General features: G+C 40.9%; 7 protein-coding genes and 3 non-coding genes across 12 annotated transcripts; 9 read left to right on the top strand and 1 right to left on the bottom strand.

Annotated features, from left to right (window-relative positions):
• The first annotated feature begins 39,103 nt into the window (after positions 1-39,103).
• On the top strand, positions 39,104-39,217 carry LOC140274123 (U5 spliceosomal RNA). The gene has a single exon (XR_011908104.1). It is a non-coding gene; the product is annotated as a U5 spliceosomal RNA (small nuclear RNA).
• Positions 39,218-44,830: 5,613 nt separating this feature from the next.
• Positions 44,831-44,945, bottom strand: LOC140274174 (U5 spliceosomal RNA). The gene has a single exon (XR_011908151.1). It is a non-coding gene; the product is annotated as a U5 spliceosomal RNA (small nuclear RNA).
• A 16,613-nt stretch (positions 44,946-61,558) lies between these two features.
• Positions 61,559-283,501, top strand: LOC140272867 (SWI/SNF-related matrix-associated actin-dependent regulator of chromatin subfamily E member 1-like). Of its 3 annotated transcripts, none has more exons than XM_072368363.1 (11): positions 61,559-61,565; positions 274,195-274,213; positions 275,449-275,492; positions 276,129-276,227; positions 277,750-277,842; positions 278,463-278,594; positions 280,854-281,025; positions 281,130-281,302; positions 281,430-281,531; positions 281,738-281,987; positions 282,104-283,501. In XM_072368363.1, exons 2-11 carry the CDS (start codon positions 274,207-274,209, stop codon positions 282,445-282,447), a joined length of 1,416 nt encoding a protein of 471 aa, XP_072224464.1. In that variant the 5' UTR covers positions 61,559-61,565; positions 274,195-274,206; the 3' UTR covers positions 282,448-283,501. The 3 variants fall into 3 exon arrangements, with proteins under 3 accessions (XP_072224464.1, XP_072224465.1, XP_072224466.1); XM_072368364.1 differs by lacking the exon at positions 61,559-61,565 and adding an exon at positions 273,514-273,587 and having other exon boundaries at positions 274,156-274,213; positions 277,750-277,830; XM_072368365.1 differs by lacking the exon at positions 61,559-61,565 and adding an exon at positions 273,528-273,587 and having other exon boundaries at positions 274,156-274,213.
• Positions 78,508-78,621, top strand: LOC140274114 (U5 spliceosomal RNA). Its single transcript, XR_011908096.1, has one exon. It is a non-coding gene; the product is annotated as a U5 spliceosomal RNA (small nuclear RNA).
• On the top strand, positions 98,981-102,911 carry LOC140273948 (uncharacterized). The gene is made up of 6 exons (XM_072369605.1): positions 98,981-100,332; positions 100,418-100,631; positions 100,775-101,343; positions 101,496-101,617; positions 101,774-102,031; positions 102,185-102,911. Exons 1-6 carry the CDS (start codon positions 99,787-99,789, stop codon positions 102,909-102,911), a joined length of 2,436 nt encoding a protein of 811 aa, XP_072225706.1. The 5' UTR covers positions 98,981-99,786.
• LOC140273947 (uncharacterized) lies at positions 105,537-109,467 on the top strand. The gene is made up of 6 exons (XM_072369604.1): positions 105,537-106,888; positions 106,974-107,187; positions 107,331-107,899; positions 108,052-108,173; positions 108,330-108,587; positions 108,741-109,467. Exons 1-6 carry the CDS (start codon positions 106,343-106,345, stop codon positions 109,465-109,467), a joined length of 2,436 nt encoding a protein of 811 aa, XP_072225705.1. The 5' UTR covers positions 105,537-106,342.
• Positions 163,441-164,495, top strand: hspb9 (heat shock protein, alpha-crystallin-related, 9). The gene is made up of 2 exons (XM_072368737.1): positions 163,441-163,719; positions 163,867-164,495. The coding sequence occupies exons 1-2, from the start codon at positions 163,496-163,498 to the stop codon at positions 164,327-164,329; spliced, it is 687 nt and encodes a 228-aa protein (XP_072224838.1). The 5' UTR covers positions 163,441-163,495; the 3' UTR covers positions 164,330-164,495.
• pyya (peptide YYa) lies at positions 201,987-208,016 on the top strand. The gene is made up of 4 exons (XM_072369144.1): positions 201,987-202,127; positions 204,508-204,695; positions 207,489-207,569; positions 207,664-208,016. Exons 2-4 carry the CDS (start codon positions 204,508-204,510, stop codon positions 207,686-207,688), a joined length of 294 nt encoding a protein of 97 aa, XP_072225245.1. The 5' UTR covers positions 201,987-202,127; the 3' UTR covers positions 207,689-208,016.
• mpp2a (MAGUK p55 scaffold protein 2a) lies at positions 209,297-237,616 on the top strand. Its single transcript, XM_072369143.1, has 14 exons — positions 209,297-209,380; positions 229,217-229,265; positions 229,492-229,592; positions 229,705-229,860; positions 231,015-231,185; positions 231,337-231,444; positions 233,172-233,291; positions 233,456-233,587; positions 233,768-233,870; positions 234,611-234,679; positions 235,466-235,627; positions 235,836-236,038; positions 237,141-237,269; positions 237,379-237,616. Exons 2-14 carry the CDS (start codon positions 229,235-229,237, stop codon positions 237,553-237,555), a joined length of 1,662 nt encoding a protein of 553 aa, XP_072225244.1. The 5' UTR covers positions 209,297-209,380; positions 229,217-229,234; the 3' UTR covers positions 237,556-237,616.
• LOC140273247 (all-trans-retinol 13,14-reductase-like) lies at positions 250,564-265,803 on the top strand. The gene is made up of 13 exons (XM_072368765.1): positions 250,564-250,760; positions 255,077-255,259; positions 255,736-255,874; positions 256,150-256,252; positions 256,900-257,095; positions 257,188-257,385; positions 258,822-258,941; positions 259,048-259,186; positions 259,478-259,587; positions 259,768-259,934; positions 260,543-260,702; positions 265,007-265,183; positions 265,651-265,803. The coding sequence occupies exons 1-12, from the start codon at positions 250,595-250,597 to the stop codon at positions 265,156-265,158; spliced, it is 1,833 nt and encodes a 610-aa protein (XP_072224866.1). The 5' UTR covers positions 250,564-250,594; the 3' UTR covers positions 265,159-265,183; positions 265,651-265,803.
• Positions 283,502-288,358: the final 4,857 nt, after the last annotated feature.

Here is a 288,358-nt window from a genome sequence, read left to right as displayed (position 1 = left end):
AAAAAATATCTCCACATTAAAATGCATTTTTTTGTCACAGTCATCTACCACTTAAACTGCTCTCAACCTACATTTTTAGTTTAATGTGCTCCTCTTCCAGTGACTGAAGTCCGACATGTGTGTGGTAGTTACCATATAGACCATATGATGTTGATGACGCGCAGCACATATGCCCAAACTGGGCCACTGTTCTATTAAACAGTCGTGCTACTCTTGGCTATTCAAATATAAAATCACCACAATTTAAGCAAAACATTTTTTTTTTTAAATACCGAGGACACGACCTTGGTGTCCTCTATGGTAGTTATGGCCTTGCTTTGATCATCTTCTGTGTTTGCTTAGATAGTGCAGATTATTGCTATCACATGTGAAAGAGTGTCTGCTCCTCTCTTTCCCTCTCTGTCTCCTCAGCAGCAACATTTGAAGTGAATGTGCCACAGAGCTCCTATCAGGCAGAGGAGAAGCACAACATCACTCTGGAGTGGATGTTCACAACCAAACCTGACAGCTCCTGGAGCTCCCTGTATATCATCTGGAACCTGATAACTGATCACAGAGTCTTATTCCTGTATCATGTTCATGAAGGTGTTGAGGTGTCAGAGTCTCAGGATGAACAGTTTGCAGGACGAGTCCAGAGTGACAAAGACGCCCTCAGAGAAGGACGAATCAGACTTCATGTGTCCAGGCTCAGGACTGAGGACTCTGGTCTGTATGTGTGTGAAGTGAAGACTGATTGTGGCCTCTGCTTTGGAAGATGTCGACTCAGCGTCACTGGTGAGTTCACATCGTGGATTTAATCTCCTTAATATTTTTACTGCTGGTTCTTGTTCATTTGGAGTTTTTTCCTGCTGAGAGTTAACATGAGATTTAAAGCTCAGATGTTCCAGTAGTTAGCCATGAAGAACCACTACAGAACTAACACAGTTTATCCAGCTCAGAGTTTAAAGTAGCTGAGAACCAACTGTCTCTGTTTGTGTTGCTTTGTTGTTCATATAGACTCATACATATGAACAGTATCCACAACATTTTATTCTGTCAGCTGTTAACACAAAATCCAAAACTCAAAGCAAATGAAGAGAAAACAGACAAAATGCAGCAGAACAACAGTTTCTCTGACAGCAGATGAAGAATTACTAACAGCTACTAATGATGAGGGAAATGTTTTCTATTCTATTTCCATAAATCACCTTCATGTTTTGTCCTTTACAGCAGCTGCCGATCACTCCCAACCTCAGAGACCGACTGAGAGTCCACAGCCAGACATTTCAGGGGGGATCGGACTCTACGCTGCAATGGAAGTGATAGGAGTAGTAGTACATGCAGTAGCTCTGCTGGTTATACTCACTTGTCTTTATTTAACACAATCCAATAACAGGAGGGCAAACTTCAGTAGTTATTTAACAGAACCCTGAAGTTCCATGAGGCTGCTTTTCCTGCACATCCAGACTGACCTCTGACCTTTTCACCTCTCAGACTGTCTTCATGTACTGAGACAAACAAACTGGATGAAAGATAGAGAGGACCAACATCTGAATAGAGACTAAGAGGACTCTGTAAAGTATTCTGCAAATATAATCACAGAAGAAGAGAAAAAGGCACCATTATCAGTGCCTGAGAGGCTGCGGCAGGAAAAACTCCAGCAGCTTAATAGTCAGTCCAGTAGATGGCAGTAATGCTCCTCACACAACTGGAAGGCATGAACTGATATGGTCTCTGTGGTGATAACAATTCGGTGATATGTTTTCATATTATGCATTGTTAATTAAGTTGCTGACAGAGTCTCTGTGGCGCAATCGCCCAGCGCGTTCGGCTGTTAACAGAAAGGTTGGTGGTTTGAGCCCACCCAGGGACGAGTGTGTTTACCAACAGATAGTTGGTAACTCAGACATACTGCTGCCATGTCTTCAGAACATTGTCTGCGTATAAATCTCTTTCTACGGGCTGCGGCCTCGTCCTTCACAACCAAACTGAACATTTTTGCTATCAGCAACCAGTTGTATGTGTGGTAGCAAACCGCCGGGGTAACGTGTCCCACTGTACCCACAACCTATCAGGCTCTGTGGTTAGAGTGGGTCCTTCAATAACTTCCATTCCTACTCTCGACGCTCAGTACCCCCCATGCTCCCCGGGCGCTGGAAGTGGCTGCCCCACCGCTCCAGTGTATGGCATCTGTCTCCATGAGTGTGTCACCCCGTGCATGTGTGTGTTCAACAGGTGCCAACCTGGATGAGTCAGATGCGGAGAGTCATTTCGTGTGACTACATGACAATAAAGTAATCTTAATAAAGTCATCTTAGTTACTTACATTGATTCTTTATCATTCAAATGGTTATTAGTATGCCATGAGAGACCAAGAGGAAACAAGTTTTGCTTTTTTGATATTTTTATGATAATTTAAGTATTGTGGTTGAAAGAAACATACTGCAACAATTTTTTTTCAAAAACATTGTTTATTTATTTTTTCTGGAGTGTCCCTTGTGGTGGACATCGGGTCTTGTTTGATATAAAATGTAATGATGTAATGTTATAATACCGAATTCATTTTCATGTGGATTTCTTTTAAAAAATCTTATTATTTCATAAACATTAAAATAGATGAAGACATCTGAATGATCTGGCTATTTTACATGAGGGAGGAAATCAGCACATTTCTGTCTGACCTATACTATCGCAATTTCTCACTGTCAACTCTTCAAACTACCAAACAGGGTTAGTTAAACATGGCACCAAAATAAACACATATTTACTGGAATATCCTTACTGGCCTTTGAAACACACAGAAACATGTTATGCACTTGACAGATGTTTTCCCGTTGCATCCCTCTCTTCTGCACCGTGATGAATGAGCAGCCTCCTCCATCTTTGGCAAATGGACTGCCCCGTATTTTTGGACATTGGCATTGGGCTGAGGTTCAACAGGCCTCCTCTTCTTTGTTGGAATGTACTCTTCATCAGTACTCATCTCTTCATCGTCACTGGCCACATTATCAGCCTTGTGATCTCCCTGTGCCTGAGCAATCATCTCCTCAGCCAGCAGCAGCTTGAAGTCGAAATACTGCAGCCTCTTTTTCTCTGGTTTTCCAGAGACTTGGTGGTCTGACCTGTACTCGATCCAGCTGCCAGGTCAACAAAATGCAGGACTGTACGGATCCATTTTCTTGTGCGGCTTGACATAGGATAGAAGCTGATCATGCGGTCGCACAAATCGAAGCCGCCCATGTTTTTGTTGTATTCAGCTACAACAGCTGGTCGAGGCACAGTAACATGGAGCTTCTCTTTTGTTGACCATCTCATGCAACTTTCCTGGGGCTCTATCCCACGGACAGTGGAGGCCATCAAGACAGCCTTATTATCCTGCCACTTTGTCACGGCAACCTCAGATGGTTTTTTAACAACCATTTCAGATTTACCTCTTCCTTGTTTTTTGTTTTTTCGTTTGGGGTCATCTGACATCTTGGATTTGCATGGTGCAGAGATTCAATTCTTCATAATGGTCCCTGTACCCAGGAGACCATTTGTTTTCAAGCTATCCAGTAGCTTGATGGAGGTGAAATACCTGTCAAAATACAGGTGTGTTCCTGTTGAAAGAGACTGTGCCAACCTGGAGACTGCATTCCCTCTGATTCCAAGTTGTTGGTCAACAGTGAACGTATTCTTGCCTTTGTACACTTCAAACTCCAGTACCAGACCATTGGCACTGGCAAGGAGAAATACTTTCAGTCCTGTGGGGTTTGGTTTTCCGGGCACAAACTGTCGTACAGGACACCGGCCTGTGAATGGAATTATCTGCTCCTCTACAAATGCCTTCCCTGACCTAGGCAGATTAAACAGACACTCTGTTTAAGAGAGGTCTCACCTTCCAGAGGGGATCACGCTTCTTCTCCTCATCAGAGACATCAAGATCATTTGTGACTTTGATGGACTGCCTGATCTTGAAGAATCTGTCTCGACTCATTGCATCAGCTATAACTGGGACCCTTGTCTTCGCCGCCCAGTACATCCGGATCCTAGGGTATCCGAGGCATGCCATGTACATAGACATGCCAAAGAAGGTTTTCAGCTCCTCTGGTGTGGTTTTTAGACTTCCTCCAGTGATCAACACCTCCCGATTGTTTGTTCGTTCTGACATTTCTTTAAAAACTTGGTCATCGATGTACTGTTGGAAGTAGTCAGAGGGCTTCCAGTTCTGATGGATGTGTCCAGTGTTGTCATTAGAATTGCTGTCTTCCACAATAGGGTTGAAACTTAAGTGATAAAGAAAGGAGAGGTATAAGTTCAATGCTCTTTCAGCAGATGTATTATTGCATATTTAAATCAATAGGGTCAGTAGTTTGCCATATCAAGTTTTTAACTGATTGTGCCCTGTGCCTGTGTGTGTGTCAGAACAAGAGTGTGAACTAAAACTGCTCTCATTTCCATTGCTACACACTGTAATAAACATCAAAACCCGAGCTTACACATTGCTACTGATCCATAACACACGATGGGTGTTTTCGGGCTCAGGCTCAGGCTCCTCAACAGCTGCAGTATCCTCCTCTGAACTTTCATCTTCCTCCTCTCTCTGGGCCTCATCCATCTCATCAAATCTGAATCTCCATCCACAACTCTTAGCAAAATCTTCTCTGCCTCACTTAGCCCTCTGCTCCCTGATGTATTAAAAATGGGGGTTAGTAAGTCCTGATGTCCACTACAAAGGACATTACATAGAAGTTATGTTTTGAAAGGGTTAAAAATACTGTGTCTTCATAAAAATGTTCCTAAATTAAAGTAAAGACTTTGATATTAAAGAAAAAATAGATTTTTAACAATAGAAACATGATATCTGCAAAACATTGTCGACTAACCTCTCTTGTTGCTGTAAAACATGGACGTTGAAATTCCCGCCATTTTCAAAAGACAGTGCATGTGATGTGTTGGCAACATCCCCACAACTGAGGCATCAAAACAGAGCCCAGGATGTCCTCTGAGAGGGACAGTAGGACTCAGATAGATTTTATAAGTTATGCCTGACTTAGAAGTCTCAGACTCATGTTCTGCACAGAGGACAAAAATCAATCGCCGAGTCTCTGTTGCGCAATCGGCCAGCGCGTTCGGCTGTTAACTGAAAGGTAGGTGGTTCGAGCCCACCCAGGGATGAGTGTGTTTATCAATGGATTGTTGGCAACTCAGACATACTGTTCCCATGTCTTCAGAACACGGTCTGCATATGTATCTCTTTCTACGGGCTTTACAACCAAGTTGGAAACTTTTTCTATCGACTGCTAAGCAAACAGTTGTATGTTTGGTAGCAAATCGAAAGCCGCCGGGGTAACGTGTCCCACTGTACCCACAACCTATCAGGCTCTGTGGTTAGAGTTGGTCCTCCAATAACCTTCCATTCCTACTCTCGCCGCTCCGTACCCCCCATGCTCCCTGGGCGCTGAGTGTGTCACCCCGTGCATGTGTGTGTTCAACAGGTGCCAACCTGCATGAGTCAGATGCGGAGAGTCATTTCGTGTGACTACATGACAATAAAGTAATCTTAATAAAGTCATCTTAGTTACTTATTATGTGTATTTTACAGTGGTCTCTTAAAGTGAAAGAAAGTTGTCCTGTTTTGACAATAATTAAAACCACATTTATTCTGCGGGAAGCTCCCTGGGGTTGTAATTGCAAGACAGTTTCTCCTGAAATGCCTCAAGTCAAGATGAAGCACAGGTCTGCTACTCAGGCTTTGTGGACTCTTCTTTTATAACAAACCTTTACACAGAAAAATGTGAAAATGTGGTTAAAACATTTTTGAGATGCTTCATTATATTTTCACCAACAACTCCTTATCATCTGAGACTTTTAACTGTGATGTCTCTGGTGCTCGGGCAGGAATCTCTACACTGGCACAAGGTCTCCATCTTCTGGAGAGAGTGCTGCAGGAGTGGTGACAGTGCAGCTCAGATGAGGTTTCTCTGGAGAATCATGCTGCTCTGCAGCAATCTTAGGAATTTTCTGAAGTAATGCATGAATTATTAATTAACTCTATTAAGAGGTTAATTATGTGCATGTAACTTGAATCTTTATGGAAGTAAAAATTCTGCTCAGCAGCACCTCTCCCCTGGTGAAAAGTAAATGTGCCAAGAAAACATCAACTTTAGCACATTTGACTGTACTTGACAGTGACAACTGGGGAAGCCGGGAATGTTCAATCTGACTTTAAATGTTTGCTGAACAATGAGGGATTCCGTGCAGGAGCTTAGTGGTCCTGATCTGCATTATTGATACAAAGAGCAGTGAGACAATGGCAGGTTCATACAGAATAAAGACGCATTTAGATCCAAACACAGTCTGTAAACATACCTTCATGCTGTCTGCCTTGATAGAGACTTTGGACCCAATATACTACAAACTATCAAGTGTGACCTGCCAAATGATGCATTATCTTAGAAATCTAATGATGCTGAAAAGTACAGTACCCATGCAAGACGGGTGATAATGACAAAATGACTCAAACATTAGTTGGATATATTCGCTCATAATCAAAGGCGCAAAGGAAAAAGTTTGTCCTTAGCGTTCAGTGTTCAGATGGGCCTGAGCCGTCTCTTCTTCCTGAGACGGCTCATGTCTGTAGAGATATGATATGCATGTTTGATCACTCCAATGCACTGTTCAATGCTGTTGTCTGCTGGGGGAGTTGCACTTAAGACAAAACTGTAGGTGCCTGGACAAACTGGTGAAAAAGGCTTGTTCTGTGGTAGGTAGAAGGCTCGACCCTCTCGGTGCTGTGGTGGAGCAACGGATGAGGAGGAAATCATATTCTGTTTTGGAGAACAATAAACATCCTCTCCACAGCATCCTGGCAGGACAGAGGAGCAGCTGTAGAAAGAGACTCATCTCACTGTGCTGCAGGACTGAGAGGTTCAGGAGGTCCTTTGTCCCCACAGCCATGAGGCTTTTTAACAGCGACTGCTGACATGTTCTTCTCAAATTTATTTAATTAGTCATTGATTATTATTATTGTTGCTGTCTAATGTACAATCATTGTAAATATTTATATTTTAATGAGCTACTTGACTAATTTGAATTTCCCTCATTGGGGATGAATAAAGTATTTTTCTATTCTATTGTAGCCACCTAAAAATCACTTTTATTTTGAGGCTTTTCTAAATGGGGAAAAAGAGAGCAAAGTGAGGAAAGGTGGGACAGATGAACCCCAGAAGTCTAATCCTATAGCAGCTTAACTATGGGATGTTTCAGGATCACCTGAACCATCCCTAACTATTAGCTTTATTAAAAAGGAAAGTTTTAAGCCTAATCTTAAAAGTTGAAAGGGTGTCTGATTCAGTTTGAATGTGGAAAAAGGTTTATTTTGGAAACATTTTAAAAACTGACATTATTCTGTCTTGGAAAACACTGCTAGTGGGAAACATTACACTGGTTGCTGAAAACTGGCAGAAGTGGACCTTCCAACGTGACAGTGACATGAAGTATTCAGCTGAAGTCGTCAAGTGATTAACAGAGAACAAAAATCAACATTCTGGAATCCGGACTTCAATTCCATTCAGAATCTGTGGTTGGAATCACAGACCAGAAGAGAGACAGAACAGAGGCCTTCAAACCTGCAGATCATCACAGAATGAGGTCCAATTTTCCAGTGGAGGCAGGAAGAAAGCAGTCGTGAGTACCATAACATACAATGAATGCATTAAAACTGACCTGGACAATATTTGAGATTTCACAGAAAAAAGTTTAAAAATGTATAATCATAAAACTGAACAAGAGAGCAAAACAACACACAAGATGGTGGCTGAGAACGGAACGCCATTGCTCTTTTTTAGTCTTATCACTAAATTGTGATGTCATCACTGATGACATCACAATCTCTCTTCTGGTCTTCTGGTCATCACTGATGATGACATCACAATTGATGTCACCACTGATGTTGTTTGACATCACAAATGTTATATAAGCCAGACATTTTCACTCCTTTTTCACAGTTCGTCAGGAGTTTATCTGAAGAAACACGTCCAGTTTTTGAAGCAATTTGAAAGTCACAGCAAACGGTTTTCACATCGTCTAAAAAAACAACACTTAATTACTATCTTAAATAGTCATTTTGACAAACTCTTAAAAACAACGCTTAGTTACTATCTTAAATAGTAATTTTGACAAACTCTTAAAAACAACAAGCAAAATGAGTCAAACCAAGATATCATCTGCTCCACTTCAGTGGTGTGACATGGTAGACGACGATTTACCTGAGGATTTCTACACATATACCATTACTTTTGGCGATAATGAAAGTTATGAGGAACCCACCAACAGGTCAGAAAATGACCTGTTGGAAAAAGAACAATGCCAGGCCTCTGAGGATTCCACCTCTCCTCAAACAGTAAATGACGAAGAGAAAAAAGAACCATCCCAGGTCTCTGCTGCGGCTGTGACTCCTCATTCCGAGGTCATCCAGCTGGTGCAGGATCATCCCCAGGCCTCCAAAGTTTGTCGCGTCACGTGGAAGGTTCCAAATTCACAAACTGACAAACAAGCCCAGGCCTCCAACAAATATAACATTACTTTTGGCAGTAATGAAAGTTATAAGGAACCCAGCAACAGGCGAGAAATTTTAACATCAAGCCTAGAAAAAGACCTGTTTGAAAAAGAACAATCTCAGGCGTCCTACAAATATAACATTACTTTTGGCAGTAATGAAAGTTTGGAGGAACCCACCAACAGATCAGAAATGTTGGACGTGTTGGAAAAGGAACAATCCCAGGTCTCTGCTGCGGCTGTGACTCCTCATTCCGAGGACGTCCAGCTTGTGCAGGATCATCGCCAGGCCTCCAAAGTTCGTCGTGTCACGTGGAAGTTTCCAATTTCACAAAGTGAGGAGATTCCCTCTAATGCCTCTGCTGACAACGAAGATTATGGATCAGAAAAATTACAGGAATCTTACCAACATAATAAGGACAAGATCAACTATTTATACCATCGGATGGATATAGTCAGGACTAAGCTGCTGAAAAAGAATTTCTTTCTAACACGAGAAAAAGACAGAAGAGTCGCAGCAGAGAATAGCTGCTCCATTTCTGAGGAAAAACTGAAGGACCTGGAAAACTGTTTGACGTCTGAGCGTCATCTCCGTGAAAAGTGTGAGCAGGAGCTCAAGGAATGCAATGACGTAATTGCAGAATTGATTGAAACACTGAAACCACCAGTATCTGAAACTGAATATCAGTCAGTTGTAAAAGAGGTAGAGAGCTTGAAAGAACAACTCAAAGAAAAGACTGCCTCCAATATTGATCTTGCCTCCAAACTAAAGGCACAGGAGGAGGAAACAAAGACACAGGAAAAGAAGGTGGCAGAACTTATGAAGGCTGTATTTCTATCTGTCATCACCAAGCCAGAAGAAAAAACAGAGCTGTACATCCTCCCAGAACTCCATTTAGATCAGATACGTCTTCCACCAAAGAACATAACTGTAGAAGAGCTGGCTTCACAAGTGGAAGTATCGAATCTAGAAGTGGATGGAGTCAACAAAACAGGACCACAAGGGATCCCTGAGCCACCAAAAGAGAACGTTACATCAAAGAAGCGTCGGCGCAAGAACAAAAAGATGCCAGAAACCATTGTAAAGAACCAGCCTGAAGTCATCCAGGAACCTCAAGACACGGAGGACATTTCATCACCTTTCGTTGTCCAGGAACCAGAGAAGATTTTCGAACCCATGGAAGAAAAGGAAATAGAAAGGGCTTCTGAAGACTCTAAGGAAGTTATTCCATCAGATTTGGCTCATCAGGCTGGAGTGCCACAACCAGACGTGGTCCCAGAGCTGGTGAGTGACGTCGAAATCGAATTAGTCCCACAACCAAAAGATGTCTTAGAGCCACCAAAGGAGAAAGTTTCCTCTAAAAAGCGTCGGCGCAAAAACAAAAAGACGGTAGAAACTATTTTAAAGAACGACCAGCCTGAAGTCATCCAGGAACCTCAAGACACGGAGGACATTTCATCACCTTTCGTTGTCCAGGAACCACTTCCAAAGCAAAATCAGGAAAGAACTTTCATTGTCATCGAAATGGAACCAGCCTCTAGACATTCAGAGGACTCTCCAACATCAAACCCCTCACATGCCACAGAAGACTTGTCTCTTCAACTTGCAGTACCAGAACAAGCAGTGGACAAGTTTAACCTCTCAGAAGAAAGACCAGAGCTGCCTTCAATGTGGAGGCGCTTCAAAAAATATATGACGCCTAAACATCGCCGACAATACAAAGACAACAACATCAAGAGAGAAAGTAGCAGCAGCGTTTAGTTTCGCTCACAAGACTAGTCACCCAATGAAATCTCTATACATCCTGTTACAGTAACATCAATAAAAATACTTCAAATGTATCTATCTTTTGTACGGCTCTATCTTTTCATCCTGAACAACTGCACTGACTGAAAGTATCAGTGCATTGTTCTCACAACTGTTCAGAGCATTATTGTGTCATTCAAATAAGAATATGAATAAGATCCTACACAAATTATTATTACATTGATTTATGTGTTTAAATAAAATAAAACGTGAAAAAAAAAATTACGCACTTGTTTGGATTCTTTTATAAGAAACAATTAAAAGGTCATTTTCTTCAAAAGTTATTCTTCCAAAGACAAATAAGGTATTTTTTATATTGTTGAGGGTTTGATATCCCCTTTTATTGTATATATTTATGCACTGTGCTTACATAGAGTTGATACACTCCTTTTTGAAAGGAACAAGCATTGACCGCACAGTGTGAAGGGTTAGAACACTACATGCTTACAGGGGGAGTCAAAACAGGTCAAAATATTTGAATAATGAATAGATTTTACTGGTGTTAAAAGATGAGTTTCCCTGTTTAGTGTCACGGCAGCTGGAATGTACATCAGCATATGAATTAGTGTCTAACAGGAGGACTCCACTCTGGACGCAGCAGAGGACATCTTGAGAAAGTGGAGCAAAAGAGAGTAAAACCACCAAGCTGCTTAAAGCTGCTTGATCTGACTGCCCAGGTGTTTTTTGTGTGTTTGACCCATCAAACACACCTCCATCCTCTTACACATGAGGAAACTCTGGTGCTCTGCTGCATTTCTCAATAGAAATTAAATATATGTATACATGTGATTTTGTTTAAAAAGTTGAATAACGTATGTGTGGAACACTTTAACTGCAGGAGTATTTGTTGGAATGAAACTATACAAAAAGTTCAATAAACTTTTAGTAAATTGTTGCTCGTGTTCTTTAGCCTCATCAGAGCCATGTTTCCTCTTGCCTGCGGAAGGATTAAAGATCTTGGACTTTCTATATAAAGACAGTGGAACAAAGAGTAGATTTTATTCACCAATCTGACAACATCATTTACAACAAAAAGTACTCTTCAACAGAACAGAAAGATTCAGGAAACACTGATCAGCATCAACGCCTGAACTCATTCAGCAGTGTGGTGAAAACAGAAAAATACTGAAACTTCTCTGTTTAAAGGAGAAACTTTCAGCTGTGGGGCAAGATTTCCCTGCAGGCTCCTGATTTTCTCTTTGTTCACTCAGTCTGTTGTTTTCTGTCCTCACTTTAGTCAACACAGTCCGACAGTAAAAGCTCATTCTCTCTCTTTATCTGGTGTTTACATCACTGTGTCGACAGCACAGTTACACATGTATGCTGTTAAGTCAACGTTCACTTTTTATGCTGTTTCACATGTTCTGCTTTGAACATAAAATCTGACATCATGGAGCTTTTATCATTTGCATCAAATATTTAAAAGAACGTTGTTGGACATAAAAACACATTTTTCATTTTTAACAGACTTCAATAAATTCAAATTGTAAGAATATGTGTGTCAGACAGGAATAACGGGATCACACTCCTCAGCCTCCCTGGTAAGGTCTATTCGGGGGTACTGGAGAGGAGGAACCACATTTTCACAGTTTTCTGTGTAAAGGTTCGTTATAAAAGAAGAGTCCACAAAGCCTGAGTAGCAGACCTGTGCTTTATCTTGACTTGAGGCATTTCAGGAGAAACTGTCTTGCAATTATAACCCCAGGGAGCCTCCCGCAGAATGAATCTGGTTTTAATTATTGTCAAAACTGGTAAATTTTCTTTCACTTTAGTCTCATGGCATACTAATAACCATTTGAATGATAGAGGATGAATGTAAATAACTAAAATTATTTAATTTAATATTACTCCTCCGCATTTGACCTATCCAGGTTGGCACCTGTTGAACACACACATGCACAGGGTCACACACTCATGGAGACAGATGCCATACACTGGAGCAGTGGGGCAGCCAATTACAGCGCCCGGGGAGCATGGGGGGTATGGAGCCTTCTTCAAGGGCCGTGGAGGTGGAGGTGGACTACCAGTGAGTACTGATATTTCCTCACTCTTGTGTTTTGGAGTGACTGAGGGCTTGTTCCACCACCAGAGTTGAAGGTCTGTCACTTGCCCCAGTTGGAGAGTGAGATGATCCAGAGGCTATGGGATCCTTGGCGGAGACTTTGGGCTGGGTTACCTATTTTATGACAATAAATCTTGTAAAATACCGGTTAGACTCCTGTTTTTTTAAGTCTGCTCAAACCTGGTTTTGATTAAGAACCTGTACGTATCTTTAGAGTCTTGGGCTCTCAAACCTAGGTGGCGTTGTCAACCTCTTTTAATCACTATATCTTTAGAGTTTATAAACATATGAATATAATTTATTTATAAGGCCCACAACCTCCACCAAAGCAGTACGACAGACAAACTGTGGAGCTCCTTTAGTAAGAGGTTGTTCTATATAAAACGGATTACGAAGACGTATCACAAGGCATTTACAATGAATACTGGGCCCGATGCTCCCTCTGACAGGCCACATAAACTTAATTATGGCTGGACATTCACACCTTCTTGCAGCCGAACACCACCTCTCCCACTTTTGATGATGTATGGTCCGGCATTCTTACCTTTTCTAACACATTTTTCAGCAATTATGGTCGGACATTCACACCTACTCACAGACGAACACCTCCGCTCCCGCATTTGATGGTGTATAGTCGGGCATTCTCAGGCTTTCTCATCAGCTTTTTGCAAATTATGATCTGACATTCACACCTACTTGCAGTCGAACAGCTCTGCTCCCGCTTTTGATTATGTTTGGTTTTTATATTCGAACCTTTTCTTAACTGCTTTTTACAAACTTTGGTCGGACGTTCACACCTACTTGCAGTCGAACAGCTCTGCTCCCGCTTTAGATTATGTTTGGTTGGATATTCGAACCTTTTCTTACCCACTTTTTGCCAACTATGGTCGGACATTCACACCGTCTTTCACCGGAACACCTCCGCTCCCTCTTTTGATGGTTTATGTTCGGGCATTCGAACCTTTTCTTACCAGCTTTTTACAAACTATGGTCGGGCATTCAAACCTTCTTGATCTTGATCCACTCCTGCTTTTGATGATGTATGGTTGGGCATTCGCATTTTTTTTTTACCCAGTTTTCAGGAATTATGGGTGGACATTCAGATCTTCTTACAGCCGAACACCTCCGCTGCCGCTTTTGATGGTGTATAGTCTGGCTTTCGAGCCTTTTCTTCCCCGGTTTTTACAAATTATGGTTGGACATTCAGACCTTCTTGCAGCCGAAAACCTCCGCTCCCTCTTTTGATCATACATTGTCGGGCATTCGCACCTTGTCTTACCCACTTTTTACAAACTTTAGTCGGACATTCAGACCTTCTTGCAGCTGAACCACCTCCGCTCCCTGTTTTGATCATGTATGGTCTGGCAATACTACCTTTTCTTACCCGTTTGTGAGTAATTATGGCTGGACATTCACACCTTCTTGCAGCCGAACACCACCTCTCCCACTTTTGATGATGTATGGTCCGGCATTCTTACCTTTTCTAACACATTTTTAAGCAATTATGGTCGGACATTCACACCTACTGACAGACGAACAACTCCGCTCCCGCATTTGATGGTGTATAGTCGGGCATTCTCACCCTTTCTCATCAGCTTTTTGCAAATTATGATCTGACATTCACACCTACTTGCAGCCGAACACCTCCGCTTCCGCTTTTGATGGTATATATTCGGGCATTCGAACCTTTTCTTACCCGCTTTTTACAAACCATGGTCGGACTTTCACACCTTCTTGTAGCCGAACAATTCCGCTCCCGCTATTGATTGTGTACAGTCGGGTATTTTAACCTTTTCTTACCCGCTTTTTAACAACTATGGTCGGACATTCACACCGTCTTACAGCGGAACACCTCCTCTCCCTCTTTTGATGATGGTGCGGTTTGATATTCGAAAATTTTCTTTCATGTTTTCTAGCAATTATTGATGGACATTCAGACCTTCTTGCAGCTGAACACCTCCGCTCCCGCTTTTGATGGTGTATAGTCGGGCTTTCGCACCTTTTCTTCCCCGGTTTTTACAAACTACGGTCGGACTTTGACACCTTTTAGTAGCCGAACAACTCCGCTCCCGCTATTGATTGTGTACAGTCAGGTATTTTAACCTTTTCTTACCCGCTTTTTACCAACTATGGTCGGACATTCACACCTTCTAACAGCGGAACACCTCCGCTCCCTCTTTTGATGGTGTATGTTCGGGCATTCGAACCTTTTCTTACCCGCTTTTTACAAACAATGGTCGGACATTAAAACCTTCTTGTAGCCGAACACATCCACTCCTGCTTTTGATGATGCATGGTTGGGCATTCGCACCTTTTCTTACCCATTTTTCAGTAATTATGGGTGGACATTCACACCTTCTTGCAGCTGAACACCTCCTCTCCCGCTTATGATCATGTGTGGTTTGATATTCGAAAATTTTCTTTCATGTTTTCTAGCAATTATTGATGGACATTCAGACCTTCTTGCAGCTGAACACCTCCGCTCCCGCTTTTGATGTTGTATAGTCGGGCTTTCGAGCCTTTTCTTCCCCGGTTTTTACAAATTATGGTTGGACATTCAGACCCTCTTGCAGCTGAAAACCTCCGCTCCCTCTTTTGATCATACATTGTCGGGCATTCGCACCTTTTCTTACACGCTTTTTACAAACCAGGGTCGGACTTTCACACCTTTTAGTAGCCGAAAAACTCCGCTCCCGCTATTGATTGTGTACAGTCGGGTATTTTAAATTTTGCTTACTCGATTTTTACCAACTATGGTCGGACATTCACACCGTCTTACAGCGGAACACCTCCGCTCCCTCTTTTGATGGTGTATGTTCGGGCATTCGAACCTTTTCTTACCCGCTTTTTACAAACTATGGTCGGACATTCAAACCTTCTTGTAGCCGAACACATCCACTCCTGCTTTTGATGATGCATGGTTGGGCATTCGCACCTTTTCTTACCCATTTTTCAGTAATTATGGGTGGACATTCACACCTTCTTGCAGCTGAACACCTCCTCTCCCGCTTATGATGGTGTGTGGTTTGATATTCGAAAATTTTCTTTCATGTTTTCTAGCAATTATTGATGGACATTCAGACCTTCTTGCAGCTGAACATCTCCTCTCCCTCTTTTGATCATACATTGTCGGGCATTAGCACCTTGTCTTACCCGCTTTTTACAAACTTTAGTTGAACATTCACACCTTCTTGCAGCCGAACACCTCCGCTCCCGCATTTGATAGTGTATAGTCGGGAATTCTCACCCTTTCTCATCAGCTTTTTGCAAATTATGATCTGACATTCACACCTGCTTTTGATGATGTATGGTTGGCTATTCGCACCTTTTTTTAACCATTTTTCAGGAATTATGGGTGGACATTATGACCTTCTTGCAGCTGAACCCCTCTGAATCCCTCTTTTGATGGTGTATAGTCGGGCATTCGAGCCTTTTCTTACCCGCTTTTTACAAACCTTCGTCGGACTTTCACACCTTCTTGTAGCCGAACACATCCACTCCTGCTTTTGATGATGTATGGTTGGGCATTCGAACCTACTTGTTGCCCCCTTTTCATTAATTATGGATGGACATTCACACCTTGTCGCAGCCAAATACCTCCGCTCCCTGTTTTTATCATGTATGGTTTGACATTCGCACCTTTTCTTATCCTCTTTTTATACTGATTGCCGAAGATTAAGTTGTTCTTTCTCAAACTACAACATTCTTTTTATTGTTGAAACTTGATTTGAAGTGGATAAATAAGGAGGACAAACAGTTTTAAGTCAGGCTGATAGAAGGAATTAATTTTATAGCAAAATCTGTATTTCGTCATATGTCGAGAGATGCTCATTGCTGAAGAAGTTCTTTCTCATTCTACAAAGTACAACGTTGTTTATCATTTAAACTTGATTAGACATGAATAAATATGAAGGACAATGCAGTCTTAACTTGGTTTGAGTTAAGGAATTCGTTTTATAGGAGAATCCGAATTCATGCATAACTCGTAAAATAGAGCTTATTTTCGGATTCCTGAAGAATGAGTCTGGTTCTTTCTCATAATACAAAGTTTGTTGTTTATTGTTGAAACTTCATCAGAAGTGAAGAAGTAAGGACAAACCGTTTTCATTTTAAGGAGGATTTCATTTTATAGCAAAATCTGTATTCCTTCATATCTCCTCGAGAGAAGCTTATTGCTGAAAATTAGGTCTGGTTCTTTTTCATACTACAAAATACAGTGTTGTTTATTGTTGAAACTAGATTAGAAGTAGATAAATATGAAGGACAAAGCAGTTTGAACTTGGTTTTAGAGAAGGAATTAATTTTATTGCAAATTCCGAATTCATGCATAACTCGTCAAATAGATAGTGATGTGTCGTTCGTGAGCGATTCGTTCGATATGAACTAATTTTTTATATGACTCGGGAGTAACGAGTTGTCTCAGTGAGTGATTCATTATTTTTCATGCAGGACCCTTCCACATGGCAGACGGCAGCTTCATAAGCTCAGTCAGCAGGACAGGAAACAGTATTGATTCGTTCATGACTCAACACCTCGGGTGACGGGTCCTCGCACAGGAAACAGTATTGATTCGTTCATGACTCAACTCCTCGGCTGATATTATATAGCTCCCCAAATGCAAGTGTCAGGACAAATGTTCAAACTTCTCCAAGCTTCAGTCTGCAGAGAGGTACAAGACAGGGTTGGCCACTTTCTCCCTCACTTTTTGCTATTTTCATCAAACCTTTAGCAGCTTCTATCAGACAAGATAGAAATATTAAAGGCATCCAATCCCAAAATAAGCATAAAATAAGTCTTTATGCTGATGATGTATTACTTTTCCTTCAGAACTCACAGACGTCTCTCACTCACACGATCACACTCATAAATAAATTCTCAGCACTTTCTGACTACTCTATCAACTGGTCTAAGACCACAGTTCTGCCCATTAATTGTATGGTCCAGAATATACCTACGATCACTTTACAGTCAGGAAATATTAGATATTTGGGCATAAACATTTCCTCCAGGCTCTCAGAGCTAACAAAGCAAAATTATGTGCAATTATTAAAGAGAGTAGAGGACGATCTCTCTCGTTGGAAGTCCTTACCTATATCACTTATGGGGAGAGTTACAACCATTAAAATGATGATACTACCAAAAGTTAACTATTTGTTCTCAATGATCCCAATAAAACCATCTGCTACTTGGTTTAAGTCACTAGATTCATGCATCTCCAAATTTCTGTGGAAAAACAAACCACCACGTATTAGTTTAAAAACCCTACAGAAGACCAAGGACAGTGGTGGATTAGATTTACCTCATTTTCAGCACTATTCCTTAGCCAATAGGTTACAATATATATCAAAATGGTTTAAACCTTGTTGTTGTCACAGTTCCCAGAGACGTTGTAATCGTTGAGGATTCTATATTCTCCCCCTCATTAGAGGCACGTGTTGCAGATTGATGACACTGAATCTTCTTCTCTGTTCATTGCTGGCATCATTCCCAGCATCGTAAGTGTTCGTGATATTGCTAGCCTCTTCTTCTGGATCTTGATATCGAGCATCCTTTTGTATTTCTGGTTTGTCAGTCCTCTCTCTTCGTTCACCAGAGTCTTCGTCTCTTTGTCTTTGAGTTTGATGATTTTTTCTTCTTTTGATGCCTTGACACAGTGTGACAGGTGATACCACGTGGGAGATCCTTTAACTTGGACTGCTGTCCCTGTGCTGCGAAATGGCTGTGCTGCTCAAATGGTCTCTCCTTCATCATATACACAGTTATTTATACATCACCTTCCACCGTGAAGCGTTGTCCCATTTTGTTTCTCTCTTTGTTCTTAAAATCCTGTTATGCATGTCTAAACCAATCCATTAAATTAGATCATTTTGGCAGTAAAGCGATCTAAAATGTGCTTGGTCACAAAACTGCTCATCTGTGGTAAACATCTCTTCAGAAAGGCATTCTTCAATTGATTTCACTAATATTATGTAATAATTTTGTGATTTCCTACAAAACTACACTTCTTCTCCCATCTGTCTGAGTATTTAATATTGTCTGGGTCCCGTTAAAACATGTATTTTTCCCATCTAATTCCTTGTTTGCTTTAAAACAAGTATTCCCCATTTTCTATCCCTTCAGTAGCCAACCAGTTTGTATGGAGTACACTGGAGCAACATGACTGATCAGTAAAACACTGCTTTTGTTGTCACCGCAAGGCTTCCCCCGTCGGTTGTTTCACTGAGACACTACTGAGTAACTACAACTCAACACAGTTCATACACATAACATTCATATACATACTAACAAACAAACAAACAATTATTTGTCAAACTCTGTTTGAACATACACCCAGGTAAATATTCCTGAAGTCTTCTCATACCGACTATGGACCCATTCATTGTTTAACTTCACTGTTTTGCAAATCCTAATTGAATATTACACATTGACATTGAACTTTACTGGATAAGCAGGTCTTCATTGCATTCAGCAGCCTATATGTGAGCATCTATGTGTAAGCTGTTCTTCTTTGCATTTATCAGCAGCAAGCAATTCTTCATTGCACATGCATATGAAAATAGTAAAACAATTCCAATGCGTTAGCGAAACCTTCTATATCAGGAGTGTCCATCATGATGCTGGGAATAGAACCTCTTTCGCAGAATAGTTCAACCTTCATTATTCAACTGATCATAACTCCGCAATGAGCACATTTCAAAGTATCATTCCTCTACATGTATTCAAAAATCTATGTATAAATGTTTAATATTTCTTATATTTGTTGATGTCATTCTGTGTGCATGTGGCCTAAACCCAATCTCTGTGTGGCAATTTTAATTTAAACAAGTTGAACTCTGCCTCTGATCATTTAAAAAAGGTGTGTACCAATATCAACCTTTCTCAGGTAATTACTGATCCTACAAAACCAAACTTAAGAGATCCTTCAAAGTTGTCCCTGAATGGCTCAATCTTAACAAATCAAAGGTAGAAAATCTGCAGTATCTGAACTTGGTGTTAGTTATCACTGCTCAATAGCCTGTATCAGAATTGCAAAAATGAAAACATTAGGTCCACGCTTGGTATCCAGATACTGAAACATCTCCATGAGCAGGCTTTTTTTTAACTGATCTGTTGAATAGTTATACTCATGACACTGTTAAAATCCCAGATGAAAATCTAGCACTTGACCATTTTTGTAAATCTTCTAATTCCATAGTTGATAAACACCCCCCTTTTAAAAAGTATAGAACTTAGAACAGGTCTATTCCCTGGCTTTCGGCAGAACTGTCTTCTTTACTTTTTTTTTATTTTCCCCCTTGTCCTGTTCAGCATTATGGCAGCATAATTGTAGTCTGAATACCTTTGATGCCAAACAGATTTGCTTTGCCAAGGGAAGTTTTATAAATGTAAAGCTCCCCTTGATGCCCATTTATTTATTTCTGTTTACAATATATGACATATAATAGAACTGAACCGGACCGGGGGACAAGGAAAGAGGAAGAGGAAAGAAGAGGAAACAGAACAAAAATAGAAACAAAAACCAGACAACCAGCTGCTACACCTGTAAAAAACAAAACAGACAACAATCCATGGCCTCTGAGGGGAATCCAGCCTTAGCGCCACCAGGAGCACCTGAAAGCAGACAAGCAGAGAAAAAACAAACACACAAACAAACAAAAACAAGCACAAGTAGCAGCAATCACATACAACACAGCTGTGGATATAGATGACCTGAGACGACATGATAATACATCAACTGCTTAGCGACCATGCTACTGGACTAATGAATTTGTGTGTGAGTGTGTGAGAACATGCCACTCCCATGGCACAGGACCTACATGATAATCGTGCTTAGTTATGAGTGTATAAGTGTACAGGGCCACAATCCACAGCCTCCCTAAGCAATCAGAAGCAGGCAGAGAGGGCCACAAGACCCAGGCCACCAGCAGCCCCCACAGAGCACAGAACCCAGGAAGCCCACCGCACGGGCAACCACGCATCCACCCAGAAGACTGCAGAGGAAGCCCCCGGACAGAGCCCCCATAAGCATAGGGCAGAGGCCTTCCGGGAGCCAGGGGCAACAGCCCACCGACCCCGCCAGGCCCCAGCCGCCCAGACATGGACCGTGCACTGGACCCGGGCCCCAGGAGCCCGAGCGCCCCCAAACCCCCCGGCAGAGGCCCCACCCAATACCCAGGAAGGCCAAGCGCCCCAGACAGCCACACAGTGGGTCAGCGCCTGCCCCAGCACCCCTGGCCAAGTGCCCTGGGAGTCAAGACGTGCCCACAGGTAGGTGAAGTTGCGAGCAGCGGGGAGAGGCAACGCCGCCCCCCCATCGGGAGAAGCACAGGCAGGCCAGGCGACAGCAAGTCCCAGAAGCAGGCCCAATCATTACCACACACACTTTCACGTCTCATACATCCACACATCCACACGTCCTCCCTCCCTCGACTCCGCTGGGGTGTAGTGCAGCGGGCACACCAGGGGGCCAGCAGCCCCCCAGCCACCACAGACCCCGAACCAGCAGAACAATTAATTAATCCTCCTGGCCCCTCCCGCCCCGAGCAGCAACCAGGAAGCAGGGGTGTGGGAAGAAGACCCCTCCCCTCACCCTTCTGGCTCTTCAATATTTTCTAATAGTGAGCAATTAAAATTGAGGGGCAGCCAAACTTGTAGAACTGGGAGCGCGGCCCTCTGGGCAGCCTACATACCCAAAGAGCCCCGCCCACCAGATGCCACTCAGTGTAACCACCCCCCAAGACATAGTGTGTGTGTATGAGTGTGTTTGATAAGTAGTAATATCTAAGGTGTAATTAAAACAGGGGCGGGGAACTGCAGAGGGCAACCAAAGGGGACCACCTACGTGGCCCCATCCACTACACCCCACCGAACACACACGCCCCCAAAACCCTTCATGTGTGAGTGTGTGCTGTGTACAGGAACCAGAAGGGAGAGGGGTATGGGGATATACACCGGAGGAGCTACTCTCCCCCAGAGAGGGCAGCCAGGGGCTGGTTGCAATAGGCACCCCCGCTACCTGGGAGCCAACACAGGGCAGGAGGGCCTGATGTCCACCAGGCTCGGGGCCTGCAGCGACCATATTCCGGGAGCTACTGTACCCCCAGAAGGTACCCATCCCGCCCCACCCCACTCAACCCAACCCCACCCCGGAGGACATCTACAAAAAACAAACAAACAACAACAAAAAACAAACAAACAAACCACCCGGTCACACCAGTCTTAGCAGCCCGGGCCTGAGACCCACAATCACCCAGGCCCCCCCAGGCCCAGAAGCAGGCCCAATCATTACCACACACACTTTCACGTCTCATACATCCACACATCCACACGTCCTCCCTCCCTCGACTCCGCTGGGGTGTAGTGCAGCGGGCACACCAGGGGGCCAGCAGCCCCCCAGCCACCACAGACCCCGAACCAGCAGAACAATTAATTAATCCTCCTGGCCCCTCCCGCCCCGAGCAGCAACCAGGAAGCAGGGGTGTGGGAAGAAGACCCCTCCCCTCACCCTTCTGGCTCTTCAATATTTTCTAATCGTGAGCAATTAAAATTGAGGGGCAGCCAAACTTGTAGAACTGGGAGCGCGGCCCTCTGGGCAGCCTACATACCCAAAGAGCCCCGCCCACCAGATGCCACTCAGTGTAACCACCCCCCAAGACATAGTGTGTGTGTATGAGTGTGTTTGATAAGTAGTAATATCTAAGGTGTAATTAAAACAGGGGCGGGGAACTGCAGAGTGCAACCAAAGGGGACCACCTACGTGGCCCCATCCACTACACCCCACCGAACACACACGCCCCCAAAACCCTTCATGTGTGAGTGTGTGCTGTGTACAGGAACCAGAAGGGAGAGGGGTATGGGGATATACACCGGAGGAGCTACTCTCCCCCAGAGAGGGCAGCCAGGGGCTGGTTGCAATAGGCACCCCCGCTACCTGGGAGCCAACACAGGGCAGGAGGGCCTGATGTCCACCAGGCTCGGGGCCTGCAGCGACCATATTCCGGGAGCTACTGTACCCCCAGAAGGTACCCATCCCGCCCCACCCCACTCAACCCAACCCCACCCCGGAGGACATCTACAAAAAACAAACAAACAACAACAAAAAACAAACAAACAAACCACCCGGTCACACCAGTCTTAGCAGCCCGGGCCTGAGACCCACAATCACCCAGGCCCCCCCAGGCCCCCCCCAACAGGGGAAAAGCACCCCCCCCCCAACACCCTGAAAAAAAAACAACCATCTGCAGACACCTTGGAGGTCCCAGAGCAACAAGCCCGGCACCAGGACCTGCACCAACCCACCCATAATGTGGCGCGTCCAGGGCAACCCAGCCCCCCCAGGCACAGGCAGGGCCCCCCCCCCCCGGGCGCAAGGCAGCGCCCAGCCACCAGGGCCCAGGCCCAGCACCACCACCCACGCCAGAGCGGCCCTGCCACCCGGCATAGAGCCAGCAGCCACCACCCCAAGGCCCCTAAGGGACCCCGCCCCACAACGCAAGACAGCCCCACCCGCAAGCCCACAAAACTGCCCTCCAAGCCTGACACACAGTCCCCCAGCAATGACCAACCCGGTCCCCACGACCCGAGAGACCACCAGACGCCCGAAGCCACACAGCCCCCCCCAGCACACACCCAACCGCCCAGAGCGACGGGACAGCAACCCACCACCACCACTAAGTGATAAAGCTAATCAGAGGGGACCAGAGAGAATGAAATTCAGCCAATTGATGTTTTGAGGAGTCAGGCATTGTTTCCATGCTAATATAATCTAAAAGAACATTTCTAAACTGGTTAATACACAGATTGTTCTTCGCTTTCCAGTTCATGAGAATAGTTTTCTTTGCGATACATAACACTGTGAGAACCATGTGTGCTGAGTTAATTTCCATGTTGATATTGTCTAAGTCACCCAGTATGCACAGTGTGGGGCATGCAGGGATGCTACACTTTAGCCATGTTGATAGGTCCTCACAGACTTCAAGCCAGAACTTCTGGACAGGTGCACAAAACCACAAAGCGTGTGCATAATCATCAGGTGTGTTATCTGTGCAATGTGAGCAGATGTTTGAGTGTGTTAGACCCATCCTGAACATCCTTTGTCTTGTATAGTGTCTTCTATGAATGATTTTGTATTGTATGAGCTGTAAATTAGGATTTCGAGTCATTCTGAAGGTGTTCAAACATATTTGTGGCCAGAAGCTATGACTAGAACTGATGGATAAATCTGCCTCCCATTTTGAGGATGGAAGTAATGGAAGGATGGATAATTTATATATTTTTGATAGTAGTTTTGGGGTGCAGATGCTTAGAAATTCTGCTACCCTAGTCAGGAGTTGTAAGTCTGGTTGGTGGAGGATATATTTCTTTGTTATTATAGACTTAAGTTGTTAATATTCTAGGAATTTATTGCTGCCTATCTCATGTTGTGATATGAGCTCATCAAATGAAATAAAATTTCCATTTTGGATTATATGTTCCAGATGTTTGATTCCTTTGATCTTCCACAGAGTAAAGTTTAGCATTTTTTTGTTTTGCACTATGTCAGGATTGTTCCAGATGGGTGTAAGCTTACACGGGACAAGTGAGGACTTTGATATTTTAAGAAATTCCCACCAGGCTGTCAGAGAGGTGCTGATGTTAATGCTTTTGAAACATTTGTGATTTTTTACGTTTTGACTAATAAGTGGCAGGTCAGAGATTTCCAGATTATCACACAATGCTTGTTCTATATTTATCTATGGTTCATCTATTGGGCTAGGTTTAAACCATTTTGATATATACTGTAACCTATTGGCTAAGGAGTAGTGCTGAAAATTAGGTAAATCTAATCCACCACAGTCCTTGGTCTTCTGTCGGGTTTTTAAACTAATACGTGGTGGTTTGTTTTTCCACAGAAATTTGGAGATGCATGAATCTAGTGACTTAAACCAAGTAGCAGATGGTTTTATGGGGATCATTGAGAACAAATAGTTAACTTTTGGTAGTATCATCATTTTAATGGTTGTAACTCACCCCATAAGTGATATAGGTAAGGACTTCCAACGAGAGAGATCGTCCTCTACTCTCTTTAATAATTGCACATAATTTAGCTTTGTTAGCTCTGAGAGCCTGGAGGAAATGTTTATGCCTAAATATCTAATATTTCCTGACTGTAAAGTGATCGCAGGTATATTCTGGACTCTGCAGTTAATGGGCAGAACTGTGGTCTTAGACCAATTGATAGAGTAGTCAGAAAGTGCTGAGAATTTATTTATGAGTGTGATCGTGTGAGTGAGAGACGTCTGTGAGTTCTGAGGGAAAAGTAATACATCATCAGCATAAAGACTTATTTTATGCTCAATATTTTGGGATTGGATGCCTTTAATATTTCTATCTTGTCTGATAGCAGCTGCTAAAGGTTTGATGAAAATAGCAAAAAGTGAGGGAGAAAGTGGGCAACCCTGTCTTGTAACTCTCTGCAGACTGAAGCTTGGAGAAGTTTGATCATTTGTCCTGACACTTGCATTTGGGGAGCTATATAATATCCTTATCCAGTTGATGAAGTGTGACCCAAACCCGAATTTGTTTAATGCTGCGAATAAAAATTTCCAGTTCACTCCATCAAATGCTTTTTCTGCATCTAGAGAGTCGATTGTGGTTTCCAGGTTGTTGAAGGTAGAATAGTCTATGAGATTAATGATCCGGTTTGTGAACGAACTGTTGTGCCTACTGCTCTTCAGCCTGTCAAATGAAACGTAGAATTTGAAACGTGACAAATGAACGAAGACCCAAGGAGTTGAGTCGTAAACGAATCAATACTGTTTCCTGTGCGAGGACCCGTCAGCCGAGGAGTTGAGTCATGAACGAATCAATACTGTTTCCTGTGCGAGGACCCGTCACCCGAGGTGTTGAGTCGTGAACGAATCAATACTGTTTCCTGTCCTGCTGACTGAGCTTATGAAGCTGCCGCCTGCCATGTGGTGAGGAAGGGTACTGCATGAAAATGAACGAATCACTCACTGAGACAACTCGTTACTCCCGAGTCATATAAAAAATTAGTTCATATCGAACGAATCGCTCACGAACGACACATCACTATCTATTTGACGAGTTATGCATGAATTCGGATTTTGCAATAAAATTAATTCCTTCTCTCAAACCAAGTTCAAACTGCTTTGTCCTTCATATTTATCTACTTCTAATCTAGTTTCAACAATAAACAACACTGTATTTTGTAGTATGAAAAAGAACCAGACCTAATTTTCAGCAATAAGCTTCTCTCGAGGAGATATGAAGGAATACAGATTTTGCTATAAAATGAAATCCTTCTATCAAACTGACTTAAAACGGTTTGTCCTTATTTCTTCACTTCTGATGAAGTTTCAACAATAAACAAGAAACTTTGTATTATGAGAAAGAACCAGACTCATTCTTCCGGAATCCGAAAATAAGCTCTATTTTACGAGTTATGCACGAATTCGGATTCTCCTATTTAACGAATTCCTTAACTCAAACCAAGTTAAGACTGCATTGTCCTTCATATTTATTCATGTCTAATCAAGTTTAAACGATAAACAACGTTGTACTTTGTAGAATGAGAAAGAACTTCTTCAGCAATAAGCATCTCTCGACATATGACGAAATACAGATTTTGCTATAAAATTAATTCTTTCTATCAAAACTGTTTGTCCTCCTTATTTATCCACTTCAAATCAAGTTTCAACAATTAAAAAAATTTTGTAGTTTGAGAAAGAACAATTTAATCTTCAGCAATCAGTATAAAAAGAGGGTAAGAAAAGGGGCAAATGCCAACCATACATCACTAAAAGGTGGAGCGGAAGTATTCGGCTGCAAGTAGGTGTGAATGTTCGACCATAATTTGTAAAAAGCGGGTAAGAAAAGGTTTGAATGCCCAACTATATATTAACAAAAGCAGGAGGAGAGGTCTTCGGATGAGAGTGGGTGAGAATTTCCAACCATAACCTATAAAATGCGGTGAAAAAAAAGGTGTGAATACCCCATAGAACACTAAAAGGTGGAGTGGAAGTGTTCGGCTGCAATAAGGTGTGAATGTCCGACTATATTTGGTGAAAAGCAGGTGAAGCAAGGTCTGAATGCCCAACCTTACATCATCAAAAGCGAGATCAGAGGTGTTTGGCTGCAAGAAGGCCATAGTTTGCCAAAAGCGGGTAAGGTGCGAATGACCGACTAAATATCAACAAAAGTGGGGGCGGAGCTCTTCGGATGCAAGTGGGTGTGAATATCCCACCATACAAGTATGGTGGAGAGGAAGCTGTGAATGGCCGACCATAGTAAAAAGCGGGTGAGAAAAGGTGCGAATGTCAAACCATACATGATCAAAACAGGGAGCGGAGGTGTTTGGCTGCAACAAGGTGTGAATGTCCACCCATAATTAATGAAAAGCGGGCAACAAGTAGGTTCGAATGCCCAACCATACATAATCAAAAGCAGGAATGGATGTGTTAGGCTACAAGAAGGTTTGAATGTCTGACCATAGTTTATAAAAAGCGGGTAAGAAAAGGTTCGAATGCCCGAACATACACCATCAAAAGAGGGAGCGGAGGTGTTCCGCTGTAAGAAGGTGTGAAAGTCCGACCATGGTTTGTAAAAAGCGGGTAAGAAAAGGTTCATATGCCCGAATATACACCATCAGAAGCGGAGGTGTTGGGCTACAAGAAGGTGTGAACGTCCGACCAAAGTTTGTAAAAAGCAGTTACGAAAAGGTTAGAATATCTAACCAAACATAATCAAAAGCGGGAGCAGAGCTGTTCGACTGCAAGTAGGTGTGAATGTCAGATCATAATTTGCAAAAAGCTGATGAGAAAGGGTGAAAATGCCCGACTATACACCATCAAATGCGGTAGCGGAGTTGTTAGGCTGTGAGTAAGTGTGACTATAATTGTTGAAAAAAGTGTTAGAAAAGGTAAGAATGCCCATCCATACATCATCAAAAGCGGGAGAGGTGGTGTTCGGCTGCAAGTAGGTTTGAATGTCCAGCCATAATTACTAACAAACGGGTAAGAAAAGGTGGTATTGCCAGACCATACATGATCAAAAGAGGGAGCGGAGGTGTTCGGCTGCAAGAAGGTCTGAATGTCCATCAATAATTGCTAGAAAACATGAAAGAAAATTTTCGAATATCAAACCACACATGATCATAAGTGGTAGAGGAGGTGTTCAGCTGCAAGAAGGTGTGAATGTCCACCCATAATTACTGAAAAATGGGTAAGAAAAGGTGCGAATGCCCAACCATACATCATCAAAAGCAGGAGTGGATGTGTTCTGCTGTAAGACGGTGTGAATGTCCGACCATAGTTGGTAAAAATTGGGTAAGAAAAGGTTAAAATACCCGACTGTACACAATCAATAGCGGGAGCGGAGTTGTTCGGCTTCAAGAAGGTGTGAAAGTCCAACCATGGTTTGTAAAAAGCGGGTAAGAAAAGGTTCGAATGCCCGAATATATACCATCAAAAGCGGAAGCGGAGGTGTTCGGCTGCAAGAAGGTGTTAACGTCCGACCAAAGTCTGTAAAAAGCAGTTAAGAAAAGGTTCGAATATCTAACCAAACATAATCAAAAGCGGGAGCAGAGCTGTTCAACTGCAAGTAGGTGTGAATGTCAGATCATAATTTGCAAAAAGCTGATGAGAAAGGGTGAGAATGCCCGATTATACACCATCAAATGCGGGAGCGGAAGTGTTCGGTTGTGAGTAGGTGTGAATCTCCAACCATAATTGCTGAAAAATGTGTTAGAAAAGACTAGAATGCCAGACCATACGTCATCAAAAGCGGGAGAAGTGGTGTTCGGCTGCAAGTAGGTGTGAATGTCCAGCCATAATTACTCACAAACAGGTAAGAAAAGGTAGTATTGCCAGACCATACATGATCAAAACAGGGAGCGGAGGTGGTTCAGCTGCAAGGTATGAATTTCTGACTAAAGTTTGTAAAAAGCAGGTAAGACAAGGTGCGATTGCCCGACAATGTATGATCAAAAGAGGGAGCGGAGGTTTTCGGCTGCAAGGTCTGAATGTCCAACCATAATTTGTAAAAACCGGGGAAGAAAAGGCTCGAAAGCCCGACTATACACCATCAAATGCTGGAGCGGCGGTGTTCAGCTGCAAGAAGGTCTGAATGTCCACCAATAATTACTGAAAAATGTTTAAGAAAAGGTGCGAATGCCCAACCATACATCATCAAAAGCAGGAGTGGATGTGTTCGGCTACAAGGTGTGAATGTCCGACCATAGTTGGTAAAAAGCGGGTAAGAAAAGGTTAAAATACCCAACTGTACACAATCAAAGGAGGGAGCAGAATTGTTCAGCTACAAGAAGGTGTGAAAGTCCGACCATGGTTTGTAAAAAGCGGGTAAGAAAAGGTTCGTATGCCCGAATATATACCATCAAAAGCGGAAGCGGAGGTGTTCGGCTGCAAGAAGGTGTGAACGTCCGACCAAAGTTTGTAAAAAGCAGTTAAGAAAAGGTTCGAATATCTAACCAAACATAATCAAAAGCGGGAGCAGAGCTGTTCGACTGCAAGTAGGTGTGAATGTCAGATCATAATTTGCAAAAAGCTGATGAGAAAGGGTGAGAATGCCCGACTATACACCATCAAATGCGGTAGCGGAGTTGTTCGGCTGTGAGTAGGTGTGAATGTCCGACCATAATTGTTGAAAAATGTGTTAGAAAAGGTAAGAATGCCGGTCCATACATCATCAAATGTGGGAGAGGTGGTGTTCGGCTACAAGTAGGTGTGAATGTCCGGCCATAATTACTCACAAACGGGTAAGAAAAGGTAGTATTGCCAGACCATACATGATCAAAACAGGGAGCGGAGGTGGTTCAGCTGCAAGAAGGTGTGAATGTCCGACTAAAGTTTGTAAAAAGCGGGTAAGACAAGGTGCGATTGCCCGACAATGTATGATCAAAAGAGGGAGCGGAGGTGTTCGGCTGCAAGTAGGTCTGAATGTCCAACCATAATTTGTAAAAACCGGGAAGAAAAGGCTCGAAAGCCCGACTATACACCATCAAAACCGGGAGCAGAGGGGTTCAGCTGCAAGAAGGTCTGAATGTCCATCAATAATTGCTTTAAAACTTGAAAGAAAATTTTCGAATATCAAACCGCACATTCAATTCAATTCAATTCAATTTTATTTATATAGCGCCAGATTACAACAATTGTCATCTCAAGGCACTTAAGTAATATAGTCCAATTCAAGCCAATTGGAATTCAATTCTTTGTAATCATAATCCAATTAATTCATATAGAGCCAATTCAAAAAATTAATATCCTAGCTAAGGAAACCAACAGATTGCACCGAAAGTTGTCTTCAGTCCAATCTCCCGTCCTGAGCGTGCCTGAGGCAACTGTGGAAAGGAACGACTCCCTTTTAACAGGAAGAAACCTCTGGCAGAACCAGACTCAGGAAGGGTGGCCATCCGCCTCGACCAGCTGGGGTTTGAGAAGACAGAGAAGAGGGAAAAGAGGGGGGGGAAACACCATAACGCCATTCAAAGGATACCTGTTGGAACAGGGAAACACAAGTTAACCACAATAATGTCACATGTACATAAAGTCAATTGTGAAATTAAACGGGGAAAAAAGAGAGCAAAGTGAGGAAAGGTGTGACAGATGAGGTCCCCCAGCAGTCTAAGCCTATAGCAGCTTAACTATGGGATGTTTCAGGATTACCTGAGCCATCCCTAACTATAAGCTTTATCGAAAAGGAAAGTTTTAAGCCTAATCTTAAAAGTGGAAAGGGGGTCTGCTTCCCGGACATTTACTGGCAGCTTATTCCACAAGAGAGGGGCCTGATAACTGAAGGCTCTGCCTCCCATTCTACTTTTAGAAACTCTGGGAACAACAAGTAAACCTGCAGTTTGGGAGCGAAGTGCTCTGTTAGGAAAATACCTTACAATTAAATCTTTAAGATATGATGGAGCTCGGTCATTAAGAACTTTATATGTGAGAAGAAGAATCTTAAATTCTATTCTGAATTTAACAGGGAGCCAATGAAGAGAAGCTAAAACTGGAGAAACACGATCTCTCCTGTTAGTTCTCATCAGAACTCTGGCTGCAGCATTTTGGATCAGCTGGAGGCTTTTCAGAGAATATGTGGGACAGCCCAATAATAAGGAATTACAGTAGTCCAATCTTGAAGTAACAAATGCATGAACTAGTTTCTCTGCATCACCCTGAGACAGGATGTTCCTGATTTTAGCAATATTACGAAGGTGAAAGAAGGCAGTCCTAGAAACCAGTTTTATATGTGCGTCAAATGATAAATTCTGGTCAAAAATAACTCCAAGGTTCCTCACTGTAGAACTAGAAGCCAAGGAAATACCATCTAGAGTAACTATATAACTAGACAATTTCTCCCTGAAGCGCTCAGGTCCAAAGAGAACAACTTAAGTTTTGTCTGAATTTAAAAGCAGACAGTTCTGAGTCATCCAGGTCTTTATGTCTTTAAGACAGGCTTGTAGTCTGACCAACCTGTTGGTTTCATCTGGTTTCATAGATAAGTACAGCTGAGTATCATCAGCATAACAATGGAAATTTATGCCATGCTGTCTAATAATGTTACCTAATGGAAGCATGTATAAAGTAAAAAGAATCGGTCCAAGCACAGAACCCTGAGGAACTCCATGACTTACTCCAACGTGTGAGGAAGATTCTTCATTTACAAGAACAAACTGGAATCTATCAGATAAATATGACTTAAACCAGCCTAATGCAGTTCCTTTAATCCCAATAACATGTTCAAGTCTCTGTAACAGAATGCTGTGATCGATCGTATCAAATGCAGCACTGAGATCCAACAGGACAAGCACAGACACAAGTCCACTATCAGAGGCTAAGAGGAGATCATTGGTAACTTTCACCAGTGCTGTTTCTGTGCTATGATGCACTCTGAATCCTGACTGAAACTCTTCAAACAGATTATTTCTATGTAAATGATCACAAAGTTTAGACAACTTTAGACAAAAAAGGGAGATTGGATATAGGTCGATAGTTAGCCAACACTTCTGAATCAAGAGTAGGTTTTTTAAGTAAAGGTTTAATTACAGCAACCTTAAAAGTCTGAGGTACATATCCTATCAACAAAGACCGATTGATCAAATCCAATATGGAAGTGTCAATTAAGGGGAAAACCTCCTTGAACAGTCTGGTTGGGATTGGGTCTAACATACAAGTTGATGGTTTAGAAGAGACTATTGCTGTTGTTAGCTCAGAAAGATCAACGGGACAGAAGCTGTCTAAATACAATTCAGGTTCGAAAGATACTTCTAAAGCTGCTCTACTTGATGATACATCAGTGATAATAATGGGAAGGATTCCATTAATCTTCTCTCTGATAGAAACAATTTTATTGATGAAGAATCTCATGAAATCATCACTGCTGAGAGTTAAAGGAATACATGGCTCAACAGAGCTCGGACTCTTTGTCAGCCTGGCAACAGTGCTGAAAAGAAACCTGGGATTATTCTTATTCTCTTCTATCAATAATGAATAATAAGCAGTTCTAGCTTTACGAAGTGCTTTCTTATACGTTATTAAACTATCTTTCCAGACTAAGAGACTCTTCTAAATTAGAGGAATGCCACTCTCTCTCCAGCTTTCTTGCAGTCTGCTTTAAAGCACGCAGCTGTGAATTATACCAAGGAGCCAACCTCTTCTGACTGATTACCTTCCTTTTCAGAGGGGCAACATTGTCCAGTGTTGTACGCATTGAAGCTATAGTGCTGTCAACAAGAGAATCAAGTTCTACTGGAGTAAAGTTTAGGTAGCCGTCCTCTGTCATATCAGCACATGGCAGTGAAGAAAAGGATGATGAAATCAACTCTTTAAATCTGGTTACAGCATTCTCTGACAGACACCTTCTATATGTAGAATTCTTCTCAGAAACCGTGTAGTCCAGTAATGTAAATTCAAAAGTTATTAAAAAATGGTCAGACAAGACAGGGTTATGAGGGAACACTGTTAACTGTTCACTCTCAATGCCATAAGTCAGCACAAGGTCAAGGGTATGATTAAGGCAGTGAGTAGGTCTGTGAACACTTTGAGAAAATCCAATAGAGTCTAATATAGAATTAAAGTTAATATTTAGGCTGTCATTTTCAACATCTACATGAATATTAAAGTCACCCACTACAATGACTTTATCTGTACTCAGCACTAACTGGGATAAAAACTCTGAGAATTCAGACAGAAACTCAGAATAAGGGCCAGGTGGATGATACACAACAACAAACACAAGAGGTTTTTGTGATTTCCACTTTGGGTGGGAAAAGCTGAGAATCAGAGATTCAAAAGAGCTAAAACTAATCTTGGGTCTAGGACTGATTAGTAACCCTGATCTGAAGACAGCTGCCACTCCTCCTCCTCTGATGATCCACATGATCATAAGCGGGAGAGGAGGTGTTCAGCTGCAAGAAGGTGTGAATGTCCACCCATAATTCCTGAAAAATGGGTAAAAAAAGGTGCGAATGCCCAACCATACATTATCAAAAGCAGGTGTGAATGTCAGATCTTTGCAAAAAGCTGATGAGAAAGGGTGAGATTGACCGACTATACACCATCAAATGCGGGAGCGGAAGTGTTCGGCTGTGAGTAGGTGTGAATGTCCGACCATAATTGCTAAAAAAATGTGTTAGAAAAGGTAAGACTGCTGGACCATACATCATCAAAAGTGGGAGAGGTGGTGTTCGGCTGCAAGAAGGTGTGAAAGTCCGACCATGGTTTGTAAAAAGCGGGTAAGAAAAGGTTCGAATGCCCGAATATACACCATCAAAAGCGGAAGCGGAGGTGTTCGGCTGCAAGAAGGTGTGAACGTCCGACCAAAGTTTGTAAAAAGCAGTGAAAAGCGAGAAAAAGCTTTTCGTGAGTTCTGCATGATTTGGGATTTTGCTTATAAAATGCATTCCTTCACTCAAACTATGTTAAAACTGATTTGTCCTTTATATTTACCATGTCTAGAAAGATTTAAACAAAAAAAACAACTAAAGTTTCAGGAATCCGAGTTTAAGCTTGCTTTCATGAGTTCTGCACGATTTCGGATTTTGCTATAAAATGAATTGCTTTGCTCAAACCAAGTTAAAACTGCTTTGTCCTTGATATTTATCTATTTCTAATCTAGTTTCAACAATAAACAACACTGTATTTTGTAGTATGAAAAAGAACCAGACCTAATTTTCAGCAATAAGCTTCTCTCGAGGAGATATGAAGGAATACAGATTTTGCTATAAAATGAAATCCTTCTATCAAACTGCTTTGTCCTTCATATTTATTCATGTCTAATCAAGTTTCAACGATAAACAACGTTTTACTTTGTAGAATGAGAAAGAACTTCTTCAGCAATAAGCATCTCTCGACATATGACGAAGTACAGATTTTGCTATAAAATTAATTCCTTCTATCAGCCTGACTTAAAACTGTTTGTCCTCCTTATTTATCCACTTCAAATCAAGTTTCAACAATTAAAAAAATTTTGTAGTTTGAGAAAGAACAACTTAATCTTCAGCAATCAGTATAAAAAGAGGGTAAGAAAAGGTGCAAATGCCAACCATACATCACTAAAAGGTGGAGCGGAAGTATTCGGCTGCAAGTAGGTGTGAATGTCCGACCATAATTTGTAAAAAGCGGGTAAGAAAAGGTTCGAATGCCCGACTATATATTAACAAAAGTGGGAGGAGAGGTCTTCGGATGAGAGTGGGTGAGAATTTCCAACCATAATCTATAAAATGCGGTGAAAAAAAAGGTGTGAATGCCCCATAGAACACTAAAAGGTGGAGCGGAAGTGTTCGGCTGCAAGAAGGTGTGAATGTCCGACTATATTTGGTGAAAGCAGGTTAAGGTCTGAATGCCCAACAATACATCATCAAAAGCGAGATCAGAGGTGTTTGGCTGCAAGAAGGCCATAGTTCGCCAAAAGTGGGTAAGGTTCGAATGACCGACTAAATATCAACAAAAGTGGGGGCGGAGCTCTTCGGATGCAAGTGGGTGTGAATATCCCACCATACAAGTATGGTGGAGAGGAAGCTGTGAATGGCCGACATTAGTAAAAAGCGGGTGACAAAAGGTTCGAATGTCAAACCATACATGATCAAAACAGGGAGCAGAGGTGTTTGGCTGCGACAAGGTCTGAATGTCCACCCATAATTAATGAAAAGCGGGACACAAGTAGGTTCGAATGCCCAACCATACATCATCAAAAGCAGGAGTGGATGTGTTCGGCTACAAGAAGGCTTGAATATCCGACCATAGTTTGTAAAAAGCGGGTAAGAAAAGGTTCGAATGCCCGAACATACACCATCAAAAGAGGGAGCGGAGGTGTTCCGCTGTAAGAAGGTGTGAATGTCCGACCATAGTTGGTAAAAAGCGGGTAAGAAAAGGTTAAAATACCTGACTGTACACAATCAATAGCGGGAGAGGAGTTGTTCGGCTACTAAAAGGTGTCAAAGTCCGACCGTAGTTTGTAAAAACCAGGGAAGAAAAGGTGCGAAAGCCCGACTATACACCATCAAAAGCGGGAGCGGAGGTGTTCAGCTGCAAGAAGGTCTGAATGTCCATCAATAATTGCTAGAAAACATGAAAGAAAATTTTCGAATATCAAACCGCACCATCATCAAAAGAGGGAGCGGAGGTGTTCCGCTGTAAGACGGTGTGAATGTCCGACCATAGTTGGTAAAAAGCGGGTAAGAAAAGGTTAAAATACCCGACTGTACACAATCAATAGCGGGAGCGGAATTGTTCGGCTACAAGAAGGTGTGAAAGTCCGACCATGGTTTGTAAAAAGCGGGTAAGAAAAGGTTCGAATGCCCGACTATATACCATCAAAAGCGGAAGCGGAGGTGTTCGGCTGCAAGAAGGTGTGAACGTCTAACCAAAGTCTGTAAAAAGCAGTTAAGAAAAAGTTTGAATATCCAACCAAACATAATAAAAAGCGGGAGCAGAGCTGTTCGACTGCAAGTATGTGTGAATGTCAGATCATAATTTGCAAAAAGCTGATGAGAAAGGGTGAGAATGCCCGACTATACACCATCAAATGCGGGAGCGGAAGTGTTCGGCTGTGAGTAGGTGTGAATGTCCCACCATAATTGCTGAAAAATGTGTTAGAAAAGACTAGAATGCCGGACCATACATCATCAAAAGCGGGAGTAGTGGTGTTCGGCTGCAAATAGGTGTGAGTGTCCAGCCATAATTACTCACAAACGGGTAAGAAAAGGTAGTATTGCCAGACCATACATGATCAAAACAAGGAGCGGAGGTGGTTCAGCTGCAAGGTGTGAATGTCTGACTATAATTTGTAAAAAGCGGGTAAGACAAGGTGCGAATGCCCGACAATGTATGATCAAAAGAGGGAACGGAGGTTTTCGGCTGCAAGAAGGTCTGAATGTCCATCAATAATTGCTAGAAAACATGAAAGAAAATTTTCGAAAATCAAACCGCACATGCTCATAAGTGGGAGAGGAGGTGTTCAGCTGTAAGACGGTGTGAATGTCCGACCATAGTTGGTAAAAAGCGGGTAAGAAAAGGTTAAAATACCCGACTGTACACAATCAATAGCGGGAGTGGAGTTGTTCAGCTACAAGAAGGTTTGAAAGTCTGACCATGGTTTGTAAAAAGCGGGTAAGAAAAGGTTCGAATGCCCGAATATATACCATCAAAAGCGGAGGTGTTCGGCTGCAAGAAGGTGTGAACGTCTGACCAAAGTTTGTAAAAAGCAGTTAAGAAAAAGTTCGAATATCCAACCAAACATAATAAAAAGCGGGAGCAGAGCTGTTCGACTGCAAGTATGTGTGAATATCAGATCATAATTTGCAAAAAGCTGATGAGAAAGGGTGAGAATGCCCGACTATACACCATCAAATGCGGGAGCGGAAGTGTTCGGCTGTCAGTAGGTGTGAATGTCCAACCATAATTGCTGAAAAATGTGTTAGAAAAGACTAGAATGCCGGACCATACATCATCAAAAGTGGGAGAGGTGGTGTTCGGCTACAAGTAGGTGTGAATGTCCAGCCATAATTACTCACAAACGGGTAAGAAAAGGTAGTATTGCCAGACCATACATGATCAAAACAGGGAGCGGAGTTGGTTCAGCTGCAAGGTGTGAATTTCTGACTAGAGTTTGTAAAAAGCGGGTAAGACAAGGTGCGAATGCCCGACAATGTATGATCAAAAGAGGGAGCGGAGGTTTTCGGCTGCAAGGCCTGAATGTCCAACCATAATTTGTTAAAACCGGGTAAGAAAAGGCTCGAAAGCCCGACTATACACCATCAAAAGAGGGAGCGGAGGTGTTCCGCTGTAAGAAGGTGTGAATGTCCGACCATAGTTGGTAAAAAGCGGGTAAGAAAAGGTTAAAATACCCGACTGTACAAAATCAAAAGAGGGAGCGGAGTTGTTCAGCTACAAGGTGTGAAAGTCCGACCATGGTTTGTAAAAAGCGGGTAAGAAAAGGTTCGTATGCCTGAATATACACCATCAAAAGCGGAAGCAGAGGTGTTCGGCATCAAGAAGACGTGAACGTCCGACAAAAGTTTGTAAAAAGCAGTTAAGAAAAGGTTCGAATGCCCGAACATACACCATCAAAAGAGGGAGCGGAGGTGTTCCGCTGTAAGAAGGTGTGAATGTCCGACCATAGTTGGTAAAAAGCGGGTAAGAAAAGGTTAAAATACCTGACTGTACACAATCAATAGCGGGAGCGGAGTTGTTCGGCTACTATAAGGTGTCAAAGTCCGACCGTAGTTTGTAAAAACCGGGGAAGAAAAGGTGCGAAAGCCCGACTATACACCATCAAAAGCGGGAGCGGATGTGTTCAGCTGCAAGAAGGTCTGAATGTCCATCAATAATTGCTAGAAAACATGAAAGAAAATTTTCGAATATCAAACCGCACCATCATCAAAAGAGGGAGAGGAGGTGTTCAGCTGTAAGACGGTTTGTAAAAAGCGGCTAAGAAAAGGTTCGAATGCCCGATTCACACATAGGAGATTCACACCTAATCACAGCCGAACAACTCCGCTCCCGCATTTGATGGTGTATAGTCGGGCATTCTCACCATTTCTCATCAGCTTTTTGCCAATTACGATCTGACATTCACACCTACTTGCAGTCGAACAGCTCTGCTCCCGCTTTTGATTATGTTTGGTTGGATATTTGAACCTTTACTTAGCTGCTTTTTACAAACTTTGGTTGGACGTTCACACCTTGTAGCCGAACACATCCTCTCCTGCTTTTGATGATGTATGGTTGGGCATTCGCTTCTTTTTTTTACCCATTTTTCAGGAATTATGGGTGGACATTCACACCTTCTTGCAGCTGAACACCTCCGCTCCCACTTATGAGCATGTGCGGTTTGATTTTCGAAAATTTTCCTTCATGTTTTCTAGCAATTACTGATGGGCATTCAGACCTTCTTGCAGCTGAACCCTTCTGCTCCCGCTTTTGATGGTGTATAGTCGGGCTTTCGAGCCTTTTCTTCCCCGGTTTTTACAAATTATGGTTGGACATTCAGACCTTCTTGCATCCGAACACTTTCGATAGAACACTTCCGCTTTTAGTGTTCTATCACACCTATGTTAAAACAAAGCAGTTTTAACATAGTTTGAGTGAAGGAATTCATTTTATAGCAAAATCCCAAATCATGCAGAACGTATGAAAATAAACTTATTCTCGGATTCCTGATCCTTCAGTGTTGCTCTTTCTTCTACTGCAAAATACAATGTGGTTCTTTGTTGAAGTCGATCTAGACATTGATAAATATGAAGGACAAAGCAGTTTTAACTTGGTTTGAGTGAACGAATTCATTTTATACATAAAATCCCAAATCATGCAGAACGTATGAAAAGAAGCTTATTCTCGGATTCCTGATCCTTGAGTGTTGCTCTTTCTTCTACTGCAAAATCCAATGTTGTTCTTTGTTGAAGTCGATCTAGACATTGATAAATATGAAGTTAAAAGCAGTTTTAACATAGTTTGAGTGAAGGAATTCATTTTATAGTAAAATCCGAAATCATGCAGAACTCATGAAAATAAGCTTATTCTCGGATACCTGAAACTTTTGATTTGTTCTTTCTTTTACTGCAAAGTACAACATTGTTTTTTTTTTGTTTAAATCTATCTAGACATTGATAGATATGAAGGTAAAAGCCGTTTTAACATAGTTTGAGTGAAGGAATTCATTTTATAGATAAAATCCGAAATTGTGAAGAACTCATGAAAGTAAACTTATTCTCGGATTCCTGAAACTTTAGATTTGCTCTTTCTTTTACTGCAAAGTACAACGTTGTTTTTTTTTGTTTAAATCTTTCTAGACATGGTAAATATGAAGGACAAAGCAGTTTTAACATAGTTTAAGTGAAGGAATTCATTTTATAGTCAAAATCCCAAGAGTCTGCTGAGAAAAGAGAGTGAATGCGAAGTAGACTTTAACACGGCTCTGGGAGCGAGCCGAGTGCGTGCTAACCGGGAGAATTGCTTGAAAGAAATGCGACACCGAATGAGCAGTCAGAACAAAGCCTCAATACGGTGTTCCGGTGGTGTTTTTGTGGCTGCCTTGTCTTTTGCACAGAGTAAAAGACAAGGCAGCCATCGAATAGGGCCCGATTGTTCCTACTTGGTCAGCCGAGGAGCAAGGGAGGGGAGCAAGCGTCTCAACCAAGCAAAGCTCACCATGGGGAAGGTGGCTATGCCAACTAGCCTGATGCCCTGCTCCCGCAGTGACGGATAATCGTACTCTGGTTTCTCTTCATAACGTACAAGTCTTTCGCCTTTTACTAAAGACTTCTGTGGAGAGCAGCACTAATGAGTTGTTTCTATTTTTGGCAGGCTTTACCTTCGCGGGTGAAGCCCTTTCTGTCTGTGCAAAAGAAATCTTGTTACTGTGCAGAGTGACTTCTCTGAGTAGAGTCGCCTTACTTGTTGCGACTGTGCCGATGTTCGAAGCTGGAGTGCAAAGTTGTTGCTTGAATGGTGCTTGCTGGAGCGTGCGAGAGTGCAAAGTCATACCATTTAAAAGGGCTGAAGAGTGCTCAGTGCAGATTTTTCTTCTTTTTCCTGTTTTATTGACAATTTTCACACCTTGCACATATATCTTTTCATCTTTTTAAAACATTACTCCATAGAAACAGGAAAATTTTAAATTAAAAAACAGTTTAAAAGATATATGTATCATTTTAGTAAATATTCAAAATTCATCGTATATTTAGAAAACAGTTATCTTGGTCATGTTATAGCCCTGCTGGCGCAGTGTGAATCCCATTTTGCTCCTCCGATCAGCAGACCTCTCAGATCCATCACAGTGCTCAGGGGAGATCCCCGCCCATTTGCTCCTTCTCACCTGCCTCACCCGGAGAGCCAGTCTGCTGCTGCTTGGACCTTTTTTTCGTGTGACTCCGGCTCCTTCGTCCGAGTGAGCACAGAGGCGATGCTTCTTTGTGGCTGCAGCCTTGGCCTACCGCCTCCAGCTGCAGCCTCTTCGGCTGTTGCTACTGCCATCTGGATCACAGCCACGGGGGGAATCTGCTTGTGCCTTCTTACCAGCAAGTTTCTTGAGGTCCATATGGTGTCTTTGATGGCGGCATGGGGTGAACCACTGTTTAACAAATTCCTCTTTCCTGAGGTTCTGATTTTGACTCACCCCATAAAGCACCAGTTGTGCTGACAGGACCTCTCTTGCTGGTAAGTACGGGAAATTTAAGGAGTCGGCTGTTGCCCACAAGTCCACAGCGGCACTGCACTCCCAGAAGAGATGCCTCCCCGTCTCAGGCGCGCCACAACCTGGACGGGGGCAGGTGGCCGTCGCCGATATACCCCTGGAGTGCATGACAGATCTGACTGGGAGACTCATGAGCCACCATCCATGGCAAATCCCAAAGTCTGTTCGGAAGAGCTGAAAGGTTCACACTGCGCCAAACTGTTGAGGGCTCGCCAATAGTGAGCCCACGCACTGGACTCACTGGGGCCCGCTCCTGCACAATAGAGACCAAAGATCGATGGCACGTTAAAACTTGTACATCTTCTTGTTCTAAATTAAAATGGTTTAAAAATGTCTTTATAAAAGCATAACTTTCTGTTAGATTAAAAGACACAGGTACTTTCAGGTCTGATGGTAAAAGTCGTAGTCTTCTCAAGTAGGCCCCCATCCAGAATATTGCCATTGCAGCTGCCGCTGGGTTTTTGGATGGGTTAATTGCACACTTTAATTGGACAGAGGTAAAGAGACTTCCTAAAAACAAATACAGATCTGGTACTGCTTTCCCTCCTTTCACTTTTGGCTTCTTCAGTACTTCCCTCCTCAACCTTTCCCATTTGGAGTTCCATAAAAAATAAAAGATGGATCGTTCCAGGTCTAAAAGAACTCTTTGAGGTGGCGTAAAGACAGAACTGGCAAGCAACAGCAGAGGTAAAATAACTGTTTTGATAATTAAAATCCTGCCTTCCATAGTCAGTCCTCTGAGTCCCCAAAACCCTAGTCGTTTCCTTATTTTCCCCACAATATCTGGCCAATTTGTTTTTCCTTTTCCTTCTGTATTAAATTTGATCCCTAGTATTTTTTGGTCTCTGTGGGCAATTGTCAAGGGGAGTCCAGTCACCTCTGATTCTGTCCATGGTCCGTAAAATTCGGTTTGTGTCTTTTCTCCACTACAGTCCTTGGTCTTCTGTAGGGTTTTTAAACTAATACGTGGTGGTTTGTTTTTCCACAGAAATTTGGAGATGCATGAATCTAGTGACTTAAACCAAGTAGCAGATGGTTTTATGGGGATCATTGAGAACAAATAATGAACTTTTGGTAGTATCATCATTTTAATGGTTGTAACTCTCCCCATAAGTGATATAGGTAAGGACTTCCAACGAGAGAGATCGTCCTCTACTCTCTTTAATAATTGCACATAATTTAGCTTTGTTAGATCTGAGAGCCTGGAGGAAATGTTTATGCCCAAATATCTAATATTTCCTGACTGTAAAGTGATCGCAGGTATATTCTGGACTCTACAGTTAATGGGCAGAACTGTGGTCTTAGACCAATTGATAGAGTAGTCAGAAAGTGCTGAGAATGTATTTATGAGTGTGATCGTGTGAGTGAGAGACGTTTGAGAGTTCTGAAGGAAAAGTAAAACATCATCAGCATAAAGACTTACTTTATGCTCAATATTTTGGGGTTGGATGCCTTTAATATTTCTATCTTGTCTGATAGCAGCTGCTAAAGGTTCGATGAAAATAGCAAAAAGTGAGGGAGAAAGTTGGCAACCCTGTCTTGTACCTCTCTGCAGACTGAAGCTTGGAGAGGTTTGATCATTTGTCCTGACACACGCATTTGGGGAGCTATATAATATCCTTATCCAGTTGATGAAGTGTGACCCAAACCCAAATTTGTTTAATGCTGCGAATAAAAATTTCCAGTTCACTCGATCAAATGCTTTTTCTGCATCTCGAGAGACTATTGTGGTTTCCAGGTTGTTGATGGTAGAATAGTCTATGAGATTAATTAGCCTGCGAGTGTTAGTGGATGAGTGTCTACCCTTTATAAAACCTGTCTGGTCAGGATGTATTATAAGTGGAGTTATTTTTTCCATTCTTTTGGCAAGGGCTTTACAAATTATTTTGAGGTCTGCATTTATTAGAGATATTGGGTGGTAGCTGGATGGAAGTATGGGGTCTTTTCCTCGTTTCTGTAGCAAGATAATGTTAGCAGAGTTCATGTGTGGGGATAATCTGCCATTCTGCTTAACTTGTATTACCATTTTGTGAAATGCAGGTGCCAAAAAAGTCCAAAATTCTTTGTAGAACTCTGCTGGAAAACCATGTGGTCCCGGGGCTTTGTTACTAGGCATATGTTGAAGGGCTTCATGGAGTTCTCCTATTGAGAGAGGTGAATCCAGAGCCATTGCCTGTTCGGTTTGTAATTTTGGAAGGTTGATATTACTAAGAAACTGATCTATGTTACTGTCTGATGGATCATTTTGTGATGAATATAAGGTTTTATAGAAGTCCCTAAAATCATTGTTGATTACATCGGGGTCATGGGTGACATTTCCTTTTGAGTCTTTAACAGAAGTGATTGTTGTTTTCTCTGTTTCTCTTTAGTTGGTTAGCTAGGAACCTTCCAGATTTATTGCCGTACTCAAAGTTCTCCAAACGAAGTCTTTGTATCAGAAACTGTGTTTGTTTATCAATAATTTAGTTTAATTCAAGTTTAGCTTTTCTTAGTTCATTCAGTATGTGTTCCTCTTTGGAGGTACTGTAGACAATTTCTAATGATTTAATCCTGAGTTCTAAATCTGATATCCTTGAACTTTCCCTCTTTTTCTTATTTGATGAAAAAGAGATTATTTTGCCTCTCATAACTGCTTTTCCGGCTTCCCAGAGAGTACAAGCTGACATTCCTGGCAGGTCATTATTTTCTAAATATACAGACCATTCCCTTTTGAAATAATTAATAAAATAAGGGTGTTTTAGTAATGATGTATTAAATCTCCAATTCCTAGCTGGTGGTGTAACTCTGTTATTCTTCAGTGTGATAGAAACTGGAGCATGATCACTGATAGTGATGGGGTGGATTTTGGTGTCTGAAATATCCCTCATCAAGGAACTGCTAACTAAGAAATAATCTATTCTTGAATATGAGTGGTGTACCGGTGAGTTAATGGGCAAAACAGCCACACAGACAGGTATCAACACAGATGTATTCTCTAAGAGTGGGGTGGTGGGAGCGCCAAGCATCACAAAGACCAAAATCTTTCATATACTGTTTAACAATATTCGTGGACTGCCAGTTCCACTGACTTCCTGAAGTACTGAGTCTGTCTACTCCTGAGTCTAATACCATGTTAAAGTCCCCTCCTATGATGAGTGTGTTATCTGAGTGATCAGAGAGTGAAGTGAAAAAGGAGTGAAAAAATGAGGGGTCATCCACATTTGGACCATATATATTTGCAATGCATAAATTCATATTTTGAATAGATAAATTAACTATTAGAAATCTACCTTCTGGATCTATAACTGTGTTGTTTACGGTGAAATTTACTCTTCTGTTTATCAGAATGGCTACACCTCTTTGTCTGGAGTTGTAACAGGCTGAGTACACATGAGGAAACTGTGCTGTGGTGAGAACATCAGCTACAGTCTTTGATAAATGAATCTCCTGTAATAAAACAATGTCCGCCTGTAAATCCTTCAATTTATTGGAGATTTTTAATCTCTTCTCCCTTGACCCAGCTCCATGCACATTCCATGAGATAAACCTCAGCGTGGACATGCTCAGACTAACGCAGTGAGTGCTGGATGCTTGCTAAAAGCATCCCGTGCGTGTGTGTGCATATATGCTTCCATGAACATGCCATTGTTGGTGTTTCAGTTGTCAGTATGAGCTTGCTACAATATGTACTTGCGCTGTCGATGCTGTGTGGAACTTCATTATGTGCTCTGCTCAAAACTCTATGTGCGCCGTGCTTGTTAACATTACTTATTAAGGTGGAAACGCAGCGGGTTGGGGAAGAAAGACAGAATAGAAAAACAGTGCAAAAGAGTGGAAGTGTGAGATAGAAAAAACAAAAACAAAAAAACATACCCAAATAAACAAATATGAACTGCAAATATCCTGTGCTGGTGAGACTGGCAGTGAGCTATATATTTTGCCTTGATAGATAACTGTGAATTGGATAGATTATTTCATCTTACTTATATGTCATCTACAGTGAAATGATTCATACAAGTTAACGAATACAGATCACCTGGAGTTTAGAAGAGCCAAGGAGTGGTTTCCTGGTCGCGGTAAAGCTGTCCGTTGATGAATAATTTATCCACCGCGATGACAGCTCGGGAGCCTCCTTCCATGAACTTTCTCCGGATGAGGAACAGAACCCTGTGTCTTTCCAGGATTTCTTTGGGAAACTGGTCGTTGACGCTGAAGTCCGTTCCTCTCAGCTCCCTGCCGCGGCCCCTCACCTGGACCTTCTGTTGGAAATGCTCGAACTTGGCCACAATCGGTCTCGGTCGGAAGGCATCAGGTCTCTTCCCTCCCAGGCGGTGGACTCGGTGAAAAGTAATGTTTTTCACTACATCTCCTGGAAGTTTCAGCTGATTTTGGATTAAGTTTTTCACTGCGAGTTCAGGGTCCTCGTCTGCCTGCTCCGGGATTCCAGAAAACACCAGATTTTCCCTCATACTACGAGCCTGGAGATCAATAATTGATTCTTTCATCCTCTTGTTCTCATCAGAGATTCCTTCGGTGAGTGATTTCACCGATCCTCTGAGGGCTGTGTTTTCTGCAGCCAGCGTCTGCACCTGTTGCTGGCTGAACTCCAACGACTCCCGTAATGCCTGGAACTCTCTGTGTAGAATTTCTAACAGAGACATACGGGTGTCGAAGCTGGATAGTTTCTTATCTATTGATGTCAAAATGTCCGTAGAATCATTACCAGCTGGAGACGTCGCTCCGGGTGACTCTTCATTACGACATCACTCGCAAAGGTAAAGCCTGCCAAAAATAGAAACAACTCATTAGTGCTGCTCTCCACGGAAGTCTTTAGTCAAAGGCGAAAGACTTGTACGTTATGAAGAGAAACCAGAGTACGATTATCCGTCACTGTGGGAGCAGGGCAGCAGGCTAGTTGGCATAGCCACCTTCCCCATGGTGAGCTTTGCTTGGTTGAGAGGCTTGCTCCCCCCCCTTGCTCCTCGGCTGACCAAGTAGGAACAATCGGCCACTATTCGATGGCTGCCTTGTCTTTTACTCTGTGAAAAAGACAAGGCAGCCACAAACACCACGGGAACACCGTATTGAGGCTTTGTTCTGACCGCTCATTCGGTGTCGCGTTTCTTTCAAGCAATTCTCCCGGTTAGCCCGCACTCGGCTCGCTCCCATAGCCGTGTTAAAGTCTACTTCGCATTCACTCTCTTTTCTCAACAGACTCTTGGGATTTTATCTATAAAATGAATTACTTCACTCAAACTATGTTAAAACTGCTTTGTCCTTCATATTTACCATGTCTAGAAAGATTTAAACAAAAAAAAAAACGTTGTACTTTGCAGTAAAAGAAAGAGCAAATCTAAAGTTTCAGGAATCCGAGAATAAGCTTACTTTCATGAGTTCTTCACGATTTCGGATTTTGCTATAAAATGAATTCCTTCACTCAAACTAAATTAAAACTGCCAAACCGCTAATCTGTTACATGTAAAGCAGATGTCAAATTCACCGAAATAGGATCTAAGGATATTCGGCCAATCGAGCTGTAGCAGCTTCGGTAAAAGAGTATAAGTTGAAGAGTTTGTGAATAAAGGTGTGCGCACACATAGTGAGCTGTCGGAAAATAGGCAGGGAGCAATGCCGGCTGGGGTATATGTTCTTGTATGTTGTCTGACTGTTTGATTTGAATGTGTTGTGTAAGTGTCCTGTTGAATGTTACATGTTTGGGCTTTGACACTTCACTGTGGTTGTTAACTGTGTGGTGTGTCCTGAAATGTTAAATGTTTGGGCTGTGTGACATGCTTAATGCTTGTCAGTAGCTACCCACATATTCATATATAGCAACTGACAACATAAGAAGTCCGGACATACTTTGATAGTAGTTGTAGAAGTATCCTTATTGATAATAGATAAACTAATTCATAGTGATAGAACAGTAGATGAACAGGTGCCTGCACATATCTCACGAAAATAAAATGGGTGTATGATTGCTGACGGCAGAGCAATACTGCCAAACTTATGAGTTCTTGTGGCAAACTTGATTCAGTGTCTTGACGTGTATACGCTGTTTGGCTGACTTGTCACAAGAAACAAAGTGTGTTTGATAAGATCCGACCATTTTATTACGGGAGGATCAGTATGTATGGATTCTGATGTGACTGATAAACCCATTCGTAACTTAAGCATAATCTAATACGTGAGACAACGCCCTGGCACACAATCAAAAAAAAAAAAAGAGAGAGCGGTTTTGTGTCCCCACAGTCCATAATGTAGAAAAGAGAGAAAAAAGCCTTTCTGATTTGGTGTGTGTGCTCACAGTGCAAAGTGTAGAGAAAAGAGAGAAAAGAAAGCCGTTTTGGTGTCACGGGTGTTGTGACTTACACACACAAATTTCTGAATTGAGAAAGGAAATTATTTTAGAGGAAGCACTAGAGTTTAGATCCCACATTTGTTGATAGGCATTCATTTATTTTTTCTTTTAATCAGTTTTAAAGAGAATACTAACTGAGAAATGAAAAAGGTGAAGAGTTTAGAAGCTTGGTTCAAGAGCAAAACTTGGTTTATGATCAGCTGAGTCTCTAAACAGAACAGCAAAGGGCTTCATCGAACATTTAAAAAAGATTGAGATTGTTAGAATATCCAGAATTTATAGGAATGGTGGTGATTACTCTTATTTTCTAGAATGGAAATAACTGCACCATGTCTGTCTTATGAATTTAAGGGGCTAAAAAGTTTTGTTCTCGTTTTTCTATGATTAACCGAATGTATGTGAGAGTCCAAACAGACAGAAGGGTTACGGCAGAGCGCTGGACCTTCCAAAAAAGATGAGACAGGCTGGACCCGTGCCATACTAGTTAAGACCTGCCTGTGGATAACAGGTTCTTTAAACTCTCACACACACAAACTCACACACACGTTCGCACACATACACCCATACACACACACATTCTTGAGCTTGCTGCAAGATTAAACCTTTGCATTAACTGACTCCAGCAACTCTGAGTCTCATTGAGAGAATTTTCTCAACAATTGGGTCCTCAAACCAGATCTCGACGTTTTTTCCGCCGTCCAGGTTCGGAGCTGAAACCGTGCACGGGGGAGTCCAGTCCAGTCCTCCTAATGAAATGTCCACTGAAAGGGGGAAAAAGTGACGAGATCGTACTTTTGAATCAATGGCCAGAAGTCATTGGCAGTGCAGGCATCAACAATTATGGTGTTATTTCACCCATTAACACTTAAGGTACCTCATGCAGTGGCTGTGATATGGTTACTTAACAAAATATCTTTACCAGACATCTCTCCTACATAACTGTTCTTCTTTCACAGCCACACCTTGTTGTCGAGAGATGTGCTACACTTAATCCATCCACACTGCTACCTACCCCACAGATGGAAAGCCTCATGATTACATGTCAGAAATAACCATCAGTGTTTTACCCAGGCCAGACTTAACTGATATACGTTATGAAAATGCAGAAATAACTATATTTATTCGACAGGTCAAGCAAAAAACCCTGAAGGCACAAATTCAATTCCATTCAATTCAATTTTATTTATATAGCGCCAGATTACAACAATTGTCATCTCAAGGCACTTAAGTAATATAGTCCAATTCAAGCCAATTGGAATTCAATTCATTGTAATCATAATCCATTATTTCATATAGAGCCAATTCAAAAAATTAATATCCTAGCTAAGGAAACCAACAGATTGCACCGAAGCCTGTCTTCAGTCCAATCTCCCGTCCTGAGCGTGCCTGTGGCGACTGTGGAAAGGAACGACTCCCTTTTAACAGGAAGAAACCTCTGGCAGAACCAGACTCAGGAAGGGTGGCCATCCGCCTCGACCAGCTGGGGTTCGAGAAGACAGAAAAGAGGGAAAAGAGGGGGGAAAAACACAATAACGCCATTCAAAGGATATCTGTTGGAACAGTGAAACATACGTTAATAATCACAATAATGTCACATGTACATAAAATCAATTTTGAAATTAAACAGGGGGAAAAAGAGAGCAAAGTGAGGAAAGGTGTGACAGATGAGGTCCCCCAGCAGTCTAAGCCTATAGCAGCTTAACTATGGGATGTTTCAGGATTACCTGAGCCATCCCTAACTATAAGCTTTATCGAAAAGGAAAGTTTTAAGCCTAATCTTAAAAGTGGAAAGGGTGTCTGCTTCCCGGACATTTACAGGCAGCTTATTCCACAAGAGAGGGGCCTGATAACTGAAGGCTCTGCCTCCCATTCTACTTTTAGAAACTCTGGGAACCACAAGTAAACCTGCAGTTTGGGAGAGAAGTGCTCTGTTAGGAAAATATCTTACAATTAAATCTTTAAGATATGATGGAGCTCGGTCATTAAGAACTTTATATGTGAGAAGAAGAATCTTAAATTCTATTCTGAATTTAACAGGGAGCCAATGAAGAGAAGCTAAAACTGGAGAAACATGATCTCTCCTGTTAGATCTCATCAGAACTCTGGCTGCAGCATTTTGGATAAGTTGGAGGCTTTTCAGAGAATATGTGGGACAGCCCAATAATAAGGAATTACAGTAGTCCAATCTTGAAGTAACAAATGCATGAACTAGTTTCTCTGCATCACCCTGAGACAGGATGTTCCTGATTTTAGCAATATTACGAAGGTGAAAGAAGGCAGTCCTAGAAACCAGTTTTATATGTGCGTCAAATGATAAATTCTGGTCAAAAATAACTCCAAGGTTCCTCACTGTAGAACTAGAAGCCAAGGAAATACCATCTAGAGTAACTATATAACTAGACAATTTCTCCTTATTTATTCTAAAAAATGTTTTTCAATAATTAGTAAAACCATGCTACAGGATTTGCAGTAGTAACAGAAACTGAAGTTTTCTTAAAACAACCACTACCAAAAAATTACTCTGTTCAAGCAGTCGAATTGGTAGCTTTAACTGAAGCTTGTAAATTAAATAACAAAAAGGTTGTTAACGTTTACACTGACAGTCAGTATGCCTTCTCAACTGTACATGTGTTAACACAGCATTGGAAAAACAGGTATGTTGACATCCACAGCTAAATGTATAAACTACAAATATTTTAGCATTATTAGATGTTATTCAATTGTCATCTACAATAGACTCGTATGAATGACCGGAAGGAAAACCATACTGCCAAAGAATTTGTTTAAATATGCTGCAGTATTGAGCCATGGACCATAACATGTCTCAACAGGAGGGATGGAAGCAATAATGAACAAGGTTTTTATAGCATATGGTTTTACTAATTATTGAAAAAATTATTTTAGAATAAATAAATGAATAAAGTTTTGTCTAGCAGGTCAAATATGTGCAAAATACAATCCACAGGGCAATCTAAGACCAAAACGAAGATAATTCCCTAAGCCAGTGTATCTTTTTCAACATATTTGTTTGGATTTCATTATTTCATTATTGTGTAGATTTCATTGAACTAAATTAATGTTAAGGGAAACGATTCTGCTCAGTGACAACAGAGGTTTTTACCAAATGGACTGAAATATTTCCATGTGCACAAGCAGATGCACTCTCAGTAGCAAAAGCACGGGTAAAATAAATCATTTCTAGATTTGAAATTCCTGAAAAGATCTTCAGTGATAATTTGACACACTTTGTAAACAATGTCATCTAGACCTTAGAAATAGACCTTAGAAACCACTGTGCATATCATCCACAATCAGCAGGTTTTGTGGAGAGACACAATGGAATAATTAAGTCAAGACTGAAAAAAATCATGGAAGAAATGGGAAATATTGGGTTTACTGTTTACCATCCTAAAAATGCATCCTCCAACTAGCACAAGATGAACTCCATTTGAGAAAAGGTATGGAAGACCATTTGTACTCAAACACAAAACAAAACACAGTCATCAACTGACATGATGAAGAAAAAAAAAGAAAAAGAGAAGAAACCTTAGCAGAATACAAATATTAAAAAGTAGAGATATCTCTTCTGTTTAGTCTGTTCCAGGTGAACCGGTGAAGGAATCTCTGAAGACAGTAAAACCTGGGGACTGGATCATCATCAAAGTGATAAAGAAAAATAACTGGTCCAGCCCAAGGGGGGAAGGTCCATTTCAGGTACTACTTACATCACCCACAGCAGCTGAAGGACTTCTTGGATTCACTTATCACATTGTACCACAACCTTCAGAAGTAGGGAAAGATTAGTTATCCACCACTGTTTTCTGAGGCAAAAGTCTGACTAATGTTGGAAAAATTATATAGTTATACTATGACTGAAGAGTCCCTCCATCTTTTCCTCTTCTATGATTCAAGAAAAAGTGTTTTGACTCTGGTACTAGTCTTTCCCATAATATTAACTGGTGAGAAGCACCTTTTCCCATAACATTGAATGTTCCTTCCCATAACAAGGAACGGGGAGAGAAGCACCTTTTCCCATAACATTGAATGTTCCTTCCCATAATAATGAATGGTGAGAAAAGCACCTTTTCTCATAACATTGTGTGATCAGCAAGCATAAACAACATAAATAGCTGGAGCACCATTTGGTCAGGAAGACAACTCTGAGCGATCTTCCCGACAGGTTGTGCGGATTTGTGCGGACTTGTCTCTTTCTTGCAAGAAATAAATGTTTTGTGTTAATCGTATCCAGCCACTCTGGGCCTAATTTTGAGAGAATTATTCTAACACTACAAAGGGGAATTCTCTCAACCTCAGTGAACAAAACAACGGCTAACATGAGAACATAGGGTGTGACTAAAGTAAGACAGGGAAAATGGATGGACAAAGGCCGTGGCATCCATTCAGATTACCAGGATTTTGTGGGTTAAGAGGAACCAGCTGTGTATTATTAATCATTACTCTTATTATAGTATTCCAAATTTTATGGTATGAAGCATGGATTAGCAGAAATAAAGATGATGCAGGACAGAGTACCACCACTGTCCCCTTGACATAGAAAGTGCCACACTAGTAATAACATTTATTTAAACTTGGAGATAAATGGAGAAAATAATCTCATATACAATAGCTGAGACAGAAAAAAACAAAAAACTTTTGAAGACACGATTAAAACAACATTTAGAACATACAATAAGCTTAAAAGGAGTGACAAAGCTGCGACTGCGAAGGCATAGAAGTCTAATTAAAAACAGGAGCAGTAGGACAGACTTTTGTGAAATCTGAGTAAGCTCTGGGAATCAAATTTAGATAATGATCAGACTTGGCCTTTCTTATTTCTGCTGTACATTTATTTCTAAGCTTCCTAAAAACAAGGCAATGACCCGGGTCCCTCATATGCCCAGCTAGCATCCAAGGTTTATTTATTTTATAAGTAAAGAAGACAGTTCTGCCGAAAGCCAGGGACTAGACCTGTTCTAAGTTCTATACTTTTTAAAAGGGGCGTGTTTATCAACTATGGAATTAGAAGATTTACAAAAATGGTCAAGTGCTAGATCTTCATCTGGGATTTTAACAGTGTCATGAGTATAACTATTCAACAGATCAGTTAAAAAAAAAGCCTGCTCATGGAGATGTTTCAGGATCTGGATACCAAGCGTGGACCTAATGTTTTCATTTTTGCAATTCTGATACAGGCTATTGAGCAGTGATAACTAACACCAAGTTCAGATACTGCGGATTTTCTACCTTTGATTTGTTAAGATTGAGCCAATCAGGGACAACCTTGAAGGATCTCTTAAGTTTGGTTTTGTAGGATCAGTAATTACCTGAGAAAGGTTGATATTGGTACACACCTTTTTTAAATGATCAGAGGCAGAGTTCAACTTGTTTAAATTAAAATTGCCACACAGAGATTGGGTTCAGGCCACATGCACACAGAATGACATCAACAAATATAAGAAATATTAAACATTTATACATAGATTTTTGAATACATGTAGAGGAATGATACTTTGAAATGTGCTCATTGCGGAGTTATGATCAGTTGAGAAATGAAGGTTGAACTATTCTGGGAAAGAGGTTCTATTCCCAGCATCATGATGGACACTCCTGATATAGAAGGTTTCGCTAACGCATTGGAATTGTTTTACTATTTTCATATGCATGTGCAATGAAGAATTGCTTGCTGCTGATAAATGCAAAGAAGAACAGCTTACACATAGATGCTCACATATAGGCTGCTGAATGCAATGAAGACCTGCTTATCCAGTAATGTTCAATGTCAATGTGTAATATTCAATTAGGATTTGCAAAACAGTGAAGTTAAACAATGAATGGGTCCATAGTCGGTATGAGAAGACTACAGGAATATTTACCTGGGTGTACGTTCAAACAGAGATGAGAAAATTGTGATAAATAATTGTTTGTTTGTTTGTTAGTATGTATGTAACTGTGTTGAGTTGTAGTTACTCAGTAGTGTCTCAGTGAAACAACCGACGGGGGAAGCCTTGCGGTGACAACAAAAGCAGTGTTTTATTCATCAGTCAAGTTGCTCCAGTGTACTCCATACAAACTGGTTGGCTACTGAAGGGATAGAAAATGGGGAATACTTGTTTTAAAGCAAACAAGGAATTAGATGGAAAAAATACATGTTTTAACGGGACCAAGACAATATTAAATACTCAGACAGATGGGAGAAGAAGTGTAGTTTTGTAGGAAATCACAAAATTATTACATAAAATTAGTGAAATCAATTGAAGAATGCCTTTCTGAAGAGCTGTTTACCACAGATGAGCAGCTTTGCGACCAAGCACATTGTAGATCGCTTTACTGCCAAAATGATCTAATTTAATGGATTGGTTTAGACATGCATAACAGGATTTTAAGAACAAAGAGAGAAACAAAAAGGGACAACGCTTCATGGTGGAAGGTGATGTATAAATAACTGTGTATATGATGAAGGAGAGACCATTTGAGCAGCACAGCCATTTTGCAGCACAGCCATTTCGCAGCACAGGGACAGTAGTCCAAGTTAAAAGATCTCCCACATGGTATCACCTGTCACACTGTGTCAAGGCATCAAAAGAAGAAAAAATCACCATACTCAAGGACAAAGAGACTAAGACTCCGGTGAACGAAGAGAGAGGACTGAATATAGAATATATACTGAATATAGACTGAATATAGAATCCTCAACGATTACAACGTCTCTGGGAACTGTGACAACAACGAGGTTTAAACCATTTTGATATATATTGTAACCTATTGGCTAAGGAATAGTGTTTAAAATGAGGGAAATCTAATCCACCACTGTCCTTGGTCTTCTGTAGGGTTTTTAAACTAATACGTGGTGGTTTGTTATTCCACAGAAATTTGGAGATGCATGAATCTAGTGACTTAAACCAAGTAGCAGATGGTTTTATGGGGATCATTGAGAACAAATAGTTAACTTTTGGTAGTATCATCATTTTAATGGTTGTAACTCTCCCCATAAGTGATATAGGTAAGGACTTCCAACGAGAGAGATCGTCCTCTACTGTCTTTAATAATTGCACATAATTTAGCTTTGTTAGCTCTGAGAGCCTGGAGGAAATGTTTATGCCTAAATATCTAATATTTCCTGACTGTAAAGTGATCACAGGTATATTCTGGACCCTACAGTTAATGGGCAGAACTGTGGTCTTAGACCAGTTGATAGAGTAGTCAGAAAGTGCTGAGAATTTATTTATGAGTGTGATTGTGTGAGTGAGAGACGTTTGAGAGTTCTGAAGGAAAAGTAATACATCATCAGCATAAAGACTTATTTTATGCTCAATATTTTGGGGTTGGATGCCTTTAATATTTCTATCTTGTCTGATAGCAGCTGCTAAAGGTTTGATGAAAATAGCAAAAAGTAAGGGAGAAAGTGGGCAACCCTGTCTTGTACCTCTCTGCAGACTGAAGCTTGGAGAAGTTTGATAATTTGTCCTGACACTTGCATTTGGGGAGGTATATAATATCCTTATCCAGTTGATGAAGTGTGACCCAAACCCGAATTTGTTTAATGCTGCGAATAAAAATTTCCGGTTCACTCCATCAAATGCTTTTTCTGCATCTAGAGAGTCGATTGTGGTTTCCAAGTTGTTGATGGTAGAATAGTCTATGAGATTAATTATCCGGTTTGTGAACGAACTGTTGTGCCTACTGCTCTTCAGCCTGTCAAATGAAACATAGAATTTGAAAAGTGACAAATGAACAAAGACCCAAGGAGTTGAGTCGTAAACGAATCAATACTGTTTCCTGTGCGAGGACCCGTCAGCCGAGGAGTTGAGTCATGAACGAATCAATACTGTTTCCTGTGCGAGGACCCGTCACCCGAGGAGTTGAGTCGTGAACGAATCAATACTGTTTCCTGTCCTGCTGACTGAGCTTATGAAGCTGCCGCCTGCCATGTGGTGAGGAAGGGTACTGCATGAAAATGAACGAATCACTCACTGAGACAACTTGTTACTCCCAATAAAATTAATTCCTTCTCTCAAACCAAGTTCAAACTGCTTTGTCCTTCATATTTATTCATGTCTAATCAAGTTTCAACGATAAACAACGTTGTACTTTGTAGAGAAAGAACTTCTTCAGCAATAAGCATCTCTCGACATATGACGAAATACAGATTTTGCTATAAAATTAATTCCTTCTATCAGCCTGACTTAAAACTGTTTGTCCTCCTTATTTATCCACTTCAAATCAAGTTTCAACAATTAAAAAGATTTTGTAGTTTGAGAAAGAACAACTTAATCTTCAGCAATCAGTATAAAAAGAGGGTAAGAAAAGGTGCAAATGCCAACCATACATCACTAAAAGGTGGAGCGGAAGTATTCGGCTGCAAGTAGGTGTGAATGTCCGACCATAATTTGTAAAAAGCGGGTAAGAAAAGGTTCGAATGCCCGACTATATATTAACAAAAGCGGGAGGAGAGGTCTTCAGATGAGAGTGGGTCAGAATTTCCAACCATAATCTATAAAATGCGGTGAAAAAAAAGGTGTGAATGCCCCATAGAACACTAAAAGGTGTTCGGCTGCAAGACGGTGTGAATGTCCGACTATATTTGGTGAAAAGCAGGTGAAGCAAGGTCTGAATGCCCAACCTTACATCATCAAAAGCGAGATCAGAGGTGTTTGGCTGCAAGGAAGGCCATAGTTTGCCAAAAGCAGGTAAGGTGTGTGAGTGGGGATAGCCTTATAAGGAAATATCATGTATAACCGGCTTGCTCATTTCCGTGGTTGCAAAACAGCTTGATAAGGAGATATCTCTGAGAAAGACATGTTGTGAAACTAGGACCGCACCCACAACGGTCTTCTGAAAGTAACGCCTTATACCAGTACACACACGCACACACATAGAGGAAGAGACAAGATATTGACGCACACACATCTCATAAGGCGGAGACTGAACTCAAGTCTATATAACATCACACCCCTAGACAAAGACAGAGCTTTTCCGTACTTTGTGCTGTTCGCATGTATTGTACTGAACTGTTCTCCGCACTTTGCAAACTGCGCAAATAAAACTGTGTTGATTCTTATATCGTCGCATCTGTCTTCCTCCTTCACTGCATCAACGGACTCGGAAAGAGGTACAGGTTGACCTCAACAATTTTGGGGGCTCGTTCGGGATGTGGTGAGGAGAGGACGGAGTTCATTCGGATAAAAGATTCCTTCACGGTGACAGAGACGGGACACGAGCCGGCACGTTAACACAGAGGTAAGCAGAACCTGTTTTATCAAACTCTGCACATTGAATATCTTAAAACAACGTGTCCTGTCCTGAAACTGGTGATTGAATCAGCAAAAGACGATAAGAATTAATGTCGATAACTGCGTGAAACTATAAGAGAAAAGTGAATATAAAAGAGGATAAAACAGACTGTCTTTGGTCGTGACGGACCCCACCGGTTGCCTGACGAGGAACCGGAAGCCTGAGAGGCTGCTGGGTTAGAGTCCCGGGGAGGTGAAGACACCCCGAATTCTACTGGGTTTGAGTCCCTGGGGTTAGAGTCCCCTAAAGTAGTATACTCTACGGAGTTGGGTTAGAGTCCCTTGAGGTTATACTCCTCATAAATTCTTGAAGTCTGTTTGGGGCTAGAGTCCCCTATACTAGAGTACAGGAACAGGGTTCCTGAGGTATTTTTCTATAAGTGCATTTTGAAAAAGTTTGTGAAGATTTTAACGTGCTTTGTGTGTTTTGTATTTGTTTGAGAGAGAGAAGGAGAAGCGGGCTGTGGGAAAAATAAAATTCTGAGGTGTCTAAAGGTGAATGGGTACATAAAACGGTGTCTTGACAAACTCGACAATCAGACAGAGGAAACCTAACGGTGATAACGTAATCTGTCTGAGCCATCGAAACCTAGCAGTGCTAACATAAGTGGCTTGGTTTGTCAAAAGGGTCAGTTGCTCGGGTGTTATGCCATACAAACTGATTGGCCGTTAATAAATCATCACCTTACAAGGCCTGTTGCTCGGACGTACGTCATACAAACCGGCTGGCCTCAGAATTTAGAAAAAGAGAAGTAAAATGGAGGGAGAGTTTGACAGGGAAATAGATGATGGGGGATGGGGCCCAGGTATGGGTGCCTGGAGGCCCCTCGAGCTGCAGTTAGAGAATACGTTAAAAGCAGCAGGGGCAGTGTTACCTAAAAAGGGTAGGGACAGGAAATTAGCCGACATGAAGGGACAAGTGGAACAATTGGTGAGATATAAGGGCAAGAAAATGTCAGACCCCGGTCCGTTAGGGGCCTGGTTGTGGGAAAAGGAGAAAGAATGTAAGGTGAGGAAAGAAGAGCTGGCAGAGCAGGGACAAAAGGCAGGTGTGCTGCAACGTTCAAAATTAAAAAAAGGAGGCGAAAGAGCAGGAGGAGCGACGACGGGGCTGGTCTGAGCTGGCGGTCTTCTGGCAAAGTGTGAGACATCTCCATGAGAACGCAGGAAAACCAGGAGGCAAACAAATGGTAACTGCACCTGACACTCCTACATGCCCACCTCCATATGCACCGCCTGCTGCACCGACACCAGGGTTATATCCCACACTATATGTGACTAGTGGTACACTTCAGGTTGGAGCCTCAGAAGAGACACTTGTAAGTGACAGTGTGACTGAAGCAGGTGCAGCCACTCCTACAGCATCAATCTCTGAGACTTCAGTAAGGACAGGGACGACGTCCAAATCTTCTTATAACCCCTTCACAGGTGATAACCTCTCGGCGCCCCCAGACCCATTCTCGCAGAGACGGGCAAGGGAACAGGCTCCACAGCCCACGGTAAAACGAGAAGTCACACCACAGCCACGGAGGCAGGTCAGGAGGGGAAGTGAGATTTCAGATTGTGAGGAGGAAGCAGAAGCAGCAGGGACAGCTTCTTTTCAAGGAAAGGGACAGTGGGAAGGTGAAAGACAAGAAGTACCAGTAAGTTTTAGCTTGGCAGGATCATGGAGGGAAGAGGAGGAAGATTCAGCCGTCAGGAAAGAGAGAGAGCTAGATGAGTTATGTCGGAGAGAGATAGAAGAGCTCTGTCAAAAAAGGGACGGACTGGTGAGAAGTGTAGAGAAAGGAATGAAGGTGGCAGAGGAACTGACAGATACGATAGGCAGAAGAGTTAGCCAGCGCCGACGTGGTGGGACAATCCTTCCGGTCACAATGTACCCACTAACAGCAGTACCAGGACAAAGGGACCGGTACCGGCCATTTACTATAGGGGACATACAGGCCATAGTGGAGAAATTACCACCTGTAGCCGAGGGTGGAAATTTGTGGCTCAGCAAATTGGATTCTCTGACGGCAGGACAGAAATTGGCATTAGGGGACTTTAGAGCTATTGCAGGACGATGCATGACGGGTGGGGACATGAGAGAAATTGAGACTATCGCTCATACAGACAGGGTGACAGATGACACCCCCTTCACGCATCATAGCACTGAAATAGGGAAAGCAATGAGAGAAAAATATCCACTACCTAACGCCACCGTAATGCCAAAGATGAGATGGGACCCCAAACAAAATCCCAGGGAGTATGTGGATCAGAGCAAGGATTTATGGTTGAAACACACAGGATGCCACCCAGGGAAAGCTGGAGCTCAGAGAGAGTGGTTTAGACAGGCTATACTGGAAGGAGTGCCGGAGAATGTCAAAACAGCCATGGTTAATAACCCGGACATGCTCGGTGCTGAATCACATGTCTGGGAGAAACACTTAATTCACCATCTCACCCGTGCACAAGATAATACACAGAAAGAACAGGATGACTTAAAAGAATTGCAGGTTCAGCTGTTAAAATTACAGTTAACGGAAGCCAGACAGAAATGTAATGATAAAAATAAAAAACAAAAAGGGGAAGCTGCGAAGGTCATGTTAGCTGCCGAGCCACCACAGGTTCCTGATTTATTTCCGGTCCCACCATGGGTACCGCAGCCCCCATCAGGCGGGAGAAGACATGGGGGAGGACCAATGCGGGGTGGAGGCTTTGGGGGAAGAGGTCGGGGACTAAGGGGCGGTACAGGAAGAGGACAGTCGGGGGAGACTCGTTGTTGTTATCTCTGCGGAGATCCTAATCACTGGATAAGAAACTGCCCACATAATCCAAGAGCAGAGAAAGGTATGGATAGTGGTCCTCCTGGGAGAGGTAGGGGTCGCGGCTCTGGACCTCCTGTTACTGCTCCTATGTATCCTCAGCATCCTTGGGGAGCAGCTGCTGCTGGTCAGTACCCATCGTGGGACAATGGGGAGAACCCTGACCAGTCCGGTCAGTATTGACACACCCCACAGAGACTCTCAGACAGCATCACTACGGCAGAACCGATGCTGTCAGTTCAGATTGAGAAAAAAGATCTGCCTTTCTTGGTTGACACTGGAGCCACATGTTCCACATTGAAAGTTGTACCATCTGGTTCCCTGTCATCGCATACCATCACGCTTATGGGCTTCTCTGGGGAGAAAAAGACACTGCCGTTCACTAAGCCGCTACTCACCCAGGTGGGAAAACAGACTGTGACACATCCATTTGTACATTCACCTTCTGTACCGATGAACTTGCTGGGAAGAGATCTCCTGATAAAACTGGGGGCCACGATACTCTGCAGCGCCGATGGCCTGGTTGTTGTCATGCCTGATGGATCTCATTTGCCGTGCTCTGGACCGATGGAGAACATCACTGGTCAATATCTTGTGCAGCCAGTGAATGAACAATACGCGGACATATACTGGGGTCTATTACAGCCGGAAACATCTGAGCGGCGTGGTATCCTCTCGGCTTACCTCCAGTGGAAACCCTGGATTTCCCAACTCGAACCCTATGTCTCACCTCCCGATTCCCCCCATGTTACTCTATTTTATGATGGGTTACAGACAGATTGGTATCAGGAAAATTTAGTGGTTTACCTGCATTGACTTGGCTAATGCATTCTTTTGTCTTCCCTTGGCGGAAGACTGCAGGCACATTTTCTCGTTTTCGTATCAGCACAAGCAGCTACAGTACACCAGGCTGCCGCAAGGGTTCGCTTTGTCCCCAGGGATTTTTTAACCAGGTTCTAAAAGATATCCTGAGTGATTGCCCACTACCAGAGCAGGTGACTCTCGTTCAGTATGTAGATGATTTGTTGTTGGCAGCGCCCACTGCGGCTCTGTGTTTGGAAGCAACTAAAAATGTCCTTTTACATCTTGCAAGAACAGGGTTCAATGTCAGCAAAGCCAAACTTCAGGTTGCACGGCGGCAGGTAGCGTTTTTGGGCAGGCAAATTTCCCAAAAAGGAGCAGGGCTCTCCCCTCAGCACAGGTCTACTATTCTCCATCACTCTAAGCCAGTGAAGGTAAAGGACATGTTGTCTTTCTTAGGGTTGACGGGCTATAGTAGGACTTACATAGCCAATTACACCGGCTTAACTAGACCTCTGCGGGCCCTAGTGAAAGAACAAGGCATGCGCAACCTGTCAGCGACCCTGAATTGGACTCAGGAGGCGGAGGAAGCCTTTATTGCACTAAAACAGGCCCTCTCCACAGCAGCAGACCTAGCTATACCCGATTATAGCTTACCATTCTACTTGGATGTCTCTGGAACAGAACTTTGCACTAATGGCGTCCTGTTCCAGAGAAAAGGGGGTGAGAGAGTAGTACTAATGTATATCAGTGTGATGCTAGACAATATGGAAAAGCGCCATCCTATGTGTACACAACAGGCAGCAGGGATAGCAAAGCTCATTCAAAAAACTGCACACATTGTCATGGGACATCAACTGCACATTCTGACCACACATAGCGTTGTGGCCTATGTGAACTCACAGACTTTTACGCTGACTGCTCTGAGACAAAGACGACTGAGCAAAATTCTCGAGGCACCAAACCTGACTTTCACTCATGAAGGCATAAACATGGCAGATCAGCTAGGAACAGGTGAGCCACATGAGTGTACGGACAGAGTGCAGAAAGAGGAGAAAGTACGACTGGACCTACAAACAGAACCGATACCAGGGGCCAGAGAACTGTACACAGACGGCTGTTGCTTCAGGGATGAACGAGAAGGACTGAAAGCAGCATATGCAGTTGTAGAGGACGTCCAAGGGGAACTGATCACACGACAAGCAGAGAGACTGGAAGGACAGCAGTCAGCACAAAGAGCAGAAGTACTGGCAGTAATAGCAGCACTGAGGCTAGGGGAAGGGCAGGAAGTAAACATTTACACAGATTCAGCCTAAGTTGCCAGGAACAGGACATATTGAACAACACCTAACCCACAAAATGTATTTCCATGAACTCCAAAGTCTCGTTGCAGAATTTTCAAAGCAGGTGGCGAGTAGCAGAGGAGAGGGCCAACCAGCGCCGGCTCCAGAGGCTGAGTGGGTATTGCTGAGGGTCATCAAAAGAAAGTGGTCGGAGCCAAGGTGGACAGGGCCCTATCAGGTGACCGAGAGGACCTCCCACGCAGTCCGAGTCAAAGGGAAAGGTGATACGTGGTTCCATTGGAGCCAGTGTGCGGCAGCCGAGGAACCTCAACGCTCCCTAGCAGCGACTCACCAGGCGCTGAAAGATTTGCACACTGTACCGGCTGGTACAGAGGAAAAGACCACCAACCAACAAGGGGCAGAATAATCCCCTGGTGGCATTTTGCAGGCAGAAGTAGTACACTTCTGCCTCCTTGCAACGATATCATTTACGAGCAGGAAGGGTGTTAGACCCGGGCTCCAACTCAACCCTCATCGGGAGAAAGTGAAATCTCCTCCGAAGAACGACTCCAGATGACGGCATCTCAGTTGAATTGTGTTATTTTTGGATTTGTTATAATCATAATCGTGTTTGCTTGGGCTTTGCTTAAACTTGCTCTTACAGGTCATACCAAATTATAATCATTGCAGTATCACCCTTATGTTATCTTTTAATAATGTGTGCTATTTGCTAAGGAGTTGGGTAATGTTGACAAACTATAAGGTTTAAAGCTCCTCTAGGGGTAACCCCGCCTAGAGCACCCTGATAGATAAGGTCTGAATTACCAAGAAAGTTTTGCTTGCTATTTTTATCATACTTGAGACACAGTGAAACATATTAGAATGTTATTGTTTGGGAGTTGGTAAATTCTCACATGTTGTGCAGCCATCACGTGCGTGATTGTACCCCTGATCTTCTGGTTATGTGAACCCAGTCTCTAAAACAATGCATGAACACTCTGGGATTGACAATCCGCTGGATGAATGGCTGACCAAGGTGTTTGGGAAATGGAAGACTCTGATAATGTCACTTTTTGTATCTCTTGCTATATTCGTCGCTATTTTGGTGACTTGTAGTTGCTGCTGTATCCCATGTATTCGTTCACTTGCCATTAGACTTATAACTACCACTATAGAGGGGAAGGCTCCCTCCCCTTTGGTAATGCCACTGCTGAACCCTCCCGATCCTGATATAGATGAAGACGATATCATCAGAATGTCAGAGATTGTGTGATCACCTTGTAGTGATCAAAAGGGGGCGTGAGGTTTTTCAATTTCTTTTTAGTCATGTATTGTTACTCAACTATTTGTGTGATCTCTTAAAAGAGATCAAAAGGGGGTATTGTGAGTGGGGATAGCCTTATAAGGAAATATCATGTATAACCGGCTTGCTCATTTCCGTGGTTGCAAAACAGCTTGATAAGGAGATATCTCTGAGAAAGACATGTTGTGAAACTAGGACCGCACCCACAACGGTCTTCTGAAAGTAACGCCTTATACCAGTACACACACGCACACACATAGAGGAAGAGACAAGATATTGACGCACACACATCTCATAAGGCGGAGACTGAACTCAAGTCTATATAACATCACACCCCTAGACAAAGACAGAGCTTTTCCGTACTTTGTGCTGTTCGCATGTATTGTACTGAACTGTTCTCCGCACTTTGCAAACTGCGCAAATAAAACTGTGTTGATTCTTATATCGTCGCATCTGTCTTCCTCCTTCACTGCATCAACGGACTCGGAAAGAGGTACAGGTTGACCTCAACAGGTGCGAATGACCGACTAAATATCAACAAAAGTGGGGGAGGAGGTCTTCGGATGCAAGTGGGTGTGAATATCCAACCATACAAGTATGGTGGAGAGGAAGCTGTGAATGGCCGACCATAGTAAAAAGCGGGTAAGAAAAGGTGCGAATGTCAAACCATACATGATCAAAACAGGGAGCGGAGATTTTTGGGTGTGAGAAGGTGTGAATGTCCACCCATAATTAATGAAAAGTGGGCAACAAGTAGGTTTGAATGCCAAACCATACATCATCAAAAGCAGGAGTGGATGTGTTCGGCTACAAGAAGGTTTGATGTCCGACCATAGTTTGTAAAAAGCGGGTAAGAAAAGGTTTGAATGCCCGAACATACACCATCAAAAGAGGGAGCGGAGGTGTTCCGCTGTAAGAAGGTGTGAATATCCGACCATAGTTGGTAAAAAGCGGGTAAGAAAAGGTTAAAATACCTGACTGTACACAATCAATAGCGGGAGCGGAGTTGATCGGCTACTAAAATGTGTGAAAGTCCGACCATGGTTTGTAAAAAGCGGGTAAGAAAAGGTGCGAATGCCCGACAATGTATGATCAAAAGAGGGAGCGGAGGTTTTCGGCTACAAGAAGGTTTGAATGTCCGACCATAGTTTGTAAAAAGCGGGTAAGACAAGGTTCGAATGCCCGAACATACACCATCAAAAGAGGGAGCGGAGGTGTTCCGCTGTAAGACGGTGTGAATGTCCGACCATAGTTGGTAAAAAGCGGGTAAGAAAAGGTTAAAATACCCGACTGTACACAATCAATAGCGGGAGCGGAGTTGTTCGGCTACAAGAAGGTGTGAAATTCCAACCAAGGTTTGTAAAAAGCGGGTAAGAAAAGGTTCGAATGCCCGAATATATACCATCAAAAGCGGAAGCGGAGGTGTTCGGCTACAAGAAGGTTTGAACGTCCGACCATAGTTTGTAAAAAGCGGGTAAGACAAGGTTCGAATGCCCGAACATACACCATCAAAAGAGGGAGCGGAGGTGTTCCGCTGTAAGACGGTGTGAATGTCCGACCATAGTTGGTAAAAAGCGGGTAAGAAAAGGTTAAAATACCCGACTGTACACAATCAATAGCGGGAGCGGAATTGTTCGGCTACAAGAAGGTGTGAAAATCCGACCATGGTTTGTAAAAAGCGGGTAAGAAAAGGTTCGAATGCCCGAATATATACCATCAAAAGCGGAAGCGGAGGTGTTCGGCTACAAGAAGGTTTGAACGTCTGACCAAAGTTTGTAAAAAGCAGTTAAAAAAAGGTTAGAATATCCAACCAAACATAATCAGAAGCAGGAGCAGAGCTGTTCAACTGCAAGTAGGTGTGAATGTCGGATCATAATTTGCAAAAAGCTGATGAGAAAGGGTGAGAATGCCCGACTATACACCATTAAATGCGGGAGCGGAAGTGTTCGGCTGTGAGTAGGTGTGAATGTCCGACCATAATTACTCACAAACGGGTAAGAAAAGGTAGTATTGCCAGACCATACATGATCAAAACAGGGAGCGGAGGTGGTTCAGCTGCAAGGTGTGAATGTCGGACTAAAGCTTGTAAAAAGCGGGTAAGACAAGGTGCGAATGACCGACAATGTATGATCAAAAGAGGGAGCAGAGGTTTTCAGGTGCAAGAAGTTATAAATGTCTAACCATAATTTGTAAAAAGCGGGTAAGAAAAGGTTCGAATGCCCGAACATACACCATCAAAAGAGGGAGCGGAGGTGTTCCGCTGCAAGAAGGTCTGAATGTCCATCAATAATTGCTTTAAAACATCAAAGAAAATTTTTGAATATCAAACCCCACGTGATTATAAGTGGGAGAGGAGGTGTTCAGCTGCAAGAAGGTGTGAATGTCCACCCATAATTACTGAAAAATGGGTAAGAAAAGGTGTGAATGCCCAACCATACATCATCAAAAGCAGGAGTGGATGTGTTCGGCTACAAGAAGGTTTGAATGTCCGACCATAGTTTGTAAAAAGCAGTGAAAAGCGAGAAAAAGCTTTTCATGAGTTCTTCATGATTTGGGATTTTGCTTATAAAATGCATTCCTTCACTCAAACTATGTTAAAACTGTTTTGTCCTTCAATATTTACCATGTCTAGAAAGATTTAAACAAAAAAACAACGTTGTACTTTGCAGTAAAAGAAAGAGCAAATCTAAAGTTTCAGGAATCCGAGTATAAGCTTGCTTTCATGAGTTCTGCACGATTTCGGATTTTGCTATAAAATGAATTGCTTTGCTCAAACCAAGTTAAAACTGCTTTGTCCTTCCATATTCATCAATGTCGAGATAGATTTAAACAAAACAAAACCATGTTGTACTTTGCAATATAAGAAAGAGCAACACTGAAGGATCAGGAATCCGAGAATAAGCTTTTCATGAGTTCTGCATGTTTTGGGATTTTGTTTTAAAATGAATTCCTTCACTCAAACTATGTTAGAACTGCTTTGTCCTTCATAGTTATCCATGTCTAAAAATGTTTGAAGCATAAACTTCCTCATATTACCCTGAATGAGAAAGAACCACACTTGTGATTAAGCCATACGTTCCTTTTGAGGAGTTCTGCATGATTTGGGATTTTGCTATTAAATAAAGAAATAATAAATAATAAATAAATTAAATGAATTATTTCACTCAAACTGAGTGAAAACTGCTTTTACCTTCATATTTATCAATGTCTAGATCGACTTCAACAAAGAACAACATTGGATTTTGCAGTAGAAGAAAGAGCAACACTGAAGGATCAGGAATCCGAGAATAAGCTTCTTTTTATACGTTCTGCATGATTCGGATTTTATGTATAAAATTAATTCCTTCACTCAAACCAAGTGAAAACTTCTGTGTCCTTTCATATTTCTCAATGTCGAGATAGGTTTAAACAAAAAAAAAACGTACTTTGCAGTAAAAGAAAGAGCAAATCAAAAGTTTTAGGAATCCGAGAATAAACTTATTTTCATAAGTTCATAAGTTTAAACAAAAAAAACAACGTTGTATTTTGCAGTAAATGAAAGAGCAAATCAAAAGTTTCAGGAATCCGAGAATAAGCTTCCTTTCATGAGTTCTGCACGATTTCGGATTTTGCTGTAAAATGAATTCCTTCACTTAAACTATGTTAAAACTGCTTTTACCTTCATATTTATCAATGTCTAGATCGACTTCAACAAAGAACAACATTGGACTTTGCAGTAGAAGAAGTCAAAAGGAACGTATTGCTCAACCAAAGGGATGCTTCTTTCTCATTCAGGGTAATATGAGGAAGTTTATGCTTGATACATTTTTAGACATGGATAACCGAAGGACAAAGCAGTTTCCACTTGGTTTGAGTGAAGTAATTAATTTTACTGCAAAATCCGAAATCATCCATAACTCCTCAAAAATTTTATAGCAAAATCCCAAATCAAGCAGAACGTTTATTCTCAGATTCCTGATCCTCCAGTGTTGCTCTTTCTTCTACTGCAAAATACAATGTTGTTCTTTGTTGAAGTCGATCTAGACATTGATAAATATGAAGGACAAAGCAGTTTTAACTTGGTTTGAGTGAAGGAATTAATTTTATACATAAAATCCCAAATCATGCAGAACGTATGAAAATAGGCTTATTCTCGGATTCCTGATCCTTCAGTGTTGCTCTTTCTTCTACGGCAAAATACAATGTTGTTCTTTGTTGAAGTCGATCTAGACATTGATAAATATGAAGTTAAAAGCAGTTTTAACATAGTTTGAGTGAAAGAATTCATTTTATAATAAAATCCGAAATCGTGCAGAACTCATGAAAATAAGCTTATTCTCGGATTCCTAAAACTTTTGATTTACCTTACCCGCTTTTGGCAAACACCTCTGATCTCGCTTTTGATGATGTAAGGTTGGGCATTCAGACCTTGCTTCACCTGCTTTTCACCAAATATAGTCGGACATTCACACCTTCTTGCAGCCGAACACTTACGCTCCACCTTTTAGTGTTCTATGGGGCATTCACACCTTTTTTTTCACCGCATTTTATAGATTATGGTTGGAAATTCTCACCCACTCTCATCCGAAGACCTCTCCTCCCGCTTTTGTTAATATATAGTCGGGCATTCGAACCTTTTCTTACCCGCTTTTTACAAATTATGGTCGGACATTCACACCTACATGCAGCCGAATACTTCCGCTCCACCTTTTAGTGATGTATGGTTGGCATTTGCACCTTTTCTTACCCTCTTTTTATACTGATTGCTGAAGATTAAGTTGTTCTTTCTCAAATTACAAAATTTTTTTAATTGTTGAAACGTGATTTGAAATGGATAAATAAGGAGGACAAACAGTTTTAAGTCAGGAGGATAGAAGGAATTAATTTTATAGCAAAATCTGTATTTCGTCATATGTCGAGAGATGCTTATTGCTGAAGAAGTTCTTTCTCATTCTACAAAGTACAACGTTGTTTCGTTTTATAGGAGAATCCGAATTCGTGCATAACTCGTAAAATAGAGCTTATTTTCGGATTCCTGAAGAATGAGTCTGGTTCTTTCTCATAATACAAAGTTTGTTGTTTATTGTTGAAACTTCATCAGAAGTGAAGAAATAAGGACAAACCGTTTTAAGTCAGTTTGATAGAAGGATTTCATTTTATAGCAAAATCTGTATTCCTTCATATCTCCTCGAGAGAAGCTTATTGCTGAAAATTAGGTCTGGTTTTTTTTCATACTACAAAATACAGTGTTGTTTATTGTTGAAACTAGATTAGAAGTAAATAAATATGAAGGACAAAGCAGTTTGAACTTGGTTTGAGAGAAGGAATTAATTTTATTGCAAAATCCGAATTCATGCATAACTCGTCAAATAGATAGGGATGTGTCGTTCGTGAGCGATTTGTTCGATATGAACTAATTTTTTATATGACTCGGGAGTAACGAGTTGTCTCAGTGAGTGATTCGTTCATTTTCATGCAGTACCCTTCCTCACCACATGGCAGGTGGCAGCTTCATAAGCTCAGTCATCAGGACTGGTTGAACAGTATTGATTCGTTCACGACTCAACACCTCGGGTGACGGGTCCTCGCACAGGAAACAGTATTGATTCGTTTACGACTCAACTCCTTGGGTCTTCGTTCATTTGTCACGTTTCAAATTCTACGTTTCATTTGACAGGCTGAAGAGCAGTAGGCACAACAGTTCGTTCACAAACCGAATCATTAATCTCATAGACTATTCTACCATCAACAACTTGGAAACCACAATCGACTCTCTAGATGCAGAAAAAGCATTTGATGGAGTGAACTGGAAATTTTTATTCGCAGCATTAAACAAATTCGGGTTTGGGTCACACTTCATCAACTGGATAAGGATATTATATACCTCCCCAAATGCAAGTGTCAGGACAAATGATCAAACTTCTCCAAGCTTCAGTCTGCAGAGAGGTACAAGACAGGGTACCCACTTTCTCCCTCACTTTTTGTTATTTTCATCAAACCTTTAGCAGCTTCTATCAGACAAGATAGAAATATTAAAGGCATCCAATCCCAAAATATTGAGCATAAAATAAGTCTTTATGCTGATGATGTATTACTTTTCCCTCAGAACTCACAGACGTCTCTCACTCTCACGATCACACTCATAAATAAATTCTCAGCACTTTCTGACTACTCTATCAACTGGTCTAAGACCACAGTTCTGCCCATTAACTGTAGGGTCCAGAATATACCTGCGATCACTTTACAGTCAGGAAATATTAGATATTTAGGCATAAAAATTTCCTCCAGGCTCTCAGAGCTAACAAAGCTAAATTATGTGCAATTATTAAAGACAGTAGAGGACGATCTCTCTCGTTGGAAGTATTACCTATATCACTTATGGGGAGAGTTACAACCATTAAAATGATGATACTACCAAAAGTTAACTATTTGTTCTCAATGATCCCCATAAAACCATCTGCTACTTGGTTTAAGTTACTAGATTCATGTGAATTTCTGTGGAAAAACAAACCACCACGTATTAGTTTAAAAAGCCTACAGAAGACCAAGGACAGTGGTGGATTAGATTTACCTCATTTTCAGCACTATTCCTTAGCCAATAGGTTACAATATATATCAAAATGGTTTAAACCTTGTTGTTGTCACAGTTCCCAGAGACGTTGTAATCGTTGAGGATTCTATATTCACCCCCTCATTAGAGGCACGTGTTGCAGATTGATGACACTGAATCTTCTTCTCTGTTCATTGCTGGCATCATTCCCAGCATCGTAAGTGTTCGTGGCATTGTTAGCCTCTTCTACTGGATCTTGATATCGAGCATCCTTTTGTATTTCTGGTTTGTCAGTCCTCTCTCTTCAATCACCGGAGTCTTCGTCTCTTTGTCCTTGAGTTTGGTGATTTTTTCTTCTTTTGATGCCTTGACACAGTGTGACAAGTGATACCAAGTGGGAGATCCTTTAACTTGGACTGCGGTCCCTGTGCTGCGAAATGGCTGTGCTTCTCAAATGGTCTCTCCTTCATCATATACATTCATTATTTATACATCACCTTCCACCATGAAGCGTTGTCCCTTTTTGTTTCTCTCTTTCTTCTTAAAATGCTGTTATGCATGTCTAAACCATCCATCCATCCATCCATCATCTGCCGCTTATCCGGGGGTCGGGTCGCGGGGGCAGCAGCTTGAGCAGAGAATCCCAGACGTCCCTGTCCCCGGCCACTTCCTCCAGCTCTTCCGGGGGGACCCCGAGAGGTTCCAGGCCAGCCGAGAGACATAGTCTCTCCAACGTGTCCTGGGTCTCCCCCGGGGTCTCCTCCCAGTGGGACGTGCCCGGAACACCTCCCCAGGGAGGCGTCCAGGGGGCATCCTAACCAGATGCCCGAGCCACCTCATCTGACTCCTCTCAATGCGGAGGAGCAGCGGTTCTACTCCGAGCCCCTCCCGGATGACTGAGCTTCTCACCCTATCTCTAAGGGAGAGCCCAGACACCCTGCGGAGGAAACCCATTTCGGCCGCATGTATTCGCGATCTTGTTCTTTCGGTCACTACCCACAACTCGTGACCATAGGTGAGGATGGGAACGTAGATTGACCAGTAAATAGAGAGCTTTGCCTTCTGGCTCAGCTCCTTCTTCACAACGACGGGTCGGTGCAGAGCCCGCAACACTGCAGACGCCACACCGATCCGCCCGTCAATCTCACGTTCCATTCGTCCCTCACTCGTGAACAAGACCCCGAGATACTTGAACTCCTCCACTTGGGGAAGGATCTCATTCCCGACCCGGAGAGAGCATTCCACCCTTTTCCGGCTGAGAACCATAGTCCATAGTCTCTAGATTTGGAGGTGCTGATTCTCATCCAAGCCGCTTCACACTCGGCTGCGAATCGCTCCAGTGAGAGCTGAAGGTCACGGCCTGACGACGCTAACAGAACCACATCATCCGCAAAAAGCAGAGACCCGATTCTGAGGTCGCCAAATCGGACACCCTCAACGCCCTGGCTCCGCCTAGAAATTCTGTCCATAAAAGTTAGGAACAGAATCGGTGACAAAGGGCAGCCCTGACGGAGTCCAACTCTCACCGGAAACGTATCCGACTTGCTGCCGGCAATGCGGACCCAACTCTGGCACCGGTCATACAGAGACCGAATGGCCCCTATCAAGGGGTCCGGCACTCCATGTTCCCGGAGCACCCCCCACAGGGCTCCACGAGGGACACGGTCAAACGCTTTCTCCAAGTCCACAAAACACATGTAGACTGGTTGGGCGAATTCCCATGCACCCTCCAGGATCCTGCCGAGGGTATAGAGCTGGTCCACTGTTCCACGGCCAGGACGAAAGCCACACTGCACCTCCTGAATCCGAGGCTCGATTATCCGACGGATCCTCCTCTCCAATACCCCCGAATAGACCTTACCAGGGAGACTGAGGAGTGTGATACCCCTATAGTTGGAACACACCCTCCGGTCCCCCTTTTTAAAGAGGGGGACCACCACCCCAATCTTCCAGTCCAGAGGCACTGTCCCCGATGTCCAAGCGATGCTGCAGAGGCGTGTCAGCCAAGACAGCCCTACAACATCCAGAGCCTTGAGAAACTCAGGACAGACCTCATCCACCCCCGGGGCCTTACCACCGAGGAGCTTTTTGACCACCTCGGCAACCTCAGCCCCAGAAATGGGAGGCCCCGTCTCCGAGCTCTCCGACTCTGCCTCTTCCGAGCACGTGTTGGTAGGATTGAGGAGTTCCTCGAAGTACTTCCCCCACCGACTTACAACATCCCTAGTTCAGGTCAGCAAAGCCCCGTCCCCACTGTACACAGTGTTGACTGTGAGCCGCTTCCCCGCCCTGAGACGCCGGATGGTGGACCAGAATCTCTTCGAGAACGTCCGGAAATCATTCTCCATGGTCTCACCGAACCCCTCCCAGGCTCAATTTTTTGCCTCAGCAATCGCCGAAGCCGCAGCCCGTCTGGCCTGCCGGTACCTATCAGCTGCTTCCAGGGTCCCACTGGCCAAAAAGGCCCGATAGGACTCCTTCTTCAGCTTGACGGCTTCCCTCACCACTGGTGTCCACCAGCAGGTTCGAGGGTTGCCGCCACGACAGGCACCGACCACCTTACGGCCACAACTCCGATCAGCTGCCTCGGCAATGGAGTTACGGATCATGGCCCATTCGGACTCAATGTCCCCCACCTCCCCCGGGATATGGTTGAAGCTCTGCCGGAGGTGGGAGTTAAAGCTCCTTCTGACGGGGGATTCTGACAAACGCTCCCAGCAGACCCTCACAATACGTTTGGGCCTGCCAGGTCTGATCGGCATCCTCCCCCACCAGCGGAGCCAACTCACCACCAGGTGGTGATCAGTTGACAGCTCCAGCCCTCTCTTCACCCGAGTGTCCAGGACATACGGCCGCAAGTCCGATGATACAACCACAAAGTCGATCATCGAACTGCTGCCAAGGGTGTCCTGGTGCCAAGTGCACATATGGAAACCCTTATGCCTGAACATGGTGTCCGTTATGGACAGTCCATGACTGGCACAGAAGTTCAACAACAGAACACCACTCTGATTCAGATCGGGGGGGGGGGCGTTACTCCCAATCACACCCCTCCAGGTCTCACTGTCTCACTGTCATTGCCCACGTGAGCATTGAAGTCCCCCAGCAGAACGAGGGAGTCTCCGGTAGGAGCATTCTCCAGTGCCTCCCCCAGAGACTCCAAAAAGGGTGGGTACTCTGAACCGCTGTTTGGCGCATAGGCACAAACAACAGTCAGGACCCGTCCCCCCACCCGAAGGCGGAGGGAGGCTACCCTCTCGTTCACTGGGGTAAGCCCCAATGTACTGGCACACAACCGGGGGGCAATAAGTATGCCCACACCTGCTCTGCGCCTCTCACCACGGGCAACTCCAGAGTGGAAGAGGACTGGTTCCAGAACCCAAGCTGTGCGTCGAGATGAGTCTGACTATATCTAGCCGGAACCGCTCAGCCTCGCGCACCAGCTCCGGCTCCTTCCCCATCAGAGAGGTGACATTCCACGTCCCAAGAGCTAGCTTCAGTAGCCGAGGATCAGACCGCCAAGGCCTCCGCCTTCGGCTGCTGCCCAGCTCACATAGCACCCGACCCCCTTGGACCCTTCCCACGGGTGGTGAGCCCGTCGGAAGGGGGACCCACGTCATGATTTCGGGCTATGCCCGACCGAGCCCCATGGGCACAGGCCCGGCCACCAGGCGCCCGCTTCCGGGCCCCACCCCCGGGCCTGGCTCCGGGGGGAGGCCCCCGTGTCCCATATCCGGGCAAGGGATCACGAGGTCCAAATTTCTTGCTCATCATAAGGCGTCTTTTGAGCTGTTCTTTGTCTGGTCCCTCATCTAGGATCTGTTTGCCTTGGGTGACCCTACCAGGGGCTTGAAGCCCCGGGCAACATAGCTCCCAGACTCATTGGGTCACGCAAACTCCCCCACCACGATAAGGTGACAGCCCAATCCATTAAATTAGATCATTTTGGCAGTAAAGCGATCTACAATGTGCTTGGTCACAAAGCTGCTCATCTGTGGTAAACAGCTCTTCAGAAAGGCATTCTTCAATTGATTTCATTAATTTTATGTAATAATTTTGTGATTTCCCACAAAACTCCCATCTGTCTGAGTATTTAATATTGTCTGGGTCCCGTTAAAACATGTATTTTTTCCATCTAATTCCTTGTTTGCTTTAAAACAAGTATTCCCCATTTTCTATCCCTTCAGTAGCCAACCAGTTTGTATGGAGTACACTGGAGCAACTTGACTGATCAGTAAAACATTGCTTTTGTTGTCACCGCAAGGCTTCCCCCGTCGGTTGTTTCACTGAGACACTACTGAGTAACTACAACTCAACACAGTTCATACACATAACATTCATATACATACTAACAAACAAACAAACAATTATTTATCACAATTTTCTCATCTCTGTTTGAACGTACACCCAGGTAAATATTCCTGTAGTCTTCTCATACCGACTATGGACCCATTCATTGTTTAACTTCACTGTTTTGCAAATCCTAATTGAATATTACACATTGACATTGAACATTACTGGATAAGCAGGTCTTCATTGCATTCAGCAGCCTATATGTGAGCATCTATGTGTAAGCTGTTCTTCTTTGCATTTATCAGCAGCAAGCAATTCTTCATTGCACATGCATATGAAAATAGTAAAACAATTCCAATGCGTTAGCGAAACCTTCTATATCAGGAGTGTCCATCATGATGCTGGGAATAGAACCTCTTTCCCAGAATAGTTCAACCTTCATTTCTCAACTGATCATAACTCCGCAATGAGCACATTTCAAAGTATCATTCCTCTACATGTATTCAAAAATCTATGTATAAATGTTTAATATTTCTTATATTTGTTGATGTCATTCTGTGTGCGTGTGGCCTAAACCCAATCTCTGTGTGGCAATTTTAATTTAAACAAGTTGAACTCTGCCTCTGATCATTTAAAAAAGGTGTGTACCAATATCAACCTTTCTCAGGTAATTACTGATCCTACAAAACCAAACTTAAGAGATCCTTCAAGGTTGTCCCTGATTGGCTCAATCTTAACAAATCAAAGGTAGAAAATCCGCAGTATCTGAACTTGGTGTTAGTTATCACTGCTCAATAGCCTGTATCAGAATTGCAAAAATGAAAACATTAGGTCCACGCTTGGTATCCAGATCCTGAAACATCTCCATGAGCAGGCTTTTTTTTTAACTGATCTGTTGAATAGTTATACTCATGACACTGTTAAAATCCCAGATGAAGATCTAGCACTTGACCACTTTTGTAAATCTTCTAATTCGATAGTTGATAAACACGCCCCTTTTAAAAAGTATAGAACTTAGAACAGGTCTAGTCCCTGGCTTTCGGCAGAACTGTCTTCTTTACTTATAAAATAAATAAACCTTGGATGCTAGCTGGGCATATGAGGGACCCGGGTCATTGCCTTGTTTTTAGGAAGCTTAGAAATAAATGTACAGCAGAAATAAGAAAGGCCATGTCTGATCATTATCTAAATTTGATTCCCAGAGCTTACTCAGATTTCACAAAAGTCTGTCCTACTGCTCCTGTTTTTAATTAGACTTCTATGCCTTCGCAGTCGCAGATTTGTCACTCCTTTTAAGCTTATTGCATGTTCTAAATGTTGTTTTAATCATGTCTTCAAAAGTTTTTTGTTTTTTCTGTCTCAGCTATTGTATATGAGATTATTTTCTCCATTTATCTCCAAGTTTAAATAAATGTTATTACTAGTGTGGCACTTTCTATGTCAAGGGGACAGTGGTGGTACTCTGTCCGGCATCATCTTTATTTCTGCTAATCCATGCTTCATACCATAAAATTGGGAATACTATAATAAGAGTAATGATTAATAATACACAGCTGGTTCCTCTTAACCCACAAAATCCTGGTAATCTGAATGGATGCCACAGCCTTTGTCCATCCATTTTCCCTGTCTTATTTTAGTCACACCCTATGTTCTCATGTTAGCCATTGTTTTGTTCACTGAGGTTGAGATGAACCCCCTCCTGTTGAGAGAATTCCCCTTTGTAGTCAGACTTTTGCCTCAGAAAACAGTGGTGGATAACTAATCTTTCCCTACTTCTGAAGGTTGTGATACAATGTGATAAGTGAATCCAAGAAGTCCTTCAGCTGCTGTGGGTGATGTAAGTAGTACCTGAAATGGACCTTCCCCCCTTGGGCTGGACCAGTTATTTTTCTTTATCACTTTGATGATGATCCAGTCCCCAGGTTTTACTGTCTTCAGAGATTCCTTCACCGGTTCACCTGGAACAGACTAAACAGAAGAGATATCTCTACTTGTTAATATTTGTATTCTGCTAAGGTTTCTTCTCTTTTTCTTTTTTTCTTCATCATGTCAGTTGATGACTGTGTTTTGTTTTGTGTTTGAGTACAAATGGTCTTCCATACCTTTTCTCAAATGGAGTTCATCTTGTGCTAGTTGGAGGATGCATTTTTAGGATGGTAAACAGTAAACCCAATATTTCCCATTTCTTCCATGATTTTTTTCAGTCTTGACTTAATTATTCCATTGTGTCTCTCCACGAAACCTGCTGATTGTGGATGATATGCACAGTGGTTTCTAAGGTCTATTTCTAAGGTCTAGATGACATTGTTTACAAAGTGTGTCAAATTATCACTGAAGATCTTTTCAGGAATTTCAAATCTAGAAATGATTTATTTTACCCGTGCTTTTGCTACTGAGAGTGCATCTGCTTGTGCACATGGAAATATTTCAGTCCATTTGGTAAAAACCTCTGTTGTCACTGAGCAGAATCGTTTCCCTTAACATTAATTTAGTTCAATGAAATCTACACAATAATGAAATAATGAAATCCAAACAAATATGTTGAAAAAGATACACTGGCTTAGGGAATTATCTTCGTTTTGGTCTTAGATTGCCCTGTGGATTGTATTTTGCACATATTTGACCTGCTAGACAAAACTTTATTCATTTATTTATTCTAAAATAATTTTTTCAATAATTAGTAAAACCATATGCTATAAAAACCTTGTTCATTATTGCTTCCATCCCTCCTGTTGAGACATGTTATGGTCCATGGCTCAATACTGCAGCATATTTAAACAAATTCTTTGGCAGTATGGTTTTCCTTCCGGTCATTCATACGAGTCTATTGTAGATGGCAATTGAATAACATCTAATAATGCTAAAATATTTGTAGTTTATACATTTAGCTGTGGATGTCAACATACCTGTTTTTCCAATGCTGTGTTAACACATGTACAGTTGAGAAGGCATACTGACTGTCAGTGTAAACGTTAACAACCTTTTTGTTATTTAATTTACAAGCTTCAGTTAAAGCTACCAATTCGACTGCTTGAACAGAGTAATTTTCTGGTAGTGGTTGTTTTAAGAAAACTTCAGTTTCTGTTACTACTGCAAATCCTGTAGCATTTGTGCCATCAGGGTTTTTTGCTTGACCTGTCGAATAAATATAGTTATTTCTGCATTTTCATAACGTATATCAGTTAAGTCTGGCCTGGGTAACACACTGATGGTTATTTCTGACATGTAATCATGAGGCTTTCCATCTGTGGGGTAGGTAGCAGTGTGGATGGATTAAGTGTAGCACATCTCTCAACAACAAGGTGTGGCTGTGAAAGAAGAACAGTTATGTAGGAGAGATGTCTGGTAAAGATATTTTGTTAAGTAACCATATCACAGCCACTGCATGAGGTACCTTAAGTGTTAATGGGTGAAATAACACCATAATTGTTGATGCCTGCACTGCCAATGGCCTCTTGCCATTGATTCAAAAGTACGATCTCGTCACTTTTTCCCCCTTTCAGTGGACACTGGCCCTTAATTACCGCAATTCAGCAGGGGGTCTTTCATTAGGAGTACTGGACTCCCCCGTGCACGGTTTCTGCTCCGACCCTGGACGGTGGAAAAAACGTTGCGATCTGGTTTGAGGACCCAATTGTTGAGAAAATTCTCTCAATGAGACTCAGAGTTGCTGGAGTCAGTTAATCCAAAGGTTTAATCTTGCAGCAAGCTCAAGAATGTGTGTGTGTATGGGTGTATGTGTGCGAACGTGTGTGTGAGTTTGTGTGTGTGAGAGTTTAAAGAACCTGTTATCCACAGGCAGGTCTTAACTAGTATGGCACGGGTCCAGCCTGTCTCATCTTTTTTGGAAGGTCCAGCGCTCGGCCGTAACCCTTCTGTCTGTTTGGACTCTCACATACATTTGGTTAATCATAGAAAAACGAGAACAAAACTTTTTAACCCCTTAAATTCATAAAACAGACATGGTGCAGTTATTTCCATTCTAGAAAATAAGAGTAATCACCACCATTCCTATAAATTCTGGATATTCTAACAATCTCAATCTTTTTTAAATGTTCGATGAAGCCCTTTGCTGTTCTGTTTAGAGACTCAGCTGATCATAAACCAAGTTTTGCTCTTGAACCAAGCTTCTAAACTCTTCACCCTTTTCATTTCTCGGTTAGTATTCACTTTAAAACTGATTAAAAGAAAAAATAAATGAATGCCTATCAACAAATTTGGGATCTAAACTCTAGTGATTCCTCTAAAATAATTTCCTTTCTCAATTCAGAAATGTGTGTGTGTAAGTCACAACACCCGTGACACCAAAACGGCTTTCTTTTCTCTCTTTTCTCTACAGTCTGCACTGTGAGCACTCACACCAAATCAGAAAGGCTTTTTTCTCTCTTTTCTACATTATGGACTGTGGGGACACAAAACCGCTCTCTCTTTTTTTTTTTTGATTGTGTGCCAGGGCGTTGTCTCACGTATTAGATTATGCTTAAGATACGAATGGGTTTATCAGTCACATCAGAATCCATACATACTGATCCTCCCGTAATAAAATGGTCGAATCTTTTCAAACACACTTTGTTTCTTGTGACAATCAAGTCAGCGAAACAGCGTATACACGTCAAGACACTGAATCAAGTTTGCCACAAGAACTCATAAGTTTGGCAGTATTGCTCTGCCGTCAGCAATCATACACCCATTTTATTTTCGTGAGACATGTGCAGGCACCTGTTCATCTACTGTTCTATCACTATGAATTAGTTTATCTATTATCAATAAGGATACTTCTACAACTACTATCAAAGTATGTCCGGACTTCTTATGTTGTCAGTTGCTATATATGAATAAGTGGGTAGCTACTGACAAGCATTAAGCATGTCACACAGCCCAAACATATAACATTTCAGGACACACCACACAGTTAACAACCACAGTGAAGCGTGTCAAAGCCCAAACATGTAACATTCAACAGGACACTTACACAACACATTCAAATCAAACAGTCAGACAACATACAAGAACATATACCCCAGCCGGCATTGCTCCCTGCCTATTTTCCGACAGCTCACTATGTGTGCGCACACCTTTATTCACAAACTCTTCAACTTATACTCTTTTACCGAAGCTGCTACAGCTCGATTGGCCGAATACCCTTAGATCCTATTTCGGTGAATTTGACATCTGCCTTACATGTAACAGATTAGCGGTTTAGCAGTTTTAATTTAGTTTGAGTGAAGGAATTCATTTAATAGCAAAATCCGAAATCGTGAAGAACTCATGAAAGTAAGCTTATTCTCGGATTTCTGAAACTTTAGATTTGTTCTTTCTTTTACTGCAAAGTACAACGTTGTTTTTTTTGTTTAAATCTATCTAGACATGGTAAATATGAAGGACAAAGCAGTTTTAACATAGTTTGAGTGAAGGGATTCATTTTATAGATAAAATCCCAAGAGTCTGCTGAGAAAAGAGAGTGAATGCGAAGTGGACTTTAACACGGCTCTGGGAGCGAGCCAAGTGCGGGCTAACCGGGAGAATTGCTTGAAAGAAACGCGACACCGAATGAGCGGTCAGAACAAAGCCTCAATATGGTGTTCCCGTGGTGTTTGTGGCTGCCTTGTCTTTTGAGTAAAAGACAAGGCAGCCATCGAATAGGGCCTGATTGTTCCTACTTGGTCAGCCGAGGAGCAAGGGGGGGGAGCAAGCGTCTCAACCAAGCAAAGCTCACCATGGGGAAGGTGGCTATGCCAACTAGCCTGATGCCCTGCTCCCACAGTGACGGATAATCGTACTCTGGTTTCTCTTCATAACGTACAAGTCTTTTGCCTTTTACTAAAGACTTCCGTGGAGAGCAGCACTAATGAGTTGTTTCTATTTTTGGCAGGCTTTACCTTTGCGGGTGAAGCCCTTTCTGTCTGTGCAAAAGAAATCTTGTTACTGTGCAGACTGACTTCTCTGAGTAGAGTCGCCTTACTTGTTGCGACTTTGCCGATGTTCGAAGCTGGAGTGCAAAGTTGTTGCTTGAATGGTGCTCGCTGGAGCGTGCGGGAGTGCAAAGTTATACCATTTAAAAGGGCTGAAGAGTGCTCAGTGCAGCGGGTGGGCGGAGGTGCAAAGTGACACTCTGGCCACCTATGGCCATAAAAAGAACACCGCTACAAGTGTGCATTGTGCCAGGAAGGGCCCTCGGACGTGAACCAGTGGACAGTTATCGCTTCTCGGCCTTTTGGCTAAGACTGCGATCTCCTCCTCTGGGTGGTTGTTTTTGTGCCCATTTGACATCAAATATCTGCACTGGGGAGGTTTTTGCTTTGCATTCTCTGCTTGTGTCTTCTTTTGCAGGTTCGAGCATACCAAAGTTTTTTAAAGCTGAGACAGGGTCCCTCTCTCGTTTTAACAATTGGTAAAAGGTAAGTCTCTTTTAGGTCTTCGTTTTAGTAGTATTTTATCTATTTTACTTTTAACTTGTTTTATAAGGTTTTATTTGTTATCTGTTTGTGGTGCCTCCACCATGTCGGCAAACTATGCCGGCATGCGGAGGCACCACAGTGTCCGCTTTTTATTTCTCAAAAACAAAGGTAAACTGATAGAGATGTCAAGGCTAGACTTCTCAAGAAAATTGATACAACAAATCCTGAAGTCCAAAGCAAACGGCCTATACTGTATTTTGACTGACCCTTATTGTGACTCAATTAACATACAACTAACAATTTTCCATAATGCACAGAGATATCGCCTGAATATAGCTACAGGGAATAATGTCAATGATATTTCTTTATTCTTTATTTTTTGGGGTCTTTTTGCTGGCGAGACGGGCGGAAAGATCGGCTCCCTTCCTATGCAAAGCGAGCGCTCTACCACTTGAGCTAATTCCCCTTTTTCTCCTTTTGTGAAGGAAGGGTGAATTGATTTCCTCCTTTCACAGCCCTGCGTTACTAATGCGGCTGCAATGTGAGACTGAAATTTTAGTGGTTTGTTTTTCAGACTGGTTGAATGTATCAAGAAGAGTCTTGCATCCAATTAGTGAGACACAGGAATTCCGTAGTGTTTCATGCTTTCAGTTTTTAAACAAATTTGAATTTGCATATTAGTTGGTCTGCCTTTATAAGACCACCATTAAAACCTCTCACCAGAAGAGCACATAAAAGATTTCTGAGGAATGAGGACATGAATCCCGCCACATTTTGCATGGAAAGCAAGCCCTTTATAGTTTGACCTAATTTGCCTTCCATATTTGAGTATATACTTAAGAGACTGAAACCCTAAATTTGAATTGTCCTAAATCCAACTGCATTTGTTTTGCCCTATTTGTAAATCAAAGAACCTCAAAGATCCCTACATGAAAACATATTTAGATCATAATGATTCTCCTTTTGTGAAAGAAGGAATTCATATGCTTTGCCCACAAGGCCTTTGTACCTTGTGACGCGCTCATGTGAGATTGAAATTTTACAAAGGCAACACAAGACCAAACGATGACAATAACCTCCACTGATCACGTCAAAGCTTCCTGGAGAAGGCATGAATGGATCACAACATGCTCTTCTATTCGAACACCATCCCCTATGGTTATAGGGCTCACGATGCAGATATCGCAAAACCCTAAGCCAACTTCAACTGTACAACCACAGCTGTTGACGATTTCCTCCACTGAAATGTAAAGCTAAGGAAGGATTCCTGGAGAATGCAGGCATCGATCCCGATACCTCTCACATGCAAAGCGAGCGCTCTACCACTTGAGCTAATTCCCCTTTTTTTCCTTTTGTGAAGGAAGGGTGAATTGATTTCCTCCTTTTACAGCCCTGCGTTACTAATGAGGCTGCAATGTGAGACTGAAATTTTAGCAGCTGTTGTTGAGGACGGGAATTTTTAGCATCAAAACAACAGATGAGGGCAGGAGGTGGCCGTACCCACCGGTTTTTGGACTGCCTCAGAGGTCCTAACACTTCCTAACACCTTCTGTCAGGTCCGAACACCTTCCTCACAAGGTCCTAACATATCTGTTATAATTGGCTTTGATCGTAGACATTATAAATTCATATTCTGTATTTTCCTAAATAACCTATGTTCCTAGCTGGTACTTTTCCACTCTGCTCATACTGCACAACAGATGACCTTAAATGGTCCAAGACCTTAGAAGGACATAAACAACTGGGTCAGACAAAACATCTCTATTAGGGCAGATAGGTCTGGTACATTAGATCCACGCCTAAAACAGCACTCACACATACACACACATTGTTTATCACATCCAAAGAACACAACAAGGACAGCAGCTGGCCTGAGCATGTCACCCAAAACTGGCCAATTATACTCTGACAAGTGTGAAAACAACTTCTGTGAGATAAAGCTGAATATAAATATGACATGTTTCCGGATAACGGGGCTCGGCCTGACGGATTTCCTGCGGGAGCTCTGGCACTCCGAGTCCAGCGCTGCAATATACTTTACTTGTGACCACTAATAAATACTTTTTTAATAAACGATTTCTCCAGCTTGTTCTTGAGCTTCCAATGAAAAAACCGGGCTAACAATTGGTGCCGTGACCCGGATTGGCTGACTCTGAGACCGTGTCCGATCGAGGACTTCCGGAGCTGGTTGGAGGGGACTCTTCTTCAGACAATTCGAGGCGCCTAAAACACAAGGTGAGCAGAAAACCTCTTGTATCAGGATATGTGAAATTTCTGCACATTGGTCATTCTAAACTAAATTGTCTGAATTAGGATGTCCTCCGATCACACTAAATCAAAAGCACAAAATTTGTGTCTACAGGTTTACTAGGTGGTCACATGTAAAGTATAAACACATAGTCTCACATAGGGAGAGTCACATGTGTCCTAGTTTAGTACAATTTGGCCAAATAAAAGACATAAATTAAGATAACATAAATTCATCTCTGTCTTCTAAACTGAATAGGAATTAGATGCCAATGGTCGGGGGTCTATTAGTCCGCTATCGCGGTGTGAGTAATCTCGGTATTACTGCACGACCGGATGTGAGTAATTTCTGTGCATGAGACACTTGGACCTTTATCTGCAATCGGCGGAGGGTCTGTATTACTGTACTATAGGCGGCGTGAGTAATTTCTGTGCAAGAGGCACTTGGATCTTTATCTGCCATCGGCGGTGGGTCTGTATTACGTCACAATAGACTGTGTGAGTAATTTCTGCGCACAAGGGCGCTTGGACCTTTATCTGCAATCGGCGGTGGGTCTGTATTACTTCACGTTTGGTGGTTGGACTGTAAAATCCGCGATCGGCGGTGTGTCTGTTTTTGTTTTTTTTCTCTTTCCGCAATCAGCGGTGGTTCTGCAGTTGTTGTGCATAGATGATACACTAAGGGTTTATCTCTGCATAAGGACACATGGCTAAGTTTTATTATTTTTCATGAAAATGTGGGGTGGTTTGCTACTATTTTACTGATATTTTACTGTCGAGACTGATCGAGAATTCCTACACTGACACAGATCTCAAGTGGTTCTGTAAAAGGGGGGCATTGGAATACAACTTAAAGGGGAATTTAGTTAGGGTGTTACAGAGATTGGTGAATTAAAACCAGTGAAGAGACTGGGAGAACCCCCAGCGATCAAGCGCACAGAGTAAAAGATTCTGTGTAGAAGCTTCTTGATCGGGTCCAACACTCGGGCATTGCGCCATTCACCCATTCTGATTAACACGTGTAAACATTTAAACATGTCACAAATCATAGTTGAGAAGTGGAAAACAGGTAAACCCGGCTCATTGGGGTCGGTATTGTTTAACACCTTGACTAGATGGATAAAAAAAGTTCCAAGAGAAGACGAAAAAAGAGGGACAGATAGATTTGTAAACTGGACGAGAGAAATGCAAGGGAAATGAATGTTTGGAGGGCATGAAAGTGCTCCTCCGCAACTGAGTGATTTCTCCATGTTTTCAAAACAAGCAACAGGCAGTAGGAATCAAGCTACAGCAAAGCTAAAGGAGGCAGGTTTATTCCAGAAAGCAAGGGCAGATAAAGACGGGAAAAAAAGAACATTTCTTGCAGACTGTCAGCATTTTTTTAGGAGAAGTTAAATTCTATATTCAGACGCAGTCCTCTGCACCACTAACACAGCATGTGCCAGACACAACGTCATCTTTTCCAGGGACACATCCTACTACACTAGAAGATAAGACACCTCTTCCCAACATCACGCATGCTCAATAACAGAAGCATGCCATTTAGCAAAAGAAAAAAATGACCAGTTATACAGATTCAGCATAAACAGCTTAGGCTGTTTATGTGGACATGTGTAATTGGAAAAGACAAGGTTAGATATCCTTAGCTTTATCATAAATGCTCTCACCCTAAGATTATCTCATCCCAACCCTGCTTCCTTCTTCCCCCATTCAGCCCTGAGAGTGAGGACAGATTCTGATTGATCATTGGCCTGTACTTAAAGAGTACCAGAGTTACATATAGTTATTTAGTCGAAAAAATTTACAATGATAATGGAAGTTTTTACTAGAGCATTTATCATCAATTCAATAATTTATGTTTAAATAAATTTGAATGGGAGAAATACCACATTGAATGGACAATCTGAAAACCGCTTTTCAATGCAAGTATCACAGTGAAGAGATAAGAAGCAATACAAGTTCCAAAATAAATCCAGGAAGAACAGAAGTTTAAAACTAAACATTAGAACCAGTTTGTTGTTGAATTAAGATTTAACAGCTCTCTTAAAAAGTTAAAGTCAGACAAACAAACACAGCATTTAAATCTTTGATCCTTTAATTGAAAAACTGCCTGAACAAAAGATGTTCTACAAATTGAGACTTTATGATTTCCACCTGAAGCAGGTCTGAGACCGGACAGTCAGACCATATGACATATTAGAAAATATCAGGATTTAACAGCAAGGTCAGGCAGATAGGTGTCAGACAGTTTCTTACCATCTTAAAGCATTAAAAGGTTAACCTTTATTGTGTTAGAGATCACAGTAACAGGACTTTTAATTTAGCTGATCTAAATACTTCTCCTCTGCTTATTTTCACCAATTCTGAGTTAATATTCATCATCAGTATTTATATTTGATCTCATTAAACCATTTAACTATTTAACTGCAGCAGATCTATGAATCAATGGATCTGTTATCTTAACAGAGCAACAAAGTGCTTTACAGAAAAGTTTAAAGTGAGTTAGATTATTAGGAAATTAACAAAAACAGCAATAAAAGGCACAACGAGAGTCAGATATCACCAATGAGTTTCTTAAAGAAGAAAACTCTTAAAAGAAATTTAAAGACAGCTGCGCTGCAGTAAGTCTGACTCATAACAAGTCAAGTCAAGGTTTGTTTTCATGGCACATTTAAAAACAGCCACAGCAACTAGAGAGCTATACAGCTGAACAATATATTAATACTATGAGCAAATTCTAACTCTGCAGATAAATATTAATTAATCTAACAATAAACATTGAATAAATTAGTGAAATAAAAACAAAAACAGTGTTTACAGTTAAAGACATGCCTCTATACCAGACATGTGTCACTGGAAAAGGAAAGGCTTTGTGACCTCAGCAGGCACCCCGGTTAAACACTTAAATCAATTACTCAAACTATATTATGCCATACTTGAACCAAAACAAGTTGCTATAATTGAGTGCAGAGGACATCAAAAGGGAGATGGGAGAGTAGCGAGAGTAAGAGAGATAAGTGCCTGATTTTTTCATTGGAAGCCCAAGAACAAGCTGGAGAAATCCATCCATTTTCTATACTGACAGTCTGTTAATTGGGTAGCAGGTGGGCTGGAGCCTATCCCAGCAGTTATTGGGCGAAAGGCAGGGTACACCCTGGACAGGTTGCCAGTCCATCACAGGGCCACATAGAGACAAATGAGACAAACAACCATGCATGCTCACACTCACTCCTATGGACAATTTGGAGTCACCAATTAACCTGACATGCATGTTTTTTGGATGGTGGGAGGAAGCCAGAGTACCTGGAGAGAACCCACGCATACATGGGGAGAACATGCAAACTCCACACCAGGCAGGGATTGAACCTGGAACCCTCTTGCTGTGAGGTGACGGTGTTAACCACAACACCACCGTGCAGCCCAAGCTGGAGAAATCGTTTATTAAAAAAGTATTTATTAGTGGTCACAAGTAAAGTATATTGCAGCGCTGGACTCGGAGTGCCAGAGCTCCCACAGGAAATCCGTCAGGCCGAGCCCCGTTATCCGGAAACATGTCATATTTATATTCAGCTTTATCTCACAGAAGTTGTATTCACACTTGTCAGAGTATAATTGGCCAGTTTTGAGTGGCATGACCAGGCCAGCTGCTGTCCTTGTTGTGTTCTTTGGATGTGATAAACAATGTGTGTGTGTGAGTGCTGTTTTAGGCGTGGATCTAATGTACCAGACCTATCTGCCCTAATAGAGATGTTTTGTCTGACCCAGTTGTTTATGTCCTTCTAAGTTCTTGGACCAATTAAGGTCATCTGTTGTGCAGTATGAGCAGAGTGGAAAAGTACCAGCTAGGAACATAGGTTATTTAGTAAAATACAGAATATGAATTTATAATGTCTAAGAACAAAGCCAATTATAACAATTTTACGGAAGAATATGCCTATGTGCTTTTTAGTGACATGTGAATGAAAGAAAATGGATATTCAATTTAACATTTTCTTGATTTGAGTAGATCCTTGTAGCCTACAACAGCTGTTGCCAAATAATTGCATTTTTTTTTCTATTTCTATTTCTCTATTTCCTGTGTGGGAACAGTTTCTTTTATGCAGAGAATTGTTAGATGTAGAGGACATATAATGTAAATGTAAATGCAATCCCCCCCCTGCTGGAAGCAGTTCAGGACAGACACAGGCACAGGCAGTAGAGAAAAATCCACATCCAGTGGAAACTTCTACGTCCAGTGCAGCAGCTAAAGTTCAGGTAAGTTCAGGGGCAGGAGCCACATCTGAAAACTCAATTTCTTGCTCCCTGTGTGGTCAGGAGGTGATGTGTGACAACTACACACAGCATCTGTCGGACTTCCATGTTAAAGAGCAGTGTGAGCACTGTGGTGCAAAGGCCTGGGGTATTGTGGGGTTGTCACAGCACCTAGAGAACTGCCATCCTCTGAATACCATTCCTCCTTCTCCTTCTCGTCCTCCTCGTCCTCCTCCTCGTCCTCCTCCTCCTCCTCGTCCTCGTCCTCCTCCTCCTCCTCCTCCTCCTCCTCCTCCTCCTCCTCCTCCTCCTCCTCCTCCTCCTCCTCCTCCTACCCCTTCAGCTCCTCCTCACCCTCCCACAGCTCAAGAGGTGACACCAGCACTACAAAACATCTGCTCCCAAGATGCTCCTACTGCCGCTGCTCACAAAGCCATATCATCAGCACCACCTGGACCCCCATGTCCTCTGCATCCTCCAGAGGTAAGCATGGTGAGGTATCTGCCAAAGCAGTTTTTAAAGGTGGGTGATCAGGAGTGGATAGCCCGAATCTTGTATGAAAACTCTGGACAGCTCAGACAGAACCAGTCTCAAAACTGGTTCAACTCTCCAAACCCCACCCGATCTACCTCACCTCCGGAGCCACAGCATTATTTCAGACAGCGGCTGTTTCTGTGGGCTCCAATTCGGATGTGGGGCATTCCTTTGAAATGCACTCAGTGCAACACAAAGATGCACCACTCCGGAATGTACACAAAGGTGAGGGAGGTGATAGATATAAATTCAAAATATTACCTTGTTGGAGGAGACAATCCAAAATGTAATCAGTGCAAGGTACCTGTCTGCCCTTGGAGTACAGAAATTCTGAAACAATCAGATCCCTCCAAGAGGAATAAATTTCCAGCTGTCCTCACAACCCATCTGGCCCTGGACAGGAAGTGTGTGGCAATGCTGCGCCCAAGAACACTGGGGAATAGCTCCAGCTACAGCAAGCTATTCAGGAGGCACACAGTGAGGAGAAGGCAAGGAGAACAACCGATTATTTTACTGACTGTGTGATACACAAGAGGTCGTGTGTTCTCACCACGACTGAAGCTGTGTATAAGCCGCCACCACCCTACTGTCCCCTGCCCCTGGCCCTGGCCCAGTGGTTTGAGACAGTTCACTCGAATGACATTCTCAGCCACATAGATGAGCTGAAAGTCATTACCTCAACATTTGGCAGAATACTAAAGCTTGATTCTACCAAAAAGGTAAACGTAAAACTTTATAAAGTTAATTCTATTTGTGCTTGTCAGTATTGTCAGTGTGCCTGATAATGCCTACATTAACACTCTGCAGATCACAAAAAAGCTTGCAGGTGGCATTGAGGACACGGCCACCTGGATGACAAATAATGGCAACGAGTATGGCCAAGTCCTCAATTCTGTGCTGACCACTGGTGAGGGGGCTGGGCTTGATGAGCTGTGTCAAGGGGTTGTGAGGAAGTGCATGGATGCTGGTGAGCCAGAGCCAGATGCCATATATGTGGACAGAGACTGCTGCAGTGAAACAGGTGTGTTTCCTCCATTTGTGCTGTGATATAAATTTTTAATTTCACACATTTTACAAATGTAGATCCGTGACATTGTAAATCGACTGATTTATTGTCTGTTGCTGATGTTTACAGGGATGAGCCCAGTTCTTAATGGGTTTCGCCCCTGGAAATCAGTAGTGAGGCTGGATGTGTTTCACTTCATGAGCAGGCATGTACCTACTGACACCCAGGTATTGTCCAGCATTACATCCAGTGAGCTGGCCAGGCACTGCCGCAAGAAGACCCGAGGGGTGCTGATCCGTCAACTGCTGGACTCTACGTGGGACCTCACAGACACAACTGGTTTGCATCTCATAAACCACGACAGCATGTCTCGTGTCTGGGAGGTCCAGCAGAAGCACCTGCCTTCCATCCAAGATCCACCTGGTGTGCAGTTGTACACAAACATCGGATCCCCGGTGGAGAAGGGAGGCAAAATCCTGGATGTCCTGAGGTGTGGCAGAGGCTCATCCTCTCTTGAGAGCTTCCATCGCCACCAGTGTGGCTTCATCCCAGGCAAGTTGAAATGTTATTTGAAAAATGTTGTTTATGAATGCTGTGTATGAAGTTGTCCTAGGACTCTTTTTTTGTTGTTGTTGTCTGCAATGTTTTTGTCTTGCCAGGGTGGAGGTGTAATGCATTGCACACTAAGATGTACATGCTTGAGGGGCTATTGAGATGGAACATCAGCAAGCATGAACATGCGTGATATATCACGCACAAAAATATATGATGTGCACTTGATGTCCAGCTTGAATGCCCTTAGTAACAGGGTCCTGGGATACCCACTTCTGCCAGAGTTTAAACCCCTGGGGAAGCCGACCAGTAAGTTTCTCAGAACAATAACAGAACAGAATATTGTCTTAATAACGTGGATATTACATGATGGTTACACCTCTTTTTCACCCACTCATTCTACTCATTCTTTTTTTTCTGGTGACTACTTATGGCAGGTGAATGTATTGCAGTGGAATATTTGCTGGCACAGTCAAACAGAGGAGATCTACTGCGTCCGCAGACTGAGATTGATACTGCCCTTCCTGAGGTTCTGGATGAGGGCCCGGAGGATGAATGTCCTGATGTGACAATTCCTCAGGCCACTGACATCTCATTCCAGTCCTCATCTCAGGTATTGTGGTGGCACTTTAACCCCTGAATCTTCTTACAGGAAATCTAATTTGCAGAGTAATTTTCAATACCAATAGCATATGTTTGACTTTTCAAATCGACCATTCCTTTGTGTAATACGAGCACAACAGAGTTTTTCAGTTTCATTGTACTCCTCTCACTGCTTTATGATTTCTTAGGATTGTACACTTGAAAGTGGTGATAGTGCTGGTCCTGTCAGCTCCCCATCTGAGGACCAGGGACCTGTTACTGCAACTCCGGTAAAGTTGTTAACCTCTGGTGATAAGAAATGCTTGGTCCTTTGTGTTTTATTTTAAATTAACTTCATGATAACTGGTTTTGTTTTCCTTTCATATTACAGGACAGTAGGTGTGATCCCAGAGGAGTTCCCGGGTGGGAGGCCGTCGATGCCTTAGCTGAGTTTCTAGTAAATCTTAATTGCTCAATAACGGCTCTGTCAAATTCTGAAATAGCAGAGATATTGCGGTTGTACTCCTGTCTGGATCCAGCTGACAAGTCTACAACCAAATACTCCCTGAAAAGTAAGAAAAAGACACTTCAAGGGCCATGGAGAGCATCGAGAAAGCGTAGTGGCTCTGCTCCAGGCCAACAAGCTGCTGAGAGGTAATATGCTATCTTTAATATGCCTGGAATATTTGAGCATATGTATTTGTCTATTCACAGATATATGTATGCAGCACACGGGTTCACAATACTCATACATGATGTGGACTATGTCATCTGGTTGTGTATTTGCAGATTGTTCATGGTGCATGGCCAGGCTGCCCAAAGACCTGACCATAACAGGACATCTGAGTGTGTTCCCCTCAGACTCTACAAAGAGTTCAAGGAAGCCAGAAACAGGCCAAAGGACAACAAAGGGAAAACCTTTGGAATACCTCAGTCCATTGTCATGGCTTACAGTCACATCAAGCAGCTGATTGAGGACTGCAAAGAAATACTGGACAAGACCAATCTGGTACTGGTAACCATAAACACTACTACAGTATCCTCTTGGTGAGTTTATTTTTATAATTTTATTTTTCACGATTCTTACAATATTCTTACAAAGTAAATAAAAAAGACTGACTGAACAACAATGTGTTCTTCTGACTTTTATTTTCTGTAGGCTGCACGATCGGCAGAAGAGAACTGACCGTGATGGATTACTACAAGGTGTACAGCTTCCTCAGCAGATCCATTCGGCAGAGGAATCCCTCCTTGAGGCCTGGAATCTACCATCTGAGCCTGTTCAACATGGGTACACCGTTATGGAGTTCCAGGAACCTGAAAACCGTGAGGACGAGGCAGTGATTCGTCGACGTCGCTCTGCCAGAAAACCTGCACCCACACACACTGGAGATGATGCCTGGCTGGCAGAAAGTGACCTTGCTTGTGAGCAATCACAATCTTACTCAGCACTCACTCACCTCCAGGGCTGGTCCTCCTCTCAGCCACCCACTTTTGCTCCAGCGTCCCACACACAGGGCTGGTCCTCCTCTCAGCCACCCACTTCTGCTCCAGTGTCCCACACACAGGGCTGGACCTCCTCCCAGCCACCCACTTCTGCTCCAGCGTCCCACACACAGGGCTGGACCTCCTCCCAGCCACCCACTTCTGCTCCAGCGTCCCACACACAGGGCTGGTCCTCCTTCCAGCCACCCACTTCTGCTCCAGCGTCCCACACACAGGGCTGGTCCTCCTCCCAGCCATCCACTTCTGCTCCAGCGTCCCACACACAGGGCTGGTCCTCCTCCCAGCCACCCACTTCTGCTCCAGCGTCCCACACACAGGGCTGGACCTCCTCCCAGCCACCCACTTCTGCTCCAGCGTCCCACACACAGGGCTGGACCTCCTTCCAGCCACCCACTTCTGCTCCAGTGTCCCACACACAGGGCTGGTCCTCCTCCCAGCCACCCACTTCTGCTCCAGCGTCCCACACACAGGGCTGGTCCTCCTCTCAGCCACCCACTTTTGCTCCAGCGTCCCACACACAGGGCTGGTCCTCCTCTCAGCCACCCACTTCTGCTCCAGCGTCCCACACACAGGGCTGGTCCTCCTCCCAGCCACCCACTTCTGCTCCAGCGTCCCACACACAGGGCTGGTCCTCCTTCCAGCCACCCACTTCTGCTCCAGCGTCCCACACACCGGGCTGGTCCTCCTCCCAGCCACCCACTTCTGCTCCAGCGTCCCACACACAGGGCTGGTCCTCCTTCCAGCCACCCACTTCTGCTCCAGCGTCCCACACACAGGGCTGGACCTCCTTCCAGCCACCCACATCTGCTCCAGCGTACCACACACAGGGCTGGTCCTCCTTCCAGCCACCCACTTCTGCTCCAGTGTCCCACACACAGGGCTGGTCCTCCTTCCAGCCACCCACTTCTGCTCCAGCGTCCCACACACAGGGCTGGTCCTCCTCCCAGCCACCCACTTCTGCTCCAGTGTCCCACACACAGGGCTGGTCCTCCTCCCAGCCACCCACTTCTGCTCCAGTGTCCCACACACAGGGCTGGTCCTCCTTCCAGCCACCCACTTCTGCTCCAGTGTCCCACACACAGGGCTGGTCCTCCTTCCAGCCACCCACTTCTGCTCCAGTGTCCCACACACAGGGCTGGTCCTCCTTCCAGCCACCCACTTCTGCTCCAGTGTCCCACACACAGGGCTGGTCCTCCTTCCAGCCACCCACTTCTGCTCCAGCGTCCCACACACAGGGCTGGACCTCCTCCCAGCCACCCACTTCTGCTCCAGTGTCCCACACACAGGGCTGGTCCTCCTTCCAGCCACCCACTTCTGCTCCAGCGTCCCACACACAGGGCTGGTCCTCCTCCCAGCCACCCACTTCTGCTCCAGCGTCCCACACACAGGGCTGGACCTCCTCCCAGCCACCCACTTCTGCTCCAGCGTCCCACACACAGGGCTGGTCCTCCTCCCAGCCACCCACTTCTGCTCCAGCGTCCCACACACAGGGCTGGTCCTCCTCCCAGCCACCCACTTCTGCTCCAGCGTCCCACACACAGGGCTGGACCTCCTTCCAGCCACCCACTTCTGCTCCAGCGTCCCACACACAGGGCTGGACCTCCTTCCAGCCACCCACATCTGCTCCAGTGTCCCACACACAGGGCTGGACCTCCTCCCAGCCACCCACTTCTGCTGCAGCGTCCCACACACAGGGCTGGTCCTCCTTCCAGCCACCCACTTCTGCTCCAGTGTCCCACACACAGGGCTGGTCCTCCTCTCAGCCACCCACTTCTGCTCCAGCGTCCCACACACAGGGCTGGACCTCCTTCCAGCCACCCACTTCTGCTCCAGCGTCCCACACACAGGGCTGGTCCTCCTCCCAGCCACCCACTTCTGCTCCAGCGTCCCACACACAGGGCTGGACCTCCTTCCAGCCACCCACTTCTGCTCCAGCGTCCCACACACAGGGCTGGTCCTCCTCCCAGCCACCCACTTCTGCTCCAGCGTCCCACACACAGGGCTGGTCCTCCTCCCAGCCACCCACTTCTGCTCCAGCGTCCCACACACAGGGCTGGTCCTCCTTCCAGCCACCCACTTCTGCTCCAGCGTCCCACACACAGGGCTGGTCCTCCTCCCAGCCACCCACTTCTGCTCCAGCGTCCCACACACAGGGCTGGTCCTCCTTCCAGCCACCCACTTCTGCTCCAGTGTCCCACACACAGGGCTGTACCTCCTCCCAGCCACCCACTTCTGCTCCAGCGTCCCACACACAGGGCTGGACCTCCTCCCAGCCACCCACTTCTGCTCCAGCGTCCCACACACAGGGCTGGTCCTCCTTCCAGCCACCCACTTCTGCTCCAGTGTCCCACACACAGGGCTGGTCCTCCTCTCAGCCACCCACTTCTGCTCCAGCGTCCCACACACAGGGCTGGTCCTCCTTCCAGCCACCCACTTCTGCTCCAGCGTCCCACACACAGGGCTGGTCCTCCTTCCAGCCACCCACTTCTGCTCCAGTGTCCCACACACAGGGCTGGTCCTCCTTCCAGCCACCCACTTCTGCTCCAGCGTCCCACACACAGGGCTGGACCTCCTCCCAGCCACCCACTTCTGCTCCAGTGTCCCACACACAGGGCTGGTCCTCCTTCCAGCCACCCACTTCTGCTCCAGCGTCCCACACACAGGGCTGGTCCTCCTCCCAGCCACCCACTTCTGCTCCAGTGTCCCACACACAGGGCTGGACCTCCTCCCAGCCACCCACTTCTGCTCCAGCGTCCCACACACAGGGCTGGTCCTCCTCCCAGTCACCCACTTCTGCTCCAGCGTCCCACACACAGGGCTGGACCTCCTCCCAGCCACCCACTTCTGCTCCAGCGTCCCACACACAGGGCTGGTCCTCCTCCCAGTCACCCACTTCTGCTCCAGCGTCCCACACACAGGGCTGGACCTCCTTCCAGCCACCCACTTCTGCTCCAGCGTCCCACACACAGGGCTGGACCTCCTTCCAGCCACCCACTTCTGCTCCAGCGTCCCACACACAGGGCTGGTCCTCCTCCCAGCCACCCACTTTTGCTCCAGCGTCCCACACACAGGGCTGGCCCTCCTCCCAGCCACCCACTTCTGCTCCAGCGTCCCACACACAGGGCTGGACCTCCTTCCAGCCACCCACTTCTGCTCCAGCGTCCCACACACAGGGCTGGTCCTCCTCCCAGCCACCCACTTCTGCTCCAGTGTCCCACACACAGGGCTGGTCCTCCTTCCAGCCACCTACTTCTGCTGCAGCGTCCCACACACAGGGCTGGACCTCCTTCCAGCCACCCACTTCTGCTCCAGCGTCCCACACACAGGGCTGGTCCTCCTCCCAGCCACCCACTTCTGCTCCAGCGTCCCACACACAGGGCTGGACCTCCTTCCAGCCACCCACTTCTGCTCCAGCGTCCCACACACAGGGCTGGACCTCCTCCCAGCCACCCACTTCTGCTCCAGCGTCCCACACACAGGGCTGGTCCTCCTCCCAGCCACCCACTTCTGCTCCAGCGTCCCACACACAGGGCTGGTCCTCCTCCCAGCCACCCACTTCTGCTCCAGTGTCCCACACACAGGGCTGGTCCTCCTCCCAGCCACCCACTTCTGCTCCAGCGTCCCACACACAGGGCTGGACCTCCTCCCAGCCACCCACTTCTGCTCCAGCGTCCCACACACAGGGCTGGTCCTCCTCCCAGCCACCCACTTCTGCTCCAGCGTCCCACACACAGGGCTGGACCTCCTCCCAGCCACCCACTTCTGCTCCAGTGTCCCACACACAGGGCTGGTCCTCCTCCCAGTCACCCACTTCTGCTCCAGCGTCCCACACACAGGGCTGGACCTCCTTCCAGCCACCCACTTCTGCTCCAGCGTCCCACACACAGGGCTGGTCCTCCTCCCAGCCACCCACTTCTGCTCCAGCGTCCCACACACAGGGCTGGACCTCCTCCCAGCCACCCACTTCTGCTCCAGCGTCCCACACACAGGGCTGGTCCTCCTCCCAGTCACCCACTTCTGCTCCAGCGTCCCACACACAGGGCTGGACCTCCTTCCAGCCACCCACTTCTGCTCCAACGTCCCACACACAGGGCTGGTCCTCCTCCCAGTCACCCACTTCTGCTCCAGCGTCCCACACACAGGGCTGGACCTCCTCCCAGCCACCCACTTCTGCTCCAGCGTCCCACACACAGGGCTGGACCTCCTCCCAGCCACCCACTTCTGCTCCAGCGTCCCACACACAGGGCTGGTCCTCCTCCCAGTCACCCACTTCTGCTCCAGCGTCCCACACACAGGGCTGGACCTCCTTCCAACCACCCACTTCTGCTCCAGCGTCCCACACACAGGGCTGGACCTCCTCCCAGCCACCCACTTCTGCTCCAGCGTCCCACACACAGGGCTGGTCCTCCTCCCAGTCACCCACTTCTGCTCCAGCGTCCCACACACAGGGCTGGCCCTCCTTCCAGCCACCCACTTCTGCTCCAGCGTCCCACACACAGGGCTGGCCCTCCTTCCAGCCACCCACTTCTGCTCCAGCGTCCCACACACAGGGCTGGTCCTCCTCCCAGTCACCCACTTCTGCTCCAGCGTCCCACACACAGGGCTGGACCTCCTCCCAGCCACCCACTTCTGCTCCAGCGTCCCACACACAGGGCTGGTCCTCCTCCCAGTCACCCACTTCTGCTCCAGTGTCCCACACACAGGGCTGGTCCTCCTCCCAGCCACCCACTTCTGCTCCAGCGTCCCACACACAGGGCTGGACCTCCTTCCAGCCACCCACTTCTGCTCCAGCGTCCCACACACAGGGCTGGTCCTCCTCCCAGCCACCCACTTCTGCTCCAGCGTCCCACACACAGGGCTGGTCCTCCTCCCAGCCACCCACTTTTGCTCCAGCGTCCCACACACAGGGCTGGCCCTCCTCCCAGCCACCCACTTCTGCTCCAGCGTCCCACACACAGGGCTGGACCTCCTTCCAGCCACCCACTTCTGCTCCAGCGTCCCACACACAGGGCTGGTCCTCCTCCCAGCCACCCACTTCTGCTCCAGCGTCCCACACACAGGGCTGGACCTCCTTCCAGCCACCCACTTCTACTCCAGCATCTCATTCTCAGGGTGGCCCTTCAGACTCACCAGCCCCAGGTTCAGCTCCAATACCTCAAAAGACTCACAATCGGTTCAGAGAATGGAGACAGCGTAAGGCAGTCCTTGAGAATCAGGAGCGAGAGAGCAGAGGTGAGCTCCCAAAGAAACGGCAACACACTACAGACAGCTACCGCTATCAGTGTAAAACATGTGGTCAGCAAAAGAGCAAAGTAACTGGCCACCACAGATGCGTGGGAAGTGGTACTGTCCTGCATCTGGACAGACCATTGAAGAGTGGAAGAGCTCATTGTAAATAGTTATTAGTTATTTGGTGTGTTAAAGTGTCCTTCGTCTGGACAGATCATCAGAGAGTGGAGGGGCACATTGTTAATATGTTCACATATTTTACTATTATATATTGTTGTTTGAATATTTTATACATATATGTGTGTGTGTATAGATATGTATTTTTGTCACATTTGATACTGGTAGATAAAAATGTTCTCACTTCATGCATCTGTATCTACAACTTTTGAGAAAAAAAATTAAAGCCGTTTCTGAGCTTGCAATACTTTGTACTTTGTGGTTTTAGGAATGATAAAATGCTACTAAACTATAAAATGAATACTTTATTTTTTGATAAATAATCTGATTAATTAATCAACATCATGCTCCCATATGTTATATTATCAGACCACAATCTCGTTCTATTCACACTTTAGTATGTTACTGTAGTCTCAAGACAGTTTGTCACCACAAGGATTAGAGGTATAGACAGTCTCACAGACTGCATCACAGGCTTCCAAAACAGGCTACGCTGTTTCCCCAACAACAAGCCTTGGATGACCAGTGACTTGAAAGCTCTTCTGAATCAAAAGAAGGGAGCCATTTGATCTGGTGACAAGGATGAGTTGAAAAAGCTGTCGTTAACTGAGGTGTGAAGGTGTAATGGCTTCCTACAGGCAGAGGCTGGAGAGCAAACTCCAGCTGGAAACCATCCAGGATGTGTGAAAGGGTATGAACTAGACAACAAGTTTCAACATCAAAGACCACCGGGGGGGCTCTCAGGACCCACTGCTGGGCCATCCCACACAGGCACAGTCCTCACACCTTCTCTGCAATTCCTTTCCCACAGCCACCCCTGCTGAGTGCCCTGGACCTGATTGCATCAGTAAATCCTGTGCATCCTGCAACACAGTGTGGGTGATGCTGTCATGCTACCTGCTGCAGCGTGCCTCAAAGAAGCTGGACGGGATGCTTGTCAGCTCATCTACTGTCTCATGTGTTGATGATTATGTCAGGTTGTTCATCTTTGGAGCTGTCTGTCTGATGTGATGGTCAGTAAAACAGGATCCCCACTGCAGACTGTTCTGTCTCCATTCCTGTTCTCCATATTCAAGATCAAGATTCAAGATTGCCTTTATTGTCACTGAACTGTATACAATGTACAATAAATAAATGAAAATAAAATAAATACACAATATGGTTTGTGTCAATGCAGTGTATGGCTGCAGGGTTGGGGGTGAGTGTATGAGAGGGGCTGCAGGGGGTGAAGAATCGTGGCGATGGATCTGGCTCTCTTCCTGACCCAGCCTGCATAAATAGAGTACAGGTCTGGTTATTATTATTATTAACCTCTGATTTCTAGTACCACTCTGAATCATTCCACCTGCAAGTTCTCTGATGGACAACTGCCTATACTCTGATCTCTTTTCTCTTTCTATAATGTTATATGGATAATGGTATATATGTAAGGTCTTGACTTTACTGCAAGGTGCCTTGAGATAATGATTGAGATTATGATTTGGCCACTACAAATAAAAATTTAATTCAAGTGAATTGAAACAAAATAAACTGCTCCTGAATGTGAATAAGACCAAGGAGATGGTGGTCGACTTTAAAAGGGAGAGGCAGTTGGAATAGTATTTGGTTTTATATCATCTGCTGCTGTGGCAAAATAATTTCCTCTTGTAGGATTAATAAAGTATTCTGATTCTGATTAATTCTGAGTTAAGGGCACCTGACTTCAGCCAATAATGCAACATATCTCCAAAAGCGCCCTCTGCATACCAGTATGGAGAGCGACATCAGAATGAAGCCAAAATTCTCCTTTTTTTTCTCCCTCTCTTTCCTTCTTCTTTCTCCTTTCCCCCACCGTGACAGTCCGTTTTGCCCCATTTTCATCAAAATAAGAAATGAGGGGACGAGGTAACACATCCTAACACATTCTGTCAGGTCCGAACACTTTCCTAACCAGGTCCGAACACTTTCCTGACGACATCAAAGAGTTCCAAACGTGGTCCGAACTCAGGTCCGAACGAGCATATACGTCACTAAAAATGGGGCAAAAGGGACACGTGACGTGACGTCGGAGGTGGCGCGGTTAACTCTTTAGATAGAGTGTCGGCTATATTTTCCTTCGCATACACTTGTGACAAGCACGGGAACAAGGTTTGTAAACTTGATTAATACTCATAAAAGTAAGGCCATGTACAAGCCGAATGTTAAACCGTGGGACAAACAATATGCGATGTAATTTTCTGTCCTCTAGGCACTTTATCTAAGTCGTATTTCAACTTCCTTGTAACGTAGCCATTTTGTCAATGGAAGTTCTGCCTGTAATAGCGTCGCTGTTCATACCGGCATTGTGTGGCGACGTTGGGGATGTTAGTGATATGACAGAATCAGAAGACAAATAGTAACTTATTTTTTTGTTTATTTGCCGTATAAACTCTGCCGATTCCTCGGGGAAAGCCTTAAGATGTGAACAAATGTTTTTGCATTTATTGTCCGTCAGCACAATATTAATTCGTCGGGTATCTGTGGCGTTTTCTCCACTCTGGTAACGGAGCCTGGTTATGTGTTTGAGCAGAGCAGACAGATGTGTCCAGATGTATTAACCCTTGTGTTCTGGTCATATTTTTGTTACTCAGGCAATGTTTGTTGGTCTGGTGGACCCGCTGCATTTTTGGGGTTTTTAATTAAACACAAACAATTTTATGTTAAAATACAGATGCTTACTTCATCCCAATTACAAGCAATATAAACAACATACATGATTAACATGTAATATAATCACATTTATGTATTAAAGTGCAATTCGTTTTTTTCAATAAAATGTGATTAAAAAATAAGAAGGGTGGAAAACACTCAAGAAATGTGCAAATTAAGCAAGGTTTCTTGGTATAACTATCATGTATTATTCATTTGAACTTTTTTAGAACTTTGAACATTTACAAAACATAAGTAAGATCTCAATCTCAGCTCGGCTGCTGACCACTTGGTCCTGGGGCCTGCTGCTGTCTAGCTGTCTTGTTCATTCTCGTTTAGGAGATAGCTGATGATTGTCATCCTCTTCTAAAAGTCACTGTCAGACTCTGAATGAAATTTGATCTTCATATTCTGAAACCTCTGTCTTGACCAAAATCAATTTCAAGGGCTTGTGTGCGAAGAATCTTTTGGTTGTTGCGGAGAATCGGTTGTATTAGTAGTTATCACTGGGAAAGCTATATTTATTGTGTGCCCCCCCCCCCAAAAAAAAAAGAGGAGGGGAAAAAAAGAGGGAAAATGAAAAATGTGTGGGAATATGATAACAGGTGCAGGTGCAAGTGTGTGAATATCGGTTTGACCCACACACGCGTGCGCTCTCACACACACACACACGTGCGCTCTCACACACACACACACACACACGTGCGCTCTCACACACACACACACGTGCGCTCTCACACACACACACGTGCGCGCTCACACACACACACACTATCAGCTGGCCAAGAGAGGAGGAGGACAGAGTTTAGGGACACAGGGCCGACAAGTTCCACACATTTATTAGACCTGGGTCCAATATAATATAAATAAATAATTGTCATCATTGTGATCAAAATTGTCATCACACGTTTTGATTTTTTTATCCAAACCACACACAATTAAACATGCTTAATTGTGCCAAGTTTAATTTTTACATCTGTCTGTGTAATAATAGTTATGATGATAATAATAATAACTTTATTCATATATAATATTTTAAAAAATAAATTTACAAAGTATTTCAATAATAACAGTAAAGGACATCTGCATTAAATATGCCCAGGGCCAGTACCATTTCTCCACTGGCAAACGGCCAGGGGCCAAGAAATGGAAAAAGGCCTTGGAGAAAATAGATGCTTGCCCCCTGCAGAGCCACACAAAGGATCTGTTTGGGAGAAGCCTTCGGTGATCCTGTGGGTTTCATAAGGTAGATGAAATTATTTATTAAGTCATGATGATTCACTGTAGCATGTGCATTAATTTATTGAACAATATATATCTGCACAATTAGACAATTAGACAAAACTATGAGTGTTCTTAGTGTGACCATCAGAGGCAGGACTTTAGAGGCAGGACAGGGAGTGCAGTGTTATAAATGCAACGAGTTTGTGGAAGGAGAAAAATTCTCTGAACACCTTTCTGACCACCATACAGAGGAGATGTGTGACACCTGTGGGGCCAAGGTGCAGGGTACTGTTGGTCTTTTGAACCATATACAAGCGGCTCACTATTCAGCATTAATCTCACCGCAAAAGCCAACATTATTACCACCGAAGCAAGTGCCATCTCTGCTCCCCCCTTCAAGTAGCTCTGCAACACCACACCACACTGCAGCTCCACTTAGACCAACTTTAGTTAATTGGAAAGGTTTTCTTCCTGAACAATTTCATAAGGTTATCCAGGAAGCAGATCAGGTGTGGATTGCAAAGTGCCTATATGAGCCCATAGGCCAGCTGAAAAGAAACATAAAAGCATGTTGGTTTCACCCACCACTGGAGCCCAAACCATCTCCTCCTGAGCCTGGGTGGTACTACCGGCAGAGGATGTTCATCTGGGCACCAATGAGGATGTGGGGGATTCCACTTAAATGCCCACAATGTTCCCAAAAAATGAACAGCTCTGGGATTTACAGAAAGGTCAGAGAGGTGTGATTGATGTGGATAGCCGCTACTACCTAGTGGGAGGGGACTATCCACGTTGCAGCAAGTGCTCTCAGCCTGTCTGCCCATGGAGCCAGGATATGCTCTCCCAGCTGGATGTGGCACACAGGAGCGTGTTCCCTGCTGTCCTCACAACACAGCTGGCTCTGGACCGGAGATGCATGACTTTCCTGAAGCCGAGGACCAGTGGTAACAGTTCCTCCTACCGCCAGTCTGCGATAGAGGAAGCGCACAGCGAGGAGTGGGCACGTCAGACCATCCGCTACCTCTCGGACTGTGAGTGCCATACAAAGATGGCTACCTTCGTCCCCTCCGCAGCTGTCCATAGTCCTCCACCACCCTTCAGGCCCCTTTCACTTGCCCCATGGTTTGTGACGGTCCACTCCTACGACATCCTCAGCCATCTGGATGAGATGAAGGGAGTGATCACCTCTACCTATGGTAGAATTCTTAAGATGGATTCAACAAAGAAGGTTAGGGTTTCAACAGTAAAAAAATATGGAAAATGGAACGTGTATAATTGCAACAAACAGTTTGAAAGTAGTGTTTGTTTTACAGATCACCAAGAAGCTGGCTGACGCTATTGGGGACAGTGCTGCATGGATGACAAACATCGGCAACGAGTTTGGCCAGGTTCTGAACTCTGTTCTGACGACGGGTGAAGGTGCAGGGTTGGAAGAGTTGTGCCATGGCATCGTCACTCGATACAAGAATGCGGGCCAAGCTGAACCTGAGGTCATCTATGTTGACCGGGACTGCTGCAGCCAGTCAGGTGGGTAAAAATGATAAAATTCTTTATCAAATATACGTTTGAAAAACTGTGTGCCACACACACTGTTACCACTCCACTTGCGGGAGGAGTGGTACTGGCAATTGGGCAGCGGCTGACTTTGTTTTTCACAGGTGTGTCTTCAGTGGTCAAACTCTTCCACCCATGGAGGTCTGCAGTGCGCTTGGACAGCTTCCATTTCATGCGACGTTTTAACTGCGGCCTCACTACAGAACACCACCCTCTGTATGGCATCTTTTGCACCAAGCTTTCCTCCTGTCTCTTCGAATGGGACCAGGAGGATGTGCATCGCCTGAAGGAGGCCAAGAGAGTGGAGTGGAAGAGCAGCCACAGTGGACATGCTCCCACTGAGGAACAGCTCATGGCCACCATCAGCCCAGGGGAACTGAAGAGGCACTGCAGGAGAAGGACTCGTGGAGTGGAAGAAATACGGAGCATGATTTCAGGGCTGCTGGAATCAGTGTGGGAGCTGACAGACACCACAGGGCTGCATCTGGTGAACCACGAAAGCATGTGCCACGTTTGGGAGGTGCAGCAGAAGCACCTGGAGTGCCTCCAAGACCCTGCAGGTGTTGCTCTGTACACAAAGGTGGGGACTCTCCAGAAGGGTGGCAAAGAGCTGGACATCCTTAGGTGTGGTAGGGGATCCTCCTCCCTGGAGAGTTTTCACAGACACCTTGTGCTTTCATTCCAGGTACATTCACATCTGCATTGTGTCTTTTTTTAATGTTCTTTTCTATGTTATGACAGAGAATGTGTTGTAATTATTCGAAATAACACAATTACCACTGTCGGGTATTCATGTGTCTTCACTTTACAATAATGGTTGAGTATTTTGTTTCTTAGGCTGGCAGTGCAATGCAGTGCACATGCAGATGTACATGCTGGAGGGAGCATCAAGATGGGGCCATGGAGAGCATCCAGGAAGCCGAGTGGCTCTGCTCCTGGACAGCAGGCAGCAGAGAGGTGTTTGTGCACAATTTGCTATCATTTTGGTTCAATACAAATCATTGAATTAGACAGCACTCATTATTGTGACAAGTATTTATTAAATGCAAACTTAATGAATAAATCCTTTACATCCTTGTTCACAGTCCAGATCATATCATCTTTCTCTCCCACAGACTATACATGGCTCATGGCCAAGCAGCCCAGGACCCTGAAGCACACAGGGTTAGTGAGTGTGTTTGCCTCAGACTCTATAAAGAATTTGAGCAAGCACGCAACCGGCCACGGGACACAAAAGGGAAAACAATGCCCATCCCTCAGTCCATTGTTAGTGCCTACAGCCATGTCAAACAGCTGCTGGAGGACAGCACGGTTGTCTTGGGTCAGAGCAACTTGGTTCTGGTGCCGGTTAACAACACCACTGTCTCTCTATGGTGTGTGTTATTTCGTTTACCTTTCCCATACAATCAAGACAGTATATAAAGATTTAGCCTCAAGAAAAACCTCAAACTGCATGCTTGTATATAATATAACCTTAGGGGTATATGCTCACATTTTAATTTTAATAATGAATGTTTGTCCTGTAGGCTGCTTAGGAGGGCTAAGAGGAAGGACAGGGACATGCTGCTGCAAGGCACTGTACTTCCTAAACAGCTGCACCTGACCAAGGAGTCTCTCCCTGTAGTAAACATGCTTCCGGCTGCCCCTGTGCAGCACGCATATGAAGTGATGACATTTGCAGAGCCTGAAAACCACAAGGGGGAAGCTTTCCCCTACCAGCGCACTCTGACAGCAAACAGGCCTGTGTTTTATTCACCATTTCCTCTTCCCTCATTCCCTCCACAATTCGGGCCAACTCCTCCATTCCCGCAAGCTCTTTACCAGCAAGCTGCTTCATTCCAGCAAGCTCCTCCGTTCCACCAAGCTCCTCCGTTCCACCAAGCTCCTCCGTTCCACCAAGCTCCTCCGTTCCACCAAGCTCCTCCGTTCCACCAAGCTCCTCCGTTCCACCAAGCTCCTCCGTTCCACCAAGCTCCTCTGTTCCAGCAAGCTCCTGCTCACCAGCAAACGTGCCTTCCATCTCAGCCAAGGCAACGTGCCTGGAGACTGCATAAAGCTGTCCAGGAAAATGAGGAGCCAGCGGTTAGGGGGGAACCACCACGGAAAAGGCTGGAAAAGGAAAAATACACTACACCTGCAAAGGAGTGTGGCCAGGAAAAAAATAAAAGGACTGGACACATGCAGCTGAAGGGGCGGCGGTACTGTCCAGCCTCAGGACTGACCCTGGATCAGTGGAAGGACAGTTTACGTTAAGTGTCTGTCTGTTCGCAGATGGTTTCTTGTCTGTTACTGTGTGATTATTGTTACAATGTTACAATAAAGTTTAATAATTTTACTTGAACCAAGAACAGCCTTCACATTTTTATTTAATTTCCTTTTGCAAAACAGGACCACAGTGAGTGTGAGTGACACCCATTTAATGCAATTGTCAAAAGTAAAGCCAGAATTACTTGGAGAATTATTTTACATTTATTAATAAAACCCAACACTCTTTGTCTCAACCAAAGATTTTTGAAAAATACTTTCTTTGCTCAAGTTGGAATTTGTTTTATTCATTTGTGTTGCATAAATAGGTATACAGATAGATAGCTAGTATCTCAAATAATTGAGTTTACCAAAAAAAGGAGGGTAAAAATGATGGGAGAGTTACATTTACAGTTATACACAGTTAATACATTGTTTTTGCATGCTACCCCCTACAGCAGGCTTTAGGAATGTCCAAAGCACTGTGGTATATTGGAGTGTTGCCACAGTACAGGTTCGAATTCCACAAGAGACATGAAAATTAAACGGATGATAAACCTTGCAATAAGTGCAGAAGTGTGTGTAAACAATGTTGAGAAGATAAGAGAATAGAGAAAAGTGGACATAGCGTTTGTTTTTCTCCTTTTCTTTTTCTCTCTTCCCCCACCTCCTTCCTCTTTTTTTCTTTTCCCCCCCTTTCGTGCAGTCCCTTTTGCCCCATTTTCATCAAAATAAGAAATGAGGGGACGAGGTAACACATCCTAACACATTCTGTCAGGTCCGAACACTTTCCTAACCAGGTCCGAACACTTTCCTGACGACATCAAAGAGTTCCAAACGTGGTCCGAACTCAGGTCCGAACGAGCATATACGTCACTAAAAATGGGGCAAAAGGGACACGTGACGTGACGTCGGAGGTGGCGCGGTTAACTCTTTAGATAGAGTGTCGGCTATATTTTCCTTCGCATACACTTGTGACAAGCACGGGAACAAGGTTTGTAAACTTGATTAATACTCATAAAAGTAAGGCCATGTACAAGCCGAATGTTAAACCGTGGGACAAACAATATGCGATGTAATTTTCTGTCCTCTAGGCACTTTATCTAAGTCGTATTTCAACTTCCTTGTAACGTAGCCATTTTGTCAATGGAAGTTCTGCCTGTAATAGCGTCGCTGTTCATACCGGCATTGTGTGGCGACGTTGGGGATGTTAGTGATATGACAGAATCAGAAGACAAATAGTAACTTATTTTTTTGTTTATTTGCCGTATAAACTCTGCCGATTCCTCGGGGAAAGCCTTAAGATGTGAACAAATGTTTTTGCATTTATTGTCCGTCAGCACAATATTAATTCGTCGGGTATCTGTGGCGTTTTCTCCACTCTGGTAACGGAGCCTGGTTATGTGTTTGAGCAGAGCAGACAGATGTGTCCAGATGTATTAACCCTTGTGTTCTGGTCATATTTTTGTTACTCAGGCAATGTTTGTTGGTCTGGTGGACCCGCTGCATTTTTGGGGTTTTTAATTAAACACAAACAATTTTATGTTAAAATACAGATGCTTACTTCATCCCAATTACAAGCAATATAAACAACATACATGATTAACATGTAATATAATCACATTTATGTATTAAAGTGCAATTCGTTTTTTTCAATAAAATGTGATTAAAAAATAAGAAGGGTGGAAAACACTCAAGAAATGTGCAAATTAAGCAAGGTTTCTTGGTATAACTATCATGTATTATTCATTTGAACTTTTTTAGAACTTTGAACATTTACAAAACATAAGTAAGATCTCAATCTCAGCTCGGCTGCTGACCACTTGGTCCTGGGGCCTGCTGCTGTCTAGCTGTCTTGTTCATTCTCGTTTAGGAGATAGCTGATGATTGTCATCCTCTTCTAAAAGTCACTGTCAGACTCTGAATGAAATTTGATCTTCATATTCTGAAACCTCTGTCTTGACCAAAATCAATTTCAAGGGCTTGTGTGCGAAGAATCTTTTGGTTGTTGCGGAGAATCGGTTGTATTAGTAGTTATCACTGGGAAAGCTATATTTATTGTGTGCCCCCCCCCCCAAAAAAAAAAGAGGAGGGGAAAAAAAGAGGGAAAATGAAAAATGTGTGGGAATATGATAACAGGTGCAGGTGCAAGTGTGTGAATATCGGTTTGACCCACACACGCGTGCGCTCTCACACACACACACACGTGCGCTCTCACACACACACACACACACACGTGCGCTCTCACACACACACACACGTGCGCTCTCACACACACACACGTGCGCGCTCACACACACACACACTATCAGCTGGCCAAGAGAGGAGGAGGACAGAGTTTAGGGACACAGGGCCGACAAGTTCCACACATTTATTAGACCTGGGTCCAATATAATATAAATAAATAATTGTCATCATTGTGATCAAAATTGTCATCACACGTTTTGATTTTTTTATCCAAACCACACACAATTAAACATGCTTAATTGTGCCAAGTTTAATTTTTACATCTGTCTGTGTAATAATAGTTATGATGATAATAATAATAACTTTATTCATATATAATATTTTAAAAAATAAATTTACAAAGTATTTCAATAATAACAGTAAAGGACATCTGCATTAAATATGCCCAGGGCCAGTACCATTTCTCCACTGGCAAACGGCCAGGGGCCAAGAAATGGAAAAAGGCCTTGGAGAAAATAGATGCTTGCCCCCTGCAGAGCCACACAAAGGATCTGTTTGGGAGAAGCCTTCGGTGATCCTGTGGGTTTCATAAGGTAGATGAAATTATTTATTAAGTCATGATGATTCACTGTAGCATGTGCATTAATTTATTGAACAATATATATCTGCACAATTAGACAATTAGACAAAACTATGAGTGTTCTTAGTGTGACCATCAGAGGCAGGACTTTAGAGGCAGGACAGGGAGTGCAGTGTTATAAATGCAACGAGTTTGTGGAAGGAGAAAAATTCTCTGAACACCTTTCTGACCACCATACAGAGGAGATGTGTGACACCTGTGGGGCCAAGGTGCAGGGTACTGTTGGTCTTTTGAACCATATACAAGCGGCTCACTATTCAGCATTAATCTCACCGCAAAAGCCAACATTATTACCACCGAAGCAAGTGCCATCTCTGCTCCCCCCTTCAAGTAGCTCTGCAACACCACACCACACTGCAGCTCCACTTAGACCAACTTTAGTTAATTGGAAAGGTTTTCTTCCTGAACAATTTCATAAGGTTATCCAGGAAGCAGATCAGGTGTGGATTGCAAAGTGCCTATATGAGCCCATAGGCCAGCTGAAAAGAAACATAAAAGCATGTTGGTTTCACCCACCACTGGAGCCCAAACCATCTCCTCCTGAGCCTGGGTGGTACTACCGGCAGAGGATGTTCATCTGGGCACCAATGAGGATGTGGGGGATTCCACTTAAATGCCCACAATGTTCCCAAAAAATGAACAGCTCTGGGATTTACAGAAAGGTCAGAGAGGTGTGATTGATGTGGATAGCCGCTACTACCTAGTGGGAGGGGACTATCCACGTTGCAGCAAGTGCTCTCAGCCTGTCTGCCCATGGAGCCAGGATATGCTCTCCCAGCTGGATGTGGCACACAGGAGCGTGTTCCCTGCTGTCCTCACAACACAGCTGGCTCTGGACCGGAGATGCATGACTTTCCTGAAGCCGAGGACCAGTGGTAACAGTTCCTCCTACCGCCAGTCTGCGATAGAGGAAGCGCACAGCGAGGAGTGGGCACGTCAGACCATCCGCTACCTCTCGGACTGTGAGTGCCATACAAAGATGGCTACCTTCGTCCCCTCCGCAGCTGTCCATAGTCCTCCACCACCCTTCAGGCCCCTTTCACTTGCCCCATGGTTTGTGACGGTCCACTCCTACGACATCCTCAGCCATCTGGATGAGATGAAGGGAGTGATCACCTCTACCTATGGTAGAATTCTTAAGATGGATTCAACAAAGAAGGTTAGGGTTTCAACAGTAAAAAAATATGGAAAATGGAACGTGTATAATTGCAACAAACAGTTTGAAAGTAGTGTTTGTTTTACAGATCACCAAGAAGCTGGCTGACGCTATTGGGGACAGTGCTGCATGGATGACAAACATCGGCAACGAGTTTGGCCAGGTTCTGAACTCTGTTCTGACGACGGGTGAAGGTGCAGGGTTGGAAGAGTTGTGCCATGGCATCGTCACTCGATACAAGAATGCGGGCCAAGCTGAACCTGAGGTCATCTATGTTGACCGGGACTGCTGCAGCCAGTCAGGTGGGTAAAAATGATAAAATTCTTTATCAAATATACGTTTGAAAAACTGTGTGCCACACACACTGTTACCACTCCACTTGCGGGAGGAGTGGTACTGGCAATTGGGCAGCGGCTGACTTTGTTTTTCACAGGTGTGTCTTCAGTGGTCAAACTCTTCCACCCATGGAGGTCTGCAGTGCGCTTGGACAGCTTCCATTTCATGCGACGTTTTAACTGCGGCCTCACTACAGAACACCACCCTCTGTATGGCATCTTTTGCACCAAGCTTTCCTCCTGTCTCTTCGAATGGGACCAGGAGGATGTGCATCGCCTGAAGGAGGCCAAGAGAGTGGAGTGGAAGAGCAGCCACAGTGGACATGCTCCCACTGAGGAACAGCTCATGGCCACCATCAGCCCAGGGGAACTGAAGAGGCACTGCAGGAGAAGGACTCGTGGAGTGGAAGAAATACGGAGCATGATTTCAGGGCTGCTGGAATCAGTGTGGGAGCTGACAGACACCACAGGGCTGCATCTGGTGAACCACGAAAGCATGTGCCACGTTTGGGAGGTGCAGCAGAAGCACCTGGAGTGCCTCCAAGACCCTGCAGGTGTTGCTCTGTACACAAAGGTGGGGACTCTCCAGAAGGGTGGCAAAGAGCTGGACATCCTTAGGTGTGGTAGGGGATCCTCCTCCCTGGAGAGTTTTCACAGACACCTTGTGCTTTCATTCCAGGTACATTCACATCTGCATTGTGTCTTTTTTTAATGTTCTTTTCTATGTTATGACAGAGAATGTGTTGTAATTATTCGAAATAACACAATTACCACTGTCGGGTATTCATGTGTCTTCACTTTACAATAATGGTTGAGTATTTTGTTTCTTAGGCTGGCAGTGCAATGCAGTGCACATGCAGATGTACATGCTGGAGGGAGCATCAAGATGGGGCCATGGAGAGCATCCAGGAAGCCGAGTGGCTCTGCTCCTGGACAGCAGGCAGCAGAGAGGTGTTTGTGCACAATTTGCTATCATTTTGGTTCAATACAAATCATTGAATTAGACAGCACTCATTATTGTGACAAGTATTTATTAAATGCAAACTTAATGAATAAATCCTTTACATCCTTGTTCACAGTCCAGATCATATCATCTTTCTCTCCCACAGACTATACATGGCTCATGGCCAAGCAGCCCAGGACCCTGAAGCACACAGGGTTAGTGAGTGTGTTTGCCTCAGACTCTATAAAGAATTTGAGCAAGCACGCAACCGGCCACGGGACACAAAAGGGAAAACAATGCCCATCCCTCAGTCCATTGTTAGTGCCTACAGCCATGTCAAACAGCTGCTGGAGGACAGCACGGTTGTCTTGGGTCAGAGCAACTTGGTTCTGGTGCCGGTTAACAACACCACTGTCTCTCTATGGTGTGTGTTATTTCGTTTACCTTTCCCATACAATCAAGACAGTATATAAAGATTTAGCCTCAAGAAAAACCTCAAACTGCATGCTTGTATATAATATAACCTTAGGGGTATATGCTCACATTTTAATTTTAATAATGAATGTTTGTCCTGTAGGCTGCTTAGGAGGGCTAAGAGGAAGGACAGGGACATGCTGCTGCAAGGCACTGTACTTCCTAAACAGCTGCACCTGACCAAGGAGTCTCTCCCTGTAGTAAACATGCTTCCGGCTGCCCCTGTGCAGCACGCATATGAAGTGATGACATTTGCAGAGCCTGAAAACCACAAGGGGGAAGCTTTCCCCTACCAGCGCACTCTGACAGCAAACAGGCCTGTGTTTTATTCACCATTTCCTCTTCCCTCATTCCCTCCACAATTCGGGCCAACTCCTCCATTCCCGCAAGCTCTTTACCAGCAAGCTGCTTCATTCCAGCAAGCTCCTCCGTTCCACCAAGCTCCTCCGTTCCACCAAGCTCCTCCGTTCCACCAAGCTCCTCCGTTCCACCAAGCTCCTCCGTTCCACCAAGCTCCTCCGTTCCACCAAGCTCCTCCGTTCCACCAAGCTCCTCTGTTCCAGCAAGCTCCTGCTCACCAGCAAACGTGCCTTCCATCTCAGCCAAGGCAACGTGCCTGGAGACTGCATAAAGCTGTCCAGGAAAATGAGGAGCCAGCGGTTAGGGGGGAACCACCACGGAAAAGGCTGGAAAAGGAAAAATACACTACACCTGCAAAGGAGTGTGGCCAGGAAAAAAATAAAAGGACTGGACACATGCAGCTGAAGGGGCGGCGGTACTGTCCAGCCTCAGGACTGACCCTGGATCAGTGGAAGGACAGTTTACGTTAAGTGTCTGTCTGTTCGCAGATGGTTTCTTGTCTGTTACTGTGTGATTATTGTTACAATGTTACAATAAAGTTTAATAATTTTACTTGAACCAAGAACAGCCTTCACATTTTTATTTAATTTCCTTTTGCAAAACAGGACCACAGTGAGTGTGAGTGACACCCATTTAATGCAATTGTCAAAAGTAAAGCCAGAATTACTTGGAGAATTATTTTACATTTATTAATAAAACCCAACACTCTTTGTCTCAACCAAAGATTTTTGAAAAATACTTTCTTTGCTCAAGTTGGAATTTGTTTTATTCATTTGTGTTGCATAAATAGGTATACAGATAGATAGCTAGTATCTCAAATAATTGAGTTTACCAAAAAAAGGAGGGTAAAAATGATGGGAGAGTTACATTTACAGTTATACACAGTTAATACATTGTTTTTGCATGCTACCCCCTACAGCAGGCTTTAGGAATGTCCAAAGCACTGTGGTATATTGGAGTGTTGCCACAGTACAGGTTCGAATTCCACAAGAGACATGAAAATTAAACGGATGATAAACCTTGCAATAAGTGCAGAAGTGTGTGTAAACAATGTTGAGAAGATAAGAGAATAGAGAAAAGTGGACATAGCGTTTGTTTTTCTCCTTTTCTTTTTCTCTCTTCCCCCACCTCCTTCCTCTTTTTTTCTTTTCCCCCCCTTTCGTGCAGTCCCTTTTGCCCCATTTTCCGTTTTCCTCCTCCAGTTTTTGGACTGCCTCAGAGGTCCTAACACATCCTGTCAGGTCCGAACACTTTCCTAACGAGATCAAAGAGTTTCAAGCGAGGTCCGAACACAGGTCCGAACGAGCATATTCAGTTTCAATTAAATTTTGTTTATTTATATAGCGCCAAATTACAACAAATGTCATCTCAAGGCAATTAGATAATATAGTCCAATTCAAGCCAATTGGAATTCAATTAATTATTTTCTAAATAATCTAAAAAATAGTCCAATCTCCCACCCTGAGCGTGCCTGTTGCGACTGTGGAAAGGAACGACTCCCTTTTAACAGGAAGAAACCTCTGGCAGAACCAGAACCAGGAAGGGTGGCCATCCGCCTCGACCAGCTGGGGTTTGAGAAGACAGAAAAGAATCTTAAATTCTATTCTGGATTTAACAGGGAGCCAATGAAGAGAAGCTAAAACTGGAGAAACATGATCTCTCCTGTTAGTTCTCATCAGAACTCTGGCTGCAGCATTTTGGATCAGCTGGAGGCTTTTCAGAGAATATGTGGGACAGCCCAATAATAAGGAATTACAGTAGTCCAATCTTGAAGTAACAAATGCATGAACTAGTTTCTCTGCATCACCCTGAGACAGGATGTTCCTGATTTTAGCAATATTACGAAGGTGAAAGAAGGCAGTCCTAGAAACCAGTTTTATATGTGCATCAAATTATAAATTCTGGTCAAAAATAACTCCAAGGTTCCTCACTGTAGAACTAGAAGCCAAGGAAATACCATCTAGAGTGACTATATAACTAGACAATTTCTCCCTGAAGCGCTCAGGTCCAAAGATAATGACTTCAGTTTTGTCTGAATTTAGAAGCAGACAGTTCTGAGTCATCCAGGTCTTTATGTCTTTAAGACAGGCTTGTAGTCTGACCAACCTATTGGTTTCATCTGGTTTCATAGATAAGTACAGCTGAGTATCATCAGCATAACAATGGAAATTTATGCCATGCTGTCTGATAATGTTACCTAATGGAAGCATGTATAAAGTAAAAATAATTGGTCCAAGCACAGAACCCTGAGGAACTCCATGACTTACTCTAGTGTGTGAGGAAGATTCTTCATTTACAAGAACAAACTGGAATTTGTCAGATAAATATGACTTAAACCAGCCTAATGCAGTTCCTTTAATCCCAATAACATGTTCAAGTCTCTGTAACAGAATGCTGTGATCGATCGTATCAAATGCAGCACTGAGATCCAACAGGACAAGCACAGAAACAAGTCCGCTATCAGAAGCTAACAGGAGATCATTGGTAACTTTCACCAGTGCTGTTTCTGTGCTATGATGCACTCTGAATCCTGACTGAAACTCTTCAAACAGATTATTTCTATGTAAATGATCACAAAGTTGAACTGCAACTATTTTTTCAAGAACTTTAGACAAAAAAGGGAGATTGGATATAGGTCGATAATTAGCCAACACTTCTGAATCAAGAGTAGGTTTTTTTAAGTAAAGGTTTAATTACAGCAACCTTAAAAGTCTGAGGTACATATCCTATCAACAAAGACAGATTGATCAAATCCAATATGGAAGTGTCAATTAAGTGGAAAACCTCTTTAAAGTCTAGTTGGGATCGAGTCTAAAATACAAGTTGATGGTTTAGAAGAGACTATTGCTGTTGTTAGCTCAGAGAGATCAACTGGGCAGAAGCCGTCTAAATACAATTCAGGTTCTAAAGATACTTCTAAAGCTGCTCTACTTGATGATACATCAGTGATAATAATGGGAAGGATTCCATTAATCTTCTCTCTGATAGAAACAATTTTATTGATGAAGAATCTCATGAAATCATCACTGCTGAGAGTTAAAGGAATACATGGCTCAACAGAGCTCGGACTCTTTGTCAGCCTGGCAACAGTGCTGAAAAGAAACCTGGGATTATTCTTATTCTCTTCTATCAATAATGAATAATAAGCAGTTCTAGCTTTACGAAGTGCTTTCTTATACGTTATTAAACTATCTTTCCAGACTAATTGAGACTCTTCTAAATTAGAGGAACGCCACTGTCTCTCCAGCTTTCTTGCAGTCTGCTTTAAAGCAGCTGTGAATTATACCAAGGAGCCAACCTCTTCTGACTGATTACCTTCCTTTTCAGAGGGGCAACATTGTCCAGTGTTGTACGCATTGAAGCTATAGTGCTGTCAACAAGAGAGTCAAGTTCTACTGGAGTAAAATTTAGGTAGCCGTCCTCTGTCATATCTGCACATGGCAGTGAAGAAAAGGATGATGAAATCAACTCTTTAAATCTGGTTACAGCATTCACTGATAGACACCTTCTATATGTAAAATTCTTCTCAGAAGCCTTAAGATGTGAACGACTTGTTTTTGCATTTATTGTCCGTCAGTGCAATAGTAATTCATCGGCTATCTGTGGCGTTTTCTCCCCTCTGGTAATGGAGCCTGGTTATGTGTCCAGATGTATTAACCCTGCTGACCATTTGGTCCTGGGGTTTGTTACTGTCTTGCTGTGTTCATTCTCATTTAGCAGATAGCTGATGCTTAATATCCTCTTCTAAAAGTCATTGTCAGACTCTGAACTTTCTGAAATTTGATCTTCAGATTCTGAATTCTCTTCCCCCACATTGTCATCAAAAGTGTCTTTCTAGACCAAAATCAATTTCAAGGCCTTGTGTGCGAAGAATGTTTTGGTTGTCGCGGAGAATCGGTTGTAATAGTAGTTGCTAAAGCTATATTTATTGCCCCCCCCATAAAAAGAGGGGAAATGTGCAGGGCGATGGACTGCTAATCCATTTTGCTTTACAATATATGCTTCACTTAATCTTGCCAGTGGACAATGAAGCTGTCGACGGTGATGGAAACTTTGATAAAGGACATTTACAAAGATAGTAAATTTATTCGAATTTCAATTATTCAGATGAAGATTAATTGGAAGCAAATAGTCCTCTTTCCAGCGATAAAGACAGGGATGTGTGGGAGATCTGTTTCTTGTCTTGTTAGACGAGGTGGATGATAGGTGTTAAGAAGTTCTGGGATGTTCATGTCCGGGAAGGGGAAGAAGCATTTGGTCTGTCTTAAAGCCCCCACTCTTATTTCACAAGAAAGGATTCCTTGGGATTTCACTGATGAGACATTTTTATGATCTGGATTGTGAACAAGGATGTAAAGTCATAAAGAACAGGGACTGCAATAAAGGTGCTCCCTTCACCAGATGGTGAAGGCTGTTTTAAAAAGAGGTGGTGTCTGTCTCTCTATGGGATATGGAAATCCTACATCTGTGGACTTGTGGTGTTCTATTCAATTCGATTCAGTATTATTATTATTATTTTTTAGGGCACTTCAAACATACAATCCAATTCAAATCCAAATCATTGTAATACAATCATAATCTAATCAAATCCAATTCATTAGATTCCAAATTAAGACCACACTTTTCAGCTCTTATAGCACTTTAAAAGCTTTTCACAGGTTTTTTTAATTAATCAATTTAGTCAGTGGGTATCACAATAAACATATGAACACCATGCAACTGTGTGACTATTACAGAGGGAGATTATAGCACAGCTGAAAAATCTTGGACTAAACACAGTATAAATGTAAGATTTTTATTCTAGAAGTTGTATTATGTTACCTGAACATCTCACTTTACATTTACTATGTTGAAATAATGACATGAACCGATATTCAGCTAGATGTACAGTAGATGTCTAAACATTTACATTGAATTTTAGCATGACTGTAAAAGGCCTAAATCAAAAGTTACAGTTACAATGACAGTAAGTCTGACATGTTTGATCTATACCTTCAACTGCTGCTTTACACAATAACTGAATACAAATATCTAAATATATATTCAATGTACAATATCCAGTCTGATTCCTTAATTATACCATCCAGTGAGGAAATTTAAGTGAGAGTTGATTACTTGCTTAAAAAAAATGCATTTCTTCAGTTTCAAGTTCACTGTCATACTAGAACCCAAACGAAGGATCTACTCTTTATTCATTCCAGATCAAAGTTGAATTGAAAATTTAACTGACTCTGATCAGCTGTCCTGTAGCTGTAAACTCAGTTTACCAACTCTGTGTGTGTGTCTGTGTAGATTCTCCATAATTTAATTCATAATGATCCTATGTGCTTGAATGGGAGCCATCTGGACTCTTATTTTTTCTTTTTGGTTCTTGACCATGTAAAAATCAATATAAATTATTGTGGTTTGAAAGTTAATGTGCAGTCAGTTTATTTCTTCACCTAACTACCTTGTTCACCTTTTGATTAAGTGGCAAGTTATTGCTGTTTGTGTGTCTCATCTTGACTAAAAAGACACGTTGAATTTAACAGAAAAATTGTAAAAGAGGCATATTAAAAATTTGAAACTCAGATGCTGTGTTGGCTGCTTGTACAGCCACACAAATGTGGTAACCTGCAATACATAAAGCTATACACAATGTTTATATTTTGTTTCTTCATGAATAGGATTTAATTTATAACTGGTTTTATTTGGCATTAGTTTATTTACACTTACAAACTGTATTCTGAACTTAGTGCACACATTTTAGTTTACATTGTCTTGTCATGTTTTGGAATTTCAATTTGTCTTTGTTTGAGTTGCTGCAGCTGTTCCAGTCCTTTGGCTGAGGAACCCGCAGGTGGCTGATAATTGGACACTACCACACTCTAGCATCAGGGGGGAATTGGGTTTTGTGTTATTGGTTTCAGTTAGTTTTTTTTATTATTTACCCCTTTTGTCTTGTTTGTGGGCTGATCAGCCACCATTTAAGTTTCCCTTTTTGTCACATTTAGTTAGGTCAGTTTTGTTTGAGTAAATTTTGTTACCAGTTGAGTTACTTTGACCTCTTTTATGGGCCCAATCCTTTGTTGTTTTTTGTATTGATTGGATTTGTATTATTTTTGGGTTAAATAAAAAACCCTTCAAAAACGTTTGAAATATTTTGCTGGATTAAATTAAAAGTTACCTCAAACAAACAGATAAACTTCTCAATTTCAGTATTTGATTAGTTGACATTATAATATTTTTAATGTATGTTTAATTTATTGTTACAATTAGTTTTTAATGACATGTCGTGTATGTGTCATGTAATTACAGTCACGTGTCATTGAACCCCTTAACGACTAATGTGCGTGTCGTTTAAGTTATTCTTTGAACTGTCTACCACTTTGAAAATTTGAGTTTTGGTGACAGGGTCCAAGATGTGAATGGTTGTAAAACTGCTTGGGAAGGAGAGACAATGCTGCATTGTAGGTGCTGGGAAGGTGATACCCGAGACCAGATCCTCTGTTCAAAGATAATTTTCTTCCTTGACTCCTCCCTCAAACCATCTGTCTTCACTGTCCAGAAAGTGTACATTACTTTTCCTTGAGATGTAGGTGAACTGCTGAGTCTTGACCTGAAGAGCTCTCCTATGTTAAGTCATGCACTTATGGAGCTGTTGTTTGGTCTGTCTTATATAGCGGTCCATACGCTCCTCTCGGCACTGCACTGCATATACAACACCACTCAGTTTATGTTTGGGTGTTTTATTCTTTGGGTGAACCAGTCTTTGTCTGAGGGTGTTCTTGGGTTTGAAGTGTACTGGAATGTCATGTTTGGAGAAGATCTTGCCAACTTTCTCAGACACTCCTGTCACATATGGAATTGCAATATTTTTGCGCCTGTTCACCTTAGCTTCGTGTGCATTGCTTGGTCCAGATTTTTTAACTGATCCGCCAAGTGTGATAGACCCCCGTCTGCTTATAAGCTGAGACTCCCCACCATCTAGTTTAGAACTAAAGAAGCCTTTTGGTCCAGTTGTCTTTATTCAAGCTCTTAGGATTACAATGACCTGGATGAGAATCTTCACTGACACACTGAAGTGAATGTACTTAGTTACACGCCTCCTCTGCTTTCAGGCTTCCCGTCCACACCTACCAACATTTTAGAAGAGAGACATATAAACCATATAGGATGAGTTGCTCAACAGCACCAACACAGAGTAGAAAGCTGTCCCACCTCATCAGTGGTAGCCTGTTGTGCTCTCTCTCGGTTGTAGTCGTGGTCATCTGGAGTGATCAGGGTGGCCAGGTCGTAGCTGTCCTCTCCCCCCAGAAACCTGCAGTGTTCTAACGCCTCCTCCCACGTCTTATTCTCCTTCACTAGAATCAGTATCTCACCAGAACACAGGAATTTATGTTTACCATCACACCTATGATTGCTCCATTTGCCCTCTTCTAACTGTTTCCAGCCTAATTTTTTTGTGGGTCTGTAAGAAAAAGAAGTAGTGTAAAAATACAGATGCTCAGATTATCAGATTAAAATCATGTTGAACCAAGAACAAATAATTTTACCACTAGCACAAGTGCAAGATTCCTCACATTATTTAATCTGAATTTGCAAATGAGAAGATTCTGGATTATCTTGATAATAAAAGTATCAGTTAAATGCAAATCACAGTTTGTTTTAACCTGTTATACATCCCATTCATGTTATTTTTGCTCTTTCACATAGACAGTGATTTCCACTGCACTTCACAAATAAGATAACAGAACAAATAGGTTTTTATTGAGCTTTCCCCCATAATCTTCAATATCTGTCATCAAAATCTTTATATTAGTTTTAAATTACAAATATATGCATTTTCTGTGAAAATCAAATAAAACAATGCAGTAAATAAATAAAAGCACATAGCTGGGTATGTAAAGCTGTTAGGGGAGATAAGAGGCCTAATACATAACTTCAGTATACTGCCTGACTGTCGAAACACATTTGTTGATCTCCAGAATTTGTACAATACCATATAAATTTTTACTTACGATCTTCATCCCAGATGGTGTAGTTTGCTCTCTTCTCCTCTGGACCATTTCCATGGAGTTGTCTGATCCTCTCTGTACAATCTGATCCATGAATAAGGCGATTCTCTTTATCACCTCTGATAATGACCAGATCTGTGTGTTTCTCCCTGCAGAAAGTGCATCCTTCCAGTTCATCAATTTATTATATTGTATAAAGTGTACCAGTGTGGACGAGCAGCAGGCAAGGCAAGGCAAGTTTATTTGTATAGCACAATTCAACAACCAGGTGATTCAAAGTACTTTACAGAGACATTAAAACAGTAGAGATAGTAAGCATGATTTAAAATTTAAACAACAACAAAAAATAAATAAGAACAATAGAGAATAATCAGAGCAATAAAGACAAGATTGAATAAAAATTTAAAATATGATTCCGTTTTGAAACTCAAGCTTATTTGGAGCTTTATTCAAATGCAGCTGAAAATAGATGTATCTTCAACCTGGACTTAAATACACTGAGTGTTTCAGCTGATCTGAGGCTTTCTGGGAGTTTGTTCCAGACATGTGGAGCATAGAAGCTGAATGCAGCTTTTCCATGTCTGGTTCTGACTCTGGGAACTGATAAAAAAAGCGGATCCAGATGACCTGAGGGGTCTGGAAGGCTCATACTGGCTCAGGAGGTCACTGATGTATTTTGGTCCTAGACCATTCAGAGCTTTATCGACCAGCATCAGAACTTTAAAGTCTATCCTCTGATGGACAGGCAGCCAGTGTAAAGACCTCAGAGCTGGACTGATGTGTTCCACTTTTTTGGTCTTAGTGAGTACTCGAGTGAGCTCGAGTTCTGAGGGTTGTCCATATGGATATTAAAATCACCAACAACAATTACACAGTCAAAATCAACACAGATCATAGACAGCAGTTCACTGAGGTCATCAAAAAAGACTGCACAGTATTTGGGGGGCCTGTAAACATTCAGAAACAGGACTCTGGGTGAGGCCTTCAGCTGTATAGCCATATATTCAAAGGACTGAAAACTTCCAGGAGATAACTGCTTACAGTGAAATGATTAATTGAATAAGACTTTGGCCCCTCCTCCTCTCCTGCTCACTCAGTGATAAAACACTAACCAGGAGGGGTCAACTCAATGAGAACAGCAGCACTATTATTTTGGTCTAACCAAGTTTCAGTTAAAAACATAAAATCCAGGGTGTTCTCAGTGATAAAATCATCAATTAAGATTGTTTCCCCAGCTAAAGACCTAACATTTAATAAAGCCAACTTAAGTGTTTTAGAGGTATTATTTCCCCCCTCGTGTTTTGGAGTCTGTGGCACACAAGGTATGCACATAAGGCAAAGTAATAAGGACTTTATTTAAAGATCTTTTAGAGTGCAACTCTCTGTGTTTTGACTGGGCCACATTTCACATGTCACCTAAAAGTACAGAAATTTTTAAATCTTCTAATAAACAGGGTTCCAGCTTGTCCTGGGAAAAGTCACGACTGTCATAATCCTCACAGCCTGGACCCTCCACACATCACACATCAGACTGCGGAGACAGAACATGATGGTGGCGTGGAGGGACGGAAGGAGGGGCTGGGTGCCGTCGCTTCGGCTGCTCTGGTGGGGGCGGGTCTTGGTGGCGAACCTTTGGCTGCTCTGGTGGGGGGGGGGTTTATCGGGGACAAAAAGGGATTGGGCTGGGGAGGTCGATCTGAGCCCAGTGTTGACCCGCTCCATCATCTGCTCCGTCAATTTCAAGTGAGGGGAGGAGGGAGAAAGGGAGGGTGAGGAGCACAATGACCTGTCAGGGGTTTGGGGGGCTGGTGAAGGTCTTGATCATTGCTGCTGTTGAGAGGGTTGGAGGCAAATAAGGACCCCTCTTCTTGCCTCTGATGTCTCTCCTTTCCGAAGCTCTTCTCGGGTGGGGGCAGATGGAGTTCCTACTCAAGGTTTCTGCTGGGATTTGTTTGTTCCTCTCTATGAGATAACTCCACGTTTATCTCAGCCTTGGCCCCGAGCACAGATGGATGACGTAGGAAATAAAATATGTTGGAGGTGAACAGTTTCACCCCTGACTTGTTCAAATGAAATCCATTTGTCTTAAAAAGATGCCTGCATTCCCCAAACATTCTAATATTATTAATAAAATGTGTGATCAGCACATGCCAATAAAAGCCATTTATTCAGTGCCAACAACCTTCTGAATCTTTTCTCTCCTCCTCTGACGGGTGGTACAGGTCCACTGAGGAATACAGCTGCATTCAGCGAGCTCACTGTGTTTAATAATCCAATGAAGTCCCGTTTCAGAACCTCGGATTGTTGCTTGGACACATCGTTTGACCCTGTATGTAGAACGATGTTTGTCACAGTTGGATATTCATGTGCAATTCCAAGAATTTTCTCCTTCAGATCGTTAACCATATCCCGAGGAAAGCAGAGGACTTTAGTGTTCTTACCGCACATCCTTTGAACATCATTTAGCTTTCCCTGTGGCCTTTTACTTTCCAACTGGTTTTCAGTCCTTGCCTTGCTGCTTTGGGATGGATGGTCATCCAATAGAGATCCAGAGTCCTTCAATAGTGGAGCAAATCTGTTCTGCAGTTTCACACTCGGTTGTTTTGGAGGTTTGTTGTTAACCTTCCCATTCACAGATGTCCAGTCCTGTTTCCTCCCATGTACAGGGGTAGAAGAGCTCCTCCGCCTCGTAGGAAGTGAAGGCCAGTCGGTTTCACGTCCTCCCACTTTCAGGAGACATGATTTACTCTTTGGTTTTGCACCGAGACAGTTCAGGATTATCATTTGATGATTTCTTATAATGCACAGAGTCTACTTTCTTGGTCATATTACCTGTGCTCCTTTGCTATGTGTTAGCTTGCTCATCTCAATTGTTTTGAATCAATGGCAAGGTTGTTTAATTTCCACACAGTCCATTTACCTCCACATTTACTTCTAGGCAATTAATTTTCGTCTCCAGTACTGCAATCTTCTGCAGGAGGCTGAAGAAGTCATATGTGAAGAAGGTAATCATCTTGCTGCTAGTTAGCCTAATGGTTAGCACCTTTCCAGGCTATTTAACTTTAACTGAGTGCTAGGTACCCAGACACTAGGCCATGCACAGTCGCTGAGTCGCTGGCTCATCAGATAAGTTGTAAAAAATTATAAAAATGATTTAAAATTTTTTTAAAAAAAGTCTCAGTTCACTTAAAAGAAAAATAATAAAATTATATCCAAGACTTGTGGAAAAAAGTAAAAAGATTTAAAAGCAAATAAAGCAATAAGCAGCAGGAGGAAGCAGAGACACATCCGCACTCTTCAGAAGCAGGAAGCAAGTGTGAGAACAAATATGAATTATTTCCAAAACAGCCTCTCATAGAGCCATGCGCTGCCTGTGACCATACAAGTGATGACCCCTCTGGGGTTCCTAGCAATCGGGGAATTCCAGAGGGAGCTGGCCGACTGATCGGGACTGTGCCAGTTGACCCTGAACCGAGCCATGTCAGCCAAGTGGGACGGAATTACCTGCATCTCTGCCAGGTATATCAAATTCCCACAATGCAGTTGAACATTAAAGAACAATTTGCAGCGAGAACCGGTTTTCCTAATGTAATCGGAGCTTTCAACTGCACACACGTTGCTATAAATGCTCCATCACATGATGAATTTGTATATGTCAAGAGGAAACATTTTCATTCGATCAATGTACAGATCATGTGATGCACAAATGCAGTTAACCAACAATTTGGCGAGGTGGCCATGTTCAAGGCGTGATTCATTTATTCTGAGTAACAGCATTGTTGGGAACAGACTACAAGCTGGCACTGTGCGCGATGGGTGACTTCTTGTTGAGTACCTGTATTTGTGTAATTGTCCTAATATTATTCCCCGTGACGTGCATTGAGCATGTGCGCCCCCAATTTCTATCTTGTCTTCACAGCATCATTGTATAACAGAGTTGAAGCTGTTATAGCTGCAAAGGGTCATCATATTAAACCCTATGGTTTAAGATGGGATGTCACTTAAATTCATATGCATGTGAAAGCAGATGAGAGAATACTTTTGGCATATTAGTGTGTTTGTAAGTATCTATAATAGGACGGACTAAACAGAAAGCAGCATACAGATAAGCTGAAAGGACAAACTTTCGTCAGCACACATACGTTTACTTGCACAGCGGCCTTAAATGCTCCCGAACATGTTTTCTACTTTGTTCAGAAAACAGTTTACAAGAGTCCATAAGTGATGGTCAACTTATTTGTTGGACACCTGTTGTATTTATATTGCATGTGTTATTGCCGCTGTCCCAGTTGATATCCACATAGGACAGTCCATTGGTTTCAAGTCAAAGTTCCTGCTTATTTGATTACTCAGATGTGAGAAGTGGCTCATTGGAAATGATGCCTGATGCAAGGTTTCGTGTGAGACTGAGATCTCGCTCATCTCAACTTCATTTGCTTTGCTTGAATTCTGATTTAGTTTCGGTTTACTGTGACATCACGTGTCCATTTTGTTACAGACAGGTTGTTGATTAACTAGATGTAAGCCAAAGTTGGTGTTAGAAAAATTCTCAAAATTAGGCTCAGAGTTGCTGGATACGATCAACACAAAACATTAATTTTTTAAAGAAAGAGACAAGCCCGCACAATTAGGAACCTGGCTCAGAGTTGTCTGACTCTGAAAATGATACGATTGCTATTTATATTATTTATGTTTACTGGCCACACAGTGTTATGGGAAACTAACATTACTAGCCATTTAATGTTATGGGAAAACATGTTCAGACAGTCAAAAACAATTTCACTAGCTACACAATGTTATGAGAACCCAAAGGCAGGAGGAAGCCTCCCCCCTTCACATAAAGCTTTATTCTTTCAGCTTTTCTCATAGTATAATTCCATGATTTTTCTAACAGTTGGACACACATGATATCCAATCCTTCAGACATCACTGCATAAAGATCAGTCATAACCACATGGGTAAAGGATTAATGTCAATACAACAGAGTTACACTCAGAGATGACATTTGGAACTTTACTGTGCAAAAAGAAGCCATATTAACCATGTCCAGAGGCAGTGCTGACTTATCTGGGCTTGAAGTCCTGGAGATGGACCATCATCATAACCACCAATGTAGGCTGCATTCTCTGCGGTAAGTCAGCACTGCTGTGAGTGACCACTATGCGGATATATCTGGTGAAACGCGATCTCCCTAATAACAACAAGGACAATAGAAATACAATTCTCTATCAGGGGTGCAGTTATAGTGAATGAAAAAAGTGAAAATGCCATAAAAACACTCATTCTATAGTTCTTTTAATAACTTGAAACTTCAAATAAAACAAAAAAAACTGACTATGACTGTGGAAGAAACTAGCACAATCCTGACTTGACATGAGTAACTGTGACTTCATTAGTGACAGTGAGGATCTTGCAATGGATATGAGAAAACATGGAAACTAAATACTGAGGAGAGTGATTGGTGATGGAGTGCAGCTGAGGGGAAAAGCACAGGTGACGTGAGTGAAGCTGATGGCAGGGCAAGAGAAACTAAGGAAAACGTGGCAAATACTAAATACTGGACAGGAACCTAAAACATGATCAAAACTAACAGACATGACAGAAACATAAAACATGACCAGAAATGTAAAACATGGCAATAATAAACTTGGTTCCATGTTATCTGAGGCAAAGGTGCTAAATATGAAGACATCAAGCTAACTTAACACAAAAGTTTTAGAGCAATCATTTTTCTTTTTGAACTAGTTTGAACTAGTCTTTTTTCTTTTTGATCCATGACATGTCTGCTTTTCACACACACTCCGGTGACTGCGTTGTGCTGTTGCCTGGCAACATGCACTGAATGTGTTAATGTAGAACACTATGAAGTCACAATAGATCAAAGGCCCAGAATGTCACATCTATAGTAAGTATGTAGGCTATGGTGCAAACTTGGCTAAAAATAGATTTATTGATATGCTCTCAACACATTTGCTGAGACGAGTAGTTTTCAAGGATTTTTGGAGACGACAACACTTTAGGAGACTATTAAAGTAGAATAATAATTTAGTAGAATTAACTTTTTTCTTTTGCTGTGTCATAAAAAACAGCTATGTCTGAGGATCATTTTAACACGTCTCAAAGGCTGTGTGTAACACAAGAACAAATGCTCGAGTCAGTTAAACTTGAACAGAGAATTCGTGATCTGGAGACAGAATTACTTCACGAAAAAAGCGAAAAGATCCACTACAAAAATCTGTTCCAAATTGCACAGGATGAGCTCCTTAAAATATATTCCGAGCGCACCAATTTAGACCCCGTGTTGGAAAGAAGGATTGTGGATTTGGAAGAAGAGAGATCGTTAAAACAATTCAGTCATGAAAAGGCCGAAAAGACATATTACAAAGAACTATTTCAACTTTCGCAAATTGAGCTCCATAAAATACAATCGGAGCAGAGGAACCTAAATTTCAGTTTAGAAAAAAAGATAGAGGAACTGCAAAATGAGTCTTCACTGACAACCACGGACTTGATCAGTGGAAATGCAGAAAAAGACCATTACAAAAAGCTCCAAAATTGTCAGTCAGAGTGGAAGAAGTCGAAATCTGAATTGGAAAAAAAGATCTTGGAGCTGGAAAACGACAGCTCAGCGAAAAATAAGGAATTAATGAATGAAAAGACCCATCATGAAACCCTATTTGAAATTTCACAGAATAATCTCCTGAACTGTCATACAGAGTGGAATAAGTTAAAGTCTGAGATGGAAAGAAAGATAATGGAATTGAAGAATGAAATTTTTGTAAAAAATGCAGAATTGAGTAACGAAAAAGCAAAAATGGACCATTACCAAAAACTATTCTCAGATAAAGATGATGTGGTCCACAAATTACAGTCAGCATGGAGGAACTTCAATTCTGAATTGACAGTAAGGTTAACGGACCTGGAAAATGAGAAGATGTTAAAAAATAGGGAAACTATCAAAGACAAAGCTGAAAAGGCACATTACAAAAAACTGTTTTCAAACAAACAGGACGAGCTACAGAGCTGTGAATCAGAATGGAAGAACACAAAGTCTGATCTGGAGAAAAAGATATCGGACCTAGAAAATGAGTGTTTGCAAAAAAATACGGAATTAATCAAAGAAAAAACTGAAAAGGTCCATTACAAAAACCTATTCCAAATTTCACACGACAAGCTTCTGATGAGCAACAGCATTGTGAAACTGACTGAAAGAACTTAAATTCTAAATAAGTGGAAAAAATGGAATATGACCATTTTAATGATTAATGTAAACTATGCAGATATCAAAAGAGAGATAAAATATTTGAAGTTAGCTCTGAATGACCTTCTAGTTCAAGTGAAAGTAGAATTGTTTTTCAGTCAATGTAACAATTGCTTATTCCTTTTGCTGATGTATGTAAATAACAAATTCCTCAAGGGTTCTAAAGAGTGTTTTTGTACCTCAATAAACACACATTGACCCAAAATGCATAAAAGAAAATGGTCTCACTGATGTTTTAAAATTCTATGAAATCACCCAAACCACATTTCTGCTTCAGGATACCTACAATGAGCCCATTTTTTATGCTGAGCCTTATTCAAAAGGCCTGCTTTGACACACTGACTACTTTTTTTGTACTTTGACATCGTACTTTGTTTTCCTGAATATCAAGTATCAGTATTTTATCATGTAGTTTTCAACTTAAAATGAAGTGAAGACACCTTAGAAAAAATTGTTTAAGTCATTACTAGTAAGAAAACATGCTCTGCTATTTCCCAACAATAAAAATAAATCTGTAAAGACAATAACAAATTTAATGAATAAATAAATATTTCTGTTCTTTATCCACCTTCACAAAACATCATCTTACTGTCCAGTTCAAACTCAGCGTGTCTGTTGATGCAGTGTATTGAGTTTTAGAGCAATCCAAAAAGAGTTGGACTGAGCTGACCTCACTGATGCTGACACAGCCAATGATCTAATGATACATTTGTGAAGACCTATGTGAGGGCAGATGATGCTATTTGTCTAAACAGTCATGCACATGTGTAAGTGAAAGGCACACGTCGTTAATTAAATTGCTGGTTCACGTACTGGAAAAGTGGCCTGACAGGTGATCCATCTGGATACAACTCAATGAAACAGTAGTCCAGTATTCACAAGTCAGTCACTTGCTTCGGTGTTGCTGTATTCCCCAATTCCATGTCACTGTTTACCTGATGAGCACAGATGGAAAGACATCATCCAGTTGTGGCAGATATGGAACTGTCAGCTAACGTTGACTTTCATTTGTATTGGATTTGTTACATAAAACTGATCAGGGGGCCCTTGTTTAAGCACAGAATCCCAGGTTAAGTTCATCTCCACAAAATGAGAATACTGAAATTCTGGTCACATTTTAAGATGGTATGACTATAAGTTAAAAACAAACAAAAAACAACATTTAAAACTGATAACATTCGAGCTGTAAATGTCCCTGAACTCGTTATTTAAGGTAATTATAGAACAAATCTACAAAAACTAATAAATAAGGAACTATTTTAAACTGTTTCAATTTACCACCTTTCTGTAGACCCATAACGAGTCACACAACAAACCTTTGAAGAAGAATGGTGTTGATTAACTGTATTCTTATTAATAAGATACAAATTTCTCATTTCAAACACTAGATGGAAGACACGAATTGTACAAAAGTAAAGAGAGTAGAGTTACATCTGAAAGTGTGGAAATGTTCTTCAATTGCTGATGAGATTTGCTGTTGTGATGACCCAATTAAGCATCCAGATCATTTAAAATAAACCAAAAATTAAATTAAATAATGTTAAAAGTAAAATCAGTCCATATCACAGAAGAGCATACGTAAAAACAAGTCTGTTTATGTCTTGTGTAATGGAGCTGTAGCATTTCTGATGAAAAGAACATTTGTTTTTGAGTGTTGTTTGAGAACGAGCCCTCAGCAGAGTGCAAGCATTAACCTCTGCAACAGCTCATTTTATACCATGGTCTGGGTGAATACTTGATTCTGATTGGCTGGAGGGTCTAGGTTAAAAAGTGATAATGGACACCTAGGAAAGACATTCCGGTCAAATTGCTTGATGACAGTTCTAAATTATTGCACTGGCTCAAATGCTAGTTGGTAACCATGGCAACGGAGACCCACACAACAGTGTTGGGAAGTTTGACTCTTTTTACTGACTCGGATCACTTACTCTCAAACAGTAAATTGAACGAATGTTTGAACGAGTCATTTTGTTAATTTTTCCAGCAGGTGGCGCTGTAGCCCTACTGTGGGTGTTGCACAAAAACGCCACAGTTCTAAATACTTAACACTGAAGGCAACATAGTTTGCTCCAGCTGAGCTGACAAAGTACAATATATAAAATGTCACAAACAATTCAAACCAAGTGAAAACCTGGGAAAGCAAATACACAATAAGGTAACTCTGTCTGTATCCTCCCTGCCATTGTTGTTTAAAGCCCGACACTGACTCAGTAGCTGTCACGTGACGAATGAATGAGAATGATCTGTTTTCCCTGTCACGTGACAGCTGGTAGAGGACAAGTGAGTGTAAAACTCACATTAATTTTGACAATTAGTGACACAATTAAGTCAGAAAAAAAGTAACAATAAGTTCCTATTTAGTTCCTAAGTATTTATTCCCATTATTACATTATCATTTATTTATTTACACACTTCATGCATTATATACACAAGAACACTATACACATCTACAAGAACCGAAAACCACTAATCAATTATGATTTCATGACAAATGAATGAACATCACAAATCAGACATCATTCATTTCCTCCTTCGTTTCTCAGTCCACAGCCCCGTAGCTGAGCTGCAGTCACATCACAAATGAACGAATGAACGATCCGTATGAACGATCCGGTTTGTGAACGAACTGTTGTGCCTACTGAACCATGAGCTGATTGTCACGTGACAAATGAACGAGGACCAGAGGAGTTGAGTCGTGAACGAATAATTTCTGTTTCCTGTCCTGCTGACTGATCTTATGCAGCTGCCGCCTGCCATGTGGCGAGGAAGGGTACTGCATGAAAATGAACGAATCACTCACTGAGACGACTCGTTACTCCCGAGTCATATAAAAGATTAGTTCATAATGAACGAATCGTTCGAGAACGACACATCACTACCACACAAGGAAAACTTAAGAGGATTCATTTTCGCCAGGCCCGAGGATCCTCTGTGTCCAGTAAAAAGTTTTAAAAAGTACATCTCCAAGCGTCCACCAGATGCAAAATCTTTTTAAAAAAAATTATTTTTTTTATCTCCACCCGAAGCGCTCCATCACCGTGACATCTGATGTGTGGTACTCCAGGGAGCCGATGGGTAACCATTACCTGGGGAACATGCGAAAAAAATAAAAAAGATCAGTAAAATAGCTACATTCTAATAATAATGTAGAACCCCTCTTCTGTCCTCATTAATATAGCCTAAGTGCGTTTATCATTGTTTCTTTCTGATGGGTCTGTCGCGGGTATTACACCAACCACAGCCTCCGGAGCACAGCTGTCGGTCGTCTCTCTGACAATGGGCTGGAAACTCATGTTGGTGATGGGGCATTGTTGTGAGAGCAGCACACCGCACATTGTCCAAGAAGCTGACAATAATTGTGTTTAGACGAAATAAAAATAACCTTTTCAGTGTAAATTGATAAGGTTGTAATAAAAATGATGTTCTTACAGAAAGCTAAAAAGACTTGTAAGATATTGACGTGAAGGTTGACATTTATTAATGATAAACAGGAGGAAAACGGCATCAGCTCAAACGTTGTCATTTAAAACGGCTTCAGTTCAAAAGTTCTCATATAAAACAGCATCAGCTAAAAAGTAAAAAACGCTGAACGGCATCAGGAAAAAAAACGTCAGACTGAAAGGCATCAGCTAAAAGGTTGTAAAACGGCACCGGGAAAAAATGTCACGGGTGCAAAGTCTAGGCAATGATAGTCTTTGGTCTGGGTTTGACCCATGGATGTAATATAATCGATGGTTTGATCGTGGAAATAAATTATGTCGGCCAGAGACAACTTCGCCATCAAGTTGCGACCGAATCTGCAATGGCAACCGCTCCAAACAGAAAGATCCTAGACATATTTGGAACAGGACACGAACGTAAGTTTTATTTTATTTCATTTTTCTTTCTTTCACAACGCAAAACTGTCTCTAAAATTTGCTATTTGATGTGAACCAAAGGGGAACTATGAAAGTCCAGTCACTTTTGCGCAGTTTTGCTAAACCACCTCCTGTCCATGTGCATTTGTTTACAACATAGCCGGCGAGTAATCAATTAAAAGAGAGGCAGATGACATTGTAGGCTATGTTGTTTTATATGTGACTTGTGGTACTATCTGTGAGCTACAACAGTAGACCTTGCATGAAAGTGCACCGTTTTAGCTGTGAGGAGTAATAGATAGTAACAAAGTAATAAATACCTCTGGGGTAAGTTGAGACACCTGCCCCATACACTAAATATTTTAATTATGTGTGTATGTCGTAATCATTACATCACAATTAAATATGTTTATGATTAAAACAAATACTTTCCCCGAAAACAGACGCAATTTAATTAAAAGATACTATAACTGTGTTGATTTAATGATCTTGACAATGAAAAGTGAATCTTACCCACTCTCTCCGAATTGGCATGCACCCAATTTTATTTAAAAATGTGGCACTGTGGTTGAGCAATAACATTTTGCTTGTTGTACATCTTTTTCAGACACTCTTTGAAGATGTCAGCCCCAACAGAAAGAAGTATCCACAATGCTGAAATGTGTAAACTTATTGTTTCTGACTTATGTACAAATATTTGTTTTATTGATTTCCAGTGTGTTGTCAGTCTATTATCATTGGTTTGCTTTATTTCTCATTTTGCAGTTAGGACTTGTCAATTATTATTATTTTTTTCCCCTTTTTTTTCTTTCACCTTGCCTTGCATGCAATTAGTGGCATTGCACACAGTGCACCTCCCCTAATTGGCTATATGTCAGAAAAGTTTGCTTATTATCATTATATAAAAGTCACAGCCAGAGAAGCCATTTCATATCAAAACTTCACAAGGAGAAGTTGGGAGACAAAGAGAACTGTGTTTTAAGAAGGAATGTTGTCTCCCCACTTATCGTTATCTTTATAGCTCCCCAAATAAGGAGATGCCTCCAAACTCAGGAGATATACCAGACCTGGGCACATAGAGGATTGTATCTGTGTGTGTGTGTCACCTAATAAAAGAGCAAGGGAGGCAACCACTCGTTGGAGAACTCTTGTGAATCTCCAGAGAGAAGGTTCGTGTGTTGTTCTCCCCTTGCAAGTAAAATACTGAGGCCTCTGAGGGATTTCTTGGTTTCATGCCGTTGTCTGTGAGTTAATTTTTCTAACACTATATGAGCATGCATGACTTGACAATAGCCTTGTTGCAGTCCGAAACGTCAAATAAAACTCTTTGCATTTGGAGTTGAGTGTGCGGCGTCCTCCCTTTATCCATGTTTGCTCCTTCACCAGCACCTCCATAAACTGTGGTGTGCGTTACTTTCACTAAAAAAAAACAGACAGACTAACACAAGTTATTGATACCTCAATGAATGAACAGTTACAATTTCAGTACACTAAATTACTTGTCAAAACACTTAAAGGTTTTTGACAACTTTTGAGCTGAAGCCGTTTTATATGAGAACTTTTGAGCTGATGCCGTTTTATATGAGAACTTTTGAGCTGAAGCCGTTTTAAATGACACCGTTTGAGCTGATGCCGTTTTAAATGACAATGTTTGAGCTGAAGCCGTTGAGTCTGACATTTGTTTTTCTGAGGCCGTTCATTGTGAAAAGTTTTTTTATGAAGCCTTTTGGTGCGAGTGTGACACCTTTTCATCTGAGGTATGACGCTGAATTGCCTGAGCCTGAGGATGTCCTAAAATGTACACCGTACAAGTGGCTTAAATTTATTCGATACATTAATCTTCCAGCCCTCCCTCCCCTCCCGCTCACAACTGTACACAGACCGCAGTCAGAGTGCATGATTTTTTTTACGTTTTTTTTTTTATTTCTCTCTCGAGCCTTGCGTTGGGCCCCTTACGTGCTTGAGCCCCGGTAAGCTCGTGCATTAATACGGGCTTGGCTGCAGTATTAATTATCATTATTGAATAATATGCTACTGTTATAGACAGACAACACAATTATGTCGGCTTGTTCACAAATACGAGACTTGAGAGTTATTCTAACTGATTTTTACTGCGGTCTTGTATCTTCACACCGTACACCGTAGAACTGATAAAACACACAAATGATGTACAAACATTACGTTACTTGCCTCAACTTAAAAGAAAATATATAATTTACAAACATAGAATAACATACCACTTTGGCCTGCAAGTGGACAAACCGGTAGACTTGAAACCGCTTATGGTCTTCGTTAATTATTTCTTAATTGGATCAATATCAGGTCCGTACTACCAGTTTACCGGACCGCTTTTTTAACCGTAAGTGATGTCACCTTAAACTAAACTTATCAAGTTTGCTCTTTTAACTTTCACCTAATACCAAATGTTATTAACTATAGCCTCTAAACATTGCTATAAAAATATTAAATATATAAATCAAAGCACTTAAAACAAACGTGTTATTATGGACATTCTCTATGGCCATAAAACCACAGCTACATCTAGTGGCGAAACATAAACATAACTGCCGTTACACTCCCACCATCACACTGCTACTACCATACAGCATGTGATCCTACCTATAAATTGACAAACAAAGAACTTAACAAAACATGTACTTTTGAGTCCTTAGTCTACTTCAAGTAAAAGTATAGTCTTATGTATAGGCCGTTCTAAAACTGTCCTCGCTGAACGTGTTCCTTTTTTGGCTCGAGTAGAGTCACTGATGAGAAGCTTGACCTTTCTGACCCTGCCGTCAGCTCCTAGATTTACTTCTACTACTTTGGCGAGTTTCCATTGGTTCCTTGGAACCCATTCCTCTTGTAGTAGAACAACGTAATTTATTTTTGTATTCCTTCGGTTCTTATTCCATTTGTTTCTCTGCTGCAGGTTTAACAGGTACTCCTTTCTTCATCTTGTCCAGAATACATTCGCCAAATACTGCACTCTCTTCCATCTTTTCTGCAGGTCGAGATCTTCTTTGACAAATTCTCCAGATGGTGATGAGATTACTGCTGATTTCATGGTCAAAATATGGTTTGGCGTTAGCGGCTCTGGCCCCACAGGGACGTTGATGCACTCCATAGTTAATGGTCGACTATTAACTCTTGCCATGACTTCATACATGAATGTTCTCAATGATGAAGTGTCTAATCTTGAGGCTGACTGATCGAGAATGGATCTCAGAACATTTCTTATTGTCCGGATTTGTCTCTCCCAGACACCTCCCATATGACTAGAAGCAGGTGAGTTAAAAATGAAACTTACACCCAGCTCTTTGACTTTCTCTTGTGTTGCTAGTGTGAAAAGCTAATTTCTTGCACCAATGAAATTAGTGCCTTGATCACAATGCAACTGACTCACGTTGCCACGTATTGCGATGAAACAACGGAGTGAATTGAGAAAACAGTCTGTACTGAGGTCATCCAGGACTTCTACGTGGATAGCTCTTGAACACATGCATGTGAATAAGAGTCCATATCTCTTTACTTCCTTCCTCCCTTCTTTTACACAGAATGGTCCAAAGCAGTCCATACTGCTATATGTGAATGCAGTGGTAGCTTCAAGCCTTTCTAATGGCAAATCACCCATCCTTTGATCTTGATTGTGTTTCCTGTATTTTCTGCATTTGACACATTTGAATATGAATGACGACACTTCTGTACTGCAGCTAATAATCCATATGCCATTAGCACGTATTTCATTGACTGCCATCCCTCGACCTTGGTGATGTATGTTCTCATGGAAATGCTTGATGAGTAAACGCGACATATTATGCTTCTTTGGGAGGATGGCTGAATGTTTGATGTTGGGATGGAGTGACGCCTTTGTTAGTCTTCCTCCCACCCTCAGAATATTGTGGTTGTCAAGGAATGGGCTTAACTGGTGCAACTGAGAGTGAGATGCCTTGATTTCTTCCTTTTCTTTGAGGGATTTGATTTCTTTACTGAATGATTCACTTTGAATTGTGCGTAGAATGAACCCTTCTGCCTCTTTTCTTTCTTCTAGAGTAGTACTTTCCTTGGACATGCTCTTTGAGTTTTTTACACACTTTACACATCACCTTAATCTTGCTATTGCTTTTACAACTCTTGTCCAATCTGAGAACTTCTCCAGTCGTTCTGAGATAGATTTCTCTTCCTTTGCTGTGACTGTAAAAACTTGTGTGACCTTTAGTTCTGGATCTTCAGTACTGATCTCTTTCACTTTGATGTCTTCATTTGGTAGTTCCTTTTGCAAAAGGAAGCTGGGTCCTGTGAACCAATTGGACTCTAATAGTTCCTTTGTCATGACTCCACGTGATGCATGATCAGCAGGATTTTGTTGGGAGGCAATGTATCGCCATTGACTTGGTTCTGTACTTGATCTGATTGTTTGCATTCTGTTTGCGACGAATACATGGAATCGTTTTGCATCGTTGTTAATATAACACAGGACAACTTTGAAATCAGTCCAGTAGTACTCCAGAATATCTTGAAATTCTAGCTCTTTTTCAAGAAAGCTAGCAGTTCTGGCAGCTACTACTGTGGCCAAAAGCTCCAATCTTGGGATGGTCATCACTTTAGTAGGAGCGACTCTGGCTTTCCCCATCACAAGGGTGCATTGTACTTCTCCGGACTTGGTCACCATATGAGCACATGCCATAACCATTTACACTGGCATCAGAAAAGCTGTGTAACTCATACTGTCTATCCTTGTTGAATGTTAATGGAACATAACAACGTGGCATTTTTATAGCAGACAGGTTCTGCAGGTCTTTGAGCCAAGCTTCCCATTGAGGTTTGAGATCTTCAGGAAGCGGCTCATCCCAACTCAGCTTTTCCTGGCACATTCTTTGGAGGATTATTTTGCCTACTAGAATGAATGGAGAGACAAATCCAAGTGGGTCAAATATCGAGGCCACTGTGGAGCGCTCTCCTCTTCTAGTAAAGGGTTTTTTTTTTAACAACAACTCTGAAGCAAAACGTGTCTGAGGTTTGTTAGAAAAATTCTCTTAAAATTAGGCTCAGAGTCGCTGGATACGATTAACACAAAACATTTATTTCTTGCAAGAAAGAGACAAGTCTGCACAACCTGTCAGGAAGCTGGCTCAGTGTTGTCTCTTCTACAATATGGTGCTCCAGCTATTTATGTTGTTTATGCTTGCTGATCACACAATGTTATGAGAAAAGGCGCTTTTCTCACCATTCATTATTATGGGAAGGAACATTCAATGTTATGGGCAAAAGGCATTTCTCACCAGTTAATATTATGGGAAAGACTAGTACAAGAGTCAAAACACTTTAGCTTGAATCATAGAAGAGGAAAAGATGGAGGGACTCTTCTGTCATAGTATAACTATATAATTTTTCCAACATTCCCTCCTGTTTATGCTATGAAGTATTAAAACTCCAAAAACCCTGCAACCCGTACAATTAACATTGAATGTATTTCTACCGTTCGCAGTGCATAGGAGCGAAAAACCCATTTGCTTTATTTACGGGAAAATTCTCCTATGGCCCCATTCTCTCCTTGGCCACCGACCGCTTAGTCACTCACTCAGTATCAAAGGTCGCACTCCGAACCGTTAATTTCAATGAATGGTTATAGACCTAAGTGTGACCAGCAAACACAAAACGGATACACAACCAAAAATATGTGGCAATAAGGATAATACAAAAATCAATAAAACTATGACTAAATGATTAATGAATAAAAATGGAAATATGAAATATGGGAAAATGGAAATATGAAATATGGAAAACTACAAAAATTAATACAATGGAATAATAAAAATGGAAATATGAAAAACATAGCAAAAATTAATACAATGGAATAATAAAAATGGAAATATGAAAAACATAGCAAAAATTAATACAATGCTGTTTATTCAGTTCAGTTCCATCACCAACACTGCAATCGTCTGCATCTGGCGGAATATCAGTCCGGCTTGGTCTTGAACGGTTAAGCTATCTTGGAAGGAGAGGTTACTAGCACTTCACTTCCAGAAAGAGGTCTTTACCACCTCTTATTCCCTAACTAATCCTTTTTTAGGACACTTCAGGATATAATTCAGCCATACAGTGTTTGGAGGCTGTAGACTGTTAAACGTTACTTGGTGGAATGAACTCTTCAAATCAGCTTTTCATTCAGTTGGGGTGGAGCGCTTAGCTTCGCCGTCCACCCTTTTGTACACATGTGGATGAAAATTTGTGATTGTTCCACCATCATCTTGGCATGATGGGAATTCCAGAATTCCATAAACCTGGTCAGTTACCTGACTTTGAGTCCTGTAGTGGTTCTGCTGCTGATGCAGTTAATTTAACCTGTGGACAAATGTTAGCAGGAAAAAGCAACATATCATCTTTACAATGCTCTACATTCAGGAATAGTCTTTTAATAGGTCCAATTCCCATGTTCATTGGTAAAGAAATCATTGAGAATTCACTCGGGGTCATTCAAAGTACTTTGAACTTTAAATGTTATCTGTATCATCGTCTCCATCATCCACGTGTAGCTCGTTGTCATCATCACCCTCTACCTGTTGATACATTATTATAAGGATGGTTTCAATCAGTCTTTGGGACAGTCCTCTCAAGCATGTGATACAACATCAAGCACAGGTGGCTACTATGGCTCTTACAACAGACAGAGACCAAACCACTTCTCCATCATGTCAGTGAAGGGGTCGTTGATTTTCTATCAGCTCTGCAGAGAGTGATGCGAGTCCCTCTTTGTGATTCTGCCATCTGTGGAAGTATTGTTAGGAATAAAGGAACAGGAAAAAGTTCCAAACATTTTAATTGTTCAGCAATGCCTTGTAGATATAATTTATCCAATAAACATTTTTATTTATTGTTGCCCACCAGAAAATAAAAGATTCAAAGTCTGTAGTTACTTGATTTCTAGCTTTAAATTCATCTGGGACTCAGAATTCCAATGCTATCCAGGTTGTTGTCAAATGAACCTCCAGACGCAGTTAAATGCTTGAGACATTGCAGCTTTTCACCCAAGGCCTTAAAGTCCCCCACAGGGAACAGATGGAAAGGCATCAGCAGTTGGGCTATTGTGCAGCTGCCAGTTAGGCGGAAGGACGGACCTCAGTTTCATCTCCCCACACAGCCACCAGAGGTCTGCTCTCATGGAAGTCTGGTTCCGAAACCAAGATGCTGAGTAGTTACCTGCGTCCTGAGTGACATTGATGGATTCTTGACAATTATCTGACATGAGTGTACCCACATTCTTACCTGTACCCCTGTGGATGAAACATATATAATTACCCTTATAAGCCACCGCTGAGGGCGGTACATCTCTTTTCTTAACTGCTGGGAACAACAAAGAGAGAGTTTTACATTGCTCTGTGTTAGGTACAAAAGATTCATTATGCAATTGTAATGCCATTGTAATGCTTCATTTCTAGATTTATATTCTGGCTTTAGCACATTCAATACAATTAGATTGGTTATTTTGTCATGCTGTATACATTCTAACAAAATTCCAACTGATACACCGGCGATTCTTCAGAAATTTTGTATTAACATACATTTCACATTTGTACTTTTCAGAATACACATGGGCTTTTTGGTTGTCTTTACATAAAATAATTGAGCATAAGTCAATGTCAGCCACCCCATCTATTCCTGCAACAAAAAATAGGTTGACAAGTTGTCTGTTGGACCTGCAAACCTACAAAATCCTGGTAATCTAAATGGATGCCACGGCTGCTGTCTGTCTGTCCCTGTCTTATTTCAGCCACACCCTATGTTCTCATTTTAGCTTTTGTTTTCTTCACTGAGGTTGAGACGAACCCCCTCCTGTTGAGAGAATTCCCCTTTGTAGTCAGACTCATGCCTCAGAGAACGGTGGTGGGTAACTAATCTTTCCCTACTTCTGCAGGTCGTGGCCTTACTAGTTTACAGTGTGATAAGTGCATCCAGGATATATTATTTTAGCAGCTGTGGGTGCTGTACAGTACCTGCTATGGTCCCTCCCACCTTGGGCTGGACCAGTTCTCTTTCTTTATCACTTTGATGAGGATCCAGTCTCCAGGTCTTAGAGATTCCTCCATAGGTTCACCTGGAACATACTAGACAGAAGATATCTCTCTACTTGTTAACATTTTAACCATGTATCCTGCTAAGGTTTCTTCTCTTTCTTCATCATGTCCGGTGAATAGTTCTAACTGTGGAAGTAAAAATGGTCATACATTATACATTATCTCAAATGGAGTTAATCCTGTGCTAGTTAGAGTAATATGTATGTTTAGGACTACTAGTGGTAAACAGTAAACCCAATTCTTCCCAGTTTCTTCAGTCTTGACCTAATTATTCCATTGTGTCTCTCCAGCAAACCTGTCGATTGTGGATGATATGCACAGTGGTTTCTGAGATCTTTTTTTTTTTTTAAGTTCTTTGCCATCAGGAAGATAATATTGTTTAGTGTGTTGTTAAGTGCGTTTTCAGGAATTCCAAATCTAGGTAACATTTAATTCACCAGTGTTGAGAGTGCATCTGCCTGTGCATATGGAAATACTTCCAACTAATTTGGTAAAACATCACTAATCACCAGGGAGACCCCTTTATTTAATTCAATGAAATCCATACAAATGTGTTGAAAAGGGTCCTCCGGCCTCGGGAACTGTCCTCGCCCCGGTCCTAGGCCATATGTATGGATCATATTTGCACATATTTGACATGTTAGACAAAAATTCTTTATTATCATATTATGATATTATTATTTATTATAAATAAAACCATACGCTGTAAACACCTTGTTCATTGTTGCTACCATCCCTCCTGTAGAGACATGACGTGCTCCATGGCTCGATACTGAAGCATATTTAAACAAACTCTTTGGCAGTATAAGTTCGACAGTAAATGGACCTTTATTCTTCCAGATCTGTCCTTGTAAGTGTACATTTGGTTTTGCATCCATGGTCCAATTTAATGGACTAGTATATGCATCCAGTTTCTCAGAATACTCTATTCCTGGCTCCACCTTCTCCCAATCTGAGGCTTCTTCACATGCAGTCACAAACACCCCTAAACGCCTCCAGTGGTCGTCTGTGGGTTTGGAGAGTGACACATGAGGCGCATTCCATGATCTTAAAAACTTTCTCATGCTGTGGGAGAGTAAGCAGCTGACTGCACAACAACCCTCTTTATTCCAGTATAAGTGTTTTAACTTTAGCATGTCTCATTTGTTTAAAGAATAAAATATGTCCTCCCCTTGAGTATATTCGTAAGACACAGTGCAGTGTACTTCATGTGGTGACCTGAGGGTGAGCTCTCCTGAGGCGTGTTCTTTTGCCTTCTGAAGGAGAGGAAGCGTGATAGAGCTGGGGCCTGTGGACACAAGATCCAAACTATACCAGTATGAGGGTGGTCTCATGCTGAATCATTGTTTGAGCGGACTTCATTCAAACTACAGTTAACCCTTTTTCTTCTGGAACTATTCTTAGCTTCAATAAATGGAGTAAATCCCTTCCCAGTAAGTTACAGGGACACAGAGTGGACAAGACAACCTGACAATCAGCACTCACCCCACTCCGTGTATCTGTTACTGTCAAGAGTTTTGATAAACGCTCAGGATGGCTCTTACCATTTGCTGATTTGACCCAAATAATTTCTTTGTATTCCTCAACTCCCGGAATGTCATCAGGATGGATTACAGTTCGTGTTGCACCTGTGTCGCATAGAAAAGTTACCTCCGTCCCGGAAACATTCAATGTAATCTCAGGTTTGATGTCATACTATAAGATAAGTTCAATTCCCACTAAGTTTAACACTTTTTCTGGGTTTCCTGCTTCTATCCTGGTTACAGCTCCTGTTTTTTTCTTATCTAGTCATAACTGACTCCCAAACTCTTCCTCTATCTTACTGTTGCTCCTGCAGTCCCTCGCCCAATGCCCCCTCCTTCCACACAGCCGACATGTATCTCCTCCTGCTCTGTCTCTCCTCCTCTGTCTCTGCTCCTGTTCTGATCTGTGTTTTCTTTCCCTCATCACCTAAATAGTTGCTTCTCTCCCTTCCAACAAAAAGTTTAGTCCTTTCTTGCTTTTCTATTTTGTTGTTAGAGCGCTCCTCTGCTTTCCCTCTTTATTCCATTATTCCATTGCTGTGCAAACATATTAAGATTACTGTTTATTGTCATGTTACAAGTGTTACAAGTCACACAAAATTACTCTCTGCATTTGACCCATCTAGTTTGGCACCTGTTGAACACACAGGAACAACCTTTCTGTTTAATTTAATTAATATTTATCTGCAGGCTTAGAAACTGCTAATAGTGTTGATATATTAATCCATATATTACGCTGATTTATTGCAGCTGTCTTTAAATTTCTGTTTAAGAAAGCTATTGTTTGATATCTGACTCACATAGCATATTTCATTGCTGTGTTTTTTTTTAAATATATTTTATATATAATATATATATATATATATATACTGATACTCACTTTAACCCATTCTGTGAAATGCTTTAATCTCTGATGGATATGATGTCAGTTCATAAGTTCATAAGTTTTAGGGAAGTTAGTCAATCAGAAGTAATGAAGCATTACTTAACTTAACATTAATATGTTAAATTCTCTATTTCCGGCTTATGTTTCTGACACACTTATGATTTTGTTGCAGAAGAGCTAATCTCAAATATAGAAAATTTTTCAGTTTGGCTTGAAAACCATCTGCACCTGAAAGGTTTGACTGTCTGGTCTCAGACCTGCTTCAGGTGGAAATTATTTAATTTTTAATGCCTTGAACTTTGTCATTAAAGAATATTCCAACTTCATTACCCTTATCTGTAGAAATGAGTTCTAAATGCAACCTGGAGGGTTTGTTAATCTGTTTACTGTAGCAAGCAATACATAAGAGTTGTTACTGCGTTTTTTTTTTTTTTATGACTTCAGAAAAATAACTCTCCCTTGTTCTATGCAAAGTCTGGTTGAACACTCATAGCTTTCTCTGTAAATCTCATCATGAACCTGGAGCTTTGACTTGCACCATTTTCGTTCAGCTCTCTGGCACTTCCTTTTCTGTGCCCTGACCGACTCTTCTTTTCTCGCATGGCGCCCTTTGACTACTTTTTTAACCATTCTAACCTTGACAGGAGCAATGGTATCCAAAGCATTCAAAAGACTTGATGTGTAAGAGCTCCACAGATCATCATCATTAGAACACAGAGTAGTTTCAAAACTGATCATTTGCGGGAGGGGGTTTAGTCACACGCTAAGTTAGACCAAACATTTCAAGGAAAGCAGTGAGTTCTTTAGCTTGCTTATTATGGGCTACATCCATGTGCACCTTCAAGTCCCCTGTTATGACTAAACAGTCAACAGCAGTGCACACAATTTAAAGAAATTCAGTAAAATCATCAATAAAATCATTCTGCGGTGAGACAAAGTATTTAAGATTGTTTTATCTTCATTTTTAAATGACACATGCTCGAATTAAGGACAAAAATATATGTTTTATCTTGTGAGTGGATCTATTGGCCCTGAATATGGCACAAAGACCCTCCCCACTCTCGGTCTTGTCGTTTCATCTCTCAGTTAAACACATAAAATCAAGACTGTGAGAGGAAAGTATCAAAGCACTGTTGAACAGGAAAAAGTCAGAAAGCTGTTGGTATACAACTTTTTCTAGGACTTTGCCTAAGAATGGCAGGTTTGATAAGGAAATGATAAAAATCTCAGGTTGTAAAACATCTTTTGCTCAGACAGTTTTTCCTGTGAAAGGAGTAAAGATTTGAAATGCTCTGTTTGTTTGTCTAAGATCTTCTGAACTTCAACTCTTTAAAAGAGCTGCTAAATCTTAATACACAAACTTGTACAAATGTCTAGCTTTAACCCTTGTTGTTCTTTTTTTATTTATTTTTATTTTTTTAACTAGATTTACTTTGTACATTACTTTTTTTTTCCCTTCTCTAGGATTGGGAAATGTTACCATGTTCAATTCTCCCTCAAACCCAAATTTATTTTCTCATCTGTCTAAATATTTAATATTTTCGGGGTTTTTCTGAAACATGATTTTAGCACTCCCACTTAACTCCCGGTTAGCTTTAAAACAGGTATTTCCCATACTGTCCTCTTGCAGCTAATCAATTTTCAGTGGAGTTATTGTGAGTACTACTGAATGAAACACTACTTCTGTCGTTATGTCACGAGCAACAACCAGATTTCAATGTTCACTTCAACTCAATTAGTCAGTAATACATTTTTCTGTCGTCACCATCAGCAACATCACACACCAGCAGCTGTTTCACTCTGATACATACATAGCAAATAAAACAACACTGCAGCAAAGAAGCAAAAAAAAACAAAAAAACACAACAATTTAACAAACAAATAATTCAGCAACCAGCCCTCTTAGCAAACAAATGTTTTAACAACCAGACGTTCAACAAACAAACAATCAGACGTATGAAACAAACAAAACTAAAATGGATTTAATTCTTGCGATATTCCATCGCAAACTCTCTTAAGAAAGATTCAGTTTCTAACGCGTGGCGCGGAGTTATTTATTCCTGTAGTCTTCTCACACAGACTATGGACTGACCTTTGCTGACTGCTTCTGCTATCCTGGTTTAATAAAACACACATAGACCTTTCACCTTTCCTGACTGCTTTTACAGTACCAGCTAAAAGGCTACTTACAGTACCAGCTAAAGGCTTTTCCTTTGATCCACCTTTGCTGACTGCTTCTGCTATCCTGGTTCAATTAAACACACATAGACCTACACACAGTTACCAGTTAAAAGGCTGACCTTTTCTGACTGCTATTAGGTTTTTATGGGTTAATCCTATACACAGTTACCAGTTAAAAAGCTGACCTTTTCTGACTGCTTCTTTTATGGGTTAATCCAGCACAATTTACACACAGTTACCAGTTAAAAGGTTAACCTTTTCTAACTGCTATTAGGTTTTTATGGGTTAATCCTATACACAGTTACCAGTTAAAAAGATTACCTTTTCTGACTGCTTCTTTTATGGGCTAATCCAACACAACCTACACACAGTTACCAGTTAAAAGGCTAACCTTTTCTAACTGCTATTAGGTTTTTATGGGTTAATCCTATACACAGTTACCAGTTAAAAAGCTGACCTTTTCTGACTGCTTCTTTTATGGGTTAATCCAGCACAATTTACACACAGTTACCAGTTAAAAAGATGACCTTTTCTGACCGCTATTAGGTTTTTATGGGTTAATCCTATACACAGTTACCAGTTAAAAGGCTGACCTTTTCTGACTGCTTCTTTTATGGGTTAATCCAGCACAATTTACACACAGTTACCAGTTAAAAAGATGACCTTTTCTGACCGCTAATTAGGTTTTTATGGGTTAATCCTATACACAGTTACCAGTTAAAAGGCTAACCTTTTCTGACCGCTATTAGGTTTTTATGGGTTAATCCTATACACAGTTACCAGTTAAAAGGCTGACCTTTTCTAACTGCTATTAGGTTTTTATGGGTTAATCCTATACACAGTTACCAGTTAAAAAGCTGACCTTTTCTGACTGCTTCTTTTATGGGTTAATCCAACACAACCTACACACAGTTACCAGTTAAAAGGCTAACCTTTTCTAACTGCTATTAGGTTTTTATGGGTTAATCCTATACACAGTTACCAGTTAAAAGGCTGACCTTTTCTGACTGCTTCTTTTATGGGTTAATCCAGCACAATTTACACACAGTTACCAGTTAAAAAGCTGACCTTTTCTGACTGCTATTAGGTTTTTATGGGTTAATCCTATACACAGTTACCAGTTAAAAAGCTGACCTTTTCTGACTGCTTCTTTTATGGGTTAATCCAGCACAATTTACACACAGTTACCAGTTAAAAAGCTGACCTTTTCTGACTGCTTCTTTTATGGGTTAATCCAGCACAATTTACACACAGTTACCAGTTAAAAAGATGACCTTTTCTGACCGCTATTAGGTTTTTATGGGTTAATCCTATACACAGTTACCAGTTAAAAGGCTGACCTTTTCTAACTGCTATTAGGTTTTTATGGGTTAATCCTATACACAGTTACCAGTTAAAAAGATTACCTTTTCTGACTGCTTCTTTTATGGGTTAATCCAACACAACCTACACACAGTTACCAGTTAAAAGGCTAACCTTTTCTAACTGCTATTAGGTTTTTATGGGTTAACCCTATACACAGTTACCAGTTAAAAGGCTGACCTTTTCTGACTGCTTCTTTTATGGGTTAATCCAACACAACCCACACACGGTTACCAGTTAAAAGGCTAATTTTTTCTGACTGCTTCAATTGTGAGTGTTCCAACATAACTTATACACAGTTACCAGTTAAAAGGCTGACCTTTTCTGACTGCTTCTTTTATGGGTTAATCCAGCACAATTTACACACAGTTACCAGTTAAAAAGCTGACCTTTTCTGACTGCTATTAGGTTTTTATGGGTTAATCCTATACACAGTTACCAGTTAAAAAGCTGACCTTTTCTGACTGCTTCTTTTATGGGTTAATCCAGCACAATTTACACACAGTTACCAGTTAAAAAGCTGACCTTTTCTGACTGCTTCTTTTATGGGTTAATCCAACACAACCTACACACAGTTACCAGTTAAAAGGTTAACCTTTTCTAACTGCTATTAGGTTTTTATGGGTTAATCCTATACACAGTTACCAGTTAAAAAGATTACCTTTTCTGACTGCTTCTTTTATGGGCTAATCCAACACAACCTACACACAGTTACCAGTTAAAAGGCTAACCTTTTCTAACTGCTATTAGGTTTTTATGGGTTAATCCTATACACAGTTACCAGTTAAAAGGCTGACCTTTTCTGACTGCTTCTTTTATGGGTTAATCCAGCACAATTTACACACAGTTACCAGTTAAAAAGATGACCTTTTCTGACCGCTATTAGGTTTTTATGGGTTAATCCTATACACAGTTACCAGTTAAAAGGCTGACCTTTTCTGACTGCTTCTTTTATGGGTTAATCCAGCACAATTTACACACAGTTACCAGTTAAAAAGATGACCTTTTCTGACCGCTATTAGGTTTTTATGGGTTAATCCTATACACAGTTACCAGTTAAAAGGCTGACCTTTTCTAACTGCTATTAGGTTTTTATGGGTTAATCCTATACACAGTTACCAGTTAAAAAGATTACCTTTTCTGACTGCTTCTTTTATGGGTTAATCCAACACAACCTACACACAGTTACCAGTTAAAAGGCTAACCTTTTCTAACTGCTATTAGGTTTTTATGGGTTAATCCTATACACAGTTACCAGTTAAAAGGCTGACCTTTTCTGACTGCTTCTTTTATGGGTTAATCCAACACAACCCACACACGGTTACCAGTTAAAAGGCTCATTTTTTCTGACTGCTTCAATTGTGAGTGTTCCAACATAACTTATACACAGTTAACAGTTAAAAGGCTTCTTTACAAGGTTGCATTCGAAATAGTAATATTCTTAGGAAAATAGCAACGCCCCAATTTATTTAAAAGCCTCCAGTTTCCAACAATTGTTAGTTAAATAATCAAAATTTTCTCTAATAATCACACTATTTCTCGCCAACAATAGTAACACAAAGGGTTCCTTACCATAAATCCACTGGTAAGTTAAACAACGAAGAATCCAGCGAGTCTGTCCACTGATTCAAAAATAGATCCTGTCACCTTTCCTCCAGCCAGTGGCAGCCGGCCTCTATCAGAAACTCTGCTGAGAGGACTTCAGTTAGGAGTCCTGGACTCCCCCGTGCACGGTTTCAGCTCCGATTCTGGAAGGTGGAAAGGACTTAGAATCCGGCTCGAAGGACCATTATGTTAGAAAAATTCTCTTAAAATTAGGCTCAGAGTCGCTGGATACGATTAACACAAAACATTTATTTCTTGCAAGAAAGAGACAAGTCCGCACAAATCCACACAACCTGTTGGGAAGATCGCTCAGAGTTGTCTCCTCGACCAAATGGTGCTCCAGCTATTTATATTGTTTATTCTTGCTGATCACACAATGTTATGAGAAAAGGTGCTTTTCTCACCATTCATTATTATGGGAAGGAACATTCAATGTTATGGGAAAAGGTGCTTCTCTCCCCATTCCTTGTTATGGGAAGGAACATTCAATGTTATGGGAAAAAGGCATTTCTCACCAGTTAATATTATGGGAAAGACTAGTACAAGAGTCAAAACACTTTTGCTTGAATCATAGAAGAGGAAAAGATGGAGGGACTCTTCTGTCATAGTATAACTATATAATTTTTCCAACAGGTTACACACCATTGAACCCCTAAGGCCCCTTTAGCTCTCCTAGTGTTAAATCCAGGTCAGTTGCTCCAGCTGCACATTCGTCCTTTGGGATCGTAGCAATTACTACTTTACTGTTGCTGATAAACTTGTGTAAGTGTAGATTTCCAGTGTTGCAAAGTTCTCTGGCTTCCTTTACAAGCTGAATAGCTTCTTGGTCTGAGTCCACACTTGCCAACCCATCATCCACATAAACGTTGCGTTGCATGAACTTCATAGTGGCTTGACTGAACTTACTTCTTCCTTGAGTTGCTAAATGCTTGAATCCAAAGTTTGCGCATCCAGGTGAGGATGCTGTGCTGAATAAGTGTACTCTCATGCGGAACACTGATGGTAGCTGATCCAGGTTACCATTCTCCCACCATAGGAATCTGAGATAATTCTGGTCTTCTGGAGCAATGTAAAATTGATGAAACATGCGCTCCATGTCGCACATGAAGGCCACTTGTCCTTTCCTGAAACGGCACAGGACTCCAACAAGTGTATTCGTGAGATCGGGGTCTGACAGGAGGTGCTCATTTAGAGAGGTGTTCTGAAACTTGGGTGAGCAATCGAAGACGACATGAATCTTATTAGGCTTCTGTGGATGGTAGATGCCATGGTGAGGAATATACCATGCTGGTTGGTTGTTAAGTTCAGCCTCCGGCACTTTCTCAGCATCTCCTCTTTTTATGATGTCTTGCATGAATGTCACATAATATTTGAAATAGCATTCATCCTTTCTGAGACGTCTTTCCAGACACCTAAGTCTGTGTTCTGCACAAAGTTTGTTATTTGGCAGTTCAGGTTTTACTTGCTTGAAGGGGAGAGGCATTTCAAGGTGACCGTTTTGCTTTTGCTTTATGCCTTCTTTCGCTTTAGCCAGAAACAGTAGATCTTCTTGTGACACTTGCTCTTCTTCAACATTTCTTTCAACAAAATCCATTTCCAGCATTTTAATGATCCATCTGGAGTGATCACTTCTTTAACCTGATTTCTGCTTATGAAGTGGACTTCAGTTTTTTGAATTTTTTAATAAACATGTATTTATTGAGTTTTAACAGTTTACAGAAAAGAGAACATTTAAATACATTCAACAATACTTATATTTATATAACTATAAAATATTCCACTCCCCCCACTCCAAAGGCAACTAAAGACAATACAAAACAAAGCAAAAACAGAATAATGACAACACATGGTCACACACAGCTTAGCTTCTATAGTTTAGATATGAGCTGTTTGGCAAATATCACCTTCCACTTCACAGTTCTCCAAAAATGCAAGAAAGGGGTTCCAGATCTCTTTAAATTTGGCTGATTTCTTTTTTTATTGTATATGTTAAATTTGACAGGATAAGGCATGAGGACAGTTATTTCAGCCAGCATCCAACAAAAGGTCTCTTAACATCTTCCCAGCATAGAGAAATCAAATGTCTAGCCTGTACTAAACATAAGTCGGTCCTTTTCTGGTAACGCTTCCTTTTACAGTCCCCTAATTACCATATCATTACCTAGTAAGTACTCTGTAAGTTTCAGTGTATTACTATATAATAAAAACACATTTTAATGTGTAATTACAATCAAATTACTGTTTAACAGCCCCTAAATTACTCTCTATTTAACAACAGGTAATGCAATAAATTGCCACATATTATCAGTTACTCTGTATTACTCTGCAATAAGCCACTATTTGATTGCAATTAGTGAATAATTGCAATCAAATTGCTGTTGAAGTCCCAGAATTACCAACCATTTACCAATGGACTACGTAAAATGTAAATTGCCACATATTACCAGGTAATTGCTGCTGTTAATAACCTTAAGCAGACGAGGTAAAGCTTTGACTTCTTACATTTATTATGTTATTACCATGTAACTCAGATTGAACTGTATGTTTTTATTTAACCTGCTCACAAAGTAGCAGAAGTAAAGTACTGCATTATTACCAAGAAAAAAGTGACAAATGACCCAGTAAGGAAGGTGAAACTGTACTGTAAAAGAAAGCCAGCCATGTTTCGTAGATTTTAAACAGTTACTACCATGTAACTCAGATTGAACTGTATGTTTTTATTTAACCTGCTCACAAAGTAGCAGAAGTAAAGTACTGCATTATTACCAAGAAAAAAGTGACAAATGACCCAGTAAGGAAGGTGAAACTGTACTGTAAAAGAAAGCCAGCCATGTTTCGTAGATTTTAAACAGTTATTACCATGTAACTCACATTGAACTGTATGTTTTTATTTAACCTGCTCACAAAGTAGCAGAAGTAAAGTACTGCATTATTACCAAGAAAAAAGTGACAAATTACCCAGTAAGGAAGGTGAAACTGTACTGTAAAAGAAAGCCAGCCATGTTTCGTAGATTTTAAACAGTTATTACCTGTAACTCATATTGGATTAGTCTGTTTTATACAGTGGTAAAATAGAAACTTCCACCATTTAGGCTACAAAATGCAAACCATACTTGATTTTTTCCCAAAACTTTTACATTCCCTAAAAACAGTTTTTCACATTAAAAGCACAAAGAATGAAAGAATATGGCACAACTGGAAACCTACCAAGGCATTGGTGTCCACGTAAACTAATAGCAAGGGGGGCAATGAGAGCATTAATGCACATATCGGGGGAATCAGGTATCATGTTCTGTCAACAGGATGCCTATTAGTTGTGCACTCCACAAACCTGATCTTTATGGAAAAGTGTCAAGAAGAGCGCCATTGTTGAAAGAAAGCCATAAGAAGTTCAATTTAGGTTTGCCATAAGCCATTTAAGGAACAAAGCAAACATGTGGAAGAGACTGCTCTGCTCAGACCAAATTTAACTTTTTGATCCTACTGTGTGGTGGGAAACACTGCACACCACAAACCTTGAACATACCATCGCCACAATGAAACATTGTGGTGGCAGCATCATGCCGTGGGAATTCTTTTTTGAGACTATTGGTCAAAAATTTCAGTCTCAAGTTCAAAGCTGGTTGATCCAAACTCTAAAAGACACCAGTGTAATTACAGTTGAAGGTGCTTCAACAAAGTAAGGGCAGCTCAATACATATGCATGTAACACTTGTAAAAAGTTTAAGGGGTAAGAATACTTTTGTAATTTACTGTATGAATGCACTGTAACATCTAAAAGAACATAAAAACAATGGAAATAAAGATTCTGACAGACATGCAGACAGTATCTTATCGTTTAAACTAGAGATTTAATTTTACACTTTATAACATGCTCTTATGTCTTTAAATAAGCGTCCTAGAATGCCAGCCCTATGCTCTTTTGCAAGCCAGTGGTTCCACTCTATGAACCTTAGGTTCATCCTTAAGGCCTTCTCTGTCAGATTTCCTCTGTATCGGTAGATGTCTTCTTTATAATTTCGCCATGCTCGTTCAATGTGCTGTGTATGAGCAACACTGCCAGGATGAACAAAATGTCTTTGGTGATTAACCTGATAGTGAATATACCCATCACGTGACAAACCATTGTATGCACCCCAGCAGTCACTGATCACTGAACTTCCAGGTTTGACATACTTTCTTATTATTGGAAGCAATCTCCTCCTGGATCGATTTTTAACAAGTTTTAATACAGGTCGCCTTTGGGAGTTTTTCACTTCCAGAAGTCCAAATACCCAGGAACGTCTTCTCCAGGTAGGTCCACGTCGCCCACGTCCATACTGAATAATAAGCAAAATGTCAGCAAGTATATTTTCTTAAAAAGAGACGATGACCACAAAACTGACGGTTCAATACATGTCAAGACCTTTGAAGTTCAATGTTTCTTATTGGCCCTAAAGGGTTTACATGATGCATGGCATACCTGCAACACCACAATTTCTATGGCTTTAAAGTTTTAACTCAGCCATTTTATGAAATGTTTGCAGACAAAACTCAATAAACAACTGTAAATAATGCAATAATACTAACATATTGAAGTAAAACTTTACCTTTCTTTTGTGTCTGAATTTGCTTTCATCTATTGCCACAAAAGCCCCTCTTCCACCAATTTGCATTTTTCTTTGTCTCTCCAGTCGCTTTACTGCCACAGAACAGATTTTCCGCAGAAGTGTAGTCACTCTCGTCAGAGACTTGCTGCTCCCAGTCACCCCATCCTCTATCATATCCACCTGTCTCCTTCTCAACCCCTGTGACAGACTGATACAAAACATGAAAATAACTGAGGCTACTATTTCACAAAGTGAAAAATACATGCGCAGAAAGTGAGTCCGATAGTGCATAAAGTTTATTATACCTGTGCATAATGCTCATCCAAGAGGGCAATGGAATGCGAGATTTTGAGAAAATTGATCCCTCTCTGACAGATCGAGTGATGCCCCTGCCTCTGTGGTTCGCCTTTCTGCAGCTCCTGAAACACATAACATACTGTAGTTAAGTAACATTTGAACCTTGACCAGAAAGCAGGAAAATCCTTCTTCTCTGTCACAGGAGATTTAGACTTGTGGATTTCAGTTTGTCCTATGATTCACTCATTTATTATATTTGCACAGAAACATAAAATAAAATGGTTTTATTTTCTACAGCAAAGCTCAATGTGATAGTCTGGTTGATAATGATGCTATTTACTTACCATCTATATCCATCCTTTGTTGTGTTCGTTTTTTTCAATTTCATTCTGGAATTGCACACCGGGCATAGTTTTTTCCTGGCCAACAGTTTTTCTGCCTGCAGCCATCTTACTAAATGTTTACCCCCTTGAGCAGTCTTCTGAAGAAGAATTCTTGTCAGAGTCATTATTCTAAAGAGGGTGAGATAGAACAGAAATATATTCAGCGGGTGGCAACACCCATTCCGAAATCCCGCCATTCCGACATCCCGCTATTCCGACATCCCACCATTCCGACATCCCACCATTCCGACATCCCGCTATTCCGACATGAAAACGTCCCACCATTCCGACATCCCACCATTCCGACATCCCACCATTCCGACATCCCGCTATTTCGACATTCAAACTTCCCACCATTCCGACAAGGCTTTCCGTATAGGGAAATGTGCGTTACTCAACAGGTGAGTCCCTTCTTTCTGTTCATGCAATTTAAATGTTTAACACATGTTTACAGGTAAGCGTTATTAAAAACACAAAGTCTGGGCAACTGGAGGAGGAGAAGCAGACAGTGGTGGTTTTTAATCACACACTCCAATGCCACTTGTTTCAACTTCCGAAAATTTAATCCAGGAAAAAAGGCTTACAAATATGGACCGAAACGGCTCCATAATACGCACAAGAATCCAAAAGAAACGACAGTTAACTAAAAGAAAGCAAATAAACAGCATGAAGTGGTCAAAATTGGTTTTACGCATGGAATGTGGATAAAAGCTATATGTTCAGCTGTAATGCCATGTAAAAACAATCTCTACATGACATTTACTCACAGGTGTGACCTGTTAGGACCTTAAGATATCAACAGGCTGTATAAAGCCTTGCGCAACGGCTGTGTGTTTGTGCCAAATGCGCAAAGCCCATCCGCGCTTCCCATAATTGGAGCGAGTACTCATAAATCACGTGAATAACATGAATAAACGTTTTTACTGCATTTTGTTGTGTTTTATACGTTCTGTGCTGTCATTTCTCTCCTCTCCTATTGGCAAGGCAGGCAACTGTGTCCTGTGCAGTAGCCGTGATATCTGTAATTGCAATTATTACTTTTGCATATGATGCCAGCGTGCAAAAGACGCATGGGCTCTGTGGAGAGCTCCGCTCCAGCTGGCTGCTGAGACAGGTCACTGACACTGTATTTCTGCTTAATCAGTTTCAGTCTCGCCAGAGTTACATTAATATCTGTATTTTTATATTTGACATTTCAGGGGATTTTGATAATAGATTATTAAAGTTTGTTTGCGAGGCTGATATGGGCGCTGATATGCCGGCGCGTATTTGTGCCGGCATATCATTAGTGCAAAATGTTTTGGGTAAAACATAGGCTATTAAAAGGAACTGTCGGAATGGCGGTATGTTAAAAAAAAAAAAAACATACCGCCATTCCGACCATAGGAGGAAAAAAGTGTCGGAATGGCGGGACGTTTGATAAAAAATTAAGTGTCGCCATTCCGACAATTGGAGACCAATGTCGGAATGGCGAGATGTCGGAATGGCAGCATGTAACCCATACAGTCTCATTGCTTTTTTGACTGAAAACCGCCTTTACAGGTTGGGAGAGCGGGTTTTACAAAATCTCGCGAGACATATGAAATCTCGTATATCCTCGTGACAAAAATGGCTATCTTTGTAACTGACAGATGGCGCTGGTACCACGCAGATTCTGAGATCCTTCGAAGCTGATAAAGTTGTTTTACGGCATTACATCAAGAAGTCATATTGTCAGCTAAGCTACTCCTAATATTTGGTATATTTCCAGAGGGGTATGTGTAACTTAATGATTGTGTTTTGTTATTTACGTTGATAAGTTTTGAACAGGTACTGACTAATGTAAGCTAACGGTTTTAACTTCCATGGATGCGAAGGGTTAATTTTTTAGACAATTGCATTTTTAAACACAAAGTTTGATCGACTTTATAATCAACTAGAAAATTTCTGAAGAAATTTTGATGGGTGCCAAGCTGCTGCCCGTCTTCTGCCCGTCCACACACAGACACAGAGAGACTGAGAGAGCTGCTAGTTGCCAGATACTTCAAATCCAGTCTTAAATATGAGATTGTGGCTTGTTCTGGTGAAATCTGCCTGCTTTCGACACATAAGGCCCAGTTGATCTGTTCAGAATAATGGAAAACATATGAGTCAGCGGCTGGCATGAAGCTATTATCACAACTGATGTGTTGAAAGTAATGGAAACATGAGTTAGTGCGCGCTATCGCGCGCATATGTCTCGTCAGCAGCTGGCATGAACCTGTTAATCTGTTCAGATTAATGGAAATATATGAGTTAGTGCGCGCTATCGTGCGCATTTGTCTCGTCAGCAGCTGCCATGAACCTGTTTAACCATGTCGGCTGCCCTCCTGCTCCTGCCCTCCTGCTGCCCTCCTGCTCCTATGTTTACTCTGCCTTCATCAGCCATCTTGGCTCTGCCCTCATCAGCTGTGATAGAACAGGGCAGCAATCTTGGGTGTGGTCAGCATTAGTTGCTATGGGCAACAGCTGTGACTGCCAACTGCCAACTGCCAAATCTGCACCTCACTTTGTCCCCTTAAAATCATGGGGTTTTCATATTGAGGCAGAAATCTGGAACAAAACGCTCGCTGTTTGAAAAGTAGAAGTCGTATCCGAATAATTCTTTCACCGTGAGCGCCAGAAGGGACGGGGGAAGCCAGCAGTGTCATTTTTATTCTTCTACCCCCCGTGGCTCCTTTATTATGGCAGTTTTTTAATGATTTTTCCGACTGATTTCAGGGCTCGGCCGTTTTATAATGGGATGGAATGTTCCCTCTCTTCGCTCAGAGGGGATTTGTGAGAAATCTGTGAGGCCAAGCTCAATGACAGTCACATTGGGTGAAAGACAACTAAAATACCTACGTTTTGATGTATAATTTATTCAGATCAGGCAGATATTTTGGAGAAATTGCTTTTTAAAGATTTTTAGAGTGACAGTTACAGTGTAAACTGACATGAGACGACCTCCTCTGGACACCTAAAACGTAAACTGCCGTTGTGTCAAAGCTGTATAAGCTATTAACAAGCCCTTTACCACAGTTAAAGCTGAGTCTTTCCTGTCACACACAAACTTTGAATGATGTGTGTGTGACGCTGTATAGCTGAGTTCAGAAGCCTCCAATGTGAGGCCTCACACTTTGGCATGGGGCACCCATAATTAGATAGGGAGCTCTGTCTTAGGGTAGAGAGAACTTGATTTTTAAGCGGGAAGAGGTTCCTCTTTGATCTGTGCGGTTCCAATCAACATAGTTGAGACATTGCACAGAGACAAAAAATTTGAGCGACAATTATCACTTTATCACTGCTTTGCACATAAATACTACCTATTTTCTCTACGTTTCTGAGTCATGATAAACAGTAAGAAAGTTGTGCATATTACTATCTCTGTTCTTTTAAAATTTACTCTGTAGTTCCCACTATGGCTACAATGCCTACAGCTCATTTTACTAATAAAATGCATCCCTGCCTTTAACTAATAAGAAATGTTGTACTGAAATGTTACTTTTTTCTTTATCCATGGACATTTTTTATTTGCAGTTTATGTGTTTTAATTGTTAAATTTTAACTTAATCGTTCAGGTGGGCTTCAACAAATCCCTCTCTTGTGTAAACCAATGCATGAGCGTTAAATGCTCCTCTGGTGCAGTCATTTAAAAACAATGGAAAATCTTTTAGCATATCAGACGACCTTATTGAGTTATATTATCACTATGCATTGTTACAGAGGCATGCCACTTACACGGAGAGGCAGAGGCAGAGGTTTGAACTAGGGGCTGAGGGTCCCAGATCAAGATGGTAACCCAGGGTTGTGCGAAAGTGAAGGTGCATTCTATGACTACTGAGTGTGTCTATAACTAAATTCAGTTCATTTAGTCATACTACTTTTTATTATATTTATGTTTTGTGATAATTTGGTTGTAAAAAGCAGAGTTGGACAAATTATAATTGAATTTGAAATATGTTTTTATGGTTATTAAATATAAATTATTTTGTAGTTGTTGACCTTCAGCAAAATGCATTTGCTCCTACCATGAAAAAATTCCAAGACGACTTTAAGTTACTGAAAGAGGAGAATCGTCTTCTGAAGGAGGAGACTCGTCTGCTGAAAGAGGAGCGTGACTTCCTGAGGGAGAAAATTGACAGTCTGGAGAAGGCTGGCCCCACAAAGTTATCAAAAGGTATTCTGCTTGTTCAGATATGTTTTGGTCTAAAACAATTTTAAAAAAAATCCCACAATATCGATGACCAAGATGTTTATCTCAAGAAGATTTTTTTTGGAATAATAGACTGAATCCCTGCGATTTTAAAGGGTAGGGTGCCCCAGTTGTTTTTGTGTGGGAAGGTGGGGTGGGAGTGGGAGTAATATATTGTTTATGGAACAAACAAAAATACACCTTAATTTATAGTTTTATGTACTCTGATATATATAAAACATATTGGACAAAGTATGAAACGTTTAGATATAATGAAGCATCTTTGCAGTCATCAGTATACTTCAGGGATATGTGAAGAGGAGTATACTTTAAGTTTACTGTTTGGGATTGCTTATATACCAAGTAGTTTTGTTTGTTAGTAAATTGGGAATTAAATGGCCAATTCAAACACATTTGAATTTATTAATTTCTCAATAGGGTATAGTTCAAGTCACGTGAGAGGGGGGACTACAGGTTGGTAGGATAACCCTAGAAAATGAGATTCAGAAAAACTAAATACAGTAAGGAAAACTGCTAACAGCTTCGTATTTTCTTTAAGGGATAAAGAAAAGGCAGCTGACCGATACATCTGAATCCTCAAAGAGTTCTGACACTATGTCTGACTCTAAGTAAGACTCCTCCCCTGAATATGTGAGGAGTACAAAAAAGAGGAAGAAGCGAAAGGCAAAAGCTGCTGCATTTGGAAAAAGGGGTAATTTTTTGGAATGAATCATAAAACTTTATTTAACTCGGGGTATTTCTGAAAGTAGATGAGCAACTGAAGGACAATGTATCCATCAACTTTTGTGTCAGGTCCTTGCTGTCTTTGCTTTTCCTTTACTCTTAATGACAAGACTTTCAGATATGGTTTATCTAGTGTCAATAATTTATGTTTGGCACTTCTTTTGTCCTGAAGTTGTTTAATTTCTAATTTTTATAAACACCTTAAGACTTTTTAATATGCTACATTTGTGGAGGGAAAAAAAAATACATTTGACCTCAAAGTAAATCCAGAAGTTAACATAATTTTCGAGAGAAAAAAGGAAAGGGAATTCATCAATTACTTCATTTGTTGTACAAAATCAATTATGTGTTTTTAGAATTGTTTAATGATTTTCTGTGTTTTTTTTATATTCCATAGTCCAAAATCCACAGGATGTTGTGCACAGATACCGTGCTGTTCTTAAAAAGTTCAGGCATACTAGGAGCATGAGCCTGAGCTGTCACACAATGAATGTGGACCGAAACACAATTGCCTTGACCGCTGTCATTGCTGAAGTCATGATTGCTGCAGAGGGCGAAAACTTTGGACCACTTCCAACGTTTACGGATGATGATACTATCAGCAGTTTTGCAAAAACTTGCAAGGCCTTCCTGGAGGAAAAAAGACCTCTTGAGGAAAAAATAAAAACGATGAAAACAAATTCAGAGCTTAATGGTAATGTACTTGCAACTTCGTGCTAATTCTCTCGTTTAAAATTCCACTACAGAATGTTAGAGATAACCTGAAACTATGTTTTTTTTTAAAGAGCTCTATTAATCTTTTTTTTTTATTATTGATTTGGTATTTACTTTTTGATTTACTTATGTGACAGGCACATATACCATATATTTGAACTTTAACATCGGTAGTTCTGTTAGCCAATAGAAAACTGTACTTCCCCAGTTTACTAAGTACAAAGTTTCATAATTTCTGTCATTGCCTCAGTTTTTGGGCATATGTTAGATCAAAAATAAAAGAACTCACTTTTGATCACAACCACCAAGCATGGCTGGCTTTCTTTTACAGTACAGTTTCACCTTCCTTACTGGGTAATTTCTCATGTTTTTCTTGGTAATAATGCAGTACTTTACTTCTGCTACTTTGTGAGCAGGTTAAATAAAAACATACAGTTCAATGTGAGTTACATGGTAATAACTGTTTAAAATCTATGAAACATGGCTGGCTTTCTTTTACAGTACAGTTTCACCTTCCTTACTGGATAATTTGTCATGTTTTTCTTGGTAATAATGCTGTACTTTACTTCTGCTACTTTATGAGCAGATTAAATAAAAACATACAGTTCAATCTGAGTTACATGGTATTAACTGTTTAAAATCTACGAAACATGGCTGGCTTTCTTTTACAGTACAGTTTCACCTTCCTTACTGGGTCATTTGTCACTTTTTTCTTGGTAATAATGCAGTACTTTACTTCTGCTACTTTGTGAGCAGGTTAAATAAAAACATACAGTTCAATCTGAGTTACATGGTAATAACTGTTTAAAATCTATGAAACATGGCTGGCTTTCTTTTACAGTACAGTTTCACCTTCCTTACTGGGTAATTTGTCATGTTTTTCTTGGTAATAATGCTGTACTTTACTTCTGCTACTTTATGAGCAGATTAAATAAAAACATACAGTTCAATCTGAGTTACATGGTATTAACTGTTTAAAATCTACGAAACATGGCTGGCTTTCTTTTACAGTACAGTTTCACCTTCCTTACTGGGTCATTTGTCACTTTTTTCTTGGTAATAATGCAGTACTTTACTTCTGCTACTTTGTGAGCAGGTTAAATAAAAACATACAGTTCAATCTGAGTTACATGGTAATAACATAATAAATGTAAGAAGTCAAAGCTTTACCTCGTCTGCTTAAGGTTATTAACAGCAGCAATTACCTGGTAATATGTGGCAATTTACATTTTACGTAGTCCATTGGTAAATGGTAGGTAATTCTGGGACTGTTCAACAGCAGTTTGATTGCAATTATTCACTAATTGCAATCAAATAGTGGCTTATTGCAGAGTAATACAGAGTAACTGATAATATGTGGCAATTTATTGCATTACCTGTTGTTAAATAGAGGGTAATTTAGGGGCTGTTAAACAGTAATTTGATTGTAATTACACATTAAAATGTGTTTTTATTACATAGTAATACACTGAAACTTACAGAGTACTTACTAGGTAATGATGTGGTAATTAGGGGACTGTAAAAGGAAGCGTTACCCATTTTCTTCTCTTTGCTGTTAAGCATACAGTCTTTTGGGTATAAATTAAGAATACAGAGGGCAGGGCAGTCCGGTATTGGATTCCGGGTCATCTGAGAAATACATTTTATAACTTCTTTCCAGAACTTTTGTATCTCACAACAGTCCCACAGACAGTGAAATAATGTTCCCCTTTCAACCTTGCATTTAACACAGATATCAGGAATATATGGATTCATCTTATTCAGTCTATCTGGTGTTATATAAATTCTCATAATCCATTTATATTGAATCAGTCTGAGATGGGTATTTATCGTTAGAAGTGGAGCTTTTGAGCATACCTCTCTCCAGTCCTCTTTCGAAATATCTTTTTGCAAATCAGTTATCCACTGAATTTTCCTATGCTCAGTAGAGTCTTTATGATTTCTAACCAGTATTTTGTAGTTTAGGGATATCTGACCCACAATTTTTCAATGCAAGGTTTTCTAATAGGGACAAAGGGGGTTGTGAGGAGGAGCGCATCTGTGCATAAACAAAACATCTTAGTTGTAAATATTTAAATAAGTGTGTTCGAGGGATATCATATTCATATCTGAGCTTCTCAAACAAAGCTAATTTGCCTTCCTTATAGAGATCCATAACTTTACAAATACCCTTTGTTGCCCACATTTTAAAACCTGAGTCTTTTCTGCCGGGGGAGAAGTTATCGTTCCTCCATATCGGTGAAAAGCCTGAAAACAAAGTAGATTCGCCAAGAAATGACCGAACATTATGCAAGGCATTAACTGTGTTTCTCACAAAGGGGATATCAGTGTTATTAAATTTTTTGACAGATGTAGAGTATAAATAAAGTGTCAAGTCGCAAATATTTTCAATTTGAACCCATGGTAAGTAAGGTTCAGGCGAAAACCAGTGCATTGCAGCCCTAATTTGAGCAGCCCAGAAATACCATTTTAAATTGGATAACTGTAACCTCCCTCTCTCAAATGGGAGGTATAGAAGTGACAGTCTTATCCTTGGCCTCCTGTTATTCCAAATAAAGTTTGTAAGTAGTTGATTCATTTTGAAAAAAAAAACAGTGGTGGTGGAAATAAAGGGACAGATTGAAACAAGTATAAAAATTTTGGTAGAATATTCATCTTGATCATATTTATACGTCCTAATAGAGAGACTGGTATTGATGACCAACTATTCATGGATTCAGTTACAGAGGAAATTGCGGGATCATAATTACAGGATACTAAATCCTTATTAGTGTGAGTAATGGTGATACCAAGGTATTTAAATCCATTTAATGCATTATTGAAAGGGTGGTTTATCATTGGATTTGTTCGCTCCTGCTTATTCAAAAACATAATAGAGGACTTTGCTTAGTTTACTTTAAAGCCTGAAAATTTACCAAATGTGTCAATTAAATTAGTCAGATTAAAAATTTAGTTATTTAGCTCTGTGAGAAGTAAAAGGCTATCATCAGCATACATTATGATGCGATGTTCAGTGTCCGACACCTTAATGCCCGAAATTGAGGGGTGTGACCTCACCGCAATTGCAAACGGTTCCATTGCCAAAACGAACAGCATTGGCGAGAGAGGGCACCCCTGACGGGTACCTCTTGAGAGTTTGAAAGGTGATGATATTAGATAGTTTGTGGAGACCTCTGCCAGTGGGTCACTATAAAGTGTATAAATATAAAGTGTCCTCTGAAATTGTCTGGTATGGAGGGAATGTGAAGATTGTTAAGGAATTCAGATTGTTTTCCCAAATTTTCTAAGGATTCTGATGTATATAATACTTTATAATAGTTGGAAAAGGTATCATTAATTTCCTGTGGGTCTGTTGTTATTGCGCCACTCTGAGTTCAAATAGCAGTGATTGCCCTGTCCGCATTTAGTTTTTATATTCGCCAAGCCAACAATCTCCCTGGCTTTTCACCTTGATCATAGTAACTTTGTTTGAGCTGGATCTGCTTTTAATGTAGACAACTCCTCATATTGGGCCTTCAGTACTGTTCATTCTTGTTTTATTTTTGTAGAACTATCCAAAATAGTCTCTCTTTCCATTTGTCTGATTTTGTGATCAAGTTTGTTCATTTTAAATTTGAGTTTGTTTGTTTTTGAATTGGTATAAGATATGGTCATACCTCAGATGTATGCCTTGAAGGCCTCCCATCTGATGGTAGCAGAGGTCTTATCTGTATTTGTGGTAAAGAACAAGTCAATTTGTGCCCCTAAAAATTGCATTAAATTGGAATTGGAAAGCCATCTGGGATTAAGTCTCCATCTAGAAGTGCCTCTGACTACCCCTTGAGCTCTATATACAAGTGAAATGGGAGAGTGGTCTGACAGTAGTATGCTCTTATAATTACAATCTATTACAGAGGAAAACATAGAGCTGGAAATCAGAAAATAATCTATACGTGAGTATGATTTAAATTGAGAGGAATAGTAGGAGAATTGTAGCTTATCTGAGTTAAACCTACTCCAGGGATCATACAAGTTTAAATCCTTCATATACTGTAACAATGTCTTCCTACTATGTATGTGAGAAGAGTCCACCCCAGTTGACCGGTCCAGTTTAGGGTCTAAAGTGCAATTGAAATCACCTGCTATAAGAGCATTTCCTGAGAGAGAGGAAATCAATAAAAATTCATTTTCAAAGAATTTGGGGTCGTCATTATTTGGAGCATATACATTAATCATGTTTATCTTTTCATTTACCAATGTACCTTGGACAATCAGGTATCTTCCCCCTACATCTTGGATGACATTATCCACTTTAAAGGGTACCGATTTATGAATCAGTATCATCACTCCTCGAGTGTGTGATAAGTAGGAGGCTGAAATGACCTGTCCTGACCATCTCTTTTATCTTTATCACCTCAAATGACAGTAAATGGGTTTCTTGAAAATATACAACTGACATGTTTTAGATTACAGATACCTTAGCTTTAGTTTGGTAAGGAATGCGTTCGCTTTTTAACTCAGGATAATGAAATTTGGCCAATTGCTACAGAGAGCTAAAAAATGCGACCACTCAGCTCCGTGTCATAGCCACTCCCCCCGTGGACTTCAGTTTTGAGCTTGTGAGTGGGTTCCATAGATGGCAGGACTTGTTTAACAATAACACAATGACTTACTCCAATTTCATCCTCATAATCACTTTCAGTGTCACTGTAGCTAATAATGTTCCAACCAAGCAGGGATTTTTGTGCAAATGGCTGGTCTCTTTCACCACTAACCACCTGCAGAGGGAGTAAAACTTGAGGACAATTATATCCAATTAGTAATCCGACTTCGCAGTCGAGCATGGGAGCCATTTCCTCTGCTAGATGTTTCAGATGGGGCCAATTCTCTGTCGTTCTGCTTGTAGGAATGTGTGATCTATTGGCAGGAATATAGTTTCTAGTATATGTTGTTGGCAGCTTGATTCTGACTTCTGAGTTCAGGCCTCTTACTTGTAGGTCCTTTAACTTGTGACTTGACACAATCTTTCTTTTGGAGGTCATAGTGGAAATCTTCAGTTGGACTGGCTCAGACTTGGAGTTTAGTGACTCAACTGTGTCTCTTAGGATAAAAGTAGTGTCACTTTGAGTGTCAAGCAAGGCATACACAAGCTTTTCATTCTCTGGTTCATTCATAGTTGATACGTACACTGGGATGACTGAGGAAGTACAACCTTTTCACCTTTGCTGTACGACTCTGTTGGATGTAGCTTGCTTAGATTCTTACTCTTGTGTGTCAGACATCCTTTTTGCTTCCTGATTAGTGTTTGTTGGTTGTTGATTATTCTTTGATCCTTTTTCTTTATCCCTTTTCTCTCTGTCTTGATGTAGAAAACCGGGATGAGGCTTCTGACATTTGACACACACACTTCTGGAAGTACAGTTCTTAGATTGATGGCCGTGCTTAAGACAGCCAAAGCACAGGTTTTCGGACTTCACAAACTTAACTCTTTCTTCCACTGACTTTTCCATTATCCTTCGACACTTATGTAATGTGTGACCAGGTTTCTTACAAAAGACACATGCAGCTTTTGTCTTTTCATTAGAGCTTGTGTTAAGAGTTTTAGCACTTGGCGCACTGTTTCTTCTTGATTTGTCTTTGTATATATGCTTGTTGTCTAGTTCGGGTGGCTTTATTGCTTGCAGTGAAGTGATCGGGTTGCATGCAATTCTTGCTTCTTTTTTCAGAAATTTAAAAAAAATTTAAAAAAACAAAACATTTTGTGTTCATCTTGGAACTCTGTAACTCTTCTGTTCCAGTGTGAACTTAGCCAATCAGGCAGCCTTGCTACTATCCTCTGATTTTCCACGCAGTCATTTAAAACCTGTAAACCTTGAACATAAGGAATGGCTGATTCAACACTACTTAGGAAATCCGCAAACTTACCTAACTTTCAGATCTGGAAAAGACCAGAGGATTTTTTTTCTAATTATGTTGTAATATGTAAAACCTTATAAGTGAAAGAGGGTGTGCTTTCTTTTTCAAAGGAGCCTAAGTCTACATGAATTTTTATATATATGGTCAATTTTTATTGGAATATTATTTTAAATATTACATTTAAGGGCTGCACGGTGGTGTGGTGGTTAGCAGCATTGCTTCACTACAAGAGGGTTCCAGGTCTGATCCCCACCTGGGACCCTTCTGTGTGGAGTTTGCATGTTCTCCCTGTGTATGCATGGGTTCTCTCCAGGTACTCTGGCTTCCTCCCACCATCCAAAAACATGCATGTTAGGTTAATTGGTGTCTCTAAAAAATGTGTGTGGCCCTGTGATGGACTGGTGACCATGCAACCCAACCAACAGATTAAGTGGGTATAGAAAATGGATGGAAATATTACATTTAAATGTTCTGTATTGAATCTTACTTTACAATTATGAAACGTTTCCCTACAGAAATCTGTTTATGCAATGATTTCTGCATCCTTCAATATTTTTTTTGCACTCATAAAACAGATATTTGTTTGGCCTGTCATAATTTCAAATAATAACCAGACTGAATTGGTTGGTGAAATAACATTCAAGTTATTTAGAGACGTAGAAAAGGCAGCCACCATGATTCCCTTTTCTATTTCTGTCCTTGGCATCCCCTGGTTCGCTGACACGCTTGATTATTTTTGCAGTAGCCCCAATGTCTTATGTCTTATCTTCAGTCTATCCTAAGCCAGATTTGTTTGATTTACCACAATGCCTTTACAGGGAAGGCATTTCAATACAGCTAATGCATGAGGCCTACAAATTACCCAACCGTCTACTCAAATATCAAATAAACTGGCTACATATCACAAAAGTCATACTATAATCTATTTACAAAATGCAGCATTTCTAAAAGCAGTGACAAACTGGATTTAGGTTTAACTGATATGATTTTCTGTCAGCACACTATTACAAGCAGAGATGGGAAACACCACAACAATGCAGTTATTCTTAACCAATCACATTTCAGCTAATTCCTTGTATAAGCCAATGATGTAAAGGGAGTTTTACGGCATGACACCAGGAGGGCCACAAATAGATATGACATAGACTCCTTGTAATGTCAGCCGCTTCACACACACATGCAGACACTTGGAGGGGTGGGGAATGTCAACGTCCTGAGCTCATCCTTTAAAGAAGCAGTGATGAAACTCTGTAACGTGAGACAACCTGAGGCTTTGTTTGTCCTGACGCTTTACACGCTTACCTCTGAACAGCTGCTGAAGAGAATGCATGGTTGTGTCAGTTTATATCTGGTCAAGGAGATGTGAAGGCCCACACATATCAGAAACCATCTAAACAATGGGAAAAGAATCTGTGTGTCTTTTGGTCATTCCATTTTGAAACAACACAAAGGACCATAGATGATCACAGATGTATGGATGTCTGGTTTCATTATCCTGAAAACTGTGCATGTTTTAAAAGAATATCTCAACATTTTGAATTTTAGCCTCTCCTGAGGAATTTTATGTATTTGAATAGAAAGCATGGACAGCAGCTGGCTACCTTTAGTTAGCAAAAAAGGTTGGTAACAAGAGAGAAAGCTTGGCTCAGTAAACAAACTCTGCCTACTAGTGAGTTTATTTAAAACACACAAGTCGTATATATTCATGCATTCACATATTTAACCAAAAAAAAGCAACCTGCACCACAAGGTACAAACTTTAACATCCTGCAGATGACTTGAATAAACATCTGAACCAATAAAGTCCTCATTTATCAAATGTCTCATCTGGTATTAGTGTCCTGATCGCATGACTTGGTTCAAGTTTGCTGTCATCACTTAGTGAACAAGATTAGAAATAGTCATAGTAGAAAGTGATGCAGGACATGCTGAGTAGTTCTACGTCACATATCAGTCATGATCATTTTCAATAAATGGTAAAGTATGTGAATAAAACTTACATATTCACTTGTAAGTTACCATAATACCTATTTACAAATTTTTGATCTTACAGTGTTTTGGATATAGTTTTATAAACCATTCCATTATAAACCATAAATCCATTCTTTATATACGTCTTTTGAAACATTGCAATTAGATTTTGACTCAAGACATCCCTCAACGTTAATATTGAGTAGTACTGTTATTTTTTAAGGGTCTGTGGGCTCTTGTGGACATTATTTACAGTGAGAGGACAGGAAAGTGGGCAGAAAGAGAAGGAGGGAACGTGAAGCAAAGGGCTAAAGGCTGACTCAGACCCAGGCCTATAGCAAAGAGGATTTTCAGCTTCTGTATGTTTGTTCAATTTTTTTTAGCTACATGGCACCCCAGTGGGATGTCAAGATTGAAAATAGAATTGAACTAAACTGGAGAAAATGTTTGACATTGCTGTTTGATGTCAACAAAATAAAGTATGTAATAGTTCTCTATTATGTTTGTCAGAAAACTGGGGAGAGATTTTTTCACTTAATGACATCAGTTCCTTTAGCTATCATACCAGATATTATTATACTGCAGCACACTTTAAAACTCTGTATCTGCATCAGATTCTAAGAATGCAAACTCAGAAATAGGATGTCTTCTGTGTTGTGTGCACATGGCCACATGTTCATTAACAGGATCTGTTCATCCGCTGTCTTTAGCTTTTTGATGAGTGGCAGGGTAGTCCTGACCTTGCTGGCACAAAACAAATGGCAGTGAGCTCATGGATTTTAATAGCATGGTGGGAGGGACGTGGCAGAGCAGCTGGGATATAAAAAGGACCACTGCTTACGATTCCAGTCCAACAGAGGATTCACACTGAAGAAGCTGAAGAGCTTATATATATATATATGTATATATCAAGGCAGAGGAAACGAAAACAAACTTTTTGTCAGAAACTGTTTTTCCGACACTGTCATGATGTCCCAGTATGCAGCTTTGACCAGCCTGTTCGGCAATGATCCTTTCCTCAGCCAAGAGCGGCTGCTTTGGCCTCTTCGTCCTGAAACTCTGTCCTCTCTGCAGCAAGACTTCTTCAACCGAAGAGCCAAACTGGCTGACAGCCTCCTGAGGGAGCTCCACGAGGGGTCCCAACTCCTCAAACTTTGCAAGTTTCCCATCATTTCCTCCAGCTTGGCGAGGTATGTACAGCGACTGAGAGTCTCAGTGGTGGATACACCTCATCTGGTGTGAGCTCAGATCTATAGCTAGTTTTGCTTTGCTACTACTGAACAGACATGTCAGTTGCATGATTCTGGTTCTGATCCACATATTTGATTTTTTTTCAGACTGTGTGATGACAAAGAGCAGAAGAGGGAGGCACCCATCACAGAACTGCACAAAAACACCCAACAGGCCAGTGAAAACAACTGCGATCTCCTGGTGACATTGGATGCTCGTGGTTATGCCCCAAGTGACATCACTGTCAAACTGGAAGGGCGGAGCCTAGCTGTAGTGGCAATGAAGCAGGCTGGAGCAGAGGAAAGCCAGTGCTGCTCCTCCTCTTCCTCTTGCGCCTCCTTCTCGGCTTCAGCATCCTCTCAGATGGGGTTCGTGCAGAGGATCGACCTGCCTGCTCACCTGGATCTGTCCGGCCTTTCCTGTTCCCTGATGGATGATGGGCAGCTTCGAATCCACGCCCCCGTGACCAAGCAACCAATTAGCAAAGAACTCCAGGTGCCAGTTCGGTTCAGGACGTCGCTGGAATTTCCCATCAAAAAGGACAACACAGAGGAGGAGCATAAAGGCTAATGCACATGACACACATACTGTCTTAGTGAAAACACATGTTCAAGGAATTTCTGTTTCTATTAATACACACACACTTCCGCTGAAAGTTTACAAATATTATGTGAAAAACTTAACTTAAATCTATTTTTTAATATTTGATGATTGTATAAAGTGTTTAAATAAAGTACTAAATAGGAAAAGATTTATTAAATTAATCAACTTTTGTTAATAGCTTTTTTGACCACAAGATGGTGCCAACAACCAACTAACATGGTAAATGGAGAAAAGACATTGGGGTGTGGTAGATGGCGGGTGAAATGAGCTCTAATGACAAACATTACCTCTAGCTCCCTCAGGTGACTGAAGTAGGACCTTTAAATGGTCACAATGACATTTGGTTTCCTGGGGAAAAAGTAATTTGCTGGAACATCAGAGCAGGCGTCAAACAAAGGCAGCAGATTCATATTTTATGAGCGCTGCCCAAAGGGGGTCAAGACAGGTAGAGAACATATAATGGCATGAGGAAAAAGGAGAGCAAATGGATGGACTTTCAAGGGTTAGTTCACTCAAATCCCCAAAATATACACATACTCTTAATTTTCCCCGAAAATCCTTTTTATTTCATTATTGAGACAGCTGCTGGCATCCCAGTGGAGGTTAATGGAAGTTAGGCTGGAATCATAAAAATGCAGAGAAACCAAATTAAAGGCATTCAGCAGCTGTAGTATCCCTGTCTCCCCATTGCTCCGGTGAGTCAACAGACCGTCTCAAGTCTTCAGTAAGAAGTCATTCATGTGAAAACTGAAGCAGCAACACAATTGTTTCCTCCAATTATGACACAGTTTCTTTGTTTTGAGTTCATTTTAGTGTTGTGAGAACCATAATGAGAGTTCCATCTATTCCCAATAGCAAAAAAACAAAAACTAAATCTAGTTTGGTCTAGAATCTAAAAAAACAAAAACAAACAACAAACAAAAAACAAACAAAAAACTGATAACATAAAAAAAACTGCAGAGAGGGATCGACAAATGTAAAAAGATCCAAAAAGATTGTTAATATCAATGTTACACTGTGTAGTAAGAGCACCAATGGATAACAGAAATTGATTACATGATTAAAAACCATGTTTCTGCTAGTACCGAATCATTACATTGATTTTTATTTTACAGTGGCCATTACCACCATAAAAGGCACATAGATGGCTACAAAGAAGAAAAAAGTGGGGAAATAAGTGCTTGCAGAAGTTTGAGGGTACACATTTTAAGAATGGAAATTCATGAAAATGAGTAATGCAAGAACAGGCAACATGAATCAACCATCTCAAGTAAATGAAACATGAAAAGGAGAGAATTCAGGATACAATATGAACATAAACACACAAATAGAGCAAATGAAAGCCATCCATCCATTATCTGCGCTTCTCTGGGGGTTGGGTTGCGGGGCAGTAGCTTGATCAGAAAAACCCAGTGGTCCCTGTCCAAATGAAAGCCATTTACAATTTTTCCAATGGGTGCTATTTGCTGTTATGCTCACTTGCTATGTGAGGCTGTAATTAATATTGTTTATAAAGTCTAGCAACATATTGTTTTATACACTGGTGAAAAATGTATGTTGGGTGCTTCACTCTTAGATGATAATAATAACACACTAGCTTTACCAGGCAGTTTAGAAATAGAATAGAAATAGAAAAATACTTTATTCATCCCCCATACGGGAAATTCAAATAATTCAATAATTGTAATAATAATGATAATTAGTTTGGACAGGACATCATTTGGTTTATGTCACGATCATGCTTGCCTGTGTTGTTGCTTTGGTTTCTGAGTCTTAGGTGGGGCTGGGCAGGTTTCCTGAGAGCCATGGGTGGAGTCTGGATTGCTTCTGCTGTCACACCTTCTTCCTCATGTGTCCTCATCAGGACACCCTTATAGGAGCTGCAGAAGCAACCAGTCTTGTTTTTAATTCAATTCAATTAAATTTTATTTATAAAGCGCCAGATTACAACAATTGTCATCTCAAGGCACTTAAGTAATATAGTCCAATTCAAGCCAATTGGAATTCAATTAATTGTAATTATAATCCAATTAATTCATATAGAGCCAATTAAAAAAATATTATCCTAGCTAAGGAAACCAACAGATTGCATCATCTTCTATCAATGATGAATAATAAGCAGTTCTAACTTTACGAAGGGCTTTCTTATACATTATTAAACTATCTTTCCAGACTAAGAGACTCTTCTAAATTAGAGGAACGCCACTGTCTCTCCAGCTTTCTTGCAGTCTGCTTTAAAGCAGCTGTGAATTATACCAAGGAGCCAACCTCTTCTGACTGATTACCTTCCTTTTCAGAGGGGCAACATTGTCCAGTGTTGTACGCATTGAAGCTATAGTGCTGTCAACAAGAGAGTCTCGTTCTACTGGAGTAAAATTTAGGTAGCCGTCCTCTGTCATATCTGCACATGGCAGTGAAGAAAAGGATGATGAAATCAACTCTTTAAATCTGGTTACAGCATTCTCTGACAGACACCTTCTATATGTAGAATTCTTCTCAGAAGCTGTATAGTCAAGTAATGTAAATTCAAAAGTTATTAAAAAATGGTCAGACAAGACAGGGTTATGAGGGAACACTGTTAACTGTTCACTCTCAATGCCATAAGTCAGCACAAGGTCAAGGGTATGATTAAGGCAGTGAGTAGGTCTGTGAACACTTTGAGAAAATCCAATAGAGTCTAATATAGAATTAAAGTTAATATTTAGGCTGTCATTTTCAACATCTACATGAATATTAAAGTCACCCACTACAATGACTTTATCTGTACTCAGCACTAACTGGGATAAAAACTCTGAGAATTCAGACAGAAACTCAGAATAAGGGCCAGGCGGACGATACACAACAACAAACACAAGAGGTTTTTGTGATTTCCACTTTGGGTGGGAAAAACTGAGAATCAGAGATTCAAAAGAGCTAAAACTAATCTTGGGTCTAGGACTGATTAGTAACCCTGATCTGAAGATAGCTGCCACTCCTCCTCCTCTACCTGTGGTTGGAGGAACGTGAACATTTAAATAGTCAGAGGGAGTTGATTCATTGCAATTTTTTCCAAGTTCTTACCTTGCCTTTGCTACTCTAGTGTTCATCTCCCCTGTCCATTCTCCCTGTTCTGGTTTCCTCACGTCTGAATTGCAGTCCATAGTTGAATTCCTCTCATCAGCCCGTTCCACTTACCTGCCTACTTACTTGGACACGACACCAACTTGGAAAATCCCTCCAACTTTCTCCCTCCTCCCAAAGAGTTCCACGTCCTCCCGGATTCAGCTTTTGACCCTCCGCTTACTACACATATTAAAAAATTCTAATTACTCAAATTCTCCTCGAGTTCTGTGTCTGCTCTTGAGTCCGTATTTTCTTCTTTTTTTTTTCCCCTTGTCCTGTTCAGCATTATGGCAGCAGAATTGTAATCTCAATACCTTTTATGCCAAACAGATTTGCTTTGCCAAGGGAAGTTTTATAAATGTAAAGCTCCCCTTGATGCCCATCAACCGCCCATTTATTTATTTATTTTTACAATATATAACATGTAATAGTGCCGAACCGGACCGGGGGACAAGGAAATAAGAAGAGGAAACAGAACAAAAATAGAAACAAAAACCAGACAACCAGCTGCTACACCTGTAAAAAACAAAACAGACAACAATCCATGGCCTCTGAGGGGAATCCAGCCTTAGAGCCACCAGGAGCACCTGAAAGCAGACAAGCAGAGAAAAAACAAACAAAAACAAGCACAAGAAGCAGCAATCGCATACAACACAGCTGTGGATATAGATGACCTGAAACCACAGGATAACTGCTTAGAGAGCATGCTACTGGACTAATGAATGTGTGTGTGTGTGTGTGTGTGTGTGAGAACATGCAACACCCATGGCACAGGACCTACATGATAACCGTGCTTTAGTTATGAGTGTATAAGTGTACAGAGACACAATCCCCCCCCCCCCCCCCCCCCGAACTCGGGGCAACAGCCCACCGACCCCGCCAGGCCCCAGCCGCCCAGACATGGGCCGTGCACTGGACCCGGGCCCCAGGAGCCCAAGCGCCCCCAAACCCCCCGGCAGAGGCCCCACCCAAGCGCCAAGCGCCCCAGACAGCCACGCAGTGGGTCAGCGCCTGCCCCAACGCCCCTGGCCAAGTGCCCCGTGAGTCAAGACGTGCCCACAGGTGGGTGAAGTCGCGAGCAGCGGGGAGAGGCCCTCCCCCTCCCCTCACCCTTCCGGCTCTTCAATTTTTCTAATAGTGAGCAATTAAAATTGAGGGGCAGCCAAACTTGTAGAACTGGGAGCACGGCCCTCTGGGCAGCCTACATACCCAAAGAGCCCCGCCCACCAGTGCAACCACCCCCCAAGACCTAATGTGTGTGTGTGAGTGTGTTTGATAAGTAGTAATATCTAAGGTGTAATTAAAACAGGGGCGGGGAACTGCAGAGGGCAACCAAAGGGGACCACCTACGTGGCCCCATCCACTACACCCCACCGAACACACACGCCCTAAAAACCCTACATGTGTGAGTGTGTGCTGTGTACAGGAGCCAGAAGGGAGAGGGGTATGGGGATATAGACTGTTAAGGGTATGGGGTATGGGGAGCTTCTTTCCCCCGGAGAGGGCAGCCAGACACTGGCTGCAAAAGGCACCCCCGTTACCTGGGACCCGCCACAGGGCAGGAGGGCCTGCAGTGACCATATTAGGGGAGCTACTGTATCCTCAGAAGGCAACCCCCCCCCCGATTGTCAGTTAAAATGATTAAGAACCGATTATGCCATATGAAGGTAAATATTTTATGTTTTATTATTTAATGACTATTTGAAATTCATTGCCTATCCCTACTCCTTGACTAATGATTTAGCTTTTCAGTATGGATGTTGCTAGACATTGGGTGGACTGTTGAGGGTTCTCTCAAACTTGACCACTAGATGTTAATGATTGTTGCACACTTGTAGTAAAGAGATGCTGAAACCAAATGAACAGGACCGAACTTCCAAAATCCTTTGAAAATTGTTTTAATTGAGTGTTTCTGTAACTGCTTCAAAGAGTATTTAGAACCCCTATTTTTTCTCCACTTTATGATGTCATTGATTTAATCTTAAAAGTATCAATCCACACCCTATAATTCTTAATGACAATGTAAAAACAGGTTTTTTTTTTGTCAAAAAAGCAGACTCTTAAATTTCTTATTCACAAAAGCATTTGAATCATTACTGTGGAGTCCAACATTGATGTTACTTTGTCAATATTGTTTGCTTTAATTATCCTTGTTGTGTCTAGAACTTGGCAGCTGTTCACCTTTGGCAATTTGAATCGATTAGGCAGGTATTAGAAAGGCACATATCTGACACGGCATCAAGCCATGTAGTCCAAGGAGCTCTCTGTAGACCAATAAAACTGTAATGAGTCATAGTTCAGGACACAGGTATGAAACCACTAGCTATGAATTATGTCAGGAGCACACTGGCCTCAGTTGTTGTGAAGTAGGAGAGCTTTGAAACCACCAGAACTATAGAGCTAATTAAATAGATATGGAGCAAAAAAGTTATAATTTGTAGACAATTAAAAAAAAATCATAATTACCATTCAAAATGTATAATCATATCTTATTAAGACAGTTTTTCTGTAAAATTAAAAAAGATCATTACTTTATGTTAATAATGAAACCTCCGTGTTGGGATAATAGTTTAATCTCTTCTACTCACTGTGCTAGAACTGTCAATAAATCTCTCCCCTGACTGTCAGTTTTCTATCATTCATGTCACAAAACTCTGACTTTCCTTTTGGGCACCTTGAGCAAACAGAAAACACCATAGAGAAACACCAATACGATCAAAAACCTGAAAAGAAAATGCAGGAAAGCTGAATGTAAGTCTAGGAAAACAAAGCTTCAGATTCATTATGAGCTATACAAACAAAGCCTGCGTAGTTATTACAATGAGCTGTGCAAGGCCAGAGAGCTGCATTTATCTGAACTGATTAATAAGAATGCCAACAATTCTCCAACTCTGTTTGCTATGATTGAAAAACTCACAAATGCTCCTAAACAGTCAAACCCAGACCTCCTCTCTACTGAGAAATGTAACGAATTTGCCAACTTTTTTAGTGAAAAAAATCTAAATAATTAGACAAAACATTCACGCCACACAGACAAACAAGAAAACTAATCTGTGTTTGAAACCTCGAACTAACTCTGACGTTATGTCACAATTTAATATTGTTGATTTAAAAATCCTGGAGGAAACAGTTCAGCATCTGAAATCAACAACTTGCACTCTGGACATAATACCATCCGACTTTTTAAAAACAGTTTTTACCTCAGTTGAAAGTGACCTCCTACAAATAGTTAACAGCTCAATGGCAACAGGCGTTTTTCCCAAGTCACTAAAAACAGCTGCCATTAAGCCACTCACAGACACCTCTGTGATGAACAACTACAGACCTGTCTCTAACCTGTCTTTTATATCCAAGATTATTGAGAATGTTGTATTTAATCAGCTCATCGACTTTCTGAATGAAAGTTGAAGTCTCGATAACTTTCAATCAGGCTTCCGACATCATCACAGCACTGAAACAGCTTTGGTCAAAGTGTTAAACGACATCAGGTTGAATACTGATTCTGGCTATGTTTTTTAGTCCTGGTTCTTTTGGATCTCAGTGCTTCGTTTAATACTGTAGATCACAAAATCCTGTTGCACAGGCTGGAAAACTGAATTGGACTTTGTGGAGCGGTCCTGTCAAGTTCAGGTCCTATTTAGAAGGTCGGAGTTATTTTGTTACAATTGGCAGCTATGAATCTGAGCGAGTGGCCATGACTTGTGGAGTCCCCCAGGGTTCATTGTTGTTGTAAAGAATCTCATTGTTGGACCTCTTCTGTTTAACTTGTATCTACTCCCTTTGGGTCAGATATTGCAGAACTTTAACATCAATTTTCACAGTTATGCAGAAGATACACAACTTTATGTGTCTCTGTCACCAGACGGCTGCAGCCCAGCAGATGTACTGTGTCAGTGTCTGGAGGAAATAAACACCTGGATGAGAGAGAATTTTCTACAATTAAAAGAAGACAAAACTGAGATCATTCTGTTTGGTAGCAAAGAGAAGAGGGTCAGCGTTGGTAAATACCTTGAGACTCGGGCCCTTACAATCACTGAAAAAGTTCGTAACCTTGGAGTGTTGATAGACTCAGATCTGACTTTCAGCAGCCACATCAAAGCTGTCACCAAGGCAACTTTTTACCAAGTCAAAACTCAAAAAGACTAGGAGAAACTCATCCATTCATTCATCTCCAATAGACTCGATTACTGTAATGGTCTTTTAACTGGACTTCCCAAAAAGAGCATTAAACATCTGCAGCTCATCCAGAACACTGCCCCTAGAGTTTTAACCAGGACTAAGAGATCTGAACACATCACACCAATTCTAAAATCTTTACAATGGCTTCCAGTCAGTCACAGAATATATTTTAAAAGCCTACTGATGGTTTACAAATCCCAGAACAGTTAAGGCCCAAAATAAATCTGTGATATGTTCAGAGAATATAAACAAAGCAGAGCTCTTTGGTCCAAGGACTCAGGTCAGCTAAACCAGTCCAGACTAAACATGTAGAAACAACATTTAGCTGTTAAGCTGCGAACAAGTGGAAACAAACTGCCAGAGGAGATTAAACTGTCACCAAATGTAGACATTTTTAAATCCAGTTTAAAAACATTTATTTTCTCATGTGTCTATGCATGAAATCTGCACGTATCTTTTAATATATCGAGACTGTTGCTTGTTTTAATAATTCATTTGAATTAATTTAGATTATATTATTTATTTATATTTATATTCTTTTCACATATTTTTAATGCTTTTTCTGCTCCCCGCTGCAATACTTTCATTTCATGTAAAGCATTTTGAATTGTTTTGAACATGAAATGTGCTGTACAAATAAATTTGACTTTGATTTTGGTTTTTGCTTTAGTTTTAGTTTTAGATCTATCAGTACTTGATCTCACAAGATCAGGAAGGTCAGGAAATGTTCACATTCATCTGCTCTACCACACCTGATACAAATGAGTGGGTAAATAGCAGGCTTCTGCAGAGCTTAATGAAGGGCTGACAAGTTAACCAAGTACTTTCTGTTGTGTATTTTGAAACAGAAAATCATTTAAAGAAAAAAGACACATGCAGGTAACCTATGGACCAGGACTTGGAAATGCTCATATGGCTCACAATATACTTGATATGCGTTTCAATTTAATTCAGTTTTATTTATATAACGCCAAGTTACAACAATTGTAATCTCAGGCACTTAAATAATATAGTCCAATTCGAGCCAATTGGAATTCAATTAATTGTAATCATAATCCAATGAAATCCAATTAATTGATTTCAAAATAATCCAATTCATTCATATAGAGCCAATTCAAAAATAATATCCTAGCTATGGAAACCAACAGATTGCACCGAAACTTGTCTTCAGTCCAATCTCCCGTCCTGAGCGTGCCTGTGGCGACTGTGGAAAGGAACGACTCCCTTTTAACAGGAAGAAACCTCTGGCAGAACCAGACTCAGGAAGGGTGGCCATCCGCCTCCACCAGCTGGGGTTTGAGAAGACAGAAAAGAGGGAAAAGAGGGGGGAAAAACACCATAACGCCATTCAAAGGATATCTGTTGGAACAGAGAAACACAAGTTAATAACCACAATAATGTCACATGTACATAATATAATTTGAGAAATTAAACAGGGGGAAAAAGAGAGAAAAGTAAGGAAAGGTGTGACAGATGAGGTCCCCCAGCAGTCTAAGCCTATAGCAGCTTAACTATGGGATGTTTCAGGATCACCTGAGCCATCCCTAACTATAAGTTTAGCTGCTTTGACTACATATTATCAGTCTTTTGGCTACTCTGCCTCAATATTTAGTTTTAGAACTTATAACTAATAACTAAATAATCTTTCCCCCTTAGTGAGCTCAAAGTTTCTTAATTTCTGTAGGACTCTGCTGTTCTTGGATACTATGGAAATTATTCATCTTTGTAAGAGTTGGGCTAAAAGACTGCTGTATATAATTTTCTACACTGTACTCAATAAATTCAGGGAAATTATTGAAAAATCACTGTTTTGCGCAGTCCATGAGACTGTTTGAGAACACACTGATTTCAATGTTATTATACAAAGTCTCATTCTTGTTTCTGTCTCCAATGTCTCCAATTTTTAATAATTGTCCTCCTAGAATTAAATGTCATCACAGGCTCCGCAGGGTTTGTTGAGTGGAGGTGTATGTGATGTGATTGTGACTGTGCATGTATTAGTGTATGAGTATATGAATGTGCGCAAGTTCTTTTATTCCAAAGCCTTGGTTGACCAAATGTGCTCATGTATGTAGCCAAATTATATATCACCGGCACACAAGGCACCAACAATATATATTTATAGCGGACACACGTAGCGTGATGTGATAAGATATAAGGATTTATCCGAAAGTTCTCACTATCTGAATAAGCCTTATTTAACCTCGTTTTAGGGCACCACCTTCAATCGAAGGAAAAAGACAGAATCTTACGATTCTGGTATATTAAATTAATAATCAATTATCAATTAATAACTAATAAATTCCAGTCTCATATAGTCGCTACTCGTGAATTCTCGTTTTGTTGGACTCACACATATGTAAAGAACACATACACAAAAACCGGTTGATTTTATATAGGTATATATATATGAACCATTTATTAAAATGATATGACCAAAGACATGAACCTTAAGACAACAGGAGAAATGCTTTGAATATGGATGATTATATAAGAAACACTTAGTGAATTGAAAAGAACTAAGGGAAGGGGATGGATGGATACCGGAATCATTCAAATAGTCGAGCTTTGTTACTATTTGAATTTAAAAGCTAACAACTTGGGTTAGTTTATCATTTTAACAGTGAATTCTCTCGACACCCACCGCATACCGTCTGAAATGTAAGAACAGGGCAGATCTTACGGTTAGGTCAGCTCCGAACCACAGGTCATCGCCAGCGGGTCCCACTGGGTCTTCGTTGTGGTTGACTTGCAGGGACTGGACCGGTCGTTTTCCTGCGCCGGAGAATAAGCCTTCCTTCTGGTAGCTTGAAGACGAGCGGGTGGGGTGTCTGAATTCACCACAAATAATGATAAAACTGTCCCAGGGTCGAGTTGGTTTTGGTTGCTGACCAACTCTGATGAGGTGAACTTAAATTCACAAAAGATTGACAAAAAGGTTTACAAGCTGAACGCTGGCTCCTTTTTCTGATCAAAAATAGGTGAGGATGCTGCAGCAGCAGAGTTTAAAACATGCTACAGAGAGGAGACAGGATGACGGACGAACAAAAACGCAAAATGTATCTTTCTACTACATTCTTCTCTTTCTGTCTTTGTTCGGACCTTCTTCTTCCATCTCACCTTCCTCTCCTGCCATTTTCAAAGACTCTCCACCAAGACTCTCATTCCATCAATTAGAGCTCTCTGCTCTTCATCTTCTCTACTGATCTGGACCTTCAATATTCTCTTTCAATATTCCGTCCATATTCTATTCAAGAACTTATGCGATAACTGGGCAATAACTGACTTTTCCTCGCGGTTTCCGGAGTTTGATTCGCGGAGGTGGGGCATGACGTAGGCCTACGCTACACTTTCAGCCCATGGTATGCCTGAAACTGTTGTGACGTCTGCCTGGGTGTATTTTGTAAGGTGACCTGCAAGGAGGTTTGCCTCAAAGCAATTCGACTCCTGCATTCCTCCGTCTCATAAACATTTGTTCAGAGGATTCTAAAACGCCATAACTTGTTAAGGTATAAAGGGAAAGATATAGCATAAACTTAGGATATAAAGACAGCAAAAACAACAAAACATAACATAACATAACATGATGGTTATGAGTCTCAAAATTCAGATGGATATCTGTAATTTATGAGGTATGAATAACGAACCAACCAATGTTATTTTCCTGTGTTAAACACAGAATACAATAAGAAACAGCTGAAGAATTGGTTAATAGTTGCATTATTTCATATAAATGTCACATGTCATATGCAAGTTGTTGACTTAATTTTGGGTTTAACTATTCAGTACTACGAACCACTCGGGGGCAACGTGGCTCCATAGGATGATTAGTAATTTTCCAAAATGATAATATCTTCCGTATCCTTCCAGGTACGATCATGAAAAAGGTATTAAAATGCAGCTTGTGATATCACTGAGAACATGAAAGAACTTGTACAAAGATACAAAGCACATTTAATACAGTTTCAAGATTCAGCTAAAAAGTGATTCAGGGTGAGATCCTTTGAGAGGTCCATGCAGCGGCTGTCTCTGGCTTGAGTCAGAGTCAGGGCGAACTGTCACCATTATTTACTTTGAACCATATAGGGTTGGAAGGGTCCTGTTCTGGTTTTCCCCAATACTCTCCTGAGAGGGTCCGTTGTTTGTTCAGCTTAGTTAGCACTAAGCTATTAATGCATTTACCTAAATTTATGGCACAGGTCTGTGGAAAGAGGGGCTGAGAAAACTCCCCCAAAATGCTTTCGAGGGCAAAGGTTGTTGTAAATTTCTCTTCTTTGATGTAGAATCCCCCATCTGGTATTTCCACACTGACCATCCCCACAAAAGAATGTTGCAGTCATTTAAAATCTTAAGTTTGTATTAAATTCCACACTTGAGTTCGCTACATGTATGTAGCATGACGTTCTCCAGAGTGAGGGCACGCTACTGTCAATAGAGTTATACAGATATAAGTACATATGTGTGTGTAAAAGCATGCAAGACTGACAAATGATGATGAATTCCTATATAGAGCCCCACGCACAGAGGGTTGTGCACATTTTCCTGGCTGGCAGTTATGAAATCATTTTAATGATGGATTCTTCAGTCCGGAAAGGTGGGAAACTTTGTTTCTGCGGGAAACAGACCTCCTCAGAGGAGGATGCTGTTTACTCTATCAGTCACTTCACCCTAAACACACAGCAGTCTCATCTCAATAATCTGATTTGTGCTCATGTTTGTGCTTGCAGTCTTTTGGTTGAAATTCTACCAAATATGAAAATATGACTTTGATACATACAAATATACATGGAATATATATGCAGCTTTGCGGGAACAGAGTGGATTGTTCATTGTTGGTTCTATCCACAGATGGTGATTGTTTTCATGAGATACTCACTTTACTGTTAATTTGAAATGTATTTTATCCCATTTTCAGAATATTTTCGTAAAATTTTCACTAAAGGGCTTACAATAAAAGCTTTTTTTGCTTTTGTTGTGGTAATTGACTCATTTATTTCAAGTTTTATCTGAAAGGTTCAGACTTGTGTAATTAGCATATATTCTTTCATTCCGATCAATTTTCAGTACTTTTGTTTTTTTTAAATATTCAATTAATATGAATCTTTGGGCTGCAAAGGATATCCAAAGCCAAAAGCCAAAACAGTCTACCCATTTCAAAAGGATATTGAATTTTTTTTTTTAGGAATTAAAGAGTGAACAGAAGAGTGGACTTCTACAAGTAACTGTAAAGTCAAAATATTTTTCTCTAATAGCGATCGTCCTCTCCAAAACATGCAGTGCCGTGTGTGCACACAGGCAGATATGGTCTATAATTATGTTCAAAGAATATACAACCTCAAGTAGTAACTGTGTGAAGAGTAAAAATGGTGTCCATGTTGCATTATAAATAGAATGTATTTCTAGCCCTAAACAAGTGATGTTACAGCCTGACGCCAGCAAAAGAAAGGCCAAAGTTTTGCAGTAATGTTTTATCTCCATGTGTTACCACGGCAACCTGTAAAATGGCATTAATGTATGTGCTGGCTGCGCTTTAAAAGAAATGTATTTTAACCATGATCCTATTCCGACTACAGTGATGTAATATTTTTGTTCACCCATCCAGGGAGTAAGTGTTTAAGTTAAGTGTCACAGTGCCACTAACAAGTATGTTGGTCTCAAGCTCCCATCTCACGGAGGCACATGGTTGGAAGAGTGGCATTTAGCTGCCCTTTACAATCACCTTTCTTCTCCCCTTAATAGGACTTTGTGGCTTCTTAAATTTAAGACTTCAGAATGATGTCATACCTGGCATGGAGAGTTTAGGTGACTCCTGTATCCCTGTCACTTGTAGGGGTGGCCATCACAGGGTGGAAATGATGCGTTGTTTTTAAGGGTCTGAACAAACGACACATATGACAGTTTCAGTTAGGCGAACTATTGCTCCGTTACATTTACTTTCTTCAGCCTGACAAATGACTTTTCTTCACGTGTTTTGACGGAAACCTTTCGTTCAGTTGCTGGTGTTTAAGTTGTCATGCAATCCATAGTTTGGATTTTTAAATCATGGCTACTTTTGACTTTTAATCACAACAGTCTTTTTGGTTGGTGCTGAGGCTGTATGATTGTCATCTGATTGAGATTTCAACAACTCTGATGTGGCAGGATGCACCTATAAGAGCTCAATTTTGTATGTGCACACGCACACATTTTGCATAGTCTGCCTCCTTAGTTACATTAGCCACCAACAGCAACACCAAAACCTTCCTTTTGTCGACCTCTTTGTGAAACTGAAGACTTACTCTGTTCAGCTATTATACCTTAATTATTGCAAACAGCATTTGTTCCATGCTTATAATTAAATTATCTGTTCTAAAAATGTAAGCTATGCAGTTTACAGGGATTTTGTAGGAAAAAAATAAAAATACTGTTTGTGCAAACATCGACACACACAAAAACAAAATTACTTGTATCAATAATTTGTTGCTATGTACTGCTTACAGCTGAAGGTCACCCGACTAATGTAGTGGTGTTAACAGCGGTGGTGTTAACAATATGGCAGATTCATCCTGAAGGCTTAATTTATTGACTTTGTCCCCATCTCTCTATCTGTAGGTATCACAGTAAGTTGAGCAGGTCATCGGTCCAACCCTCACATCAGTGTGTTTGCTACTCCAAAATGGCCAACATCTGACTGATGACTTAAATGAAAATACAATCTGTGTTACTAACCTGGAGGAGAGTTTTGCGACGGGCTCACTGAGGAACAATACCTTAATACCAAATGCTTGTCTGGTAGACAAGTATTTTCAGGGCATTGTGAGAAGAGTAACTACCATTTGAGTCCTCCTTGACCTACTGTGGAAAATGGGGATTGGCTTTTGCCAAATATTCTGAGTCATTTTGGATCAAGGCTGACATCCAATGGCATTAGAGCTATGACATTAATATGGCAAATTATTCATCAAAGATGATAAATGCTGCATTACCATGACAGTTGTTTGACATTAGTAGAGGAAAAGTAAACAAACACTTGTTCTGGAAAGGACATGGATTACCTTTTACAGCAAGAAGATATTATTTTGTTCTGTACACTAAACCAATAGTGTTGTCATTGTTTGGAGCCAATCCCAGAATCCCACAAGAGGCAGAAGGCAAACAAAAGTGTGAACACAGTTATTCAACTCTGTTGTGTTTGTTGCAAATGCCAGCAGATATTAATATTTATTAGCAGAAAAAGATCCCTGTTATCATTTGTCAGCACCACCTGGACAACTTCATTCTTACTAATGTTTATACCAGGCACTGATTTCTTTGTAAAATATTACAGTTATGTGACTATTTTCTTGTAATGATACAGCTATTTCTAGCTGTATCATTTGAACACTATCTATGTTGTTCACCATGGTTTGAAGAGTCTTGAAGTTTGAATTTATAAAGATAAACAAAAAAGCAAAAATACTGGCTGCTTCTTTTAAAACATTTCAAGTGAATTAATTTTTTATTTTTTTTTAAATCGAGTCAATTTCCTACTCACCTGATATCTTAAGAAAATATGTTAAGAAATTAGATTATTTACTGTTTGATAAAATATGTAATGTCATTAGTTCCTGAATATATGCCTCCTTGTCAGGGATAGATAATTATCAGTCAGTTCCTTCTTATTTCATAAAATGTACACAACACCCTCTTCAACACATGCTTTTTTTCATGATACTTTAAAAACTATTGGTAGTACAAAGAAAAGAGCCTGAAACTGTCAAAAACGTGTGGTGTGGTTGTGAGGAGATAGGACCCACATACAGAAGAAAACTTGATTTATTCCAAATAAGACTAACAAAAAGTACGGTAATTCCTTATTATTGGGCTGTCCCACATATTCTCTGAAAAACCTCCAGCTGATCCAAAATGCTGCAGCCAGAGTTCTGATGAGAACTAACAGGAGAGATCATGTTTCTCCAGTTTTAGCTTCTCTTCATTGGCTCCCTGTTAAATTCAGAATAGAATTTAAGATTCTTCTTCTCACATATAAAGCTCTTCATGACCGAGCTCCATCATATCTTAAAGATCTCATTGTAAGATATTTTCCTAACAGAGCACTTCGCTCCCAAACTGCAGGTTTACTTGTTGTTCCCAGAGTTTCTAAAAGTAGAATGGGAGGCAGAGCCTTCAGTTATCAGGCCCCTCTCTTGTGGAATAAGCTGCCTGTAAATGTCCGGGAAGCAGACACCCTTTCCACTTTTAAGATTAGGCTTAAAACTTTCCTTTTTGATAAAGCTTATAGTTAGGGATGGCTCAGGTGATCCTGAAACATCCCATAGTTAAGCTGCTATAGGCTTAGACTGCTGGGGGACCTCATCTGTCACACCTTTCCTCACTTTGCTCTCTTTTTCTCCCTGTTTAATTTCTCAAATGATATTATGTACATGTGACATTATTGTGGTTATTAACGTATGTTTCCCTGTTCCAACAGATAACCTTTGAATGGCGTTATGGTGTTTTTCCCCCCTCTTTTCCCTCTTTTCTGTCTTCTCAAACCCCAGCTGGTCGAGGCGGATGGCCACCCTTCCTGAGTCTGGTTCTGCCAGAGGTTTCTTCCTGTTAAAAGGGAGTCGTTCCTTTCCACAGTCGCCACAGGCACGCTCAGGACGGGAGATTGGACTGAAGACAAGTTTCGGTGCAATCTGTTGGTTTCCATAGCTAGGATATTATTTTTTTAATTGGCTCTATATGAATTAATTGGATTATGATTACAATTAATTGAATTCCAATTGGCTTGAATTGGACTACATTATTTAAGTGCCTTGAGAAATGGCTGTAATTTGGCGCTATATAAATAAAGTTTAATTGAATTGAATTGAACTGTACCTCAGATGAAATGGATCTCTTCAAAAGATTTTAAGTTCTGCACAAGCCTGCTAATGATGCATTGATCTGAATCAGGTGTGCTGAAGCAGAGAAACATCTAAAACCTGCAGGACAGCGGCCCTCGGGGACCGAATGTGGACGTTCCTGGATTAGGTGAAAGTGAATGTAACGTATCACACAAAGTAAAGTTAAACCATTAAATCTAAAGAATGTTATAAAAGCAGGTATAAGCTATCAAATCTTCCTTTGCTGTTACATTAAAATCTAATTGCAAACTCAAATTAAACTTCATTACTCTATGTATTTAATCATCTATGTAATATATATCATGTCTGTGCAGCTGCTTCCTTCCAATGCTATCAGAGGAGTTCCTCATCTCTTATAATCCTCCTTATAATCCTTATTGTTTTTTAATTTCCCCCACTGGGGGATGAATAAAGTGTTTTTCTATTTCTCTTTCTATTATTAGCTTATCAGCTGTTCGAGGTAAACAATTGATAGTGAGCTGATTAACTGAGGACAGTTTCACTCAGATTAGTGCAAAAGTCATGGTACTATAAGTTCAGTTTGGAATAAATCCAATTTGTTTATTTTTGACACAATTGTGGTTCAGTTTTTTAGCATTTGAACTTTAATTGACAAACAATGAATAACTATGACTGAGGATTCTGTGGAGAACACTGACAATCAGCCAGTATTTGCATTGGATGGATAGCTCCCCAGTTTGCTGCTTACCACAAAGTGGAATCAGAACATTTAAATCTGTATCACTGCTGTACATAAACCTTCTATCTGTGATACACTTATATGAAACAATATTACTTAAAAACCAAGTAAGACATAATACTATCAGAATGCGTAGTTATAGTCCCTGAGACTGTGGAGCACATAAAGAAATCTTCAACAGGATTTTAGAATAATTAACATATTTGACGTGTTTTTAACAACACAATTTTGAAGGAGAGGATTATGTGAAGATTAAGTTTGATAAGTCTTGTCAGCCAGGATTTCTTTTGGAATTTTGCTGCTACTGTTTCAGCTGTGACCCTAATTTTTGTATTGTTGCTTTCAATTTCTGTCTCCATACTTCCCAGACTTGTTGTGTATGTTTTTAGGGGGTTTGGATGAGTTGTAGACAGAAATGACCTTGTCAGAATACATCACGATCTCGAGTTCTCTAAATGTCCCTTTCTGAGAAATGGATGACAAAACTGTTGCTATAATGTTAGATCTTAATCTTAGCTCAAATGTTTGTGAAGCTGTAACTGAAAATGCCACATCTGAAAATGTTCCATGACAGGCAAACCTGACAGTTCCTGACACATCAAAAACTATACTTCCTATCATGAGGGACATATGAGAACAAAAACTTCAATAAACTTAGACTTCTGGTTCAACAACAATTTTGTTTTTGGTTACTGTTCACTTCACTCTCACTTGCTATTTAGTCAGAATTAGGTTTAGTTTCAGAGTTCATATACTTATTAGTTGTAGCTGAGAAACATCATGACTTGCTATAAAACATCTCTTCACAGTTCCCATATAATAGAACTCCATCCCCCTCTTTCCAAAAAATGAAAGAAAAGCACAAGTTCTATGAATATAATGCTTTTCACCTCAAGCCTATTGGCCAATTTGTCATGAAATCATGCTGCACAGGAGGTGTTAAAGTGAATGTTTGGGTTTCTGTAGTTTGAGAACAAAGTATAGATCATTTTTACATTTGTTTGCAAGTCTTGCCTGTTGTTTCTTCTACCACTTTTTCTTGCTGCCTCTCAAATAGGTTAACATGCGTGTGCAGGATGTGGGAAGATCAATGAATGAAATTAGCTTTATTGATTGAGGAGAAGGACTACCAAAAGCCCTGGGGCTCCTTGCCCACCTCTTTACCCTTTTCTCATTTCTCTCTGGTTTCAGTTTAGAGAAGTTATGTTCTACTTTTTAATATGCCTTCCATTTCCTTTTCTGTCTACTTGATTATCTTTCAAAACTACATAAAGATATTTTGCACTGTCCCCTTGACATAAACTTACCTGGAAGATAACTGTGATGTTTTGTCTAGCAGTGAGTTAGAGCAGCACAAAAGAACATGTTTACGATAACACTTTATTAATTCATTACTTTATTAATAGGGAAAATAAACTGTTTCAGGAGCATACATTCAAGTAACACAAAGTGCCAAAAGAAGTATGGAACAGAAGCCTCATGCCCACTGAGAAAACAAAGCCTGTCATCAAACATGATGGAAGGAGGAGCTAGAGAACTCAAATGCAGGACTAACAGGCAGGATGTGGGCAGGTGTCAGAACTAAATTTTTATTGAAATAAAACCAAAAGCACTGCTAAATCAGGGAAATCCAAGAACAGAAAGAAAAGAAGCCCAGTAAATATGGGAGACCAATGACAGGGAATAAACAGGACCAGCACGGAGGCATAAAAGCTACAACAAGGATCTTACCTTGAAAAACAGAACACAAGGAGTATTTAAACTAAGGGAGCTAATGACTAACACAGTACAGGTGGTGGTGATTAGCTAATGGAATCCAGGTGTTCAGGACGAACAGAAACAAAACTGGGTTCAAACTGAAGTAAAAACAAGTTTGCTACACATACGCTACTCAGAAAAAGTTAGGGCTATTCGGCTTTTGGGAGAAATTTCAGGTTGAAACTAAAATGTGTTATAACCTTTACAGGCAAACTTAATGTGACCTTCTGTAAACTTGAACGCACATGTCCAACTGTTCAATGTTTCAGTACTTTTTGCACAGGTTGCTGTTCTCTAACAAGGAGCTTAACGGCAAGACTCACAACAGGTGTTTGATCCATGAATCGACCAATACATGTCCTGGTTCAATTAGAACTGGTATTTAAACAGTCCTCCTCATCATGCTGTTCACATTTTGACATCATGAGACCAAGACAGCACTCAACAATTGATCAACAGTACATCGCCACTGCGAGGCTTCAAAGAGGATGTGGTCACCAAGCTTAGATTTCACAGTTTCATCAGCAAGTTGCAATAGAGATACAGAGAGACTAGAGGAGTCACAGAAAGGCATAGAAGTGGACATCCTTTGGCCACATCCCACACTGATGGCCGCTTTATTGTGATCAGTGCCCTGTGGAACCGCATGATGAATGCCACTCAGTTCCCAGCACATTTAAGGGAGGTGAGAGGTACCCAAGTGTCACGTCAGACCATTCGAAACCAGTGGCGGTTCCTGACAAATTTGTCAGTGGGGGCAATAGTGGCGAAGTTAAAGTTTAATAGAGCCTCTGTTTTGAAAGAGTGCGCCTTTGTTTTATTCCGCCTCACTTTGAGAGCGTGACTTTGCTTTGTTAAGTTTTCATAGCTTTTGGTTTTCCTCCCGTTTTGGAGAGACTTTATGTTTTGCAAACTTTCATAGCCGCGCTCCTCCTCCTCCGTAGATACGGAGGAGAGCGCTTAGGCGTTTATAGCCCTTTTCTTTTGCGCTGCGGGACATCGCCCTGCAGTGCCGTCATCTGTGTCTTGTGTTAATAATAAAACCATCTTGAACCATAAGACCCTGCATTTGCGTCCTGAATCCCTCTCTGGTACTTGACAAGTGAGGCCAATGTCAGGGAAAAGCCTATCATGCAACTTTATCATACTCTCTTTTTTCCATTCTGGCTGACATGCTGTTTTGCCATGGAGATCTTCTCTTGCCGGAAATTACTTTCAGCTCAATACATAATTCACTGGTCTTTTCAGTGACGTGTCCTTTTGAAATTATACCTGTTGTTTGTGTACACAAATATCCCTCTAAAAAAATACACAGAAATGACCAGATTCTTCTTGTCAGACCAACATGAGTCATTACAACCATAGAGATGTCCATCCCCTTGGAGATAAACAAATCTGGGGTGTTGCTTTGGTGTGTGTTGGCTCAAACACAAGCTAAATCAGTCAATAGTTCAGAATACAACATCATTCTTTGGTTGCTAAATCTTGTAGATGTTAATGTTAACATGTTAAAATCTCAAACAGTAACTACACACTCATAGTCAAGGCATTACTGCTAGAAGTTCAGCAAATTCATTGAAAAAGTCTACACTTTATTTTGGTGGTGTGTAGATATTTAGTTGTACAAGTTGATGATTTTAACTGAAAACAACATATTCAAAGGATGTGAAGGTTTTAATAAAATACATTCTTGTAGAAGAAATCAATTAGCAATTAGGTATTATTGTGTTTCCCGATTTTAATGTTTTAGCTTTGAAACATTAGCCCAAATTTGTGCAATGACCTACTCTGTGTGACTATTTTTTCGTCCTTGTTTACAGTTGTTTTAGTGTTTACATTGTTGCCTTCTTTGCTGCTCTATGTGCCTTTAATTCCCCCTCGGAGACAAATAAAGTTGTTTGAACTGAATTGAATTGAATTTAATATGTTCTAAATGTACCGTAAATTATACTTTAATATTCTTATCAACAGAGGAGTGGATAAATGCGTATTTTATTTTTTCTTCCAACACTGCAAGATATTCATCCAGCCTCTTTTAGCAGACTGATTCTGTGATACAGGAACTGTTGAGATTCTGGAATGAACAGCAACGTCCCAGCCATGAAGAGCCAGGTGTCACAGTCCACGCTGGTTCTGTTGCGGCAGTGGGACTGCTTAGTGGAAAAGGATGGGGTCTTGTACCAGAGGGTGTTCCGCCCAGATGGCGCTGAATCTTTGTTTCAGCTATTGTTGCCCAGTGTGCTGACGGGTGAGATTTTGACCCAAGTCCACCAGGAGCATGGTCACCAGGGGGTGGAGCGAACGCTGGGACTTCTTCGGTCCTGATGCTACTGGCCTGGCATGTCCTCTGACATGGTTAGATGGAGTCAGAAGTGTGAGCGGTGTCAGGTGGCCAAAGATGTCCATTCAAAAGCTCATGGATTTTTGGGGCATCTTTTGGCCTCCTGCCCTAATGAAATCCTTGCCGTTGACTACACTACTCTAGAATCAGCCCAGAATGGTGTAGAGAACGTCCTTGTCACTATTTACGTTCTGTTTCATGTCTTGTCTTGTCTTGTCATGTCATTTCCTGTTTTATTTTGAAATCACTAACTTTCTCCTCTCGTTTCAGGTATCCTTCCCTTCCTCCTGTGTCAAGCGTCTGATTGTCTTCCCTGATTCCCAAGTGTTTCCACCTGTTCCCCTTGGTCCTACATGTGTTCAAATAGTCTGAGTTTGCCTTGTCTTGTGCCAATATGTTGTCTCCGTTTCTGAGCTTCATTACCAGCCTTGTCTTGAACCATAGATCCACAGCCATAGTTTCCTCGAGCCTGAAGTCGAGCGATCCTCCTTCAGAGCCATCTTTGTTGTAAGTTTTCATAGTCATAGTTTATGTATTTATTAAAACGGTAAGTTTCATAGCTTTGTTTTGTTCCTCTGTTTTAGGAGACTGGATGACCAACAATCTCCTTAAGCTGAACAGCAACAAAACTGAGCTCATGGTGGTGGCACCGCCACCACTGCTCAAGAAGGTTGGAGATCTCCACCTGGACATTTATGGCTGCTCAATCATTCCTTCTTATGAAGTCCGTAACATGGGGGTCATCTTGGATTCATCACTATCTTTTCAGTCTCACATCAAAAAAGTTACCAAATCTGCCTTCTACCATCTCAGGAACATTTCAAGACTCAGACCCTCACTTTCTAAGACAGTTACAGAGACCCTCACGCATGCCTTTATCTCCTCCCGCCTAGACTATTGCAATACCATCCTGCTTGGTCTTCCCAATAAGGCCATAGACAGACTGCAATATGTCCAGAATTCTGCTGCCAGGATTCTCACAAGCACTAGGTCCTGGCAGCACATCTCCCCCGTACTCAGACAGCTACACTGGCTCCCTGTCAAATCTCGCATAATCTACAAAGTCTTCCTCCTCACTTTCAAGTCCCTCAAGGGTCTGGCACCCCTCTACCTCACAGACCTCCTCCTCCCCTATACCCCCTCAAGATCGCTATGGTCCTTTTCCAAGGGCCAGCTGGTCATCCCCCGCACCAGACTCAAGGCCAACAGTGACAGAGCCTTTCATGTAGCTGCCCCATTCCTCTGGAATAACCTACCCAACTACATTCAAAATGCCCCTTCACTGGCCATCTTTAAACAACACCTTAAAACCCATCTCTTTTTGGAGGCTTTTGGCTCCTCGTGTCCATAAGCACACACCTACATACTCTCACACACAGATATTATGTAAAGCGACCTGGGGTGTTTTGAAAGGCGCTATATAAAACTAAGGTATTATTATTATTATTATTATTATTATCCTCATCCTGCCTTGCTGTGCTGTGTTTATATCAAATAAATATCATTGACTTTGAAAAGACCCAGCGTTTGTGTCCTGAGTCCTGAGGCCCTGACAGTCTTGGTGCTTACTGACATCTTTCGCAGGTATACTGTGGCTGTCCCTACTCGGGACCAGCGTGTGGTCACAGTGGCCAGGGTTTTGGTGTCAGAGTTGTTTTATAAGTTTGGTGTTCCCGCTCGGTTGCACTCCGACCAGGGTTCTAACTTCTATGTAGTAGCATAGAAGTGCCTTTCTATGTTATTACCGCTGCTTGCCACGAGTGCTGCTAGCAGCCAATCACAGGAATGGTGACTATAAAAGTACCAGTCCATTTCTGGGTTAAAAAATGTTTGCCCTGACAGGTATTGCTGCCTGCTGGTTTACTATGGTGCTCGTTGGTCTCTATGTGTGCTCATGGTGTTTGTTGTGCCAGGGTGACCACTTAGGTGCTGTTCCGTGTCCCTCTGCATGCTGCTGTGTGGTCTCCCTCTGTAAGTATCATCCTTCGTGCTGTGGTAGGGATACTGTTTGATAGCTAATCCTAGTGTGGTCACAGGTGAACGTCAGCAGCGGTTCCAAGCTCTCTCCCTCCCTCTGTTTGTGTGTGCATGTGTACGTGTGTTGCGGCTACAGGTATGTGTTTATTTTAAAAACAAACTGCATACGCTGATCATATGATAAATGGTTGAAAAAGGCACACATGCCTGGAGTTGGGTTTAGGCTTTTATTCAACGGTGAATGTTTTTTTTGTTGTTGTTTGTTTGTCTTGAGTTTATATTTTCTTTTGTTCCTTCTGTGTTAAGGACTGGAGAGGACTGGATCCAAAAGCGAACAGGAGACAGAAGGTAGAGGTCAAAAGGATTTATTCAGGGAGGGGGAAATAATGATTTCAGGAGAATGAACCAAGGTCCGAGTGAGGTGGAAGGAGGGTCCGTGTGGGTGACTCCGCGAAGGCTGGTTCCCGTGTTCCGATGATCTCGTGTAGGAGCTCGTGAAGACAGGCTCGGATACGGGCTGCGGGCTGGCTCGGTGGCAGGCTGGGCTGGGTACAGATCTCTGACTGGGTGTATCCAACTGGCATGCGTGTTCGTCCGACGTGAGACAATAATCCGACACCGCGGGCCAGGAGAGAGCAGGCTTTAACTGGTGCCAGATTGGTAACAGGACACAAGTGGGAATGGTGAGAGTGCTCCTCCCAGCCGTCCAGCCCAGCCTGAAAAACAACACAAGACAACCAGCCAGCACCTAGGTACAAACATAACTTAAGGAAGGCAACAAAGGTAATAATCACCACATTGTGTTAATTGTAATTTGTTATAAAATCGGTTAATTGGTACTTTTTTCAGTTTTTGTTTTATTTCTGCATTTAATTGCTGTAATTCTTTTTTTTTCAGTTGCTGGTGGTCGATGGTGGCGGTAATGGTGTCTCAGTAGTGGCATCCCCCTTTCTGTTTTGTTTGCTGCGTTTGGGAAGCAGATCTACTTTAGGGTGTCTCTCTGCCACATGGGCGATACTGGTTGCTTTTCTATATTTTGGTGAGCCCACTTGTTTGCACTAGCTCTTGTCCACTCACTTGCCCCAGCATTAATTCGATTTTACTTTTGTGTGAGTGTGATTCCTTTTAACCAAAATTTTATAGACTAAGAAAAGTTGTATTTTTAAAAATTGAACCTTGTCTCATGCTGTCCAGTGACTTACCTGTGTGCCTTTTAATATGGAAGCCTAATTCTTTGGGTGCAATTCCCAGGGTGGCGTTGTTGGTTGTCCTTATTTTCTCTTTAGTTAAGACTCATTTTATTTGGTTCCTCCTCTTCCTCGCCACAACTGTCTGTAGCATTCTTCAGCATCCCTCCATCCATTATCTACCGCTTCTCCGGGGATTGGATCGCGGGGGCAGCACTTTGAGCAGAGAAGCCAAGACGTCCCCGTCCTCGGGCACTTCCTCCAGCTCTTCCGAGGTGTTCCCAGGTCAGCCGAGAGACATAGGCTGTGTCACTCACTCATTCCCTACTCCCTATATAGGGAAATAAATGTAGTACACTATATAGTGAGCTCAACAGAAAAATATTTCAGACACTACTCTCAGCGCCGGTAATTATGTCATAGCTGTCGCACAATTAAAATGTATCACATGTCGTCTCACACAATCTTGTCTGTTTGCTACTGCATTTTTGTTAAATTAGAGGCTTTTGATTACTGTCATGTCATTTTTATTTTCGTATTTTGTTTTCTATTTAAGCATATTTTCATATTTTGCTCCCTTGGCTCTTTCGTAACAACAATTCAATTTTATTTATATAGCGCCAAATTACAACAATTGTCATCTCAAGGCACTTAAATAATATAGTCCAATTCAAGCCAATTGGAATTCAATTAATTGTAATCATAATCCAATTCATTCATATAGAGCCAATTCAAAAAATAATATCCTAGCTATGGAAACCAACAGATTGCACCGAAACTTGTCTTCAGTCCAATCTCCCGTCCTGAGCGTGCCTGTGGCGACTGTGGAAAGGAACGACTCCCTTTAACAGGAAGAAACCTCTGGCAGAACCAGAACCAGGAAGAAACCTCTGGCAGAACCAGACTCAGGAAGGGTGGCCATCCGCCTCGACCAGCTGGGGTTTGAGAAGACAGAAAAGAGGGGGGAAAAACACCATAACACCATTAAAAGGATACCTGTTGGAACAGGGAAACACAAGTTAATAACCACAATAATGTCACATGTACATAAAATCAATTTAGAAATTAAACAGGGGGAAAAAGAGAGCAAAGTGAGGAAAGGTGTGACAGATGAGGCCCTCCAGCAGTCTAAGCCTATAGCAGCTTAACTATGGGATGTTTCAGGATTACCTGAGCCATCCCTAACTATAAGCTTTAACAAAAAGAAAAGTTTTAAGCCTAATCTTATAAGTGGAAAGGGTGTCTGCTTCCCGGACATTTACTGGCAGCTTATTCCACAAGAGAGGGGCCTGATAACTGAAGGCTCTACCTCCCATTCTACTTTTAGAAACGCTGGGAACAACAAGTAAACCTACAGTTTGGGAGCAAAGTGCTCTGTTAGGAAAATATCTTACAATGAGATCTTTAAGATATGATGGAGCTCGGTCATTAAGAGCTTTATATGTGAGGAGAAGAATCTTAAATTCTATTCTGAATTTAACAGGGAGCCAATGAAGGGAAGCTAAAACTGGAGAAACATGATCTCTCCTGTTAGTTCTCATCAGAACTCTGGCTGCAGCATTTTGGATCAGCTGGAGGCTTTTCAGAGAATATGTGGGACAGCCCAATAATAAGGAATTACAGTAGTCCAATCTTGAAGTAACAAATGCATGAACTAGTTTCTCTGCATCACCCTGAGACAGGATGTTCCTGATTTTAGCAATATTACGAAGGTGAAAGAAGGCAGTCCTAGAAACCAGTTTTATATGTGCAACAAGTATAACAAGAAGTTACAGTGTAACTTACTGGAATGTTTAATTATATGCTGTTCGTTTTACACTTTTTTTCAATGAATATAGGAAGCCATTTAAAGCGCCTTGTTTTAAATAAACAATGGAATAAACTTGATTCGCGACTGTTGTACTGCTCCACAACTTAAATTTCTCTCGCGCCTGTCATCCAACGGCTAAATACGAGCAATTCACCGGGGAAAAAAACCCCGTTATTTAGAAAACTCAGGTAGCTCTATCGAAATGCTGTCTTCTATCAATCTGGCCGTGTTTCTTTTAACAATAATTTAAACAATGAATAATAATACGGAGGATAATTCGAATTGCGAGAGAGAGTGAAAGGAGAAGACGTGCTGCTCTTGTAAGACTAGCAAGACGTCATCAAATTGTGAGTGTTAGCCTACTTTTTACTTCCTTTTTAATTAGAGTAATATTTTTTTTTTAATTCTCTGAACAATAAACTACCCTCCGTCAAACTACAGGCCCTACTGGCGAAACTTCCTGAACCTTAGGCAGCTTCTTTAATTCCTGTCTCACAATATTGGACAAACTAATAAATCCAGTTGTGTCTAATATTAATAAATGGCGAATTAAGCTTTACCTTTTAAACGATCTATGTACATTTTCTAGATAAAGCTGCAACCATCTCTATTACTAAAGTTTAAATATTAATTTAACGTCCGTCTGCCATCCCTTATACAAAGCCCAGAGAATTTTTGGCAATGCATTATATGATATCGTGCTCTGGTTAGTGACCATCGGATGCTCACTACCTTTCGCGGTGAATTGTGGGATACATTGAGTGCACTATATACCGAGCATAAAAAATCCCTAAACATTCGGACACCACTACAAAATGGCGTGGTCATTATATAGTACACTATATAATGGTTAGGGAGTGATTTCGGACACAGCTATAGTCTCTCCAACGTGTCATGGGTCTTCCTCGGGGTCTCCCGGAACACCTCACCAGGGAGGCGTCCAGGAATCATCCTAACCAGATGCCCGAGCCACCTCATCTGGCTCCTCTCGATGCGGAGGAGCAGCGGCTCTACTCCGAGCCCCTCATGTTTTGCGAGCAAGTGATAATTAAGTAATCGGCCGATATCACAATTCACATTGACAATAATGGCAGAGAGAACGATCTGGCGGGACTTTGCAGATAAAATGGCCATTCTAAAAGCTCTTTATCCATTTTATCTTGCCATCTACAAGAATAGGCAAGAGCCGACATAAGCCACAGGGCCTAGGGTGCCACCTGCTGGAGGGGATGCTGCGGGAAGCCCTAAGAAAAAAAACAGCCCTCTTATGACCAACTAATTAAGAACCATAATGTTGCATTTGGCTAGAGCTGGCTATGAATTAGGCTACATCCCTTCTTGATTTTACACACTGTGGATCAGACCAAGGATCACATTCACAGAACGTGCCTTTGTTAATCTTTAATCAAAAATAAAATCGATGAGTTGAGTTAACTTGTTAAAGATCAGGATCATTTTCAAAATTAACATGTTAATAAGTATTCCTCTGTATATACAAACATTAAAATATTTAGACAAAAGCCCTGAATTTTGACAAGCAAATCAACCAGATCTACAGAAATTCAGGAATGAAAATAAGGCAGAATACATTAGATGCATTAGATTCTCAAAACTTGTGATAAACATTTTGTTCAAATAAGATCTCTGGAACAGAAACATTCTTTTCCTGTTTTATATGCAAACCTTGTTTTTAAACTCATTGGAAATTCATGTGAATAGATGTTAAAAACAGTGTTTTCTTTAGATTTTATGTATGTACTGTGTGATTATTTAATATAGAGGACACCTGTTATTGAGATGCTGATATTAAAACATGCTATGAGAGACTGATGGTATTGCACACTTTAATCACCAATAATAGATAATGAAGTTGGCAGCTGGATTGAAATAATTTACTGCTTGGTGAATATGAAAACATTAAGTGTTATGAGATAGCTATGAAACTTTAGCTCATTAATCTTGGCTAATATATTATTGATTCTTATTTCTAATGAATAGATAAAACTGTGTGTTCAGATTAAGATATTCTCTTAACTCTGCAGAACACAGAGGTGTTCAGAGAAAGGAAAAGAGTGCGCAACATAAAACAAAGAAAATCATCTAGAGAGTTTGGGATTACTGTGATAATCCATGACCCAGTTTAGACCAAGTTTTAGCTGTCATACGGTCTCACATTTGACTCTGGTGTGCACAGAAGTTCATGGTTCATTCAATAATACATGAAATCTTAGAAATGAAAGAGGGCGTACCTTCTTTTTCACATGGTATATGGAAACACATGCACCAGGAAAAAAAAGAATAGAAATGCAAAATGAGGGACATGTGCACTCATACACAGACTCACAGCAGGGTCCATTAGAGTGATGTGCTGTTCTTAGTGCTGATATGGCTGGTTATCAGGGAAGTCAGGCTGGCATATTGTCTTGACAGAGCGGAGATACAGATAAAAGAATCCCAGACTTAAATAAACACGGGAAGGCTCCTGAACATCCAGACAGGAGATGGGCTTTAAAATCATCTCAGTATGTGTGTTGTCTTTGTGTGTGAATAATAACACATTGAATAATACGCATACGCTTGTAGAATAATAACTGTTGACTCTCTCAAGGATGAGCTTCATTGTAAAAAGTATACATCACAGAAAAGACTACACACTTTTGTATATTGTAAGTGTGTGTTAGTGAATCTTTGTGTTGTTTTGTGCGTATGTGATGCAGAGTGATGTGCAGTGACAGGGACTGTACTCTCAGTTTTATCAGTGCTGGTTAAATGTTTCCTGCCACTCTTCCTCCCCGCTTTCAGCGATTCCAACCTTTACAATGCTGCTGTTGATACAATCAGATACAAACACATGCACACACATGTACACACTGACTGATGGAGACACACTTATATGTTCTTTCTGAGTTAAACTTGTGACTCTAAATCAATCTTAAGCCAAATTAAGACCCACACAACTGGAATTAAGGTTAGGAAAAGGTAGTGAAACCACACACAAAATCACCTCAATGCTGGTATAAGATGGGAGTGAGACTGTGCTCTTCTGGTCCATGAAAATTTGATTTGATGTTTTGGTGGTTTGTCAAAGCCTAAGCTGCTGACATTTTCTTCTGAACAATGGGTGGACATCAACAGGGCAATTAAAGGAGGCTATTTATTGTGAATTTTGTTGGATAAATATGCACAGTAAGTGTTAACCTTTGAAGGAATGATGACATTTGCTTACTACTCGCTCATTTAATAATAGGTAACAAGGTGCTAACTGCTTCTGCTTAGGTATAGTAAAAACAGATGCTATGGTGACTACCCCCTCCCACAAAGCCCAGTTGGCTCTAATTGGTCAGCTCTACTGCCCTGAGCAGGCTGTGCTTACTATTTTGCATCAGCTTGGCAGATATTCAGAATATGAGAAAGCATCTCATAGCACGCTAATATATTATGAGGCCTGGAGAGCATATAGCAAATTAACATTACCAACACACTCAGGGATAGGCAAACTCTGAAATCATTTAAAAATATCAACAAAACAGCTTTTTTTTGTCATTGTTGTGCATGTGATGTATTGAAAACAGAAATATGAAAAAACTTAAACGTCAAATTTGATGTCATGTGGACAAAAAGCTTGGTTTTCCTAACTGTAAACTGTTGAAATAAAGAGTAGCTACATAATTTCAGTGTGCATATTATTGCAATAGCTCAAAGACTGTCTCATACTTTGAGGGTTTAGTAGTTGCTCTCAAGGGAAGAAAATAATATATTTTTTCACCTGAGAAAATGTCTTCACGCCATTACTGCTGTTTGCCAAAAAGAGAATCGTGACAACCACGATTTCACTGTGTGAAAACAAAAAGTTGGTTGATTGGAACAGTTAAAATATTGATACATAATCAGATAGAGAGTAGAAGCTTCTGCTGCAGTTCACTTATCTCTTTCATTTGGCTCAGATGCTGAGTAAAATGTATTATCATGGCAGATCAGATTCCTCTACACAGCTGATCGTATGTCAAATCAACCCACCTCCCCTGTTCATGTCTGGCAGTTAATGTGGCTGCAGCGGTTCACACTTAAAAGTGATACGAATATGTTGCAAGTTCAGATTTCTTCTAGTCAGCTTTTCATCTCTGAGAAGAAGAATGTTTTTTCACAGAAGACACTGACACTTTCAGTTTCTACCAGATTAATAAAATATGGTTCACATCTTTTAGTTACTAAAGATACATTTAAGTAGCTTTTTGCCTTATAGCGTTTTCAATTATATCTCACTGTCATTCTCATTAAAAGGAGTGCTCATCAATCCTACTGATTCTTCAAATGTCATTTTCTCACCTTTGACTGATGATTGTTAAACACTCAGTATCATCCTGCTGAAATAGTGTAGGATATACTCATGCATATCTCATTATGATTCTGCTTGCATAAGAACTCAGTGCCAGAAAGCAAATAGCATAAACACTGACTATGACTTCTTTACAGTACTTCTACAAATCAATGCTGGAGCATTTGTTTTGTAACAGGTTTTCATTATGATGATATTGTCCACTTCAGTTAGAAGGATGTCTGTTTTAATGCATTAAAAAGTTTTTCTTGTGTTAGTTTTGAATTTCTTTCATGGTGTGTTGTTACAAATGCTCACGCTGACAAAGCACTGCAGATTTCTGAATATTTTTTTCATAATTGTTCTCCCCACTGTGTTTAATGATGGCAGCACCCGAGCGGCATTTTGCACTTGTTTGTGCAAAACCTGACAATTCATGTTGCATCAGTGTTAGTATCTGACAATGTTCCAGAGACCTCCTCTAATGTCAGGAGTGATTGTTTTTTTCAATTCAAGTGTCCCATAAGTGTTAAGCGGGATTGAGGTCAGGTGAGTGGTAATAATCCATGTCACACAACTCTTCTTGGCATCTTCAGCCCCCTAGTACCACTGCTACTTTTTACTGCCAGTTTAACACAGTATGATATCATCAACTCTCCTGTCAATCACCTTACATTCTGCTCTTGCTGCACAAATCTTAAAACTGGACTCATTCGTAGAAAGTGTGAATCCATCATCTATTCTAAAATGCTAGTATGTTTCAGCATTCCTTTCTCTTAGCTTGATGTATTGATCCTCTGATGGTGTGTCACTTTTGGACTTCCTGAGCTGGCTTTGGATTCAATTGATCCACTGTAATCCCTTTTAAGAAACCAAGAGTGATTAAAGGCTGTTAAAGGTCACCACTCCATCACACGACTAACAGGGAAACGGGGAATTCATCACAGGTTAAAAAGTGATATAGTTAGTACATTTTCTTGAAATGGTCTGTGATGAACCTGTCCAGGGTGTATCTGCCACTGTATGATTACACAACCAGCTGCTCATCAGCAGAATAATATAATAATTGTATCAACCTTTATAATGTCGTAAGATTTTGTGTGGTACTCACAGGAAACTAACTTCACACATCACGTGGTTTTCTACACAGAACCATCTGAGGAAGTCATCTTTGGAAACTGTTTAGAAAGGACAGTTACTCTGAGAAATTACAAGATGCTGTACAGGACTGCCAAAAAGGAAATACAAAAACAAGCAGCAGAACATTTTGATCCATGCTTTCATTCTTCTTCAAATGAAAAAATACTCTCAAGTTTTGACAAAACTGATGAGATAACAGCATCTATGTTAATCTCTTTTGGTTCATAACCTCATATGGTTTTGAACAAACAACCTCTTCTCAGTGTCCTCACTGCACAGTGTCATCACACATCTTACACACCCGCAGCCTCACTGTCTTTTGCCTTTGCAAGGCTTAAGCCGGACACATAAGGCTCCTACAGGGTTAAGGGCCAGGATCAGGGCATGTGGTCCAACAATAACTCTTGGGCTACCTCTGGTATGACCCAGTGTCAAAGTGAAAACGTGCTGCCTTGAGGTGAGAAGATCTGGCTCAGTGCAACAGCTCAACATCTTTTTTTTTCTTTGAGCCACAACACAATTTGAAAAATTCTTCAGCACTGGACAAGGTGCACTATTTGTCTGAGGATGATAGGGCTCTGTTTGAAATCATAGATTGAGGGTGTCTGCTTTAATGAAGAGTTAATGAAACATATAGCTGTGAATTATACCCAGTGCACAACTAGAAGGCTGTATGTTTTTTAAAATGTACTTTATTGGTTGTTTTAATTGGGCCGTAGCGCAGTTGCTTGCTATATGGTAAATGGACTTGTACTTGTATAGCGCTTTTCTAGTCTAGCTTTTTCTAGTCTTCACTACATGCCGCATTCACCCCACTCACACACATTCATACCCCCAATGATACACTGATACACTGGGGCAATGTGGGGTTCAGTGTCTTGCCCAAGGACGCTTCCTGGGGAAGCCAGAGTCGAACCACCGACCTTCCGATTGGTGGGCGACTGCTCTTCCTCCTGAGCTACATGCTTATCCACGTTCTCTAATTTTCTGCAATTGCATTCTATGTCACTAAATTGCTGTCTGTCATCATGCAACCAAAGTAGCTTTTCTGATATTACCACTGTGATGGTTGCTTAATTCCAATATGTGCCTTGTTGGTAAAATTTTAACAGAGAAAAACAGCAACAGCAATCAAACAGTTGCTCTGGTCTTCATTATTGGTATTTACAAGACTCCTTGTAGCCTTCCTGCGATCAAGACTTCCTTACAACTTACAGTAACTTTGGCTTCCAAACTGTTGAATAAGTAAGTTGCATAACTTTCTAAGCCACGCTGCATACTGCAGGCAGGTGTTAGGGTAGTACTGCAGGGCCAGCAGCCCCACAACTATAATGCTTTAAGATTTTTGGCTCAGAGCTTCAGGCCCAAGCATGCACTGGCTCAAAAAAACCCACAATGGCTCAGCCAAAAGTATGCAGCTCTTAAGCAGCACAGCAAAAATGTGGTTACTTATATTAACATCATGTTGCAAAAATAAAGCAAGTAATTCTATATTTGTGAGAAGGCTTATGTAACTCACAGCACAGCAACAAACAACACTGAATAAAAACTGTAACACCAAGCTATCCCTTCAGTAAAGTAAATGTAGCTAGTATTCTAACTTCTGTTAGGTATTCCAAAGTTTGATATCTTCCAATTTTCCAGCTGAAATATGTTACATTTCTTAGAGAAAAAGATCTGAGTTGGTAAATTTGGGCTAGACCTTGAACTTAACATCAGTACTGTGATCAGGTGTTGATATGACAACATTGATTATTCTATTAACCTGGATTGCTGAGTTAAGCTGAACTTAACCCGAAGAAAATAACAAGTTAGTCTGCTTATCAATATTAGATCATGGTAAAGGACAACTCACCTCGATCAGGGTCAATCTTACACTTGCAATACAATTCCCTCTTTGTTTTTTTTTATCAATATGTTTTATTTTGTGGTCAAGCACCTCATTATGGCTTCATGACAATGTAATTTTGCAGGTCATTTCAGTTTTATTCTGCTCACTACTTTAATGTCTTTTCTCATTGGTCTTGTTTCAAAGATTAATATGAAATGCAGTGAAAATGATCATTGGCAGAATAAACGTAGGCTCTTGGGAACACAACCACACACGGAGGACCACATACATACATACACAAAAATGTGTACACTATTGTCATAATTGCCCTTTTAGCAGTACATTATCTTTAGTAGTATTTGAGGAAGGAACTACGGTGCTGTGGCTTCTTCAAACACATTTACACTCTCACAATAAGCTTTTGGCTTCTGTGTTTGCTCAGGGCATAGACAAAGGTTGACAGTTAAGACATGTTTGTTCTGATTTCTCTGCGTACTAGAGAAAGAGACTGTAGGAGATTAAGCTGAATGAACAAGTAAATGGGTTTGTGAAGAAAATAACAAAAGAGAAAAATATAAGTTGTGGTCCAAAACAGCAAATGTTGCCATATTGGATTTCATGGGAGAGACCACTTTTTTGTTTTTTTTTTCCAGTTTTTATGAAACCAAGCCTGGGTGTATTTTGGATTGTTTAAAATCATTGCAACCAATCAATCACCAACAAAAACGCCAAACAGGAAGTGAAATCATATCTTAGCTCTCTATCTTCAGGTTGTCAAAATTGCTGACCACCAACCTGCTGCAATGGCAAGAATATGTTTTCCTCATCATTCATCAGACGTCAATGTTGCTATGGCAACTGTTCCCTGTTCAATTGTTTTGTTCCATTTCAATTGCGTACAGCTAGATTTATTTTATTCTTTTTGTTTGTTTTCCCCATTTTTTTATCCAGGTCATCTGCATGGATATTTATACAAGAAGGATGTCTAATATATTTCCTACATCTTCATTTGCCAAAGAATAACAGAGCATTAACAGTGAAAGATTAATTTCTTATCTTCTGGGCCGCTACTTGCTTCACTTAATGCCAACACAGCATGAAAATTAAACTGTGGGTAATTTTACTTCACTTAAACACCATCTGTCTTAATTAATTTAGAATTTTCTTTCAAAACTACAATATCTTATATTGCAGCAGAATAATTACATTTAGATTAGATTTCACCCTTTGCAGTGGAAACTGAAACCCAATTGTGTCTCTACTAATATCAACATGGATTTGTGTTACACATGTCAAGTTTTACAAACTCCATCATTTTGAGTTCAACAAACTCCAAAAGTCTATTTCGATAATGTTGGAAATAGTCTTGTGTAAAAGCTCATTTTGCTTTTTAGTTGCACTTTCAGCCTTGTTCTGTGTCTCCCTCTTAACCTTTGCGACTTTAGATTTTTTTTCACTCCCATGTGAACAGCTTCTGTTAAAATTCTGATCAAATTAATTGGTACAATAATGACTACAAACTAACTGCTCTGTTGAGAAGAAATGGGAGGATCAATAAGAGTCATTGATCTGGATAAATCAGTGCTCAGCTCAAAGATTGCTGCTGGAATTAGAATTTCCTGTCTTGCTTTTAATAAGAATCTTTGTGTTGGATGTGTGCCAGCAAAGCTTCTAATTGGAGCAGTTAGCACAGTGTTTGAAACAAAAAATGGCTGATTCTGAAGGCAAGTCAAACAAAAAAAAAAGATTGAATATGTATTTAGAATTGTTAGTTTTAATATTAGCTCACAAGTGCTTATTTAATTATGTATTTCTTAAAATATCTAACAACTTCCCCAATTCAGTCATAAATATATCCATACCTCTGGGGTAAAAATGAATCCAAGGATCTGTAGATAAGAGACATGTGGGGAGACTTAAAAAATACAATAAGTCTCCTTGTGCAATAGTGGGTTTGAAGAATTTGACATTTTTACTTCTGCTAAATCAATAAAAGGAAATGAGAGAGTAAATAACAGCCTCATAACCATGAGCCAGGGACACTAATGTTATTGAACCTGTTCTAAAAATCCTCAACTGCAATTCATCAAATCTGATGCGATAGAAATGAAGCACTTTAAATGCTTCAGCCATTTTAATCATGTTGGTACCAGAAAGGCTTCTCATTAAATGTGCCGATCACGGAAAATTTGCTTATTCCCACTACAGAGATCTCCACAGTGGCACATGTTCAGATCCTATTCACAAACCACTCAACTGGGAATATTAAAAATTCAGAGGCAAAAAAGCCTATAATGGACTCGGTATACTTAAAGGAATTTTCATATCAGTTGACAAAATTGATTGCTTAACTGTAAATCGAGAAGCTACTGTTTTTAAAATCCTGACAGATCTAGAAAAAATTTTGTTGATGATGAATATAATAATGATAACAACAATAATAGTAATGATCACATAATATAATCTACTGTCATTGTAGGACAACAAAAAGTGCAAAAACCCCAACGTGCTACTGTTAATTGAAACATTAAATCTTTGTTTTAGAATAGAATAGAAATAGAAAAAAATGCTGGTATTTAGTAACCAGGACCAATCTCCATCCAAACCAACTATGCCATCTGGACTTTTCTGAGGAAATTACATGCGGTTGGCTCTCCATAGATAAACCTATCTATCTGGGTTTCTGAGTGTTGCATAAGATCTCTGTGGGTGCAACAAACTGACATAAAAAAAACGCAAATATATAATGTTAATATATTATTGGTGAAGTGTTTCTCATGGCTCTGGGTGTGAAGCTACTGGTTGGCTGGGCCCTTTCTGTGTGGGCTTTTTATGTATCCTCCTGATTTTCTCCAGGTGCTATGAGTTCCCTTGAGGACATTCTTGTCTGTCAGGTTGTCTGGCTCCTTAGAGTGTGTGAAGTTTCCTATCTGCTTGGACAGGCTCCAGCCTCCACAGCCTTTATCTTTCAGGCAATTTATTTTTCTTTCACAATATGGGTGTTTTCCAATGAATGCTGCTGTCTGGTTGACAAGTATCAGTGGAACAGTGTCGCTGGTTACAAGTGGATTACTGTGTGTTTCTATGGTCTACTTATTGAACTTTAGTGAGGGTGGGTAATGTGGTAGCACTGTGGTAGTCCAAACTAAATTCCCCCCAGGTGTCAATAAAATAAATATCGTATTGTGATGTATTTTGACGTATTGTGACATATTATAATGTATTGTATTGTTATACATATTGTAATGTATTATATTATATTAATTCAATTCAATTCAATTCAATTCAATTTTATTTATATAGCGCCAGATTACAACAATTGTCATCTCAAGGCACTTAAGTAATATAGTCCAATTCAAGCCAATTGGAATTCAATTCATTGTAATCATGATCCAATTAATTCATATGGAGTCAATTCAAAAAATTAATATCCTAGCTAAGGAAACCAACAGATTGCACCGAAACTTGTCTTCAGTCCAATCTCCCGTCCCTAACGTGCCTGTGGCGACTGTGGAAAGGAACGACTCCCTTTTAACAGGAAGGGTCCTACATGTTTATGTTTCAACCAGATGAACATCACATATTAGATTTTGAAGTCCTTCAAGGCAATATGGATGCAGTGGATCTCAACATGAAGCTGTTGGAGATCTGAGATCATGGAGAAAGATAAGAGCAGTGATTCACTTCAGCAAGCAAGACACTAAGATCATTAATATCAAAGAAAAACTCACAAAAAGATTAGGAGATAGAGGAGAAGAGTCTGGGAAGACACATAATGATGCATTAAGCCATATAGTTCAGGTGTTTGTGCGACAGAGCCTTAGACAAATGAGACACTGCGTCATCACCCTTCCTTTCTAACTCTGACACAACTTGTTTCCAATTAAATTGTTTGTCACTACTCCCACAAAGCTCCACCTGGTGGTGAGAACCTGGGCAGTTTTGTTAAAGTTGTTAAATCATCTCATCTCCCCCCCCCCCCCCCCCCCCCCCAAAACTCAGCATTTTAGTTACAAAGCTATAGTCAGTGACGGAGAAAAACGCACCAGATTCACCTCTCGTGAAGATAAGATGTGATAGATACAGTTGGAATATTCTTGTTTCACAGAACATTACAGATCTTCGTGATGGTCTGATGACCCAGTTTGGGCCATGCGAATGTTTTCTACATGAAATTCCCAATAAACCGTCTGTTTGAACACTGAGGAAATTTTCTGAGTGTCATGGCCAAAAATGTCATCTGTTGACGCGATCAAAAACACGGGACCAACTGCGTGACCGACGCATTAGTAATGTATCCATCATCATCACCATCTGACGCACAAACACTCGCATGGTGTAACTCCTCCCTCCTCTGTTATTGCAAACTATATAAATCATCCTTGTCGGTGTTTGGAACTAAGGTGCAGCGACCTGCAGTAAAACCGGATCGAAGAGGAAAAATCCTTAATAGCCAGAAGAAAAAAGTAAAGATAAAAAAATAAAAACAAGTAGCTCTGCTGCTGTTAGACACCTGTGGCTCTGACTTCTACCTGGAACTGCTAGTCTTCTCAAAGTAAGTGTTCCTGAGGCTTTATTCTTTTTTTTCTTTCTTTTCTTTTAATACCTGCTTGTAGTGTAATTGGAATTGTTCTTTCAGGCTCTTCATGTGTCGAGAAAATTGCACTTGATTGTGTTAATCTATGCTTGACAAAGTCTCAAATCTTTGCACATGAGCTGATCTGCAGAAACATAAGACGAGGGCGCAATTTTTGTTCAATTTGTTGGAGGCTATATAACTTTTTATTACTAGTGACCAGCTCGGGCCAAAAAGAAGGGGGAGGGGTGCAGAGACCGCGTTCAGCACCACAGACAGCGCCGTAGATGCTTTTTTTCTATTTTTATTTTTTTTTAACATTTCTTCATTCTGTTTGCATATCTTTTGTATTCGCACTGCATTCACATAGTAGTTTATTTCCAGTGAGGGACACGACGGAGCAGGCCTGAATTGAATAGGTATTTGATTCTGTGAGGTAGCACAGTGTCACAATGTATTACAATGATCATGCTGTAAGAGCTCAATGTAACCTGATTTAGCTAAATAGATAAATAACAAGACCACTCTGGAGAAGTCTGACAGTGCAGTTAATTTTGATTCAGGTAATTTAGGTTAAGGCTTCCTCAAAATCTGGATTAGAAATAGTTTAACTTATTAGCCGAGTTCAGTTTAAAATTCAGAGCAAGTTTATAAGTAAAGGACCCAGAAAAGGTTAATCAACATAGTATCAAATGATCAGTGAAGGAAAATGCAGAGGCATGGCCTGATTAATCTTCAATCCAGGTAAAAATCTGTTGTGGGGCCCTTCCCAGGCACAAAGAAATCAGCCAGTGATTTAGAGCTGAAACAATCCTTCAGTTAATGCTCACTTAACCTTTTTATATTTTTCCAAGCAAAATGGCAAATATTATATATAGCAAAATTGCTTTTTTCTCTATTATGGTAAACTACAAATTTTAGGATGAAGATTGTGAGGTTTGAGTATTGTTTGTTTTTCTAAAATGAAAAACAAAATTTCAGTTAAGATGTCAGTGTCAGCTAAGTAAATACTGTAAATAGAAGCTGATATTTTAGGACAGCCTCAGAGCATTTCTAGAATATACAGTATATAACCTACCTTTGCCTTAATGTGGTAGTTGCAAAATACACATAAAATCTGAAACCATTAGACACAACAAACTTTACAAACTTCAAATGTGTGACTTTTACAGAGAAGTGATGTTGCATTCACAGCTTTGCTTAAATAAGTTCAAATTATAATGCTTCAGCAGCAGTTTACTTACCCTGCACAATATATTATTGCGGTTTTCAATCTGGTTACATTTACATCAACCAAAAAGAAAAAAATCAAGGGCAGAAGAATGTTTCTGGTGCTCAAAATAAGAAAGAACTTGACAATCAAAGGAAGGATTACTGTTTTTAAAATAAAGGGATTGATGGCAAGAGAAGACTATGGCAGTTGTAGCTCAGGACCAAAAACGGTGATTTGATGTTGAAGTGTCCTTGAGCAAGACACGGAACCCTACACGGCCTCTGACACACCCATCGGTAAATGTGTGTGATAGAGAGAAAATCGCTGTGCAGCCTGAAACATCGTGTACACAACGAACTGCTGTACGAATGTGTGTGTGTCTCTGTGAATGTGATGTAGAATGTAAAACCATTTTAAGTGGTCAACTATACTAGAAAAGCACAATCTAAGTACAGCCTATATGTTTGTTTATTTGCTCTTACTCGCTCAAATAAATGTTTGTTGAGACTATCTTCTGTTTAAAGTTTAATGCAACCGTATTCGCAGTTAGAAAGAGTTTTTCTCAAAACAGAAAGAAGACAATCTAAATAAATACTAATAGACATACACAGCAGCCCTATTTTTAATTATAACAAAGCTTAAATATATAAATACTGCCTGTTTCATAACTTACAATCTCTCTGATGATGTTGAAATATGCATCCTCCACAGCAGTCCATTTTTCTCATTTTCTTCAAGAACGATGCAACATTTTGACAAAAAGTCAATCTAAAGCCTGAAGCCATGTGTATATGATATATACTGACTTTTTTTGCTGCCTCACACACGTCTACATACTTGTAACCCACCTTGAGCTGAGAAGAGATTTCCTTGGAAATCAAATAACATTCTTATTCCATCCTGCTGTGCATCTCAGAGGAGGCTTGACACACATCAAATATTTTGTTGTTGGATATAAAGAAGGATGTTTATATGCTCTAATGTCCAGAGACAGTGTTTGCTGAGGTGTTATTCTGAGCAATGAAAAAAAAAAAAGAAGTTGACCATGATTCATAATTTTAAGTCCAAGTTCATGATTTCTGCATTGTGAGGCAAACTGTGACCTACATCAACCGTCACTTCCCACTCCTTGCTGTCTTCATACAGATGGTCGTGATGCTGAAGCCATGGAATGTGCTGGTGGCCATTGTGCTGTGTGTGCTGGTCTGTTTGGGAGCGCTGGCAGACGCCTACCCCCCAAAACCAGAAAACCCCGGTGAGGATGCACCACCCGAAGAGCTGGCCAAGTACTACACAGCCCTGAGACACTACATCAATCTGATCACCAGGCAGAGGTATACACACACAGAAACCTGTACATATTACAGGCCTGTAGGCATCAGTTTGTGCAGACATCGAATGATGTTCTGTCAGGTCAAAATTCAGAGAAAGCAGTGGGGAAAGGTTTTTTAGAATGAGAAAACAAACTTTCAAATGATGTGTCCCTCAGATTTGACTGTTTTTCCTTCCTAGAAATTTTCCAGGAACAGGCTGGAATAGTACAAATCTATTCTGATCATCCATCCCACTTTGATCATTTAAATCCTTAAAAAGGTATTGTTGTTGAGGGGTTAGAAGAAGAATGTAAAATCCATAAATGGATTCAAAGTGGATCCTAAGGATCCTCAAGCAATTGAATGACCACAAACAAATTTTATCTCTCAAAATAAAAATCCTTTAATGTATGCCTTGTCTTATCTTTTGTCTAGATTTGATTTAATCTGCCATTGCAGAGACCACATTCACACTTAAGCCCACAGCTCTGTCACTGTGTGACGCCTTCTAAACCTTCACCTAACTGAAGCTCCACAGATTAGATTACCATCCATTTTCTAAAACCTCCAGGCCTCCATATCAACTGGATCAGAGCAACAAAAGCAATGCAGACAGACCCAGAAAAAAATCCCAAATTCAGTTAGTGGAGCCTGAGTCGAGGCCTGCTGCTCTCAGGTATAAGAGGTGCCCCAGATGCCATGCTTTTTTTTAAGCAGTCTGGGTCATGAACCATCTGTTCTTACTCATGAAAGTCAAATAGCTCATTGATATTTGAATAGCAGGTTTAAAGAATGCCATTGAGAGCCTTTTTGTTTGAAGGTTTTTACATTTCACTGAGCTGCTAATGGAGATGCATCATGTGTGATAAAGGTAAGAATGATTTGACATGGGGATGAGATGGTTGTCACCTCGAAGCAGTCCAGTTTAAGTAGGATTTCCTAAAAATGTATTAATTTCAAGGCTCGTCAGATCGTCTACATTTCCTTGCATCCACAAGCTAAAGTTTCAAATAGTTTCAGCTGCTTCAATCACTTCAGCTCTATTTGGTGCTTGACCTGTAACCAGGAAACTTAGATCTAAGGGGCACTTCCCTGACAACGTCTAAACAGTCGACAGGAAGGATGCACGTTATTTGGTCATATCTAAAGAAGAAAAAATGATGATGTATGGAGGCACTCTTTAGCTAGAGTTACTTCATAATGAATTGTTGATTTTTGAATACATTTTCTTGTTGTGTCATTATGTATGCATATATACTATACATTTATACATTGTTACGCTAATGCTTTGCTTGTCCAAAGGAGAAAATTAATTTGTCATGACCTTTTGAATAAATGGTTCAAATTAGCCTTACTTAAATACAGCACTTTCAGACAGACATAAAGTACTCAGAAATGGGATTCTGAACTATGAAGTACTTAAATGTGACACGATTATCTCTTTTCTCTTTCTTTTCCAAACAACTGACCTCTAAAGACAATATTTCACATTCTTTTTTTCCAACATTTCTGTTGGTCACAACTTTACAAACCATTTTAGTTTAATTAATCGTTACAATGTATAATTCTTAAAAAGATACATGCTACTCTAAGTGAAAATCATAGCAAAGTCATTACGTAACTTAAGTTCTGATTATCATTTTGACAAAGTATGCTCTGTGAAAATATCTGTTTGCGCTCTGAGTAAGTTACTGAGTAGACCTAGCCGTGTACACAACAGTTAAATCAGCTCCACTCATCCATCATGAGACAGTTGCAGGGGTCAGTGATTTTCTGGACTGACTAATCTTACTTTTTACTTAACAAACTTTCTTTGTCAGCGCAGGGCTTTAACTTTTTCACCCAGTATTTTTTGAAAATAAAGTAAAGGAAGGAAAATAAATGAAATAAAGAGAAAAATGGAGGGAAAGGATAAAAAGACATTCAGCCATGCAGATAGAGAACAAAGGTAGGATCAACCATGGAGATATATGGGTGATAGCATGTCATTATCAGAGGGGAAAGCATCCTACCATCTGATATGTTGCCAGCTGTGACAGAGCAAGTGGGTTGCGTGATTGCTTCCTTACATACACATGCACACACACACATAGAGGGGATAGTGAAGCGTAAAATTGGGTGCTGGAGTCATAGTGAGAGTTGGAACTGCAGGTCGCTCTGCTAAAGTTATGTTGATTATTTCATTCAAAAAAATCCCACATACGAATTTTCTGTTAAACAGCACAGTGGTTTTACATTTGCAGGCTCCGTTGGTGCTCTGGTTTCTTTATCAAGAAAATGACCCATCCAGACTTGGAAATGTTACCCTTGTACACATAATATAATGCACACACTTGAATCTGAATCTGACTGTATATGAGCATTGGGATCAAAGAAGCATTAACCACTCATGGTACATATTGGAATGAGGCAGGTGAGATAACAGATATAATGAATAGAACTGATATTTTCTCTCTTGAATGCTTTGAATGTGCGGCAGCCTGAGTCATAATGTTTTCAGAGAAACAAAGGGAGAAAGAACCAAACATAGTGAGGCTGTCACCACAGCCTGTATTCCTGGATTATGTTGTCCCTTGTGAATATTTTATGTACTTTTACTTTATTCATTTTGTTTTATATTTATCTATGTCCATGGTGGTAGAAGCAAGCTTTACCACTGTCAGGGAATTTCCTTATATAGAGAAGTTATTACAGAATTAAAATACATAAAACACCTATTTCTGACCTGAAAACTATCTAACAGCATCAAGACTGCTGTTGAACTTTCTGAAAATCCTGACATGTATTGTAAAAATCACTTCTTCCCTCTGCCAGGTATGGAAAGCGCTCAGCTCAGGAGGATGTGGTAGCAGAGCTGCTATTTGGCGGTGACAGCAACAGAGATCAGAGATCAAGGTAAAGATAACACTGAAGGAGTCATGTAACCAGCAATTGCACATATGAATTTGCAAGTTATTACACAGTTGTCTCTTTGTCTGCCTTTCAACAGATACGATGACGCATACATGTGGTGACTCCACCATCCTTCTACATCATCATCAGGCATTCCCTTTGGGTGCTTCCTAGACTGCACTTGGAGGGGCCAACATGTGCCTCTCACCCTTGACCCCCTGAAGCCAACTAAATTACCGTCACCAACTGGAACACAAACTCCTGCAGTCTTTCTTGCCATGTCTTACATCTCTGTCATCACAACAAATCTGTACATAATTTATTGATTAAATAAAGTACATATATAAGATCAGAGCAACTAATCAGAAAGGGGATCTTTGTGTGTTTGTATGAGCATAATGTTCTAAGTGTCTATCACAGTTTAAAGAAGGAAATTGTTGTTTCACTGTTGCTGCTGCAAAAAGTAACATCAGAATAAAAATGTTTTCTGTCAGATTGAGATTTGTTGATGGCTTTTTTTTGTGGGAGGGTGGGGGATGGGATGGGGGTTACCAGTCCACATACATACCACATGCCTTATCATCCTAGGACATCCTCAGAGGAGATGATCCACTAGCATTAGACAGGTAGTTGTGGTGCAAATGAATAGCATGTCTTTTCTCAAGGTTTGCTGACAGTATCAATTAAATCCACAGAACTGCATCTCTGCAGCTCTCTGGTTCAATTTACCTTGTTTTAAAGCTGCTATATAGAGAAAAATGACATTTGCATTGACCAGCTGTAGTTGAGATTATCACCCTATTTTTTTAACAGTAAAAGCAAATTTACATTTACAAGAATTCAATGTTCTAAACTGCATTTGGTACTCTATTATATTGTTGCAGGGAGACAAAGTGGATGTTCCTCTAAAATTCTGTTGTCAATGTGGACTGAATATAAATTAAACAAACCATGGTCAGATAACACAGCAACGATCACATGGGTCAAAAGGAAATTATTACATTGCGAAAGTTAGCTTAGTTTCAAACATATTTTGGCATCAATAAGTTTCTATTTCTGTAAATGTCAAAAGGAAATAAGGCATTTTTAACATTTTTCAGACATCATATCATCATTAACCTTTTAGCATAATATGTTGTTGATAAATAAGTATTTGAATAATTATGCACCCGTGCTCAAGGTATTATGGCCTAATGATAATCCATCAACCAGCAAATCATCACAGCACACACGAGTATGCCGCGATGTAGTACTCCAATCTCCTCACTGTGTGGTGCTGTTGCACTGTACTCATGTTATTGCCAACTTGCACAGCATCCCTGCAGTGATTTAAATGTTTGTCTGTATTTTGTGGATTACTTAATTCGTGAAATTCGTGAATTTCGTCCGTGATAGAACATAGAACACAAGTAGTAAAAGAGGTCTGAGAAAATACCCAATGCGCGCCTTTTAATGATCCTGTTGTAGATTTACATGTACTGCATGACAGTGAAAGTACAAATGTAACCGGAAATAAGAATGTTCGTTAAAAATAATGTAAAATGATTCTCATTCTCAATGTTCACCTGCTCGATGGTGCACAAATGCATTGTGGATCCAATTGACAGCAAACGTTAATTTTGTTAACGAGAGCTACAAAGTTCAAAATGATTATTAGTGTTTATGAAAACACATTGGTCTAAAATGGTTTTATTCTGAAATTTTCTGCAGTATTAGCACCTCTGCCGTCGTTAACATTTCCAACAAGCGAGACGACAACAAGACGCGCACGAGACATCACAGACAGCGGGAAGCTTGTCTTATTGTGTTTTAAGGTAGGTGAATTGCCTTCGATGGAACGCAGACGTGGCAGTTTTAGTAGCTGGCGACATTTTGTACAGTGAATGGGGATAGCACTACCGTTTATCTCGCTCCTCGCTCGTTTATTGTAAGAAAGCAGCTACAGTTGAGCTGGGTTGACAAAGGTGCGTGCGTGAGAGCTGTAATATCTGCGAGCGCTGTAATAAGGCTGTAGTTAAGCAAACAAAACATGCTGTTTTGTGTTCTTTACAGTATAGACTGTTGTGTAGACGCGTGTGTATGCGAGTGTGTGTCGTGCTTTGTTATATGTGACCCTTGAGACGAATTAGAAGACCTCTCTGCGGGTGCTGCTCCCCCATTGTGCGCACTTATGTTGATAATTAACTAAAGTTACCATTTAACAATCTTTAATAAAGTAGAATACATGAAACACACATACACGTTCATAATTAATGCCGACGTCAGTATAACCGTGACTGTGCAGTCATACACAAAGGATCTTATTAGCGAAATTAATATGTATCTTCTTCCCACATCACAAAGGTGTTGTATTATTACATGCTGTAGAGACTGAGAACCCTTCCTTTGAATGTGTTAAGAGAACCGAAAAAAGAGCAAAAGAATTGCATTGTTCCTTCAATCTTCCCACTTAATTCATAAATCTCTGTAAGTTTGTGCACATTATAACATTTGTTTCTTTATTTATGCAGCTCAGCAGATGGATGGCGGTGGGAGATGAAGGGAGGAGGGGCAGTGAAGCTGGGTTGGGGTGGCTTGTATGCATAAATAACATAGTAATAGAAGGGAGGCTGTTGGGGGAAAGAGAATAAGGAGGGGTGTCATGGGGGAGCCTGCAAGAGAAGGAGAGTTGAGGTAGACAAAGGGGCAGTGCAGGGAGTTGAGGAGAACATGAGGAGAAAAAGTGCAATCAAGGAGAGATGCAGGGTGAGACAGTAAAGAGAGGAGAAGTGTTGCAGATATGTTTCATTGTATGTTTAGATCGGTCAATTATGCGTGTGTGATCAGCTTGACAAGACTAACCAACATTAGTAGTACACCTATGGTCACACTGTAGTGCCGTTTAACCTGTACCTTTTATTTGTAACATATAAAAAAGTACTGCCTTTTCATAGTCAAGGGTTTTATGTGTTAGGACATAACAAAAAATGTCTGGTTGTTCACAGGACTTTGAATTAGGTAAATATATCCTCAAATAACCAGTAACTCATATTATGCTGTTTCATTACCTAGTGTAACTCAAAATGCAGAGACAGTGAATCAAAGTCTAACTACCCTCAGCTGCAATAACTTGAAGTTAATTGTTTTCCAAACAACAATATTAGTCTGGTAACATGTTGTTTATATGGTGACCCTGAGGGTCAAAACACAAAAACATTTCAGAAAACACGACGACATTTCAGAAAACACAACAACATTTCAGAAAACACAACAACATTTCAGAAAACACGAAAATATTTCAGAAAACAACGACATTTCAGAAAACACAAAAATATTTCAGAAAACACAACGACATTTCAGAAAATATTTCAGAAAACAACATTTCAGAAAACACAAAAACATTTCAGAAAACACAAAAACATTTCAGAAAACAACGACATTTCAGAAAACACGAAAATATTTCAGAAAACAACATTTCAGAAAACACAAAAACATTTCAGAAAACAACGACATTTCAGAAAACACAAAAACATTTCAGAAAACAACGACATTTCAGAAAACACAAAAACATTTCAGAAAACACAAAAACATTTCAGAAAACACAAAAACATTTCAGAAAACAACGACATTTCAGAAAACACAAAAACATTTCAGAAAACACAAAAATATTTCAGAAAACAACATTTCAGAAAACACCAAAATATTTCAGAAAACACAAACACGATGATATTTCAGAAAACACGCAACATTTCATATTACGGAAAGGGTAGGGACCATGGGGACAACACTTCTTGTTTGTTATTGGACGAACCCAAGTCTGGCGGCATGTCATTTCCTGTTACTCTCACTCTCAAACCCAGTTTGAAAGGATGGAAAAGGAACTTGAACTGATAAGAGAGTATTTTAACAAAGGACATACATATGATGTTATTCGCAATATGCTCTCGACCCATCATGACATTAAAATGTCCCGTGGGACTCTGAAGTCACGACTGAAAGATTTAGGACTGAGGAGACAGGGTGGCTACTTATCACCAACTGACGGGCCATTGTATCAGACCTGGACAGCTGTTTGGGTACAGAACAATGTGGCTGACCTTAAAACAGAAACATAGGACTCGTAGGTTCGTCAGACACATGTACCATTCCATGGGTCACAATTATTTGTGGCACCCACCCACTCATATTACTCACCGATTCAAATGTATGTTTGTCAAATGGACCTATGTGATTTCATGGTGTGGACGAAGGCAAGCAGCATCATTTGCCAGCTACGTGGAAATGAACCCTTTCTTCAAGAAACTCTTCCCAAAGCTGAATTATTCTTCATGGACCACCTCCTCCCAAAAATCTTCAGCTGTAAAGACCCTGACCTGGCTGAAGAGATCAAATGTCTGTACTGCAAAAAGCCAAGCTGACAAGATGATGTAGTGCACAGACTGCTGCCAACACTTTCATTATGCATGTGTGAACATTACCAGATACCAGACTACCAGATGTAGTGTTAGAAGCGCTTTGAGTGGTCAGTTAGACTAGAAAAGCACTAGACAAGTACAGTCCATTTACCATTTGCTCAAAAAAATGGAATTGTGGATGCAAATAGATACATCCAATGACGATGAATACTGGATGCTAGACAACAGCATGTGAGGAAAAACTGATGTTATAAGCAAAGAATAATAGGAACACCTGACAAAATCTAACTGACTTCATTAATGTTAAAACAACACATCTGACTCTTCAAATGTTGATGTATTTTTTTCTTAATGTACATTTACATAAAATCACAAACAGCACTGATATATTGTTCATCCCCAGAAAGAAGTGTGGTTTGACTGCAGACAATGGTAATACTCAGAATTTACGAGCAAGAAAAGAAAATCATTTCCAGGTGAAAATGTTAGATGAGTTCATATAGTATTAATTATTTAATTCCATTCAATTCAATTCAATTTTATTTATATAGCGCCAGATTACAACAATTGTCATCTCAATGCACTTAAGTAATATAGTCCAATTCAAGCCAATTGGAATTCAATTCATTGTAATCATAATCCAATTAATTCATATAGAGCCAATTCAAACATTAATATCCTAGCTAAGGAAACCAACAGATTGCACTGAAACTTGTCTTCAGTCCAATCTCCAGTCCTGAGCGTGCCTGTGGTGAGTGTGGAAAGGAACGACTCCCTTTAACAGGAAGAAACCTCTGGCAGAACCAGAACCAGGAAGGGTGGCCATCTGCCTCGACCAGCTGGGGTTTGAGAAGACAGAAAAGAGGGGGGAAAAACACCATAACGCCATTCAAAGGATATCTGTTGGAACAGGGAAACACAAGTTAATAACCACAATAATGTCACATGTACATAAAATCAATTGAGAAATTAAACAGGGGGAAAAAGAGAGCAAAGTGAGGAAAGGTGTGACAATGAAGAGAAGCTAAAACTGGAGAAACATGATCTCTCCTGTTAGTTCTCATCAGAACTCTGGCTGCAGCATTTTGGATCAGCTGGAGGCTTTTCAGAGAATATGTGGGACAGCCCAATAATAAGGAATTATAGTAGTCCAATCTTGAAGTAACAAATGCATGAACTAGTTTCTCTGCATCACCCTGAGACAGGATGTTCCTGATTTTAGCAATATTACGAAGGTGAAAGAGGGCAGTCCTAGAAACCAGTTTTATATGTGCGTCAAATTATAAATTCTGGTCAAAAATAACTCCAAGGTTCCTCACTGTAGAACTAGAAGCCAAGGAAATACCATCTAGAGTAACTATATAACTAGACAATTTCTCCCTGAAGCGCTCAGGTCCAAAGAGAACAACTTCAGTTTTGTCTGAATTTAAAAGCAGACAGTTCTGAGTCATCCAGGTCTTTATGTCTTTAAGACAGGCTTGTAGTCTGACCAACCTATTGGTTTCATCTGGTTTCATAGATAAGTACAGCTGAGTATCATCAGCATAACAATGGAAATTTATGCCATGCTGTCTGATAATGTTACCTAATGGAAGCATGTATAAAGTAAAAAGAATCGGTCCAAGCACAGAACCCTGAGGAACTCCATGACTTACTCCAACGTCTGAGGAAGATTCTTCATTTACAAGAACAAACTGGAATCTATCAGATAAATATGACTTAAACCAGCCTAATGCAGTTCCTTTAATCCCAATAACATGTTCAAGTCTCTGTAACAGAATGCTGTGATCGATCGTATCAAATGCAGCACTGAGATCCAACAGGACAAGCACAGAAACAAGTCCGCTATCAGAGGCTAAGAGAAGATCATTGGTAACTTTCACCAGTGCTGTTTCTGTGCTATGATGCACTCTGAATCCTGACTGAAACTCTTCAAACAGATTATTTCTATGTAAATGATCACAAAGTTGAACTGCAACTATTTTTTCAAGAACTTTAGACAAAAAAGGGAGATTGGATATAGGTCGATAGTTAGCCAACACTTCTGAATCAAGAGTAGGTTTTTTAAGTAAAGGTTTAATTACAGCAACCTTAAAAGTCTGAGGTACTTATCCTGTCAACAAAGACCGATTGATCAAATCCAATATGGAAGTGTCAATTAAGGGGAAAACCTCCTTGACCAGTCTGGTTGGGATTGGGTCTAACATACAAGTTGATGGTTTAGAAGAGACTATTGCTGCTGTTAGCTCAGAAACATCAACTGGGCAGAAGCTGTCTAGATACAAATCAGGTTCGAAAGATACTTCTAAAGCTGCTCTACTTGATGATACATCAGTAATAATAATGGGAAGGATTCCATTAATCTTCTCTCTGATAGAAACAATTTTATTGATGAAGAATCTCATGAAATCATCACTGCTGAGAGTTAAAGGAATACATGGCTCAACAGAGCTCGGACTCTTTGTCAGCCTGGCAACAGTGCTGAAAAGAAACCTGGGATTATTCTTATTCTCTTCTATCAATAATGAATAATAAGCAGTTCTAGCTTTACGAAGTGCTTTCTTATACGTTATTAAACTATCTTTCCAGACTAATTGAGACTCTTCTAAATTAGAGGAACGCCACTGTCTCTCCAGCTTTCTTGCAGTCTGCTTTAACGCACGCAGCTGTGAATTATACCAAGGAGCCAACCTCTTCTGACTGATTACCTTCCTTTTCAGAGGGGCAACATTGTCCAGTGTTGTACGCATTGAAGCTGTAGTGCTGTCAACAAGAGAGTCTCGTTCTACTGGAGTAAAATTTAGGTAGCCGTCCTCTGTCATATCTGCACATGGCAGTGAAGAAAAGGATGATGAAATCAACTCTTTAAATCTGGTTACACCATTCTCTAACAGACACCTTCTATATGTAAAATTCTTCTCTGAAACCGTGTAGTCAAGTAATGTAAATTCAAAAGTTATTAAAAAATGGGCAGACAAGACAGGGTTATGAGGGAACACTGTTAACTGTTCACTCTCAATGCCATAAGTCAGCACAAGGTCAAGGGTATGATTAAGGCAGTGAGTAGGTCTGTCAACACTTTGAGAAAATCCAATCGAGTCTAATATAGAATTAAAGTTAATATTTAGGCTGTCATTTTCAACATCTACATGAATATTATAGTCACCCACTACAATGACTTTATCTGTACTCAGCACTAACTGGGATAAAAACTCTGAGAATTCAGACAGAAACTCAGAATAAGGGCCAGGTGGACGATACACAACAACAAACACAAGAGGTTTTTGTGATTTCCACTTTGGGTGGGAAAAACTGAGAATCAGAGATTCAAAAGAGCTAAAACTAATCTTGGGTTTAGGACTGATTAGTAACCCTGATCTGAAGATAGCTGCCACTCCTCCTCCTCTGCCTGTGGTTGGAGGAACGTGAACATTTAAATAGTCAGAGGGAGTTGATTCATTAATGCTAACATGATCCTCCTGCTGCAGCCAGGTTTCTGTAAGACAAAATATATCAATATGATGATCACAGATCAAATCATTCACTAACAGAGACTTCGAAGGGAGAGATCTAATATTCAGCAAACCACATTTGATACTTTGATGTTTTTGTTCAGTTAAGATTTTTTTCTGCACAAGAGGATTTGCTCCTTTTGTGTTTTTTGATTGAGGGGAGGGGGGGGGGGGGGGGGGGGCAGCATCAGGTGGGAAGCCGCAGAGAAGTGTGTAAGACTACAACTCTGCATCCTGGTCTCAACCCTGGGTTGTCATGTTTTTGGATGACTAATAAATTCGTCCATACTTCTAGAAATGAGAGCCGCTCCTTCCAAAGTGGGATGGATGCCGTCTCTCCTCATCAGACCAGGTTTTCTCCAGAAAGATTGCCAATTATCTATGTAGCCCACGTTGTTTGCTGGACACCATCCAGACAACCAGCGATTGAATGAGGACATGCGGCTAAACATGTCATCACTGGTCAGATTTGGCAGGGGTCCAGAGAAAACTACGGAGTCCGACTTGACTTTAGGACTATGACTCCTCTTCCTGACAGTCACCCAGCCACTCTAGGGTCCCGGCTGCTCGGGATCTGCTCGGGGACGACTAACAGAGCTAGCTACGCTAGGTGGCTCCGCACTGACTAAAGGGGCCTGGCTCACTATCGGGTGGTTTTCAACAGTGCAGAGCCGAGCTTCCAATTCAGATAACCTTGCCTCCAAAACTACAAAAAGACTACATTTGTTACATGTACCATTACCACTAAAGGAGGTAGAGGAGTAACTAAACATCTGACACACGGAGCAGGTGAAAGCAGGAGAACTGGTAGCCATGCTAAGCTAGAGAACCAGAAACACAGCTAAAAAGTGAAAAATAAAAACTACAGATCTGTAAGAGTGAGCGTTAGAATATAACAAGTATGGGATAGAGTTAACTATGCAAGATGTGTAAATTATAGGGAGAAATAAGGTGATTATTAGTAGTTCAAGAGGAGCAAGAACTGTCACAGTGCACACACAAAGCAACAAGAAGTGATGAAGTGACAATACGTCTTACCGCAAAGCAAAGCCGTCAGCCAGTGAAGTCTGATAGAGGGGCTGAAAAACAAGAATTTACACTTGTCATTGTTGAAAACACTTTAGTTACAGATGTAAATTTAATTTTGATTCCATTATGTTCCCTTCAATATATTGCTAGGACAGTGCATGTTAATACTTAATAAAATCAGTTTTTCCTAAATGGTAACTTTGGTCCTAAAATGGCCATTATCATAAATAAAATAGCTGTGTTGTGGTTCTCAACCTTTTTGTACTCTCAAAGATCCTGTCTGATAAAATGTATTCATCCATATACTGTTATTGATTTTACAGTCAGGTTATACAGACAAATTGATTAAGTGAGAGAGAGCCAGAGAGAGCAAGTAATAAGTGATCATTGCCTTCATTAGCCCTCAAAATCCTGACACAATCATGGAAAGTTTGACTCTAAACACAGTTATCGTGAGTCGCCACTGTTCCACTAAGATAGAAGGTAGAATGCCTTTATTGTCACTATACACATGTACAATGAGATTAAAAGCCAACTCCAAAAACAGTGCAAAAGCAGTGCTGCAGCCATGCGTGTTGATGAAGATGTCCCAGTAGAGGTGTGTGTAGAAATCCCTCCGTTAGCTCTCCTATAGCTGCAAGTAGCCACATAACAGTAGCTATGTGTTAACAGAGCAATAGTACGCATTCGTTCATTCATTCGTCTTAAAGTATTGGTGAAAAAAAGACAGATAATGCCTTATTTAGATATTTAGAGGCTGTATTGTCTATGCCCTGCTCTCTCCTGTTGTATGGATATACGCGGATCTCAAGTGATCTAAATATCTTCCGAAGGACGCCGACTTTCGCCACTGTGAGTAGATAAACGTATTTCATGCCAGAAATAACGTCTAGGTTTAAAAATACCCGACCTCCCCTTTAACAACAGAAGGTAAACTTAACGTTACAACAGAGTTAAACTTTACAAACGTTAAGTAGAAGAAAGACAAATTTGGCCAACAAGTTAGGCTATGACCAATTGACCAATTCACATGCAGTCGTAACTTACTCATTATCCAGCTCATGTTGGCAAACACAAACATACCTGACACGAAGTGGGCACTGCACAGATTCTCGCCGCCTTTGGGACCTTTGGTCTGCCCTTTTAATGGCCTGGAGCCATTATCTTTTGCTCTTTTGGCAAACGGATGAGATCCCCTTGGGATATTACACAATTTCCATCCATCCTTTTGCCGGTTTATGTAGTAAACAGCTCAACAACTCCTTGTCATTTTCTTTTGCTGCTTGATTCCGCTTGTAAACAATGAGAAATGTCGCCCTTTCTGCCCCCTGGCTGCACGCGCATATCTGCGATGACATTGCACAGAAACCTGACACAGGAAATGACATGTCGCCAGACTTGGGTTCATCCAATCACAAACAAGAAGTGTTGTCCTCATGGTTCCTACCCTTTCCGTAATCTGAAAAGTTGTTGTTTTCTGAAATGCCGTCGTGTTTTCTGAAATGTTGTTGCGTTTTCTGAAATGTTGCTTTTTCTGAAATGTTTTTGTGTTTTCTGAAATGTTTTTGTGTTTTCTGAAATGTTTTTGTGTTTTCTGAAATATTGTTTAATTTTCTGAAATGTTATTGTGTTTTGACTTTAAGGGCCACTGTATGTTTAGGACTTTCGACCCACTCTTCTTTAGACTGACGCTTTAGTTTATTGAGATTTGTGACCATTTGTTTATGCATGGCTTTCTGAAGGAGCCACCATAGCATTTTGACCAGGTTGAGGTCTGGATTTTGGACCATTGCAACACGTTGATTCTTTTTCAGTCATTCATTAGAGTTGTTGCTGTGCTTGAGATCATCATTCTGGTGCATAAGAATACTTTTGTATACAGTGGTGGTCATGGTCGACATCATACTTGCAGGTCAAAATCATCAGCCCTCCACCACCGTGCTTGACAGCTGGTATGAGGTGTTTGTGCTGATATGCTGTGTTTGGTTTTCTCCAAACATGCTTGTGTACATTAAAACCAAACCTCTCCACTTTGGTCTGGTCTGTCCAAAGGACATTGTTCCAGAAGTCTCGTGGTTTATTCAGATGCAGCTTTGTAAACTAAAGCTGTGCTGCCATGTTCTTTTTAGGGAGAAGCCACTTTCTCCTGCAGAATTCCAAACTACCAATATTTGTTCATGCACTTTTGCTCTCTTGTTTTCTTTTTAATTGTACAGTCATGAATTTGAACATTTAACATGCTAACTAAGGCCTGTAGAGCCTGAGATGTAGCTCTTGAGTATTTTATCATTTCTCTGAACATTGCACAGTCTGATCTTGGGGTGAACCTGCTGGGACGTCCACTCCTGGGAAGATTGACAGCTGTCTTGAATGTTCTCCACTTGTGAATAGTCTTTCTCTCCGTAGACTCCAAATAGTTTGGAAATGGCCTCATAACACTTCCCTGATTGATGGCCAGCAACAATTGCTTCTCTAAGATGATTGCTGATGTCTTTCTTCCTTGGTATTGTGGTAACACACCTGAATGCACCAGACCATCAAACTGACAAAATATTTGTTTTTAGGGAGATGCATTTGATCAGCAGCACCTGGCTGCTATCTACCCTCTTAAGTCTTAGGAAGCAGTGTGAGTATTCTTACCCTTTCCCACACTGCTTCTGCATTTTATCTCAGCTTTGTTAGATAAATATTGGCATGATCTAATAAGTCATGTGTTGTTCATTTGAGATCATATTTACCAAATGTTAAGATCTGGTATTGACCAAATTATGTTCGATTGTTATCTGATGCATTAAACAATAGAATTGAAAGGTTGTACTTTTTTACGTAACTGTAGATAAATATTCTAAACTTTGTAAGAAGCACATGCATCTTATAATTTGATGTAACCATACAATTGTACATAGTATAAGTCAAAAGTTCAAATCCATCAAAGCAGAATTAGTGTTTCATTTTAGATAGAATAGTAGTAGTAGCCTCATTTTGATATGATCACAGCTTGTCTCAACCAACACTGGAAGCCATCCCATTTAACATGTCATCAGGGTCCCCATTTATGAGGAGCACTGCTATTTCTTCACTCTGACTCATCCCAAACAATCTCAGTTGATCTCTGTTTTGTTTATTGCTAAAGATGAGAAGTTTTATTCATGCAACCTGCTTTACATTTGTAAAACTCAACTTACATGTTTTATCTAATACAAATCTCTACCAAAGGACCCACTTATTTAACAAATCAAATCCACTGTTCACGTAACGTAATGGATAATTACAAACCCCATGTTTCAGATATTATGATTATGTCAGGGTGTTTTTTATTCTTTACATTTATTTTTACATCATTTTCTCTTCCAGCCTATTCTCCTTTTGCCTGAGGTGTTGTGTAATGCCTACTCTAGCAATAAGCAGTGATGTGTGTGTGTCTGTGACTGTGGGCGTGTGTGTGTAAAAATGAAGGAGGACATGTTTCCATGGCAGCCATGAGCTTTTACAGCAGCATGTCATAGCAACAAGCATAGAAAAAGATGGATATGTGTCTCTTTACTCTTCCTCTTCTCCAAATTGCAATTTTATTGTTTTTGTTGCCATGGCGATGCATAGATCAGTTCCATCTACAAACCCCTCCTTAGTGCTTGTCTGGCTCTCTCTCATCAGTCTTTACTTTTTCGTCGGCCTCAGCCTCTTTCTTCCCCTTTCACTATGGACGTTTGATTACAGAATTTCCACAGAAGCTCCACCCTCTTTTGCTGACATCACTGCCTGCTGCGTGTGTCTGTTGGGCTGTATTATGGTGTGGAAAAGAAGGAGTGTGTCAGGGTAATTCACCAACACAAGCACAGAGTGGCCGTACAGGCAGCCATTTAGGATGGTAGTTTTAGACATGTGCTTTCAAGTACCAACACTTTTCAAATCATCATCATTATTATAAAGTCCTTATCAGATCATTTTTTATGCACCAGTAAAGACTGAGGGGTGCTGACTGAAGCTGTGTTCTGATCCTTGCCACAGAGTGAGCACTTCAATCTGGACAGGAAAGAAAATAGATGCTGAAATATAATGCAGCAACAAAATCCAACAGCTGAGAGGTGTGGATGCAAAAACTTTCCTTATTGTCTAAGTTAGAGGAGAACAAGGCCCTTGTATTTATGGTAATATACCACCAGCTGTTTCAGCATATGCTCTGAGACATGAGCAGACAACTATCCTGATTATGCAAAGATAGCAGAATCCACATCCTACTTCAGCTGCAACAACATAACTGAAAATGATCATACAGGGATTTTGCTGTTGGAAAAGAAATGCAAATGGACGGTGAATTTAAAGGAGTTAGTGCACAACTTTCAGTCATGGAGTCACAGTTTGTTCACCAGCAAACAACAACAAAAGAACAAAAACTTTCAAGGATCATTGTAATGTTAATGTGAAACTGTAATGGTTTGTGCTACAGTTTCTGTACCAGAATAATCTCATACCACTCTGACTCTACCTATCTTACTGCAGGTCTTAGTGCTGAGGCATGTACAGTTTAACTGTCAAAAAACTGCTTCATCCCCATAAATACTATGTGTGTTATCAAACTTTTATTGATGCACTATAATGTATACAAAATAAGTACGTAATAATTCTAATGAATATAATAATGCATTATATTTAGTGATGTACTATTATATGAATGAAAGGAGCAGAAAAGTTTCAGGTCGTTTTATCACTGATTGTAACCTCATATTTACTTTACAGACATGACAGTGGTTTCATCTCCTTTCTGCAAAAAAGCTTATAGGTTTTTTTTTTTCCCCTTGTCCTGTTCAGCATTATGGCAGCAGAATTGTAGTCTGAATACCTTTTATGCCAAACAGATTTGCTTTGCCAAGGGAAGTTTTATAAATGTAAAGCTCCCCTTGATGCCCATTTATTTATTTTTGTTTACAATATATAACATAGCTGAACCGGACCGGGAAAGAAGAGGAAAGAAGAGGAAACAGAACAAAAATAGAAACAAAAACCAGACAACCAGCTGCTACACCTGTAAAAAAACAAAACAGACAACAATTGTTAGAAATATTCTCTTAAAATTAGGCTCAGAGTCGCTGGATACGATTAACACAAAACATTTATTTCTTGCAAGAAAGAGACAAGTCCGCACAAATCCGCACAACCTGTCGGGAAGATCTCTCAGAGTTGTCTCCCGACAAAATGGTGCTCCAGCTATTTATATTGTTTATTCTTGCTGATCACACAATGTTATGAGAAAAGGCGCTTTTCTCACCATTCATTATTATGGGAAGGAACATTCAATGTTATGGGAAAAAGGCATTTCTCACCAGTTAATTTTATGGGAAAGACTAGTACAAGAGTCAAAACACTTTTGCTTGAATCATAGAAGAGGAAAAGATGGAGGGACTCTTCTGTCATAGTATAACTATATAATTTTTCCGCCTATATCATTTTCTGTTGACAATATATGACATGTAATAGAACTGAACCGGACCGGGGGACAAGGAAAGAAGAAGAGGAAAGAAGAGGAAACAGAACAAAAATAGAAACAAAAACCAGACAACCAGCTGCTACACCTGTAAAAAACAAAACAGACAACAATCCATGGCCTCTGAGGGGAATCCAGCCTTAGCGCCACCAGGAGCACCTGAAAGCAGACAAGCAGAGAAAAAACAAACACACAAACAAACAAAAACAAGCACAAGAAGCGGTAATCGCATACAACACAGCTGTGGATATAGATGACCTGAGACGACATGATAATACATCAACTGCTTAGTGACCATGCTACTGGACTAAAGAATGTGTGTGTGTGTGTGTGTGTGAGAACATGCAACACCCATGGCACAGGACCTACATGATAACCGTGCTTAGTTATGAGTGTATAAGCGTACAGGGCCACAATCCACAGCCCCCCCAAGCAATCAGAAGCAGGCAGAGAGGGCCACAAGACCCAGGCCACCAGCAGCCCCCACAGAGCACAGAACCCAGGAAGCCCACCGCAGGGACAACCACGCATCCACCCAGAAGACTGCAGAGGAAGCCCCCGGACAGTGCCCCCATAAGCATAGGGCAGAGGCCCTCCGGGAGCCAGGGGCAACAGCCCACCAACCCCGCCAGGCCCCAGCCGCCCAGACATGGGCCGTGCACCGGACCCGGGCCCCAGGAGCCCGAGCGCCCCCAAACCCCCCGGCAGAGGCCCCACCCAATACCCGGGAGGGCCAAGCGCCCCAGACAGCCACACAGTGGGTCAGCGCCTGCCCCAGCGCCCCTGGCCAAGTGCCCTGGGAGTCAAGACGTGCCCACAGGTGGATGAAGTCGCGAGCAGCAGGGAGAGGCAACGCCGCCCCCCCATCGGGAGAAGCACAGGCAGGCCAGATGACAGCAAGTCCCAGACCCAGGCCCAGTCATTACCACACACACTTTCACGTCCCATACATCCACACATCCACACGTCCTCCCTCACTCGACTCCGCTGGGGTGTAGCGCAGCAGGCACACCAGGGGGGGCCAGCAGCCCCCCAGCCACCACAGATCCTGAACCAGCAGAATAATTTCTCTTGGCCCCTCCTGCCCGAGCAGCAACCAGGAAGCAGGGGTGTGAGAAGACCCCTCCCCTCTCCCTTCTGGCTCTTCAATATTTTCTAATAGTGAGCGATTAAAATTGAGGGGCAGCCAACCTTGTAGAAGTTCTAAATGCAACCTGCAGGGTATTTAGGGCAGCCTACATACCCAAAGAGCCCCGCCCACCAGATGCCACAGTGCAACCTCCCCCCCAAGACCTAATGTGTGTGTGTGTGTGTGTTTGATAAGTAGTGATGTCTAAGGTGTAATTAAAACAGGGGCGGGGAACTGCAGAGTGCAACCAAAGGGGACCACCTACATGGCCCCATCCACTACACCCCACAGAACACCCCACAGAACCCTTCATGTGTGAGTGTGTGCTGTGTACAGGAGCCAAAATTGAGAGGGGTATGGGGATATACACCGGAGGAGCTACTCTCCCCCGGAGAGGGCAGCCAGGGACTGGCTGCAATAGGCACCCCCGCTACCTGGGACCCAACACAGGGCAGGAGGGGCTGATGTCCACCAGGCTCGGGGCCTGCAGCGACCATATTCCGGGAGCTACTGTACCCCAAGAAGGTACCCACTCCGCCCCACCCCACTCAACCCAACCCCACCCCACCCCGGAGGACCTCTACATAAAACAAACAACAAAAAAACAAACAAAAAAATCACCCGGTCACACCAGTCGCAGCAGCCTGGGCCTGAGACCCACCATCACCCAGGCCCCCCCAGCTCCCCCCCAACAGGGGAAAAGCACCGCCCCCGGCGGCACCAGGACCTGCACCAACCCACCCTTACTGTGGCGTGTCCAGGGCAACCCAGCCCCCCCAGGCACAGGCAGGGCCCCCCCGGGCGCAAGGCAGTGCCCAGCCACCAGGGCCCAGGCCCAGCACCACCACCCACGCCAGAGCGTAACACTGTGAGAACCATGTGTGCTGAGTTAATTTCCATGTTGATGTTGTCTAAGTCACCCAGTATGCACAGTGTGGGGCATGCAGGGATGCTACACTTTAGCCATGTTGATAGGTCCTCACAGACTTCAAGCCAGAACTTCTGGACAGGTGCACAGAACCACAAAGCGTGTGCATAATCATCAGGTGTGTTATCTGTGCAATGTGAGCAGATGTTTGAGTGTGTCAGACCCATCCTGAACATCCTTTGTCCTGTATAGTGTGTTCTATGAAGAATTTTGTATTGTATGAGCTGTAAATTAGGATTTCGAGTCATTCTGAAGGTGTTCAAATGTATTTGTGGCCAGAAGCTATGACTAGAACTGATGGATAAATCTGCCTCCCATTTTGAGGATGGAAGAGACATTGTGTCATCTATCTTAGACAATAATTTATATATTTTTGATAGTAGTTTTGGGGTGCAGATGCTTAGAAATTCTGCTACCCTAGTCGGGAGTTGTAAGTCTGGTTGGTGGAGGATATATTTCTTTGTTATTATAGACTTAAGTTGTTGATATTCCAGGAATTTATTGCTGCCTATCTCATGTTGTGATATGAGCTCATCAAATTAAATAAAATGTCCATTTTGGATTATATGTTCCAGATGTTTGATTCCTTTGATCTTCCACAGAGTAAAGTTTAGCATTTTTTTGTTTTGCAGGATGTCAGGATTGTTCCAGATGGGTGTAAGCTTACACGGGACAAGTGAAGACTTTGTTATTTTAAGAAATTCCCACCAGGCTGTCAGAGAGGTGCTGATGTTAATGCTTTTGAAACATTTGTGATTTTTTACGTTTTGACTAATAAGTGGCAGGTCAGAGATTTCCAGATTATCACACAATGCTTGTTCTATATTTATCCATGGTTCATCTATTGGGCTAGGTTTAAACCATTTTGATATATACTGTAACCTATTGGCTAAGGAATAGTGCTGAAAATGAGGTAAATCTAATCCACCACTTTCCTTGGTTTTCTGTAGCGTTTTTAAACTAATACGTGGTGGTTTGTTTTTCCACAGAAATTTGGAGATGCATGAATCTAGTGACTTAAACCAAGTAACAGATGGTTGTATGGGGATCATTGAGAACAAATAGTTAACTTTTGGTAGTATCATCATTTTAATGGTTGTAACTCTCCCCATAAGTGATATAGGTAAGGACTTCCAACGAGAGAGATCGTCCTCTACTCTCTTTAATAATTGCACATAATTTAGCTTTGTTAGCTCTGAGAGCCTGGAGGAAATGTTTATGCCCAAATATCTAATATTTCCTGACTGTAAAGTGATCGCAGGTATATTCTGGACCCTACAGTTAATGGGCAGAACTGTGGTCTTAGACCAATTGACAGAGTAGTCAGAAAGTGCTGAGAATTTATTTATGAGTGTGATCGTGTGAGTGAGAGACGTCTGTGAGTTCTGAGGGAAAAGTAATACATCATCAGCATAAAGACTTATTTTATGCTCAATATTTTGGGGTTGGATGCCTTTAATAATTCTATCTTGTCTGATAGCAGCTGCTAAAGGTTCAATGAAAATAGCAAAAAGTGAGGGAGAAAGTGGGCAACCCTGTCTTGTACCTCTCTGCAGACTGAAGCTTGGAGAAGTTTGATCATTTGTCCTGACACACGCATTTGGGGAGCTATTTAATATCCTTATCCAGTTGATGAAGTGTGACCCAAACCCGAATTTGTTTAATTCTGCGAATAAAAATTTCCAGTTCACTCGATCAAATGCTTTTTCTGCATCTAGAGAGTCGATTGTGGTTTCCAAGTTGTTGATGGTAGAATAGTCTATGAGATTAATTAGCCTGCGAGTGTTAGTGGATGAGTGTCTACCCTTTATGAAACCTGTCTGGTCAGGATGTATTATAAGTGGAGTTATTTTTTCCATTCTTTTGGCGAGGGCATTACAAATTATTTTGAGGTCTGCATTTATTAGAGATATTGGGCGGTAGCTGGATGGAAGTATGGGGTCTTTTCCTGGTTTCTGTAGCAGGATAATGTTAGCAGAGTTCATGTGTGGGGATAATCTGCCATTCTGCTTAACTTGTAATACCATTTTGTGAAATGCAGGTGCCAAAACAGTCCAAAATTCTTTGTAGAACTCTGCTGGAAAACCATCTGGTCCCGGGGCTTTGTTACTAGGCATATGTTGAAGGGCTTCATGGAGTTCTCCTATTGAAAGAGGTGAATCCAGAGACATTGCCTGTTCGGTTTGTAATTTTGATATTACTAAGAAACTGATCTATGTTACTGTCTGATGGATCATTTTGTGATGAATATAAGGTTTTATAGAAGTCCCTAAAATCATTGTTGATTACATCGGGGTCATGGGTGACATTTCCTTTTGAGTCTTTAACAGAGGTGATTGTTGTTTTCTCTTTGTTTCTCTTTAGTTGGTTAGCTAGGAACCTTCCAGATTTATTGCCGTGCTCAAAGTTCTCCAAGCGAAGTCTTTGTATCAGAAACTGTGTTTGTTTGTTAATAATTTTGTTTCATTTAGCTTTTCTTAGTTCATTCAGTATGTGTTCCTCTTTGGAGGTACTGTAGACAATTTCTAATGATTTAATCCTGAGTTCTAAATCTGATATCCTTGAACTTTCCCTCTTTTTCTTATTTGATGAAAAAGAGATTATTTTGCCTCTCATAACTGCTTTACCGGCTTCCCAGAGAGTACAAGCTGACATTCCTGGCAGGTCATTATTTTCTAAATATACAGACCATTCCCTTTTGAAATAATGAATAAAATCAGGGTCTTTTAGTAATGATGTATTAAATCTCCAATTCCTAGCTGGTGGTGTAACTCTGTTATTCTTCAGTGTGATAGAAACTGGAGCGTGATCACTGATAGTGATGGGGTGGATTTTGGTGTCTGAAATATCCCTCATCAAGGAACTGCTAACTAAGAAATAATCTATTCTTGAATATGAGTGGTGTACCGGTGAGTTAATGGGCAAAACAGCCACACAGACAGGTATCAACACAGGTGTATTCTCTAAGAGTGGGGTGGTGGGAGCGCCAAGCATCACAAAGACCAAAATCTTTCATATACTGTTTAACAATATTCGTGGACTGCCAGTTCCACTGACTTCCTGAAGTACTGAGTCTGTCTACTTCTGAGTCCGAAACCATGTTAAAGTCCCCTCCTATGATGAGTGTGTTATCTGAGTGATCAGAGAGTGAAGTGAAAATTGGAGTGAAAAAATGAGGGGTCATCAACATTTGGACCATATATATTTGCAATGCATAAATTCATATTTTGAATAGATAAATTAACTATTAGAAATCTACCTTCTGGATCTATAACTGTGTTGTTTACGGTGAAATTTACTCTTCTGTTTATCAGAATGGCTACACCTCTTTGTCTGGAGTTGTAACCGGCTGAGTACACATGAGGAAACTGTGCTGTGGTGAGAACATCAGCTGCAGTCTTTGATAAATGAATCTCCTGTAATAAAACAATGTCTGCCTGTAAATCCTTCAATTTATTGGAGATTTTTAATCTGTTCTCCCTGGACCCAGCTCCATGCACATTCCATGAAATAAACCTCAGTGTGGACATGCTCAGACTAACGCAGTGAGTGCTGGATGCTTGCTAAAAGCATCCCGTGCGTGTGTGTGCATATATGCTTCCATGAACATGCCATTGTTGGTGTTTCAGTTGTCAGTATGAGCTTGCTACAATATGTACTTGCGCTGTCGATGCTGTGTGGAACTTGATTATGTGCTCTGCTCAAAACTCTATGTGCGCCGTGCTTCTTAACATTACTTATTAAGGTGGAAACGCAGCGGGTTGGGGAAGAAAGACAGAATAGAAAAACAGTGCAAAAGAGTGGAAGTGTGAGATAGAAAAAACAAAAACAAATAAACAAATATGAACTGCCTATATCCTGTGCAGGTGAGACTGGCAGTGAGCTATATATTTTGCCTTGATAGATAACTGTGAATTGGATAGATTATTTCATCTTACTTATATGTCATATACAGTGAAATGATTCATACAAGTTAACGAATACAGATCACCTGGAGTTTAGAAGAGCCAAGGAGTGGTTTCCTGGTCGCGGTACAGCTGCCCGTTGATTAATAACTTATCCACCGCGATGACAGCTCGGGAGCCTCCTTCCATGAACTTTCTCCGGATGGGGAACAGAACCCTGCGTCTTTCCAGGATTTCTTTGGGAAACTGGTCGTTGACGCTGAAGTCCGTTCCTCTCAGCTCCCTGCCGCGGCCCCTCACCTGGACCTTCTGTTGGAAATGCTCGAACTTGGCCACAATCGGTCTCGGTCGGCGGGCATCAGGTCTCTTCCCTCCCAGGCGGTGGACTCGGTGAAAAGTAATGTTTTTCACTACGTCTCCTGGAAGTTTCAGCTGATTTTGGATGAAGTTTTTCACTGCGAGTTCAGGATCCTCGTCTGCCTGCTCCGGGATTCCAGAAAACACCAGATTGTCCCTCATACTACGAGCCTGGAGATCAATAATTGATTCTTTCATCCTCTTGTTCTCATCAGAGATCCGGCTCATTCTTTCAGTGAGTGATTTCACCGATCCTCTGAGGGTTGCGTTTTCTGCAGCCAGCGTCTGCACCTGTTGCTGAACTCCAACGACTCCCGTAATGCCTGGAACTCTCTGTGTAGAATCTCTAACAGAGACATACGGGCGTCGAAGCTGGATAGTTTCTTATCTATTGATGTCAAAATGTCCGTCGAATCATTACCAGCTGGAGACGTCGCTCTGGGTGACTCTTCATTACGACTTCTTTTTGAGGTTGAAGCCTTGCTGCTGGCAGATGGGGTTTGGTTAGTTTTCCCCATGACGATCATGTCAAAACACTCGTCGATGAAATCCGTGAGGCTCTCCAGGCTTTCTTCACTGTACTCCAGTGTTTTGTTTTTGTTTCACCCGATAATATATTTATTTAAACAGTAATTATTGGCGTAATTATAATCTTACTATATTGTTTGCTCTATTAGAGGCGCGCCTTGTTTGAATCTGCCGATAGTCTCACACAATCTCGCGACACTACAGCATCACTCTCCCACCACCAAGCTGATAGCTTCTCTTAAAGCTTATAGGTTTTGATTGAATGTAGTAAGTGAAGGATAGCAACCAATTCGTTGTCACCTTTTCAGCAGCTGTTTACCATAAACTTCAGCCACATTCGATTTGTTTGTCATCTCCCCGCTCTGTTTACTCTCTCTGTCTCTCAGATTGACTGAAGCTCTGCCATGCCTGTGGCCTCCACCAGGACTGAGCCTGGTGAGACCTGACACAACCTTTCATATTAGCAAATATCCCCATATCATTATTTTTCTGTTGTCTTTATTCACAACTCTCCACTTACGTCCAAAAATGCTTTTCAATGGAAAGTGACTTTCATAAAAGTAATGTCATTAACTTGAAGTATGGTAGCATTTCTGTTACACTGTGCAAACTCCCACTGACCCTTTATAAAAACATATATGTGTTTGCCTGTGTGTTGCAGTGCCCCAGGTGTTGGACGCAATGAGTGACAGCACCACCAGCTCCACCATTGCCAATGACCTGGACCTCATCTACCTCAAAGGAATCATGGAGAGCCCTCTGGTGTGATACTCACACTGACATGCATATATGTACATGCTTAAAATAGAAATCATTCTTGATGATGTGTGTGATTCATACGTGAAACTCGCTGATGTTGATCACTGTGTGTTAGGAGCAAGAGGAGAGCCTGAAGGAGCCACGACTGTCGCCAGTGAGGGAGAACAACGTGGAGCTCCTGCAGGAGATCCTCAGAGACCTGGATCCTTTCACACATTGCTCTGACACTGCAGCTGAGCTCACCCGCATACTCACACAGCCTCACTTCCAGGTGTGGAAGTCACACACGTGTTCTATGCCATATTTTGGTACCTTCAAAAAGTGACAAATAGTTACTGTAAAAGTTACTTTAAGTTAGATTATTTTACCTTCACAGTGTGTTCAGTTGGTTAAATGTGGAATCTGAATATTACAACCACAAATCCAGAAAAGGAAGTTGTGTAAAATAGAAATACAAATAGAATGCAAGGATTTGCAAACATCACAAACCAACATTTAATTCTCAATAGAACATAGAAAACATCAAATGCTGAAAGTGAGGCATTTTACTTTTTCATTGACATACTTGCTCATCGTGAATGTGATAGCAGCAATATATCTGCTGGGAAAAAACAGTACTAAAAAGAGAGAGCTGTAGGAACATGTTGGAACTAATTGTGTCAGTTGGAGACAGTTGGAAAATGGTATGAGTATAAAACAAGCACATCAGAAAGATGGGCAGAGGCTCAACAAAGATGCTTCTACAAATTGTGGAGCAGCTCTATCTGCATAGAGCCAGACACAGCCAAAAAATCGAGATTGTCTATCCTGGAAAGCAGTGCATGAGCTCAGGAAAACTTCAAGAAATCACTGTATGTGAACACAGTTCTCTGTGCCATCCACAAACACAAACAACATGTTAAAGCTCTAACATACACATAAAAGGCCATATGTGAACATGATCCAAAAACACTGCCATCTCCTATGGGCCAAAACTTATTTGAAATGGACTGCAATGGAAAACCGTTCTTTGTTCGGATCAATTCAAATTTGAAATTCTTTTTGGAAATCATGTACGCTGCATCCTCTGGACTAAAGAGAAGAGGGACCATCTAGCTTCTGATCAGCTCTCAGTTCTGACAGTATTTGGATGCATTAATGCTTATGACTCTGACAACTTGCACATCTGGAACGGCACCATCCATTTTCAGGGAAGGCCTAGCATATTTCAGCAAGACAAATCTAAACCCCGCACTTCAGCTGTTGCAACAATGTGGCTTCATAGTGGAAGAGTCTGGGTGCTGGACCTATTTGAATATCAAAATATCTCACATTTGATATGTTTTGCAGGCTCTGTTGTGAATCTTTGCATTCTCACAATTTTTGGAACTGGGGTAGTATAAAGAAGTAAAAATAATGTTACATATGCGATATTTTGTGTCTCAGTCTCTACTACAGACTCATGATTCAGTGGCCTCCCAGGCGTGTGATAGCCCACCTCCCAGCCCATGTGATTTTGTGGATAATGAACCACAAGACAGCCACACAAACAACCTGCACCTGCCCCCTGATGCTATCCGGATGGTGGGTATACGTAAAGTGGCTGGGGAGCATCTGGTAAGACAATTATTTTATAAATGCAAACATGTGACACAGCTGAGTTTATTCCAATTTTTAAATATATTAACTTTAGGCTAACCTCCTAATGAAGACAAAACCATTTTTTTTTTATTAAAAGTGATAACAGCATACCTTAATTATGTTTCAGGGAGTGACATTTAAGGTGGAGGGCGGAGAGCTGGTGATAGCCCGAATCCTCCACGGTGGGATGATAGACCAGCAAGGACTGCTGCATGTTGGAGATATCATCAAAGAGGTAAGTGAGACTTTTCTGCTTGTTTCTTGGTTTTTGAAATTGTGAGTTTAGATTTTTTCATGCAGAACTGGTATAGTATAGGAGAAAAATGCTATGAGCAACCTTAGCATAATCTTAAAAGAGTAAACAGCAATTATTTCATTCTGTATGCTATCCCACACAATGCATACACCTGAGCAGGCAGACCAGGTATTTTTACAGTTGCCCAAATATGTTTAGCTACCTACACGAATAGTTTTAGTATCACTGTCCAAAAATCATGCTGAATGATACTTCTGCAGAGCTACTTCATTTCATCCACTTGCCCTGCTCTTTCTCTCACACACACAGTGCGGTGACATGAAGGCCATCAGATCGGATTAATGGCTAAATTACAATAAGATTGAGTTATTCAGTTCATGTAGACACCTCAATCTGACAAGAAATCGAATTGGATCGGGTTTCTTGCGATCGAATTAAGACCCCGAGATAACTCGATCCAAATGCCCACTGAACGTGCATGTAGACGACATTGGATGGGTTCGAGCGTTCTGCGCATGCTTTTTCCTGCGATCGTCACCCAGAAGTTGAAGGAGACAATATTACTGTTGTCGCCACCGCCGTCGGAAAGAAATAAACAACCCGATGGAGCCATAACATGCTCATCACAAATGTAGAGGGACGGAGCTTCATCTCGCTCTTCATTCGCCATCTTTCTCGAATGCCTTAGTTTTGTGGTTGTTGTTGTTGGTGGTGGTGAAGACGTCAAACAGAAGTGGCTCTATTATCGATAGTTAAAATGGGGACAGCGCCATCTCTCGTACCGGAGTATGACATGTTTTATGCCAGTGATTCGATTCATTCACCGCCATATATCCAAGGATAATTACCCTCAGATAAGGAGCATAACCCAACTATAGCTATAATCGAGTAAATCTTATCATGTAGACCCACTGACAGACACTACGTCGGTTGTTACATCACACACACACACACCAGATCAATACAGGAGATTGCACAGCAGGAAAGCTCATTGGACCAACTACTTTGAGTCTTTTCAGACCCTTCACATGTTATCTCAAAAAAATCTCGCGAGAAATAAAGTTTAATGAGGTTCTACACATGACTTTTTGCCTTTTGTGCCTCTCTTCTTCTCTTTAAGCAAAGAGAGGGAAGGTCTTGTACGGGTGTGTTGTTGTTAAGGCCAAATTACAGCTAACTACTTCTACATAGTGTGTTCAGTAAATTGCAGAATGAAGAACTGCTGGAAAAGGCTGAGTGAGAGGGAAAAAATGCACAATACAGTCTGCAGCTTGTGTTGTAATGTAAATAACAAGATGTCCAAAAAGTCTAATCTGATTCTGTGGAAAACTTTGCTGAAGTAATTCACATAGTTCACAGAAACACAAAATGTACTGATCATCTCTATCAGTAGTTGGCAATAAAATATATATGTATGTTTTAAAATACTTCACAGTTGAGCTTCAAGTTCAAAGGAAACCAGTCCAGGCAAAAAGCTGTATAAAAAGCGTTTTATAATTCATTTCGTTTATAATTAATTTTGCTATTCAAATCTATTTGACATTTTATTGATTTTAAGATATAATTTTTGTATATTTGTATTTGTTAGTCAGCCAAAAACCTAATAGCTTTGTTCTTGAAAGAGTGATTAAGAGAAAAGTTTATTAAGATTTCTTTTTTTTCTTAATCTGATATTTGAACTTCCTCCTTGTCCACTGTGCTGGCAGGTGAACGGGCGCGAGGTGCGCCGGGACCCCAGAGTTTTGCAGGAGGAGCTCCAGGCAGCCAGTGGAATTGTGTTTCTGAAGATTCTGCCCAGCTACCATGAGGCCATTCCACCAAGACAGGTGACACACAAACACACCACAACCACAACGCACACACAAGGCCATGCCTCATGTTGTAGGTTGTGCTGGAATCTTGATAGGTTTTAAATGGTGATTATGTGAACAAATATGAACAAAAGAGTGCCTAGTGAGATAAAGACACACATTTTCATGTATTTCTACAGGTTTACTTCAAGTGTCACTATGACTATGACCCGGCCAATGACAACCTAATCCCGTGTAAGCAGGCGGGGTTAAGGTTTGAAACGGGAGACATCCTGCAGATAGTCAACCAGGACGATGTCAACTGGTGGCAGGTGACAGAGACAGCATGTGTACATAGAACATGTGTGTGTGCCTACATTTCATTTTGTTTGATACAGTATGTGGTAACCTTCTGTATAAGCAAATTGTAAAAAAGTAAAAAAAAACTTATTCCAGGATCCTTTATTTGTTAGCATTCAGTTCTTCTTTGTGTGTATGCATACGCTGTGCAGGCCCTTCATGTAGAGGGTGGGAGTGCAGGCCTGATCCCCAGTCAGATGTTGGAGGAAAAAAGAAAAGCTTTTGTCAAGAAGGATGTGGAGTTGGCTCCTGCAGGTAACTTAGACAGAAACAAGCAGATGACGATGATTGTCCACTGACAACTCTTTGCTGGCATCTAGTGGTTAAATCCCACACCTGCAAATAAATGTTTAATGGATAAGAGCTGATAATCTTTATGAAACTTCACTAAAATTCCAAATCATCTGCAATCCAAATGTTGCTCTGCAGTGAATGCACGAGTGCAGTTATGACGTCTGTAGACGTGTAGATGAGGCTTTAAAGAAAATTAAGTCCTTATGGAGCTTTGAGGATGAGAGGTTGAGGTTAAGTTTCTCCAATTCATCTGGCTAAGAAACGTCAAAACTTATGCAGGAAAAGTTGGACATCATTGTAAATGTGCCTCTTGGATAAAGTTACTAATTTCCTAATGCCAACAGTTTGGCACATAAACATGTTTTTTTTATATGCTGCTGGGAGTAAAGGATTTGCTCTGAGAGGGTCTCTTTGAACAGTGTAGTTTGATTCAGCTGGCAGTATTAACCTCCACCTAATAAGCATAGGCACAAACATTACAATTTTTTAGATACAACCAATAACCAAAGATGATGTGTGAAAAGTGTACAGATTGGAGAGGGTGTCATGTTTTCCTGCATGAATGTGATTGGCCATTACCCGTTAACTGGATGCCAGCAGCTGAGTCTGTGACTGTGAAGCATGAATCATTCTGATAAGCAAACACAAGTCTGACTTCACTTCTCTGCCTGCGTGAATGCTGTTTGTTTTTACTGTTAAAGGAAATCTTTGCACTGGTGTTGGAGGGAGGAAGAAGAAGAAAATGATGTATGTGACCACTAAAAATGCAGGTAACAGTAAAATGTTTGTATTATTTGTGTAGTTCTGTAGTTTATAATGATGATTTTTGCATTTTCTTCCTGTCATTCACTTAAGTTTTTAATTCTTTTTTCACCTCTTTTATTTGTTTTTGCACTCAATTTAGTTAAATTCGATTCAATTCAATTGCATATATATCTAGCACCAAATCACAACAAATGTCATCTCAAGGCACTTCAATGAGTCATTGTTATCAAATCCAATTAATACAATTGGAGTTACAATACAACAGATTGCACCGAAACTTCTCTTTGGTCCAATCTCCCATTCTGAACGTGCATGAGGCGACTGTGGAGAGAAACGACTCCCTTTTAACAGGAAGAAACCTCTGGCAGAACCAGAACCAGGAAGGGTGGCCATCCGCCTCGACCAGCTGGGGTTTGAGAAGACAGAAAAGAATCTTAAATTCTATTCTGAATTTAACAGGGAGCCAATGAAGAGAAGCTAAAACTGGAGAAACATGATCTCTGCTGTTAGATCTCATCAGAACTCTGGCTGCAGCATTTTGGATCAGCTGGAGGCTTTTCAGAGAATATGTGGGACAGCCCAATAATAAGGAATTACAGTAGTCCAATCTTGAAGTAACAAATGCATGAACCAGTTTCTCTGCATCACCCTGAGACAGGATGTTCCTGATTTTAGCAATATTACGAAGGTGAAAGAAGGCAGTCCTAGAAACCAGTTTTATATGTGTGTCAAATATAAAACTGTCCTTTTTGCATGCGTTAATCCCACCTGTCCTTCTTCATCTCTCTCAGAGTTTGACAGGCATGAGATACTGCTGTACGAGGAGGTGGCCAAGGTTCCGCCTTTTAAGAGGAAAACTCTGATTTTAATTGGTGCGCAGGGTGTGGGTAGGCGTCGACTTAAGGCCAAGCTTCTACTGAGGGATCCACAGCTTTTTGGCACCACCATTCCATGTATGAAATCTGCTGCATTTACATGATTTATCACACAATGAAATTTAAAAATGTAACTGACCCTCAGAATAAAATGTGTACAGTACATGACTAATATTTATTCTCTCTAAATTAACACAACATCTTGGGTTGGAACCTGGAATAGTTCAATGTGTGGCACTTGTCGGGATATGTGCGATACTGACACTGTATTTTATATTCCATTCAGACACCTCCAGAAAACCCAAAAAAGGTGAGCGTGAGAGTCGGATGTATGCTTTCACAAGCCGCAGCAAGATGGAGACCGACATCAAGAATGGACGTTATCTGGAGTTCGGAGAGTATGAGGGCAACCTGTATGGATTAAAGATTGACTCCATACACGAGGTCATAGAGGCGGGACGCATCTGCATTCTGGACGCCAACCCGCAGGTATACACACAACTATGATAGTCTGTTCCACCCTAGACTTTTTCTGCTGCTGTAATTTTTCACAACAATGTTGTCATCATCACTGTCAAATCAATCTCAAGAGTTCAACATATGAACCTGAATTTAAGCTATTTAAAGCTGACTCACGTGTAGTTATTGGCAACATGCCCGTTTTTCCTGAGTTTTAAGTGAGGAGGAACAAAAATGAATGTCGAACCTGCGTGTTTTCCATTTTGTTGTTCTGTAGTCATGCATGCGAGTGCCAAGAACCCGCCCCCACAGCATTGGCTGTTTAATATATCCCTGTTGCGCTGCACAGTAGAACCTCACTCTGAAGCAACTTCACACATTGGTATTGTCCATAATGCTGATTGTCATTAGTTCTGCTGTGGCACTCATTAGATTGATTGTGTTGTTTAATTGTCAACTTATTGGAGTGGTTGGATTCAGAGGTCTGGATCCAGGGTTGCACTGAATTGGACTCTGTCTGATACAGTGTTAGTGTAGCTATAGTTTTTATAGTTTTTATTTGTCAGTACCTTCTGTTAGAACCTCCCATAACATTGTGTGGTGTTTGATTTATACCATTCAGAATTTTATCATTAACATTTTCTTTTGACAAACCTTGAAATCTGTTCAAATTTTCCAGCTTTGCATATGTGATGACATGTCTCAACTTGTAAGAAAGTGTATAAAAACACTGTTTCCCGAGCACTGCAGTCAGTAAATAACTGGTCCACGATTGACTCAATCAGTGCAGCATTAAAGGTACCCGTAGCTCCATGAGGTCACCAAATGATCATTTTTAAATGTTTGCAGTCTGTTCGTAACCACATTTATCACTGCTTCAGGCTTTATTTTCATTTTATCTGGAATCTAACCAACACACTCAGTTCCTGATACTTTCTGAAAAGCTCTGTTGAGACAGTGGATATCATGTGCTTCTCTCATGGGTATCTTATCAATGAAAACTGTGAGAGAGCACAGTTAGTCATTTACTGTCATCAATCACAAATCTAATACCAGCTGGTGGACTTAAACCCAGCAGTTTGTCAATGTAACATCTCTGTGTGTTTTTTGTGTATGTGTGTGTTCACTGTAGTCTCTTAAAGTGCTGCGGACCTCTGAATTCTTGCCATACGTGGTGTTCCTTCAGTCTCCGGACTTTGAGGTCCTCAAGGCAATGAACTGCTCAGCTGTAGAGGCAGGAGTGGTCGATAAGAGTTTAACGGTACAAAACTCTTCAAAACTTGCTAGAAATCATCGAGCAATGAGTTACCATCATTTCTGTATCACAAAGCAGTAAGAAAAAACAGGATATGTGTTTTTTTCATCTGCAGGATGAGGAGCTACAGAGGACATGTGATGAGAGCGCTAAAATTCAGGCAGCCTACGGTCACTACTTTGACCTGAGCATCATCAATGAGAACCTCGAAGAGGCCTACCGTACTGTCAAAGCTGCACTGGAAACAGTTTCTAAAAACCCACAGTGGGTCCCTGTCACCTGGGTGTTCTAGAGGGAGGCCACAGAGGGGAGTAAACATGAGGAACAAGAAAGAAAGTAAAAGCACTAAAAATAGCCCTTTTTGTAAATAGATATTTGTATTTTCCACAGACAGCTGCCCTCTGCAGCTGTGTAGCATTAGATTAGACAACCATTATTTAAAAATGACTTTTGTTTTCAGTGCATAAAGAATGAGTAGGCTGGAGGAGGAAGAAGAAAGGAAGGTAGCTCTTAAACTGTATCTGGATACATCAAGGACTACGTGTGTCTGTTTATGTACACACAGGGGGTGTTTTTCCCATTGTAAAACTTATTCCATTTAACAGTGTCGCTCTGGATTTAGGTGCAGATAATAGAACAGTATGTCGCTATTTACCTAAAGATTTCAGATTTTTGTATGTTTTTGAAGTACTGTGCCATTACGGATGACCATCAGCAGACTTAGTCATTGTTTACATTTCACAGGCAAGATCAGAATTCTTAAGCCAACGTTGCAAAATTGCTCATTTGTTTGTCACAAAGCACAGTGAGTAGAATGATCAAGCATTAAATAGTTTTTTTACTATCTATTGACTTAGCAAACATATAAGCACTATCTTCAACACAGACGTCAGCAACAGGCAAACCTCACGTTGTATTTGTTGTCTTGTCTTGTTCTTTATGAGGTGCAGTTATTGACTCACATACAAAGGCAATCTAAGGTAACAAAATATACAGGTTCTAAAGGACAGAAAGCTCAACAATATACCAATACTGTGATTATAAGAAGGGGAAGAAATGCATTATTTAGAACTCCTTTGGAAGGTCTAATTAAGAGCAGCATAGTTAGAACCAAGTCAGTCATCCCCAGCTCCTAAATACATATAATGCTAATGTTTGGGTAAATAGCAGCATACAAGCAGGTGTATGTGAATAAAATTACTCGGACATATCATCAGCACAGCAACTGTTCCAAGAACTGAGGACCACCATTTGGTTTGTAGAAGCTCTCGATACAAACACACACTCACACATATTATTGTAAAAATGTTCTATTCTATTTAGTTAGAAAAAATAGTTCTGTTCAACACACACATGATCATGAGTTTACACTTTTATGTTTTAGTATTTCTGATTTGGAGTATTTATTCACTGAGTTGTACACAGTTTGTAAATAGCATGTAGATACACAAGGATGAATTAGCCTAGTATTTAAGATATGTGACACTAAAGTGATAGCATTCAGAATGTCATGTGTACAGACATGCCTACGGCAACCCACGAGTGAGTAACATACGAACTGAGGCACTTTAAACTTTGACATATTTGTGTTGTCCATTTTTACTTTTGCTTTTCAGATGTGTATTCCTCTCGTGGGTCAGCATACGTCGACTGTCCATAGTGCCAACTCCAGTCTTTTTGAGCACATCAGTTTTGTACTTTTTGTGGCAGCTACTTAATACTTTTGATAAGTAAGGAAAATTGGCACATATCAAACACTACAAGTACTGACAACTAACTGACAGTAAGCTGTATTAGGGGAGAAACCTTTTAAGTAATGCAGTCTTTGTGAAATTATGTTTGTGCTCTAGTGTCTAAAAGTAGTTTGAAAAGACAGATGCTTGTCTGGCAGCTATACTTGCTCTATCACCTGGAGTGTTGGGATATACCAACATTACTCTCGAGGACATTCCAAAACCTCACTATGTCCTTTTTCTATGAAATCTCATGGATGCAATAAGAATTTTTTTGTCTCTGTATCTTTACCAACTTGCATACATTTTAGCACGTAAGCAGCAACTGTGAGAATCATTCAGCTTTTCATTTTGTTTCATGAATTTAACCTGATGACTCTGATCTATGAATCTGTGATGTAATCACTATATGTAATACATATAGTGCTACTGAAACATTCCATAATATTATATAACAAATATGTTCAGTTTGGCTGTAGAATGATACCAGAGACTTTAAGAAATTGACAGAAAAGAAAACATTACATTTCTGTTTTAGGAGGCACATTTACTACAGAGCATGAAGATTAAACTGGTCTGAAGTCTAATAAACTGATCAATGCTCTTCATTTTTAATAAACCTTAGTCATATCAGTCAGAAGTATTGATGATCAGGACCAATTACTTTATTATAGAAAGAAAATAAATCACATACAGGACAAGGACAAAATCTCTGCAGTCGCATTAAATTGGACAGTGAATTGAATTTTGTTGTAAGTTTGCTAATATTGACGTTTCTCTCTGTTCAGAATAAATTATTGATCTGATTTTTTTTTATCTGAGGTTGCTTTCTTGCATTAGTTTCATATGTTCTTGCAACTAGAAAAACAAAAGGGTTTGAATGACTCATGCTCACCTCATTATCTGATATTCTCACTTTGAAGTGAAGCATTTCGTGCTGCCACAGGGATGACAGTATTCTATGCAAAGGGTAAAAAAAGAAACTGAGATATTTCTTGATACAAAAGCTTTTTAGCCCCTCTTCACTCTTAACAGAAAATAATTCTGTGCTACTGCTGTTTTGAGCACCTATGATCCTGTTGTGCTGCCACATGAAACATTAATAGGTTGAACAGCTTATGTTTAGACTCTTTTCTGTTTTGCTATGATAGTATTGAGAATAGATACCTATTATTTATTATGGTTAAATATACCGTATACAGTAACTGCAAGGCTCACAAGTTTGATTGTGAATCATATATATTAAACAAGTATGACACAAACTCTTCTGAAATTGACCATGGATTGTTGATATAGACTTCCTCCTTCTCTGCTTCCTCCTGCTGCTTACTGCTGTATTTGCTTTTAAATCATTCTACTTCTTTTCACTAGTCTTGGATATAATTTTATTATTTTTCTTTTAAGTGTATATTTGTAAATGGTATAAGCCCTCCTGTTTGCAAAGAGAATTGGACAGAACAATGTCTCCTTACCCTGCAAAATCAGTGAGCTGCACAGAGTGTGAGCGACTCTCTGTGAGGATAACACAGCTTGAGAAGAGGATTGAAACGCTGCAAGACATTTGTGCGAGAGAGGAATTTATTGATTCTATTATAGCTCCTGTGCAGGCTATGGAGCCTTCATGTGCCAAAGAACTAACTCAGACTTTTCTACACGGGATAACAGCTGATGTGGAGCCTCACATTGCAGACCTGGCTGACACACTTCCCTGGATGTGTCCAAATGACACTGGAATATCTGGGGAAGCTCCCAAACCGGCCGGTCCAACTGTAATCTCTTACTGGAACAGTGTTGGTGCCAAACCAAAATCATCAACGCCAGTCTGGTCTCATGTTGTCCGTCGTAGAGGTAAACCCAGCATGAAACCTAAACCTCCAGCACTCACTCCACCACCTGAAGTACCATTGCTTAATAGATATGATCTGTTGGCTCCAAATACAATGTGCGAAGATGACTGTCATACAAAAATAAGAGAAATGGCTCCAAAACTCAGCCAAGGGCTAACCAGACCATTAGGAGACGGAATCAATGACACCTCATACATGCATGCCATCGGATCAGATTAATGGCTAAATTACAATAAGATTGAGTTATTCAGTTCATGTAGACACCTCAATCTGACAAGAAATCAAATCGGATTGGGTTACTTGCGATCGAATTAAGACCCCGAGATAACTTGATTCAAATGCCCGCCGAGCGAGCATGTAGATGACATTGGATGGGATCGAGCGTTCTGCACATGCTCGAGATTTTTTTCCGCGATCGTCACCCGGAAGTCGAAGGAGACGATATTACTGTTGTTGTCGGCACCGTCGGAAAGAAATAAACAACGCCATGGAGAATGCGCCGTTGTGCATCGCGTTTGTGCCATAACCAGCTCATCACAAATGTAGAGGGACGTAGCTTCATCTTGCTCTTTGTTCGCCATCTTTCTCAAATGCCTTAGTTTTGTTGTTGTTGGTGGTGAAGACCTCTATTAGCTATAGCTGAAATGGGTCCAGCGCTACCTATCGTACTGGGGTATGACATGCTTTGTGCCAGTGATTCGATTCATTCACCGCCATATATCCAAGGATAATAACCCTTGCTCAGTTAAGGAGCATGACCCAACTATAGCTATAATCGAGTTAATCTCATCATGTAGACCCACTGACTATGTCAGAATGGCAAAGACAGAAAATAAAACTTTTTCTGATACATCAGTCAGGGAACTGATAGACATCTTGCCAACCATTTTGTCTACACATCCAGATGGCATGAGGATCATCGTCCACACGGGGTCTTTAGATATTCTGAGAAGGAAGACTGGCTCTGAGATCCTGAAGAAAGACTTTTCTCTGCTGTTGGAGACTGTGTCACTATGGGGCACACCGTAGCTGTAGCTCAGGAGGAAGAGCAGTCGCCCACCAATCGGAAGGTCGGTGGTTCGACTCTGGTTCGATACATGTCGAAGCGTCCTTGGGCAAGACACTGAAAACCCCCTTGCTCCCCCAGTGTATCATTGGGGGTATGAATGTGTGTGAATGCTTAGAAAGCACGTAGTTATATCCTAAGACGTGCTGTATGAATGTGTGTGAGTGGGGTGAATGTGGCATGTAGGGCAGCGCTTGGAGTGGTCAGCTGGACTAGAAAAGCGCTATACAAGTCCATTTACCATCCATTTACCGTGTCTCCATTTCAGTAAAGGAATCGAACTTTTCAGCAGACTTCTTGGTCTGAACACATGGTTGTCAAATGCATGCATCGTCCATCGGATTAAGTTAATTGATAACTTCAATATCTTTTGGAACTTTGGAACTGCAGATCACTTGGTGCACACTTACGTCATGCTGTTGGGACAGCAAACCCAAACATGACTATACAGATAAGAGTGAAGGACACAGCGGCGTGGCAAACAACCCCCAGCCCTCTCCCCTCACCAGTCCCTTTACTCCACATCACCCAAGGTCTCCAAAGGATCTATCCCAGGACTCCAGCGACTACCATCTACCAGGAAACGCAGGGCACCCCCTCCTCTTACATCATCTGTCCTGGCAGCAGCAGAGTTCAAAACAAAGATTACATGCCATGTTTATGTTTATGTTTAGCAGACGCTTTTATCCAAAGCGACTTACAAATCAAGATATAACAAGTTATACAAAAAGCTAACAATAAACTACATAGAAGAAACCCAATAGTCCGACTCTGTGCAGAAAGATAAAGTGCAAAGATAGAGGGGGGGGGAGTACAAGGTACAAGTACAAGTACAAGGATAGGAGGTGCTCTCTGAAGAGCTGGGTTTTCAAGAGCTTCTTGAAGATAGACAGGGACGCCCCTGTTCTGGTAGCGCTCGGTAGGTCATTCCACCATCGTGGGACGACACATGAACAGAGTTTGGATTGTCTTAGGCGTGGTGTAGGAGCTGCTAGACGACAATCCTGGGACCAACGGAGGGACCGAGTTGTGACATAAGCCTTTGCAAGAGCATTCAAGTAGATGGGAGCCGTTCCATTAAGCACTTTGTAGGCTACTATCAGTGACTTGAATTCGATGCGGGCGGCTAAGGGTAGCCAGTGGAGTTCAATGAACAGAGGGGTGACGTGTGTTCTATTAGGCTGACCGAAGACCAGACGTTCTGGACCATCTGCAGAGGTTTCACAGCACAGGCTGGGAGACCAGTTAGGAGAGCATTGCAGTAGTCAAGGTGGGAGATGACCATGGCCTGCACCAGGAGTTGGGGGGCATGTTGGGTTAGGTATGGTCTGATCTTTCTTATGTTTAGTAAGGCAAAGCGGCATGAACGAGCAACCGAGGTAGCGTGTTCTTTGAAGGTTAGTTGGTCATCAATCATGACACCCAAGTTTCTAGCAACCTTTGATGGAGCAAGAGATAGGGATTCAGTTTGGATGCAGATGCTGTGATGTATGGTTGGTTTGGCTGGGAAGACCAGCAGTTCAGTTTTTGGGAGGTTAAGTTGGAGGTGATGGGCTTTCATCCATGTTGATATGTCAGAGAGACCGTCTGAGATTCCTGCTGAGACTGTGGTCATCAGGTGGGAATGACAGATAGAGCTGGGTATCATCAGCATAACATTGGCACAGCATAACAACGCCATGATGCGTTCAGGGTCCCTGCTATAGTCGTCTTACAACCGACAGCTGTTCTGAGAACAAGCTGGGACCCAGTAGGATTCCTGTATTAGTAAGCAACAGAAGGAATCGAAAACAGTCAACTTGCTGGGTGAATCTGTCTAATCTGTTAACGGTACCACGTACAACTCAGAATACAACAGAGACCAGTGTAAACTCCACAAAGCTAGCCTTACTTGATATTAGATCTCTGTCCAATAAGTCACTGTTAGTTAATGACTTCATAATTTCCCACAATTTAGATTTTCTTTTTCTGACAGAAACATGGTTAACAGAGAGCACAAGTGTTACTATTCTTAATGAAACAGCACCACCAAATTTTTGTTTTATGGATAAATGCCGAAATGGGAGGAAAGGTGGGGGAGAAGGAGTTTTATTTTAAAGGGTGTTCCTAAAATTCTGTTTTTAATCATTTACAGATCTCCAGGATACTGTGCAAGTTTTATTGATGAATTTTTGGAATTATTGTCTGTTATCTCGACTGATTTTAACCATTTTATCTGGACCGGGTATTTTAACATTCACATAGATAATACGACAGATGGTAATGCCAAAGAATTTTCTTCTGTGCTGGACATGTTTTGTTTGTGGCAACATGTAACAGAACCGACCCACCTTCGAGGTCACATTCTGGACCTGGTCATTTCTTTTTTTTTTTTTTTCCCTTGTCCTGTTCAGCATTATGGCAGCAGAATTGTAGTCTGAATACCTTTGATGCCAAACAGATTTGCTTTGCCAAGGGAAGTTTTATAAATGTAAAGCTCCCCTTGATGCCCATTTATTTATTTCTGTTGACAATATATGACATGTAATAGAACTGAACCGGACCGGGGGACAAGGAAAGAAGAAGAGGAAAGAAGAGGAAACAGAACAAAAATAGAAACAAAAACCAGACAACCAGCTGCTACACCTGTAAAAAACAAAACAGACAACAATCCATGGCCTCTGAGGGGAATCCAGCCTTAGAGCCACCAGGAGTAATGGAAGCTGTTGCACCAATAAGAATCAAGAGCACCTTGAGCAAACAGAAAACACCATAGAGAAACACCACTACGGTCAAAAACCTGAAAAGAGAATGCAGGAAAGCTGAACGTAAGTGGAGGAAAACAAAGCTTCAGATTTACTATGAGCTATACAAACAAAGCCTGCATAGTTATAACAATGAGCTGTGCAAGGCCAGAGAGCTGCATTTATCTGAACTGATTAATAAGAATGCTAACAATTCTTGAACTCTGTTTGCTATGGTTGAAAAACTCACAAATCCTCCTAAACAGTTAAACCCAGACCTCCTCTCGACTGAGAAAATCAACAAATTTGCCAACTTTTTTAGCCAAAAAAAATCGAAATAATTAGACAAAACATTCACGCCACACAGACAAACAAGAAAACTAATCTGTGTCTGAAACCTCGAACTAACTCTGATGTTATGTCACAATTTAATATTACTGATTTAAAGATCCTAGAGGAAACAGTCATCTGAAATAAACAACTTGCGCTCTGGACATATGTAGCGAACTCAAGTGTGGAATTTAATACAAACTTAAGATTTTAAATGACTGCAACATTCTTTTGTGGGGATGGTCAGTTCTACATCAAAGAAGAGAAATTTACAACAACCCTTGCCCATGCAAGCATTTTGGGGGAGTTTTCTAAGCGCCTCTTTCCACAGACCTGTGCCATAAATTTAGGTAAATGCATTAATAGCTTAGTGCTAACGAAGCGGAACAAACAACAGACCGAAGGGTATTGGGGAAGACCAGAACAGGACCCTTCCGACCCTATATGGTTCAAAGTAAACAATGGTGACAGTTCACCCTGACTCTGACTCAAGCCAGAGACAGCCGGACCTCTCAAAAGGATCTCACCCAGAATCACTTTTTAGCTGAATCTTGAAACTGTATTAAATGTGCTTTGTATCTTTGTACAAGTTCTTTCATGTTCTCAGTGATATCACAAGCTGCATTTTAATACCTTTTTCATGATAGTACGCGGAACGATACGGAAGATATTATTATTTTGGAAAATGACTTATCAGCTTATGGAGCCACATTGCCCCTGAGTGGTCCGTAGTACTGAATAGTTAAACCCAAAATTAAGTCAACAACTTGCATATGACTTGACATTTATGAAATAATCCAACTGTTAACCAATGCTTCATCTGTTTCTTATTGTATTCCGTGTTTAACACAGGAAAATAACATTGTTTGGTTCGTTATTCATACGTCATACTTTTACAGATATCCATCTGAATTTCGAGACTCATAACCATCATGTTATGTTATGTTATGTTATGTTATGTTGTTTGTGCTGTCTTTATATCCTAAGTTTATGCTATATCTTTCCCTTTATACCTTAACAAGTTATGGTGTTTTAGAATCCTCTGAACAAATGTTTATGAGACGGAGGAATGCAGAGTCGAATTCTCCTTGCAGGTCACCTTACAAAACACGCCCAGGCAGACGTCACAACAGTTTCAGGCATACCATGGGCTGAAAGTGTAGCGTAAGCCTACGTCATGCCCCGCCTCCGAGAATCAAACTCCGGAAACCGCGAGGAAAAGTTAGTTATTGAACAAGTTCTTGAATAGAATATTGACGGAATATTGAAAGAGAATATTGAAGGTCCAGATCAGTAGAGAAGATGAAGAGCAGAGAGCTCTAATTGATGGAATGAGAGTCTGGTGGAGAGTCTTTGAAAATGGCAGAAGAGGAAGGTGAGATGGAAGAAGAAGGTCCGAACAAAGACAGAAAGGGAAGAATGTAGTAGAAAGATACATTTTGCGTTTTTGTTCGTCCGTCATCCTGTCTCCGCTCTATAGCATGTTTTAAACTCTGCTGCTGCAGCTTCCTCACCTATTAAATCAATCGGTTTTTGTGTATGTGTTCTTTACGTACGTGTGAGTCCAAGAAAACGAGAATTCACGAGTAGCGACTATATGAGACTGGAATTTATTAGCTATTAATTAATAATTGATTATTAATTTAACATACCAGAATCGTAAGATTCTGTCTTTTTCCTTCGATTGAAGGTGGTGCCCTAAAACGAGGTAAAATAAGGCTTATTCAGATAGTGAGAACTTTCGGGTAAATCCTTATAACTTATCACATCACGCTACGTGTGTCCGCTATAAATATATATTGTTGGCGATATATAATTTGGCTACACATAATACCTTAAAAAAAACTTTTTAAAAACTGTTTTTACCTTAGTAGAAAGTGATCTCCTACAAATAGTTAACAGCTCACTGGCATCAGGCATTTTTCCCAAGTCAGTAAAGCCACTCCTAAAGAAGAGAACTCAAGGTGACTCTATGATGAACAACTACAGACCTGTCTCTACTCTCTTTTATATCCAAGATTATTGAGAAAGTTGTATTTAACCAGGTCAACGACTTTCTGAATGAACGTGGAAGTCTCAATAACTTTCAGTCAGGCTTCTGACGTCATCACAGCACTGAAACAGCTCTGGTCAAAGTGTTAAACGACATCATGTTCAATTCAATTCAATTTTATTTATATACCGCCAAATTACAACAATTGTCATCTCAAGCCACTTAAATAATTTAGTCCAATTCAAGCCAATTGGAATTCAATTCATTGTAATCATAATCCAATTAATTCATATAGAGCCAATTGAAAAAATAATATCCTAGCTAAGGAAACCAACAGATTGCACCAAAACTTGTCTTCAGTCCAATATCCCGTCCTGAGCGTGCCTGTGGTGAGTGTGGAAAGGAACGACTCCCTTTTAACAGGAAGAAACCTCTGGCAGAACCAGAACCAGGAAGAAACCTCTGGCAGAACCAGAACCAGGAAGAAACCTCTGGCAGAACCAGACTCAGGAAGGGTGGCCATCCGCCTCGACCAGCTGGGGTTTGAGAAGACAGAAAAGAGGGAAAAGAGGGGGGAAAAACACCATAACGCCATTCAAAGGATATCTGTTGGAACAGGGAAACACAAGTTAATAACCACAATAATGTCTCCAAAAAAATTGGAGAAATTAAACGGGGGGAAAAAGAGAGCAAAGTGAGGAAAGGTGTGACAGATGAGGTCCCCCAGCAGTCTAAGCCTATAGCAGCTTAACTATAGGATGTTTCAGGATTACCTGAGCCATCCCTAACTCTAAGCTTTATCAAAAAGGAAAGTTTTAAGCCTAATCTTAAAAGTGGAAAGGGTGTCTGCTTCCCGGACATTTACTGGCAGCTTATTCCACAAGAGAGGGGCCTGATAACTGAAGGCTCTGCCTCCCATTCTACTTTTAGAAACTGGGAACCACAATGAGTCTTACAATGAGACGTTTAAGATATGATGGAGCTCAGTCATTAAGAGCTTTATATTTGAGGAGAAGAATCTTAAATTCTATTCTGAATTTAACAAGGAGCCAATGAAGAGAAGCTAAAACTGGAGAAACATGATCTCTCCTGTTAGTTCTCATCAGAACTCTGGCTGCAGCATTTTGGATCAGCTGGAGGCTTTTCAGAGAATATGTGGGACAGCCCAATAATAAGGAATTACAGTAGTTCAATCTTGAAGTAACAAATGCATGAACTAGTTTCTCTGCATCACCCTGAGACAGGATGTTCCTGATTTTAGAAATATTACGAATGTGAAAGAAGGCAGTCCTAGAAACCAGTTTTATATGTGCGTCAAATGATAAATTCTGGTCAAAAATAACTCCAAGGTTCCTCACTGTAGAACTAGAAGCCAAGGAAATACCATCTAGAGTAACTATATAACTAGACAATTTCTCCCTGAAAACCAGTTTCTAGGACAGAAACCGGTTTCTAGGACAGTTCCATGGCTGCGAAAGCTTCCCTGAGTTCTCGCTCAGCACCGCGGAAGTTGGTACCACAATCTGATAGCACTTCCTTTGGTCGACCTCGTATGGAAATGAAACGACGAAGAGCAAGGAGGAACACATCCACATCCGTAGAATTCAGAAGCTCTATGTTCACCGCTCGAGTCGTGAGGCATTTGAATTTCATGCCCCAGCGATTCTCTGTCATCCTACACATCTTCACCAGGTAAGGCCCGAAGAGGTCAATGCCAGCTGAATAAAAGGGTGGACAGAGAAGTCTGAGGTGTTGCCGGGGCAGATCCGCCATCTGTGGCACCTTTGACTGAGCTCTCCAGCGCTGACAGGTGGAGTAGTTGAGTTGGTGGTGTCGGAGGCCTGTCATCCCCACAAGATCCAATACTGCCTCCACAATTCAGCATAGACCTGTTCTGTGCGTGGATGCAGGAGACATTCATCCATGTCTTTGATGAGAAGTTTCAACACTGGGTGCTTTGGATCAAGCACAATTGGGTGGATCTCCCCGACACTTGGATTCTGCAATCTGTGCAAATTATTCAACTAGTAACCATGTACCAAAGTAGTGCACAGAATCAGTAGCAGAGCCACTTATTTTATCCCAATTTATCTCGAGAAATTTGGGAAGAATGAATTAGTTTTAAAAGTGAAAATATTTATGTAAATAGGGTTGGGCACAAACATGGGGCTGTTTTCTAGCTGTAACATCAGTTTGTTGGCAGTGCTATTGAATACCACAACAGGAAAATCACCAACATGCCTTATTGCAGCTGCTTGCACTTCCATAACCAGGCAGACCGATGAAGGATTGAATGATTATTCTTAGCATATATCCCTTTGTAACTTACAGCATGTGCAGAGGATGTGCACCCATTAGTCTGCAATGGTCCAGCTGGCTGATTATATAACAGAGGTTGCTGCTTACTCACTCTCTTTTTCAGGAGACACAAGAGTGAATTTGAGACTACCAATATAATATTAACCAACTGTATGAGGTCTGATAAACTATGTCTATCAATAAAACCCTTGAACCTCATCTTTTATAAAACTGTTAACCAGGATTTTAGCCCATTTAGAATCCAATGGGCAAAGAAAATGGCTGGTAACTCCAGAGATAAACTTTCAAATGCCTCACTGTACCAAGTAGTAATAAAGTCAGTACAGCGGCATAGCTTTTTTTTTTTTTGATTTAGCTGTAAAGTAATTTGGACTTGGAGCTTTCCCATTTGGTAGTGTTTTGATAACTTTTACATTTCCTCAATTGTCCATTCTTTAGGATTCTGTCAGTTTTGGAAGGTGAATTTTCTGAAAAAAATCTCACATTGTAATAGTGTTTGAGCCTGAATGGTCTCAAGTTAAATTTGTTTGTTTCGGTCATCTCAATTTATTTCTTAATTTTTGGTGAATTTGATTTTTTTTTCAAAACAACAGAAATGATCAATTTCTGTCTTTGATTATTTCTATATTTGGTTTTCTGATTCCTGTTTTCTGACTGGAATAGTGATTTTAGTGGAGCTCCTAAACTCTATACTTGCATTTCACTTGTGTGATGTTGAAGACCAAACTATCCCTTTCACAGCATTTTAGCTATGAAAGTATCTTTGTTCAAAGTCATCTAGTGGAACTAGAATGATTTCAGCTATACAGAAAGATTTCTGTAGAAGTCAAACAAATCCATCCTAAGGCTGTTCATTAATGAGTAATAAAGTTGCTTTTTGGATATGCATACCACTCTAAACGGCCCTGATGAAGTGACAAACAACCAGGCCTCTCTTCTCTGTCTGTCTCATGTGCTTGGTGTGGATAATGTGTTATCCCACTCTTGTAGTTCTTGAGGCAGAATCTCCAAATTGTCACATGTTACATATCATTTTAATGCTACCATTTACCCCTCAGTTCTCCTCCTCTGCAGTTCAGTGCTTTTATTGAGAGAAACTCAAGTTAGATAGCTATCTTCTTTCTTTCATCCACTTTTGTTCTTGTTCAATAGTTCTTCTTAACCTCTTTTTTTCCTCCTAAATTTCCCCTGTATTTTCTGTTTTCTTTCTTACTCTTTAATTTCCCAGAGGCAGCCTCCCCAAGGAATTAGTAAAGGTCTATCTATCTATTCAGTGTTCTACTTTATCTTATCGTTGTTGGACCAAAGTTCTCTTCAGCTATGTGGTGGTGGGTGCTTGGTGTTTTTGGCTGTGTGCTGGTGGTATGCTTTTCCACCTTTTTCCTAACCACCGGAAAACGCTACAAGTTGTTCGATGAGAAGTGCCTGAGACCACCGGGACCCTTGGTCACCGACAGAAAACAGAGGGATGCCAGGTTGAAGAAAGGTAAAAAAAAGTAAAGGGTCTTCTTTTATGTTTTTTCTTTTTCAAATTCCAACGTGTCCCCGTTGGCTCATATGGCTCTAACATGACAGAGATGTACTTTGGTGCTAGACCATGAAGAGACATGAGTAACTGGTTAAAGAGTAATGGGTCCCTATAACACCACTATGTAGTCAAGTTATGACTAATCTAACGTAAGTGTTTCAGATCTAATTCAACTCATTGTATCTATTATCTAATAATAGTAGCTAACAGGTATCCTTCATTGCTTGATGTCAGTGTCATTGTGGATAAGATCCCTAAAATTAAGTTTGTGTAGCAGGTTTTTCTATGCTTTTAATCCTTAATGGGCTTATGAACAGACCACAAAGTTAAAAGTTCTAGTCTGTTTGACAACAGAAACTGCTCTCAGTAAAGAAAGCCTCTGTACTGATGGTTTCAGTGAGTGAGACTTGATTGAGTTACATGCAAGATTGATTTACAATTGAGATTTGAAACTAACTATATTTTACAATCATAAAACACTTTATGAACACTTTATTCATCCCCATGGGGCAATTAGGAGGGCAAAAGGTGACATACATTTAAGAGAAAATTTAAGAGAAAATTACGATAAAATAAAGAAAAAAATGAATAAAATAAAATAAAATATTTTCAAAAATACACAAGATGGGTGGGGCAAAGCAGCTGATTGTGTGCATTGGCAGGCTTGCTGTCAGTAATGGTATAAGTGGTTTCTGCAGAGAACAAGACAAAGATAAATATAAAAATGTAAATAGAAGATAAATATGAAAAATTAAATAGCAGATACAGCAGTAAATAATGATTATGGATTATGGATTAAATAAAGCAAGCAGTGAATTACAAATATGTTGCAGAAGAATGAGCAGCAGTGAACAGCAGAATGAGCAGCAGTGAACAGCAGAATGAGCAGCAGCGAACAGCAGAATGAGCAGCTATATGGTATTATTGCACATGATATAATGAAATTGCACATTATTGTAATATTGCACATCTTAAATTATTGTGACCTATTGAGTTCAGGAGAAGAATGGCATTAGGAACAAAGGTCACTCTCCTTCTTTGGGTCTTAAAAGTTGGACAGCGGAACCTGCGACCAGACGGCAGCCGCTCAAATGCTGGGAATAGAGCATGTGTTGAGTCACTGAGAATACGACTAGCCAGGCCACTTGCCTGCTGCTAGTACACAGTGCTCAGGTGGCAAGCAGGAAGTCCAGTAATCTTAGAACACACTTTCACAATGTTGTGCAGGCGGTTCCTGTCCTGTAGGGTGATGATTAACATCACATCAATTAACATTAAATGCAGTTGTAAATCCACCGTAAATTTACAGAAACTCCTCACAAAATACAGAGGCTTAAATCTACTGTTTCTTTATGATTACCAGAAGATTATAGTAAAATCATTGTTGTATCAAATGCACGACTAGGTAAATGGCTACAAAACAAGCTGTAAATTATTTGCCATTTTTTACCCTCAACACATGGAAATAGAACAAACATTGTGTCAGCATTCAAAATGGCTAATATGACTGTAGTAATATAAATGACTGATAATGACTGTAGTAATAGGCCAGATAGAGGACTGAGAATCTACATCAACATATTTTTACTATCTATCTGCTACTATCTATTAGTTTGGCATTATCTACAGTTAAAGGATTGTGTCTCCATTCCAAAGAGAAAGTTCCCTTCATATTTCAAGAATGTCAAAAATCAAGAAAAAAGCAGAGACTAGAGAATTCTAACATTATATTTTTGCATTGTAACTGCTTGGGATTTTACAAACAGAGAGTGGGGAAAAAACAGTAAAAGAACATGAGCAAATGAACTGCTCCAGTATCTGCTTTCACTGCACTTATGCATCTGCTGGATCATTCGGGGAGAAGCAGCACACTAGATTTATTCAAAGAGAATGTTGTAAAAGTTCTATGAGGATTTCAGATTTCCCCTGCAACTTTCTTTCCTTCCCCCACAGTTACAACAGCACAACTCTGCATGCATTGTGATTGTAAATGACTGCTCCTAACTGGTAAAATTTAGTAGAAACTCCTAAAAATAATGGGCGTGGCAGTCTTAAATTTAGGACTCTATAATTTAAGGAGGAATTCACTTCACAAAGGATTTTAGGCCTAAAAGAAGCGGACTCACGGCCGGTTCTAGGCAGGCTTATATGAGGGGGCAGTCAGAAATGTGAAGGGGGCATCATGTGTACACATCAGGCTCCAGCACTTATTTTTCTGTGCTCATAGTAAGCTATGTGTCCAACCTGGAGAAGTGGATTGCACTTTGTCAGGCCTCTACCTTCAGACCTGTCCAACTTGGGTTCCCCACCTGAAGACTAAGCTCCAGCTGGTATAGCTCTTAAGGTCACTGAGGCACACAACCCCCCTGACCACAATAAGGTGGCAATAAGGTCCCTCAGGAGGAGGGGGGAAACTGAAAAATAAAAATAAAAAATAAAATATCCTTCATTCAGATTTTAATAACCAACAACAGAAACGTTTTCATAACTGGATGGCCTAATTCTTAAAAGAATAAAGAGGCACCAAACAAATAAGGTGCCTCTCAAAAAGCTGCCTCTGACCGCTCTCCATTAAAATACGCGAATCATGGGTAGATCCAGGCCACTTTGCAACAACATCAAAATGTTAAAAATTCCCTTAAAAAACAACCTGCGTGTTGTGGACTTTCTTTCGATTGACAAACACGTCCTCGTCTATTGATGGCACAATTATTTTGATATTTGTCCTGTCAATAGCACCGGCCATACCTGCAATTGCCATAAAGTTGGCTTTGATTCTGTGTAGTTGCTGATTATCTAAAAGATAAACTGTTGTATGATATGTGGTCTACAGAGCGCGTTGATGGTTTGGTTTATGGCATGGCTAACTGATGTTTCGCTGCAGTCATTTTCTGATTCTTTCTGAATAGGTCTTACTGAGTTAGGAGTCCTCTCAAGGACTTTTAAGCTGTCCTAGAGAGGTGATACTTTTAGGCCTAAAATTCTTTGTGAATTGGTCTTAGTGAAAAGTGACGCGCCCATTATTTTTAGGAGTTTCTCCTAAATTCGCCAGTTAGGAGCTACTTTTAACCCTAAGATCCTTTGTGAATACGGTCACAACACTGTTTGCGCTTTTCCCTGAAAATCACCACTGTTCTTGTGTGAAAAAGAATTTTATTTCAAATCTTGCCTTATCTCTCCTCAAAAAGGATAAGAGTCTGTATGGTGTGTGAATATGTGTGGATATCAAATGCATTTAAATTTTCAGCCAGATAAAACCGCTGACTGTTTAGAAATTCTTTGTTTTACAATTGTATCAGCTTTCATCTTCACTGCTGCAGATTATATGCCTAATCATTTGTCATTTGTCTCTGTTTTCAAAAGTATTTATCTCATTATGATTTTGTTTCCGTTCTTGTCAGAACTTGGTCATTGCTATGTTTCCCAACCTTAGCAATCACATGCTTATTTTCCCAAGTAACTGGTCTTTTCAGTATGGCCTCAATCAGTTTTCCCGCTTTGATTTCTGGCTTCTTCCTAACAACACAGTTTAATTAATTTAGGGTTGTTTGACCTTTAGCTGAGAGAGAGCACAGAATACCACTTATTCTGCAAAGGTCTGCTGCAAACATTGATTCACTTGCTTCCATTGCAAATTCACTGTAGGAAAAATGTCCCCTCCTGAGGCAATCTCATCTCCCAAAGAGCTTATGAATTTGTTGATGTGTGAATTTTCTAATTAATGATAATAATTTTATCACCCATAAACTTGAGACAATGCAATCTATTTTCTTTTAATGAAGTCCTGTAACTTCAAAGTTAATCTCTCCAAGTAACTACACATCATTCATCCTTCTTTGTCTGAACGTTCATTCATGCATTTAAATATCTTAATGTTCATTACACAGCACACATCTCATTGTAACACACAGTCAAATTCTATTCCATTCATTTATGTTTTTGCTTTTCTGTTGATGTTAAATTTGTCTTGAGTGGTTAGTAAATAAATGTGCATTCATCACAAATCTGTCTGTTGAGTGTTTTCTCATCGCAGTGATCAAATCTTTTCAGACATGGCATTAACAAATAAACAGGCTTTTGTTAATTAAAGTCCTTGTTATTGCCACATGACACTGATAATACATCTTTAAGTGATAAATTGTGATAACTTTGAAAATTAAAGTTCAACTAGAGATATTTTACCTGATGACAGTGGATATGGTCTTTCAGAGCTGTCATCAAAAATCAGCAAGTCTTTGTTCAAGATTCTGATATGAACAGATATTTCCTTGCAGGGTTTCGTGAGGACCAAGTTCCCCCTGCTCTGGATGCAGTGGTGATTGGCAGCGGCATTGGAGGTTTGGCAGCAGCAGCGTTTTTGTCCAAAGCAGGCAAGAGGGTTTTAGTCCTGGAGCAACATGATCAGGCTGGGGGCTGTACACACACCTTCCAGAATAAGGGATTTGAGTTTGATGTGGGTAAGTAAACACACATCACCATATAAACATTAAAAATATAGTAGTTCCCTGCAGCTTGAATTTAGTGTACCTTTGATATAAACTGTAGAAACACTATCAGTTATTTTATACTTCATAGGTTATATGTTTAATCAAACATCCACTGGCTTTGTGTTAAAAATAAGATCAGTGCATCCAAATACACAGTTTATTGATTGGTATAACTGACAATGCAGTTATTCTATTCTATTTGCCTTCAGTATTTCACCCCAGTACTCACAAAAAAGAGAATACCAGGCTCAACAGCACAAGTTACAAAACTGAGATCATTTGAAGTTTTCTCAAATGCATAGCTTGATGATTTTTAATTAGCTTGGATGAAGAGAAAATAAATAGAATATTTTTAAAAAAAAATTAAAAATCAATGCTTTTAAATTAATAGAAAAGTCTATATAATGTCTGCTATTAAAAATCGAACCTCCTACTATCACTGTCAGGTATCCATTACCTGGGCCAGCTTCATGAGAACAGCATGTTAAAAATTGCTCTGGATCAGATCACAGAGGGACAGCTGCAATTCACAAAGCTAGAACAGCACTATGATACAGTGTTCTTGGGTCAGCCCGACCAACACAGGTAGGCCTCATTACTTGTATTGCTCTGTTAGATTTATTTTCTATCTTATTTCTTTAGGCACATTTCCCTATAAAGAACAAGGGGGATTTTTTAAATCACTAAAGCGTTGTAACCTCATTAGTGTCTCACTCATGCTCTCGAAGTGCCTTACTCTTTCAGATATTGCTCTATCACATTTGTGGGTCTCTGCAAGGGAAACAAATGAAATTATATTTTTCACCAAAACCACCTCATCTTATCTCTCTTACTTCTCTCATGCATTGTGTCATTCTCAGGGAATACCATATCCATGCAGGAAAGACTGAGATGGCAGCTTGTCTGAAAAAGCAGTTCCCAGAGGAGAAGGGGGCCATTGATGAGTTCATGAGATTGATGAAGGTAGGGAAGGAGTGAGGTAATAAACATGACAGTGTGAAAGATAATAAAGGGAGGAGCAGATATTAGAGGCCTGGAAGAACATAATGAATTAACAAAGATGTTATTGTTTATAAGTAAACTAAAACATAAGAACAACAGCTTAATGAACACATAGAGTGCCACAAAACCCAAAACTCACTTGACTGTTCCTGTCATTAGTGGTCAGCGTTTGGAAATTCAGTCCTGGTTTTCATTGATATGCTGATGACATTAAACTTTACATAAGTTGTTTCTGATTGTCCTAGCCCCTTTTACTGACTTATTTCACAGTAAAATTGAATATTTTCTGTGCTTTTAGATCAATGTGCATCCATTTTGAATAGCTTACAGAAGGGCAGTTGTAGACTACCTCCCATCCTACCAATTTCAGTGCCATAGTTTCTACAGCAATACACTTGATACAAGCAGCTTAACAGTAGTATATATAATATATAATATTTACTATTTAATATATAATTATATATTTTTTGTTTGTTTTTATCATTGACAGTGAAGCATAAAAGGGAGAGCAGAGCTGACACTTTGTTCACACTGAAAACAATGGAGGTGGTGGTCAAAGTTAGCTTAAGATGGTTTGGATCAATAAATTTGATTGTGTCCTCTTGCAGCTTGCCTCTCGGAGGACCCCGCTTATCGCTGTTTTGAAGATTATACCATACTGGCTGGTAAACTTCCTAATTGGAACTGGCCTTTTAGATCGCATATCTTGTGTGTTTCGTCTAGCAAGAACCAACCATACAGAAATTATCTCCCGCCTCACAAAGAACAAGGATTTTCAGGCACTGACTGCCTACCTGTTCTACGGTACTGGTCATTCACAATTGCATGTGTCGTACAGATCACATGAGTACTGCACACAGTCCTTACTATTATCTGTCATCTTCTTTTTTTTGTAGGTGCACCTCCTAAAGATTCCAGCTTTCTCATTAACGCTCTTCTTCTTCACCACTACAAACGAGGTGCATACTACCCTGTAGGGGGCGCCAGTGAATTTGCCTTTCACATCATCCCAGTCATTCAGCAGGCAGGTGGTGAAGTGTTGGTCAGGGCACCTGTGAAACGCATCCTGGTCAACAACCAGGGGAGGGCTTGTGGTGAGTAAGGGAGGGGGAGATAAAGAGCCAGATTTACTAATACCAGCAAAACACTGTAGGCTGCAATCCAGAAATAATGCACTAACAAGTTGCCAATTCTGATGAACTATAAACACAGATGCAGCAAGCTCATTTCAGTAGTTCTTTCTTTCTTTGCACTAGCTGTCAGCCAAAATGAACACCTGATGCTTTCAAAGTTAATTAATGTTACATACCTCTGCTTTGGTCCAGTTTTTCCTCCTCCTTCCTTCGCTTTCTAAAAGCAGCACCTGACGGCTTGGTTGCCCTTTTCATTATAAAAGATGAAAAAAAAAACATGTTGCTAAAACTAACACGACAACGTCCTTGTTTATTAATTGAAGAAGCTGGGATGCGCTGCCCCTCCCCCGCCTCACCTTCCACAAGCGTCAGGTTCAGGGCGCATGTCAGCCGGATTTTTCATATTGAGCTTTTCTCTTCTTTTTATTATTTATTTAAAAGAAAAAGTGTCAAGAAATTTGAAGGATAGGTTTAAATTTATTATTCGTATCTTAGAGTATATATATTTTTTAATCTTTAATTTTTCTTTTCCATTTTGAGAATTCAATTTTTGCGCCCCTCCAGCAGATGGTGCCCAAGGCCTATGCTCAGAGCAGGCCCTGCTTTTATGTGCTCTGTTTGGAGATCCTCCTGCTGTTTATTAGAAATAAACATTCTTGACTCTGAACTGACCCTGCATCTGTGTCCTGTGTCCGGAGACTTTGACAGGACACAAATGCAAACACATTAAACTTTTTAAAGCCTACTGTTGGAAAGTCACCAAAGATGAGGTAAACAGGCTCCAGGTAAACATTGAAAATAAAGGTCATAAATAATCATGGGAACATAGAATTTGATTTAATTGGATTATAATGTGCACAATTAAACTTCAATGTATTTATTTTATAACTGAACTTAATTGTTCTTGTAAAGTCTCCTACATTTATCTCAGTTTTGACAAAAATAAAGTTTATTAAATTTAAGTACAATTGGAGAAAGACTACTCGAACACAGGCATAGAGAATAGACTGACTGAGACAAGACTATAAACAGAGAGGATTAATAAGAGAACAAGATACAGGTGAAAACTGATGAAGCAAATTAGGCTGGCATTTGATTAGCAGCCCCCCACCTCCTCTTAATTCTTATGGGAGTGTTAGGAACCTACTTTTTCACAGCTTTCGCACTTGGGCTTAATATTTGTGAAATGGATAATTACACAATGTAATATACCAGGTACTGTTTTTCATCTGAGGTTTATTAACCTTATCTTAAAATTGTATAACTACTGTTATCATTTTCTATTAGAATTGAAAGAGGGTGTACTTACTCTTTCACATGTTCAACTGCTGAGTCATACAAAGTAATGGTAAACTTTTCCTTTAAAATAATGCCATATGTATTATACATGTATTTAGGTGTGACAGTTCTTAAAGGACATGAAGAGATTGAGATCCATGCGCCTGTTGTCATTTCCAATGCTGGTATCTTCAACACCTTCCAGAAATTTCTACCTCAGCACATACAGGACAAACCAGGTAATGTGGACTAAACTGACTACACATTTCGGATTTTCCATCATTATATAATGTAAATCCTGCATTGTCTATGTGCCATTTATTGTCTTTATGCGTGTGTATGTAGAGATCCAGTCACTTTTGGGAATGGTCCGTCATGGTATGGGTTCTTTTCTGGTCTTTGTTGGCCTCCATGGAACCAAAGAGGACCTGGACATTGTTTCCACCAACTTTTGGATGTATAAAGACAATGACTTGGATTCTCTGTAAGTTTTCTTTGTCTGTCTTCTTAATTTCTTTCTCTGTTGCTCTCTAATTTCATTTGCCATGTATTGTTGTGTTTTGATATATTTTGATGAGAAGCATTTTTGGGGGGTATATTATATCAGGTCAAATATGCCCAACATCGCTGATGGTGTTACAAAAATGTTCTAGGGTTAAAAACACAATACATGTTTACTCAATACCACCCACCTCCATTTTATTGTATGTTGTTTCTTATGGATTTAACTAATGTATTATGTCTATGTTTGTGTGCACATTGCTGTGTGTGAAAGGATGGAGCGATACTGTTCTCTGAGCAGAGAGCAGGTATTGGGAAACATTCCCATGATGTTCATCACCTTTCCCTCTGCTAAAGACCCCACAGCCAGCATCAGACATCCAGGTGACACTTTAATCTGGGTGCAGAATTATACTTGTTGGGTGGTTAACTCTCAACTCTGATGTCTTTGTGCGTGTTTTTTCCATATTTGATCACTTTGCCCCCCTAAGCCAACATGTTATTAAAAATCATTTCTTACATTCCTGTCACCCTTTCTTTGTTTTACTTATTATCTCTCTATAGGCAAGTCTTGTATGACATTGCTAACCATGGCTCGCTATGAGTGGTTTGAGGAATGGGAGGACACAAAACTTGGCAAGAGGGGCCAGGACTACCTGGATCTGAAAAACAGCATGGCCCAAGAACTTCTGGACTGGGCGTTAACCATTTTCCCTCAACTGCGGGACAAAGTGTGTGTTTAGATTTTTCATCCTTGTGTCATGCATTTGTCCTGTCCAGAGTTCAACAGTGGAAAAAATATTGTTCGTATAGTGGTAATGTCCACAACTCTTCTTGAGCTGGCTATGGTAGATATTGCTGATATACATCAATGTCCTATGTAGCTCATGTATAGCTCATAAGTGAAGTATATGTTTTTTTTAGATTAAGGTCAATTGATGGAGTATTGCTGAGCATATACATTTAGTCAGTGTTGCACCTCACTGACTAAATTACACTTTTAGTTAGTAGAGACCAAACAGCTAGATGAGGGGCTAAAGGTTTACATCAATTAGCCAGAATGCTAATGTTACTCTATATCTGCCAGTTTAGTTAATCTGAACATACTGATTGTATGTCTGTATGGTGTTTAAGTTTGTACTGCTGCCCACATTAGCTTGAAAGTATAATCACATGCACCCTTAATTGCTAATATTATTAAAATGATCAGCTTGGCTTATTTTGTTCTTGGCACTGTCTGATGACCATCTTATGCAAATATTTTAATATAATTAATTATCTGTATCAACTGTTGATATCATCTTGTCCAGAAATACATTTTGTGTATTTGTTTGTTCAGGTAGTAATGGTGGATGTTGCAACACCTCTGACTAACGTCCATTATTTGGGTGCTCCAAGAGGTGAGATGTACGGCGCTGAACATAACTTGGCGCGCTTCAACCCTGAAACAGTTGCTAAGACGCGACCTCAGACACCAATCAACGGGCTCTATTTAACAGGTGACATCACAAACATTGCTACAGACTTTGAAATGACTGCCAGGAGTACAGATATTTCATACTGGAGTGAACTTTTTTTAAAGTTTGTTAAAGTTGGGTAGCTTGTTAAACAGGGTATCCTAGAGGCAATCTTTTTTCCAAAGATGGTGAAGTATTGGTGCATTCCATTTGAACTGGAAGGTTCTAAATTTCAATTAAATTTATTTCAGTTTTATTTGTATCGAGCCAAATCACAAAAAATATATATATTTCAGTAGACTTTAAAGATATTGTCCATTTAAAAACAACATTATTCAATTAATTGTTATCCAATAAAGGGTTGAGGTTAATCAAATTAATTACAACCCAAACTAGTCAATTTCATATGATGCCAATTTTAAAAAAAGACAAAAAAATTTGCCACGTTAAGGAAACCAGCAGATCAAATATAAACTTTCTTTCTGTTTAGTTCCTCGTCCTGAGGATGCATGGGGTGACAGAGGAAGGAGATATAAAACCTTTAAAGAGGAAGAAACCTACAGCAGAATCTCTCTTGTGGGTTGAGAGGACAGAAATCAACAAGTAGCATAAGACCAAGCTAGAGATATTTGTTGAGAAAGAGAAACAGGAGTTAATGACAAAAATAATCATTTGGGTGAGAAAAACAGAGTCAGACAGTTAAAAGAGCTAAAACTAATGTAATCTTGAGTCTAATTAGTAAACGTGATTTGAGGATAGCTGCTATTCCTACTTGGAATGTGCTTCGAGAAATGTGTAAACCTGAATAGTCAGAGGGAGTTGATTCATTAACACCAACCAAAGATGTCAAATCACGAAATACAAATACTTTGGTATCTTATCTAAGTAGAATTTTTGAGTATCTATACTTTACTGGATTAATTATTTTTCAGCGACTTTTTACTTTTACTCCTTACATTTTTACACAATTATCTATACCTTCTACTCCTTAGTCGTAATTTATGTTGGCAACATTGTCCAGTGTTGTACGCATTGAAGCTATAGTGCTGTCAACAAGAGAGTCAAGTTCTACTGGAGTAAAATTTAGGTAGCCGTCCTCTGTCATATCAGCACATGGCAGTGAAGAAAAGGATGATGAAATCAACTCTTTAAATCTGGTTACAGCATTCTCTGACAGACACCTTCTATATGTAGAATTCTTCTCAGAAACCGTGTAGTCAAGTAATGTAAATTCAAAAGTTATTAAAAAATGGTCAGACAAGACAGAGTTATGAGGGAACACTGTTAACTGTTCACTCTCAATGCCATAAGTCAGCACAAGGTCAAGGGTATGATTAAGGCAGTGAGTAGGTCTGTGAACACTTTGAGAAAATCCAATAGAGTCTAATATAGAATTAAAGTTAATATTTAGGCTGTCATTTTCAACATCTACATGAATGTTAAAGTCACCCACTACAATGACTTTATCTGTACTCAGCACTAACTGGGATAAAAACTCTGAGAATTCAGACAGAAACTCAGAGTAAGGGCCAGGTGGACGATACACAACAACAAACCCAAGAGGTTTTTGTGATTTCCACTTTGGGTGGGAAAAACTGAGAATCAGAGATTCAAAAGAGCTAAAGCTAATCTTGGGTCTAGGACTGATTAGTAACCCTGATCTGAAGATAGCTGCCACTCCTCCTTCTCTACCTGTGGTTGGAGGAACGTGAACATTTAAATAGTCAGAGGGAGTTGATTCATTAATGCTAACATGATCCTCCTGCTGCAGCCAGGTTTCTGTAAGACAAAATATATCAATATGATGATCACAGATCAAATCATTCACTAACAGAGACTTCGAAGGGAGAGATCTAATATTCAGCAAACCACATTTGATAGTTTGATGCTTTTGTTTGTTTTGAAGTTTTTGTTTTACATTTTTTTTTGCACAAGAGGATTTGCTCCTTTTGTGTTTTTTGATTGAGGGGGGGGGCAGCATCAGGTGGGAAGCCGCAGAGAAGTGTGTAAGACTACAACTCTGCATCCTGGTCTCAACCCTGGGTTGTCATGTTTTTGGATGACTAATAAATTCGTCCATATTTCTAGAAATGAGAGCCGCTCCTTCCAAAGTGGGATGGATGCCGTCTCTCCTCATCAGACCAGGTTTTCTCCAGAAAGATTGCCAATTATCTATGTAGCCCACGTTGTTTGCTGTGACACCATCTAGACAACCAGTGATTGAATGAGGACATGCGGCTAAACATGTCATCACTGGTCAGATTTGGCAGGGGTCCAGAGAAAACTACGGAGTTCGACATTGTTTTGGCAAAATTACACACCGATGCAACATTAATTTTAGTGACCTCCGAATGGCGTAACCGGGTGTCATTACCGCTGACGTGAATAACTGTTTTACCGTATTTAGGTTTATCCTTAGCCAGCAGTTTTAAACAGGATTCTATGTCGCCTGCTCTGGCCCCTGGAATGCATTTGACTATGGTCGCTGGTGTCTCTAATGCCACGTTTCTGACTATAGAGCTGCCAATTACCAGGGTTTTGTCCTCAGCGGGTGTGTCGCTGAGTGGGGAAAATCTATTTGAAATGTGGACAGGTCGTGTGGTGCGCTATAGGCCCCTGTGGTGCGGGGCCTACAACATTTTTTTTTTTTTCATTACATTACTTTTACTTTAATACTTCAAGTAGACTTGATACCTGTATATTTATACTTCTACTTGAGTAAAAAGCTCAAGTTGATACTTCAACTTCTACAGAAGTCTTTTTAAACTCTAGTATCTATACTTCTACTTGGGTAATGAATGTGAATACTTTTGACACCTCTGAGACTAACATAATCCTCCTACTGCAGCCAGATCTCTGTAATGCAAAATAAATCAATATGATCATCAATCATGTCATTTACTGACCGATACTTGGAAAGGAGAGATCTAATACTCATCACACCACACTTAATGTTTTTATTTTTTTGCTTAATACCATTTTCTTGTCTTAATTTGTGTGTTGTATATGTTATTTGCACCTATGTTTATTTGTTGATTAAATGCAAACAACCTTGCAAGACTGCAACTCTGCGTCAATCCTGGATTATCATGGTTTGGGATGACTAATTAATCTTGCCATATTTCTAGAAATTTAATTAAATTAAATTCAGTTTTATTTATACAGTGCCAAATTACAAAAAATGTCATCTCAAGGCACTTAAATAATATAGTCCAATTCAGCCCAATTGGATTTCAGTTCATTGTAATCATAATCCAATCAAATCCAATCAATTGATTTAAAAATAATCCAGTTAATTCATATATAGCCAATTCAAAAACAATTTCCTCGCTAAGGAAACCAACAGATTGCACTGAAACTTGTCTTCAGTCCAATCTCCCGTCCTGAGCGTGCCTGTGGCGACTGTGGAAAGGAACGACTCCCTTTTAGCAGAAAGAAACCTCTGGCAGAACCAGACTCAGGAAGGGTGGCCATCCGCCTCGACCAGCTGGGGTTTGAGAAGACAGAAAAGAGGGGGAAAAAATATCATAAAACTATTCAAAGGATACCTGTTGGAACAGGGAAACACAAGTTAATAACCACAATAATGTCACATGGACATAATATCATTTGAGAAATTAAACAGGGAGGAAAAGAGAACAAAGTGAAGAAAGCTGTAACAGATGAGGCCCCCCAGCAGTCTAAGCCTATAGCAGCTTAACTATGGGATGTTTCAGGATCACCTGAGCCTGTCTTAAAGATATAAAGACCTGGATGACTCAGAACTGAAATGAGAGCTGCTCTTTCCAAGGTCATCCCTTGTATTATTACTGTCTACATATTTCCCTTATTTTAGTCTTAGTATTTTATTTTTTGCACCTCTTCCATTCTTGAGGCCACTTTCCTCAAATGCAATTTTGGTTTGGGAATGTTGAACTCAACTCTGGGAAAATATCCAAACATAGCTCTGTGTTCATTAAATCACAGCTGTTTTCATTAAATTAGCTTTCTTAAATTGTTTGATGATTCATCACTCTGTTTTTCAATTTATATCCATTTTCACAAGAATTTTAACATTTTATCTTTAAGACAGACACTCTAACTGCTCCTAAATAACCCTAGGAAAAACAAGCAAAACTTGATAGATTAGATTGATTAGATTTCTATACACCAGTGTAAGAAATCTACCCTCTAAATTCAGGTTTTTCCCAATCACTTGCCTCAATTTTTAGTAAATTGGCTTCTCATTTACATGGCATTTGTAGATTGTCCACTAGAAAAAAAAAAACAAATGTAAGCCACTCATGTCAAGCAAGTGCTGTTTTAATCTGACTGCCTGAATATTCTGAATATTTGTGTGTGTACAGGTCAGGACGTATTCTGCAACGGCATGGCTGGGGCTCTGCATGGTGGACTGCTCTGTGCCTCTGCTGTCCTCAATCAGATCCTCTACATTGATCTTCTAGCCCTGAAAACCCGCCTCAAACACAAACGGAATAATCCTAAGAAGACCTTGTAGCACCAGGACTGTGGTGGAACCATATGTAAATGTCCCGTTTTTTTTGTTTTTTTTCATTTATTCAAATTTATTTTCCGTAGTTTGTCATGTACAAAGAATCTTCAAACTATTATACCAAGAGTGTATGGAGAGTTCAGAGACTGTCCTGGTGTCTTATATCTTGTGAAACTGTAATCTGACCCCAGAAAAGAAAAGAATCAACCATTCCGTTGGTTCGGTGTCACTTATACTGGGAGGAAATAAAAAAAAACTTTCCACATTGAAGGCAGAGCACTGAAGCTACTTTCCTAGACCAGCCAAACTGATTACAAATCACCAGAATTCACCATATGACACTCTAAACCCTGTTGCCAACTGGCTGAGATAATAATTTGTCATTCAAAGGCCACAAAGTCATCAGTTAATAATCCCATAGCATTCCAGCATTAGCACAACTTTAAGCTATTCATCTTGAAATGCTGTTTTTAAGTGGTCTTTTGTGCTTTTTTTTAGATGTTCCAAGAGCAAAGGAATGTGTGACATGAGAGGAAATGGTGCGCAGTGACGACATTGAAGCGTTCTTCACAAGTCCAAGATTCATTCAGCTCCTCAGCTGTCGGCTCCCACATTCCTAAGAAGTTTTTTTCAATAAACTTTTTAAACCATTCCCTTGGTCACTGCATTGCATTCGGCTCCACTTTCTGTCCATCATTTGTAATTAAACAGCATAGCTACACAATAATTGACACAAATTTTCATTTTCCATTTGTTCTTAATGTTCAAAGACAAAGACATTGTCAAGAATTTCATTATCTTGATAATATTCTTTTTTCGTTTAAAAGTACTTCAAATCAGCATGTTCGTGCACTTATGTGTATACTCAAGTATTTATCTGATAGCTTTTATACAATTGCCTGCATGCAATACAAAGAGAAACAGCTTGTTTCTACAGCTCAAATAAATGTTCCTGTCAGCTGATTCGGCAGCATTTCACTGGTAGTAACCCTGTTAGTCCCACTCTTGCTACCACAGCCATAAACAGAACATATAAGGTCAAGAAAAAAAACCTAACTTTTCCTTCTTGTTTCATCTGTCCTCTTCCTGACTTATGCTAACTTCTCCTGTAGCATGCTAGCTTCTCATTCAATTAGTTCCTCACAGTGCATAGAAAATTTGCTATAAAGTTCCAAGAACATTTTCTGGATTAATATCTTCAGTGTTTTACTGCACCAGGAACCTTTGAGTGGCCTCTCTTAGACTGGTGCAGAGCAGAAACTCCCAGCTACAGCAGAGATGGCTCATTACTTATAATATGTCTTGTAAAAAACATGTTTGTGTGTACTTAGCGTAAGTCTGTATGTGCCTATACCTACCCTGTCATGGCAAATAAATGTCACTTTTCTTGTTAATGGTTAGAACAAGAAGTTTGGTGCCAAACTCATCCCCACTACCTGCTGCATCATGGTTTCTGCTGCATCCTCCGGGTTCCCCTTTGGTTAGATTCTCATCACATGCTTTGTAACTATTGCTGTTGGTGGGGAAAAAAGCCTGTTCTTTTATTATACAAGTAATATTGAATTAGCTTGTCTCTGATGCAATGCCTTTAAATATTATTTTAAACTATCCAATATTATGGTAACTTGAATTTTTAACACAAATCTTACCTGCATAATACAAAAGGTATGCTTTTATTCCACTTTCATATTGTTCCAGTCTGGGTTTTATGTAAAAACCTACAGGGATTCTCCTTGTCCATTTTAATAATGACACAGATCTTGTATGTCAAGTTGAGTTTTTGTCTTGTCTCCACATTTGTTTTGTGACTTCCTGTTTCATTTTGGAAATTAACTCTCCTCTCGTTTCAGATTACTTGCTCTTCCTCATGTGTTACCAGTCTGATTGTTTTACCTGATTCCTGACTGCATCCACTCGTTCCCCACTTCCCTCATGTATACTTATAGTCTGCGTCTCCCTTTGTCCTGTGCCAGTGTGTCATGTCTGACTGTCCTGCACACAAGCCCGTTGTCCATAGTCAAGTATTTTGTCATAGTCAAGTCTGTCTAGTACCTCGAAAGAGTGATTTTTGGTTGGCTTATTGACATTTGCATTTTAGTTTCTCAAAGACTAGTTTTGTTGTTTTTTTCTAGTTCTCATTAAAAGTGATTTTTGGTTGGCCTTTTGCCATATAGTATTTAATAGCTCTTTGAGTTCAGTCAGAGCTTTCCTAGTTTTGTTGTTATTTCCTTATTCCTCGTTAAAAGTCATTTTGGGTTGGCCTTTTTTTCCCTTTTTTGTTGAAGAATAAAGTTTGTCAGCTGAACCTGTACTCTGCGTCCGACTCCTCTTCGTTAGTTCCCTTTGTGACAGATCTCCCATATGACCATTTCTGTTGAGGCCAATCCAAATGGTTTGGTTTTGGGTCAAATCCTTTATCTGGCCATTCTCAGCTTGGTTAGTACCCAGATCAGTGTGGTTCTCCTTGCAGTAGCTTTGAGCCTCACATCTGCTCATTTGCAAGTTTAAAGTTGTTTATAGGAGGATTATCTTTAATGAAACAGAACGACTGTAGCTTAGGAATTGTGGTGGTTGTCAAAGGTTGCTTGTTCAGTCTCCAACTTCTCCACTTCAACTGTTGAAGTATCCTTGGGAAAGATACTGAGCCCCTCATTGTTCACTGATTTGTTTCACACTTGTTTGTCACTTTGGATAAGGCATCTGATAAATAGATTAGTAGATGAAATAGATACATTTGGACTCTGCTAGATTCACCAGATCACATGACCTTTTTCCAGAGTCCAATTTTTATGTAAACTAATACCTTTTTTTTTAATCTGTCAAATAAGTGGTTTTCCAAAAGCTACACATTTGTTAAATTCCACTACTTTGACCTCTCTTTACACTGTGAGTGTGTGTGCGCTTTACTGTTGATTTTTTTCAACTTGGTTTCACTAAATGTTTATGTGATATATCATGATCCCTCAAAATTCTTTTTTTCTGACACATTTCTTTCCTGAAGATGATGGCTCACTACTGTCCTTCCAAATTTAAAAAATGTGAAGGACAGTTCTTAAACCATTTTTAGTAGTTACAGCAATCTCTCTTCACTTGTTCTGGTTGCTTGATGCAGACTAATAATTTGGCTCTTCTGGTTCACCACAGAAGATGACATTCTTCCTCTGGTTGATTTCTTGTGGTCCACTTGATGAAATGTTCAATCCAAATGGGACAAAGAAAAGATTTGGAAATGGTGGTCAGTTCATAGCATACTTGCACTGAACTCTTTAAAAATTGTTTTGGTTTATTCTGAGTTGGAAAGATTTTTGTTTAGCTTGGCAGTCACTGTAGTAACTGTGGTTTTGTTATTTCTCTACTCTGTGTTTTAATGATTTGCGGCCCCTTTCACAAAGATTCATCTTTAATCTTGAGATGATGCAAGTTTTATTTTTTTCAGGCGTGCCAACAGGACATTGGATAGTGAAATATTTAACAAGTCCACAGTATTTGTTTCTGAGCGTCCAGCCATTCACGATCCTACAAATCGCCATCTTTGGAAGTCAGAAAAGTCACATAATTTCACATAAAATCGCACAGATCAGTTAAAGAGAAACGTCTTGGTTATTACCTCAAGCACTGGTTTGTAAGATTTGGGATTGGGATTTTAATTCATGTCCAAATATTTGCAAAAATATAGGTTTTGCAGAGGTAGCCTGTTTCTTGTCATGTTTGCAAAGCTCTTTGACACGTCTTTTGAAAAATATGGAGCTCTCTTCTGATTCAGTTTACCGTGAGTTCCCTCTAATAATTTTTGAGTAATTCTTAAATAACAACAAAGTTTCTTTTTTTTTCCCCCCCTTGTCCTGTTAAGCATTATGGCAGCAGAATTGTAGTCTGAATACCTTTGATGCCAAACAGATTTGCTTTGCCAAGGGAAGTTTTATAAATGTAAAGCTCCCCTTGATGCCCATTTATTTATTTCTGTTGACAATATATGACATGTAATAGAACTGAACCGGACCGGGGGACCAGGAAAGAAGAAGAGGAAAGAAGAGGAAACAGAACAAAAATAGAAACAAAAACCAGACAACCAGCTGCTACACCTGTAAAAAACAAAACAGACAACAATCCATGGCCTCTGTGGACTAATGAATGTGTGTGTGTGTGTGTGTGTGTGTGTGTGTGTGTGTGTGTGTGTGTGTGTGTGTGTGTGTGTGTGTGTGTGTGTGTATGTGTGTGTGTGTGTGTGTGTGTGTGTGTGTGTGTGTGTGTGTGTGTGTGTGTGTGTGTGTGTGTGAGAACATGCAACACCCATGGCACAGGTCCTACATGGTAACCGTGATTAGTTATGAGTGTATAAGTGTACAGCCTCACCCTTCTGGCTCTTCAATATTTTTTAATAGTGGGAACTGCAGAGTGCAGCAAAGGGGACCACCTACATGGCCCCATCCACTACACCCCACAGAACACCCCACAGAACCCTTCATGTGTGAGTGTGTGCTGTGTACAGGAGCCAAAAGGGAGAGGGGTATGGGGATATACACCGGGGGAGCTACTCTCCCCCGGAGAGGGCAGCCAGGGACTGGCTGCAATAGGCACCCCCGCTACCTGGGACCCAACACAGGGCAGGAGGGGCTGATGTCCACCAGGCTCGGGGCCTGCAGCGACCAACAACAAAGTTTCTAAAGGAAGTAAAACGGTATATACTGACCTGATAGAACTAAAACAACAAAAAACATAGAAAGAATAGAAAAATACTTTATTCATTCCCCATGGGGAAAACTTTTTTTTAAAAATATTTCTGCGTTTTTAAAACTGTCAACCGTTTCATTAGCTCATAAAAGACTCGGTTCAGCAGCATGTCTGTTATGCTACTCCTGAGTCCTAAAGTTAAAATTAATTCTCATCAAACCATAAAATTAGATTGTTAATAAGATTCTTATTAATGATATTGTGAAACTTAATAGTTTTTTATGGCACAAAACTACTCTTTTCCTCTTCCTTTCATCTGCCATAGAAAACAAAACCAATGTGCATCGTGGCAATTGGTTCTCATTTTGATACATCAGGGGATCAACATTAACAGTTGTTATATAAATCTTACTTTCGAAATAGACAGCATCAGAATATTTGTGACATTTGTCTCCAAATGCAATTTCTGGAGGAGTAAACATAGCAAAATCCCTGTAACAGAAACGGGTGGAAAATGTGATTAGATAATATTATATAAATAATGTATGACCGCACATGTCATCAAAACACTAAGGAAGATTGATCACTGTTTTCAGCTCTTCATTTGTCCCATGCTTCCAAGTCATATCATAGTAAAGGAAACCCTGAAATATAATACAATACACGATCCTTAATGCAGTTTACCTTTTTCCTTGCAGAATCTCACTTTGTCAGCATTCAATTTTTCATATTGTGAGTAGTACAATCAAATAAAATTTCTTTTTTCTTCATCATACTTTTAAAGAAGATATGTCTTACCTTTTATGTAAGAGTGAAAGCAGCCATCCTTCAGAGCTATGATATCAGTGATGCAGTGATACTCAACACAAATCCCCAAATTCATCTCTCTTTATTATCATGGTTCGTTGCCCTACTTTGCATTCAATGTAAAGCTGATAAGTAACATATGATTTACATTATGCAAACAGCGGAGCAGACTGCTTTCCATTAAGGGAACTTTAGCACACTATAATGATTGTTTAATATGACATGTTGATAATTATTTATTGCAAGATACTCAGATTGCATCTGGCTTTATCTTGTTATTTGACTTTGTGTCATTGCCTAGTACTCGCTAAATCATATCATCCAATGACGATGTGAATGAACTAGACATGACAATGAGCTATAGATAGCCAGGCAAAACCAGCAAGCTGCAGAAACACTGAGGAAAATGACAAAATAAACATTACCAGAAAAGTTGAGTTGTTCTCTCATATTCAACAAAAACTGATATTTGTGAAATGGTCATTTAATTTAAAATTTAAAGGGTTTATTCAGCGCATTTTCAAAAACCCTATTTGCCCAAAGATCTGTACCATCTGACAACAAATAATATCCAATGAAATGCAATAAAAACAAAGAAAAGATGTGTACAATGACTAGTTCAACTGTATTAAAAGAATATATACAAATGTAGATTTTGATGCCAGTAAGACACTCAAAAAACTTTTTAATCATATGAGATCTACTAATTTATGCAGTTTTTCCGAGGAATCTGAGTCCATTCTGGCCGAATACAAGATTTCACCTGCTCAACAGTCCATGGTCATTGTTAACCGATTCTCCTCTTGCTGATGTGCCATGCCAGCAGGCAGGCCAGTCAAGCAAACATCCCCTCTGTGTCTAAAAGCCACACTGTTTGAAGTCATATATAAAGGAGTCTGGCATTTCCAGCCAAAATAGCCATTTACCTCCATGGGAAAGATGTCATCTTTTTGGTAGCATTATGTCTCTCTAAAATTCAGTATAAGCCTCTGCGTCAATGGTGCCTTCACACATATGTAAATCACATATGTCATGGACACTAGACACTAACCCTCTTACCATCACTGATACTGGCTTTGCACATTTTGATTCTAAAAGTCTGAATGGTCTGGTCCTTTTATCTTTTTTTTTGGTACAAAGATGTTTGCTTTTTCCTAAATCATCTGAGATTAGCTCATGTCTCGAGAACTCATCAGTATTTCAGTTTAGGGTTATTATATGCTTCCTTCTTGACTAACATGTATTTTATAGCACCTTTCCATTCTCGATGATCACTCAAAACACTGACACTGCAAGCAACAGTCATTCTTAGTCCATTCAGTATCAAGACTCCATGGTGCTTTTTCCTTTAACTGAATACATTAGAGGAAGCAACGTTCAGTGTGCCTTACCCAAGGACACATTGACTTGTTTTGCAGGGAAGCAGGGAATCAAATCACTGACCTTTCAAATGGAAGACAGATGGTTTTCTCCTGAGCTACTTATACTTTCCAGTCTTGGTCTTTAAGCTCTGACATTTCCCCAGACTCCTTGAATCTTCTCATAAAATGGTTTACTGTAGAGGTTGAAAGACCAAAGTTCTTTGGAATTTTGCATTTAGAATTTAAATTATTATTTTTTTCCCATACTAATTGAGGATCCTCTGATGGAGTTTGGACCAAAGGGAAGAAGCATGATCTACAATTGGTTAGACTCTAAGCCTTTGGTAGGGGTTTCTTTTAAAGCCAAGCCTGCCGCCCTCACCTGTCACCAATTGATAAATGTATCATATAATCTTCCACAACAGCTTTATTTTTATATTCCTTTAAACTTTTCTGTCTTTTGTTGTAGATCTCCCAGCTTTTTTCTTTCTTTTTTGAGTGTGTTGTTAGCATCAAATTGAAGACAAACAATGAAGTTGGCCAATCATTTCCTTCATACTTGTGTCTGTTAAAAAAGATACATGAAAATGAAAGAATACTACTTCAAGCAAATTACCAAATTATATTAAATCTTTGATGCATTATAGGAAAGTTCTCAACATACAAACGACTTTTCCAAACTGGAAATATGGTGAACAAATTAAGAGATTTATACTATATTATCAGGAATGATTTATATAATGATGACAACACTGCTGCAAATTATATGTATAATAACTGTGGGGCTGCGCGGTGGTGTGTTGGTTAGCGCTGTCACCTCACAGCAAGAAGGGTTCCCAGTTTAAAGTTTGACTGAGTTCTCTCTCACAGTTGAAAAACATGCATATTAGCTTAATGATTGATTCTAGATAGAGTATGTGTGTGTGAGCATGTATGGCTGTTCATTATTTGTTATTTCCATGAATATTGTTTGCATTACTACACAGTGTATTGATTTATGTATTATTGTCGTACAGTTCTGTATATCTTAATGTTCTAAACCATAATAGCAGATCTTTAAATATTATCATTTAAGGTCAAAAGAAGGCACATTTCATGTGTAGTATTCATGATGTAGTATTACGGTAAAAGATTACAAAAGGTTTCAGGATCATGAGACTGCTCATAAAAAAGGAGGTTTGTTTGTTCCTGTAAGATTTGCAAATAATTCAAATAAGCAGAGATATTTACATATGGAAATTTTTAGAGATGGCACAGTCAAACCCAGCACTGAATCACAGGTTTGACATTTTTGTGTGCATCAAAACTGTCTCTAGCATCAAATGTGACAAGCCTCCTTAGCTGCTGCTGGGTCTGATAATCTCGGTAGAAAACAAATTTCCCTAAATTTCTTCTTATTTTGATGTATATATATTTCTAATCGTTGTTATGTTTTTACTCAGGTAGATATTTGAAACTCAGCAGCACATGTGTGTTTGAAGCGCTACAGTTTTATTCTGAAAGGTCCCGTTCCGCCTTCAGAAGAGAAAACATACTTCCGGTCTATGCGTAAAAGGCGGAACAAGCGGCCCTTCGGGGGGAACAAAGGCTGATAGAGTGAGTAGATACAAGCTGTTTCCATTATAAATTGATACAAAATTATACACTTTTTTTGTTATTTTATAACTGCAATGTTTATACGGCGTAAAATGCAAGGGTTTAGGTTTTTGTGAGTTCGTCAATAACACTTGCCGATTATCTCCATGTGCTGAACGGTAGCTTTAGGATTATTGTCTGGTAGCCTAGCTTTAATGGACATCTGTACAAACGTCCTACAAAGAGTTATAGAACGGTTTTCAGTAAACACATATTTGACTTAAAGTACATGACTGGTATTGGAATGTTTCCAAATCCATTCAATTAGACTGTTCGGTCTTACATGTAGGCCAAATAGTCTCCAGTGTTAGCTCGTTTAGCTAGCAGCTCAGGCCTGTTAAGGCTGGTGTATTATCCTTTGGCCACTGTTGTCATTGATGGTTTCTCACAAGTAGTCGGTCAGTTACCGACCATTTAGCATTTTTTGTTTCTGCTCTTTTACGCTCTTTTTGACAACTCAGCTTTCATTGGGTTGTTTGTAAAATTGTTAGCTTTATTTTCTTTTCATTCCTCCTCTTTTCCTACACAGCTCAACAGATATGAAAGTAGTCTGATCTTCATTGTCCAGTGTCCAGCAACGATGTCAAGTAAGTATAGACACCAACACTATTGACGACTTAAATGGTTATTTTTGCTTGAGCAGAGAATGGGTGTTATAGTTGTGTTGATTAATAGAGCTAGATTTGAAGCTTTGCTTCATTGGTTTCTTCAGTCGTCTTCCCTTTATACTGTTGACCACAATACAGAATTAAGAGTGCTGTAAATACACATGCTCACTATTTAAGTTACAGTATTCAGTAGTAAGTGGTTCAGCCTCTGCTGTCTTTTATACAAGACGAGGAGTGATGTGCTTGGTCGTGGGAATGTGGACGAAAAGTCCTCAACAGAGAGTCGCTGTCAACTCAAGTTTCTAGATTTTGTACTTTTTATGTCTGGAATAAATTTATAAAAATCTAGAAACACTTTGTTTAGAAGAGGGGAGCTTGTGAATGAGTTGATAGCTCAGTGGGTGTGTGGAGGATGGAGAAGAGAGAAGACTGAAGCAGCATTAGAGGTATCAGGTCAATTACTGTCTCATTTGGAAAAAAAAAATATGAATATGACTTAAAGGTTGAATATATTTCCCAGCCCTGGGATATAAAGTACTGTGCTAAAGTATTGATCCACCCCTCATTTCTTTGTCTTACTTTCAAGGCGCCAAACTTATCGTCTTTCAGGCTCTCTGAAAGTCTTTCGTAAAAAAAATGATTTTGTTTTTATTTTGGCGGCCTCTTCACTCAGTTGACTGTTCTTTCTTTGTTCGTTAAGCCACTTAATGCGTACCAATGAATCATTCAAGCCTGACTCGAGAGATTAACCAGTTTTGTTACTATATGATTCCGTTTTTTATGTTTGCATATAAAGCGACGAACCAATTTTGAATTGTATATTTATTAACTTTATTATTAGTTGCCTGTCGTAAAAAGGCCTTTCCTCCGTCTACAGCCAATATTTCAGCTGTTGGTTGCCTGTCATGGAAAAGCCCATTCACTGTCATTCTGGTATAATTCAATTCAGTTTATTTATATAGCACCAAATTACAACAATTGTCATCTCAAAGCACTTAAATAATATAGTCCAATTCAAGCTAATTGGAGTTCAATTCATTGTAATCATAATCCAATGAAATCATAAATAATTGAATGAAATGTATAGAACTACAATGATTGTGATCACTATCATGAATAAGCAAGCACAAAATGTTTTAGTTGAAATCAGTGCTATTAATTACAGACAGCGCTACCAGCTGGCTAATGGTACTATTATTTTCTCTTCTACACAGAGCGCCCATCCTACGCTCCTCCTCCTCCCCCTGCCCCGACGACAGTAAGTTTCCGGCTCTCAGCTCCAGCCTTTGGGGTTACTGTTTAGGGGCAAAGAAGTGCTTCTTCTTTACTCTTTTTTTTTTCTATTTTGCTTTTCTTTCATCTGTCTGTTTGAACTCTCCAAGGTTGCCAGAGATCTTGCTCAGCTCTCCATCATCGCTTTCACTCCTGCTTTTTCCTTTCATGCTGCCATTTAAGTTCTTAAACTGAAAGACTCAGTTTGCCTCATTGTTCAGGGGAAAGAAGGAAGAAACCCAAGTGAACGTGTTTTAGGTTTGAGCACCTTTAGATGATAATAGACTTCTGTCTACAGTTAGCCCACTTGCTTGTTTTTCTATGGTTCATTTCCTTGCATTCAGCAGCCGGGTGCAGCAGTAATTCAGTCTGTTAAGTGGAATGAAATGATCTTGATTTATATGCAGCATTCATATGTTGTGCATTAATTCTGAATATCAACCTACTGCCCAGTTACCTTTTTTGCCATGCATAATGAGGTCATCCAAAACAAGAATAAAGAAAAACAAACTTATATTTTCATGTTTTCCCCTCCGTCTCACTTATTTATGTTTATCCCTCTTCCTCCTCTTGTTTGTGAACCATTTCTCATTCGTGTTTTGTCTCATTTGTCTTCCATCAGCAAATGCCTTCCACCCCAGGGTTTGTGGGCTACAACCCTTACAGCCATCTGGCCTACAACAACCTCCGGCTGGGAGGGAGCTCCGGAGGCTCCAGCAGGGTAATGAATTAATTGAGGGATTTTTAAAAAAGAATAGAGAGAAGTTTTTTTGATTCAACATAAGCAGGCGTGTAGTAATTGATACCTATTTGGTGTAATATTGACCACAGGTTTGAAAGGGGGGGGGTGTTAGAGGGCAGGGGCTTATCATAAAGAGGGGTGATCATAATAGGATTTTTCTTGTTACACTTTGTCAAGTCGAAGACGGAGTAATCGCGCTGTTGGCTCTTACCCATTTTACTGCTTGGCTCGACTATTAGTATTTGTGGCTTTCTGTTGTGGGAAATGCCTCAAAACCGATGTTTTTTTTAGTACTACCTCAGTCGGTGACATGACAAGCCTGCAGATTATTGATTTTTTTCAGAGAATCTTCCCAACAGCGTCTCACTGAGGTCCTGCACTCACTGAACACGGTGGTCATATAAATCTGTGCACAGTTGTTGCATGGATTACACATCCATTTGCATGAATTAGGAATCCATGACCACCTTTATAATCTGACAGTACAGCTGATCCCTCCAATGTGGAGGATTTTATCTGCAGTGTGAAACAAAGCAGAGTCGAGTCGAGCAGCGCTGTAGTGGAGAAACGCCATCAGTAGATGGAGAATGGAATGGAGCAGGTTGTTTTGAGATGTATAGAGTCATTTTACATGAATTTGTTATTTAAATGAGAAAAGTTAGTCGCTTTTAGTTTCATAGCTGTGGCTCATTACATCATTATGCTATGGCCTCCATGTCCCCGGCACAAACGAACCTCGGTGCATGATGTCCAACTCTAGTTTAACTAGCAAGTTGCAACTAGATCAGTAGTTTGTAAACTAATCAACATGTGGTGGAGTTAAAGTGATTTGAATTTAAAAGCACTTCTCTCCGCTGTATGTTAGCCAGCAAGTGTTTTTAATGATGCATTTTGGTGAAACTGTCTCTCATCAGTAGAGCTGGTGTGACAGTTCCAACATGCTTCCAGCACAAGTGATGCCTCTATGCTCTTTTAGTTAAAAGATTTTCTGAAGCTCATGTGAGCCTTCAGCAGTTTAAGAGAAGTGACACATACATTTGTGTTGACATGCATTGGAATGATAAGAGACTGAATGCTGTTGTCACAACCCTGTGTATTGTTTTTGTGTCTAATGATGGATCATTGGAGAGGTAGAGGTGCTCAGGAGTCAAACTGCTGAACAGCCACCTTTCGTACTTTGTCTTCTTCTGAGACAAAGTACTCAGACCATACAGGTGCTGCCCTGACAGACCTCCAAAATGCCTTCATCCCTTTTGTGAAAGAGCATTCAGGAACACCTCAGTGTTGTCTTTTCATATTTCAGTGTACACTACTTGTTTTAGCTTTCACACAAGCCTCACCACGATCAGATCATGATCAGCTGGTATTTTATGATGGCATTTGTTTTACTCTCTCCATACTGACCCCTTATTTGTTTTTCCATCCCTTCCTTCTCCCCAATCATCATCATCACCCCCTCCTCTCCTCCTCCGTTCCCTCCTTCTCTCTCTTATTTCCACAGAACTCTACGGGCATCACCGTCCCAAAGCCTCCCAAACCTCCAGACAAGCCACTGATGCCATACATGCGGTACAGCCGGAAGGTAAGCAGGAAGGTAAGACACCCATCCACGGTGTCTGCTTTTACTGCTTGTCCTCCCCTCCCCTGAAAAGTTTGCAGGGGTTTGAGGGTAGGAGACAGCCAAGCCATGACGCCTCATCACCACCTCAACCAGCAAGTGGAGACTCTCCACTCTCTTATTCTGCTGGCTCCTAGTAGCCTCTAAAGATAAATTAAAACATCTGAAGCATCCTTCTGCGAGAATTATCTTCTCTTGCCACTTTACACTTCCCTTTAATACTTCAGCCTGCTTTCCTCTTGTTTCAGAGCGGTGCTTTTTAAACATGGATGCGCTCAAAAACAAATCTACTCTCAAATCTTGTGCTGACATTAAACTATAGATTTTGTCTTTAGATTCATTTCATTTCATCTCATTAAGGCTTTTTTGAACAGTTAGTTTATTTCTACTTAAGAATTCTAACCAGTTAGTTGCATCACCCCCAGACTTTCTCTTTCCTCAGCGCTTTTCCTCCTTTATTTCCCCATTATCTTGTAGTTACCTTATTTGTAGTTGACCTTAGCTGAAGTGTATTGAACTGATGGTGATGTTTGTAGCTGTGTATATCGGGTGATCGCCTTTTCTGTGTGTGTTTGCGTCTTGCTTGCACATGCAAGGTATGGGACCAAGTGAAGGCATCCAATCCAGACCTGAAGCTGTGGGAGATTGGGAAGATTATCGGAGGAATGTGGAGGGACCTTACCGACGAAGAAAAGCAGGACTACCTGAATGAGTATGAAGCTGAAAAGGTGGGATACTCAATGTTTTAAACTGCCTAACACAGCCCAACACAAGACCGATACTGTTGAATGTGATTTGTATGGTGGCAACGACCAGATGCTGGAGGCAAAATTTTATTTGTTAAATTATCAGAATAACTTCCTGTCAATCGATCATTATGTTCTGGCTCGGGCTGGGTATCAATCAAAATTTTACCTTCACTTCGATACCGGTTCCTGAACGATATTTTTTCCGATACCAATTTTATAATATCAATTCTAAAAAAAGGAAAATACATTAGTCATAACAGTACAAATCTTCAGTTTTATTTTTCAGCTCAGTATTTCAAGTTCCCGGAGGAAACCCCCTAAAGCAGGGATGTCCACACCTGAATTCAAAGGTTTGGAGTCCTGCACAAGCCTGCTAATGATGCATTGATCTGAATCCGGTCTGCTGAAGCAGGGAAACATCTAAAACCTGCAGGACAGCGGCCCTTGAGGACCGGATGTGGACATCCCTGCCCTGAAGGGATTAATAAAGTCGTCTATCTATTTTTCCAATGCAAGCAGTTTTCTTAATAAATTAAGAAATAAATTAAAATTAATGACAAATAATTTCCAGTGCAAAACCGTTGCAAACAGGTGACAGGTTGGTGTCTAACACTATCCTACATACTGAGGATACTATTCACTGAGCAGTTTGTCTTCAGAAACATCAGCATGTCTGCTTTCTGCAGTATTAAGCTGCAGTAACACTGAGATTACTGCAGGATTTCGCTGAACGTTACCTGTTAAAATGCCGCACACTGCTCCGTCCTCGGTGCTCTTAGATGAAGCCGAGTCCAGTGGTGGAGATTTTGAATTATGCCGCTCGGCTCTTGTGGCGTCCACAGGCTGACTTGAATGCTGGGAGGAGGATGGCTGCGGTCCGACCTTCTTACAGTCAAACACGGAGCAACTTTCTGCTCTTAAATTGATTTTGTGCAGGTCAAATAATTCATTAAATTAGTGGTGTTGCTGGCCTTAGCAGCGCACTATTGTCATCAACCTTGGTGAAATGGAGCCATGCTTTAGATGTCGGTGGCGTTGTTTAAGCGGTTCGACGACACACGCACACACACACACACACACACACACACACACACAGCTACAGTTCCCCACGCAGATACACGTGAACCCGTCTGTGGGCGTAACCACATTTCCTGCATGCAGCAAAGTGTAACGTTAATACAGCCAATCGAGGGTAGCATGATCAGTTCTTGATCACGTGCTTAATCTCTGGGCACCGAAACTTGGCACGAAAAGACGAGGCATGTTTTGATACTCGGTACTACCGAAGCATTTTGGTCGGTGCCTTAAAAGAACCGAAGTTCGGGAACCCAGCCCTAGTTCTGGCATGGTTCTAACACATTTGATTCCAACACTATGGACAGAGACTGAAGATATCGAATACCTTGATCAGGTGGTTACCATGGTTACTTGTTTTGGTGTACATTTCAAGTCCTAACATTAATGCTGTTTCAAGCTTTCATTTACTTGGTGTGATTGATCATGTTTTTTAATACAAATCAGATATGTTCTTAAACTGCACCTAAATCATTGCTCGTCAGATCAAAATCAGTCTTAAAATGGAGTTTAACACGTTAATTTGACCAAAATCATACTAAATAAAAGCTCTCAAAGCTGGACTAACACACCCAGATAATGCGATTAGGGTTGGGTTACTCCTGTGTGACAGGCTAAGGCACTCGTATGCTCTACAGTTCCCGTCCTCTTAGACAACGAAATAACAAGAAGCCAACGGAGTAAATCGCAAGGGTACTGTGTACAACACTCCCTAAATGTACAGGCTCGTAAAGCTTATCCATTCACTGCTTGACATGGTAACGATTTTCTATAGTTGGTACTTTTGATAGATCACCTGGAAAAGACCTGGTAATGGCCTTCTTGCCACTTAGTGTCACCCTGCAGAGAGGAGATCTATTCCTTCTCTCGTGCATGTAAAATGGAATATTGGCTGTGGCTCAGTTAAACTGCCCGGTTGAACTCTTAACTAAACTCTACATGTTAACAAACTGCAAAGTTCTAAGTTTTCCTCCATTAAATAAACCACTTTTTTTGGTTAAAAAGACTTCCGTATAGGGAAAAGAGTAGGTGTAGACACTCAGATGGCATATGGGACCTTTTAATTGTCAGAACATACTTTGATGAACACTAAATCCAGAAACACAGGGATTCTTGGCCAGAATTAGGAATATTTAAACTGGCTCATCCTCTCTCCCTTCACAGATTGAGTACAATGACTCTTTGAAGGCCTACCACAACTCACCAGCATACCTGGCTTATGTCAATGCCAAGAACCGAGCTGAGGCAGCAATGGAGGAGGAGAGCAGGCAGAGGCAGAGTCGTCTGGATAAAGGAGAACCATACATGAGCATTCAGCCTGCTGAAGACCCTGATGGCAAGTCTACATTTGCACCAGTTCAGATATTTTTGAAGTGCTCCAAGTGCCGCCTCCTTCCTGCTGGGCTTCAACTAACCTTTTTTCTTTCCTCTTCTACTCAGACTATGATGATGGTTTTTCAGTGAAGCACACAGCAGCTGCACGCTTCCAGAGGAACCACCGGCTCATCAGCGACATCCTCAGTGAAATCGTTGTGCCTGATGTCCGCTCTGTGGTCACTACAGCCCGCATGCAGGTTCTCAAGAGGCAGGTCCAGTCTCTCATGGTGCACCAGGTAGGTTGGCAAGACCCTCTTCTTCATTTGAACATTTAGTATGTGCATGTGAACTGACATCAGCTTGGTAATGTAGAAGGCTGATGGAAGGTAATATTGAATTATGGACATCTCTTGGTGCTTTCAGAGGAAGCTGGAGGCAGAACTTCTACAGATCGAGGATCGCCATCAAGAAAAGAAAAGACGCTTCCTGGAGACCACAGACTCATTCAACACTGAACTGAAGCGGGTACAGTACTGCTTATTAGCGTAGAAACAGCTGGGTGTGAAGCGAGGCTGATGCTTGAGTCCATATAGCGAAACATTGATTAATTGTACTTGAATACATTTTACAACAAAGTTATATTATCTTATCTATATTTTTCCTGCTGTTTTTCCTGTACATAAAAGCTTAAGGACAATTTAATACTAATTTGTAAGTTTCGGTGTCTCCAGCTGTGCAGTCAGAAGGTAGAGGTGGACATGGAGAAGCTAACAGCGGAGATGGCCGCTGCCGAAGAGGCGGCGAGGCGGCGGGCAGAGGAGAGGGAACGCGAGGCAGCCGAGCAGGCAGAGAAGGCCGCGCAGCAGCAACAGGAGGCTGCCGGCAACAAAGCTGCAGAGCAGGCTAATACTAATGCTAGCAGCACTGCTAACACCACCTCAGGGACTACAGAGGAGGACAAGCCCACACCAATGGAGACAGGTAATCTGTCAGCACACACGTCGATGGGATGTTTAGAACTTTTCACTTGAAACTAAACTCAATGAGACTTCCAATTTTCTAGAATTGCCTCAAGTAAATCTGTGTCCCCTCCACAGATGAGGCAACACCTGAAGAGCCTCCCTCTGACCACCAGTCCGCTCCACCTCCTCCATCTGATCCTCCCTCCTCTGATAAAGCAGTACCTCCCCCTGACCCCCCCAGGGAGAGCAGCACCCCTATCAGCAGCGCTGCCAGTGATGACAGCAGCAGCATGCCGCCTCCAGCAGACAGCATACCAGGCCCAGCAGAAGCCTCAGACCCCTCACCGGGACAGGAAGCTAACTCCAGTGCAGCTAACCCTGTGTCTGCAACACCTCCGCCTCCTGTGTCAGAAGAACCGGCCCCTCCACCTCAACCAGTAGTAGCCCCAAGCCAGAACAGCCAACAGTACGATATGTAAAAGTCATGTTAGACACTCAGTGGTAGCTGTAGAAGTCCTTTCTGAATGGCACTATGACACAGCCTAAACACCAGGATGGAGTCATGCTGATGGCTGTTTCCTTACCTGCATAGTTCAAACAAAGACCTCAGATAGCCCCATGTATGGAAACTGAAATGCACGAGCACACATTTGCATATCCTTCAGTCTTGATGTCTTTAGATGAACTCCTTACTTTTTTTTTTTTACCACCATTGAAAACATAAATGGGTTTTATTGCATGACAGCTCAGCATATGTTCTGTTGATAAACGGCCATGAAAAAGAGCTCCACCTTTCCCCTCCATCATGCTACACCTCACAATCTTCTATTGTGTGTGATACAAAACTACTACTGTTACTTGTACTTTGTGTTTTTAGAGATCTAGCAGATCTTTTTAGGTGATGAAACTCCAATTAGGCTTTCGTGTAAAACCTCTTCTATTGGATCAGTCGGCATTTCTAACATTTCTGAGTGTGACACAACTCATTGTGGAGGTGAGGTTCCCGGTTTGAAGTCAGTTGAAACGAAGCTACATATTAATTCTTAATTAGCCACATTGTGCATGCTGAAGTAAACGCTAACCTTCCTCTAACAGTTTGAGAATTTACTGATGTTTTTCAGATCTGCAGCTCTGGAAGATGCAGAGAAAGACAAATGAAATATCAAATGATATGCTCGTTGACATCTGTGGATGGTCAAGTGACTTGCATTGAGAATAAAAAGTCCACCTGTATTGATCATGCTTATTTCAGATGAACCGACATATACTTTGAATATAATTTGAAAGAGTTTATCTTCAAGTTTAAGCCTATTTTTTTTTTTAGACTTTCTTTCATTTGCATTTTCCTGATGACACCACAAACATTTAACTTGAGAGAAATGCACGTGCTACCATCCAAAGGTAACCTCACTTATGCATTTAAAGGACTGTTTTCTTACTTGAAATGAACTGTTTAGTAATATGCCGCTGTTTTTGCATCTTTCTTTTGTACTGTCTAAACTTATCTATCCAAATAAAAGTGATTTCTCAGTCTGTCAGTGTCTGACTTTTTCCTGCGTCACCAGCAGGAAGCACGGTTCTTATATTTTGGATGATTGTTTCTGGTTCACATTAAAACCTTGTTTTGCAGCAATACAACTTAATGTGGGTCATTTTCCATGGTGTTTTTTTCCTTGTAGTGGAAAAAAGAAATACGAGTAAAAAAAACTGGAGTTGCCACGTAAATCACCTAATTTGTTAATGACTGACTTCATATAATGTTGGACGTCATGAAATGATCTAAAACAAATCCAAGAAATAAAAGGTTTAAAAATATACATCTGATTATTTTTAAATCTCATTGATTACTAACTCCTCTATATTAATGTGCAAGTGGTTTTAAACTGATCTTTCGTTTTTAAAAAAAAACATGCATAAGTACATACAGTGGCAAGAGCATTAGCCATTGTAGTTCTTTACATTAATGTATACTTTAATTTATATATCACAATTATGAACAGACCAAAGTCTAGTTTAACAACAGATACATTTTATTGTACAGCTCATGTTTAATGCTGTGGAGTCACTGCCTGTGAAAGGTCCAAATCAGTCTCAAGTGCTCTATTTCTGACATGTTTTGTTATCTTCCTTTGTTAGAATTAAACCCTCATTCTCTTTAACCTAAATATCGCTCTGAGACCAGTCAAGTCAAAGGTGCCATGATGCTGCAAGAAGAGCAATGACCTCCTGCTGATTTTATGTGAATAGTTTCAGTCTGTGAGTAACATGAAGGCTGCTTTAAATCACTCCATATAACTTATTAGTATCATGTAAGAAGACACGTGATGTTCAAAGATGTTTGATTACAATCGGTTTATGATAAATGCCGTGCTTTCTAGATTTTATTTTTATATGCGATTCTTCCCTAATCAATACAAACCCTCTCCCAAAGAAAGAAACTAGAATTAAGTGACTGACGAAAAAAACCACATATTGAGCCGTCCATTGTCTTCATGTGATCATGGCTATGGCCACATGTAGCTGAAGATATTTTAACAGTGATCCCAACTGAATGGAAATGCTGTAACGAAGCAATGCTTCAGCTCCTGTGATCTGCTCCGATTCATTTTTTGACCACTTGGTGGCAGGAAACCGTGGTGTGATCACACTGACAAAGCTGAGGTTTGTGTCCCTCTGCTTTCACTCTCCCATGTTCTTGAGTTAAGAGCCATGACGTCCTTTGCTTGATGAGAGTTGGTATGAAAATGCTGCAAAGAATTGAACAGATATGCAGAGTTGTAAATAATTGTTGCTAAAACATCAAAAGCACTTAAATTCAGGAAGAAACGTATTAAAGATAATGATGCTGTCTGAGGTTAATATATCATTTTTATCTGCATGAGTAATTTACATATGCAATGAAAAGCATACAGAAGTCAGAAACTGATGAGGAGGCCTTTGCGCTACAGACTCAGGTCAGGTCACTTTATTTGTAATTGCAGGTAAATTTGTTTTGCTGCAAGACAATAGCATCCAGTTTGGTACTCAGCAACAAAATAACCATAACATCAACACAATACAATAAAAGTGTTAACACAATTATCATAAAAACTTTAAACAATAAAAAAAAAAAGCATGCGGGACTCCTCCAACCAGAACATGAGCAAGAGAGAGGGAAAAAAAACAAAAAGTATTAAAGAATTAAAAACCCACTCAGACCAATAAATTCATTACAAATCAATAATCTCTGGAAACAAGATAAAAGCAAATATAAAACCAACAACATTGAGCTGTGAACTTCCCTGAAATACATCATCTCCCATTAGATCTCCTCTTAAAACTTTATTTCACAAAGCTTTATCTTTATTGTTGTGTTTATGTAGTCATTTCTAGTTTCTGTCAACCACAAATATGAACAGCCCTTGATGCCAGCTCAGAAGACAGTTAACTTTTAGTTTGTCAGCACAAGGTAGGAAGGCAAGGTGACCCGATACTTAAAACCAAACATTTTCCTAGAATATTTTCAACTAGATGACATAACTTATATTGTTTAATTAATCAACCTCCCAGCCAGCGAATCATATGCAAGATCAACAAACAAACCAGTATATTACGTACGTCGAGAAGGTGCAGTCAGGAGGACGCAAAGTCGACTGAAAAGCACAATGGACATGCAATGTGATGCAAATGAATGCATGGATATGCAAAATGAAACTAAGTTTTGACTGATTTGAGTGGTGAAAAATGCTCTACCCTCTGTGACTTAGAATCAGTTAAGGTCAGTTAAGAATCAGTCGGCACAGCAAAGAAACTGTGTGTCGTCAACAGAATGGTCCAAATGAAGAGGTTTGAAACTACATGGTTCAACTTTAGCTTTGAAATTTTGCAGCTTTTAGATGGAAATTGTTTCATGCTTACAAAAAGACTGAAGTCCTGAAGCTTTATTGTATTTATTTTTGCCCTGAAGTCAATCACAGCGTTGATGTTTTCAATTTATCTTTTAAATGATCTTGGCTGTTTTTAATTGATGAACATGAACGTGCTGTGCCACTTCAAACAGTTTGAATGAACAGCTGCTGTAAAGTAAGAGTAATCAGAGCTTGAATTATGACAACTGAACTTGTTTTTCGATCTTGAAGAGATTTCAAAGATCTTTAAGATCCAAAAAGAAGTCCAGTTGCCCTGATTCAAGCTCTTATGATTACCATGACCTGGATGACTGAGAATCTTCAACATAAATTGAGAGTACTGTACATAGTGCTCTGTGAGCAAAAGAGCTGCTTAGCAAGAGGAACATATTTGAATGTCTTAGACTTAGGCAATTATGCTATTAGGCTAATGAAATGTGTTTCCAGTTTGTTGTCATGCATGTGTGTGCCATTAGAAAGGCGAATGCATCACAGGAGCTTTTTTAAAAAAAAAAAAAAAAAAAAAAAACCACACTAGTTCACTTCAATTCAATTTTATTTATATGGCGCCAAATTACAACAATTGTCATCTCAAGGCATTTAAATCATATAGTCCAATTGGAATTCAAGTCATTGTAATCATAATCCAATTAATTAATTTCAAAATAATCCAATTCATTCATATAGAGCTAATTCAAAAAACAATATCCTAGGTAAGGAAACCAACAGATTGCACCAAAACTTGTTTTCAGTCCATCCGTCTCGACCAGCTGGGGTTTGAGAATGTCATGGGGTGAATGCCAAAACACAGATAGGACTCAATAGCAGATTCAAATTCAGAGAGACATATTTTACACAAAGGGAGACTAGAAAAGGTGCTGAATCTGTGTCCTGGGGAAACGCTGGAGAACACAGGTATCACAAGGGTCCGGAGCGGCTGGAGCATTTGGTCTGAGAAAACCACGGCAGGAGGGAGAGGTAGCGACTGACTAGCTGGAGGGTGTAATCCAGAGTAGCGGAGGGTGAGCAGGCAGGGGGTGAGGCAGATCCAGAAGGCCGAGAGATATGAGGAATGTGAAGAGAACCAGGGAATCCGTAAGACTCAGGAGGATGAGGCAGAACTGAGGCTGGTACAAGGAGACAAGGTAAGGTTAACAATATATTCCTTTAGAACTGGAAACACTCAGGATAGAGCTGGCCAAGTTACCACAGAGATGGCAAAACGATCTGGCGAAGACTGGTGCTCCTGCTGCTCCTTAAGAAGGGCTCTTGATTTTGGTAGATGCACCACAGGTGTGTCAACAGGCAGCCACCAGACTCCGCCCAGGTAACCGGGGAAACCTGCTCACCCAGCCTGAAACTCAAAACACACCTCCAAACCAAGTCAGATCGTGACAGAAAAGAGAGGGAAAAGCACCATAACACCATTCAAAGGATACCTGTTGGAACAGGGAAACACAAGTTAATAACCACAATAATATCTCCAAAAAAAATGGAGAAATTAAACAGGGGGAAAAAGAGAGCAAAGTAAGGAAAGGTGTGACAGATGAGGTCCCCCAGCAGTCTAAGCCTATAGCAGCTTAACTATGGGCTATAAGCTTTATCAAAAAGGAAAGTTTTAAGCCTCATCTTAAAAGTGGAAGGGTGTCTGCTTCCCGGACATTTACTGGCAGCTTATTCCACAAGAGAGGGGCCTGATAACTGAAGGCTCTGCCTCCCATTCTACTTTTAGAAACTCTGGGAACCACAAGTAAACCTGCAGTTTGGGAGTGAAGTGCTCTGTTAGGAAATATCTTACAATGAGACGTTTAAGATATGATGGAGCTCGGTCATTAAGAGCTTTATATGTGAGGAGAAGAATCTTAAATTCTATTCTGAATTTAACAGGGAGCCAATGAAGGGAAGCTAAAACTGGAGAAACATGATCTCTCCTGTTAGTTCTCATCAGAACTCTGGCTGCAGCATTTTGGATCAGCTGGAGGCTTTTCAGAGAATATGTGGGACAGCCCAATAATAAAGAATTACAGTAGTCCAATCTTGAAGTAACAAATGCATGAACTCGTTTCTCTGCATCACCCTGAGACAGGATGTTCCTGATTTTAGCAATATTACGAAGGTGAAAGAAGGCAGTCCTAGAAACCAGTTTTATATGTGCGTCAAATGATAAATTCTGGTCAAAAATAACTCCAAGGTTCCTCACTGTAGAACTAGAAGCCAAGGAAATACCATCTAGAGTAACTATATAACTAGACAATTTCTCCCTGAAAACCAGTTTTTAGGACAGAAACCGGTTTCAAGGACAGTTCCATGGCTGCGAAAGCTTCCCTGAGTTCTCGCTCAGCACCGCGGAAGTTGGTACCACAATCTGATAGCACTTCCTTTGGTCTACTTTTAGAAACTCTGGGAACCACAAGTAAACCTGCAGTTTGGGAAATGTTAGGAAAATACCTTACACTGAGATCTTCAAGATATGATGGAGCTCGGTCATTAAGAGCTTTATGCG

This window comes from Leuresthes tenuis, unplaced genomic scaffold (assembly GCF_036924035.1).
Source record: "Leuresthes tenuis unplaced genomic scaffold, fLeuTen1.0.hap1 SCAF_17, whole genome shotgun sequence".
Lineage (NCBI taxonomy): Eukaryota > Metazoa > Chordata > Actinopteri > Atheriniformes > Atherinopsidae > Leuresthes > Leuresthes tenuis.
The sequence above is the reverse complement of the archived record's forward strand: the minus strand, read 5'-3'. Positions and strand labels throughout refer to the sequence as shown.

What these genes read in the sequence shown, in the direction of transcription:
- LOC140273948 (XM_072369605.1), top strand. Translation starts at nt 99,787, where the DNA reads ATGCCCACAATGTTCCCAAAAAATGAACAGCTCTGGGATTTACAGAAA. An exon ending in AGATGGATTCAACAAAGAAG is followed by an intron (nt 100,333 to 100,417) that starts GTTAGGGTTTCA and finishes TTTGTTTTACAG; the next exon opens with ATCACCAAGAAGCTGGCTGA. An exon ending in GGACTGCTGCAGCCAGTCAG is followed by an intron (nt 100,632 to 100,774) that starts GTGGGTAAAAAT and finishes GTGTGTCTTCAG; the next exon opens with TGGTCAAACTCTTCCACCCA.
- LOC140273947 (XM_072369604.1), top strand. Translation starts at nt 106,343, where the DNA reads ATGCCCACAATGTTCCCAAAAAATGAACAGCTCTGGGATTTACAGAAA. An exon ending in ACCTTGTGCTTTCATTCCAG is followed by an intron (nt 107,900 to 108,051) that starts GTACATTCACAT and finishes TTTGTTTCTTAG; the next exon opens with GCTGGCAGTGCAATGCAGTG. An exon ending in ACAGCAGGCAGCAGAGAGGT is followed by an intron (nt 108,174 to 108,329) that starts GTTTGTGCACAA and finishes TCTCTCCCACAG; the next exon opens with ACTATACATGGCTCATGGCC.
- hspb9 (XM_072368737.1), top strand. Translation starts at nt 163,496, where the DNA reads ATGATGTCCCAGTATGCAGCTTTGACCAGCCTGTTCGGCAATGATCCT. An exon ending in ATTTCCTCCAGCTTGGCGAG is followed by an intron (nt 163,720 to 163,866) that starts GTATGTACAGCG and finishes ATTTTTTTTCAG; the next exon opens with ACTGTGTGATGACAAAGAGC.
- pyya (XM_072369144.1), top strand. Translation starts at nt 204,508, where the DNA reads ATGGTCGTGATGCTGAAGCCATGGAATGTGCTGGTGGCCATTGTGCTG. An exon ending in AATCTGATCACCAGGCAGAG is followed by an intron (nt 204,696 to 207,488) that starts GTATACACACAC and finishes TCCCTCTGCCAG; the next exon opens with GTATGGAAAGCGCTCAGCTC. An exon ending in AACAGAGATCAGAGATCAAG is followed by an intron (nt 207,570 to 207,663) that starts GTAAAGATAACA and finishes GCCTTTCAACAG; the next exon opens with ATACGATGACGCATACATGT.
- mpp2a (XM_072369143.1), top strand. Translation starts at nt 229,235, where the DNA reads ATGCCTGTGGCCTCCACCAGGACTGAGCCTG. An exon ending in CTCCACCAGGACTGAGCCTG is followed by an intron (nt 229,266 to 229,491) that starts GTGAGACCTGAC and finishes TGTGTGTTGCAG; the next exon opens with TGCCCCAGGTGTTGGACGCA. An exon ending in TTTTGGCACCACCATTCCAT is followed by an intron (nt 235,628 to 235,835) that starts GTATGAAATCTG and finishes TATTCCATTCAG; the next exon opens with ACACCTCCAGAAAACCCAAA.
- LOC140273247 (XM_072368765.1), top strand. Translation starts at nt 250,595, where the DNA reads ATGTGGTGGTGGGTGCTTGGTGTTTTTGGCTGTGTGCTGGTGGTATGC. An exon ending in GCACATACAGGACAAACCAG is followed by an intron (nt 258,942 to 259,047) that starts GTAATGTGGACT and finishes GTGTGTATGTAG; the next exon opens with AGATCCAGTCACTTTTGGGA. An exon ending in CAACGGGCTCTATTTAACAG is followed by an intron (nt 260,703 to 265,006) that starts GTGACATCACAA and finishes GTGTGTGTACAG; the next exon opens with GTCAGGACGTATTCTGCAAC.
- LOC140272867 (XM_072368363.1), top strand. An exon ending in AGTCTCTCATGGTGCACCAG is followed by an intron (nt 281,303 to 281,429) that starts GTAGGTTGGCAA and finishes TGGTGCTTTCAG; the next exon opens with AGGAAGCTGGAGGCAGAACT. An exon ending in TCAACACTGAACTGAAGCGG is followed by an intron (nt 281,532 to 281,737) that starts GTACAGTACTGC and finishes CGGTGTCTCCAG; the next exon opens with CTGTGCAGTCAGAAGGTAGA.